The 288,358-nt window shown below is 38.8% G+C and overlaps 4 protein-coding genes, 1 long non-coding RNA gene and 1 other non-coding gene across 6 annotated transcripts in view; 2 read left to right on the top strand and 4 right to left on the bottom strand.

The window, feature by feature from the left end:
* plxnb2b (plexin b2b) overlaps positions 1 to 60,428 on the bottom strand; it is a 202,569-nt gene extending 142,141 nt beyond the window's left edge. The window contains 2 exon segments of the mRNA XM_058766494.1: positions 15,587 to 15,626; positions 60,128 to 60,428. The gene's annotated coding sequence lies outside the window, so the exon portion shown is untranslated.
* Positions 60,429 to 70,106: 9,678 nt separating this feature from the next.
* LOC131534999 (U4 spliceosomal RNA) lies at positions 70,107 to 70,247 on the top strand. The gene has a single exon (XR_009269476.1). It is a non-coding gene; the product is annotated as a U4 spliceosomal RNA (small nuclear RNA).
* An 8,869-nt stretch (positions 70,248 to 79,116) lies between these two features.
* LOC131533886 (uncharacterized) lies at positions 79,117 to 80,341 on the top strand. The gene is made up of 4 exons (XR_009269230.1): positions 79,117 to 79,221; positions 79,537 to 79,638; positions 79,740 to 79,795; positions 79,983 to 80,341. It is a non-coding gene; the product is annotated as an uncharacterized LOC131533886 (long non-coding RNA).
* An 18,159-nt stretch (positions 80,342 to 98,500) lies between these two features.
* LOC131533833 (beta-1,4 N-acetylgalactosaminyltransferase 2) lies at positions 98,501 to 116,835 on the bottom strand. The gene is made up of 11 exons (XM_058766266.1): positions 116,792 to 116,835; positions 113,882 to 113,941; positions 113,654 to 113,791; positions 113,447 to 113,553; positions 112,880 to 112,917; positions 111,919 to 112,099; positions 109,623 to 109,709; positions 108,768 to 108,949; positions 108,544 to 108,687; positions 99,688 to 99,913; positions 98,501 to 99,315 (listed from the first exon to the last, which is right to left on the bottom strand). Exons 1-11 carry the CDS (start codon positions 116,833 to 116,835, stop codon positions 99,134 to 99,136), a joined length of 1,389 nt encoding a protein of 462 aa, XP_058622249.1. The 3' UTR covers positions 98,501 to 99,133.
* A 19,396-nt stretch (positions 116,836 to 136,231) lies between these two features.
* Positions 136,232 to 283,674, bottom strand: nansb (N-acetylneuraminic acid synthase b). Its single transcript, XM_058768145.1, has 5 exons — positions 283,585 to 283,674; positions 282,143 to 282,205; positions 272,042 to 272,164; positions 136,872 to 137,138; positions 136,232 to 136,777 (listed from the first exon to the last, which is right to left on the bottom strand). The coding sequence occupies exons 1-5, from the start codon at positions 283,672 to 283,674 to the stop codon at positions 136,589 to 136,591; spliced, it is 732 nt and encodes a 243-aa protein (XP_058624128.1). The 3' UTR covers positions 136,232 to 136,588.
* cmasb (cytidine monophosphate N-acetylneuraminic acid synthetase b) lies at positions 251,389 to 270,302 on the bottom strand. Its single transcript, XM_058767846.1, has 8 exons — positions 269,957 to 270,302; positions 269,569 to 269,711; positions 262,565 to 262,720; positions 261,114 to 261,247; positions 257,555 to 257,649; positions 257,312 to 257,483; positions 256,429 to 256,594; positions 251,389 to 252,329 (listed from the first exon to the last, which is right to left on the bottom strand). Exons 1-8 carry the CDS (start codon positions 270,148 to 270,150, stop codon positions 252,115 to 252,117), a joined length of 1,275 nt encoding a protein of 424 aa, XP_058623829.1. The 5' UTR covers positions 270,151 to 270,302; the 3' UTR covers positions 251,389 to 252,114.
* Positions 283,675 to 288,358: the final 4,684 nt, after the last annotated feature.

The raw sequence follows: 288,358 nt of genomic DNA, 5'->3' as shown, positions 1-288,358 counted from the left end.
AACTTGCTAAAACTTACACCAAAATTAAAGTGAAAACTGAAAGTATTAAAGTTAATTAAATTATTGCAAAATGCTATTATGGTATATAAAGAATAATTAAGTAATACTTCACTAGTTAGGACAAAAACTCAGATCAACATTTATCCCTTGTCAGTTTATCACTTTGTTCCTAGTTAGGGCTTAAATCAATGGAAGTCGCTAATAGTATCTGACGTTAATGTGGCCTAAAATTCTCATTGTTGGTTGCAAATCCTTTTACAATCAAAGATCATTAAGCTCAACATAACTGTCATATGTAACACATTTTATGGAATATCTACTATAAAAAGCATAGGGCAGAACTTAGAAGTTGGAAAATGCATTAAGACAGTAAACAGGGTCAATTTTGATTTGATTTGTTGACACTTTAGACCTCAAGAATAAAAGCCAGCTGAGATGGTAAAGAGAGAAAATACTGGACACCTTTTCTATTTCACATCCACCGTGTCATTGGTTACAAGGTGGGCTGCACAGCCAGAGGTTTCTGAGATTCATACCCAATGAATTTTGGGGCTGGCATCCAAGCAGAGTAGTGATTTTTCTAGGCCGTAGGGAAAAATAAAAGAATATAAAACTAAGGGATTGAGTAAAAGATGTGCTCTGAATGAAACAGGTCACCGTTTCTCCACACCCCCCCATCCGCGCTGTTTCCCTCAGGATGTGACAGCCAAACAATAGCAGCAAGAAACGCCTTAACGAGGAGAGAGAGAGAGAAATGGTGAGAGAGAGAGAGAGAGAGAGAGACTGAGAGAGCGACTCGGCTAATTACGGTGCACCTCATTTCTCTGACCCCTCTCAATTTGTGTCTCTCTCACTCTCCCCATGTTGGAGAAATGCAGCCAGAGGAGACTTTTCATTGGCAGAACTCCAACAAGCCTGTGGAAATCACTCAAGCACAGTGACGGGAAGAAACCAACTAAAATTAGCAACAAAACTACATTCTTCAGTCGCTTAGATCTTTTCACAATAAATGTCCCTTTTCAAACAGGTCACTTTTTCCAACGACCAGCACCAAAAAACAGCACACCACTATTACAAAGATTAAATTCCCTTTTTGTTTTGTTTTTTAATTGAAAATTGGTAGGGATGCACCAAATTTCCATCGGCTAAAAATTATTGGCCAAATAACTAACTAACTAACTAACTAACTAACTAACTAACTAACTAACATATACATACATATATATACACACTATAATAACAAAACTTTACAGCACAGAAAACTGATGCCACAATCAAATGCACTCTTCAAATGTCCTTGTCTCTCAAGTAGCACTGGGAAAACTGATTCGTTTTAGTGAATCTGTTCATTTGGATGGTTCACTAGAACCTATTCATAAAACGATTCATTCGATTACGATGGAAACTGGACATTTATTCAATTTACTGAATCTGTTCATTTGGGTGCTTCACTAGAACTTATTCATAAAATGATTCACTGATTAGTTTAATTGCAATCATGGAAGTTGGACAATTATGATTCATTTTAGACAATCAACTTGATTAGATGGTTCACTAGATTACAGTCATAAAATTATTCACTGATTGGTTCAATTATAATAATGGAAACTGGACATTTACGATTCATTTTACAGAATCAGTTTGTTTGGATGGTTCACTAGAGCCTCTTCATCAAAGGATTCACAGATTCATTCAATTACAACAAAGCAGACGGACACAAATGCCTCATAAAATAACTAACTTTCAAGTCTTCAAAAGCAATAAAACAACAAATCGATATTTAAATTGCTATTCACTAAAAATCCTATCATCTGCCTTAGTGTTTTTAACTGATGCATTGAAAAGATTTGAAAAAAAAATGATTCATACACAAATATTTTGCCTGATTTCTAAACAAATGATCCTTTTGAGTTGAATCTTTTCAATGAATCATCTGAATCATTCACTCCCAAATCTGAATAATTCGATTCAAGTTCTTGAAATAATGATTCAGTTGTTGCAGCAGCTGCTCACTGGAAGAGCTCACTACAGTTTAAAATGAATGAAAAATAGTTTGTAAATTAAGCTATCATATTTATACAGAAGACTTCAAATATAGCAGATGAGTGAAATGAACCATTTTACTTCCTTTTCAAAGTTTGAAAGCTTCAATCCCCATTCATTAAAGACGAAAGCTTGAAAAGTAACAAGAATAATCTTCAAAGTTTTCTTTTCGTGTTCCACCGAAAATAAAAAGAAAGTCATATGGGTTTTTAAAAACACAAATACATTTTTGGATGAACTATTCCTTTAACTAGCTTGTAGCTTGGCAAGCTCCAGTTTCAAACTAGCTTCCCAACATTGCCAAATCCCACACACCCCTGAATGTGTGCGTCTGGAAGACAAATGGGAAAGCGAGGTGGAAAACAAGATTCAACTCAGAGAGAGAGAAGCGGCGTTAAACATCAAAACAGTAAGACACATAAATGAAGCCAAAGAGGGAGAGATTCTCCAAGTTGGGGTTGGTTTCAGCCGCCCAAATTTTCCTCACGATTCTGCGAGTTTGCCAACTGTGAGCGTAAAATTAGCATTTCAATACCTCTAAGGGATCTTCATTACAAAAGGCTGAAACCTACTATCACTTCTTATTTTTATAACCCTCTCTTTCATTCTTCCCATGCTCTGTCTCTTTGATAAGCGCGTGGAAAAGAGGGGGGCGTGTGGAAGAGCAGAGCTGGAAGGGAAATGTTTAGGAGAACAAGCGGCACTTTGTTGAAGGGCTGCTGCAGTTTTGCTGACTCACGTAACAATATCAGCTGACGATCAAACACAAATCGACTGGAAAATATCATCACAAGGAAACCACTGTGGAAATGAAAGTCTAAAGCGGACCGTTTCAATGAGTTTATGGCACTGAGAGCTTTGAGATGAGAGGGATCTCTTGACATAAGTTCAAAGATTGAATGTCAACAGACCATTTGGATTTAAAGGGATAGTTCACCCAAAAATGACAATTCTGTTACTCACCCTCATGTTGTTCCAAACTCTCTTCTGTGTTCCACAGAAGGAGATGTTTTGAAGAACATTGAGGTCCAACCCACACTGGACACCATCGACTTTCAATGTATGGATGAAAAAACACAGACTTTTAAAAAAAAGTCAAAGGATTGGAACAGAATTCATGACAAAATTCACATTTTTGGATGAACTATCCATTTAAGACAGCTGTGTGATTTACAGCAACTAAAAGGTTCTCATTTTCCTTGAGGGTTGGCTATTTGAGGCAATATGAATAACAGCAACCGCTGACGATTCAACAAAGTTGAGTAACGCAAATGTGCGCCGACTGTGCCTACAGTCAATTTTTAGGGATGCATTGAATTGAAAATTCTCGGCTGAAACCGAAACTGAAAATTCTGGATGCACTTTGCCAAAAGACCAAAAACAAAAATGCACTGTAATAATTATTTATTATTTTATTAAATAATAATAAGTAATTTTGTAAGACTTAACTTAACTCAATTTTAATGATACTGAATTACAAAAAACAAGCCACTAAAATAACCACACTTTTATTAAAAGTAACAATAAAATCGGACTGAAAATATATTAATATTAAATATCAATGTATTATTTTTATTCAGTTCTTTGCAAAAGAATCAACTATAACTGTGTTTTTTATTTTTTGTACAGAGAAACCTGTGTGCTGAACACTGCCGGGGGGGGGAATTTTAGAAAAATTCTAATTTTTAGCGGACGAAAATTCGGTGCATCCCTACCAAATTTCAATTAAAAAAAAAAAAAAAAAAAAGGGAATTTAATCTTTGTAAACAACATGGGAACAGACTTACTGAAGCATAAAGTGAAGAAACCCACAATTAGGGTAAACGTACCCATTAAGCACAGTTCCATTTTTGAGATCAGATTATAAAAAGAAAAAGTAACTTATTATCCTACTTGATGTCTTAACCAAATGATATGTTTGTTACTATATACCTCCTATAATTTCAAGTCAATCAGATCATTGCACACTGAGATATGTCTGAGATATATTGCACACTCCGTGTGTGCACACTGTCTGGCGGCCATTTTGAAAGCTGTCTAATAACTTTCACCAAAAGAGGAGCCCCTTAAATGTGCGTTTTTTAGATGTTAAAGCCTTTATTTTGGGTAAGTTTCACTACTTAATGTAAAATTAAGTGATTAATGTTCAGACTTATGCATATTATAACCTGGAACTTGGACGTGGGAAATAATTACATTAGATCCAATAGATAGTTTTAGCAACACAGCGCAGATGCTACAGAACACAGTTAGCTAGCTGTATAAGATTGTGTGCTACGCTAATATATTACTTCACAGGCATTACTGGCTTGTACTTTTACATCCATAATATTATAAATTGACAGTTTATTGCTGGTCTGTTGTTTTACAGTGCTGTAATTTTTAAAGATTTCACATTATTTTAAGTTGAGGTTAAAGGGTACACTACTGTGAAAAATCACACAGCTTCAGTGTGACATCAATACAAAAAAGTATAATTTCACAGTTAATAATAGTTGTTCATATTAAAATATGTATGAACTTAATACATGACCTAGACTATTTATTTAGCAAAAATCCTGTCATTTTAATAAATATTACATGAAATTTATTCAAAATTATTGCTGCTCCAATTAAGCTCAGTGTGCTCTCTTTAAGCTCTTCCACATTGAACGTCAATGTAAATACTTCATAAACAGACTTTAAATATTAACTGATGGTTGTCACTAAGTTAAGTTAATCGATTTATGGATTCTGTCGACTCAAATCTGCAGACTGGCTCTGATCTTTGGCAACTAGCTTTAACTTCTCCAGACTGTAAATCTGTGGAAAATCGGGGCAAAAATGGTGTAGTGTATTATTCCAGCCTTAAGAGACTAGATAAGCTGACATCCATTTAAAAAGAGCTTTCATAATGAGGCTAGTTTCTGTGTTCATCCCCATGAATTAAATGTTTTATTGGCTTGTTTTATTTGATTTCTGAATATGTTACTTAGCTGAACGTGGACTAGTATAGATGTTGCAATGTGCTTAGATGACACTTCATATATTAATATTAATATTTTATTTTAACATAACTTTTTGTACTGAAACCAATACCCTAGCGTTTCTTGTGACGTTCAGAGTAGATACATTTCACTTACAATACAACAGTACCATTACAATAAACATGTAATATGTAGCTTATGTCAAAGCAGTCGAGCTTTTAACAAAAAGATACATATTAAATAAAAATGCACTTTGCGAACTTAAAATTCAATCAGATTTACCAGTGCTCTGCGAATTTCCACAGACGATTTTAGGAGAAATATGCACGATTCAGAAATTTCCCATGCAGATTTCACAACGCCTTCAGGTCACGTGAAAACCAAGCTGACAACAGATAATAGAACTTTTCGCCTGTGAAATGACAGAAATTTCTGAAAAGTGACTGCTCCTAAAGGCTGGAATACACTACACAACTTTTGAAACTTTTGAAACACTAGGCATCATACACTTCAATAATTAGTTAGAGGAAACGACTGAGGATCACACATTACCAGACTGTCATCGTTCCGATCACAACAAACTCGAGCAAAAACACAAGCCTTGCTGCTAGGAGATGCGTGACAAATAAAAACAATGTGTGTTCTAAAATCAGCTCAAAATATCAATGTTTGATATCCTCCGACTGGATGGGATCAAAGTCTGAAACAAAAAATCAGTTTGTTACCATACACTAAGTGATTTTCTGTGAAGTCTGTCAAATTGAATCTGCAGCGCACAATTTGTCCAGACTGTTAAATTGGGGGGAAAATCAGGGCAAAAATCGAGTAGTGTTATTCTATCCTTTTATTTTGTACTGATTAAAGCCCTGTTCACTGACGGTTGTTAGAGCTTCCAACTCTGACTGTATGAGGCAACGAATCAATGTCTGCATTTGCATTGGTTGTGAAGCCATCAGCAGATGTAACTGAAAGAATAAACAAATACAGCAGAACAGACACATTTGCACTGAAATATATCATGTTTACTCACAGTTAACTGCCTCACACAAAGCTTTTGAATCATTCAAAGATTAAAACCCACAATTCTCGCAAACCGTTGTGAAACCATCAACTATTTTCCCCTCAAAAGCACTCATTGTAGCAGCCTAGGAACTTTGTCTTTGCAGGAAGTCTTTGCAGACGTGCATGATCAACGTGAGTAACACCAAACACCGCCAGCTGTTCGTGTCGCGAACTACATAATGGTCTAGAGGTTGAGAAGATGTAATTTGCATTGTTTTATTCATGTGTTTGTCAAGTCGGATATACCACTAAAACTTTACACATACATTGAGAGAGAAAGAATGCCACTTTTGGCGGATGTGTTGCAAGAGATGCGAAAAGAGCATGGATGCATATTTTATTCATTAAAGATGACATTCAAGATTGATTGCATTCATATCAACCTTTTCAAGCAGAACAAGATGAACCGAACTTTGACAAATGGACTCACAAAATCTCTAGTACAAAGCACTGTAAATAAAGTACATAAACCATGTCAGATCACAACGTCAAGAGTTTGATTCTGGTTGGCTTCTTTTGAATCGCCGGTTTCTAGTGAATATTATGAAAGGGGTGTTTGAGGGGTGCAGGAGTGTGTTTGGTGTTTAATAGCTTGTGTCTGTGTGTTTCTCCTCTGAGCTTCAATCACACGCAGCGCTGGCAGTTCCACCAATTAGCTGCTCTCTACCCTCACACACGGTCACACACACACACACATATGACCTACCACACACACACACACACACACAATCCTGACCTTGGCTTCATTAGAGCAGAGGGTCGTTGTGTGTGACAGCTGGGGGCAGACGAGACCCCTCACACACACAAACACTCTCTTCACTGGTCTGATGTTCTGGCAGAGGTGAGCAGCTCACACACACACACACTACACTGACAGCAACAGGTGCAGTGGACCACAGCCATACAAACAATACACAGTAGGAGAGAGAAGAATGAGAAAAGAATGAGAAAAGACGGGATGAGAAAATTGCCAGAGACAAAGACGAGAGAGTGGGAGATGAAGAAACAAGAATGCAAGAAAACTTGAGGTGAGAAGATAACAAGAAAGAAACGCGTAACGAGATTGTAAGTGAGATGAGAAAGGAAAACAAGAGATGAGATGATGACTAAAGTCCGATTCAGACGGTATTTTTTTCTCATATGGACATCTGTAAAAATAAATTTACATATCACCTCAGTGATAAAACTTCGGATGGCGATTTATTCACAGAGGAGGAGCGAGTTCTGTGATCCTACACTGTAAAAAAAAAAAAAAAAAGTTGAGCCAACTTAAAATTTTCAAAGGAACCAGCTTCAGTTGAGCAAACTCAAAAATCTTGAGTAAAAATTTTTTTTTTTACAAAAAAAAAAAGCTGGTAAATTCTTTTTTTTTTTAATTCGCTCAATTTTTTTTTTTTACAGTGTGCCAGTCACATGATTGTCTGCTGTAAATAAAATTAATTTTATTTACAAATTTATTCTTATTGTGTAAAATGTATTTTAAAATACTTATTATTATATAAAATGTATTCTTATTATTCCAAGTATATTTTATAATATATAATCCTATTTATTATTTGATTTAAATCTCCTGTTTAAAAATTGTAAAATAGACTCTATAAAATAGTTTATATATATATATATATATATAATTATACGTGATATATCTGTTTATAATACACATTTTAAAATTGTATTGCATACCTGCTGCTGCCATAATAAAGACCCATTTCAAATTAGTACGTGCTTTTCTTCTCTTTTACACCGACGTCCAACAGTTATCTTACGGTGTTCGGGAGTGCTCAAAAAGGGTTTATACTAGGGATGCAACGATAACATTTTTTCAGATCCGATCCAGAAAATTCTGAGTATCGGCCAATTCTGATCCGATCCGATACCAGCGCAATTGTTTTTTTTTAAGTCAATGTAGAATTTCTATACTTCTGTGTCACTCTTTTGTGTGTTAAACACAATCTATTAGACAACTTCATAATATATAGGAGCTGTGTAAAACGTTTGGTCATGCGTTTTGTAATATAAATCCAATCGCTCAAACCACTTCAGGAGGTGGTCTGAGCCGCATTCCAGACGAAATTGGACATGTGTAAATGCATCTGGTTGTTGAAACCACATATGTAAATTTTACTCCTCCCAAAATATAAAAAATAATAAATGTGTGAGACCGTGTTACTATGACATTATAGTCAGATATGACTGCGCTAATGCAACACGCATCGCCCACAGTTGCCAAGTCCGCGTATTGTACGCGACTTTGGGCTTCTTTTTTGTAAAGTTGCGGGAAATCCCTGGTCGCGGGTTGCGGTTTTTTAAGCTTATTTAAAATAATATGGTTGCTTGTTGGGGAAATCTGACAAGCAACTTCGTTTCTTTATTTATGTTCGCCGTATTCTCCAGTGCATTGATTGACACTCTGTCTGCTCGCAGATAATAGCCAACCAGTGCAATAATATAAGTGCTGTAGCTTAATTTGCCAAATGTTCCGCCCCCTCATTGGAGAAAAATCACATTCAAAAAGGCGGTGCGTGACGCTGTAATCCAAGCGATGACAGACGTAGACATAGAGTGGGATGACTTTCTTTTAGCCTAATTTTTACAATGTTTTTGTAATGTATTAATTATCACGGGCATAAAATTATCACTTGTAATAAAAAAAACAAGTAGTCATATCCTAATACTGAGTAAATAGCCTACATTTGGTTCGAATAGCCTGGTATGGCAAGATGTCTTAAAATGTAGTTCTTTTTTTAACATTTAAATTTAGACCACATTATTAGATTACCTTTTGACTTCACGAATACACATAAATGACAGCTTATTTTTAAAAATCTTTTTAATAATATTACATCATTTTCTTTTTTAATATAATATTATAATTTAATATCATATTTTATATATTTGTTTATAATATTTATGTTGCATTTTGTTTTTTATGTCATTTATTTCATAGTTATGTATACATTATTTTATTTTAAAATGGAAGAAAAACCTGTTTTTGACCTCAAAATAAAGCACTTTGCCTCTGTATGTGGCTGTGGGGACGAGCAGTTTTGTGGTGCTTGGAATTCTTTATAATTAATTAAAAACAAATATTGCCACATTGATGGCTCAAGAAGGTGTAATTGTTCAAATATTGTTCCATTGTTTGATTTTAAAATATATATTTAAAAAAAAATTGTAACCAAGTGTTTTACAAGTGTAATATTTCTAAGGCTAGGGACAGAAAAATGGACATTTCCATAGAATGACCCCTATACATTTTAGGCTATAAATATGTGGCTATGTTACAGCTCCCCTTTGAAGCTCTTGTGTTTTTCTCCTTTTCCATCTCTCCAATCCTATTCTGCTCACAGGTGATTGGAGACGAGTTTTGTTCCCACTTTTGTTGCAGTTTTTGTAAAATAGCTTCTGTTTTTGCTTTTCAGATAAAAGAATGGTTTCAGTGTAATATGTTGCAGGCTCATTTATTGGTAATAAATAATATTGATGATAATAAAAAAAAAAAATTATTATATATCAAAACAATATATAAATATATATTATATAATCATAATAAAATCAATAAAAATGATAAAATCAATAAAATTATATATCAAAACAAATTATATATATATATATATATATATATATATATATATATATATATATATATATATATATATATATATATATATATATATATAATTTGTTTTGATATATAATTTTATTTTTATTTTATCATTTTTATTGATATATAAATATATATATAGGGCTTGTTTTTGAAGCTGCGGTTGCTTATTTGTCTCGCGAGAGTTGGCAACTGTGGCATCGCCGCGGACGAGTAGCTGAGTATCTCTTTAACAAGCAGACGCGCAAACTGCCGCGAATGAAACTGAAAGTAACACACAAACACTTTTGTCAACACAATCATCTTCATTAAAAAGTAGTAAGGCAAACTTCTCTTTCCAGTGCTGATGCCGCGCGCTCTCCTTTGATCTTGAAATGAGCTGATAATGAATAAAATGCAGCACTTATCTTTTGATTTCGTTGACGTGAACTTTGTTAAATTTAAATATAGCGCAGGAATTGAAAATCGGATTTATATCCGTTTGAGATGAGAAGACTTACAATGACAAAACAACAGATGAGATGAGAAATGAGAGATGAGAAAACAAGATATGGTAAGCGATGAGAACACAACTGAGAAGATATTAGATAAGAAAATGAGAAATGAAATGAGGTGAGAAAAGATAAGAAAGTGAGAAATAGATAAGATTAAATAATGACGAGAAGAGATGAGAAAACGGGAGAAATAGCTAGATGAGAACCAAACGTGAAGAGATAAAACGAAAGGTGAGAAAGATGATATAACATGAGAAGAGATGAGAAAACAAGAGCTGAAAAGATGAGAAAGTTTGAGAAAATGACTGATAAGAGATGAGGTGAGAAAACGAGAGAAAAAAAAGAGTCAAGCAAGGCAAACAAAAAGGCAACAGAATAAAAGACAAGTGAGACAAGAATGAAAGATGAGACAAGAGCAGTCAGGACTAGACCAGAAATGAGATGAGACGAGATGACATGAAAGAAGATAAGATGATAAAATGAGAGGTAAGGCAAAGTAAATGAGAGACCAGAACACCAGAGTGAGAAGAGACAAGATCAGACGAGATGAGAACACGAAAAGTGAGGCAAGGTGAGAACAGAAGAGATGGGATGAGAAGAGAATGAGAGATGAAATGCAACACGTCCTCTGGCAGGAGTGTCAGCACAGGACTGAGTGTGTGTGTGTGTGTGTGTGTGTGTGTGTGTGTGTGTGTGTGTGTGAGAGAGAGAGAGAGCGAGAGAGAATGGAGGAGGTTTATTATGGAAGGCTTAATTAGTCCGAGCATTAGAGTATTCTCATGCCAGAAATAGACAAAAACATCTGATTAGCATTCACAATTTTCTTTTGAAGATTTCTGAGAGTGTGTGACGCTGTCTGGAGATTTGTGATCACACGTGCTGCTGTGCGTGCGTGCGTGTGTGTGTGTGTGTGTGTGTGTGTGTGTGTGTGTGTGTGTGTGTGTGTGTGTGAGCGCGTGTGTGCATGCGTCATATGGCTGGTGTTTGTAACCAAATCTCTGTTCTGTTCCAGTGAGGGTTGAGATGAGAGCTCATCTCCCATTACACTTTCATTCCGCGATCAATCCCTACAGCTGGAAACACTCACACACACACGCTAGCGGCGCATCTGAGCCGTTCTGTGTGCATTTGAGTGTCAGTAATTGAACAATGATGTGCGAGTGTGTGTGTGACTGACCAGCAATCACCTGCGCCCCTCAAACAAGACCTATATGACCACGGGTGAGATTCATGTGAAGAGAGACGATTAGAGAGGAGAAGAGAGGCCAGAAAAGATGAGACTGGAAAAGACATGAAGAGATGAGACCAGAAAACAAGAGCGGTGACAAAACAGGCAGAGACAAGATGAGAAAAACAAGAGATAAGACAAGTAAGAAATGAGAAGAGCAAGTACTAGAAAAAAAAACAGATGGGATAAGATGTGAAAAGATGAGAGTTGAGACAAGAAGAGAAGAGAAAGACTAGATATAAAAAAATAAAGAAATTAAGTGAGAAAAATCAGAAGGCCAGAAGACCACAAAATGATGAGAAACTGAAAACGAAAAGAGACCTACAAAGAATAGACAAAACAAAGAGACAAGAGAAGATATGAGTGTATTTGGTGTAAAACACCAAAAAAGACCAAAAAGAAGAGCTGTGACAAAACAAGCAGAGATAAGATAAAGATGTGAGAAAAGCAACAAGATAAGAAAATAAGAGACAAAACATGAAAACCAGAAAATGAGACAAGATAGGTTAAGACGAAGAAAACGAGAAAACAATTATGGAACAGAAAAGAAAGTGAGAAAAGAGAAAAAAAAGAAACAAGATGAGATGGAACAAACAATGAGATGAGACGAGTGAGAAACGAGTTGAGAAAGGTGAGGTTAGATGAAAACAGAAGGGATGAGAAAATACATGAAGACCAGAAAAGACAGAATGATGAGAAACTAGAAAAGAAGAGAGCAGAAAGAAGTGTGACAAAACAAGCAGAGAAGTGAGAAAAGCAACAAGACAACAAAAGATGAGACGTGAAAACAAGAAAAAAAATCAGACAAGATATGTGAGAAAAGCAGAGACGAGATGAGATGTGAAAATGAGAAGATAATGAGTTGAGACAAGTGAAAACTGAGATAAGAAAAGAAGCAAAAAAAAAAAAAACTGAGATTTGAAAACAGTGGAAGTTGAGGTGAGTGAGAGAAAAGTTGAGGAAGAAGAGAAGAGATGAGAAAGCAGATGAAATGAGACAAGACCAGAAAAGACAAATTGATATGAAACTGGAAAAGAAAAGAGACCAGAGAGAGGTGGAGCAACAAGACAAAAAATAAATAAAAACATGAGAAAAGCATTAAGACAACAAGAGATAAAACATGAAAATAAAAGAAAATGAGTTGAGATAAGTGAGAAAAAGCAGGGATGTGATGTGAAAACGAAGTGAAAATTAGCTGAGAAAGGAAGAGACAGAGATGTGAGAAAGACTAGATAAAAAAAAGAAGAGATGAAATGAGAAATATGAGACTGAAATAAAAAGACCTGAAAAGAACATCTTTAACAAAAGAAGAGACAAGCAAAGAAACAAGAAAATCTACGAGACAAGAAAACCAGAGAAAATAATGAGATGAGACGAGAGAGAAATGAGATTAGAAAGACAAAACGATGAGAAAAGACATGAAATGAGAGCAAAAGATGAAATTATGAGACTGGAAAAGAAAAGATCTGAAAGAAGAAAAAATGAGACCAGAAAGACAAGCTGTGACAAAACGAGCAAAGACCAGAGTGAAAGACATTAGAAAAGCATCAAGGTGAGAAAATAAGAGATGAAAAGAGACAAGTAAATGTGAATGAAAAGATGAAATGTGAAAATGAAAAAAAATGAGGGATGAGACCTGAGAAACAAGAAAAATACCTAAGGATGAGATGAGAAAAGTAGAGACAAGACCAGATGAGAGGAACAATAGACATGAGACAAGAAACTTTCAGAGAGAGAGAGATGAAGCAGTACAAAGACGACAACAAAACAAGACATTTTTAGAAAAAAGATGATAATATAAGAAAAAATATTAGCTGAGAACAAATAGATGAAAAAAATGATGAGAGCCAAGGTGAGAAAATGAGAAAAAAAAAAAAAAAACATTGAGACATGACATAAGAAAAGATGAGAGCATGATAAGAGACAAGAAGAGCGGAAGTGAGACGATAAATGTTGTGAAGATAATGAGACGAGATTGGGCAACAAGTCAAGTTAAGGAGACGTAAAAAGATAGCATAAGTGAGATATGATATGAGAAAAGTATTGCAGATCATGAGAGACCAGATGGGAAGAGAATGAGAGATGAGACGAGACAAGAGCGACTGAAGGAGCCAAAGCGGAGCAGATGGGGAGAAGTAAAGTAGAAACGGAGAGCGGCAGCTCGGTCTCACTCATCTGCTGCTAGTGGTTTATTGATTGCAGACAGCGAGTCTCAAAGTCATTTATCACCAGCTCCTCAAGCCCCTGTATGTGTGTGTGAGGGAGATAACTCCTGCGATAGCGGCCATAGCATCCATTATTCCTCACAATGGGCTGTGCCTGGACTTGCCCGACAGCTTGACACACACACACACACACACACACACACACATGCTCGCTCCCCCCAACACAACGACAAACGGCCTCTTTCTGAAAATAATAAATAAATAACAGCACGTATTGTTTCCCAGGCTTGGCCGAACAGCGAGAGCGAAGCTGCTCCACTGCTGATAGCGAAGCAGAAGCCTGAAATACGGCCAGAACGCTGGAAAGTGCTGAGGCTGTGTGTGTGTTTGTGTGTGTGTGTGTGTGTTTACACGCTCAGGTTATAGTACATCATATTGAGCCAAGCTTGCAGAGACAAAGAAGGATTAAAGTTACAAAGGAAATATGTCAAAATGCTCTCAGTTTGCTTTCTTAATACACGTTCCTGGTCTTAATGTGAACGATTCATTGGTGCACATTATTCCAAAGAAGCTAGTTGTCTTCGTAACCTTTCATTACAATCTAACAGCTGGCTCCGCCTCTGAAATGACTTTCACTGGCATAATGTTAACGAATAACCAGAGATACACTACCATTCAAAAGGTTGGGGTCAGTAAGACTTGCTTTTTTAATTAACACTTTTATTCAACAAAGACACATTAAGCTGGTCAAAAGTGACATTAAAGTCATTTAAAATGTTACAATTTCCATTTTAAATAAACGTTCATTTAAACTTTCAATTCATCACAAAAATCTTGAAAAACCCATGGTTTCCTCAAAAATACAATGTTTTCAGCTGTCTTCAAGACTGATAATATTCAAACAATCACATGACACTGAAAACTGGAGTAATTGCTGCTGAAAATGTAGCTTTGCATCACAGGAATAAATTACATTTTTAAATATATCCAAATTGGAAACAGTTATTTTAAATTGTAATAATACTTCACATTATTACCATTTTTACTGTATTTTTTAATCAAATAAATGCAGCCTTAGTGAGCATAAAAGACTTTGTTCCAAAACATTTTTAAAAAATCTTACCAATCCCAAATTTTTGAATGGTAAGGTACAGTTTTAGCAAAAACACTTTCTATCTGGCTTAATTCTAGAATGTATTAGCCACTTTTTATAACCCAATTCCCAATATGTAAAATAAAGTCCCAAGACTCCCACCATACATTCCTCCCCCACCCCCCCACCCCCCATTTCACTTGGAAATTCAAGAAATAAAATGTGTTTAAATGCATGAAACGCCATTTGGAAGACATTCGATTTTGCTTGCGTGGCATATTACCAAGCAAATAAAAAAATTCAGTAATAAATCTTGAACTAAACCAAGCCACGCCCACACAAGATTTGATTGGTTCTTGGAGCTCAAGATTTTGACATTATTGGTTAAGATTTCCCAAAAGCATCGTAAGCCTAAGTTGATCATAGCTCCATTGGCTTCACTGGTTCTACAATGTACTCAAGCTTACGATGCTTTTGGAAAACGCAGCCCAGGTCATTTTTATTTAGTTTTTGTTTAGAGTAACCTGATAAATCATGCACAGTAAGACCCAAGGCATGAAGTATCTTATTAAGGAAGAAGCCTGATTTCAGTCACTTTAGAAAGGCAGTTTAGCATGCTGTCATCCTCCACTAGGCTGACTAATCAAACCCACAGCTCAGCACTGAGAGAGCCAGTAAGGATGATTAAACGAGAGGGGGGGAAACGATAAACATTTGAAGCGATCAGACACATTCTCGTTTTCATTCCAGCAGCTCTTTCCGCTGCAATCCAGAAGCCTGATGTGTGTCAGGATGAATAAAGGTCGTGCGGGAACCTAACCAAGTGCTGCATAGCCATTTCAACAAGAAACACCGGACGAGCCGCCAAGCCGTGGCTCATCTGCCAACAAGATGAAGAGCACATCTGAACTGAAAACAACCATTTTCCTACCTTACAGTCTGCTGCCCCAGAAGCTGATGAGTGGGAAAACCTAGAAAGAAAAAAAAAATTTCTTAATCAGTATTTGTCTTGCTTTCTGGTACAAATGTCTAAACATCAAGGTTTACTTGAGAAGCACAATTGCATAGGATATTAAGATTTAATTCAAGATACACTCTCTTAAAATTAGTTTAGTCTGTCTTACCCCAATGGCAAACTCATTTTAAGCATTAACTTGCTTGCAAAGATTGGAGAGTTCACCTGAAAATGGATTTCTGACATAATTTTTCAGTGCACTACCCCTTCAATATCTTCCACAATTTTGTTTCTCAAGTAAATTCATCTTGCCAAACACTGAGAGAAACCGAAGGCAAGAGAGAGATATGTGAAAACAGATAAATACAGGGTAAAACAAATCAAGAAAAAAGTTCTCTCACACCATATGCGCCATTGATTTCCTATTCTCTCGGAAACATTTAATGAGCTTAAGCGGAGAAGAAGAGATTGAGGGAGAGAGAGAGATAGACGAGGAAGAAAACAGATAAAGCCTCACAGAAATTTCCCTGAGAGAGCAAATCATTCAAGAAGACAAGAAGGTGCTTAGCAGAGGAACAGGTGTTGGATGTGACGATTCCTACACTGGAATCCGAGCCAAAACCAGCGGGAGTCCGTCAACAAGGAGCAAAGCTGGACCACATCTGTTTGTAAGTCATTCCCAGAGCGTCAACCCATCTCGCAACAATAGCTAGAGAATGAACAGAGCAAGAGGAATATGACTCTGTAAATATTTAGATGAGGGATTCGCTAAGAATGGATTGCACCTGCTAATAACAATAACATCTGCATTGTTTTTGCACCCGATTCAATAACAGGAATCGCACAAATCAGTTAACGGTATGATTTCTGCGATGCAGAAAACACAGATGGAATCACAGAATCCAGTCATAATAATGGACTTTACAGTATAACACGGAATCTCAGAGAATTTGCTAAATTTTGGATGGATAAATGAAAAAGTAGGTCAGTACACTTAAATCAAAATGCGATACGGATTAGTGTTTGTGAATATTTAGCTGCAAAAATACTATTTAAATAAGAATCCTGCATGTTCTGCGTGCCTCTGTGTGAATGAATGATACAGACACGCGGTTTCGATTACTACACACATACTGAAGTGTACAGGATGCTTGTGGTTCCACCTTTTCCAGGCCAGTTCTGAAAACATCTTCATTTAAATATGCATGACGAAGTGGTTAAACAGCATCTAGTTACACTAGATTAAACCAGCTAAACTTCTTAAACTAAACTTTGTAGTGAACTGACCCTTTGTCTCACTCAGTGTAAGCATGGTTTCAGATATCAATGTTTCCATGAAAAACAACAATGCAGACAATCATTACACGTCCGCTGATGCCCTAATCGAGGAGCCGCCAAGAGCTTGTTTTAGCAGTGAAAACGATTTAAAACGTTGAAGAGCCATTAGAGAGGCAGATTGTGAGTAATGTGAGATTCAAACATTCACCCAAACGCCGCCCCATTAGCTCCAGCAGTGCAACAGAAAGAAATCTGCGGTACATGCAGCCATTACGGTGTCCCCCAGGGCTCGGTATTGGACCCAGTGCTGGATTTCAGTGATGTGCAGTATTGCTTCATCCTTTCATTTGCAGCCCCAGTGGAACTGCAGCCATGTTGTGCTAAACGTTATCAATCAGCTAACAGCAGCCTGTTTAAAATCACTCAAGGTTCACATGGTATTAAAAGCTGCCAATGCAAATCCTAAACAAATATGGTTTCAACTTGTCCCTTATCTACAAGCGTCAAGCTGTCTAAAGTAGATCTCAAACAGGGGTGGGCAGTATGACCATAATTTTAGCATAGAAGTAATTATATACTATGTTAACAATATGCATCACAATACTCACTAGTTCAAAAGTTTGGGGCCAGCATGTTTTTTTTTTTTTGAAAGAAATTTATATTTTTATTCAGTAAAGATGCATTAAAATGATCAAAGTGACAGTAGATACATAATGTTACAAGATATTGATATTTCAAATTAATGCTGTTCTTTTAAACTTTCTATTTTTCAAATAATCCTGAAATATATATAGATATGTAAAAGTTCTCACAAAAATATTAAGTAGCACAACTGTTTCCAACATTGATAATAATACGAAATGTGTCTTCAGCAGCATATTAGAATGATTTCTGAAGGATCATGTAACACTGAAGACTGGAGTAATGATGCTTTGCATCACAGGAAAAAAAAAATAGGCTACATTGTAACAGAGTGAAATATCTGTCACAGTTTTGCTGTTGCAATTAAGAATTCATTATGTGGTAATACTACAAGACACTAGAGGGCGCTTGTTAGACTCACCTGGATTGTATATCAGGTGAGCAATTGCCTGAAGAAGTAGTTCAGTTTGGGTAGAGGGAACACATGTTTCTTGGTGGCTACTTTGAACTGTAGGTCTACAAAGTCCTAGTTGAGAAACCTTTGGTTTTAAGCTCAACATGCGAGTATAATGGAATATTGTCGTCTTCTGTTATTTATAATGTGGGAGGAATACTTATATTTGTTTTTGGTATTTTCTATTTTTTCAGAAGGACTTTTTTCTTTCTCCTCTTTCATTTCCTGATGTATTTTGGATACATGTCTGATTGAGACTGTGTTCAACTGAGTACTGTTTGGAGTGGAAAAGCTTTTGATTTGGATTCCTTTGGGGAGGCTGATTCAGCTAACGTTACCAGTCAGAGTTGTCAACTATAAAGCGAAGCAACATATTTAAACGGACTCAATGTTTTTCTTCGGAACGAGTAACTCATTTTTTTCCACATGATGGATCATCGTTTCTCAGATAAGAACTTTATGACTATTTCTTTGGTGTAAAATCAAGGACTAGGTTTCGAGACTTATTTTTTTATTTTCTTTATCGTATATAATTAAGAACATATTCTCATTGGGTGAATAAATGTGATAAGAAATACTGTTTGCTGAAGTTCATATTTGTGCTTTATTTGATTTTAGTGAAAAACCCTCATATGTGGCTAATCTGAAAACAAGAAAGAAAGAGAAGTTACAACATTATAAATATATTTAAATAGAAATCAGTCATTTAAAATCATAATATTTTGCATAATATTTGTTTTATCTGTATTTATGATCAAATAAATGCAGCTTTGGTGAACAAAAAAAATAAAATACAAAATCCTAATCAGTATTTCTTGTCTTCAGAGAACACATATTGAATTATTTAATGATTTTCTATTTAGCATATACCTCACTACATATTTATTAGATTTGTTTATTCAAATTGGATTAGAAAAATAAAAATTTAATTGTCTAAATTCTCCAAAAACCAGTTTTAACAAGTCAATTTATCTTCCAAGGATGATTAAATATTTTTCCTGAAATGACAAAAACACTGATTAAGAAAATGAGGTTGAGATTACACTGCAAAAATTGCATTTCTCACACAAATGTGAGAAATGATGCGAGGAAGATAAAGAGGAGTCTTTAATGATTTGATGAGGAGAATTATACAAAGGGGAAAAAAACATGATGCAGTCTCTAGGCAAACATCCGGATGGAGTGGAAATCCACAGGAGACTCCACACTAAAGAAAGTCGAGTGAGAGAGAAATTAGAAGGCGAGAGTACGAGCGAGAAAGGTGAGCAAAAGAGGAATCGAGCCTTACTACTCACTGGAGTGTTGAGTGAATTCGCGGATTCACAGTTTGGGGTCTGTGAATGCAAGCCTGTGAATAAAGGAAAAAAAGTGAACGAACGAGCCTGAAACGAGACAGGAACATGACCCGGAGAGACATCGCTTGCTTAAGCGAAAACAGTTTCTCCTCTCAATCCTGAATTAAGTTTCTTGAGCGTATATGTAGCTGAGAGCCGCTGCCCTCTGAGCGAATCCGAGAGGATTTCTGACGGCAAACTTGCGAGGGGGTAGCAAAGGGCATCCAAGAAAGCCAGCGTTTGAAGGGATATGAAAGCCTTGTGCCAAGTGACTTTTCCAGACACTATAATATACTGAAGCTTCATGTAAATGCATGATCCCTCAGCAGGGAAAACTCTCGCCCTGCAGCAAGAGTTTCCTGTAGTTTACCAGCCTACGCTCAACCCACCTGAATATTAACCTGCCGTTTTGATTCGCTTCACTCGCAGATCTCGTTCCTCCATCAAGATCCTTTCAAGCTGTAGATGTCAGGAGCTTTTGTTCGATGAAAACTTCTATTGGCCTGTCAGTAAATGCCGCTTTCACCAGAAATTATTGCAGGCTTAGCGTGAAAACGTGGAATCGTGCTTGTTCGATAGACACTTCAATGGTCCATGAAGGATAATTCAGGAGGGCTGCTGGGACACCTGCTAACACTATGGTGACACGAACAAACCAAAAATCAAAGTGTTCTTCACAGCTGGAGAGGGTATGAGGAGGAAACAGACCATTCAATGAAAAATTAATGAGAGAAACGCTCAACATGGTGGCTGTTTTGAACGAATGGAATACTAGCGTACTACTTACTGAATACTGTGTTTTGCACACTGTACACAGCTCATTTTTGTAAGTATTAAGTGAAATAGTAGACATGCATCAACAGTAGTGTGTTGTAGTCTCATGACTTCATATTTAGTGCAGTGGTATATTGCACATTTCTGCATACAGAAAATAATTCCATTTATAAAGCAATTTATTCATTAACGTACACACGCAAACATACATAATATAATATAATTTAGATACACAAATATAAATAATAAATGTATTATAAAAGTGTAGTCTGTTAGTGTGTATAATATATAATGCATAATGTATGTAGTAGTATTTATATATTTATTTCTTTATTTATTAATATTTGACAGTGGGCCTTGTGGTATTAAATATTTTGGCACTTTTTTTGCATACAGAAAACATGCATACTTTGCACATAATACGTCACTAAATATAGTATGATGTATGCCATTCTAAATGGTTTAATAGAAATATTATACTATTTTCTATAATATTTTATAGTAAAAAGTATAGTAAAATATACTAACTATGTAATATTAAAGCCATTCATAAATACATTTATTCATCAACTTAAACACATATGGCCTCATACATTCATGTTATAGCTGTTATGCTAATTTACTGTTAATGCTTTATAATAAAACGTAAAGTAAAATTATACTTACTATAGTATAGTAAAACCACAATGATGGTGATTATTATTATTATTATTATTATTATAATAATACATTCAGAAACATGTATACTTCTATATAATGCATGTTTATACATATATAATATTACATCTTTTATTTATATAGGCAAACATTAAATTAATAATAACAGCAGCAGTAGTGTATATTTATTTAACAATGTATAATGTTGTATCCATGTTTATGAATTTATTGTACTATTAATTGTATTATTTTATATAAACACACACAGGCCTACATAATGTACATTATTATTATTATTATTATTAATGCATGCAAAATAATAATAATAAGTGCATATTATATATAATTCATAACAATGAATGCATTTTATTTATTTTATTTTATTAAAACTTCTATTTGTAAAATCAGTGTACATATAAAGTAAATAAAGTTAAAATCTCCCCGGGGAATTGCTAAGACAGTCACCAACTTAGAAAATGACATAACAGCCTCTCAGTCAGCGTGACCACACAAACACGATCACTTGAGGCAAACAATCCTCCCAGCAGAGTCAACATATCGGCAGCCAGAGAGCTCAATACTGGTTTTGAGGGTTTCTACCACTCATTAGCACTGCGCTAGTGGTGGAACGTGAAGATAAGCATCGGATCGGTGGCCTGTGACATGCCGCTCCTTATCTGACGGACCCATCGAACATCTATCAATACAGGACCCAGAAAAAAAACGCAAGACCAACACCTGTTCAATCAGCCAACATTCAAACAGTACGCGACAACCTGATGACCTGCAGGACGGCTAGTTATACAGCCAATAAATACACAAAGCAAAGGATGAGATGACACACAGAGACCTCTGAAGGCCGTTCAATGTCCTGTGACCGAGGCATTACGCTCTGGAGAAGAAGCACACAACCTTTCTGCTGAGAAACGCAGGCCAGATGCATACTAGCATTCACGCTACGTCACAGAACGCTGTGAATCCACTATCTCAATGGATACCTTTTTATCAAACCCTCCATAAGAGCTGCTTCTAGCATGCTAAAGTTTAGTTTCAGCCCTGTATAAACACTTTTCTGTCAATTTGAACCACAAGACTTTGATTAGGGCAGGTGTGTGATTAGAGTTGGAACTAAGCTCTGCAGGAAACTAGCACTGCGGCCCAATTTACATAATATTTGCCCTAAAATAGTATACAATAATAGTTCAGAACAGTATACTACTCTATTTCTGCAGTATATAGTGTAGAATATGCTAACCCAGTTTATCAAAAATGAAATGAATGAGATTAGCTAAAATGTTAAGACTAACACTGCACTTCAACATGTATTTTTAATGTAGCCTACTAGCCTACATGTTAAGTATTACAATGGATTTTATGCTAATGAATTTAGCTCCTGCTAGCCTTGAATCGTTCACATGCAAACAGAAAATATGCGATAAGGCTGTTTAATGTTAGCATTCACAACCTAGCAGAAATAATACTACATGATAGGTTTGTTTAGTTAATTTTAATGTTAACATGCAAATGGAGACAAGGTCGTTTAATGAATGCTAACATTCACACGCAAATGGAAACAATAGGCCTATGTGATAAAATCACTTACTTAGCTGAGTCATTCCACAAACATTTTTAGATTTTTTCCCAAAAAATATAACTTTTCTGAACATCCCACAGCATTAATGACATATTTAACTTCCTGAAAAACATATTTTCCCACCTCAGGCATCAAATCCCTATTATTATTGGTCATTATTTTAAGATATGGGCACTATTTATCTTCAACCCCGTTATTGACACTATGGGAGCTCTCTGAATATGATCATAATATGTATTTGTAATGAAATCAACGTTTTCCTATTAATCAGATGTCCCTCACACTAATTCAGTATTTGCAAATATAAAAAAAAGTTACATAAAATCTCACACTTTTGCTATACTAAAGCCTGAAATGGAACTTTGTGACAGCAACCTCAGCGTTTTTGATCAAAGAAGTGGGTTAACTTCAGAATTTGAACTAAATCAGTATTCTTATGATTGCTCTGAACATTTCAGACTGAGTTCAACAAACATTAAATTACTTAGAGACAAATACAGCTTAGCATATAAATAGTTGTTTTTTACTCATTCACTAAGATTTTCTATAAACACACTATTTCATTATGTGACCAAGAAAGACAACAGATATAAATTACAATTGAACTGAGTTTTATTAACCCGACTGCAGGAAAAACGACAATAACATAGTATACATTAGAACATTACAAACTGACTGAATAGGTCATCAAAATAAAACACATAACTTGTGTGGCATTCAATATCTGGTGCACACCTCTTTCAAGATCTCCACATGGAGATGGTGCTGAAGCACACAGGCTCTGGTTTTCCACCAACATACAACACCCCTGTACCGTGCATCCGGAAAGTATTCACAGCGCTTCACTTTTTCTACATTTTGTTATGTTACAGCCTTATTCCAAAATGGATTAAATGCATTATTTTCCACAAAATTCTAAAAACAATACCCCATAATGACAATGTGAAAAGTTAGTTTGAAATCTTTGCTAATTTATTAAAAAAAAAAAAAAAAAGTATTCACAGCCTTTGCCATGCCACACAAAATTGAGCTCAGGTGCATTCTTTTTCCACTGATCATACTTGAGATGCTTCTACAACTTGATTGGAGTCCACCTGTAGTAAATTGAGTTGATTGGACATGATTTGGAAAGGCAAACACAGGTAACAGTGCATGTCAGAGCACAAAACAAGCCATGAAGTCCAAGGAGTTGTCTGTAGACCTCCGAGACAGGATTGTATCGAGGCACAGATCTGGGGAAGGGTACAGAAAAATTTCTGCAGCATTGAAGGTTCACAGAAGCATGTAGTCTCTGTTACCCTCAATAACAGAAGTTTGAAACAACCAGGACTCTTCCTAGAGCTGGCCTCCTGACCAAACTGAGCAATTGATGGAGAAGGGCCTTGGTTAGACTGGTGACCAAGAACCTGATCATCCTCCACCTCCATGATCATATATGGAGATAGGAGAAACCTACAGAAGGACAATCATCACTGCAACACTACACCGATCTGGGCTTTATAACAATGTGGCAAGACTCAATCCTCTCTTCAGTGAAGACACATGAAAACACACTTGGCATTTGCAAAAAAAAAAGCACCTAAAGAACCCTCAGACTATGAGAAGCAAGATTCTCTGGCCTCACTGATAAAAATGATTTTGTGGTGAAGTAAATGCTACAGAAAAACAAATGCAATTTCTACATTAAATAATTTAGTTCAGGCAAGAATTTAAAGAGAGTAAATTCAATATTAGTACTCAATTTAAGCTTGTAGAATTTAAAGTTTGAACTTATAAGTATATTTTACTTGGAATTGTTTGTTATTTTTACAAATATTGTTTAAGTAAATATCAACATCATGATCCCATTGTTCCCATCATGCACTTGGGCATGAATAATTAATAAGGTAATTTTTTTGTTGTTGCTGTTTTTGAGATGTATTTACACTGTTTTATGATTGCTTTTGTTGTTAGGTGAAGTAGCTTGCTGTTTTGTGACATCTGGAGTTCATTATTTACTCAAAATGACCCATTCATACTCAGACACCATTTACTGATTGTCACCGTCATTGTGTATCATGTGCACAATGTGTACTTGAGCATTGTAGGGTAAACTTAAAATAATTAAGTAGAAATTACTCATCAAACTCTACCTGGCCACATTAAATTTACTTATTTCCTTTACTAATTTTAGATAACTTAGTTAAGTAGATTTTACTTAATTCCTTATTTAAATTTTACTTAATTTTTCTTTTGCAAGTTTTTGCACAAATATTTTTTAAGTAAATTGAACAACTTATTTTTTTCAGTGCTGATAAACCTCAATTTCAATTTCAAGCTCATCAGCTGCAAACTACCATCCCAAAAGTAAAGTGTGCTGGTAGCAGCCTTGTGCTGTGGGGCTGTTTTTCAGCAACAGGGACTGAGGGCCTCGTCAGAGTAGAAAAAAAAGCTCAGTGCACCAAAATATTGAGATAGCCTTAATGATAATGACTCAGAATCTCAGACTGGGCAGAAGGTTTACCTTCCAACAGGACAATAACCCCAAGCACACAGCCAAGATAACAAAGGAGTGGCTACGGGACAACTCTGTGAATGTCCTTGAGTGGCCCAGCCAGAGCCCAGACTTGAACCTGATCTGAAAACCGACGCTCCCTATCCAACCTGATGGAGCTTGAGAGGTCTCGAAAAGGAAAATGGGAGAAACTGCCCAAAAATAGATGTGCCAAGCTTGTAGCATCATATTCAAAAAGACTTGAGGCTGTAATTGCTGCCAAAGGTGCTTCAGCAAAGTACACAGCAATACTTATGTACATGTGATTTTTTTATTTTTTTATAAATTTGCAAAAATTTCAAAAAAAAAAACTTCACGTTGTCATAGGTTGGTATTGTTTGTAGAATTTACTTAACACTGTGATGTGAAAATCTTGGCAGAACACGTTCTCACACAGACACACATATAGCTTTAACATGGACATTACTACATTCAACATATGCATGTGGTATAAGATTCTTGATCAAATATAATAATTCATTTAAATTACTAAATAACTTCAGAACCAAAGTGTTAAAAACACAACCCCGTTATGATCAAATAAGTAACGGGGTTGAGTGTGACGGGGTTGTGATTTTGCACTCAAAATGGCCCCTGCCCTAAATGTATTGAATAACAGGAAAGCACATGGTATGCATGAGATTAAGAAATCATGTATATTGTTAAAATAACAGATAATTTTCACAAGTAATAATTTATCTTTATTTGATGTAACGGGGTTGAGTCATTAAGCTTGACAATCACAATAAAAATAAGTTATAGTTATAAAAGAAGGTGGTAACTTGCCTATGTCTGCTCACAGGGTTGTTCAGAAGAGCTATATGATGTCACTTCCTGTTAATAATGTAACATAAGGATCAGTTCATTATTTTTACGGGGAGGAGAATGATTTGTGTAACGGGGTTGAGGGGTTACTGAGGAACGGAACTAAATAATATGATTTTAATGAATAATCATGAATTTACTTTTAAAACATTACCAGCAAAAAAGCAAACTAATAGATATATTTAGTTCTCATAATAGATATTTATGAGAATAGCAAAATATATGGACATTTTTCTAATTTTATTATTCATATCCCAAGTACACTTTCATAAAAGGCCATGAGAGCCATGACAAAATAGGTGGTGTCAACTGAAAAAACAAAAATGCATGTCATGTTTTTAAACCTTATTAAAGGAGGAGACATTTCAATTAATACAAAAAGATTTTAAAAATCGATTCTGGTGACCCAATAGAAAAAAAAAAAAGCTTAAAAAGGTCAGAGGGACTCAAATCGTACCGGTTTCGAGGAATGACTCCGCTAATGGCAGCGCTAAAAAGTAAAAAGAAAATCTGCAATAAGGTTGCTCTGGTAATGCTAACATTCACATGCAAACAGAATTAATATGTGATAAAGCCCTTTAGCTAATGCTAACACTTAAAAGTAAACATACAATTTGTAATAAAGTTGTTTCGATAATGCTAATATTCACATGCAAATGGAAATAATGTGATGTGTTCATTTACTGAATGCTAATATTCATATGCTAACGGAAACAATGCAGTAAGGTTGTTTAGTAAATGTTAACATTCACATGCAAATGCTAGCTAACTTTCAAATGCAAACAGAAAAAAAAATGTGATAAAGCCGTTTAGCTAATGCTAACACTTAAAAGTAAACATACAAGTTGTAATAAATTGATTTTGTTAACTTATGTTTGTATGCAAATGGAAAAATGTTCATTTAGTGAATGCTAATTCACATTCATATGGAAACATTCATAAAAAAGCTAACACTCAGATGTTTAGCTACTGCTAATGTTTAAAAGTAAACAATTTGTAATAAAATTGTTTCGTTAATGGTAATAAATCACATGCACATGGAAATAATACGTGACATGTTCATTTAGTGAATCGAGGTCATTTTCACATGCAAACTGAAACAATGTGTGATAAAGCCATTTAGCTAATGCCAGTGCTTAAATGTTTTTTTTTTTTCTTCTTCTTCTTTCTCGGTTATTTTAAGTGTATTTAAAAAGTGCACTTTTTCTTTTTGTAATTTTTTCACCACTCTCACTATTTATACTACAAAACATCACAGAATAGTGCACAAGTATCTGTTATCTGTTAGTTTGGTGAATGCTAGCATTACAGTGCAAACAGAAACGATGCAATAAGGTCATCAAGCTAATGTTAACGTACACGTGCAAACAAACAATATGCAATAAAGCCATGCTAATGCTTAAATGTAAACAAACAATCTGTAATAAGGTTGTTTCAGTAATGCTAACATTCACATGCAAATGGAAACAATGTAATAAGGTCATCTATCTAATGCTAATATTCACACGCAAACAGAAAAATGTGAAAATCATTTAGCTGATGATTAAATGTAAACAAACTATTTTTAATAAAGCTGTTTCAGTAGTGATAATGTTCATGTGCAACCGGAAACAATATGCAATTTGTTCATTTAGTGAATGCTAACATTCACCTTTAAATGGAAACAATGCAATAAGGTCGTCTAGCTACATGCAAACGGAAACAATATGCGATAAGGTCATTTGGCTAATGCTAATGTTCCAATGCAAATAGAGAGAAAATGTTCTGTGACACATTTTTCCCAATACTGATGTTCAGTCCTACAAACTCCAAAGTATGTATGTATTTTTAGTGCAAGTATGCAAATTGAGACGCCGCCGTTGATTAGCTAGTTCAGGTGTTTGATTAGTCAGATCTGAACTCTGCAGGAAGGTAGATCTCCAGGAGCACACTGCTCTACAGCATTGTTCAAAAATAGACCATGATTACCGCCAATGGTGAAGCAGACTTGCTGTAGGCTAGAGTTTGTCCGAAATAAACATCCGCTAGGAGGAATCTGCACAGGCCTGTCGCGTGAAAGCTGCCATTTCAAAACATCATGCATAACAAATGCATGCACACTTATGGCACAAATGACTCTGGGTTGCTTTGAATAAATCAGGCTATTGATTTATTGACATATGATTGTTTTAAAAGGATTGCAGCATGGCTGATGTATTAAAACCTGTAAATATCCATTATTCGTAATGGATCGCAAGCCATTCAGGTGAAAAGAAAGAGGCTGGGTGTTTACAGACACACTTAAACCCAAACATCCTGTACTTTTACGCCTCCTGGCAAGGAACACCTTCCACCCCTCACGGCGACAGAGTCTGGCCCCGAAAACTCACCCGGTTTCCTGCGAGAGCCCACAGCCGGCCAATAATGAGAGAGAGAAAGAGAGCATGTCAAGAAGTGGATTCTTTCTGCTGAGCGCCATCTGGAAAAGGCGAGCTAGATAAACAAGAACGCCGCTTGTATCCCCTCCTCACACACATCCACACGTACACACAGAGCCTTTTGGACTGTCAGGGATTCTGGCTTATCAATTTCCAGCCAGATACAAACCCAAAGATGAGAAAACGCACTATAGCAGGAGCGAGGAATAAACGAGAAATGCAGGTTTTCAGGTGACAATGGCCTGACCTAAAGTGATGATGGCTGGGCATTTTTTTTTTCCCCCTCAAAGGCCTTTTTGGATTTCTATATGGTCAAACTTCGCCACACAACACAGGTTAAATGGAAAATGAGATCCAACATACAGTCACAGACAAAAGAGGCTGTAAAAATGAGACCTCGATGGCACGGTGGAAATCAAGCAGCAGAAAGTATCACATTGAAGAAAAGGGTTCGTGTGAACCCTAAAATGCCTTCAGGTGTAAGTGTGAAGCAGACAGGAAGCCAAGCTGACATGTGACACCTTCAGAATGAACGAGAAACCACCTGAAACAGAAACATTTAAGGCCACTTAAACTCTACAATAGACCTATTCAGCTGGACCAACAGAAGTAAATGGCAATACATAAAAAGGGAATAAAAAATAAGTAAATAAATAAACAGAATATTTATTGTATAATTGTTTATAAGATGTTATTGTAATATTTGAAAAAAATATAAATAAATACATATTTATAGAATTTTGTTTAGCAAAATGTCTCTTTTTAACCAACTTGCCCAGAAATTATATGAAATATAATAAAAATAAATATTAAAAACACTAATTAAATAAATCTACTCTATAATAAAAATCAATCTATATTTGATGTTGGGAATTTACAACTACTGCTACTGCTTTAAAAAAACAATAAGAGAAAAAATAAGAAAAAATAAATCAATTAAATTAATAAAATAATAAAAATGATCCAATAAGAAATCAATAAGAAATAAAGAAATAATAAATAAATTTAAAAATAATAAAATGTATATAATAAAATTAAATAATACATTTGATGTCTAGAACTATAACTACTACTACCACAAAATAAATAAATAAAAAATTGAAGAAAAAATTAAAATAATTTGAAAAGAAAAAAAATAAGAAAAAAATTATACAAATTAAAAAAAAATTATAATAATTAAATGAATAAAAATAGATAGGCCAGTGCACTGGCTACTGAACTAAGGAGCTGATTGAGATAAACCATCAAATCATTGTATTCCCACTCATCTCTTTCTACACCTTTACAAACATGTCTAACAGTGTAAGAACACACACACACACACGACCACGTTCTCTAGCATCAGCTGACCTGCACTGTTCAAGCATTGAGGGGCTCAGGTGGCAGGTGAGATCTGGAGGCGTTTGACAAATAAAGGCGGTCAGATAACGGCAAGCCAGCATCTCCCAGAAGAGGACTGGACGGGGAGGAACCGGGCGGCTGTCCATTTGCATTGAATCACAGCTGAAGAGTTTGACCTGATTACTAACCTGCGTGTTCAGCCAGAGCTCTGAGACGCCGCAGAAGCTCTGATCAAAACCACGAGACAGCGGAGGCCAGCGACACTGAGCTGCAACTTTGTTTGGATCTCTTTAATTGAGAAGATCAGAAACGGATGATGATGTGGAATCACAGCGCTTGAGGACATGTCTGTTGTCTATGCATGGCGATTCCATCAATCTCAAAGCAAATAAAAACTAATTACAGCTTAACACACACAATGGCTGAATTCCAATTTGCACACATCTAAGTATGAAAAGTATGTATTTGCTGGTCAAATTCATATCTAATGTAAATAAAAATTGTAAATGAAACCAACAATTAAATAAATAAATAAATAAATAATAATAATAAATAAAAGACAGAAAAAAAAAATTAATGAAATAAAAATAATAAAAATAAATCTAAATAAAACAAAATAAAAGGTAAATAAATGATTTTTAGCTTCACAATGTTGCATTATTTTTTTTAGATAAATATTGCTGTTTATTACTGTACGCAGGTATAAATACAAATATTAATACACTTAAATAATACAATTAATTATTAATAATAATAATTCAAAATAAAATGCAAAAACAATAAAAAAACCACTAGCTTCACAATATTGTATTAAAAATTAGGAAAATATCACTCTTTATTACTGTATGCAGGTATGAATAAAAATAATACAATTAAACAATGCAATTACTAATTAATAAAAATAAAGCAAAATAAATCTTCACAGTGTTGCATTAAATCTGTAGGTAAATATCACTGTTTTCACTATTACTGTGCACAGGTATAAATAAAAAATAATGAAATATTATAATATCAATGAATAGCTTCCTTCTGTTTATTTAGAGGAAAATGTGAAATTTAGTTTGGAAAAAAAAAGCCATTTTACATTACAATTTTATGGTTTTACTTCTTGCATGTAACATAATAATAATGACATTTATTGGAAAATGTGGGAAAAAACTGTTTGGGAAAATGACTTTTACATTACATTTTACGGTTTTATTTCTTCCATGTAACAAAAAAAACAAAAACAAAAAACTTCTAAGCATTTTTCAGAGAAACTACTAAATATTCAGATGAATACCATTAAAAGAATGAAAAATATTAAGATTGAATTTAAGCCCTAGTAATTCTTGTCCAGAAAGCATGGAAATAGTATGCAATCTGGCCATGATTTGAGAAGCAACTAATCCTAATCTTGCATACTATAAAGTATGAATAGTTCACAAACTGGGATCGAGCCACACACACACACACACACACACACACCTAAACATAAAAGTGAACCTAAAAATGAAAATCACGTGGCGTTGATCTCAAGCATCTCATTTTTTTGGTATGTATTTTTGTTGTTGTTGTTGTTGTTGAGGAAAGGTCGTGTGGCGTCTGGTTTACACAACATCCTCTCACAGCGTGATATTACCAGAGAGATAAAGAGCCAGCATTCATTTTTAATGTCAGAAATGTAATGCATTATGAAGAGTCCAAACACACACACACACAGAAATGCAGAAACGCACACCTCATTAAGCCGTGCAGGAAACTACTCTGATATCCCTGAGCCTGTGTGAGATCTGCCGTGCCACGAGACTAATGCCACTAATCGTCTGTCCGGAAAGCTCACGGATACCCTCAGGTAATGGGGCAGCACCTCTAGAGACGGCGGTCCTGCTGGGGAAATCATCTGTGGAGGTCACGGTTACAATGAGAGCGATGCGACAAAACCAGACTGACTGCGTTATAATCAACGACAAACGGCAGGCTTGTGACGCACTTCATCACACCTTGATAGATGAATGTTTGGGAATCCTGCTGGAAACAATTATTATTAATCAAATGAACATTTGCTGAGTCCCGCCCCCTTGGTCACTGCTGCTAATTACAGAGCAAATCATAGGAATGAATTTCATCTATTATGACATATCCGTTTCATCCACAACACATCTTTTTTAATATTTATTTACAGGTTTGAAAAGAAAAAAGAAACCTATACAATTAAATAAACATAAATAAAAAATAATAAATATATAAATAATAAACCAGGGCCCGTATTCATGAAAAATCTTAGCGCTAAGAGTTGCTCCTAGTAACAAAATTCGAAGAAATGTGGGTGTTTCCCCTTAAAATTAAAGAAAAGATCCTAGTAAAGAAAAAAGTAATTCAAAAAGCATCTTAACCCTTAAAAGAGGTCTTAAGGTCCAAAATTGTTAGGAGTACAAGGACTTTTAAGGGGCTTAAGAGTTTCTTTAGCAGTGGAGAAAATGGACGAAACATGAAGAGGGAGAAGAAATGTGTTGCACACAATGCATGACAGTGAGTTAAGACGCTACACATTAGATCGTGCAGGGATCATGTTTGTGACCGATTTTATTAGAGACACACTAACATCTCCGACACCGCGCAGAAATGCCATAGCCCCAGAAATGGATGTTAATCACTACATTAACATATCTGGCAAATGGGAAAATGCAACTATGTAGCAGCGATGATTTGGGTCTGTTACAGCACTTTCAGAACTTTGTGTCGCTGTTAATTTCCTATAAAATACGTTAAGTATCATGAGAGAGAGAGAGAGAGAACGGTAAAACAGGAAAAATTACACCTGTAATTTCAAAGTGAAGGCTTATAATAAACCCTACTCTTAAAAGCGCCCTTTTATTTCCTTCTTGGACAACCAACCAATCACAGTCTTCAAAAGACTGTGTCACCGCTAGCAACGGAGTCAGCCCCGCCTCCTCACTAAGGTAAAAGTTTTTGTCTTTTCCTCGCTCAGAGTTGCTCTCAGATTGCTCCTGAATCACTTTTAAGCTAAGACTCCTAGTTAGAAATTTTCAAGCTAAGTTAGGAGCTCTCTGAGAGGATTCTTAGAATCTTTAAGAATACGGGCCCAGATCTATAAATAAGTAAAATAGGCCATAAAAATTAATAATGAAAATATAATTAATATAACAAGTGGAAATATAAAAATATATAAATAGATAGATAGATAGATAGATAGATAGATAGATAGATAGATAGATAGATAGATAGATAGATAGATAGATAGATAGATAGATAGATAGATAGATAGATAGATAGAAAAAAATTGGAAATACAAATAATGAAAATAGATTATATAAAAGTAGAAATATGAAAAATAAATAAATAAAATAGCAAATATAAATAAATAAAACACAATTAATAAAATCAAAATACAATACAAAATTTTGCCATATTTACAGATCATTTTAATAAAATTATTTAAAACAGTCCAAATACAAATATCCTCGCATTAGAAAAGACTGAAAAGTTCGTCTCATTGTGGATGGCAACGATTGCTAAGGTAGGATTGGTCAGTAACATTTTTAAGGCGGGGCAAAGCAAAGACTTAAACCCAATAGGTGTCACTAATGTCAAGTTCACACTGCACGATTGATTTTCACTCGTCGACAGCTTTTGCGAAATCACAGACAAATGCCCGAAATCGTAGGCGAGTGACAATCACGCAGTGTGAATTATTTAAGACGTGATCTGAGGGAATCGCCAATGCATTGCCGATGCCCGTGAAATATTTGGCATGCTAAATATCTGGAGCTAGATACAGGGTAGTGGGAAGTTCAGGGAGTGTATTTATTTATTTTTTTAATTAAAACAATTAGCCATGTACAAACAACGTGGCAATATCAGTACATTTTTGCATTAGAAAATAGAATATACAGAACAGGTGCATGAAGAAATATATTTAAAAAAAAAAACATTTTTAATCACTTTGAGGGCTTTTGTATAAGAAACAAGCCCATTATAAAATGCACAAAACATTGGTTTCACTTTCAAGTACTTAGATTTGTGTAAATAAAATTTTCCCAGCAGAAGTATGTTGTTATAAGTAAGTCATCTTTGTTATTGTGTGTTCGGGGAGGACTTATAGACCACAATATCAGTGTGATCTTGCGTTATTTCCTTATCACTTCTCGTGTGCGTTTGGCTGTGAAACGTAGTTTGCGAATCAGACAGAGTTGTCTGCAGTTCTTCCTATTGTAAAGTTATGCAGTGTACCCTCCTGTCGCAGATCCATCATGCAATGTGAACACAGCAATAACTGAATGCTACCCCAGATAGTCGTGCAGTGTGAAAACAACGGTGATCTGACGACTTTGAAAATCATGTGGCATAATGGCACAAAAATAACAGTTCATCTTGAACAGCCCTGAAATGTTCAGTTCTGAGGGTCATTTGCAAGACATTCATGTCAAAAATATGACCAAATTGAGCTTTTATGCATCACATATACAAATACATCCAAGTACCACAAACTACAAAAACAATCCTCTTAATCACTATTTTGTTTTTGTTTTCCAGTAAAAACCTTATTTAAAACATAAAAATGATCATGGTCTTAGATTTGAATCTAAAACACCACTTATTCTATGCAATTTCGCTTCTCAACTTAATCATCTACATATTTTTACTTTGAAAGCAAGACAAACAAATCTTCATTAAAAAGCATCTATTAAGGAGCACAACATCTGGAAAGCATCAGCTTCTATTTTAAGCATGATATATGCATAAAAAAATATATATCTGAAACAAAATAAACATCTGTTAAATGTCGCTCTAACATTCAACAGGGAACCATTCGAGGTGACAAGCCCGTTATAATAAACAAAGCTGTCTAAACCAGGGCTTTGTTAATTAAAACGAAAGTGCTCACGTCACAGACTCTGTGTTACATGCAACGGTGCTGCAGAAAAAAAAACGCAGCACTTTAATCCTGTTGACGGTATTATAAAAACATATAGAAATGTCAGGGCCTGTCGACATGGTTCAGCGCCCAGGCGTCTGGAAAAGTGATTCTTGTCCTGACTGAAATGATTTCTGCACAAGCTAAATACATTGTACTCGCGCTTTTCTTCAGAGGGATTTGGAAGTTTTAACTTGGTGGCAGGTGGCAGCGGCCGTCGCTGGCAGCCTGTCGAAATGTTGCCATGACTGATGGCATATAATCCCAGTACAGTGAACACGTTCCTCTGCGTCTGGAGACAAACAGGTAAAGATCTGCTCGCCTCAGAGCTGCTTCAGGATTTGCAGTGACATCAGAATGAGTTAAAGGCAAAGTGTGCCTTTTTTGAAAGGTAAACTATTAAAATACCATTTAAAATGTATAGAAACAACTACAAGTAAGCAGTTCTTGAGGTGTGTAAACACTGGGACGCCTTCAAAAACTTTGCTCTGACATACCCAATCACCTTAGTTGAGGGCGGAGCTATCTGTTTGTTCAACCAGTAGGAGATGTTTGGGAAAACTGTTTGGAAACAGTCATTATTTTTACAGTTGGCATAGAAATACACAATTCTCCTTTAATGATGGCGTAAAATTTAAATCTTTCAAGTCATTCAAGTCAAAGATCTGCTAAAATGAGCATTAAGTTTTTTGCAGCAGCAGCTGGTTTATAGGTTTAAAAATACAGTAAAACAGTAATTTTGTAAATCATAAAACTTAAAAGAACAGTTTTTATTTATATAATGACATTTTAAAATGTCATTTGTTTCTAATTTATTCTCATTCTGTGTGAAAAACACACGACTGCACAACTGTTTTCAACACTAATAATAATCAGAAATATTCTTGAGCAGCAAATCAGCGGATCATGTGACACTGAAGGCAGGAGAAATTGTGCTAAAAATTCAGCTTTGCATCACAGGAATAAATAATATTTTTAAATATATTACAGTATAAAGCAGTTATTTAAAACTGTAATAATATTTCAAAATATTGCTATTTTTAAGGTAGTTTGATCAATTAAATTTGGCAAGTAAAAGATACTTAAAAAAAAAAAATATTCAAACATTTTGACAGGTAGTCAAATGCTGGTTAAAAAGCATCTGGAAAGCATAAAAGTTATTTGTATAAAACTATTAGATTAGCAACTTTAAAAGTATGGATTGCACTCTTAAGGCCATTGCACACTTTTCGTATGGGTTTTTAGTTTTTACGTATTTGTCATCCTTTCCTATCAAAATGCTTGTTACGGGTGAGAAAACGCAGACATTTTTTTTTATGACGGACGAAAGTTTCAGAGGCAGTGTGTAAACGTGAGCGACACAACGTGAGGTCGTATTTATTTTTTAACGTGCGATAAATTCGGACGAAAATTTCGGACTCAGTGTCCAATGACCTTTAATCTTAAAAATGTCACATTGAAAACTGCTAAATGTTGTTCTAACAGCCAAAAGGGAATGTTTTATCAATGTATTGCTGATGTTTCAAGATGGTACATGTGCTGTAAAAGGTGCTGTTGAATTATAAACAAGAACTACCTGAAAATCCAGTGGAAAGTAAATATTTGTGAAAACCATTATGCAATTAAAGTACATTTTTAATGCATTGCAGTGCACCACTAGTGGCACCAAACGGAATTGCAATTAATTTTTTGGACGGTACGATGCTGCTGCTAGCAAAAATCGCATACTTCACCCTCAAACTGTGCTCTTTATATCACAACCCTTCACCTGTTTTAAATGACTTTATATTTAAATGCATTTTTCCCTCCTGAGATCTTCATTTTAGCACAAAGGCCATTATACCATCCGTTTTGTAATTTCTGCAGCTGCGTCTAACAGCCGGCCATAATTAACTTGAGCGTCCAACTACTTAATTCTCCGAATGAATCAGCGTTTGATCATTATGCCCCTACAGAACACATTCAATCCACAGATGCCTAATAATGACTCAGCTTTCTACAGAAATAACATTTATAATGCAAACACAAGAGCTTCCTCTCTGCTTTCCCATGGTTTGCAGTGGTTTAAGGTTAGCCTAAAACCTGGCCAAAAATCCACCTAAAGGAGTCGAGCCACAGAAAACAAGATCAATTATTTTTTTCTCTTTTGAAGGAAAAGAGATGAATGTTCCACACAGACATATTCTCACATTCAACACTGCAATTGTGGAAGTTGCAAAACCACAAAGTTCCACATATACAGACTTGAAAAGGATGGAGAAGCATGAAAACATGAAAGGAGATCTGAAATGCAAAGGAACAAATCAGGAACACTGCAATTTGAGACAAGATAGCAACATGACGGAAACATGCCATCAAACAAAAGCCAATTGCATTTCTGAATGGCACACTGTAATTCCCAATATGATGACTGTAGGAAGTTAATATTTTTATATCTTTGCGTTTAAAATTTCAGAATTTAAAAAAGAAATATGAAAAATATGAATGCTTAATTATTCTATCAACTTTCTTGTTAATTATTCTTATTTCAAGAACAATTTTTATTTCGTAAAAATGCATACAAAACCTTAAAAATATGCATATTCAGATTTTTTTCCCCATTTTAAATTTTTTTTTTTAAATGTAAATTTTATTTACATTTATTTTATTGATTGATCTGACTTGCCTTACATAATGCATTCATTATTTTATTTGTTTTTGTCAATTAGTAGCTTTCTAAAAACAAAAATGCAATACTCTCAGTTCCGATTAGCATATAGTTAAAACTTTTTCATAAAAAAAAAAAACTCATTGTGCTCATTGTTTTAAAAAAAAAAATCAGTGTAGAAAAATTCAGAATCCATTGTCGAAAAGCAAGCCCAGAAAATTACTGCTTTTTTGCATTACCTGCACAAATTTGTGTAGGAAACTCTGTGCAATCTCATTCAAATTTGGGAAATGGACTTAAACTTGAGCTGAGAGTACACTTTGTCTAACTAAAACCATTATCAAATTATCCAAAATATTTAATAACCAAACATAAATAAAGCAGAAATCTTTGAAAGACAGCTGTCCCAATTCTCTCAGGTTCAGATTCCTGTGCGTCTACACTCAAGCGACGGATGTTTTCCTGAGTAGCATTGTCCGTGCATGTGTCATGGCGGTGCAGTGTGAAACAGATCTAACATGTACTGAGGATGACAGGAGAGACAGAGATGCCAGACCAGGTTGAGGTGTTTTCACTGAGATGTTTGCCTCTCATCCCAACGTTCCTCACGGCAGAATTTCATTCCAAATGCAACAAGAGCGAAAACAAGCCAGGATTCAGGCAGACTTTCACCCTCACCTCTCATTAGAGGAGAAATATTGTTGTAAACGAGAGAGGCGTGTTCGCAGCATTAATATGAAGAGAAATAATCTGATTTATTGGCCCACAGCTACAAATTATCACCAGCCAAGAACACACACGCTGACAAAAACCGCTCTAATTGATATTCCGAACTGACTTTGTTAATTAAAGCACTGATTATCGTGCCAAATGGGTCATGACAACTGGAGGCGATGGCTTGTCCTTTAAAAGCAATTGTTAAATTTGTAACAAATTGTCTCCGTTCCCAAGAGTCCTTATCGGAGGTGACGTGACGAGTAAAGGAAACACTGTGCTCAAAGAATTCACTCTAAAACCACTTTAATATACCAAACACCAACTGCATGTTCAAATATGCCTATGTTCCTAGTGTAAAGTATGCCAAAAACAGCACATCAAATGACTGCAGTAGTGTGGTATCAGTAGAACAAACAGAGGCTGTGTCATCATGGTGAATCTAGTACGCATTCATACTGCACATCTGCATATTTTTTATTATTAAAAGTAGAAAAGAATGTTTTTCATCAAATGCAGCACATAGTCAAAACATGCAAGTTCGGCCACTGCTCAGGTCTCATTTCTAAACATCTTTTAAAACATTTTATTTAGTGTCTAAAACATTATAATTTCTTATTTTTTTGTCAACTAAACTATAAGTCGAATCACATAAAATCCAAATTATTATGCATATCCAACTCAAATCGGTTTAGTTTTCTGTAGCATGCACAGGAAAAAGACTTAAAATGTGGCTTTATTTCTTATTTTCACTCTATGACAGAAACAAACATTCAAGCATATGCCACCCTTTCCCATTTTTACATTTAAAACAAATGTGTTTGGAAGTGGATACTGACCTCACAGTAAACATAACCGGTAACAAAGCATGCGCTGCTTATGAAAAACCTAGATAAATTTGCATTAATAATATGATGACCAATATGAATGTGCTATAAAAAGTGAACAGAACAGAAAAAATAATAATAATAACATTATTCAGGTAAGAAAACATGTATTAAAAAAGGAATAAAATTTTTTTTTAAATCCGAGAAATCAGATAAATATAATAATCAGACAGATAAGTAAATAAAGGTGTCCTTGTTACAGTGTAATTATACCTTTAAGTACAGAGTAATATTAATTAACTGCATGTACTTAATATATGGTTAGGGTTACTTGCATGTAATTATGCATAATTTATTGTTATTATCATAGTAAGTACATGTAACAAGGACACCTTAAAATACCATAATCTGATTTTTATTATAATTTTCTAATTAAAGCTGCAGTCCGTAACTTTTTTTGTGTTCAAAGTTTACAAAATTTATATAATAACCGAGTACACCATGAATCCATTTTCCAAACCGTGTTTTTGGCTTGTCCTGAATCACTACGGTACACCTATAATAAGTGGTTATAGTCGGACTATTTTAGACTGGTTCGGGTAGGTACCGCTGCGGAGTAGCCCGGTACCTGCGTGATTTGTCTTAGACATAAACAGAGAGAAGTAGCTCCGGCTACAATTTTCTTCCGCAAGACGCGAGCAGTTCTGTTTATTAACCGCTAGAGCGCCAGAAATTACGGACTGCAGCTTTAAGAAAAGAAAATTAATAATAATGTTGTTGCATACAGAGCCTTAAAAAAGCAGCATGATATAACGCTTTATTCCTATCTATAGCACAAACAGCTATAGAGATTTGTTAAATATTAAAGTTAAAAAAAAAAAAAAAACCTTACACAGTGATTCTTGTCATGACTAATAAATATAGAAAGCTTTTCAAGAGCTTCACTTTTCTCATTGTTGAGTAAACTAAAGCAAAGATGAGCATCTTCAGTATTAGGTCTCTAATGGAATCATCAGGCAGATGATATACAAAGACTTGCAACGAGTGTGTAGTTAGTGTGAGACTTAGAGGCCCGTCTACAGTTTGGCCTCAAGCCTTTCTTTTATTGGCCTCTGAGAGCAAGAGAGAGACAGAAAAAGGCTAACGCTAAGATAAAATGTTGCGTTCAGAGCTTGTTTTTGAGGTCGAGTGACACAGAGGACATTCAGAGAGCTTAGTTTGAGCTCTTGACGTAAATAAAAAACATGCCCGGCTTTTGATAAAACCACTTGACGCGTGTGGATGCAGATGAGACGAGAGCTGTGGTTTGAAATGAAGCGGGGGTATCCGTGCCCTTGTCCTGCGACCGTGACTCCGCGCGGTCATCACTGGAGGAAACAACTCCCCGCTCGTTGCTGGAAAGAGATGAGACGATCGCCGTCAGCAGGGGTCCGGACCCCCCTCAACCGGCTCTACTAATCACAACGGTTAGATTGGCACCTCCACGCGTCCCGTAGCTGGTAACAAGATCGCTTCCTTTGATACACCAGCACGCCTGAGGGAAATGTGCGGCAGACACAAACACGCTCTAATGCGCTTCCGCACGTGCTCGGCTCAAGGACGGTCCTTCTCGTAGAGGCGAGGGCCGCGGAGACGCAGGTGAGATTGGATCGAGACTGAATTATTGATCAGCTAACAGATTTAGCGATGAGGAATTCATGGATCCGTCTGCTACATACTCCCCCCTCGGGCTGGGGAACAAAAACCTCGGTCCAAGAAAGAATTCACAGGATTTATAAAAGCAAAAAGAAATTGGGATTGTGAACGTGTGAGCTAATACTCGGGTAAACAAAATCGATCGGCGTTGTTGTGAATGAAAACAGCAGCCCCGATGTTTGGCTCCAGCTTTCAGTCAGAGCTCTTGTCGGTTGAAATCGAATCCTCAGGTCTTGAAACCTATCAGCGAGAGAAAGGTCTTGCCGCTGGGCTCGACAGGGGGGCTAGCCACACCATTAGCCTCTCCACCGCAATTACTTCTGGAGTCGCTGCGTTATTTTTAGTTAGTCACTTAAAGCGCGTTCTTATAGAAGCCATTTAACCCAGCAGGAGTTTTGACCCTTGCACTTAAAAGACGGGACATTGCGGTAGAAATCAAAAGTGCTTCACAAAGCATCCGTTTGTCTGGGGCTTGTGAACGAGTCCTCAGGCTAAGCTCTGGTCACTCTCTCAGTCACTGACTGCATGTCACACAGTGCCGGCGTTTTGTTTAATGAGCTTACAGGGAGATTTCTAACGAGATCTGGTGTCATTGAGGAAAGCGGCCAGCGCAGACCCAATTTGGAGGTTGAGTTTGTGCCAGAAATCCAGCCAGTTTCTTGTTCGGATGTTTTAAATTGGGGTGGAGTTTGTTAAAAGTGCCAATGGGAAAGTACAAATGCAAATGAGATCTGCGTAATAACTCAGAGTATCGTTTCTCCAAGATTCTTTAGAGAGCAAATGGAGACTTTTATAATGAGAAAAAGGTCCTGTAATCTCACATTTTCTTCAGATGAGATCTGTCTCAAACATCAGAGATCTCAATATGAACTCAAATCCAATGCCAAACATTCTCAAACTATTCCAAAAAGAAAAGGTTAGAGATCTCAATATCAACTCTAATACTTCATCGAATCCAATACCAAATAATCTCATACTTTTCCAAGAAACAAACATCAGAGATATCTTAATATGAACTCAAAAACCTAATCAAATTCAACACCAAATAATCTAAAACTTTTTCAAGAAATTGTCAGAGATCTCATTATCTATAAATAATATAATATATATAATCTCAAAATCTTCAAAAAGCAACTGTTAGTGATACGTCTCAAATTAAATATCAAATTATCTCAAACTTTTCCAAGTAGTAAATGTCAGAGATCTTAATATGAACTCAAGTCTCAAATCCAGTACCAATCTTAAACTTTTTCAAGAAAACATCAGATACAAACTCAGATAAAATACCGAATGATCTGAGCTGCAATTCGTTTCATTATCTAACTCTAAACTCTTACTGTATGTCATTAATAGTCTCATTGTGACCTTTTTTATTTTTAAGGAGAAACATCTGAGACCAAGCTGATATTCAAGGAGACCGAACTAAGAACTCCATTAATACTTACATGGGTACATCGAATACTCATAACACACATATTTCAAATCCACAGAAGCATCTAACACAGATTTCAAGTCATAAAAAGGTGTTTTTTTTTTTTGTCTTGTCAAATAACCTGAATTCCAAGAACAGCAGTGAAGAACTTCTCAACTCCGAGAAAAACCCATAATCACCTCAGATTCAAATTTCTCACACTAAAACCCTGAGAATGTCTGAGAGGAGACACAATATATTGTGGATTATGGTGAAGTATCATCCACCCCCAGACCAATAAAAGCATCTCCGCAGGAAAACCGAGGAACTTCAGGTGAAGCTTCTGACTTATGTTCACCAGCAGCGTTCGATAAGTTCAGACTTTACTTTTCATTGGAAGGTCATAGAATCGTTAACAAAAAGCTGAAATGAGCCGTCGATGTTTTGCATACTTCCATAACAGTCACATTAAGGATTGAATTGTGATTTGTTTTTGAGAGGTTAAGCAAATTATGGTAGTGAAAGTACATGATGAAAAGCAGGCTGTTTTCATTACTACTGCATATAAACAACATCCGTCACTAAACAAGGAGGAAGGATCAAGTTTATGATGGTTGGAAAAGTAACCGATCCACCCAAAAACCGCCTGTAAAAAGGAGAAACAAAGGAGGGAAGTTAGCTGTTCTCTAAATATCCCAACAGATGCAATTATTAAACTCAATATGATCAGCATCAAAGTCTACAAAGAAACTAGTTTTGAAATCCTGGTAGGCCCAAACATGACGAGTCTGATTTAGCCGATTAGCAGACAAACAAGCTAATCTTGTGCAGACGAGCCTGCCCGCATTTCCTGAGAGAGCATCTGGAAAAGCAAAATGCTTATTTCCCATTTAGCCATGTGTTAGCTTAGCGCCAACAGCGTATGATAGCTGCTTTCAGGAGCCAAGAGCTCAGTCGTAATGCTTCCCGAACCCACCACAGCCCTTCTAAAGCTAATCACGATAATTAAAGGTCTGAACAGCAACAGATTAAAATGATGTTAACCTCAAGCACATGCTAACACCTAAACTGGAACTGTCTGTGCATGGGTTTGAAAAGTGGGTTATTGTGTGTAAAACACAACTGTGTGGCATTGCATCAAATGCAGGGTAACGTGTTTTTAGCATCTGTGAGCGGTTGTTAGCGTGTGTTTAGACATGTTTATGGGGTCTGCGGCACAGACTGTGATGTCATTTGCTTAAAGGCAACCATTTGTTTGAGTTTAAATTCAAGAAACTAGTCCACAGAGACTGAAGCTTTGCTGAACGCCAACTCTGTATTCTGGGATGCCGCCTAAAGGCAAAGGATTCTATAGCGTTAGCAAAGACCTGGGATGTGAAATATACAAAAGAAAAAAAAAAATCTCACACATCAAAGTGAAACAGAGCAACACTTGTGTATTCAGCATAGTTTTACAAAACAGTACTGTGGTATTACCATAGTTTTTGGGTATGTAGAAAGCTAAAAGCATAGTAGGCCTATATTTTGATATTAGCATGTAGGCCTAATACGCTCTTTCCATTTAAAAAAAAAAAAAACTACCACACCAAAAGTAGTCTTGCTATGTTTTTTTTGGGACACATACCATGGTAAATCCATGCATGTGCCATGTCAAAAGCCTACTGTGGTCATACAATGATTGTATGATGGTAATACTATTGTACATTGAATTATACCATGGTATTTACCAAAAAGTACCATGGTATTACCACATTTTTTTTTAGCACAGATACAAAACTACTACCATAGCATTTTGGCACACTTTTATGCACATTTCATTCAATATACATTTATACTTCCAAGAAAGTACCATAGCCTTGCCGTGTTTTTGGGATGTTTACCATGGTAAAACCATGTTTGTGGACATATACAAAGTTAACGCTGTGCCATCCCTCACAAAAATTACTGTGGAGGTATCAGGTGGCAATACTATGGTTGTTTGAAAGTATACCATAGTACTGCAATTCATGTATACCAAGGCAAAGTTGTTCCATCTACACAAAAATATTGTAGTGGTATCAGCTGGCAATACTGAGGTTGTTTGAAATATACCATTGCATTGCAATGTACCATGATAAAACCATGTTTTTGGACATGTACCAAGCTAATGTTGTACCAACCTCGCAACAATACTGTAGTGGTATCAGATGATAATACTACAGTAGTTTGAAATATACCATAGTACTGTAATTCATATACAATGGTATTTGCCAAACAGTACTGTGGTGATACTGTGTGGTTTTTTTGGACGTACTATGCTAATTCTAAGGATAACAATGTTACTCAAAATACTATGGTAGTACTATAGTAAATATCCAAAAAAAAGAGAAAGAAACATTTTTGTGCGCAAAACGTACTATAAATACTATGGTACACAAATTAGTACCATGGTAAATTTGAAAGTATTTACCTGTAGCTGTAGCACTTTTGGTAAACAGGTGTAAACAGCGGGACAGGCATGAGAAATGAGTGTTTATATAAAGAGCCATGGGTCAACATGGCTGAGTCTTGACCCAGATGAGTCAGATGGAGAGGGGTGCGTGTCCGATCGGATCAGTCTACACGCACCCGAACGGCTGGAGACACACTGAAGACACACAACTGTAATGACACCATCAGCGTAGCCACGGATCCGAGGACGGATCCTGGGCCCGAGGCACCACGACAGCCAGATAAGGGAGGGGGAGAAAAATACAAAAAGAGAGCTTAACAAAAGACTGAAAAACAGAAGGGAAGTGAAACCGTGGGGATGTGAGGAACAAGAAAATTAGGCAAGGAATATGAATAAAGCACAAAACGGCCAGAAGGAAGTGTTTTTGACTCATTTACATGCTTCTCTTTCATTTAAAGCTGAAGTGTGTAATTTTTTTTAGATGTTAAAATGCTTTCTTCTGTCCCAGTTTAATATGCCGAGACGACTATAAGCAAGACAAAAGTCTATTGGTTTGAGCATCTCGACCAGAATGGCTCAATCAATGGTGATGATTGGATGGTTGGTTCTGTTTGGCTGACCAATGGCAGACAAGAGGTCCTCAGGTGTTAATTTTTCAGCCCTTATTTAGTGATGCTACTTTTACACTCTTCTCCTTTAAAATGTTTTTTTCAAAAACGGTACTGCACTCTAAAAATACCTACACCTAAATTCAAGATTTATGTAATTATTTGCATATAAAATTTCCATCCATTTGGATTACACGGTTTTAAAATGAACTATTAAACTTAATGTAGGGTAACCATACATCCTCTTTTCTTCAGACATGTCCTTTTTTTGGACCTAAAAAAAAAAAAAAAAAAAAAAAAATGCGCCCGGCCAGGATTTCTAAATTGCCCAAAATTCAATTAAAAAAAAATTCAACTACGCGGGACTGTTTTATTTATCCCCCTCCTGCTGAATTTCTGACCATTGCTGCGTGCAGTGGCGCCTGCAGATGTACGGCTGTACGCACTGTGCGTACCATGAGCGCTCAGACTGTCCTGAGATTTGCCCCACAAACATTTCAGCAGTAAATTATAGGCCCGTTTGTCCCGTATTTCTGTCGACTGAACCAGCCATGCCATTAATAATGAATGTATCAGTCTTTTGCATGCCAAAGTCAATTTCTGCTCATAAACATTGCGTCAAATAGAAAGAGAAAATCGTGCTACATGCACTTTCATGAGATCGGGTTAGACTACAACAATTAATTTGTAGCCTATTTTACAAATGGGAATACAACGAATTCATGACAATGTTTTACATTCAAGCTACCCGTAAAAGTGAAAAGTTCTTTAAAATCATCTGGAATGCAATAAAGTAATTTTTAAAGCCGTTTTGCTGCATGGATTAAAAATAGGCTAATAAATAATTCACATATCAGACAAAATTGCATTGCAGAAAATCAATTTTAAGGAAATTCTAAGGAATTCAGAGCAGAATATAATCAGGCCTGTTTTAGGCTTTTCCTTATTTTTATATTTTAGAAGGTGATGCAAAATGACTCGCCATCTCCTCATTGGACATGCCTTTAGAGAGAAATGCATCTTTACGGATTACATAATGAAAGGGTTTTTGTTTTCGATTTGAATTATTTCGTTTTAAAGTAGTAATTTAAAGCATTCTATAGATATATTTATCATATTTGTGACTCAATTCGTTGAGTTTCGGTTCATCATTGTGAAGCGCTCCTATTCAAGACGAGACGGCAAGCGCATCTGTTTTCCTATTTATTTTAATAAAAGCACAACGTTTTGTTGATATTGTGAATGCACACAAATAACAGTAGACCCGTTACAGTTCCGAATGATGCATTACTCTTACCTTTTATAAGCAAAAATTACGGCATATTTTAAGTTGTTTCCACTATCAAGAAAAAAATGCAAGTGACCGCTCTGGTGCCTCCATGTCCTGCAAAGTGCGCTTCAGCTTCCACTCTTCACACAAACGATTAGATATGCACCTAGCGCACATTTATATAGTTCAAACATTTAAACTAACATTGTGATATGCTTGAACTGTTTCTATATCTATAGATTGTATTTTAAGCAAGTCGTGATGATTTGAGAAGGATAAATTGATCACTGTCTGCCGCTGGCCGCTTGGTCGTTTTCTTAAAAAAAAAAAAAAAAGAACCCTTACACTTAACGAACAAAAAGTGCTCCAAAAGTTTTTATAAATTAGCTTCATAAAAAAACGAAACGAATCTCATCAAGTTTATTAGTTAAATTAATTACCGTGTAATCAAAATGAACTGAAATTTTATATGCAATTCCATTACACAAGTCTTAAATATTTTTGAGTGCATACACTACACTCTTTTAAAAAAATATGAAAAAGCAAAAGGAAGGAAGAAAAAGAGTCACTCAGATGTGCCGTTGCAGAGGCCAGGAAGCAAAACAACAAACACATTGAAAATCAAAGGCCTCGTCGTCTCGGAGCAGCCACCTCTCTCTCTGTCTGGTTTCATGCACATAACTGGAATTCCTGGATGGGAATCAGCTCAGGAATGTTTCCGCAGAGAGTCCCAGAGCAGCACAAGGATTCCCCTCCACCTCCGCGAGCCCGCGGCCTGCTGCTAAAGCCGTCAGGGTCACCTCCAAACACACGTCTGGGTCTCTGCACGCGCTACAGGCACCAGAACCACTGCTAGTCTGGAAGTATAGACTCACCTCCCCACGTTACAAATGACTGTCATCAGTGGTATCACAAATAAAGGTCATGACCTCAAGAGCTCATAGAACAGGGAGATTAGAGGTCTCATTACAGAACAATGCTTTCAATTACAGATGGATCGCAGATCTATTCTGTAGTTCTAAATGAAAAAAAAAAAATGGAAAAAAAGAGATGCTATTAACCTTATAACGTTTTGTAACTGATGGCAAAGCCACAACATAAATATTTATTTTGAAAAGTTATTTTATACATGTCACCGGTAATAAAGCTACAACATATCCAGTATTTTCTAATAGCACAATATTCCACCTCCTCCTTTGGCAACCAACTCAACTCCTCGCAGACTTCTTGCCAGGTTGCCCCTCCTTCTTTCAGTCTTTTTCGCTCAGGTTGCCATGACCTTGGTTTCCAGCTGTTTGGAAAGTATCTGACCCTTCACTCATGCATTTTTGGCTCCGCCGGGACTCGTCTATTCCATAATTAACAGCCTGGAGAATTTCCCCCTCCTCAACATGCTAAGAAACCCCACAAACATCGCCCGCACCGCTGCCACGTGGAATCCCACATTATGAGAAGTGTAGTGTCAGTAATTAAAAGCAATCTCTGTGTGAGGCGAGCGCTCAGTTTGAAGATTGAACAAGACATTACTCAGATCTGTAGAAATGAATTACACCCTTCAGTGCCCAAGAGAACTCCTCGCTGGAATGGGGGGAAAAAAGAAACAAAGGTGAAGGAATGGCGATGTCACGCGCATCACCCGGATCTATCATTTTGCACTTATCCGTTTGACTGAGGCGGGTTCAAGCGGAAAATCTCTCTGCGTGCAAAGATAAATAAAGCACGCTTCAGTTCACCTGAGCTTATGAAATAATACCCCAACCCACCGTTAGTTAATCTGTGCTGGAAATATTTTGGCAGCCTTAATATAACATCAAACTGTCCGACGAGTCTGATTTTTCTTCTGATAATAGGCAGGCCCAGACGTCATCTGGGGACACATTTTGGTGCAGTTTTCATTTCTGAAGGCAAATTATGAATTAGAAGTGTACAAATAAGGAAATGTCTTTCAGCAATAATTTTCTTGACATTGTAGCCAATAACTGATAAATGCCCAAATAAATAAAGCTGAAACTACTCATTTGTAAGCTACATGTAAGTTTAGGCATCACAACACAAATGTGACCTTGGACCTAGGGCTGTGTTCAATTAATCGAAATTCAGTTTCGATTGTGATCTCCAACGATTATGAAAATACAGTAATCAAGATAAAAACGATTATTGCGCCCTGTTTCGCCCCCTTTCCAGCGGTGCTCATTCGTTCCTCAATAAGAGCCCAATTTCACGTGCAAATCAGTAAAATCATGTAACGAGACTTTTGCAAAATGGGACGTGCTTGATTTGTTGATAAATTGATTAGATTTATGTTTTTAAACTTGTGCTTCCTTGGGAAGATTAGGCTACTCTGTATGCACTCAGAGACAGAACACAACACGGACATTTCAATTCATCTTTTAGCGCCTAAACGGTCAAATACATGCAAAAATGTGTCAAAATGCGGCGCTTAGTGATTATTCACGTAAACCCTCGTCGGTTATGTCATTAACGAACAAAGAGTTGAGAATGAAAATACTTGTGTAACAGTAAATTGGACCCGTGCGGCTCTTAAAGGGCCAGGGTGCTATTTTCGTGGGGAAGTCGTGGCCTAATGGTTAGAGAGTCAGACTCGTAACCTAAAGGTGAGGGGAGTGAATGTACAGCACTCTCTTCCACCCTCAATACCACGACTGAGGTGCACTTGAGCAAGGCACCGAATCCCCCAACTGCTCCCCGGGCGACACAGCATAAATGGCTGCCCACTGCTCCGGGTGCGTGTTCACGGTGTGTGTGTGTTCACTGCTGTGTGTGTGCACTTAGGATGGGTTAAACACAGAGCACAAATTCCGAGTATGGGTAACCATACTTGGCCACATGTCACGTCCCTTTCACCCCTTTCCCCTTTTCCTGCTCCGACTGTGTACTTAATATTAATCAAACAACAAAAGACAAATTCATAATCACTCACTGCTCTTGACTGAAGGACTTTCGTAGCTTTTGTATGAAACAAAGGAAGTTTAATTCTTATAGTAAAGACTATGCTGTTTCATTTTACATTAGGTTATTTAATTTCTCTAGTAGGCTGTTAACTGAATAGCTACTTTAAACTTGCATTTAAAAAAGCACGGTTTGTTTCATTTGTATCTTTTTTTATTTTATAATTCTATTGTATTATTTTGCTTTTTTGATTACTGGCAGTTTAATTATTTTCAATAATTTTGAGGACCTTTTTTGTTGTTGTTGTTGTTTTTAACTAATATTAGTTACTCTGCTATTCTGCTGTGGTATTGAGAATTGTGATATTTCGCTGGTCTCTAAAATGTAGATGTCATAGCAACCTTATTTACAAAAAATATATATTTGATATACATCACTATCTTTAAATAAATCTTTCATATAAAGTTTTGGTCATATGGCCCACTAATAATCGTTTTAAATAATCGTGATTACAATATTGACCAAAATAATCGTGATTATGATTTTTGTCATAATCGAGCAGCCCAACTTGGACCACAAAACCAGTCATAAGGGTCCATTTTTTGAAATTGAGATTTATACATCATTTGAAAGCATTTCCATTGATGTATGGTTTTTGTTAGGATAGGACAATATTTGGCTGAGATACAGCTATTTCAAAATCTGGACTCTGAGGGTGCAAAAATATCAAAAATATTGAGAAAATTGCCTTTAAAATTGTCCAAATGAAGTCTTTAGCAATGTATATTACTAATCAAAAATTAAGTTTTGATATATTTAAGGTAGGAAATTTACTAATTATCTTCATGGAACATGATCTTTACTTAATATCCTAATGATTATTGGCATAAAAGAAAAATCAATCATTTTGACCCATAAAGTGGCTATTATATATATTATATTGGCTATTTCTACAAATACACCCATGTTACTTATGACTGGTTTTGTGCACTAGGGTCACAAATAATCATTTTAAAATTTGCCATAGAAATAGCAGAAGAAACTAATAAATTAATTAAAAAATAAATAACTAAACAAATCAATTGCTTGTATGTTACTTGTGAATGTAGGCATCACAACATAAGTTATTTTTGAAACCTGCTATAGAAATATAATATAGAAATATTACTATAAATATTAAACTATTATTATTATTATTAATAATAGTAGCAGCATTATAAAAGCATTGATAATAAATTTTGATACTAATAATAAAATAAATATTATAATAAAAAAAACAAAGTTAAACATTAAATCTTTTTAATAATTAAAAAAGGTCAAATGTATAATTATTAATTAATCGTAACTTAAAATAAATAATCATGTAAAAACAATCATTAAAATATCAAATAGACAATTATTAGATAAATAATAATAAGTACTAAACAGACATTTAACTATAAAGAAGCCATTATCATTCAATAACCGATAAGGTGCCAATGTGTGCATCTCTACAATGAATTTAAACATGGTCAAATTTATTTAAAAATCTGCACTACACTACATATTTCAATAGCAATAATAATTTTAAAAAGACAAATTAAACAATTAATATGCATTTTAAATCATTTTAAATTTTAAAAAAGGCATTATCAGACAATAACCGATATGGTGCGGATATGAATTTAAAAATGGTAAAATGTATTAAACCTGAGACCTACACTCTTATAGGTAGCTGAAAGCATTCTTAATAACAAGAATAACTTAAAAAGATATAAATAAAGAAAATAAATGACATTAAAAAAAATAATTAAATAATCAGTCTAAAACCGATATGGTGCTGGTATGTGCATCTCTATGAATTTAAACATGGCAATATGTATTAAAGCTGAGAATTACACTCTTATGGGAAGGGATGGACAGTATTTCAAATACATGTATTTGAAATAGAAAATACTATTTTGTATTTAAATTAGTGGTGGGCCGTTATCGGCGTTAATGTGCTGCGTTAACGTGAGACTCTTATCGGGCGATAAAAAAAAAATATCGCCGTTAATCTATTCTCAAAGTTGGGTTGGGAGCTGGGTCTATACTACGCAAGCTATGATGACTTTCACCTTGATATTTTAGCGCGGATGTATACCTAGTCGAATTGCACTGTAGGGGGCGAGAACGAGTCTTCGAACCTGTGTGTATGCGTGCTAACATGGATGCAGCTATGAAGCCGCCGGGTTTGTTTCAGGGAAAATTTATTTTTAAGAAGCTTCCCAATGGAAATCGGCAAGTCATTTCTATCTCTACGTTACATGGTCGCGCTCTCTGTATCGCGCACAGCGGAGTTCCGCCCCGGTTCGCGCACACACACACACACACACACACACACACACACACACAAACAAACGTAAGCGCACACACAAGTGAGCACACTCCCACTCCTATTTGTAAGTATTAAGCCGCAAAATGTCTATTTAAATATGACTTCTGCGTGTCTCTGTGTTAAGGTTTGTTTACTCATACAGAAGACCGCGTGACGCTTGCGGCGATATTAACGTGTGCCCTCTCATTAAATGAGGACATAAATACATGAACAACATCTCCAGAACTGCTCTGAGAGTCACTTCATGAGCATTCGAGCGTTTCATTTGAGAAAAACTATCCTCGTACCATATACACAGAAATGTAAAGGTATTCACGGCAACCCATCAAAATAAAAGTTCGGTTTTACTTGAAGACATTGGGCAGAACGTAATAGGCTACTACTACTAAAACTATTAAAACCTTATCTTTAAGGAATAATCATACAATGTCTTCAATGTTATTATCAATATTAAATTCTTGATGACTGCTAGTTGTTTACTACTAGTAGTGAACTTATTCTGATCTACTTGGCAGAATTCAAATGAGCCATTTTAATCTAGATTAATTCCAAGATTACAGTGAGATTAATCTAGATTAAAAAAATTAATCTATGCCCACCACTAATTTAAATACATTTAATCTTAGTATTTTTGCATTTTCAAAATACATAAAATACTTTTTGCCAATCAACCTCTTCATTAGATGCATGTATTTGAAATACTGCCCATCCTTGCAGGAAATATAAGAAATAGACTTGCAGTCTAATAAGAAAGTTGATTGGCAAAGTACCAAATGTATTTTGAAAATACAAAAATAAAATGTATTTAAATGCAAAATACATTTGATTTTTTTCGAAAGGTATTTAAATACAAAATAGTATATATATATATATATATATTCAAATACTGCCCATCCCTGCTTATGGGTAGCCGAAAGCATTTTTAATAGCAAGAATAACTTAAAATAATACTACTAAAATGATCTAGATCTTTGTGAATGACGGGTGTCAAAGTCTGTGGAAATCTACAGGGCTTTGTGCACAGTTCTGCAGGCGCCAATAATAGGCAAAAAAAAAAAGAGCCCATTTAAGTTTTGTTCTCTTGAATTACACCACTCAACCAGAGTTTCCAACACAGAAAGTAACAGCTCGTGCCTGAAAACTTTCTGTCTAATCTAACAAAAGGGCGTGTTTGGAATTGGTGCCGTTCAAGTGGAAGCCGACTGGATTTTCCACTATAATAGTCAAGGACCTGGCAGTTTCCCAGAATGAGGCAAGTCTTAGACTAATTAAGGCTGTCAACGGAGGCTCTCCTTTTATTCACAAACCGGGTTTAATCCCCGCTTGCCCCATTTGCTCCAGAGGGAGCGCCCGCCTGGGCTCAGGCCAAATCTCTCTCCGTACAGTAGAGCGTTTCTGTGGGTTTGAGACGAATGCCATCGCTCTGTCTTGAGGGGGAGAGCGCTGGCTTTCTCACACACGGCTGTAATGTTACGCCACAGTCTCGGCCTGTGCTGATAGCGTGTTATGCTTGTAACGAGACTCTTTGAAGCAAAAGCCGGAGATCTTGTTCTCCTGCGGGCGAAGGTTTTGTGTGCATGTGCAAAAGTCCCTCCCACACATTCCAGTGTCTTATTTTCCCTAGAACACTGACTTTTTTTTTTACCCAGAATCCATCTGTGTGACCAGAACGAAGCTGAGGAAATGGTTTTGTGCCCATCAGCAGATGGTATGAAAAGAGAGGGAAAAAGATGGAGGAAGTGAAAGAACAAGAGTGGTGAAGACGACGTGATTTTCTTGGTTTAGTCAGCGTACAGAGGTATGTATATATACAGTGAGGAAAATAAGTATTTGAACACCCTGCTATTTTGCAAGTTCTCCCACTTAGAAATCATGGAGGGGTCTGAAATTGTCATCGTAGGTGCATGTCCACTGTGAGAGACATAATCTAAAAAAGAAAATCCAGAAATCACAATGTATGATTTTTTAACTATTTATTTGTATGATACAGCTGCAAATAAGTATTTGAACACCTGTCTATCAGCTAGAATTCTGACCCTCAAAGACCTGTTAGTCTGCCTTTAAAATGTCCACCTCCACTCCATTTATTATCCTAAATTAGATGCACCTGTTTGAGGTCGTTAGCTGCATAAAGACACCTGTCCACCCCATACAATCAGTAAGAATCCAACTACTAACATGGCCAAGACCAAAGAGCTGTCCAAAGACACTAGAGACAAAATTGTACACCTCCACAAGGCTGGAAAGGGCTACGGAAATTGCCAAGCAGCTTGGTGAAAAAGGTCCACTGTTGGAGCAATCATTAGAAAATGGAAGAAGCTAAACATGACTGTCAATCTCCCTCGGACTGGGGCTCCATGCAAGATCTCACCTCGTGGGGTCTCAATGATCCTAAGAAAGGTGAGAAATCAGCCCAGAACTACAGGAGGAGCTGGTCAATGACCTGAAAAGAGCTGGGACCACCGTTTCCAAGGTTACTGTTGGTAATACACTAAGGCGTCATGGTTTGAAATCATGCATGGCACGGAAGGTTCCCCTGCTTAAACCAGCACATGTCCAGGCCCGACTTAAGTTTGCCAATGACCATTTGGATGATCCAGAGGACTCATGGGAGAAAGTCATGTGGTCAGATGAGACCAAAATAGAACTTTTGGTCATAATTCCACTAAACGTGTTTGGAGGAAGAAGAATGATGAGTACCATCCCTACTGTGAAGCATGGGGTGGTAGCATCATGCTTTGGGGTGTTTTTCTGCACATGGGACAGGGCGACTGCACTGTATTAAGGAGAGGATGACCGGGGCCATGTATTGCGAGATTTTGGGGAACAACCTCCTTCCCTCAGTTAGAGCATTGAAGATGGGTCGAGGCTGGGTCTTCCAACATGACAATGACCAAGCACACAGCCAGGATAACCAAGGAGTGGCTCTGTAAGAAGAATATCAAGGTTCTGGCGTGGCCTAGCCAGTCTCCAGACCTAAACCCAATAGAGAATCTTTGGAGGAGCTCAAACTCCGTGTTTCTCAGCGACAGGCCAGAAACCTGACTGATCTAGAGAAGATCTGTGTGGAGGAGTGGGCCAAAATCCCTCCTGCAGTGTGTGCAAACCTGGTGAAAAACTACAGGAAACGTTTGACCGCTGTAATTGCAAACAAAGGCTACTGTACCAAATATTAACACTGATTTTCTCAGGTGTTCAAATACTTATTTGCAGCTGTATCATACAAATAAATAGTTAAAAAATCATACATTGTGATTTCTGGATTTTTTTTTTTAGATTATGTCTCTCACAGTGGACATGCACCTACGATGACAATTTCAGACCCCTCCATGATTTCTAAGTGGGAGAACTTGCAAAATAGCAGGGTGTTCAAATACTTATTTTCCTCACTGTATATATATATATATATATATATATATATATAGCACTGGAGCGATGATAAGGCCGTATGCTGCATAAAGACCCCTGGGCGGCACAGATCTGCGGCCAGCTGTTGATTAGCAAGCGTGAGAATGAATGCGATCTCACCTTATGCCCATCATTTCCCATGATGCTGTTGTAATCTGATGTAACTCAGGCCTTAGGGGAATCAGGGGACTTAAAACTACTCTCTCGACTTCACACGTCACCAAGATGGCATAATAGCTAGATTAAACCCGAAGATGAGGCCTTGTAGGACTGACTCACAAACCTAAAGACAATGAGGCGATAAGAGTGTAAAAGGAAAATTAAAAGTTAATTAAAAATTACAATTATAGCTGGTACTGATAAGTCAATAATTATTTTCATGTTATAAATCTACTCTACTTTGAAAAATAAAAATAAATAAATAAAAATTACACAAATATACATAAATGCTCCTTTTACAAATACAATTTTGTTTTGAAATTAGCTATAGAAATAATGGCTGATAATAAATAAATGTTTTGAAATTTAATATAGAAATATCTGCTGAAGTACATTAAAAATCCACAGATAACTAGTTTCAATAAAATTTGTTATTTTGACTAAATAAATGAAAAATCAAAACACTATAACTGGTATCCCAACATTTTAAAGTACAATATAAAAAACGGTATTCATTTTGAGATATGAAATATTACATTTAGCAGTGTTATTAAAGTTATCTGTAACTCTAAAATACACATTGAGGAAATAAGCATGCACAACTAAATATAAAATATCTACCCATACTGCAAAAAAAAAAAACACAATATCAGCCGATAACGATATGGTACCGATATATTGCGCATTCCTAATTCAGGGTTCGAACACATTTTTACCAACAAATTTCCATTACTTTTCCATGACTTTTGAGACAATATTCATGACCTAATGTTCCATTATTTTACAATAAGAATCTGTTCAAATTATCATAGCATATGTTAACTAAAATTAATGACTATTAATGCTATTGTTTGCTTTCTTGTTTTAGTAATAAATACAAGCTGCAACTGCGCTAGACTCCACACAAAGAACATATCACATCACTGAATCTTATCATTTATTTAACGCAGTTAAATGCAGGACCTGAATTTCGTTTTGGAAACTTTTCTCTTTCGCAACTCGCCATCGGCCGTCATTTTGAGTTTATTTTTGCCGCTTAAAGGCAACAAGCTGCACTTTAGAGCCCTGTATTGGACACGCGCCTAGCACACATTTATCTAGGTTAAACGTTTAAACTATTTCTAAATTAACCGCACAGGAATCCGCCTCTGGAGCGCACGAGTACCGAATGGCTTAAAAAGAGGTGCAAATACATTTTTGTGACGATGCAACAATGACCCGATTAGGCAAGTGACAATTCTCGCCTTACTTTAGCCCGATTCACAACGGTTAGCTTATAATAGCCTAATGTTTTCTAGTTTGAGTGGTACGGGTAGGTTTTGGCGGGAAATTCGAGCATGGCACTGCATCATTTACGTCATGTCTATAAACAAAGAAGTTGTCCTGGCTACTAGGCTATTGCATATGAGGATCCTGCAGGTGACAGACCGTTTAGCCTTTTTTCACAGCAGCTAGAATAACTAAACGTAACATTTTGAAGGTGGAATTTCAATCAAGAAAGGATTATGTGTTTATGAAACACATGTGAATAAAATTAAATTATATTCCAGTTTTAAATGTGCTTCTGAATACAGATAGCCTTATTACACAAGATTTGTATTTTAAAGAAAACCAGTTCCAAGGGAGCATAGTTCGCTTTTTGGGTTAAAATAATTTCTTAATATGAAATTCGAATGGCATGACAATTAGATATTAGACTGTACAGAAATTGAAATCGACAGGCTAATACACACTATACTCATAGTCAAGCAATGCTGATGTTTTTAACATTAATAATTTGAGAATAAAGTATAACGATAATAATAATTTGCACGGTTTGATATGATATGAGCAAACCAATCTTTAGATTAAATCACCATTGGTAGCACGATTTATGGTAGTGTTTTTTTCCTCAGTTGGTCAGAACAAACATGGCAGACTTGTTACTTGTTCAGATGGCAATATATAGTAAAAATTCTTATTTGAGTCATATATTCCAAGACATAGGCTAGAATCTGTGATTGTGAAGTACAGTAAATATCCACACCGGTGCGGTGACTGACGGCCACACATTCACCTCAAAACATTAGATTCATCCGCGCTGGAACCATGCCAACTCACAACCCACGCAAGCAAGATAGTTCCACAAAAAGCTGCAATTCCAGGTTTTCAAACAGAGATGGCGACAAAGAGGCAAAACTTACGGACTGCAGCTTTAAATTTTAATAATCAAACGGGATGTATAATCAAGTGAATTTATAATACTTAATTTATACAAACTTCAGAATCATTTATTAAAAAAATTTACAATAATAATGCCCTATAATCTGTTTTATATATTTGTTGATTTATTGTTTGTTTGTTTTGTCCATTTTAATTTTTATAGATTCTGTGTTTTATGATTTAATACAACTTTATCAAAAATAAAATGTTAAAAATTCTGGTAATCAAACATAAGTGTAGAGTGGGAGTGTCCAATGAAATTTCGCTGTGGGCAAAACAAAGCATTCGAGTTTACAGTTAACAACATGTCTGTCACTTGCAGCAGTCGGACAGAAAACCTGGGAGAGTTGCAATTTATTCCATCAAATCGACTTTACCTAATTATTAGAGCATGCACTGTTAAATTGAAAACTATGAGAGGAATCTAAAGTAGAGGCTTCAGTGTCACTCTCTGGACTGAAACATCAGGACTGGGTTAAGAAACGCTTGCCAAACTATTTCAGAATATCCGTGCGAAAAAGCCATTTCAGAGCAGCCAGACTCAACACACCGGTACCCGAAAAAGCATCTGACTTTTCCAAGAATCTCCAGTATCAACATGCATTACTTTAAGTGCAGAGCAGGCTGACATGTAGAAGGCAACAAAAATGACTAATCAAAGATGCTCAGACTCAAGCTGGCAACACGAGTACATGCTTAAAAGCCTGTAATCGGCCAAACCACAGGGGAAAAAAGGAAGTATGGTGCCATTTCTTCTTTGGTGGACTATTCTGAATAATTTGTTGTTGATGGAAAACCAGGCCCTTCCGAAAAGAGGAAGTCATGGGTGCCGCCACAGAGAAAAAGGTGAATGTACGACATTAAACATCACAATCCTGCTTTCCTCCAGGCTAACATCAGACAAATGCTACTTCTTTATTTAGCTTTTGATAAACACAAGTGCTCTGGCCAAGTGCTTTCGCTGACAGCCCTGCAGGTGATTGTGGGTAATTGATGATTTCTAAACGTAAAACACAGGGACATTCGGAAGGTGAATGAAATCATTCAGCTCCATGTGGAGAGGACATTCATCACGCGTTTCGCAGCTCAGATAAGGGACAGTCGCTCTATTCTAAACGCTCGCAGGACGGCAGATAAGCCCGAGAGCTGTAGGCAGGAGCAGGACCTGATTTCACGCCGGCAACGTGGTTTGTGTGTGTGTGTGTGTGTGCGCGTGCGTGCGTGCACGCAGATGGTGTGTATTTATGAAGACGCTGCCTTTCGCTGTTGGGGTTGTTCTTTTCACCACACCACACCCACCCTCGGCTCCATTGCCCCCACATGGAGAACGATCCCAGCTAATCTGGCGCGTTTGTTTAAAGCATTTAATGAAGATAATCCCCCGGGATGTCTCCTCCCTTTCACTGCATAGAAATACAGGAGAGCCCAATAAAGACACAATTTAGAGGCACAACAAGGCAGTACAATGTGAGAGAAGCACAACTTCAGAGCTCCGGCTGAAAGGAGCCAGTGTGCAGAGATGAACAGCAGGATTTACACAGTTTAAGGGACAGAAAGCTCGTCCGGACCTGTTGTACTCTGTACTCGAGCGCACATGCGATGCAAGTGAATAATGTGGGAAAAACACGGAAAACGGAATCCTCTGATGTTAGACAAGCACAGTTTAACCTCATAAGTACAGAACAGACAACTAGTGTTTGTGAATCACAACACTGTGGACACTGTGGAAGAGCAAAGCCAAGACAAGACACACTATTAGCCAGATCCAACCCATTAAAAATCCATCATGTCCATTAAGACAAATCAAGGTCATAACTAGTAGTCGACACACAGGGGTTATAGCATAAATAATTCAATTAAATGGCAAATGAGACATGCATAAAATACTTAAATTGATATTCGGAATAATATTTGACTCAATTTCACTATGAATATTTTGGGGGGAAACTAGCTAATTAGGCTGGTTTGGAAGTAACTAACTTTGGTCATGGTCAATAAGAACACACAAAAATCTGACATATAGCCAACTCGTAAACCATCAAGACAGACAGACTTTATAGTTAATATTATGACTAAAACTGTTACTAGTAACAAAGGAAAAACATTTGTTGGCAGCAACAGTTACTCACCACTGCTGGGATAATGACTAGAGTAGCAAAATGTTAGTCATTATTGCTACAGTATCCAATGAATACAAACTAGCAGGGTTTGACTTATGGGGGTCGGGCTCCGAAAACCTCAAAATAGCCCAATTCAGAACAAATGGTTGAAGGTCTTAAAAAGATGTTTTCTTTTTCAATGCAAGTACGTTTTAACAGCGTTTGTAAACGTTTGAGTAGCCACAGAAGTAAACTAGGCTACTCTTAAGTACTAGCATCCAATACTTAACTGGGCGCAAATTTTGGGGGTTTGGGTTTTCTGAACCCATCAAAAAAAGTCAAAACAAAAGTTAGGTGTCTTAAAACTAAGTATTCATTTTTCATACAAGTAGTATATATATATATATATATAGGTTTGAACAACATTTCTGTACCACAAATGTAAGAATGCAAGTTAGTCCGGGAGTTAAACAGATGTTCGCTAGTTGCTTTCGCTTCCGCTTCACGTTCCTATAGCAACAATACGCCGCTCGAGCACTTTCCGTTATCATTACCGGACAGTATATCGACAAAGTAATCGTTACTAATCACTTAAACAGATTTACAAACAAACACAAAACGTCTTGAAGATAGCTGACGGTTAGCGCTAGGGGCGCCACGAGACATTGGCGTTATTGCGCGAGACGAACCTCAACCGATTGCAATCCGAAAACACCCACCTAAAAGTCACACACTAGTTCGTACACTGCATACTAGAGTCTGTTGAATACTTACTAGTGAAATCGAAAAAACATATTACATAAAAGTAATAAGGACATAAATAAATCCAAGCCAGTTTCAAGAAACGAATGTTAAATGTCTACCGACAACACATGAACCCAATCGGTACATCATCTCACATGCAACATGCGTCCGGGATACGCGTCCCGTCTGAAACCGAACACAACCGCGAACTGCTTTATGGTCTTTTGGAAGGTATATTCCACGTCAAACACACACATACAGATTCTCACCTTGGCAGTATTTGCAGCGTCCAGACCACGGATTCCCTTCAGACTGAGAGGAATAGATTCCCGGTGCACGGAAAGTTCACATGTCACTCACGCGCGGAGAGACAGAGATCTGCGGTTCCGGGATTCCCGTTACTAAATAACACACTGAAAGCTAGCTCCACGCCCAGGTATCTGATCACATGATGCATCCAGGTGTGACTGGAACACACACATACATCTACACACACCTGGAGGTCTGATCGCGCTCGCCTCCTCCTGCCCGGTTACGAACGGAGGAACGGAGCTGTGGTGTGTGTGTGTGTGTGTGTGTGTGTGTGTCTCCTCCCCTTCCCCGCGCTGAGAGCTTTAAACCACAGAACAAGCGAGGACCTGATGGAGGAGAGAGCTCGATCTTAAAGTGCTTTTAATATAGGGTAGATTAGTGAAAAGAGCATCTCTTCCAAATCAGTGATTACTTTTAAAGCTCTAGTCTGGCACTTATAATAGTACCATGGTATTCCTTTGTTTTTTGGCATGGTACCCATGGCGATACTATGTTGTTTTAGACATGTACAATAACAATACCATGTCTTTTCATGATGTGTGCCACTATAATATGGGACCCTAGTCCACAAAACCAGCCATAATTTTTTTAAATACATAATCTGAAAGCTGAAGAAATAAGCTTTCCGTTGATGTATGTTTTTTTTTTTAGGATATGACAAGATTTGGCTGAGATACAACTATTTGAAAATCTGGAATCTGAGGGTGCAAAAAAAAAAAAAAAAAATTCTAAATATTGAGAAAATCGACTTAAAGTCGTCCAAATTAAGTCCTTAGCAATGCATATTGCTAATCAAAAATTAAGTTTTGATATATTTCAATATAAAATAGATCATTTTGACTCATACAATGTATTGTTGGCTATTGCGACAAATATACCCGCGCTACTTATGACTGGTTTTGTGGTCCAGGGTCACATATTACCTTGGAAGTACCTTGGAATACTATATAAATACCATAGTAATGAATATATGAAAGTACCATTCTGCCATAAAAGTGCCATAATGATGAAATACCATAGTATATATCAAAGTACAGTATTTTCTGTAACTGAATACTTACTGAATCAGTCTATCTATCTATCTATCTATCTATCTATCTATCTATCTATCTATCTATCTATCTATCATCTCTACACACAAAAATGCCATAATGATGAAATACCATAGTATACATCAAAGTACAGTATTTTCTGTAACTGAATACTTACAAAAATTCTATCTATCTATCTATCTATCTATCTATCTATCTATCTATCTATCTATCTATCTATCTATCTATCTATCTATCTATCTATCTATCTATCTGTACCACGTTTTATATCAAAGTACCATGATACCATGGTACCCCTGCTGTTTGTACTATTTTAATTAGTTATATTTGTGTTTTCATATTTTGTTTTATGCAGCACGCTCAGCATTCAGCAGAACTCAAACAACTTTCACTTTTCTGACAGATCAAACTCCGTAGAGTGTATATCATCTGTCAACAGTTCAAGTCACCTGTGAAAGTGTAACAGAGGCGCATCCATCTCCTGGTAGTGGGACACGGTGTAGTTTATTCCTGTCAGGGGTCGTACAATAAATTATCCTATTTCTGTCGCCCTGTGTGGGGAAGCAAAATATGAAGTGTTCAATCAAACACGAGATGTCAAACCCAGATCTCTATATGGGATACTATTGTATGGGGCTGTAAATTTGAGCGCTGTTTCAAAACACTCTCTGCCAGCATTCTTGTGCAGGGCCCAAGAGACTCAGAACAAGTCATTACATGAACTGGATATCCACACGTCATCTCCAGATCCATTTCCACAAATATACGCCCCTTTATAGCCATGCACAAAATCATCTTCTACATGAAGAGAAAATTAAACCTAATTTAGGAGCATTTAGATGATTTGCATTATTTTCACAAACAATTAAACTCCAATTCTCACTACCATAAGCGGTCTGGATGTTTTACTTTTAAGTTTTTATCTTTCATTTGTTTTTTTAAGATTTAAATATAAAATATGATATTTTACATTAATAATATAATGTCAATTATATTATATTATAAAAAGCTAAAATAAATATATAATTCACATTTTAGATAATACAATTTTTTGCATTGCGGTAATGAGAATGGGAGGAAGGCTGTGCTTAACTGTGTTGAAAATAATGTCTCAATGAAAAAAAATTACATTCATATTTGAATATTATTTAAATAATATAATATATTTCCTATTACAGGGAATGAGTTATTTTTTTTTTTTGCATTACAGTAATGAGAATGGGAGGAGGGATGTGCATAACTGTCATGAAATTAATGGGACAATGCAAAAATAAATAAATATTACTTCTTATTTTACATTAATATTATAATACTATTTAAATAAATAATATCAGTATTACTGATAAAAAGAATGAGATTTATTTGTGTTATGGTAACGGGAGAAGGGATATGCTTAATTGTCATATGTCAATATCACAATGCAAAAAATATTACTTTATATTTTGAATTAATATTTTATATATATTTTTAATTAATATATATATTTGATATATTTTTATATTTTTTAATTAATTGATATAATATTATAAAGACTGAAATAATGAAAATGAGAGGCGGAATATGCTTAAGAGTCACAGTAACTTTGGGCAAAATATTATTTATTTATTTATAATTACTCATGTCTTTATTTTGATTTTCATGTTCATCACCGCGTTCATATACAGTATGTCCTACATAATCCGCTGGAGATTACGGTTTATAAAGTTTTTAAAATTAATATTTTTCTTACACAAGCGCATGACTTCCTTTAAGAAGGCCTTTATTAACCCCTCAGAACCATGTGGAGCACTTTTTAAGATGGATTCATTCAAAATCTGGTCCACAACCTACTGCCATTATAAAGTTTGGAGGAGCCAGGACATTTTTTTTATATAACCCTGATTGTATTCATATGAAAGAAAAAAGTCATATATACCTAGGATGGCTTGAGGGTGAGTAAATCATGGGCTAATTTTCATTTTTGGGTGAACTAGCCTATGTTTTAGAAGATTCATCTCTTTATTTTGACTGAAACCTGTAGCTGTACAGAAACAAAGGCAGAGGCTTAGATCCAGAGCCTCATTGTTTACCGAGTGTCACTTTTGGTGAGTGATTTATGGTTATGCAAATATGCATGTCTGGGTAGAGAGCGGGCACTGCCCCAAAGACTCATGGGATGAATCTAGAGTGGCGGCCCTGAGTCAGCCTTACAGCTGTGGCAGCTGTACACAAGATGGAAGTGCGAGAGAGAGAGACAGGGAAATAGAGATAGGGAAATGAAAAAGAGAGAGATCGGGTAATGAGATCCGTGCAGAGAAACGGCCTTCACTGGCAACCATGTGAATGATGAGTTACAGGCCAGAGCAGACAGACACATGTGCGTCTGGATTATTTTAAGTGTGACTGGATTGTAAAACAACACGGTTTTGCACAACAGCAGATTGTGACGCTATAACAAAAATATTTGAGTCAGAGGTTAAATCCAAAAATATATTTAAAAACTACATCATCTTATAAAAATAAGACTAGACCGTTCACACAAAAAGCACCATGTTTTTTTTTTTTTTTTTTTTGTATTCCTTGAAGTATCCCTTACGAAAATTAGTTGTTAAACTATGGCAATCACAAATTAACCATGGTTTTCCTACACTAACCATAGTTTAACCATGGTATTTGTGGTAAAACTGTGGTTATACAAATGGTAATCAATACGCCAAAAAAACATGGTTACTACACTTTTACTATGGTTAATTTTCGTATAAACATTATTCATTCAGAACCATGGTAGCTATAGGCCTACATAAAGTAGGCTACTGTTTGTTTGCATTGGAAGTTCATTTGGGAAATAAAATATTGTATAATCATTTATATTAAGCCATAACCTTCAGCTCAGATTCTATTTGTGTTTTATTTCGTTTGTTTTGAATGGATGCTGTGAGACTTCAATATGACACGATTGGCTGCACTCTATGTAATGTTTAGTGCTGTTTGTTGAAAGTTGTGTATTTACGCACACTTTATTTGATGTTCCTGCCGTTTTGCACTGAATTTCCCTTCAGGGATCAATAAAGTATCGTTTCCATCTGTCTGTGCTTTCGTGCGCGCATTTAACGCCGTTGGAGAGCCCTCTACCGGCCGAGACGAGCATCGCGCGCTGCCCGTGTGTCCTAAACCTGGAAAAGGCCTTGATTAAATTTAACTACCCATAAAAAAGCGAATTCCTCATCCATCCTCTTTCAAGACCTTGAGACAGAAAGTCAATACGGCCTTACTGCCGATTCCGTTTTCATAGCCTGATTCATAATGATTTACTTCCCTGACAGCTGAATTTTCCGGCGGCTTTTTGCCTCTATGAAGCTTCAGACTCGATGTGAAGGATCTTGGCGCCTGTAAATCGTCCCAGTCAGGTGGCTTCCCGGGGCCGGTGGAAAGATTGTGCGGCAGATGGAGGCTCTTACACGCGGAAAGGTGGCATAGCGTGAGATCGCGGAGCTGAGAAAAACTCATCACACATTCCGAGGCGGCTTATTTTAGACGCGTATATCGCTAAAGCGCCGCATCTGATTCATCGCACACCTCTGCTGCTCAGAGACTCCAGTCCCGCTGGAAAAGCGGCCGCTGACTTAGTTACCGTGTTTTGATTGGTACAAACTAAAATACTCAAGAATTTAGGGGTCGTTCACTCAGGAAACGCATCCGTCTGTGCTGTTGTTCATTTTTGTTCTAAATAACTTATTTCACGCCATGACTCGTGAGCGCCACCGTTTTAACGTGCTGTGTCAAGTTATCTTGTAAAAACACGTCAAAAAACTTCAAATCACTTTGAAGAATAACATAGGTAACTGTCCAAATATGATATCCCTACTAAACATGTTTTATCCAGCCTAACCTTGTTTGGTCATGGTTCAAGAGGGCCTGACAAGCATGAAAGTGCTCAAAATTCATCAAAAACCAAACCAGCATGGACCAGGTATAAGACCAGAACCAGCTAGGCTGGTTTAATAACCATTGGTTTATTATTCCCATAATGCATGTCCAAATCTTTGTTTTAACATAGTTAGTGCACTGTATACTCTATACAATTGTGGCAGCACACAAGCAATGCTATTCAATAAGAACTGAGTAAGAATTAATCAAATTAGATGCTTAAGAGTCAACCATTAAAAATGAGTAAATGCAAACAGCACACAAAAATATTAAGTAACATCTAAACAAAAATATTAGGTTCACTTGGCTAAGAAGAAACATGGTGTTAATAAATAGGCCTAGGCTACTACACATGAAACTATTTTGACACACAACAAAGTTTATTTGCATCAGATTGGATTTATTTAGTATTCTCTATATTTGTAATCTTTCGTAACCTGCAAGTGTTAACTTAAAAACAAAAAAAAAAAAAAAAAACTAGTTTTGGGTATGAATTAATCAGTGATATTAAAAGTATTTTTGACTTCAATAAAACCAGCTAATTTAGATGATAGGTTTTAAATTTGACATTTTTTAAAGTGCAAAACTAGCTAGATTCTTAGATTTTATATCCATACATTTTATTCCAATCATTTAAAAATAATTTCAAGAAAAGAAATAAATAAATAAAGTTTAAACAACAGAAAATGCCAGGACATTATTCATTAATTTTATGGACATTTCCGTTAACCCTAAAACATAAAGTGCAAAATTTAAAATTCAGGTAAAACACCTGTAAAAAAAAAGAAATATGGAAAATTCCCAGCAGGCACACAGCGTCATAAGACGTTGATATTTGGTTAAATTTTGGTTGTCACGTTGGTCTTTAAAAATCCAACTTTAAGTCAACGTCAAATTGGCGTCAAATGCTGACGTCAACCCGATTTTCATTCTCAACCAAATTGCAACATCATGTCCAATGTCAACCTGACACTATATTGACGTCCTGTGCCTGCTGGGTTCATATTAATACAGAACATCGTGCCCTATTTTTTTTACAGACTTTTAAAATGCATTTACAAGCCCAGATTTAAAAAAAAAGAATAATAAAAAAGAATAATTTTCTTACAGTGTGTGAATAACTATGGTAAATTTCATAATGGTTGGCAGCTTAGACAAAACACAGTTTATCCCCAGCAGACAGTCTGAAGACATTTGTGTGTGTGTTTGAAGACTCAGATCCTGCTTTTGACCAGCTGCATGTGCTAATTGTGTTGCGCAGGTATGCCCACCTGTGTGCTTTGAGATCAGCTCCATTCATGCGTCCACACTTGCATCTGTTGGTTTTGTTCGTCGGGCGTTTGTGTTTGAGAGTTGTGTGGAGTTGTGTCGCTTTCTGACTCAATGGAGTGAGAGATGATGAGACAGATATTCACTCCTCCACTCAACCTGATTCAATTCTGCTTCCTTATTCACCCAGAACTAATGCAAGACTTCACGCCGACTCATACATAAATAACCTGTGTTTGGGAAGCCGAGACGGAAATGCCAGAGTTATTTCTTAGTAATGATCTCAAGTTCACAGAATTGACAGACACTCGCACTTGTAGATAACTAGGCTGTTGTCATCACTTTGATCAAAGACAACAAAAGCATCTTCATTTTCATCATTCATAGTCTTCATTTGTATATAGAGTCTAATACCTTGCACTGGGGTTTTGCTTTGATCTCCTCTGTGATTACTGTTCTTTCTTTCACTTGTCATGCATTCTTGTTACATTTCAGTGAACTAAAAAAAAAGTAATTATATCTTATACTTTAGAATATCATTAAGTCACTTATTGATAATAAAAAATAATTCTAATATTTTTTTTATAATTTTTTTTTCATATTCATTAGTACAAATAATAAAAATGATTAATTTTGATCTATAATGCAATATAATTGCTTTATAAAAATATTTTTTTAGTTTTATAATACTATTAAGCAACTTAAGTAAAATTATTAATATTATGTATTTATATTTATTTTATAATATCACCTAATAATAATAAAACATAATCAGTATAAGTAATTCATTTTATACCTTTATATAAATGTTATGATATTGAATATTAAGAATAATAATAATAATAATTAACTTTTGCTCTAATGCAATATATATATATATATATATGTGTGTGTGTGTGTATATATATATATATATATATATATATTATATATCTTATAACTTTATTTAAGATTAATTTTATAATATCAATGTGTAACTTGATGATAATAATAATAATAATAAAACTTAATTTATAAGTAACTTTATTTATTTAATATTTAAAAAGGATTTAATATTATGTAAATATTTTATAATAACAATAGTATATCTATTTTATGTTTGTTGTATCATATTAAATAGTAAAAATGTTGATAAAATTCCTTTTGCTCTATATTGCTCTAATGCAATATAATTGCTTATAAAAATATTGTTTTATTTTATATAATATCAATAAGTAACTTAATAATAACTATAATAATAAAACTTTTCCTTTATATTGCTATACAATTGCTCCTTAAAAGATTCAATATAATATTAATAGTAATGATTATATAATAATATTAAGTTACCTCTATATAATAATAAAAATATGTTCTAATGTTATACTTGTTTTATAATGTCAATATGTAACAGATAATAGCACAATTAATAATAGTAACTTTATTATGTAATTTACACTTACTACTAATAATATTTAATAATAATAATATGAAAAAAAATGACTCCATAACATTTATATTTTCCTCGTATTTCTTTGCAATATTAATAACTTCGTAATAGTAAGAAACAGTATAGCTTGAAGTAATTCAGCACTTTGCTGTGGAGTTATGAAATCCTTCCATGACATGAGGAATGTTTCTGCAGCTCTTTCTCATATAGAATGCTTGAGCTCTCGTGTGGGCATGGTGCGAAACCCCCAGCGATTTCATGGTGCAGCGGGTACGGCGTGGGTGAGGCCCGGCCTGGCCGCTCAGCCTGATACTCTGCCATCACTCTGCCATCTGTTAATCTCTATTTCCAGCCCTGAGATCCGGATCCAAATCAAAGCAGGGCTGACAGGGCCCTTGGGCGCCTCTCATATGCTGTGAACTTCAGCGTGCTTTATCACGTCAAACTTCCTCCTGCACCCAAACAGAGGTAATATTGGTCAAAAATAAGTAACAGAAACTCCAAATAGCACTGACACCACATCTTTCCTCGTCTAAAAAGAGATTTCCAGAACAGTAAGTGTGCAGTGACATCGATAACAAACATTGTGGAGAGAGAAAGCGTTCGACAATAAATCAAAGACGGATGTGTCCTACATTTATCAGTCCTGCAAACCATAGGATGCATGTAGTAGAAGAGGAAAGAATGATCTGAGCGAGTTCTTACCTGAATGATTTATGAGTTTAAGAATGCAAGGGCGAATCGTTTAGGTTATGTAGGTCAATGTGAGTGCAATGCTCGCAAGCTGCGGATCCTCCTCGTGACGGACCGTTCTGCTGATCGTCAAGACTTCAGCCTGTCAGTCAAACTGCTGACCGATCGGTCACTGTAGAAACAGCATCAGCACAACGACAGACTGACTGCTGGGACAATCACACCACAACAGACATCCTGACAACTCACTCCAACTATGCTTAACAAAATGAATTGATAATTATTATTATCAGTTCATTTTGTTAAGAACAGTTGGAGTGAGTTGTCAGGATAATGATAATTATTATTATTTACTAATTGTAATAATAATAGAATTTAAATGTTTTATTAATAATAATTTATTATATGCTGGTTTATATATATATATATATATATATATATATATATATATATATATATATATATATATATATTTATTTATTTATTTATTTATTTATTTATTTTTTAATTTATTTATTTAATTTATTTTCTTTCATCAAAATATCACTGCTATATAATCAAAAAGGGAATTTTAAATAATTTTACATAATCGCCCAAGCTGCTGTTAACTTCAACGAAAAGCCAAGAACAGTTGGAGTGAGTTGTCAGGATAATAATAATTATTATTATTTATTAATTGTAATAATAATATAATTTAAATGTTTCATTAATAATGATTTATTATATGCTGGTTTATATATATATATATATATATATATATATATATATATATATATATATATATATATATATATATATATATTTGTAATTTTTTAATTAATTAATTTAATTTATTTTCTTTCATCAAAATATCACTGCTATATAATCAAAAAGGGAATTTTAAATAATTTTACATAATCGCCCAAGCTGCTGTTAACTTCAACGAAAAGGCAATTTATCAAGAAATATTCCATATGTTTCTTCATTAAAAAATGTATAAATAAATAGGCCTAAATAAAAGGAAGGGAATACTGTTTTAATTAGTAATGCTGTTTTATGTTTACTAAGGTGCATAAAATAGCAGAATACATGTATTATTGTGCAAACAACGAAAAAGAAAAGAAACAAAACAAATTAAAACACTTATTTTTTCCCTTTTCTAGTTCATATTTTATACTTATACATATTGAGGTAACATTAAAATAAAATAAAATAAAATAACAATAGTAAGCTATAGCTACTCAATAATTCTACATAATATAAACTAGATGGATTTTGTATTTTGCATTCATAATTGAGCTGTTGCTGACATCTAGCGGTGGTTATACAGTTACTGCACCAGAGGGACGATTACGTAGCCGTGATGCCACCGAGTTTTCCTCTACGTCATTACGTTCCCATGATGCACCGCGGGAGTAGTTGAAGATATTTTTTTAAATGCTATTTTTGCTCATTTATACTTTTTTAAACACAGAGCCAGTCTGTTATGCATACTAATGTCTTCTTCGTATTTCGATTGGTCGGCTCGTCGCGAGAGCAACATTTGGTTACCGTCTCTGTAAAGCGAGGCATGTTTGGAGTATTGCTGACAGTAAAGTGTTGCATGTCAGCTTTGCGCAGTGGCAGTATCGTAGCCTATGAGGTTTATCCGAGGCGCGATTATTGCTAATTGAAAACTTTACCCAATACCCCGCCATGACGACTTGAAATATAGTCGGCATTGGCAATTTTTGACGGTCTTTACGGAGACTGATATTTTTGTCTGAAATGAAAGAAACTAATAAGAGTATGAATGCTTAGGTACATAATCGATATTGATTTATATGTTGACGTGCGGAGCGAATCAATAGTGCAGTACAGTTCGGGACTAGTGATGCAAAATCCGATTTATTTCCGCGAACCGGTTCTTTACGAACAGATCGGCTCAATGATCCGGTTCAAAAAGCCGATTCATCGGTTCCTGACCTTATCAAGCAATAACGTCTCTACGTATTTCTTTTCTAACAACTCAGTGCCATGATGTATCAATGAAAAATTCATTTGTGTCAACAACATATAAAGTTATTTGTGTTTACTCTGATGTAAATAATCCCAACACTGCATGGACAGCAGAGCAGAAGGAGTGAAAGAGAAGCTCTGTCCCCTTGTATCCAGTGTTGCCAACTAATTTTCAGGGGAAGTTGCTAAAGTAAGGTGGATTTGTTGCTAAAAGTTGCTAAATATGTTTATGTACCTTCATCAAATCTCAGCAAAAAAAGAAAAATAAATAAATAAAAATGGTCAATTTTAGATTTGTTTATAAAATAATATAAATGCATATTATAATAATAAAATATAAGTAACTGTATTTTTAATGCAACATTGAATTATTGAACCCAGTCAACACGTGAAATCACACCATTCTCATACGGTGATATGAGTTATATGTGAGGGGTGGGGGGACAGTCTACTTCCTGTTTCTCAACACTATCACAGTGCTCTCACATGCTGAGCTCACAGTATGAGTGCACAGCCAGCTAACAGCTTTCTGTTATAATGCTGCCTTCACGTGCTATCGGAATTATCGTAAATGAGTTTGCTAATCGGAAATTGGACGTGAACGGCCTCTCAAGTCGTGTTTATTACTGGGAAATTCGGAAATAATTTTAATACCCGAGTTTCCGAGTTGGGCGGGTCATAAACTTTGAACATGGTGGAGGGGACAACCATTGCTGCTGTCAATGCTGTTCTCACAGCAATACATCCCTTTGTCTTGTCGCTAAAGTATTGTATTTGTAGACTATGAACGAGCATTCGAAGCATATTGTATGTTTTATAAGCAGTGAAATAAGCATGTATTTGACCGAAATTCCAGAATTGTCAGCAAACTGCATGTATAGCGCGGGGAATGTTTATATGGTTGTCAGCCAATGGGATGCTACATTTTATTCTTTCCGACATTAAAGCACTTGAATACGACAAGCTCGTAATCACGACTTCATAATTAAGTGGGAAATAGGAAATTTCCGATAGCACGTGAAGGCAGCATAAGAACCTTCTCCAAACATACAACTCACTTCTAGACACAGCCTTAGATGAAATCAACTGAAATAAACGAATCACCAGCTTCACTCATTATTAACCAGACTGACTTAATTTGTCAGACATCTACAAAAAATTGCTTATTGAGAATTAACAGAGACTTAGATGATGATGTTTTGTTTTGTTTGACATTACCATCAAAGTGATTAGTGTTTGCTTTATAACATTATTTCTTGGGGGCTGCTGTTTATAAAACACATTTGTTATTATGGCAAGGGAAACCAAAACAAAACTGCAACCACGGGCCTGTACCATGAAGCCGGTTTAGCTGGCTAGCCAGGTAAGCTTCAGTTTAGTTTGTGCCAACTCTGAGTTTTAGGTACCATGAAAGTGGTTTGGCTTTTAGTGTTCATCGCCATAGTAACTACAGTGTTACACTCCACAGCTAACCTGCTCCGAGGCAGCTTATGTTCTGGTTTAGAGATGTCAAACCCAAATTTGACCAATCAGCTTCAAGCAAAGTGACACGTCTATGACGCAATAAAGCCACTCCTCCAGTTTCTCTTACTCCAAATTAAAGGACGCTACATAGTAAAACATTGTTAAAATCTGATTTTTAGAGATTATTATTTTTTATAATTATTTATACAATTATTATACCCTTAATCCATTACACAAGCCATCTTAGTTTAATAGTAATTATTAAGCTTTTATTTAAAATCATGTAGACATATAGATAATGTGCAATATAAATAAGTTTTAGAATCAATAGCTTTAAACATGACTACATATGAGCTTTAAGTGTTTTTATACCTATAAATATTATCAACTCTATAAACTAACTTTACAACTTTTACTTGCACTTTTATGGTAAGATGTTATCTTTAAATTTTCCTTTTTCACGGATAGATCGTTTCATGATCGTGCTGTGTAAATGTGTTTAAATTCTTCATATTGTTCAATCTTTTAATCTTCGCACCGACTCTCTCACAAGAAGTGAATCATAGTTTTAAGGCATGTGATTGGCTGCTCATTACTGATGTCACACTTTCATGTGCACACACTCCAATCAAGCCTGAGTTAACAGAGAAAGTTGATGATCAGCTTCATGGTACCATCAAAGCCGGATTGGGCCGGTTTGGTTTTGTCAACTCAGAACTAATCCTGTAACCCTGAGTTTGTCCAGCCATCATCACGGAACAGGCTCCAGGTGATATCAGTTTGTTGTTGTTGATAACAACAAAACCATCACCTAATCTAACCTTTTTAATTACAGCTTTTTGATTAAACAATATAGGATCAAGCAATATAATAATTTATAAAGGACTTTAAAACCAGAACAAATCACAAACATTTTGAACTACAATGTCATTTACAAACAAAGAGAGACATCAAGAATCGGTGTATGAATCTCAACAATGGTGACAATCAAAAGCTTCATGCTGCAATGCATGCTGGGTATAGTCTCTGTGCAGTGAGTGTACTTTGACCTCACATTAGTATGAGCACACAGTGAGGGTGCTGTGAAGTTACACTTTTAGCTCACTGTTACCTCACATTGTGACCTCATCCTGGGAGATCATGGTGAGATCACTGTGAGATCAAATTGTTGACTGGGAGCACTTGCACATTTTTGAACAATTACAATTTAAGTTTTTAATTTTTTTTATTAGTTACACATTATGAACAATTATAGTTTAGTTCTGTTTATAGTTTTAAGCAGTGTATTAGTAGTTAGTATGCTACACTCCAAGAAAAGTCTGTAAAAATAGCCTGCTATGTTAATATGAAGGAATTTTCCGTATTGATTTTTCACAGGTTTTTTACCTGCATTTAAAATTATGCATTGTATTTTGTGTTTTCAGGTTACAATGGATAATGTCCTGGAAAATTACTAGTACCTTTACCATTTTTCTAGATATTTTTCTTACAGTGTACCAACTGATCAGCAACGACTTTGATATCATACACCGATCGGGTCTGCGCAGCGCCGCTTCAAGCCGAACACACCTAATTATTATTGAACAATTGTAAATTGGTTTCCTCTTTTTGTGTACTTTAGATTTTATTTAGAAAAAAATTTGCCTTTTGATCATTTGAGTGACTTATCAGAAGTTGCTAAAAGTTGCCAAATAAATTTTAAAAATAGCTAAATTTGTTGCTAGGTGCTTTTGGAAGAAAACGTTGCTAAATCTAGCAACAAAATTGCTAAATTGGCAACACTGCGCTGTATCACGCAAAAGTGACGATTCTAGTCAACCAATCAATGTTTTGCAGTGAGTTTAGCTCCACCCTTTTGGTACACTTTGCTGTGCTAGGTACCCCAACGGAAGGGTACCAAAAAAGTGGTACGGTACGGTTCGCTATTTTGGTACCATTCACAACTTCTGACAGTGGAAATGGACATAATTGCGTACCGTACTGTACTGAACCATACCGCTCAGTGGAAACGAGCCATACCATCCGAAGCTTGCCTCAAACCCACTTGACTGTTTCAGGAAAGGGTTATCTTACTTTACTACAATGTAGTTGAAGAATCAGCTGCAAAAACATAAGTGAAACCAGCGGCTGTAACGGAACACATCAGTTTAGTGTTATACATTAATATGACCACTAGATGGCCACACTGTAGCTTGAGTACTGAATACTTTTTCCATGGGTTAAGAAGAAAGCCTAAATTATGAACACACCTGTTTTTTTACAGTCTGTGAAACACACACACACACACACACACACACACACACACACACACACACACACACACACACAGGCTATAACAAATATACAAAAAAGATCAAAACAAAAATCACAACAACCTTATGTTCACTCCCTCATGAAATCAATCTGAACAATAGTTTATACATTAACTCTTTATTTGCACACTATATAATCCATCTACTAATTTTATTACCATTGTGTACCTAATCAAATTATAGTACTCTCCTGAAAGCCTGTTACACATTTCCATACAGCTGTATTATTGAATTACATAACTATTTATTTTATTGTTTAATCAAAAGGTGGTCAAAATATATAGAGCATAACAGAGGGCAAAAGGGGGTATTGCCCTCTCAGAATGAAGTTGTGCCCCCTCAGTTTCTTAACGAACGTATTTATTTATTTTATGTATGGGTTTGCTCCCCCTCAGCTAGGGGTGGGCGATATGGCAAAAAATATCACGATTTTTTTTTTTTTAAATATCACGATTCACAATATTATCACAATTCTTTGTCATGTTGGATTTTCTATTTTGCAAGCTGTTTGAGCAGTACAGCCAGACTAATTTCCCTATTATAAAGACAAAGCCTTTCAAGGTAACAAAATATAAAAAAGTATGGCGGATATTTAGGCCAAAGTGGGTGAAGATAAAAATCGTTGTCATTATTTTATCTTTGTTATTAAAAAATGAGAGCAAAGATACACATTACAAATACACATAATATACAAATAAAATAAACAGTGTTTTATTGTAGTCTACAATAGGTGTATTTAGCAGGAGCATTCAAGAAATTGAATGAACAAATATAAAAATAAAACACTATATAGATTGATTCCTATTAAAGCAACTGTATTAAAGTTTTTCAGTCAAGAGTAGTGAGTGATTTTTCTCTTTGTGTTTGGTGTTTTATTAACATTAAAGGAATGTTTCACCCCAAAATTAAAATAGACTAGTGTTTGATTTTTATACCTTCATTTACTCACTCAAAAGTTGTTTTAAACCTGAACAAGTTTCTTTTGCTGAAAATAAATGCTATTTTGAAGAATGTGGAAAACCAAACAGTTGCTGGTCTACAGTGACTTCCATAGTATTTTTGTTTTTCCTACTGTTAAAGTCAATGTGAACCAGCAACTGTTTGGTTACCCACATTCTTCAAAATATCTTCTTTTGTGTTCAGCACAAGAAAGAAATTAATACAGGTTTGGGACAACATGTGAGTGAGTAAATAATGACAGAATTATAATTTTAATAACTATCCCTTTAATTACAGTCGGTAGCATGTTTAGTACTGCCCCTTTAAGACCTGCACGCATCTAATATACAGGCACCATGCGTTTCTCTCAGCTGTTTACCTTCATTTTAGACATAACCAACTGAGTCTATACATAAACCTTGTGTGTTTTGACAGTATTAGCACAAAACATAACTTAGTTCAGTAATCAGGCGCTGTTTGATGGGCTTTTTAGAGCACGCGCTTTGGGTGTATGTGCTCAGAAAAGGCGCTCGTCAGAACAGCACACGAGTGAATTGTTTAACCAGTAAGTCTGTGAAGCAGATGCAGATAATGTACTTTTGTGACTGCGAATAAGTGCAGTGTCCCGTGAGAGTAACTCCACCGCTGAGTTAACACTGATGTGAATGTATGTGGCGTTGTAGCACATAGAGACGGCGGCGCCAGAACTGCAGCTGATAGAATGCGCGCTGAAATACGATATTTCTTCAAAAAAGCAAATCGTGGAGACATTTTTATAGTCCACGATCAAAAATCGTCATATTGAACACCTCTACCCTCGGCAGAAATCCCAGACCGGGGGCACCGGACCGCAAGGGCACTTTACTGTTGGACCTCAAAGGGGCAGGGGCTCGAGCCCCCCCCCCCTTGTGCACGCCACTGTTTAGATGAAACAAATATTTAATTAACATACAATGAAAAAACTGGAAAACACATACTTTTCAATTGACTCAATCGAATATGTGATGAAACGTACATGGCGGTACATGTTTCGCCTCTTACGAAAAAGTTCCCGAAGGTACATTTTTGTCATGACTCATGAGACCTGTCACGATTCTGGGAGGAACGAGAGAGACGTGGAGAAACAGTTGAACAGTTTTTAATATACAACTCACAGGGGGAAATCCAAAGCAGGAACACGGGAAACACACGACATCCAACAAGTAGACTCGACAAACACTAACTGAAAGACTGGGGCTTTTAAAGACAGGGAAATCAGGGAGATGGTGACTTGTGTTCCTCACTGCAGAACACAAGATCCAGGGGGTGGAGTTGGATCTAGATCGAACTCCTCCCACCTTACATAGACCTAAACCTACCCGTCTCCACCCCCTGATCCATAAACCCACCCATCCCCACCCCTAAACCTACCAATCTCCACCCCCTGGATGTGGATCCAACTTCTCCCCCTGGATCTTTTGTTCTGCAGTGAGGGGCTACTGAAATCAGGGGAAAACAAGACACACCTGGAGTAAATTAACACAATCAGACTGGGGAGAAACTGGGTCACAGGGGACACATGGGGAGCAAAAACACAACAAAACAGTCCAGGGGTGTGACAAGACCAGGGGCCTGTACCATGATGGCAGATGAACAAATTCAGAGTTATAGGATAAGTTTTGACTTGACAAATGCAAACCACTCCAATCTGGCTTTGTTGGTACCATGAAGATGATCATCAACTTTCTCTGTCAACTCAGGCTTGATCCTGAGTTAATGGAGCACGTGCACATGAATGTGTGACATCAGTGGCGAACAGCCAATCACAACACAGATCAAGTGTGATTCACTTCTCGCGAGAGAGTCAGCGAGATACAAAACTCTTTTGTTAAAGGTTAAGAGATTAAAGAATATGAGGAATTTAAACACATTTCCACTGAATTACTTGTCCATGAAAGAGGACAAATAAAGGACATTATCTTGCTCTATCAGTGCAGTCACAAGTGAAACTTGTAAAGTTAGTTTATATAGTTGATAATATATAACGATAGAGACTCAAACATGTAAGGTCGCATGTAGCCATTTTTAAAGTGTTATCTATTGATCTGTATATATTAATATTCATTTAAAATAAATGCTTTATAATAATTGTTAAACTAAAAGTGCTTGTGTAATGGAGTAATAATAATATAAATCATATTAAAATTATATAAATCATATGTAAATTGTAATTATCATATAAAGCCAGACAATTTTGTTGTTGTTGTTGTTTTTTTTTTAAGGTACTTCATAGTAACCTTTAATTTGTAGGAAGAGAAACTGGGGGAGTGACTTTTGTTTGTGTCAGACGTGTGTCACTTTGCTCACATCCGATTGGTCCAATTTCAGTTTGCGATCTCTAACTCAGAACATAACCTGCCCCGGAGCAGGTTAGCTGTGCAGTGTAAGTTACTATGGTAATGAACGCAGCTAAAAGCCAAGCCACTTTCATGGTACCTAAAACCCAGGATTGGTGCAAACTAAACTGAAACTTACCTGGCTAGACAGCTAATCCGGCTTCATGGTACAGGCCCCTGGTTGCCAGAATGTCTTTCTTGTTTTCTGTGGCAGGAATGGTCATAGGTTTCATAGACAATTGGACGGGTTTTTGGGGCAGACCTTCTAAGAAATATGCTAAACAGAAGCATACTTTTAATGTATTTATAAAAAGTATACTAGAAATACTATGTTAATAAATATATTCTTAGTTACACTTTTAAGGAATATACTAAACACAAGCATACTTTTAGTGACATTTTAGTGTATTTACGAAAAAAAAAACACACTTATGTTACTCTTACTTAAAATATATTTCATGTGTACTTTGTGCAAGAACATAACAAAATGATTACACTTTTAGTAGGTTTTTAATGTACCGTATTGACCCGAATATAAGACGATGTTTTTTCCTTGGAAATACATCTGAAAAAACGCGGTCGTCTTATATTCGGGGTCTAGACTTTGACATGTCAATAATACACCCACAACAATAGGTGGCGCCAAAAACGCATAAAACGAGTGTGCCATGAAATATGTAATGTAATGTGTGTTTTAAAGATCGCGAATGAAAACAAATGGAAAAGAAAAGCTTACAGCAGCATGATCGTGACTGTAATGTTAGCCTGATGGTACCAAACTTCCTCTGTAAGTCATTTTAAAACAGAAGACAGTACCCAGATTTGAAGACTACAATAAGATTTCACGTCTACTGATAATAACATTTTGGTAGGCTACTATGAGTTGGATAGCCTAATTGTTATATAATTCAGATGGGCTACCTGTTATTTCAATGGTATATCAAAATTTTCCAATGTCATTGTTGATACATTTTACCAGTATTTACCATACTTTCAAAACAAAAATTAGAATTGGAAAAATATGCAATATGAAAATAATTTAAGAATAAATGTGTTTTACAGAGAGAGAAAAAAAAAAAAAAACAAGAATTGGTTTTCAAAAAGCCTTTTTCCAACAGGTACATCTGGAAAAAGGGGGTCGTCTTATAATCAGGGTCGTCTTATATTCGGGACAATACGGTATTTTATATTGCAGTAGACCAACACATGGTTATATTTTAAATATTTATGTATTTATAATTTTAATATTTGGAAAAGTATGATATTTTGAAAAATGGAAAAATTTACAATGTACAAACCTTTGTCAAATATTATTAACCACTGCAATATTTAAAATATGTTGTTTTAATATGGGTTATGCTACTTTGATTGATTAGGCTGTTGTTCATTACATGATACATTAATTGTAATAAGCTAGGTGTTTATAAATTTGTTAAAGCTTGACGCCTTTATTTTCTAATATATATTTCTGAAATTCCCACAAGGATTTCAACATCATATCTGAAATGAGAAAACAAAAAAACAAAAAAAAATAACACGTTTATTTGTGTTTAAATTCAAACAATACAGACTAAACCTGATTGGTTCCAGTGTGTATGGCATCTGGCTTCGGAACCTCACTGTGACTGACTTCAGGTAAGATTTGTATTTAATTAACGTTATTTGTCTGTACCAGTCGTGTTTTTGACTCATGCATTGGCAGAAAAAAATAAACAAAATAAAATTAGTTAACATTAACATTCTTTTATTTGCAACATGAAGTACATTTATTTCTGATTTCCTGAACAATTTGGCTTCATTGTAATAAGGTTAATGATCTTTGAAAAACCATGATTATGAACATACGATTACTTTGTCTTGACCTGATCACCCAACTGTGATAGTGTTGGTTGATTGGTGTTTATATTTGTTCATTTATTGTTATTTTCTAATATATATTTCTCATTACAGATAAGAACAAAGATTAAATTGTAAGAAGGGTTGCTTATAAGAGCATACAGTGCATCTGAAACTGCTGAGACTGGGAAGGTTTTTGACTATATTTCCGACCAGGTACATTGTTCTGTCATTCTTAAATAGAAAACAAATCATCATTTTCCTTTTTTTGTGTGTGTGTGCGCGTGTGAGAAATATTAACGTTTGTTGTTTTTCAGATCAGCTGCTATAGAAGACGAACTGAAATCTGAGTGCAGAGACAAGCAAAGGAATAGTAAGTATATCTTAATATCGTATCACCTCTGTTATAGAGATTTTTGAATCAGGCCTAATGGAGGGTGATTCGGTCAATCTTGGAAGAAAAATGTTAGCAATGTGTCCATTCCAGGTGGCTAATTTGTGCTTCCTTTCAGTCATTCATGTAAAAATCTGTTATCTAATTTTTTTTTTTTTTTCTAAAGCTGCAAGGCTGTGCCCAGGTCTCCGGAACCTGCGATGACGCTCAGCTCCATCGGCCCTCCGTCTGCGCCTTCGGATCCACCAGCTCTGTCTCCATCAGTCGGCCCCCAGAAGTCGGCAGCCACACCATCTACATCTTGGCTCCTCCCTCCCTCGACTCCGCTGTGTGTTGTCAGCACTGGGATGCTCTGGGTCTGTGCCATGTGCCGAACTCCATCTAAGCTGCCAGGGAATCATCGTCATCCTCCCAACACCATCCCTACGCCATCTCCTCGTCCACCTCCAAAACCCCTCCATCCCTCCCTATTCTGTTGCTTGAACTTTATCATCTTCAGTCTTTGCACACACATCTATTCACTTCTGCACTTTGTTTTTCAATAAATTTTTATGTTTTTTTCTTCAGAAAATTGCATTGTAATTTTTATTTATTCACTGATGTAAAATTCTTTAGTTTTCTGTAATACAGGTTCAGTAATAAACTGAAATGTTCTACAAATTGATAAGATGGCTCTTCCATTGCATTTCAGTCTCTTTTTCATTTATTATGTTTTTTGTATAATGTTTTTAAATGTACTTGAGTATGTTTGTATTAATACAAATATACTAGAAACATACTTGTATTTCAGGTGCATTTTTAATAAATTTTTAATACATATGTTTTTTGTTTTTCACCATAGTATATATGCTGCTGTACTTTTTAAATGTACTTTATGAATATTTGTAATGTACACAATATATAATACATTAAAGTTTCTAGATATCAAAGTGTATGTGTGTGTATATAGTGAAAAACATAATACTAATAAATATAATATAATATACTAGAAGTGTAATGCTAATGCATTTCTAATGAGGTGAAATACAATTGAAATGTACTTGAAGCACATTAAAACGATGCTTCAAATATACTCTAACTGTAGTTCATGAAGTATTAAAATTACATTTTAAATGTATTTTAAGAAATACACTTAAATTGCACTAAATATACTTAAAGTGGTTCCAATTTAACACAATTTCAGTATATTAAATATATTACAAATAGATTAAGATTGAACTTAAACATATCTTGAAATACACTTAATATACTTAGTTGTTTCAAAATAATACATTTAATATGCACTTAGTGTAGTATAATATAAATATATTAAGTGTGTCTGAAAAAGCACAATTTAAATATATTTCTTTTTCACCTGGGCAGTGATGCGCCCACAAACACACACACACACACACACACACACACTAAATTTTAAATTGTTCATAGAATTCTAGAAATCATAGAATTGATTTGTTCTATTTTGTTTTATTATATATATACAGATGCATGTATTTTTTTTTTCTTTAAATACATATTTGTTCTATATTTAATGTAAACACTATGCTTTGGCAATACATTGTAACAACTGTCATGCCAATAAATCACATATTGAATTGAATTGAGAGAGAGAGAGAGAGAGAGAGACTTTACAAGAGATCACTTCTTAAAAGAGCTGCTGGAGAATGTGATCTGATGTAACTGCAAGACAGAAAAAAAAATATTGAATTGCATTTACTTCACAAAGGCATGGTAAGTGTTGTGGTTACTGTGTTTTAAAAATAGTATATAGTAAAAAAAAAACAGTTACTGTGGTAAAAGCATGTTATGTGTTGTTGTAAGTGTTGTTACTGTGCTTTAACTACAAATACCACAGTAAAACTACGGTTACTGAGGTAAACCCATAGTAATTATTGAGGTTATTGTGCTTTATTTACAAATAGTACCACAGTAAAACTACAGTTACTGTGGTAAATCCATAGTAATTATTGATGTTATTGTGCTTTCTCTACAAATACCACAGTAAAACTACAGTTACTGAGGTAAACCCATAGTAAGGGTTGAGGTTATTGTGCTTTCTCTACAAATACCACAGTAAAACTACGGTTACTGTGGTAAACCCATAGTAATTATTGAGGTTATTGTGCATTATTTACAAATAGTACCACAGTAAAACTACAGTTACTGTGGTAAATCCATAGTAATTATTGATGTTATTGTGCTTTCTCTACAAATACCACAGTAAAACTACAGTTACTGAGGTAAACCCATAGTAAGGGTTATTGTGCTTTCTCTACAAATACCACAGTAAAACTACGGTTACTGAGGTAAACCCATACTGTGCTTTATCTACAAATACTGTGATGATATCTATTGATTGTGCCTGTTACTCTGGGAAGCCAATAGATAGCACCACGTTAAGTGTTATGTGTTGGATACATTACAATTAAGTAATACAGGCTTTGGTTGTTGTGTTAAGATGAATAAAGACAGACATGTTAAGACTGCACTGAGAGATATTTTATTTAAAGACTGAACTAAACATGGTACCAGGAGTGAAATCAAACTAAGAGCAGCCTGTTGTGAAAGCAACATAATGGATACTCTAAAACCACAGGAGAACTTGAAGCTCACGGGAAATGTTGACAGCAACTGGCGCAGTTTCAAGCAGCAATTTGAGCTATACATGGCCGCTATCGGGATGGACACAAAGCCAGAAGCACGTAAGGTTGCTTTGCTACTGACGATTGCTGGTCCACAGGCTATTGAAGTGTATAATACTTTCAACTTCAATGAGAATGAAGATAGAAACAAGCTTGATGATGTGCTGGCCAAATGCATTGCTCATTGTTCGCCCAAAAAGAATGAAGTGTATGAACGATATGTGTTTCGTTCACGTTTGCAGCAACTGCATGAAACATTTGATAACTTCCTGACTGACTTGAGACTAAAGGCGAAGACATGCAATTTTGACCAGCTAAATGATTCAGTGATAAGAGATCAGATTGTCTTTGGCATCTATGATGCAAAACTCAAACAACACTTACTGAGAGAAACAGAGCTCACTTTGCAAGAGGCAATTAAAACTTCATGTGAAAACATTTGGTGAAATGATGCCAAAAAGCGTGTCTTCAAGTGCAGATGACGCAATTGGTGCCATATCTTTCAAAGAGAAGTGACGCACGTCCAGAGCTGTTAAACAGAAGGATTGCATTTATAATTGCAAACGTTGTGGTACTGAACATCAGCTTAAAACAATGTCCAGCCTTTGGAAAACAATGTGTGAAGTGTAATGGTAAAAATCATTTCCCACAACAATGTTTTTCTAAAGGAAAAGTGAAACAAAAAGGGCGATCTGTCAAAATGATAGAGGAAACTGACCTCTGCCATAGATTCTTCGTCGGCATGGTAACCTGTGAAGACAAGCTGGAATCTGAAAACACTAGTGGACACATTGGTGGAAAGTTATCAGTTAATGCACAGAGTCAAGAGGATGCTGTAAAAAATGACAAATGGGTGGCACCACTACAGATCAATGGAGCGCTGGTCACTCTCAAGCTGGATACCGATACTAAAGCAAACTTAATTAGCATGTCAGACATCAAAAATATGACAGAAAAGCCAAAAATCAAGAAAAAGCCAATACTTCTCAAGGACTATAATGGAAAAAGCATTGACTCTTTAGGTATAGGCAAGCTAAAAGTAACTGTTAAAGACAAAGTGCATCACTTATTCTTCTCTGTTGTAGCTGAGGAACTAGAGTCCCTGCTAGGTGACAAAGCCTGTAAGAGCTTGAATCTTCAAAAGGGTGTACCACATCAACCACAACAATTCAGCTGTGACTACAAGTAATTCTGTGGATGACATGCAGAACTTCGCAGATGCTTTTGAAGGCTTTGGTGTTTTACTTTATGTTTACAAGATTCAGCTGAAGGAAAATGCACAGCCTGTAGTGCATCCTGCAGGCCGAGTTCCAGCTCCACTCAAAGATCGTCTAAAGAAAGAATTAGACAGAATGACCACATTAGGAGTTATCAAAAGCATAGAAGAACCAACTGACTGGGTGAACTTTGGTGTGTGTCAAGAAAAAGAACGGAGACTTAAGAGTGTGCGTGGATCCGAAAGATCTGAATGACAACATAAAGTGTGAGCACTACCAAATACCAAAACGTGAAGAAATAATGAATGAAATGTCAGGTGCCAAATATTTCACGGAGCTTGATGCCTCACAAGGATTTTGGCAGATACGTCTGGACGAGGACAGCGCAAAGTACTGTACCTTCAACACTCAATTTGGGAGATATTATTTTCTTAGACTGCCATTCGGAATTGTTTCTGCTTCCGAAATCTTCCACAGAGCGATCGAAAACATAATTGAAGGACTTGAAGGAGTTAGAGCATATATTGATGACATTATCATATAGGGATCTTCACTTCAAGAGCACAACAGCAGATTGAGTGCTGCAGAAAATCAGATTGAGTGGACTGAAACTAAACAAAAACAAATGTCAGTTTGGTGTGCAAGAACCTGTATTTCTTGGGGACAAATTGTCAAGTCAAGGGATACAGCCAGACAGTGAGATCAGTGCCATTCTAAAAATGAAAAGTCCCACAGACAGGAAAGGAGTGCAGTGCATCATGGGTATGGTGAATTATGTAGGAAAGTTCATTCCGAATCTTTATGCAAAAACGTCATGCCTACGAGAACTCCAACAAAAGACAACAGACTTTGTATGGACAGACAAACATGAGAGTGAATGGCAACTGCTGAAAGGAGCATTAACCTCTGCACTCGTTTTGCACTTCTTTGATCCTACAAAGAAAACCAAAGTGTCCACAGATGCCTCCAAGAATGGTCTTGGTGCGGTTTTGTTGCAAGCTGATGGTGAGATCTGGAGGCCAGCAGCGTATGCAAGCAGATCCATGACTTATTCTGAGTGTTGATATGCACAAATTGAGAAAGAGTGCTTGGAATTAGTCTTTGGGCTGGAGAAATTTCATAACTATGTATATGGCCTTCCCACCTTTACTGTGTACAATAACTATCTAGTGGTGATCGATTACTATTCAAATTACCCTGAGCTGGCCTTACTCTCGAATATTTCTACAAAGTGTGTAAACATGCAAAGTCAATTTTTGCAAGACATGGCATACCGCAGACTGTCATCAGTGACAATGGCCCGTGCTTCAGCAGCAAGGAGTGGCAAGAGTTTTCAGTGCAATATGACTTCGAGCATGTCACTTCAAGTCCAGAATATGCTCAGTCAAATGGCAAAGCTGAGAAAGGAGTTCACATTCTCAAGCAACTTCTGAAAAAGGCTGACATAGTTGAGCGACAGTTACGTTACTATGGTAAAAATATGGTATATGGTTTTTTGCATGATCCCTTTCCCACCATAGACACATTTTAAATTAACAACCATTCATAAACACGGAACGATGGACTATTTTACGAGACTGTACCTGTGTGTCTTGAAGTAATCCAAATCCATCTTTTAATGCGCTTTTCGCTGGTCTTTGGTCCGTGTGCAGTTGTTGGCATTGGGTAAACGATCACCCTTTGATTACTATTCAAATTACCCTGAGCTGGCCTTACTCTCGAATATGTCTACAAAGTGTGTACACATGCTAAATCAATTTTTGCAAGACATGGCATACCGCAGACTGTCATCAGTGACAATGGCCCGTGCTTCAGCAGCAAGGAGTGGCAAGAGTTTTCAGTGCAATATGACTTCGAGCATGTCACTTCAAGTCCAGAATATGCTCAGTCAAATGGCAAAGCTGAGAAAGGAGTTCACATTCTCAAGCAACTTCTGAAAAAGGCTGACATAGTTGAGCGACAGTTACGTTACTATGGTAAAAATATGGTATATGGTTTTTTGCATGATCCCTTTCCCACCATAGACACATTTTAAATTAACAACCATTCATAAACACGGAACGATGGACTATTTTACGAGACTGTACCTGTGTGTCTTGAAGTAATCCAAATCCATCTTTTAATGCGCTTTTTCGCTGGTCTTTGGTCCGTGTGCAGTTGTTGGCATTGGGTAAACGATCACCCTTTGATTACTATTCAAATTACCCTGAGCTGGCCTTACTCGAATATGTCTACAAAGTGTGTACACATGCTAAATCAATTTTTGCAAGACATGGCATACCGCAGACTGTCATCAGTGACAATGGCCCGTGCTTCAGCAGCAATGAGCGGCAAGAGTTTTCAGTGCAATATGACTTCGAGCATGTCACTTCAAGTCCAGAATATGCTTAGTCAAATGGCAAAGCTGAAAAAGGAGTTCACATTCTCAAGCAACTTCTGAAAAAGGCTGACATGGTTGAGCGACAGTTACGTTACTATGGTAAAAATATGGTATATGGTTTTTTGCATGATCCCTTTCCCACCATAGACACATTTTAAATTTACAACCATTCATAAACACGGAACGATGGACTATTTTACAAGACTGTACCTGTGTGTCTTGAAGTAATCCAAATCCATCTTTTAATGCGCTTTTTCGCTGGTCTTTGGTCCGTGTGCAGTTGTTGGCATTGGGTAAACGATCACCCTGCTTGTACTCCAGTGGTAACTTGAGCTTCATACATGCGTGCGGTGATTAACTATGTGGATCGATGATGACAGCCTTATCAGCCTTATTCAGACATGAGAAGATGGAGAGTCCGGCAGCTTTATTCTAATTAGTTCAGTGATACTGTAAAGAGTTGATTTCGAGTTTATACTGGGTTACAGTGTGCGTACATGTGAAGTAAGTGATTGTTGTCTATATTTTCTGCTATTATTGAAAGATCAGCTGTTATTCTCGTGTTAAGTAGTAGCCGATTAGCATAGCACTGCCTGTAATACCCGCTTGATTCAGCGTAGTCGCGAGTATTTCTGTGATAATCCTTGTTGTGAGATGCCTATGTATACGCTGTACATTGTGTTATTATTGCATATCCGCTCTATTACTGTGTGTGCGCTTAATGCGACTGTTCATGTTTGCACGTAGTGATCATCCAATCAGTACATGTCCAGGCATGTTAAGCTGCCCTCATGCTGCATTCACGTGCGGATAGCGCCCTCTTGTGGACATTTAGGGCATAAGCACTCATGTTATATAGTAATCTAGTGTTGTTATATTTATATTGTGTGCTGTTCAGTATTTAATATGTTTGTTGTAGAACTTAGAACTTTTGTATATTCATATCATTAAGTTTATTTCTCTTGTTCAATTCATTCCAGAAACCACACATGTATACCCAAAGTCTTCAGTAAAAGGATCTCATCCAACTCCATTGAGTGCCTCTCTTCAATTAAGAAACCATTTCACTCAGTTCTGACAGACTGCTTACTGTGTTTCACACCCCCAAATTTAATACACCAAATTTAATACACACTCCGTTTCAAGTGGTCCTTCGAGCCGGATTCGAGAATCACAGTAGAGAGATGACATCCCGTTCTGAGTCAGATCCTCCTGTTGTCCGACCTAGACGACAAATAAGGCCACCTGCACATCTAGCAGACTATCAAGTTCATGGATCAGACTTAGTGACGAGAGCGCCATCAGCTACACGTCTGAATGAAGCTGGAATGGAAGCAGCTGCACCCACGTCAGAGAATGCATCTAGATCGTCTTCTCCAAAGAGTCAGCCCTCATACGCTGATGATCTAGTTATCCGAGATGTATGGCCAGAGTCATATGGAGAAGTGTCACCAGAGCCCGAGGAACGCTACCTTCAAGTCCAGCAGTTGTCTGATATAAAGTCTATGTGGTTCGAGATGAGGAAGGACAATGATGAGCTTCGCAGCCACATTTTACCAGAGATCCTGTCTACGCTGCAAGGGCTCAAAGCAGAGAATGCTTCGTTGAAGCAGGAGATCCAGCAGTTTAGCACCAGCTTTGAGACTCCTCATCGATCAGTGGCACCAGTACCAGCTCCTCGCATTCACGTGCCACCATCCGTCTGTAGTCTGAGAAGTTCGGCAGTGCATGCTGATGAAGTTCCTCCACCCCGACCTGCCCAGTGCGAGCAGCTGACGAGACAGATGGAGGACCTTACGATTTCACCTAGGACGCCACATACTGATGAGAGTCATCACGCCCCCCTTCAGAGGTCATACACCTACTCAGCTCAGCCTGCAGAAGCAGCACAGTACGATGCTGCAACGCCTGGTCCCAGACACCGTCATCATCAGAGAGAGAGAGAACTCGGTCTACCCTCACGTCCACAGGTAATGCCTAGAACGGAGATGCTGCACACCCAAGAGCAGATATATAGAGGACCTAAGCCTACTATTCCCAGCCTGACAGCAGCTGACCCCAGACAGTTTTCCAGACTACGGATGGCACTAGAGAACCTTCTGCCAGCAGATGCAAGTGAGCGCTTCAAGTATCAGATTCTGACTGATCATCTGGAGCTAGAAGAGGCCTTGCTAGTAGCGGACTCCTACTGTAACTCGGTGAGACCATATACAGACACGATGCAAGCCCTTGTGAAGATGTATGGTCAGCCCCACAAACTTGTCCTGCGGAGTATCGCTGAAGTACTGGAAGGTCCCAATCTCAAGCCAGGTGACGTGAAAGCATTCAAGTTCTTCGCCCTTCGTGTGCACTCATTAGTGAGTATGTTGGAGCAGTTGGGTTCAGAGGGAGTAGCTGAATTAGAGTGTGGTTCACATGTGTCCAGACTCCAAGGCAAGCTTCCCCATGAGCTCCAGATCAGCTTTAAGAGATATGTCCACCCGTCTAGGATTACAGTTCCTACTCTTCTTGACTTTGCTAACTGGTTAGAGTATGAGCTTCAGGTCCAAGATGACACTGCCAAATCAGTCATGTATGCTCCACCTTTACCTACCAGGAAAAGAGTAGGTTGTCATGACACCAAGCCTCCAGGCAGATCTACGAGCATCCTGCTGGGTGCGGAGAAGCCCACTGCTGACAGTGAATACAGAGCGCCCACTCCAGAGTCCAGGCCCAGCTCGGTCAGATACAGAGAGAAGTCACGTGCCTACTTCCCTTTTTGTGACAATGCTAGTCACTTCCTCAATGGATGCCCCAATTTCAAGGAGCTAACTAAAGACCAGAAAGAGGCATGGATCCGCAAGAACAACAGGTGTTGGAGGTGTGGCCACAATCATCATGCATCCAGATGCACGCTGAAGGCTCTGTGCAAGACCTGCAACAGGAAACACCTGCTTATATTGCACGACCTGAATGAGCGAGCTGTGAACACCAGTGCTGAGACCGAACCCAAGGAGAACTCGTGTCTTGTGAGTAGCACGAAAGACATCTTGTATGCAGACCGTTCTGTCGCCAGCCGCAGAGTCCTTTTGAAAGTTAGTAAAGTGATCATTGCGAATGGGGATGCATCAATGGAAACGTATGCAGTGCTGGATGACGGATCAGAAAGGACTATCCTCCTTAATGCTGCAGCTCAGCAACTGAACATCAAGGGGCAGCCAGAAGATCTGATCCTGCGCACAGTGAGACAAGATCAGCAGGTGCTTCATGGGGCGGCTGTCTCCTTCACAGTATCACCTGTGTCTCATCCCCACAAGAAATACCTCATTCAGCATGCGTTTACAGCCGAGAGACTAGGCCTCGCCGAACACACCTATCCCGTGGCTTCTTTACGGAAAAGATACAGACACCTAGCTGGCCTCCCATTGCAGAAGATGGATAAAGTGCAGCCCGTGTTGCTGATCGGGTCAGACTGCCCACATCTCATCACGCCTGTTGAACCAGTCCGGTTAGGCCCACCAGGGGGTCCTGCAGCAGTCAAAACCCGCCTTGGTTGGACTCTTCAAGGTCCTACTCAGGAGGTTCGTCGTGAGATCAACACACGCCAGTGTTTCTTCACCTCTGTTCTCCCCAACACAGACTTGTTTTCTCATGTCGAGAGACTATGGCAGATGGATGTGATTCCCTACCGTAGTGACAAGATAGCGACACGATCCAAACTAGATCAAGAAGCCATCAGACTCCTGCAGGAGAAGACTGTGCAAGTGAAAGTGGAAGGTACGATGCGGTATGCCACACCGCTCCTTCGTAAGCAGAGTATGCCATGCTTGACTATGCCTAAAGAAGCTGTTCTCCCTCAGCTCAGGAGTGTCGAGAGGAGACTGCTTAAGAATTCAGAGCAGGCGTCTGCCTACCAAGCCGAGATCACTAGACTGAAGGAAACAGGTTATGTGGCCAAGCTGGAACCGAGAGAGGTGGATAGCTCCACCGAGTCATGGTATATCCCCCACCATATGGTTCAGCACAATAACAAGAACTGGGTCGTTTACAACTGCTCCTTTCAGTTTGAAGGCCACAGCCTTAATGAGTTCCTCCTTCCAGGACCCACACTCGGCCCATCGCTGCTGGCAGTCCTGCTCCGCTTTCGAGAGCACCCTGTCGCCGTAAGCAGTGATATTCGTGGTATGTTTCACCAGGTGAGGCTGCTCCCCAGTGACATGCCTTTTGCTCCTTTTCCTGTGGTGACACTTAATGTCTGAGCGACCCCCTGATGTGTACCAGTGGCAGGTGCTCCCCTTTGGCACCACGTGCAGTCCCTGCTGTGCCACGTATGCCCTGCAGAGACACGTGATGGATCACAGTCAGCCGGGAGACCAATTCAGAGAGGTAATTGAGAGATCATTTTATGTCGACAATTGCCTGCACAGTCTTCACTCCCCCCAAGAGGCTAAAAACCTAGTCGATCAACTTCGAGCACTTCTAGCCACTGGAGGCTTCGAGCTTCGACAATGGGCCAGCAATTGTCCGTCTGCGATTACTCACCTCCCCACTGAATCCAGATCCAGTACCTGTGACCTCTGGCTCAGTCAAGGCCAACAAGATGTCCATGAGTCTACGCTTGGACTGCAGTGGCATTGTCAGACTGACACTCTCCGTTACAAGCACCGAACCAGATGCTCTTCCTCAGTAACGATGCGTCAGATCTACTGAGTACTAGCGAGCCAATATGATCCTCTTGGCTATCTTATCCCTTACATCACCTGGGCTAAGATACTAGTACAGCACCTGTGGGACAAGAAGCGCGACTGGGACAACCCGCAGTTGCCTAAGGATCTGATTACATCATGGCACGAGTGGGAGAGGGAGTTGAGTGGACTAGAGGAGGTATCTCTGCCCAGGTGCTACTCTCGATCACCCCAAGACCACCAATTCAGTAAATATGATGTCCACGTCTTCTGTGACGCCTCGGAGCAGGCGTATGGTTCAGTGACCTACCTGCGGACAGAGCACAAAGAGGGTCAAGTCGAAGTTGCCTTCATCGCCGCCAGGTCCCGTGTTGCCCCACGCAAGCAACAATCCATGTGACGCCTCGGAGCAGGCGTATGGTTCAGTGACCTACCTGCGGACAGAGCACAAAGAGGGTCAAGTCGAAGTTGCCTTCATCGCCGCCAGGTCCCGTGTTGCCCCACGCAAGCAACAATCCATACCAACAAGAGTAGCGGACATCCAGGAGATGACAGCATCTGCCGTCTGGCGCCATGTCAGATCTTCCGACAACCCAGCAGACGACATCACTCGCGGCAAGCCCCTTCGAGATCTCTCCAGAGGAAGCCAATGGAGCCAGGGGCCAGCATTCCTTAAGCTACCCTCAGATAGTTGGCCGGAGCAGCCTCCTTTATCGCTTGGAGAGTCAAACTGTGAATTAAGACAGTCATCCTTCTCTGGGTTAGTGACCACTACTACACCCTCAGCTAAGCTGCAGCACTATGACACGCTGGCAGAGTGCCTGAATGCCTATGGGCAGGAGCTTCACGGGGCGGCCTACACCTCCAGTGCTGACCTCCAAAGGGACATTCAACATGCAGTCCTCCGTCAAGCTCAAACCAAGTCCTTTCCCAACGAGCTGAGTCTTCTGAAGTCTGGGAAACCAGTATCATCCATAAGCAGACTTATCACACTCCCCGGAGCTTGACGCTGCCACTGGACTTATTCGAGTTGGAGGACGTCTACGCCACTGTGAGGTACTGGAAGAGGATGCTGTACATCCAGTTGTCCTCGACCCCCGACATCCAACCACAGCACTAATCATAAAGGAATATGATGAGAGGCTGCATCATCCAGGTACAGAGCGATTGTTTGCAGAAATCAGGAGGACATACTGGATACTAAGAGGTCGTGAAGCTGTTCGTCAACACCAGCGCCAGTGTACAGAGTGTAGGAAGTGGAGAGGCCGCCCAGAAATCCCTCTCATGGCTTATCTACCCCTCACCAGACAGAGATACTTCCGTCCAGCTTTCTACTCGACCGGCATGGACTGTTTCGGTCCCTTCCTCATTAAGATCGGCCGGCGTAACGAGAAGAGGTGGGGCATAATCTTTAAGTGTATGACCACAAGGGCAACCCATCTTGATCTTCTCACCAGTATTGATTCTGACTCTTTCCTGATGGCTCTACGACGGTTCATTGCCAGACGAGGCAAACCGTACGAGTTATTGTGCGACCAAGGCACCAACTTTAAGGGAGGAGAACGTGAACTGAATGATGCCTTTGCCGCCCTCCAAGATGAGCTACAGAGCCACCTTGCCAATCAGCAGATTAAGTTTATCTACAACCCGCCAAGCCCCCTTCACTTCGGCGGTTGCTGGGAGAGAGAGATCCGCTCCATCAAGGCAGCCCTCAGAGTGACTATCGGAGCCCAAACTGTTACCAAGGAAGTGTTGAGGACAGTCCTGATTGAGGTGGAAGGTATCCTCAATTTAAAGCCTCTTGGGTATACCTCCTCTTACATTGCTGACCTCGACCCAGTCACCCCGTACTGCTTCCTGATTGGCTGCCGAGACGCGTTATTACCTCAAGTCATCTACCAGGAGTCAGAGTTCCTGAGTCGGCGACGCTGGCGCCACAGCCAACTGCTTGCGGAGCACTTCTGGAGACATTTTCTGAAGTACTACTTACCAGATCTCCAAGCCCGCCAGAAGTGGAAGACTGAGAAGAAGACATTGGAAATCGGAGATGTAGTCTTGATAGTTGATCCCCAACTTACCCGTGCCCTCTGGCCGGTAGACAGAGTCACTCGGGTATTCCCAGGCGCTGATGGTCGAGTCCGGACTGCCAATGTAGATGTCAAAGGGAAGACCTACACGCGAGTTGTGGCCCGTCTCATCCAGCTTCCAGCCCTACCTGAGGACGACTAAGACAAATATAGACCCTTTGTTAGATGAGCGAATTCAGTTCCTGAATTCGGGGGGCGGCTGTACAAAAGGCCCGGTTGTGTCTGTGCAAAGTTTTTATACTGTAAACAAGATAATCATATATCCAACCAGGTTGGAGGCAGCAATGCTGGCGGCACTCAACTTTTTGCATCAGGTAGTATTGATCAGTGTTAATTGTTAATCGTCAATGACATTATATAAATTCCGGTTCCTAAAGAATTTGCTGAGATTATCTCGGTACCATGCCGCAACTAAGATGCGAGGAAAGGTAGCAAAGAAAAGAAATGAGGATGCACAAATAAGAAATGAAAAGCACCCTATTTCTGATAACAAGCAAAATATGTTCACTGCGTAAATCAGATGGACTTAGTGAAAATTCAATTAATTCTCTGCCAACAGGAGGTGCTTTTGGAGCAGCAGAATCAGTGGTTTCTCTGGTAATGGCTGCACACAAAGCAGCGTTGAGCTCAGAAATGCTGCTTTATCAGGCATCAGGTGCGGACTGGCCATTGGGAGAACCGGGACGATTCCCGGTGGCCTGGCAGCCAATTTGGCCCGCTGACCTGTTTATTATTATTCCCCCTCACATTAGAAATGGCGATCGCGGTCTGGGGGGTTGTTCCCCCCTCCGTACAGATCGTGTTCGCGTTCCTCTCTGTAGAAAAGAGTGTGGAATGGAGGGGATCAGCTGAATTTAGTAGTTTATTTTCACAAAGAGCTCAAAAGAAAATACATAACGTTTAGTGATTTTAAAAGCTTTATATATTGAAACTTATTTATAGGCAATGTATATATTTAAATTATAATTCAAATGCAATTTTTTTAATTGCCAGTTCATATAATAATTTATATAATAATATATAATTATGAATAGCCTAATTATAATTCAGATATGAATATAATAAATAGTTAGCAGCAAAAGGCAATTTTGTCACTGAAATTCTTCTGTTCTAAACTGCTTTAATTTGAAGCGAGCGATACGGGGGGAGTGGCTTCATTGCATCAGATATATGTCCCTTTGCTCACAGCTGATTGGTCTAGTCTAGTCTAGCCGTGTAGCTTAAGTTACCATGGTGACAAAACCCGCTCAAAACCAACCCACCTTCTTGAGCCCAAAAACTCAGAGTTTGCTTACACTGAACATGAACTTACTTGGGTAAAAACCGAAACCGGCTTCATGCTACAGGCCACAGGTGGAGCAGAGAAGTAGAACTACTGTTCAAGATTTCAAGTGCAGGTCAGTAATAAATAGGCTATTGTAGTTTAGTCTTTGTTTACTTAAGCAGTAACAGCCCACTCATGATCGTGCTTTTTCCAATCTGTCAATTTGTCATTGTTTTTATTGAAGATTTTGATATTTTGTTTAGCACCTTGGTCAACAGTTGTTGTTTTTAATGGTGCTATATAAATAAAGTTGACATCGACACTCAAAATACTGTATACTACAGGACATCATTATCTATCGTAAAGCTGCAGGAGTAATTTAGCAGACAAATAATCATATCGTTTTATAACAGGTTTAGAGGGAGCTAGGGCAGACAACCCTTATGAAAATTAATGATGGTTTTACTATGAATCCAAAGCTTATTACTGTTAAACCATGGTTTTGTTACACTAACCATAGTGTAACCATGGAATATGTAGTAAAAATAAGCAAATGGTAAAAAATAATACTGTGGGTACTGTACTTTTACTATAATAAAATCATGGTTAATTTTTGTAAGGGAAAAATATGACGTTCAGTATTAGGATTTTTTTTTTTGTAAAGATATCATAATGATGTTGTTATTATTGTACTAATTTTGACATTTAGGCAATTTAGAAAGTATAGTTTTGTTAAATCTTGAGTAATAAAGTCATGTGAGAGACATCAAGAGAGATATCAGGGCAAAATAAAGAGACTGAAAAGTAAAATGGAAGTGAGGGTGCAGTTCAGGAGAGAACTTTTAATTATTTTGCATGTCCCCAGTTTAAGGATTTAAACCTTTTTATGTGATGGCCATACACAAATAGGGTTGTCCGTGTTTCAGAATTTGTTGTGGGTGTATGGGATGGCCTGGATGAGTGTGAGATTTCCCGGCCTGAAATTTTGTCCCAATCTGCCGCTGAGCAGCAGTCAGCATCTGGCCTAGCCATGAGAAGCTTTAAGTACTACACTGCATTTCGTCCTCAAAGTTCTCAAACACATCTAGGTGTATATAAGCTCATATGTGGTTTGGCACTGCAGGACAACCAGCTGTCCTTCCTGTCTCCCTGTAGCACTCACTACAGGTGTCTTACATTACAGATGATGGCTTTCCTAAAGACAAAAGTAGAAAAACAATTATTTAATTTAATGCACAATATTTAAAAATAATACTATACCTTTTAAATTGAGATAGGACAGTGTAGTTAGTGAAAGGAAGCGATGTGGGGGCAGGATTGGGAAAGATCCACAAGTTGGGATTCGAACTCGGCATGCCCACAGCGCAACGTCGCTATATGTCAGCATGCTACCCACAGGGCTATTGGTGCCAACATCTCAAAGTACTTCTATGATGCACAATTCATTTAAAGACAGTCAGTTATTTCTTCATATGGATCGTATGGATTAAAAAACTTTAATTAATGCTGTAACGTATAACAAAATTAAATGAATTGCTAATTACAATAATCTTGGCATCGAAAAATATGAAGTCTGTACAAATTCTAGAAAAATAATTGGGAATCATTTAAAGAACAGGCTGTTTCTTTGATCTTTTGCTGCATTCATGCCATTTCGTACTGTAATTTGAGAGGACAACACGTGATGTTCTCCTTGGAGCTGTTCACACCCTTGGATGTTATTATGCTACAGCTTCTATCACCTGACCACCGCAGATTCAGCCTATTTAGGCGTTGATGATGTTGCCATAGTAACACAGAAAATCCAGAGTCTGAGGACATCACCGGGGTAGAACGTCACGTGTTGTCATCTCAGAATGTGAGCACAGCAAAAGTAATCTCAGACAACTTAATCCAGATATTTTAATCTAGAGATCAGTTATCAGGGTTAAAAGATCTGGCATCTGCTAAATCATCTCAGATGTATTAAGCAAGAACAGACTCCCGGGCCTTGTGACCTCCGCTCTGCACATTTTGTATGTTTCTATATCGCTTCAAAGGTTTTTGATAAATTTGCTATTTATCCAATCACCTTCTGTAAAATCACCTTAAGATGTACTGAAACATAAGAACACAAAACCAGAAACTGATGAAAACATAATTCTAACTTGTCATAATGTAACATCATACTTTCAGCAATTGTTTTGTCACAAGGAAATGAGGTAAGTGATGTCATACATTCTTCTTGTTTGAGGTGGGTGATATTATGTCTGCTTAGTTGGTAGGAACAAAAGAGCTCCAACACAGTTCTGAAGGAAATCTGATCTCCCTGTGAAGAAGAGACTGTTCGCTTGCGTCTTTAGATGGAACAAATATTTAAATCACCTTACACTGAAAAAACCTGGAAAACACATACTGTCCAATTGACCCAATCATTTTATTTGCGATCTATGCAATGGAATGGTGTTTCTCTTCTAAACTTGATTGCTTTGCTTTCGATTAATTCTCTAAAATGTGCAATCTACTAAATTATTTAGGGTAAATGTGAACCAAGTATTCAATTTTTTTTTGCTGTAGTCCAAGCACGATTTGCTTGGGACTCATAGTGGAGTAAAATAATGTTTTTGAGTAAGGGGAGAATTAATAGTGTTTAATGTTTAATTAGGCCTATGTTGAAATTGTTTAAATTACACTGGGCTACCATCTGGAGAAGAGTGGAGCATTTGCTTATACCGTGAACTAGTTAAACAGGATTTAGAACATGCATCCTGAATCGCCGCGGACAGTCTTTAACTTTAAATTCATGTTGTTCAACTGAATGTACAAATCAAATTGGTAGCTGAAATATCCACATAATAAAAAACAACACTGAAATAAGCGTGCGGTTTATCTGTCAATCAAATGTGCATGAAAGTTCCGTTACTACAGCAACAGCAGAGTTTTCTTTCAGAATCATCCTGGGTCCAATTCGATTAACATTAAAATAAAGTGATGCATGATAAAGACACCCAGGGTTTTGGGCTATGTCCCCACCAATGTCAAAAGCAAACCTACGCCCCTTGTCTGTTTGCATCTGTTCTGTGAGTGACATAGAGCTGTGTGCTGTCTCAGAGAACAGGAAACACATTCTGGTACTTCTAACTTTCTTTCTTAGTTATCATTTTACATGTAAATATAGCCGACATCCCAGCATAGCCATTGTGTTTAATTTAAGTGCTTTCTGGGTTCGTCAGACGATGTCGCGGTTGTAAATCAGTAGGCTATATTTTAGTATGGCAGAGCAGCAGCTTGGAAATGGTTTGGAAGTGACTGCAGTAGGTTTAGGCATAACAAAAATAGCCCAATGACCATATCCCGAACATCAAAACTTAAAATATATTCCCATAGCTAAAATACATATTTTACAGTCACTGTTGCAAATTGAAAACCATGCATCAGCTGTGGACTTTCATTCTGATGGCACCCATTGACTGCAGAGGATCCATTGATGTAAATGCGTCTGGGCTGCGTTTCCCAAAAGCATCTTGAGCTTAAGTACATCGTAGACCCATTGAAACCAATGGAGCTACGATCAACTTAGGCTTGTGATGCTTTTGGGAAACGCAGCCCTGGTTGTTTGTACATTTTACTTCTACCAAAACAGTGAAAAAAATTGTCATAGGCTACTTCCTTTTTTTTTTCTGGAGACACAATTATGTGGTCAAGTGCAAATGGAACTTGTAAACTCAACTGCATATCATTCCTATCAATCGTGAAGTGTATTTGAAGCATTTGAAACAATATTTTAGACCACAGGGAGATTTTAAACAAGAGATAAATGAAACACAGTGAGTCAATTAATTCTTCCTAATTTCAGAGCAGTCAGGTGTTCTTTCATGTTCATTTGCATGCGACCTGAGCATATATTGTTCTTCCTAAAGCTCACTTGAATTTGATCCAGATCACAAAGACACATATGAGGTCTGTTTCCCAATGAGAAAACAACCACCTTAAAACAATGCTGAATGCATTTCAACAGAAATTGAGAGAAGTTGTGCTCAAACACAGGACTAAGACACTAAATGCAAATGAACTGTTTTTATGCAAACCTCTGAGGCAAATACTGAAAGGAAAATATGAAGTGGGCAACAGGGTTGCCGACAGAAAGGCATTTTACACATAACACATAGGCCTACAGGGTGTAGTATTTTGTGTATTTTAGCGTTTTTACTGTAGTTTATGAATCAGAAGTCACACATTCGCAGAAAATAGTTTACTTCCGTGGTGCAAAATAAGGTGGATACATAAGCTAATGACTTTCTGTTCAAGAATATAAACGAATATATCATTTACTCATAAAAATAAAATGACAACAGAGCATTGACTGTTTATTGGCACAACAATACAAGTGACAATAGTGATCAAGTAAACTGAAATACAAAGGTGAAGGATTGATGACACTTCGGCTTTGGTGGAAATGGTGACATTGCTGGCCACTTGATTTTGAACAATAAAATACAAATCTGACACTTATATTTATATTATACTTACATGTATTGGTTATGTAAACATTAAGAGAAAATTCAATTTTAAAACTTTGCAAACATTCTGGGAACATTACTATTGAATTTTCTAAAAACAAATAATATATGAAAATGCTAAAATATGAAAGACCAAATCAAAACCAGTCAACATACTTGTGAACTCCTTCAATAGTGTTTAAAAACATCCCAGGATGCATGAAGTTGAGAAACGTTATGAAAACGTCATAATTTTTTACAAGAAGTCACAATTTTTTATTCTGTGCAAAAAATTAAATAAGTAAATAAAAATGTGAGAAATAGACTCAGAATGATGAAAAAAAGAATACATAGATTTAAACTTACAATTCTGAGAAAATAGGTCAGAACTGCAAGAAACAAAGTCTAAATTGTGAGAAAAAATTCAGCATTGTGAAAAGTAGCAATTAATTTTTTTGTTTTTTTCAATGGCAAAAACAAGCTTTCATATGAATGAGTAGATCCAAACCTTTGACTTGTAAAGCCAAAAAAAAAAAATCCAATGATAAATAAGGTGTGAGGAATGGCATATTTCACCTGAAAGGCTCCTTAATATTTGATGCATTTGAGATGGTTCTTGAAAAAATGGTGGGCCATTTTTGCCTCTGAATCACTTTTGGGAGGATGCCTGTAGGAACTGTACTTGTTCGTGGAACTGTGTTTTTGGTGACCAATTCTGAGTCCTTTGCAGGTGACAACTAATAAATCTCCAAGCCCATCAACGAAGAATTCTGTACATAGTTGGAAAAACACAATGAAAACAAACTGTTCTTCATGTTGATCAAACGCTTATTATCTCAGATGGCTTGTCTATGGGTTGTTCACCATGGATCATGAATCAGCCATGTTCAAATTTCTCCATTTGTCATAAACTATTGTTCTTGAACAATAAATCAAGATCGTCTGTATACTACGCCCATGCTTTAAATTACCTATGACCTAAGCCTGGATACCATTAATCATTTCACCACAACAGATGAATATAATATGTCAAAACATGTTGTTTAACTTTAGGCAGGTCATTTCGGTATACTTTAATAATAGAGCTCATCTAAAATGAATTGGTGACTTCATTTGCTCTGAACGTTTTGAGGTCCACTTACCAGTGTGAGCCACTCGTTTGAGGAACGGGTCAAAACCGACCCTCCGCACAGCGTCTGTCCGGCCCAGGAAGTAGTTGACGACTCCATCAGCAAAGAAGCAGCCGTTGAAACCCGGCAGGGGTGCATGGGTACGATGGACGCGTGTGATACAGCCGCCTTCCTCGCTGTTCCCTTCCTCGTATTGTAACTGGAAGGAAAACTGATTTTCTCCTACTTGACCACCAACCTGATGGAGAGAGAATGTAAAAAATAAAAAAATAAAAAATTGCAAACATAAAAAAAAAAGGATTTGTATCTGATAAGATCTTTATCTTTATTGGACACAATACAGATCTCGGTAACACTTTAGACTACTGTTCTGTCATTAATGAATAACTGCACAGGAACAAATGGCTAATGCACTCTTAACATTGTAGTAACTATTAACTAACAAGAAACTCTGATTAACGATTTATTAAGTAATAGCGCTCAGTTAAAGCTGCTAGTTCACTATTAGCTAACCAATAACTACTATTTTTTTCATATATCCTGAGAACGCCTATGAACTACTGTATACAGATTCATAATTAATGTGAATTATGCATAATGAATAATTAATTCTAAAATGAAGATCATTGTGTTGCCCTTTAAGGAATGTAACTTTCAAATAGTTCTTTAAATATTTTTTAGTACATATTCTCAAGTGAATATGCGAAGTTCATAATTACTTTTCCTTTATCTACCTCGTTTGTAAAGAAATTATATTATTTGTTTCATGTGATGACATCACTTCCTGTTTAGTCACTTCCTGTGAGTGATCCGTTCTTCATGAAAACAATGAGACAGACATAGCGTGCTCTCTAATAATCCATTGCATCCTCTAAAAGCATCACAGAGGCAATGCTGTAAGTTCATTGATATTACATTAGACATGTAAAAGATCATATATTAGTAATGATTTTGTTAAAAATATGTTTGATAAGTTGCTAAAACAGTTGTGTACTATTGTGTACAAGCGTTCAGTGATACTAATAGACATTGTAACTGCTGCTACAGTGAGAACAGTAGTTTATGCTTATGTTACAGTCATTCATGATGCGATGTTAGTCAAGACACTGGATTCTGAAGATTGTTGTATTGTTTCATTACAGTTTTCACCGCAAATGTTAATGAGGAAGAGTGACAGTAAATGATCAACCTTACTACGACTCTGTCTTCATTGGCTACGGTTTAACTTGGTGTTTAGTCAGAGTTTCAACACACTGCACGAGAACACTACAGTGAAAAAGCATTATTTGATGTTAAAGTGGATAAGATGGCCACAAGCAGCAAGGCGTCTGTGTGCAGCACAAAAAGTGGCAAGTCATCCGCATCATCGTCGAGTGCAGCCCGTGCCCGGGCCAGAGCTGAAGCCGCCAAAGTGAGAGCATCATATGCCAGCCAAGAGGCTAAACTGAAAATGGAAAAGGCCACAAGAGAAGCTCAAAATCAGCTGGAAACAGTAAGAATAGACACTGAGTTGGAAGTGTTAACGCTACAACGAGAAGCTGATGCAGCTGCTGTGGAGGCACAAGTGCTGGAAGATGCTGAATTAGCAACACATGCTGCAATGGAAAGAGGAGGATCTGAGTCAGAGAAAGTTAAAATTGAACGTACCAGTGAATATGTCAATTCTCAAATCAACCTTCAGAATCATTCTCCCCCTCCACTCTTTTCAGCTTTGCCCGTCGCTCCTCCATTTCATGCTGACTCGCATAACAGCTTCATAACATGGAGTCCAGCTGCGAAAGACACTTCACACGCACAGTCTATCAAAAACAAGCCAAGGTCTGAGAAAGCTGATAGTATGCACTTACCTGCAACTAACCTATCTGATCTGTCTGAAGGTGTGATTAAGTCTGAAGTTGGGAGGACCAGCCCCATCATGAATGCACCTGCTAAGCCTTACATTGTTCATTACATTCCTCCAGCTAGCACACCACCTCAGGCAGAGCCTTTGGCACAGTATTTAGCCCGGCGAGACCTCGTTAGTTCAGGACTGTACCAATTTGACGATAAGCCTGAAAATTATCGGTCATGGTATTCCTCATTCACCAGTGCAGCTCGTGAAGTTCACCTCACAGCAACCCAGGAATTGGACCTCATGACGAAATGGCTGGGTAAGGAATCTGGCGAAATGGTGAAACGGATCCGCTCAGTGCATGTCAGTAACCCCAATCTTGCTTTACACAAAGCATGGGAAAGACTACATGAGTGCTATGCTGCAGCAGAAATCATCGAAAGGTCACTGTTTCAGCGATTAGACAGTTTTCCTAGGTTTTCAGCTAAAGACCACACCAAATTACGTGAACTCGGGGATTTGCTTATGGAAATCCAAGGTGCTAAAGAAGATGGTTATCTCACAGGTCTGTCATACCTTGACACTTCACGTGGAATCGCACCAATTGTAGATAAGCTTCCATATGGGCTTCAAGACAAGTGGGTGACTTCTGGGTCATGGTACAAAGAAGAAAATCACGGTCGCTTTCCTCCCTTTGAGTATTTCTGTAACTTTGTGTGCCGTGAAGCAAAGAAGCGAAATGATCCTAGCTTTATGCATCAAAGCAGTGCTACAACAACTGTGAAACCAGACAGATCCATTGTGAAGAGTTTCCAAACCAACAAACCCATCTCAGTTCACAAAACAGACGTGTGTGCAGTCAGTGATGACCCTAACAAAATCTGTCCATTACACAATAAACCGCACCCCTTGAAAAAATGCAGAACATTCAGAAACAAACTCCTCGACGACAGAAAGGCCTTCCTCAAGGAGAAAGGAATATGTTACAAATGCTGTTCTTCGGTTTCTCACCTCGCCAGGGAATGCAAGTCTTCCGTAAAATGCTCTGAATGCAGTAGCACCAATCATGATGCAGCCATGCACCCTGGCCCATTGCCACAAGTAGTCAAGGCTCCTTCACTGTCACAAGAGGATGGCGGGGAGGGAGAAGATCACTCTAATATGGCTGTTGTCAATACAAGCTGTACAGAAGTTTGTGGTCCAGGTCAGTGGGGCCGCTCGTGCTCAAAAATCTGCCTTGTAAAGCTGTACCCAAAGGGTTCCAAGGACATGGCTATCAAAGCCTACGTAATTCTGGACGACCAGAGCAATCGGTCATTAGCCAGACCTGAATTCTTCAAGCTGTTCAATGTGGAGAGCGAACAATTCTCATATCATCTCAGAACTTGCTCTGGCATCATAGAAACATCTGGCAAGAAAACAGAAGGATTCCAGATTGAATCCCTGGATGGAAAAGTTCTCATCTCTCTTCCACCACTCATTGAGTGTCATGAGATCATGAACAATCGCTCTGAGATTCCAACACCAAGTGCAGTCCTTTGCCAGCCTCATCTCCGACACATTGCCAAGCACATCCCAGAACTAGAACCGAAGCAGAAATACTTTTGCTACTCGGAAGAGATGTAATTAGGGCACACAAGGTCAGGCAGCAGGTCAATGGACCAATCAACGCCCCCTTTGCCCAACGACTGGACCTGGGCTGGGTAGTAATAGGAGAAGTGTGCCTGGGTAATGTACATAGGCCAACGGTCAACACTTTCAAGACCAACGTGCTGGAAGGCGGCCGCAATTCAATTTTTCAACCCTGTACGAGCTTTATGCAGGTCAAGGAGATGCAGCAAAGTGGTAGCACATCTACCAAAGCAACTGAGAAGACGCTTGGACAGACAGTGTTCAGCAGAACTGAGCATGACAACAAACCTGCTCCATCCGTGGAAGACACAGCTTTCCTAAAAATAATGGACACAAACGTCTACAGAAACGATGCTAACAGCTGGGTAGCTCCTCTACCGTTCAGAGAACCACGCCAGCGCTTGCCAAACAATAAGGAGCAAGTTGTTAATCGATTCACATGCCTGCAACGAACCCTGAAGAGAAACCTGAGATGCAGCAACAGTATGTGGCATTCATGGAAAAGATCTTTACCAACGGACATGCTGAGGTTGCGCTGCCACTGAGAGAAGGGGATGAATGCTGGTATCTTCCTACATTTGGGGTCTACCATCCACAAAAACCCAATCAGATCAGGGTGGTCTTTGATTCCAGTGCTCGTTACTCAGGCATCTCTCTCAATGATGTGCTCCTCACAGGTCCCGACCTCAATAACTCCCTTGTCGGCGTCCTGCTACGCTTTAGGAAAGAGAGGATTGCAATCCTAGCAGACATTCAGCAGATGTTCCATTGTTTCTTGGTGCGTGATGACCATCGTAACTTCCTCCGATTCCTATGGCACAAGGACAACGATGTCAACAAGGAAATTATTGAGTATCGAATGAAGGTCCACGTCTTCGGCAATCGGCCATCTCCTGCTGTGGCCATTTATGGGTTGCGAAGAGCCATCAGAGAAGGTGCACAGGAGCATGATGCTGATACCATCAAGTTTGTGGAAAGACATTTCTATGTTGATGATGGTTTGGTATCCGTACCATCCGAAGCTGAGGCAATCGATTTGCTCCAACGAACACAGGCTTCACTAGCTGAGTCAAACCTCCGTTTGCACAAGTTTGCTTCGAACTCTCAAACAGTCATGGAAGCTTTTCCACTGGAAGATTGTGCTCCAGTAATCAAGGACCTAGATCTGAGTGGAGAAACTTCACCCACACAACGGAGTTTAGGTCTGCTATGGGAGATCACGACCGACACATTCACCTACTCCGCATCGACTATTGCCAAACCATTCACCCGTCGTGGAGTCCTCTCCATTGTCAACAGTGTTTTTGATCCTCTGGGTCTATTGGCACCTGTCACGATCCAGGGAAGAGCCCTTCTCAGAGAACTTACCTCTGAACAGTCAGACTGGGACACATTACTCCCGGAGGACAAACTAAGTAAATGGGAAGCCTGGAGAGATTCTCCAAGACCTAGAACAGCTTCATGTTCCACGTACATACACAACAACCTCACTAATTGAAGCAGCGCACAGAATTGTGTGTATTCTCAGATGCATCGACTAAGGCCATAGGTGCCGTGGCATATCTGAAAGTAATTCAGAAAGATGGGCCAGTCAAGTAGGATTTGTTATGGGCAAGGCAAAACTAGTACCCCTGTCCGAGCCTACAATCCCAGCTGTGTGCTGCTGTCTTAGCAGTAGAGATGGCAGATCTCATTGCGGATGAGCTAGATCTTGAGTTAAATGACATAAAGTTTTTTACCGACAGCAAAGTGGTGCTCGGTTACATTTATAACGAGTCAAAACGATTCTATGTGTATGTTCACAATAGAGTCCAACGCATCCGTCAGTCCTCGAGACCTGAGCAGTGGCACTACGTACGTACGGAAGAAAACCCTGCAGATCATGCGTCGCGATCTTTACCTGCATCTTGCCTGGCACAGACTTCTTGGTTCACCGGCCCCTCCTTCTTGCGTCAGCCACCTGCAGAAAAAACACAAATAACTGAGACGTTTGAACTAATTGAACCTGAAAATGATTCAGAAATCCGACCACAAGTACAAACATGTGCTACTAACCTGGAAGAACCAAAGCTTACCTCTAACCGATTCCAACGGTTCTCTACCTTCACCTCCCTAGTAAGAGGAGTAGCATTTCTAGTTCACATAGCAAAATCCTTTAAGCACACGAACCAAAACAGCAAATGCAAAGGTTGGCACAGATGTGACTTACCTCGTGCTCCAGACGAAATTGACCATGCAAGGAATGTTATCCTTAAAGCAACACAAAAGGCTGCATTTGCAAAAGAACTGTCAGCCCTCCAAGCTAACCAAGCTGTATCCAAAAGTAGCTGCTTGGAAACTCAGTCCGATCATGGAGGACAATTTCATTTGTGTTGGAGGACGACTAAAGTACTCTGAGGTTGCAACTGCGGAAAAAAACCCAATAATTCTCCCCAAAGATAGCCACATATCCCTATTGCTCATTCGACATCACCATGAGCAAGTGAAACATCAAGGCGTCACCTGACAGAAGGAGCAATCAGGGCAGCAGGACTGTGGATCTTGGGAGGCAAGTCACTAATCAATTCAGTACTCCACAAATGCATAACCTGTCGCAAGCTGCGTGGAAAGCTCGAAGAACAATACATGGCGGACCTGCCATTTGAACGTCTCAAAGTCTGCCCTCCCTTTACATATGTGGGGCTCGATGTATTTGGACCCTGGTCTGTCACAAGCAGACGCACCAGAGGAGGACAGGCGGAGAGCAAGCGGTGGGCCATCATGTTCTGCTGTATGAGTTCGAGAGCTGTGCACATCGAGATCATTGAGTCTATGGACACGTCAAGTTGCATAAATGCTCTCAGGCGCTTTTTGCACTCAGAGGCCCTGCGAAACAGCTCCGTTCGATTGCGGTACCAATTTCATCGGAGCGTGCAAGGAGCTTGGAATGGACAAAACAGTGCAAAGGTACCTCAGTGAGCAAGGATGCAGCTGGGAATTCAACCCACCACACAGTTCTCACATGGGAGGCTCGTGGAGCGCCTGATCGGCATTGCCAGAAGAATCCTAGATTCAATGTTTCTGCAGCTGAATACCGCTAACCCATGAAGTCCTTTGCACACTAATGGCAGAAGTGACTGCTATCATTAATGCACGACCACTCCTACCTGTGTCTGCAGATCCAGAACAACCATTCATACTTTCACCGTCAATACTCCTTACACAGAAGACAGGGGTGCCGCCTCCTCCCGGAGACTTCTCGGACAAGGACCTGTACACAAAGCAATGGAGACAAGTTCAGGCTCTTGCAAACCAGTTCTGGACCCGCTGGAGCCGCGAATACTTACCTTGCTTGCAACACAGACAAAAGTGGACAGTACCGCAGAAACCTTCAAGTGGGAGATCTAGTTCTGCTCAGAGACAAGCAGATAGCCGCAACTGTTGGCCCATGGCCAGAATCTCTGCCGTATTCCCTGGAAAGGATGGGCATGTAAGAAAGGTTGAGGTCACAACAACTGACCAAGGCAATATTAAAACCTTTCTAAGGCCAATTGCAGAAGTTGTTCTACTTCTACCCAAAGACTGATCTAGAGACTAAGGTTTAGCACGCTCACTGGTTCATAGTGACCTCACATAGGTCAGGCGGGAGTGTGTTGCCCTTTAAGGAATGTAACTTTCAAATAGTTCTTTAAATATTTTTAGTACATATTCTCAAGTGAATATGAAGTTCATAATTACTTTTCCTTTATCTACCTCGTTTGTAAAGAAATTATATTATTTGTTTCATGTGATGACATCACTTCCTGTTTAGTCACTTCCTGTGAGTGATCCGTTCTTCATGAAAACAATGAGACAGACATAGCGTGCTCTCTCTAATAATCCATTGCATCCTCTAAAAGCATCACAGAGGCAATGCTGTAAGTTCATTGATATTACATTAGACATGTAAAAGATCATATATTAGTAATGATTTTGTTAAAAATATGTTTGATAAGTTGCTAAAACAGTTGTGTACTATTGTGTACAAGCGTTCAGTGATACTAATAGACATTGTAACTGCTGCTACAGTGAGAACAGTAGTTTATGCTTATGTTACAGTCATTCATGATGCGATGTTAGTCAAGACACTGGATTCTGAAGATTGTTGTATTGTTTCATTACAGTTTTCACCGCAAATGTTAATGAGGAAGAGTGACAGTAAATGATCAACCTTACTACGACTCTGTCTTCATTGGCTACGGTTTAACTTGGTGTTTAGTCAGAGTTTCAACACACTGCACGAGAACACTACAATCATGGTAACCCACTAGTAATGACTCAAGTATTGCCAAATCCTTCTAAATGAACTACTAATTACTTGGATCAGTATTCTAAAGTGAAAATCATCATAACTTCCTAATATTGACTGACGTCATTGTGAGCTTTTGAATATATGTAAGGTTTTGAATAGTAATGACTCAAGTGTTACTACATCCTTCTGAAGAAACTACTAATTATTTGGATCAGTATTCTGAAGTGAAGATCACATTAACCCACTAGTAATGATTTAAGTGTTACCAATTCTAGCAAAATGAATTACTAACCAGGACCTTACAAAAACCTCAAAAGTTTACAATGACTTCAGTAATTACTAGAGAGTTATTACGATCTTCACTTTAGAATACTGATCCAAATAATGACTAATTCCTTTAGAAGGATGTAGTAACACCTGAATAATTACTATTCAATACTTTACAAAAACCTCAAAAGCTTACAATGATTTCAGTCGTTACTAGGGAGTTATCATGATCTTCACTTTAGAATTAATAATACATTATGTATTATTCATATTAATTATCAACCTGTATAAAGTAGTTCTTAGTAGTTCTTGGGGAGGTATGAAAAAAAGAAGTTACTGATTAGCTAATAGTGAACTACCACATTCGACTAGGATGTGGAAGCAAGGATGCATTAAATTGCTCAAAAGTGACAGTAAAAGACAATTATAATGGTACAAAAGATTTATATTTCAAATAGATGCTCTTATTTTGAACTTCTATTAATCAAATGATACTGAAAATAAATGTACCATGGTTTCCATAGCAATATTGGGCAGCACAACTTTTTTAATATTGATAATAATATAAAAATGTTTCTTGAGCAGCAAATAAGCATATTAGAATGATTTCTAAAGCATCATGTGACACTTAAAACTAAAGTAATGATGCTGAAAATTCAGGTTTGCATCACAGGAATAAATCACACTTTAACGTACATTAGAATAGAACACAGTTTAAAAAAAATAATAATAAATAATAATTCACAATATTACCGTTTTTACTGTATTTTATCAAATAAATGCAGCCTTGGTGAGCAGATAGCTTAAAAAAAAAATCTTCTAAATTATATTACAGATGTCATCAAGATGATATAAATGACATAATTACCACATCTAGTTCAGGAACAGCTTCCATGATGTTCACAATGCTCTCAATACGCGTCTCATTCAGGAACACAAAGTCATCATCCACCCACAGGAAGTACTTAGTGGTGACCTGGGAGACTGCCAGATTTCTGCCTGCGAACCAGCCCTGAAACAGTGAAAACAAGTAACCTTTACACTTCAAGGAAATTACAATACCATTCAGTTTTAAAACCCTAACGTTTGTACCTGTGCTGGGGGCATTATGTAGTGCTCTATATTGTCACCGACCACCTTCTCTGGGTTCAGACTGTCATCAGCAACAATGATCTTTATTTTTGGGTAGCCCCAACGGATACTGTTGATGAGGACCCTTAGTTCTTTGTATCGCAGAAATGCTTTAATTAGCACAGTCACCTGAGAGTTCACATCTACAGAGAGAGAGAGAGAGAGAGAGAGAATTATGTGCCCATAACAGGTCAGTGTGGTGATTGTGTTCACATGATACAGATACTGTGATTACACTGTAATACTAATAAGAAAATGACAAAAGTGCATGACACAATTACTTAAACTAAAATGAAAACTGAATATATAAAAATAAATGCTATTCAGAATATTAATAAATACTGTAAAAGTATAAACATGATACTAAAATAACTGTTCAGAAGCATACACTGCACCCTGAGAACAGCGTGTAAATAATGTTAGTAAAAAATGATATGGTCAAAACTTGATGATTGATTAACAAAAAGTTTTCCGTTACATCATATGTTGTTAATTTTTTGCATTATATTCATGTGATGTTTATTACTATAACAGTGTTTTCCAATAGTGTGCATGAACTTTGACTCGTTATATGGCTTTCTAAATATCACCTGTTTTTGTGGTTAGTACATTATAAAGGCAGGTTGGAATATAAACTTTATATCAATTAATAAAATGTACTGTATTTTACTGTAATACCTAAAATGCTGCCATATCTTTTAAGGTACAGTTCAGATAACCACAGCTGCTGTTTGTTTTTACCAGAAGTGTCACAGATTATTATTAGCATTCATTCATTTATTTTTTTGCAGTGTAAGTATGAGTATTTGAGCTCACCTTTTCCTGGGTCAAACAGAACAGGAACTGACAAACGTCTGATCTCAATTGGGAATATGACCTGATGGTTCTCAAAAGAGAAGTAAGCTAAGGACATGAACGCATATGTAAAGTCAATACATTCAGATTAACGTTTTAACTTAAAGAGTGATGATTTATTTAGTGATCCATTTGACTCATTATATTTCCAAGGGCTTGTCCAAATTGGCCACTTGAGAACGTGTGCATGCAACTGGAAGTAAGTGCTCAAGACTGCCTCAAGTCTTAAACACTCCAAAGAACAGTTCCCTTAATGCTCACTAAATCCACACTATCGAGGCTAAGCATATCCCATCATGCATCATGCTCTGGAAAAAAATCAGAGCAGAACTTTTTCCGAGATCTTGCAAGGGGTCGCTGAAGCCTTTGCAGTGTAAGTTAAATATGAATAATAATTAGATAATAATAATAATAATAATCATAATAATAATAACAATAATAATGATAATAATAGTAATAATAATTATTATTATTATTTGATAGTAAAAGTGTTGCACATTTTAGGATATGTTTATTTTGTACAACATTTGCAACTGCTTTTTATCACTTAATTAGAAACACCACAATTACTAAATTGTCATTTCCTACAGAGACTACTGAACAGACATTTCAGTAAATCAAAATAAAGCTCTAACACTTGCGTTTTTACAACACTATAAGTGTGTCCCATCGGCTAATGAACAGTTCTAAAAGACTTGCGGTCTTCACTAATAAAGTTAAACTTTGTGCTCAGTCAAAACTATATGACCAGGAACAAATAATAGATTCATGAGACCACAAACACCTGTTAAATATACACACAACGAATTGTATCTCATGTTTAACCACTACAGAGACATCAGAGGCAGCGGCAAATGTCGGAAGGACTAGCCGAGCGTAAGGCTGCTCGAGGCGGATACATGAGCAAATTTTCAAATAGGCGCTATCTTTATAAATAAACCGCAGATTTGAGAATTAAACAACTACATTCTCGCCTCTTAAAACTCTTAAAACTACATTTCATAACACAATAACAGTAATATTTTGAAAATTACATGGGTTTTTGGGCAATGACGTTTCACAAGTCCACAAGAACAGACAAGAACACATATTGAGAAACGGCTTGTCTGTGTAAAAATATTAAATTATAAAATACACTGTCATATATTTTTTTTTGTGTTTGCACACTCTGATAAGACTCTGTGTAATAATCCAAACACAGCAGAGCAGAACGAGTGAAGGAGAAGCTTTATCCCCTTGTATCATGCACAAGTGATGATTCTAGTCAACCAATCAACGTTCTGCAGTGAGTTTAGCTCCACCCTTTTGGTACCCTTTGCTGTGCTAGGTACACCAACGGAAGGGTACCAAAAAAGTGGCACGGTCCGGTTCGCTATTTTGGTACCATTCACAACTTCTGACAATGGAAACGGACATAGTTGTGTACCATACTGTACCGAACCATACCGCTCAGTGGAAACGAGCCATTACTGTTAGTAGAATGTCTAAAGTGGACTATCGAAATAAAGTGTTACCATAACAGCTTCTAAATTAAGTGAGCTTAAAATCTTCACATAAACCCATTATAATAAATGTCTAATTTACCTGTGCCCCTCAGCAGAAATATACAGAAACGTAAAAAATGTATCAAACACTAAGTTCTAAATTAAATATAGATGAATCCTTAAAGCTACAGAAGTTATTGAGTTCCTTTTTTTCTTTTGTTCTTTAATAGACATAACAGCAGCTGGGTTATTAGATTATTTGGCTGCTATTATTTTAAGAGCTGGTGCTGCTGAATGTGACGCGGATCACTACTAATATATGTTCTACTGAAGCTCCCTTGTCACCTGTAGCTTTTCCGTACTCATTTGACTAGCGCCTGTCACAGAGGTGAAGTGGAGTGCAGGTCTGAAAAGTCTCCTGTTTGATGTGGTTGTAAAGACATTCTGTGTCTAAATAAACAATGGTTCTTGTCAAGAAAAAAGAGACAGAAGCAGCAGTTGTTAACTAAGTAAGTAAGTACTAAGTTAACTAAGTAAGTAGACAAATGGTCAAGTGCAAAGTGGATATTTAGACAAGCCCAAGTCATTTTGAAAAGTGTTTTTTTTTTCTTTCTTCTGTTAGTCAGGTCCAATGTTATTTGGACCCCAACATTAAAAAATAAAAAAATTAAATCTGTGTTCCACAGAAGAAGTCTAAACAGGTTCGGAATGACATGAGAGTAAACAATGATCAAATTTAGGTGAACTATCCATTTAGGTCACAGGTTACGTACCGAGGTCCTCAGTCTTGATGTGGTAGATGGTGCTGGTGTAAGTCAGTCTGCTCAGCAGGTCGTTGAACTGTTGGAGGCTGCTGGATGAGATGCTCAGATGTTTCTCATTCTGGCCATCCACCTGCTCTCCTTCCTGGACATCCAGCACTGAGAGCACTCCTTTCTGAACCCTTAGAGACACCTGGAGAGGTTTCATATCCTGTGATCTCATTTAATACACATCACACTTGATGACTCCTTTTAAAAAAAACACCCATATTAAAGGCAGGGTAGGTGATTTGGATCTTATGCTGGCTGAAAGTCTCTTCAAATCCCGATAGCAGTCACTAAGTTAAGTGGTCTAAATGTATTTATATTGTCTGTGGAAGGCATAGGACCATAAAATGTTCATCCAATCTTATCCTTCGGTCCGAGGACTATGATAGGCTGTCCTACCTGCCTGTCAACATATGTACACCCTGTTCGCACAGACATGATACGTCATCAGCGCGTTCCATTCCGCTACTGCAGACTGAGAGAGAATGGACGGCGTTATTATTGTAATATTACGCATTTTGTACTGTAATGTTTTCTCACCGGTGAATGAGACATGAAGTAATCTGACAGCATTGTATTCAATCCTCCACCAACATCATTGCGTTGCTGGTTAGCATCTGCTTTGCCTGTGTGCGGTCATGTGTTTTGGAAGAGGCGTGGCTTTGGAGAGTGATTTGCAGGGAGGGTGGGATCTTATGCTTTCAAAGCTAGCTTGCTATTGCTAGCCTCTCCAAAATCGCATACCCTACCTTTAACAAGTTTTAATCAAAAGCTTACAAAGGATCACTTAAAAGAAGGAGAAACAGCAGATTATTACAGAGACCATCTGAAATAAACCAATGATTGAGATCAATAACATAATAACAATAACAATAAAATAAAACCCACCACCTTTAGTGAGATCACCATATTCAGCAGGACAAACCTGGTAAACCGCTCTCTTTTGTGTTTGCAGTGCTAGACCTTTAATAAGGATACATTTCTTTAATTAATATAAATAGACACTGCCATGTTGAATTTGAATTATTTTTATTCATATGCACTACCAAAAAATGTTTTTTAAATGTTTTTGTTACTTTCACTTTTAATAAATTGAATACATCCTTGCTGAATAAAACAATTAAATTCCTTATTTTCCTTTTTTAATCTCTCTCAGTAAATTAGAGTGATTTCTGAAGGATCAAGTGACACTGAAGACTGGAGTAATGATGCTGAAAATTCAGCTTTGATCACAAGAACAAATTACGTTGTTTAATATATTTACAGTAAATAGAAAACTTTTAAATTGAAATGATGTTTTAATATATTATTGTTTTTACTGTAGTTTTGACCAAACAAATGCAGCTTTGGTGAGAATAAAGAGATTGCAATCAAAAACATCACAAAAACTTTTAATAGGATGTGTATATCTCTCTGTAACCTTCTGGAGATGCATTTGAGAAACCTGAGATCAATAGAAATCAAATAAAGGATCGACAAAAATCAGACTCACCAGGAATGAGTGTTTTATTCATAGGAGTCACTCTGAATCCTCTCATCGGATACTGGAGCGGGGTGTTGGCGGGGACGAGAATAAGAACATCATTTTCTTTCCCTGTCCTGAAAGACACATGCCACATTTTTTTAAATGGTTCATTCAGTCAGATATGTATGTCTGAGTTTGTGCAACGCTGAAGAGATCAGAAAAATTGCAAGTAACCTGATCTGGTGTTGTCTGAACTCTTCTGCCCGGCGTTTTTGCAGGTCGTCCATCTCATTTTTTGACACATACTGGTCTGCTGGCTTAGTATTTTGGCAGGTACAGGGTGTTGGATTCCCATTGCGAAAAGGCCCTATACTGTGACATGTAACAAGCAATCAATGAAAATCAGAAACAAGGAAATTACTGCATCTGGTTTGCTCATCAAAATGAAATGAATCTACTCACTTTGGTTTGGGAAAGTCTGGGATCTCTGGGTCACGGTTGCAATTTGAGAATCTTGAGAAACTTGTGTGAGTAAAAAAAAAACTAATTTGAGTACAATTTACATGAACTGCAACCAAATAAAACTGAAGCAGGAGTGAATCATGTCTAATATCTTCCACACCAGAATTAAATCACTTTTGTGTTAAGTTAAAGAAGTTGAGTGTTAAGTTAACTGTACACTCTCAGAAATAAAGGTACAAAAGCGGTCACTGGGGCGGTACCTTTTCAAAAGGTACATGGTTGTACCTAAAGGGTCCATTTTGGTACCTTAAAGGTGCCAATTAGTACTTAAAGTGTACATATTTAAACCTAATAGGTACAAAACTGTACCTTTTGAAAAGGTACCGCCCCAGTGACAGCTTTTGTACCTTTATCATTTGATTAAAACTTGGTTATTTGGTTAAAACTGCCCAATTTGGGTTGATTTTAGCTCATTGACAGGGTAAATGTGGTGCAGAACACATGTCAGGCTAACCCAAAGACTTTAGGCCTATTCAAAAACGTGGCACAAATATGACTATGAATAGGAGAAAGTGCAATGTGCAATATGCACATGACTGCACATCCGCATTGTCTGGAGAGGCAAATAAGGCAAATAAGGCTGCCGAGTGAACAAACTTTCATTGAAAGGACCAAATTTGGTTTCAGTCAGCACCATAACAGGCTCAAAACAGTGTTTAAGTTGAAAAAATAACCCAGCATTTTTAAGAGCGTAGCCTAATATGGTGCCTGCAGGGTTCATTGTGATTTATCAGGCAAAGCAGGGGGTTTTCAAATTTTGGAAGAAAAAAAAGTATTTTAACAGTAAGAATTAAAAAGCAAATACGCATATAATTTTTTTGCCTATCTATCTATCTATCTATCTATCTATCTATCTATCTATCTATCTATCTAATAGATAGATAGATATATAATATCTATATGTTATTATTTAATTTATTTTTTTACCATTATTTCATCTCCTCTGTCTGTCTCTTGGGCTGAGAAAATGGTTTTCAGACAATAATTTTTTGTCAACTCGTTTCAGACTCAATTCTGAAGGATTTTGGATCTCAGACAAAACCTGAAATGTTTTGTAGCCTATACCAGACAGAACTAATTTTGGGTACCAGATTTGGCACATTATAGGATTTTACAATGTTCCTGTCGTCTGTAGGCTACCTAACAACTTCCTTAGCCTAACATAACGTTTTATTTGTACTTTAGCTTTATTGTTGTTCATTCATCATGCACTGTTATTTTAGCTTGCTCCCTATAAAGCTAGCCTATAAATTAATATGAAATGTATTAAATAGTATGAAAAACTTAATTTTGAAATTATTTGACAGTGACTCTCTAGTATTCTGATAATGACTATGTAAAAAGATAGACCTACACTTAAGGATTCTTGGTAACACTTTACAATAAGGGTGCACAAATTTGCATTCAATTATTCACCATTAATGATTTCTGCATCAGCAACTAATGAACATTCTATATGGTTCATAGATTAAGTAATCAATAAATTGCTATTAGTTAAATGTGTCATAATGTATTAATTACCTAATAACATATTATATTAACTAATGAAGTATGTTAATTGTACATTGGGTTGAAGCCACGCCTTTAAACTTCTAGTTGTCTGCTTTAATTAATCATTAGCTAATGATTTGCAAAGGTATCATTATGTTATGACTTTACTTGTTGAGGCACTGCACTATTAACCAATTGTTAAGTAATATGCCATTGTGGTTATGGATTTTGAATTAGTTAGTTAGTCATGTGCAAATTAGTGTTACTGAATTCTTATACACGAAATATTACGTTATTGAGCATCAAAACTTTTAAAATTCTTGATTTAAAAATGTGATCCATGTAACATCGTGTTTGTATTCAGCCAAGTGTTTTTATTCGACTGAAACAAACGAAATAGCCTACATTTAGTCAAAAGTCATTTTTCAGTGATGTAGCTATGAGGCGCTTACCTCAATATCCGTGGTGAATGTTTACTCCAAAAATCCCCGTTAATATAAAATAACGCGAACAGGAAGCCCGTTAAAAGAATGATGATAAATAAAGTTCTGTGGGATCCGTACATTATGAAATTTGTCGCATTTAAAAACAATGTAGGCTATTTCTTTATCCTAAGCGGTCTATAGGCCATCCACATCAAAATGAAGCTTTGAAACTCAAATTATGCTATAAGCGTCAAAGTAAAGTCATGCTTTACTGTAGAGGATGTTATGAGGATACTTTATAGAATGGTACCTGTTAAAGAGCAGCAGGTGAAAAAAGGGAGTGACATACTCTTAGGAGGAGGATCTTGGAGGGACCCAAACCAGCGTGCGCATTTAAAAATAAAAAAAAAAATAATTGCCTATATATATATTTCTACCGGTAATTTCTGTAATTTTGGGGGATCTTTCTCAAATGGCATTCCGTTTAACAGCATTAGAGATGTGATCAGCGTGACAGAATGTTTCAGCGCCCTAGGGTGCGTTCAAGACCACTCCCCTGGGTTGTATGCTATCAATGAAGAAAACAGTTTTCAGAGTTCTCAGTAAATAAGAAGTGAGTTGATACTGCACTCGTCTCAGCGTATTATTCATGTTATATAACAGATAAGATATAACATATTGGCGACGAGGATTGTATTTTCGAAAGCCTGATTTGTCTGGCTACTGCTTTATTTGATTGGATGTATGTAGTGAACTCAGGGGCGGATTTAACCAATAAGCGAGGTAAGCGGCCGCTTAGGGCCCCGTGGAATCAGGGGGCCCCATCTGATATTGGCGAAACATATCTGCAGCGTTGCAGTGTAGCCGTTCACAGACATGTGCGCTGATTTCTTGAACGCAGTGACCAGAAGTGTTTAAGTTAGAATCCACTTACCGATCAAAATGCCTAGTTTTTGTCAAGTGCTGTGAGTTCTGCATGTTCGGGGATCATCTCATTATAACAAAGTGTAGATACGATGTAAATAAGAGATTCATTGTACAGTGTAGAGCTTATTAACGGAACGTCGTGAGATCGCAATGAATTGAAGTGAGAGACAGCTATAGTGATTATGAGGGAGCGCTCTTTGCGCGCATTCTAGGCTGCCTGTCTCAGAACAGAGATTCACCTCAGTAAAGAAAGTATTGTGTTTCAAGTAACAATTGTATTTATCTTAATGGTTCAAAATGACTCTCTTGTGTGCTTCTCCTAGGCGCACCGGCGCGAACTGCCGCGTACTCGTATAAATGCACGAATGCAATGACTGGAGATTTTCCCTTAATAATAATCATTTTCGATTTTTTTCTTGGCAAAGCCTACAGTATGCCTTCAGAACACTTGGAATATATAATGAGTTGCCTGGGATAATTTTATGTTTGTAAAAAGACTGGAAAGGTTTACAATTTATTAATGGACAAGTGCAAGTTTTTTTTTTTTTTTTGGATAATGTCTTCATTTGTAATCTCAAAAAATAAGGTAGCCAAATTTGGCTTTAGAACAGCATCAGGTTGACAAATTACTGGTTGTGACGGTACAAATAAACTATAAACTAGAGCAAGCAAGCAAAATAAGGGTTATAAATCTGGAGCGATTTTTGTGCCAATATTCATCAAACAAATCCAGTGTTTTGCAAATAAACACAATCTGCTTTGCAAAGAAAAACTCGACTTGCAAACAAACGCAAAGTGATTTGAAATACAAAACTCTATTTGAGAGAAAATGCAGAGTTATGGACAAATATATGTATTGTGTGTTGCAACTGTGAGACTCATTTGCCTTTTTATGAGGAAACTTGGCTTTATTTTCTCACAAATGCGGAGAAATGCATCAAAAATCAGGAGTGACATGGCTAAACATTTAACTAGGCAGTCTTTCCCTATAAAAATGGCTATGTTTAGCCATGTCACTCCTGACTTTTGACCTAATCAATCATGTTAACGGTTTTACAGCACTTGTTGTGAATTTCACTGACACGGGTCACTTTTTGAAAACATCTAAATGGTTAATTATAGAGATAGTAAGACAGAAACTCACCTGTTCCCCACTCATACCTCTGAAAAGGTAAAGAGGTATTTCAGGTCTCGGGAGACTAGCGTAAATTGACGGACAGCGCCATCTGCTGTTTTTGGAAAAGAAAGTTTCTCAACTGCACGTGTGAGAAAATCTGCCTGCACGCATTTGTGAGAAAATAAAGCCAAGTTTCCTCATAAAAAGGCAAAGGAGTCTCACAGTTGCAACACACAATACATATATTTGTCCATACCTCTGCATTTTCTCTCAAATAGAGTTTTGTATTTGCAAATCACTTTGCGTTTGTTTGCAAGTCGAGTTTTTCTTTGCAAAGCAGATTGTGTTTATTTGCAAAACACTGGATTTGTTTGTTGAATATTGGCACAAAATTCACTCCATATTATAATAAACACTTGGAATATGGAATGAGTTGCAAGGGATAGTTTTATGTTTGTAAAAAGATTGAAAATTTTTACAATTTATTAAATAGACAAGTGCACTCATTTTTTTTCTTTCTTTCTTTCTTTATTTTTTGATAATGTCTTCCTTTTGTGATCCGAAAAAAAATAAATAAAAAAATAAGGTAGCCTAATTTGGCTTTAGAACAGCAGCAAGTTGACTAATTACTGGTTGTGAAGGGATAAATAAACTAAAAACTAGAGCGAGCAAGCAAAATAGGGGTTAAGCATAAAAGGACACATAGTTATTGTATGGGGGCCCCAAACCTGGAATTTGCTTAGGGCCCCCAAATCGCTAAGTCCGCCCCTGAGTGAACTTGTGGAATAACACCCGACGAAATGGCTGTGTTTATCGGTCATATGGATGCCTTTGAGGCAAGGTTTGCTTTTGACATTGGTGGGGATATAGCCCAAAACCCTGGTGTGTTTATCACGCATCACTTTATTTTAATATTAATCGAATTGGACCCAGGATGATTCTGAAAGAAAACTCTGCTGTTGCTGTAGTAACGGAACTTTCATGCACATTTGATTGACAAATGAACCGCACGCTCTTATTTCAGTGTTGTTTTTTATTATGTGAATATTTCAGCTACCAATTTGATTTGTACATTCAGTTGAACAACATGAATTTAAAGTTAAAGACTGTCCGCGGCGATTCAGGATGCATGTTCCAAATCCTGCTTGCCACATACATACCATAAAATACATATTATATTTGTCCCAAATTATTGTTAATGTTCATAATGACTTTATCCTAGGCTGGAAGATTGTGTATTTTTCTGCACAACGTTCGTCTTTCTGTCAGTATCTAATAATTGCCATAGGTTGCGCTTTCTCTTTCCATTTGCTCTGCTTTGTCAAATACCGTACTTCAAACACCTCGATGCATGTTTGTTAATTTCTAAAGTGAATTTTTATATTTACTGTTTTAGACTGCTGTCTTGAATTGGGTGCAATACCTGTGAGTTGTTCTATGCAGCGCTGTGCTTCTCGATTAAGAAAACATCATCAATTTGACAGCAGGTGCTGCAAATACTCACAACACAAACAAATACAGAATTTTATTTGCAGCACGTTTCTTTGTTTAGTTGTGTTGTGAGTATTTGCAGCCCATGTGTTGTCAGATTGATGAAGTTGTTTTCTTAATTTGCAGGTGTTTTTTTCTATTTGCAGTGTGTTTCTTTATTTGAATGTCTTGTGAGCATTTGCAGAGCATGTGTTGTCAAACTGATGAAGTTGTTTTCTTAATTTGCAGGTGTTTTTTTCTATTTGCAGTGCAGTTGAAAGCGTGCAGTTTTCTAACGTATTTACTTTAACTTCTTAGGTATAATATCAATGGTATGGCCTTTCAGATGCATCTGAAATTATAAAAACATATACATATATTTAATTGTTTGATCAAAATTATTGCTAGGGACAGTTTGGTAGTCACTGGATATTGGTAGGGACACGTCCCTTGCGTCCCCCCCTAATTCTACGCCGCTGCTTTTAGGCTACCTACATAGAAAGGTTGCAATTTGTTTCTTCCAACGACATTGCAGATGAGAAACGAGTCACGGTGTTACTGAGTGTAATGGGTTCATCTACATACGGACTGCTGCGGAGCTTAATCGTTCCAGATGATGGTGCGAAGACATAGTGACTCTTTTGAAAGACCATTTCACACCGAAACCGATCGTTATTGCAGAAAGATTTAGGATTCATAACCGCAGTCAGCACGAAACGGAGACAGTAGCACAGTATGTTGCAGTTCTTAAAAAGCTGAGTGAACACTGTGAATTTGGGATGCATTTGCAAGACGCACTGCACGATCGCTTTGTGTGTGGGCTGAAAACGGAGTCTGTACAGAAGCGGCTATTGACGGAAGCAGCTCTCATGTTTCAGAAGGCAGTGGGGATTGCAGTGTCTATGGAAATGGCCGCGAGGGAATCTCAACAGTTAAGTAGCTCTTTGAAAGTGCATGCACTGTCCTTGAAAAAGAAAGGAGGAAATAAGTGCTACCGTTGTGGAAGAACAAACCGTAATGAGAAAGACTGCTATTTCAAAGAGCAACAGTGCCACAACTGTGGTAAAAAAGTCCACATTTCCAGAGTATGCAGAATAAAAGGGAAACACATGACTGAACAAGGCCAAATCAAAAAAGGTGAAAAATTTCCAACAGAAAAAGAAGGTTCATCAGATGGATGTGAAGGACTCATCTAGTGACGACACTACAGGTACGGAGCTTGCACTGCATGTGACAACTAAAAAGGAGGAATTGTCACACATTTGTCTTAAACCAAAGGTAGAAGGAGAAATTATGGAAATGGAATTAGACACTGGAGCGGCTGTCTCTCAAATTTCAAGAGAACTTTACAACGCACAATTAGCACATAAACCACTGTGCACAACTGATGTGACCCTGAAAACATATACAGTAGGGTTGTCACGATACCATAAAAATGTCTTACGATACTATGCCAGCTGAAGTATCACGATACCAAGTAGTATCACGATACCATGCAGTATTGTGTTAATTTAAAATTCAATTCTACAAAATGAATAAAAATTTAATAAATAAATAGATGTAAGTGAAAACAGACAATATTATTCTCTGAATACTTAATGTGAATGAATGACCGGCTATTGTTATCCATGAAATGATCTAAACAAAACTCATCTTAGCACTGCACAGAAGCTGCATGAAGTGACATTTAGATGTGGCATTTATACATAATTGCATAAATAATGTTATGAGATTAGTGTTTTAAATACTAAATTCTGAATATAGAAATATGTTGGAAAATAATGTAATATGCCTACTTTTAGATGGGAAACTTAAAAACGGCCAGCAGGTGGCAGAAGTTCGTGATTGAATCACTGAGTCATTCAAACGATCCTTTCAAAACGGCTGAATCCTTCAGGAGTGAATCAAATGACTGTTTTTATGAACGGCTCAGTGAATCAGTGATTCTCCCAAGACAATGCGGATTTGGATTCGAACACAAACGAAACAAAAACAGCACTCTTGCTCGTGTCATATTGCCGAACTGTCAGGAGCATTTTTTTGCTTGCGTATCTTGAAATTTCAGAGTTAGCAGCATGTACATTAAAACATAACATTATAAATGAATAAACAAAATATACATAATGATTGATAAGAACCAAGTGCAAAGCCGCTATGCTGATGAATGGATTTGCATTCGTGATCGCAAAGATGCTTCCAGAAACGAACTATTACACCTGTTCTAGAAGTGGTCAAATTAATTACACTGTGAGAATACTTTCTTGTAAGATATTATGATGTTGAATAAGTGATGCTTGAGCTGCTGTTTTTTAAAATGACATAAGATGGTCAGACCCTTTCTTCTGATAAACTGCAGCATGAACAATGACGTGCAAGTGCAACTTCTCATTGCAAACTGAACTGAAGCATCGGGGAAACACTCAGCACCATATAACGCGTAACGTTATACACAGAGCACAGCAGAAAGACATTTAGCAATCAACTTGTAATGTTTCTGCTGGCATGCATGTTCAAATGAACGTTTTAAACAGTGTTCTTGCCGTGCATACAACATATCTTATGGTACCGTATGGACGATACTACCGTTTAAAAAAATGCAATGGCACCGCGGGTATTTTTAAGCTTTAGTATCGCGATACTACCGTAGTACCGGTGTATCGTGCAACCCTAATATACAGGAGAAGTAGTCTCCAGTAGGGGTCATCGAAGTTAAAGTGAAATTGAACAAACAAAAAGCGAAATTACCACTTTATGTTGTGGAAGGAAACACCCCACCTCTATTCGGCAGAGAGTGGCTCAAGAAAATCAGGCTGAACTGGCGTGAAATTAAGAGTGTGAACAAGGATGCACTTGAAGACAGTGCTATCAAAACACAAAAATGTTTTCAGGAAAGGACTGGGCTTGTTAAAATTTATCGAAGCCACAATGTCACTCAAGCCAAAGTCCCAGCCACGATTTTGCCAAGCGCGCAATGTCCCCTATGCTTTAAAGCCAAAAGTTGAGGCTGAGATAAATCGACTATTGGAGCTGGGGGTCATCTCCCCTGTAATATGCAGCGATAGGGCCACACCAGTTGTGCCAGTTGTAAAAAGGAGATTTTAAGGTAACAGTGAATCCTGCCCTTTGTGTTGAGCGTTACCCAGTCCCACGAATAGAGGATTTATTCGCATCATTAGCAGGGGGCCAGCGCTTCACTAAATTAGATCTTTCAAATGCATACCTACAAGTATGGAAAGCTCATGTAAGTGCCTCACTATCACCACATCTATGGGTCTGTTCTGTTACAATCGGTTACCTTTTGGGATTGCATCGGCACCAGCAATTTTCCAAAGGGCAATGGATCAGATTTTACAAGGTCTCCCTAACGTGCACTGCTACCTAGACGATATATTAGTGTCTGGGTCAGATCAGATGATGAGCAACATCTCAAAAATGTGGACGCAGTCCTCAGTCGTATGGATGAATTTGGGCTATGTGTCCAGCGTGAGAAGTGTGAGTTCTTTAAAGACTCACTGGAGTACTTGGGGCATATCATTGATGCTCAGGGTCTTCATAAGTCACCTGAAAAGGTCAGGGCAATCATGGATGCACCTGCACCAAAGAGCATCACACAACTTCGTTTATTTCTGGGACTGTTAAATTATTACAGTCGATTTATCCCTAATCTGGCGCCAGTGTTAGCCCCTCTCAATGCTCTTCTGTGCAAAGGAAAACAGTGGCTGTGGTAAAGATGCTTACTTTCACATCCAAATAGCGCCCCGTCACAGTCCGTTTTTGAGATTCGTGTTCGAGGGAATGGCCTTCGTAAAAGTGGGCCCCCCCACTTTTACAAAGCGCGTGGACGTGGCTTTTTCCCCTCTGAGGCAGATGGGAATCCGCATATTGAACTACCTCGACGACTGGCTGATGCTAGCCGACTCAGAATGGCAATTGATCGCTCACAGGTCGTTGTTGCTCAACAACCTAGAGCGCTTAGGGTTGAAAATCAACCCATCCAGCTGCCTCCTCAGTCATTCCTCTGGGCCTGCTGCATATGCGGCCCCTCCAATATTGACTAAAAGCCCGCGTTCCGTCCCACGCCTGGCGCCTTGGCCGCACTCATGTCAAGGTAACCTGCTGCTGCCTCAAAGCTGTGGCCCCTTGGACAACTTCTCGCCTGTTTCATTCAGGCGTTCAGCTAGGGACGACCTCCAGGAGGAAGGTGGTCACGACAGACGCTTCCAGCTCAGGCTGGGGCACTCTGCACGAGTGCAATCCGGCATACATTTCCAGGATGACCCACGAGCGACGCCTGCATATCAACAGCCTTGAAATGATGGCACAACGGTGGTGGCCTACATCAACCACCAAGGCGGCCTCAGGTCACGTCCCCTTCACAGGATGACTCGACGTTTCCTACTTTGGAAAATGGAGCGCAGCTGGAGGAAAACTAAATTAGAGGTATTTCGTTTAGCTTGGCGGGAAAGTACCCTATCCTACAGAAAAGCATTAAAAACTGCTAGATCTGATTACTTTTCGTCTCTTCTAGAAGAAAACAAACATAACCCTCGGTATTTATTCAATACAGTGACTAAATTAACGAAAAATAAAGCATCAACAGGTGTTGGCATTTCCCAAGAGCATAGCAGTAATGACTTTATGAACTACTTCACTTCCAAGATCGATACTATCAGAGATAAAATTGTATCCTTGCAGCCGTCAGCTACAGTATCGCATCAGATAGCGCACTGTAGATCCCCTGAGGAACAATTCCATTCATTCTCTACTGTAGGAGAGGAAGAATTGTATAAACTTGTTAAATCATCTAAACCAACAACATGTATGTTAGACCCGATTCCATCTAAACTACTAAAAGAGCTGCTTCCAGAAGTCATAGATCCTCTTTTGGCTATTATTAATTCATCATTGTCATTAGGATATGTCCCCAAAACCTTCAAATTGGCTGTTATTAAGCCTCATAAAAAGAAACGCAACTTGACCCCAAAGACCTAGTTAATTACAGACCGGTCTCAAATCTCCCTTTTCTGTCAAAGATACTAGAAAAGGTAGTATCCTCACAATTATATTCCTTCCTAGAGAAAAATTATATCTGTGAGGAATTCCAGTCAGGATTTAGATCGTATCATAGTACTGAGACTGCTCTCATTAGAGTTACAAATGACCTGCTTCTATCATCTGATCGTGGTTGTATCTCTTTATTAGTTCTACTGGATCTTAGCGCTGCGTTCGACACTATCGACCACAACATTCTTTTGAATAGACTACAAAACTTTGTTGGCATTAGTGGAAGCGCCTTAGCATGGTTCAAATCATACTTATCTGACTGCCATCAGTTCGTAGCAGTGAATAAAGAGGTATCATATCGATCACAAGTGCAGTATGGAGTACCTCAAGGCTCAGTAGTAGGGCCATTACTTTTCACGCTTTACATGTTACCCTTGGGAGATATTATCAGGAGACATGGTGTTAGCTTTCACTGTTATGCTGATGATACTCAGCTCTATATTTCTTCGCGGCCTGGTGAAACACACCAAATTGAGAAACTAACGGAATGCATAGTCGATATAAAAAACTGGATGACGAGTAATTTCTTACTGCTAAATTCTGAAAAAACAGAAGTGTTAATTATCGGACCTAAAAACCCCACATGTAATAACCTAGAACATTATCTAACACTTGATGGCTGCTCTGTCAATTCTTCTTCATCAGTCAGGAACCTAGGTGTGCTGTTCGATAGCAATCTTTCATTTGAAAGCCATGTTTCTAGCATCTGTAAAACTGCGTTTTTTCATCTCAAAAACATATCTAAATTGCGACCTATGCTCTCAACGTCAAATGCAGAAATGTTAGTTCATGCGTTTATGACATCAAGGTTAGACTATTGTAATGCTTTATTGGGTGGTTGTTCTGCACGCTTGATCAACAACTACAGTTGGTCCAAAATGCAGCAGCTAGAGTCCTTACTAGAACTAGGAAATATGACCATATTAGCCCGGTTCTGTCAACACTGCATTGGCTCCCTATCAAACATCGGATAGATTTTAAAATCTTGTTAATTACTTATAAAGCCCTGAATGGTTTAGCTCCTCAGTACTTGAGCGAGCTCTTATCGCATTATAGTCCTCCACGTCCGCTGCGTTCTCAAAACTCTGGCCATTTGATAATACCTAGAATATCAAAATCGACTGCGGGCGGCAGATCCTTTTCCTATTTAGCACCCAAACTCTGGAACAATCTACCTATCACTGTTCGGGAGGCAGACACACTCTGTCAGTTTAAATCTAGATTAAAGACCCATCTCTTTATCCTGGCGTACACATAACACACTAATACACTTCTATAATTCAAATCCGTTAAAGGGTTGTTAGGCTGCATTAATTAGATCAACCGGAACCGGGAACACTCCCCATAACACACGATGTACTCGTTACATCGTAAGTAGAATGGCATCTACACTAATATTTGTCTGTTTCTTTCCTATTCTGTTTCTCAGTCCGTATCCGATCAGATGGTGGATCAGCACCAAGAGATGATGTCTGCAGCCCTGATCGTCAGCGGAGATCAGGACACCCAGAGACATATCCCCAGTGAAAACCTCGATTAAAATACAATAAAACTTAAAAATATAACAAAATAACTAAAAATATAATAAAATACCTAACTACATAATACTACTATTGTTAGAACTTGCAACAAAATTAAAATACAAATATAAACTTTTGAACTGCGGGTTTCGTCTGGCCATAGGAGAACTGGCCCCCCGACTGAGCCTGGTTTCTCCCAAGGTTTTTTTTCCTCCATTCTGTCACAGAGGGAGTTTTGGTTCCTTGCCGCTGTCGCCTCTGGCTTGCTCAGTTGGGGACACTTAATTTCTAGCGATTATCGCCGATTTGATTGCACAGATACTATTTAAACTAAACTGAGCTAGACAATGCCATCTCTGAATTCAATAATGAAATGCCTTTAACTGAAAATTGAGTGTTTAATCTTATCATTATACATTACTGACACTCTGTCCTCCAATTTGATACTGTTAAGTGCTTTGACACAATCTGTATTGTTAAAAGCGCTATATAAATAAATGTGACTTGACTTGACTTGACTTTGGGCACAGAAAGAATTCCTCTCACTACGAGCAGTTCATGTGCCGGGCAGACTGAACCAAGAACCGGATATGTTGTCAAGAGACAATGTAGCTCCGGGGGAAGGAAGACTACATCCCCAGACGGTTCAGATGATTTGGTCAGTTTTCGGCAAGGCGGTAGGTCGAAGAGGTCAACCTCTTCACCTCCGAAGACAACTGTCACTGCCCAACCTATTTCTCAAAGCAGCGGGATGCTCTGGCCCACGACTGGCCCAACTCAAAAATGTCTGTATGCATTCCCTCCGATCGCCCTGCTACCCCAGGTTATCAGGCGAATCAGAGAAACAACCCCCCTCTGGAGGAACCAAGTTTGGTTCCCAGAGATGATCCAGTTGCTGTCTGCAGCTCCGTGGTCAATACCACTGAGGAGAGATCTTCTCTCGCAAGCGCAGGGCAAGATTTGGCATCCCCAGCCGGAACTGTGGAGCCTTCACGTCTGGCCGCTCGACGGGAGTCTGATCGACTCCCAACGAGAGACACTAATACCATTTTAGAGGCCAGAGCTCCGTCTACACGGCACCTCTATGCCCTTAAGTGGTCAGTCTTCAGTGACTGGTGTTCAGCACATAATCAGGATCCGATTTCATGTGACATGTCCCACGTGCTAATCTTTCTACAAGAGCTGCTGGACAAGGGACGCACCCCTTCCACGCTCAAGGTCTATAAGGCAGCCATCGCGGCGAATCATTCTCCCGAGGCTGGCCGGACTATTGGCAGAAATGAGTTGGTTGTTAGGTTCCTTAGAGGTGCTCGGCGGTTAAATACTCCTCGCCCTAAGACTGTACCGACCTGAGATTTATCTATAGTCCTCGGGGCCCTCAAGGATCCTCCCTTTGAGCTGCTTCAAACAGCTGGCTTAAGGGTCATGACACTCAAATCTGCTCTGCTTTTGGCCCTAGCGTCCGTCAAGCGAGTGGGTGACTTGCAAGCCCTGTCTGTCGGTGCTTCCTGTCTTGAGTTCGGACCCAACGACTGTAAGGTCGTTCTTCAGCCGCACAGTGGCTATGTACCGAATGTGCTCACAACTCCGTTCAGAGCCCAGGTTATCTCCCTTCTAGCCCTCCCTGCAACAGATGGTGATCTGGGGCCTAACTTGCTATGCCCAGTTCGAGCAATGCGAGTATACTTTGAGCGTTCTATGTCATTTAGACAGTCAGAACAGCTCTTTGTGTGCTTTGGAGGCCGCTCTAAAGGGCTGCCGGTCACAAAGCAAAGGCTATCTCATTGGATAGTAGAGGCTATCACTCTAGCCTATGCCTCAGCGGGCGTACAGTGCCCTATAGGTGTGAGGGCCCACTCAACAAGAGGAATGGCCTCCTCCTGGGCCTGGTCCAGTGGAATCTCTATTGGGAAGATCTGTGCGGCCTCCGGCTGGTCGTCGCTGTCTACTTTTATTAGATTCTACAGTTTGGATGTCCCTGCCCTGGCTTATAATAAGCAGACCCCAGATTCCACTCGGGTCTCTTATAGCTCAGACTCACGGGGCCCACACTGAGAGTGCCTGAGCTGAGCTTGTGGAGCAGACTTAGTTCTGCTTCTACTTATAGCACGGCGTTACTGAATGTGTTCGCCAAAGCAGTCGTCAATGACGACGCAACAGAAGTTACCTTTCAATAGGGAACACTCCGGTTACTCACGTAAGCTCTGTTCCCTGAGATAAGGGAACGAGCGTTGCGTAACTGGCCGTGCTGTAGCTGCACGCAAATCGATGGCTGTCGCTTCAGTCGTTGATTCTGATGAAATGGCGCTCTGGCCTGACTTATATAGCAAGACGCCCTGGGGTGCTCAAGACGTTATGGCTTCAGTAACAGAGTAAACAGGAGTTTCCCCAAAGCAGTCGTCAATGACGACGCAATGCTCGTTCCCTTATCTCAGGGAACCGAGGTTACATGAGTAACTGGAGCTGTATGCGCTTAATGTATCAGCGCACTAGGGGGCGCTCAAGATCACTCCGTGTGCATGTTATGTTATCAATGAAGGAAAGAGTTTTCAGAGTCCTCAGTAAATAAGAAATGAGTTGACACTACACTCGTCTCAGCATATTATTAATGTTATATAACAGATAAGAGGCAAATGTTATATAACAGAGGCAAATCTTTTTATTACCATATGCATTTCAACCATATGCATCACCAAACCATATGTATTTTAAACATTTAAACATTCTTTCTCCGTCCATGTGCAGGTCTCTGAACGAGAGCAATTTTATAGCTTAATTCAAGGTAATGTCAATGGAATGACCAATTTCAGGGGTGACCAAATTGCGATTCAAATTAGAAATGTCCCTTATCTTCAAATATATAAGGCTAAAGCATCATATTAAAGATTTTCTCTCCTCATCATTTTGTTTTGACATCCTTCAGGAGGGGTCAAGCCTTCTGTAGGGTGGTTCTGCAATATCCAGAATAATTGGCTACATTATAGTCTAGCCTACATATTTTATTATGGGGTGAAGTCAGAAAAAGTGGGACATCAGCTAAAGTGGGACAAATAAGCTTAATTTACCTGAACATGTTAGATAAATTGGTAGCATTCAGCCCATATGTGTGGGACATCATATAAATTAAAAACATAATAAATTGCTCAATGTAACAAATTGTTTTATTTTACAAAAAATGTCACAAACTGTAGGCATAAGACAAGTAAAGAAAAAAAAAGTGAATATTAAGTTTTTGTGTGTAAAAAGTGCATGTAAACAAACACATGCCTGCTCTCACCCATACTACAAACACACAAATATGAAAGCATGTGTTACACACACACACACACACACACACACACTTGAGCACACAGTTGGATAAAAACACTTACAGTAGGCTGAAAGGAGTGAATTTATTTCCTTTTGAAATTAATTTCTCATGAGGCCAAAAATCAGTAACTCTTGCAAAACAGATGCCATGCAATAGAACAATAAAACTGATCTGGAGAAGCGATCTCCAAAGAAAGCAAACAACACCACCCTGACCAAACTTATCTCCTTGATCTTTTCCGACCCCCTTCCTCCCTCTCCTCTCTGCCTCCTCCCTGCCTCTGACTCTCCCCCCTCACTCTTCTTCCCCAAAAGCAAGAATATCCATATGCCACAAGTGTTATATCTTGTGAATGTTTTTTTTCCTTTCATGTTTGGTATAATTTTAAAGATTTCTGTACGATTGGTAAAATGGTCTCAATTTCACAGTAGTCACTTGTATTATGAGAAATATTGAAAACTTAAGTTAACTCTGTACTTCTGTTGTGGACGGTCTCCTTTCAAAATCTGATAAACATTGCTCTACACCAGGTGTGACCATTTGGGTGCGCGAGAACAGCTCCTACAGGAGGCTTCTCATCCCCATACACATGTGTAATCTGTTTTGGGGCAGAGAATAAATGTTTATGGCCCTTTTGTTCTGGTAGTATTTAAGGGAAAGTTGCAAATCAATCATTGCGGTTCTGTAGCCAGAATAAGCCCATAGTGTGGTGTGTCTCTACACTCCATACTATGTATTTTCTAAGGTCTGGTATGCATCTTTTACTCTTAGATTAATCTTTGAGAATTTGATGTTTTGTATTGATATGATTTGACATCTTTGAACTGGCCATGCAATTGACATAATACATATTTACCTGAACGATAATAAAATGTTATATTTTACTTATTTTGATCTCTTCAGAAATAATTTTTCAAGTAGATTAATGTGTAGTGGTATTTCTGCAAATCTGCGTTCAGGACAGATCATATCAAAGCACCAATGGATGAACCAAGGGGAACACCATGAGGGACTTTGGATTTCTGACTGTCACTCGCTTAACACAGTGTAGCTCTCGTGGTTATAGGAAAAAATACACTTTTTGTTATGAGTATGCAGGCACAGCTCACTTAAAGGTATTATAACCACTCTGCACCCTCTGAGTAAGTTTAGATTTTTTTTTATTTGCGTAACTGGCCGTGCTGTAGCTGCACGCAAATCGATGGCTGTTGCTTCAGTCGTTGATTCTGATGAAATGGCGCTCTGGGCTGACTTATATAGCAAGATGCCCTGGGGCGCTCAAGACATTCTGGCTTCAGTAACAGAGTAAACAAGAGTTTCCCCAAAGCAGTCGTCAATGACGACGCAACGCTCGTTCCCTTATCTCAGGGAACCGAGGTTACATGAGTAACTGGAGCTGTATGCGCTTAATGTTTCACTCCGTGTGCATGTTATGTTATCAATGAAGAAAAGAGTTTTCAGAGTTCTCAGTAAATAAGAAATGAGTTGACACTCTGAGTAAGTTTAGAACTGACGAGTTTGTGTCCGTGGATTCACTAAAATTGTCCGAAGTGTAATTCCTGTGCGATACCTGGTCCCTAATGAATGAAGAATTGAAAGTATGGGATTTTCAGAATAATCAAATATCTAAATTAATCATCAATATTTGTGATCAGTTTTTAATTAAGAATATTGCCTAAACGTAATGATCACTTGAAATTGGAGTCAGATTGAACACGGAGCAAGACTAAAATTGAAACTAAATCCTGATAAATTCAGAAGCGCAAGTAAAAGACCGAACATGCATTAAACCTTCGACCAGGCCGCTGGATTCTGCTTTTTGGGCTGGCGAGTGGAACCTTACAGTAGGCCTACACACACACAGGAGCAGGCACATCATAGATGAAATCGAAGCATTTTTACACTACACTTTATTTCGGTTTAAGTGATTCAAATGTTTTTTGAATCACTTTCTGTTGGAGTGTTTTAAATGTTTACATTTGTACTTCTATTGGAGTGCTTTAATAATTATTTAAATTTATGCTTCTGTTGAAGTGTTTTAAATCAATAAGCGTTAGGTGGTTATGAGTTCACAGTAAATAGTACAATCCACTAGTATGTCTATATTTTTATGAAGTTATTCTTTTAAATTCTTAAGGTTTTCTATTGCAAAAGATTATTTGTACAATGTCCTTCTGTAGGAAATAGTATTTTTTTAGCAGGCTAGCTAAAAATGTGTGTCCTACTTTACCAGATGCAGTGTCCCAATTTACCTGAAAAAGCCAGAAAAAAAAAAAAAAGGGTGCTTAACATTTTTGAATCTCTGTATGTTTAAAACTACAACCAATATTCTTTCAAAAACCATAGTGGGAGATGCTATGACATGGAATGAGGAAACGTGAGATAAACTCCAACAAATGTAATAAGAATAATCCAACCAAGGATAAACACAGGGCAGACAGGGACATGAACATGTAACACCAAACACAGACAAGGATGACGTATAATACCAGACGCTGAAGACAAGGAAACACAGGGCTTAAGTACACTAGGTAATTAATAAACACAGGTGGAATAGAATAGAATAGAACATAATGAACTAATCAGGGAACATACCCAGGGAGAACTGAAACAGGTGGGACTAAATTAACTAAACGAGAACAGGAAAAGGAACAAAACCAAATATGGGCAAACAAGAGGAAAAACTAGGACATGGGGAGCACAAGGACAGAAAACACAACACAAACATAGGCCTGACAACCTCCACTTCACATTCACAATTAAACACAATCTTTAAGATGCATGTGAAAGACTGGAGATTTTGTTTATTTGATACAACTTCATTAAAATAAATGCACGGACTGCAAAAAAAAAAAGAAAAAAAAAAAAAGATAAAATAAAATGTATTCAACCAGTGGGCCTACAGCTGCAAATGCAAATTAAGTGTAGGCCTTTAGGGCTGCGGTGACCATCTAAAGACTTGGGAGAATTTCCGGTGAGCAGCTCGACATAGACACTGTTCAGGCAGGGGCGGACTTAGTGATTTGGGGGCCCTAAGAAAATTCCAGGTATGGGGCCCCAACAGAATAACTATGTGCTCTTTTATGCCTAACCCTTATTTTGCTCACTCGCTCTCATAGTTTATAGTTTATTTATCCCTTCACAACCAGTAATAAGTCAACCTGATGCTGTTATAAAGCCATATTAAGCTATCTTATTATTATTATTTTTTTGTTTGTTTGCTTTCGGATAACAAAAGAAAAAAAAAATGCTTGTACTTGTCCATTTAATAAATTGTAAATTTTTTCATTCTTTTTACAAACATAAAATTAGGTTATCCCATGCAACTCATTTCATATTCCAAGTGTTCTGAAGGCATACGGCAGGGTTTGCAGGGAAACAAATCGAAAATGTAATCTAAGTTAACTGTTAGCCTATTATTAAGCGAAAATCTCCAGTCATTGCATTTGTGGATTTATATGAGTGCGCGGCAGTTCGTGTCTAGGAAAAGCACACAAGCAAGTCGTTTTGAAACATCATCAAGACAAATAAAATTATGACTTGAAACACAATACTTTCTTTACCGGGGTGAATATCTCTGTTCTGAGACAGTTAGACCGTATTATACAGCCTAGAATGTGTGAAAAGAGCGCTCCCACTATAATCACTAAAAGCTGTCACAGTACATTGCAATCTCCGTTAATTATCTCTCTACACTGCAAAATTAATCTCTTATTTTCATCGCATCTACACTTTGTTATAATGAGAGGAAAAAGATGATGGTAGCATAATCTGATAGGTAGGCTATGGCATTTTTCGCTATCGATTTGTGCTACCTATCTTTTTAATGGGAGGTAGCACAATCTGAGCGCGGGTAGCACAAATAGACAGGCTGAAGAGAATTGATACAAGAAACTATAAATCGACAGAAGAGTTACCCATTTTGAACAGAATTATTTTTGCACTTTCCGACCAGGTTGCATGAATAAGGTTCAAAATGAACTCCCTTCACTGGAAAGCCAGAGATCAATAACCTGACAGGTCTCACTGATCAGGGAATCAAAATGACAAATAACAGTGACTGGCTGCTATCTTGTGGTCACACTCTGAAACGTGGAAAATCGTGCAGAAGTCTTTGTAGTGCATTTATAGGAGACTGGTTTCTTGACATGATCACTGTGTGTAAATTAGAGGAATTTCATTTGTTGCATTTGTTCATTTGTTGCATTTTGAGGAGTTCAATCGCTAATATAGCAGTAAGCTAAATGTTTTATGAGTGCCAAATTATTTTTGAAATGAGTGTGAAATTCACTTTTCCCTAATTTTAATCCGCCCATTACCAGCATAAACCTTGATAAATTGTTAGCTTAATGCTACAGAATATTATGGGAGACAAAGATTAAAATACAGTATACAAAATATACATTTTTAAATGTTTTTATATATATCTGAAAGCCTTGATATAAATCTGAAAGCTAAATGAAGCCTCAAATTGGTGTAGTTTTAAAGATTTCACATTTTGAGCTCCAGAATCTCCATAGGGTTCAATAGGCCCATCTAGTGGCTGAAACTATAAATTCAGTTTTTTATCATTTTTCCCAGCCAGATGGCCTCAGAGACACTCAGTGACCTAGTTCCTGATGGATAATGATGTTTAAAGTAGAAACTGTGTCTTTGTTTGTTTTTTTTGGTGAAAAATGTATGCAAATATGCTAATTTTCATTAAAAAATCTGAAATTTAAGGAAAATAAAATAAAAAAATCACCAAAAATTATAACAAAACCTACATAAATAATTAGATTTTTTTTTTAAACGTTTTTTTTTTTTTTGACTGAACAAAAAAGTGTAACGTTGACGGTCTCCGAGTTTGACGTCCAGCTCCCCCTCGCTATATAATATAATTAGTTAGTTTATAATCTTACTTTGTTTATTGGCCATTCTGTCTACCTACCAGTGTGAGAAGCAGCAGCCGTTGCATGATCAGCTTTTACAACAACAGCCACCTTTGTCGACATCTCTTTTTTCCAGTTCTGGGAAAAAATTATTGAACCCCTTATTTATTATTTTGATTATATTCGATGGAATACACTACAACATTTGGTTTTTGACAGGGCCGTGCACAAACATTTTGAGGGGCAGTGGCCCAAACCAAAAAAAGGGGCACTAAGGGGGTGGGTGCTTGTTAATACAAATTATCAAGTTGTTACAAATATACACTACCAGTCAAAAGTTTTTTTGTGATTTTTAATGTTTTTTAAAGAAGCCTCTTCTGCTCACCAAGCCTGCATTTATTTGATGCAAAGTACAGCAAAAATAACTGATTTCTATTTGAATATATTTTAAAATGAAATTTATTCCGGTGATCAAAGCTAAATTTGCAGCATCATCATTACTCTTCAGTGTCACATGATCCTTCAGAAAGCATTCTAATATTCTGATTTCCTGCTCAAGAAACATTTATTATTATTATTATTATTATTATTATTATCAATATTTAAAACATTTTTTTTTTCAGGATTCTTTGATAAACAGAAATATACAAAGATCAGCATTTATACACTATAACCATTCAGTATAAATCTATTGGAAATAAATTATAGAAATTAATCATATTATTTAGCAAGGATGCTTGCTAAATCAAAAGTGATGATAAATACTTTATAATGAAAAAAAAAAAAGAATTTATAATGTTAAAAAAGATTTCTATTTCAGATAAATGCTGTTCTTTCTATTCATCAAAGAAACCTGAAAACAATTTTACTCAGCTGTTTTCAACATAATAATAATGAAAGTTTTTGAGCAAATAAGATTGATTTCTGAATGATCATGTGACTGGAGTAATTCAGTTTTGAAATCACAGGAATAAATTACATTTGAAAATATATTCAAATAGAATATTAAATACAATTAAATAATAAAAAATATTTCAGAATGTTACTGTTTTTGCTGTACTTTGGATCAAATAAATGCAGGCTTGGTGAGCAGAAGAGACGTCTTTAAAAAACATTAAAAATCTTACTGTTCGAAAACGTTTGACTGGTAGTGTACAATTAAAACAGAAGACAGCACTGTAATAATTTCAGACTTTATTGTAGATGTTTTGATAGAGTGGGCTCTCCCTCACTCTCTGAGCCTGCCTCTGCCTCATCTTCAATGGAAGTATAAGTATTAGCCATTTAATTTAATATTATACAGCATAAATTTATATTATAGGCATTTGGCATTGTTTGTTTGTTTTTCTACAAGGTGTGCCAACAACAGCAAATTTAGTGTTATTTTATATTAGATCTGAACGGGTACAATAATTTGATTAGACATTCTAAGAACGTGGATATTCTGTACAAGTTGTTACGACTTTTCGAAGACCAGAGCAAATCATTACCGACAGAAATACAAAAACAAACTACCAAATACTAATTCAGCAGATCAACCACTGACTGCAATGTGGCTTGCAATGAATCTACCTGTTAACGCAACTACCTTCGGGAAGAACTGTCGTCTCCAGAGAGCGGCACCCAGATGAATGCCGCGGAGTGGACCTGTAGCGGAGCGGTACACGAACGCTTTGAGCTGGGGTGATAGATAGCGGGGTGAGGGTTTGGTGAGAGGGGCACCTCAGCCGATGAGGGCAGAAGGGCAGTGGATCTAGCCACCGGGCCACCCACCTGTGCACGGCCCTGGATTTTGAGAGGTAGTATATGCACGTTTGGTCTGTGTTCTCACTGCATTTACATAGTTTTGCCCGGCAGGTGTCACCACCGTATAATGCTTGTACGAAGTGAATTATTATACCAAGCAGTTGCAGTTGACTAGAAAAGTTACTTTCTTCGTTGTTTGTTTTCTCAAGAGTCCACAAATGGTGATATATGAGTATAAACAGCAACTGTATCTGGTTAATTAGAAGAACTCTGGTGTTTGTTGTCACACATACATTTATTTTGTGTAAAACAAAAAACAAAATAACATAAGTGTCTTAGGGATGTTTTCCATTGCACCAATATACAATAAACCCATAGTTTCATAGCCTACACATTAAATGATCAGTTTCATTAAGAAGATTTTTCGTTAAAATGAAATTCACTGAAAGAGAGATTTTACTTGACAAAGTCTTCATTCTCCACAATTACAATGGTAATATAGTAGTTGTAGCCTATAATATACAAGACCTCATCTTTACATATTTCTGATGTCAAACAATAGCCTAAGAATATATCACCCCCTCATTGAAAGTAATTTAATAATGGCTGATTTTATATAGTCTATATTATTATATACTGTTAATGTTATTAATAATAGTATGATAAGACCCCTTAATTTCTCCTTTGGTTACGGAGTGTATAATCATCAGCCTTTTATCATGGCATCAGTGATGGTGGCATCTTTTTCCAGGTCCACCGGGATTTTCTTGCCAACCAGTTTGAAGATGTTCTCTGGTCTCACACCATGCGGTTCGGCCACTTTTACTGTTAGCATGTCGAGAGTTAACATCTCACCCTTCTGCAATGGTTTACGGGCCACTACCGACTTACCCAACTGTAAAGACATAAACAGTGATGCATTTAAATACATTTGATCTCTTCAAAAGCCACCTATTGCTGTATCTGTCCAAATGAGCGTTGTGTCTGACCTTGCTGTGACAGGAAGCCTCACAGGGCAGCATCTGTTTGATTGGCGAGCCCATTGCCATCTCAACCGTCCTGATGGCTTTCACCAGCTCCGCCAACTCGGCCGGCTCCAGTGATGCTGCATGGTCACTGCCTTTCCAGCTCTTATCCAGGGTCACATGACGCTCCAGGACCTTTGCCCCGAGTGCCACAGCAGCCACAGACACATGGATGCCCGTCTCATGTCCAGAGTATCCTATGGGAATGTCTGGAAACTCCTTCTGGAGCTCCTGATTTAGGTAAAGGGAAATAGAAAGATTCCACTTTAATTATTAAGTACCTATAATTCTTGCTATCAAGACCATGTTTTTTTAGCCATAGTTTTTTAGCCATAGTTTTTTGGTTAAGACTCAAGACATTCTCAACAGAGCGACGAATCGATGAGTCACTATGAAAACGGACGCTAAGAAAAAGCGCACCATGCTGTTTCTTTCTTCTTCTTTTGTTCAATAGTCGTTTACATGCTTAGTGCATATCGCCACCTAATTGATGGTTGTGCAATCATTTTTTTCCTCCGTTTAATCTTTAATCCTTGAGAATATGAATTATATTATTCGTTTGATGCTAATTATATATTAAGTCATATCAGATATGCATTTTTATTATAGAAATACATTACAGAAAATGCTGATCCATGTGTGAGAAGATAATATAAAATGTAATAAATATATATAATATAAAAAATTAAACATTACCTTGTCATAGTGTTTTATCATTTGTACAGACAACTGTTATATATGCCAATAAAATAAATATAATAACAATATTAGAATAATATATTACCTTATTTATTACTTATTAGCGTTTTATCATTAGCATATGATCCAAATATATATACCTGTGTATATATATATATATATATATATATGTATGTATGCATGTGTGTATATATATATATATATATATATATATATATATATATATATATATTACATATTGTAATATTATATAATGTTGTGCACTATCTGTCACGCCCACTGAAGGCTCGTCAGATAGTTCTGAAGTGAACTAACCCTGGAACATAACCTGCTCTGGGGAGCAAGTTGAGAGCAGAGAGCAAGTTGCTATAAGTGACCTCCGATTTTGGAACCGAAAGCTGAGGTTTTCCGCTCCCTTATCATCAAACATATCCGGGTATGTCACATAACCTGCTTTTTGGAATACACCCCAGGCAACAGACAAGTGACAGATCCTGAGTGGCGATGTCACGCACATGCACTCTACCAGCACGGCTCAGCAGAGTTGTCTAACCGTGTCGAGAATTCCGAGCCGAGAATGGTTTGTAATCGTGCCACGCTGTACCAGGCTCACGTGGAAATACAACTGGAACTGTACCTGACAGTTCTTAGAACCGTTCGGCCCGATATTGGAAAAGCAGCTTTTGAGATTTCAGGATTGGTCTTGCTTGAGCTGCCTGGAGGCGTTGCAAATATGACCGCCGAGTGAACAGACTTTCCTTGAAAGGGACTTTGACAGAGTGGTGTAGAATAAAAGTAAATTATGTGAAAAATAATGCATTGTTTTAAAATCGGAACATTAACACGTTAAGTCCATTTCACACTGTGCGTGAAAAAGCGAGGCGAATCGCAGACGAACGTTGCTTTCACACCGAGCACGAAACGATTGATCGCCTTCTAATTCACGCCTTCACGCTAGGTGGCGCTGACCAGCGATGCATTTTTTCCTCATTTAGCCTATGTTTCTCATATATGGCTACATTGTCCACTGCTCAATATACAGCAATTTAGATAAATAACTTTTGGTTCTTCATCAGAAACACAAACTATCCATAATGCTTATAAGAATACATCTGAAAATATAATTAGAGGTACAATTAGCATCAAGCTACATTTCAAAATGTATATAATTATTAATGTTTTTGCTCAATCCCCACTTTAAGCCATCACCGAGTGCTTGTAATAACTTCTGATTGTGATCTAAAATGGATTTTGCTTCTATAATAGGCAGACATGAACTCTTTGTATATTTTAATGGACTGAACACTACCTGCTTGTCATTTGTCATTAACATCCTTTATTGTTATAAAAATACCAGCTGCATAAAAACATATACAGAAAATATATCGTCACAATCATATATTTCTGTTTCATATTTCATGTGTAGAAAAATGTTTCAAAATTATTATTTTTTATATATGGAAGGGCAAGAGATATGATTACATGATTGACAGGTCAAGTGATGTGCTCTGACACAACACTCGCGCTCGTGGAATAAAACGGTTCTTCAGATCGCATAATTCAGTGGAGAATTAATAGAAATGTTATTCTGTATAAAGAACATGCGAGAATAAATATGTTCTCAAATACCAACGATAACAAGTACTCAGCATCCACTCTCTTCTCTCTCAGAATCCTACGGAGCCCGGGAAGTCACCTGTAGGAGAAAAAAAAAAACAATCCGTGCCGACGGTTTTGCAATCCGTTCCCTCAGTTTATAAACCGTACTCACGAATTCTTAAACTGTTCCCTCGGTTTAACAAATCGTGCCCACGGATTAATAAACCGTACCCACGAATTTCCAATCCGTGCGCTCAGATTTTGTAAACCGTACCCTCGGTTTTTGAATCTGTACCCACAGATTCATAATCCGTTCCCACGGGTTTGTAAACTGTACTCACGGATTCATGCAGCAAGCTCCTAAGTAGCCTACATGGCAGCCATGTCACCCTGTAGCCCAAGACTGGTTACTCACTGAAGCTAAGCAGGGTTGAGCCTGGTCAGTACCTGGATGGGAGACCTCCTGGGAAAACTAGGTTGCTGCTGGAAGAGGTGCTAGTGAGGCCAGCAGGGGGTGCTCACCCTGTGGTCTGTGTGGGTCCTAGTGCCCCAGTATAGTGATGGGGACACTATACTGTAAAAAGCGCCGTCCTTCGGATGAGACGTTAAACTGAGGTCCTGACTCTCTGTGGTCATTAAAAATCCCAGGATGTCTTTCGAAAAGAGTAGAGGTGTGACCTTGGCATCCTGGCCAAATTTGCCCATTGGCCTCTGACCATCATGGCCTCCTAACAATCCCCAAATCTGCTGATTGGCTTCATCACTCTGTCTCCTCTCCACCAGTACTGGTGTGTGGTGGGCGTTCTGGCGCACTATGGCTGCCGTCGCATCATCCAGGTGGATGCTGCACACTGGTGGTGGATGAGGAGAACCCCCCCAACAATGTAAAGCGCTTTGAGTGCCTAGAAAAGCGCTATATAAATGTAAGGAATTATTATTATTATTACATGTTAACGAATCAGATTGTATATTGTTTTATTGAGTGAGTGAGTGAGTGTGTGTGTGTGTGTGCTTGTGTAAGTGTTGGGGGTGGAAGTATATAAATAAAGGAAAGTAAAAACATAATAGTAATGATAACGGTAATAATAATAATAATAATAGCATTAATAACAAAAATTAGAGGATGGAGGATGAGGAAGGTGATAATTAATAATAGTAATAGTAGCAGCAACAATATCAATAAATAAATAATAACAGTAATAATAATAATAGTAATTAACTCAATTAATCAGAAATGAGGGGAAAGTTGGAGGGTGAGGAGGATGACAAATATCAATAATAATTGTATTAAATAGTTATTAGTAATAGTAGCAACAATAACGATAATAAATTTATTCATCCGAGACAGGGGGTAGTTGGGGAATCAGGAAGAGGACAAATAGTAATAATAATAATAATAATAAAGCTATAAATAGTAAGATTTCTCCTACAGGTGACTTCCCGGGCTCCGTAGAATCCTGATCTTAAGTGTACACTGGTTTTCGAAACAGTGCCACCACCCTCACCTTTTTGTGCAACAGCAGCTGCTCTGGGCACGTGATCTTAGCTCAAATCTCATTGGATGGCCCATTTCATTGTGGAGCAACAGGGGAAAAAATCGACACACAGGATGAAAAAAAATCTTCGCTTTTTCACGCCGCGAATGATCACGCCTGGTGTGAATAGCCCCATTAGGGATCTACTGTTTCGATTAAAAAGCGTCATTGCGCCGAACATTTGCGCCAATTTTCGAGTTCATCGTGAAAAGGCCTTTAGACTGCACCCCATAAACACAATCAGCCTAGAAAAAAATCAGTCTACCACCCCTTTAAGGAACTTTGAAACCTTGCGTGGTAAGGAGTTCAATGTTTTCGCATCTAAAACTTTTGAGTGGTGACAGGTGACAGTACAAGCCGGTGTTACAAGAGTTTTTTTTAAAAATTTTTTCATGAAAATAAATCAATGATAACGAAAGTATGTATTATTTCAAAATTCATGTTTAATTTAATATTACTTGTAATTACTTGTGGAATTTACAAGCAATTTCTGAGTGAAAATTGTTGGTACTCCAGTTGTTTTCAGTCTAGGTGTGAAAAGATGGCGCTCTTTAGTGCAGGCAGTTTCAAAGTTCTCCCTCCTCTCCATTGTTCATTGTGTGATTATAAAGGGAGCGCTCTTTGGTCGCATTCTGCCATGCCAAACCATGCACGCAGCAGCCTGCTTGCTTTTCTGTTAAAAAATAACAGTGGTTTGTGAATGTTGATGCTTAAATAAATATTTTATCGGAAGCATTTATGCTGGGATGTGGCTTGGTGACACAGAACTTACTATTTCATGTTTCATGGATGTACAGAAAAAAAAAAATATATATATAAGCTTGTTGGGGAGACTTAGAATGACTGTATATAAGTTCTATTGCTGACTCTTATTTGTGTGGTAATCACTCCCGGGTGTCGGTCAGGACACAGGAACCAGACCAATTGCCGAATTGAGGGTATTTAATGAACAGTTGATCAATCATCTGTACCACTGATTTATAGACATTCTAAACTCAATTGGTGTTAAACAACACGTGTCAGGACCTACTCATTGTCGAAATCATACTCTAGATTTAATACTGTCACATGGAATTGATGTCAGTGGCATTGAAATTTTGCAGCAGAGCGATGATATCTCAGATCATTATCTAGTCTCCTGTATATTCCATATAGCTAAAGCTGTAAAGCCAACTTCTTGTTACAAATATGGTAGAACCATTACATCTACCACAAAAGACTGCTTTATAAATAATCTTCCTGACTTATCTCAGTTCCTCAGCATATCCAATAGCTCAGAACAACTTGATGATGTAACAGGAACTATGGACTCTCTCTTTTCTAGCACTTTAGATGCGGTTGCTCCTTTACGCTTAAGGAAGATTAAGGATAAGAGTCCAACACCGTGGTATAATAAGCACACTCGCGCCCTAAAGAGAGCAGCCCGGAAAATGGAGCGCAGCTGGAGGAAAACTAAATTAGAGGTATTTCGTTTAGCTTGGCGGGAAAGTACCCTATCCTACAGAAAAGCATTAAAAACTGCTAGATCTGATTACTTTTCGTCTCTTCTAGAAGAAAACAAACATAACCCCCGGTATTTATTCAATACAGTGTTCGACACTATCGACCACAACATTCTTTTGAATAGACTACAAAACTTTGTTGGCATTAGTGGAAGTGCCTTAGCATGGTTCAAATCGTACTTATCTGACCGCCATCAGTTCGTAGCAGTGAATGAAGAGGTATCATATCGATCACAAGTGCAGTATGGAGTACCTCAAGGCTCAGTACTAGGGCCGTTACTTTCCACGCTCTATATGTTACCCTTGGGAGATATTATCAGGAGACATGGTGTTAGCTTTCACTGTTATGCTGATGATACTCAGCTCTATATTTCTTCGCGGCCCGGTGAAACACACCAAATTGAGAAACTAACGGAATGCATAGTCGATATAAAAACTGGATGACGAGTAATTTTTACTGCTAAATTCTGAAAAACAGAGGTGTTAATTATCGGACCTAAAACCCCACATGTAACCTAGAACATTATCTAACACTTGACGGCTGCTCTGTCAATTCTTCTTCATCAGTCAGGAACCTAGGTGTGCTGTTCGATAGCAATCTGTCATTTGAAAGCCATGTTTCTAGCATCTGTAAAACTGCATTTTTCATCTCAAAAGCATATCTAAATTGCGACCAATGCTCTCAACGTCAAATGCAGAAATGTTAATTCATGCGTTTATGACCTCAAGGTTAGACTATTGTAATGCTTTATTGGTGGTTGTTCTGCACGCTTGATCAACAAACTACAGTTAGTCCAAAATGCAGCAGCTAGAGTCCTTACTAGAACCAGGAAATATGACCATATTAGCCCGGTTCTGTCAACACTGCACTGGCTCCCTATCAAGCATCGGATAGATTTTAAAATCTTGTTAATTACTTATAAAGCCCTGAATGGTTTAGCTCCTCAGTACTTGAGCGAGCTCTTATCGCATTATAGTCCTCCACGTCCGCTGCGTTCTCAAAACTCTGGCCGTTTGATAATACCTAGAATATCAAAATCGACTGCGGGCGGCAGATCCTATTCCTATTTAGCACCCAAACTCTGGAACAGTCTACCTAACACTGTTCGGGAGGCAGACACACTCTGTCAGTTTAAATCTAGATTAAAGACCCATCTCTTTAGCCTGGCTTACACATAACACATTAATACGCTTCTATTATTGAAATCCGTTAAAGGATTGTTAGGCTGCATTAATTAGATGAACCGGAACCGGGAACACTCCCCATAACACACGATGTACTCGTTACATCGTAAGTTGAATGGCATCTGCGCTAATGTTTGTCTGTTTCTTTCCTAGTCTGTTTCTCGGTCCGTGTCCCATCAGATGGTGGGTCGGCGCCGGGAGGTGATGTCTGCGCCCTGATCGTCGGGCGGAGACCAGGACGCCCGGATGACCCCAGAGATATATCCCCAGATATATCACCCAAAAATAACAAAATAACTAAAATATAATAAAATACCTAACTACATAATACTACTATTGTTAGAAATTGCAACAAAATTAAAATAGAAATATAAACTTTTGAACTGCGGGTTTCGTCTGGTCAGAGGAGAACTGGCCCCCCGACTGAGCCTGGTTTCTCCCAAGGTTTTTTTTTCTCCATTCTGTCACAGAGGGAGTTTTGGTTCCTTGCCGCTGTTGCCTCTGGCTTGCTCAGTTGGGGACACTTAATTTCTAGCGATTATCGCCGATTTGATTGCACAGATACTATTTAAACTAAACTGAGCTAGACAATGACATCTCTGAATTCAATAATGAAATGCCTTTAACTGAAAATTGAGTGTTTAATCTTATCATTATACATTACTGACACTCTATCCTCCAATTTGATACTGTTAAGTGCTTTGACACAATCTGTATTGTAAAAGCGCTATATAAATAAAGGTGACTTGACTTGACTGATCCTGGGTTTATATCTGCAGGGGTGGCATACCATTTCTGGTGGGACTGTAGGCTCGGGAGATAGTTATTAATGAAACTAGACCAGAACTGGTCAGCTAGAATTTGGGAATGTCTCCAGCAGCGCCTGCTCACAAGTTCAGATTTAGGATAAACTACCTGGGGCAGGGATCCGTCCCACCGCCCCGTCAATAGAACATTTGGAGTCACCGGATCAAGGTCCTTAGGGTCGGAGGATATATATCCCAATGGTTTAGCATTCAACATGTCTTCTACTTCCAGGAGAACAGTATGGAGCACTTCCTCCGTGACAGCTTGACTGCCTACTACTCTGTAAAGTGCAGTTTTCACAGAGTGAATTTCCCTTTCCCAGGTTCCGCTGAAGTGGGGTGCGACAGGTGGGTTGAAGTGAAACTGTATCTTATGTTTGGCAAGCTGGAGTTGGTATTCTGGGGACAATTCTGCAAGTGCCTCTCGCATCTCTCTTTTCCCCCCCGAAAATTTGTTCCCTGGTCGGAGAACAACTCAGCTGGTGTCCCTCTTCTGGCGATGAACCTCTTCAAGGCCATTAAGGAGTCAGCATCCATACTGCTGAGGATCTCTAGATGTACACATCTGGTTGTAAGTGTAACCTGGAGTAACTTAAAAGAGACAAATAAAAATGGCCCCCCTTTAAATTTTGAACTTTGTCCGATCCAGGAACAATGGCAATTCCTGTAACAATTTATTTTGTATTACTGGATTACAATGTGTTGAGAGTAAAATTAATCTTGTTAAACTCAGGATCGCCAGCAGGGGCACCCAAGCTTTACACTAAGCATCAGTAGCTGACTAACAGAACAGAAATAGGCCTTTTTCACAGTCCGCGTTCGAAAACCGGAAGCTTCAATTAGTTGTGTAAAATAACTTCAGCTGTAGCCTGCACACTGTAAAAAATTGCTGTAGTTTCTACAGCAAGATTTTAAAGAATTTTACTGTTTAAACATTTTACAAGATGTAACTGTAATTCGCAATGCATAATGGGTCAAATAATGTTTTACAGTTGTTAACTGTATATTTCCATGTCAACTGTAATTAATTTACAAGAAGCAGGTGTTATCACGCGCATCGTTCAAATCTGAAATCCAGCGGACTGGAGCAGTGCCAGAACGATTGAAGATTAGAGGCTTTATTTATAATTCCTGGTAAGTTCACTTAAGAAATATATCCTTTTATATTTATTTAAGTTAATGTATAAGTGATATCATGTCACAATAGCCTGCTATCACACATTTAGACAAGCGGCCTTGGTATGTGCAGTAAGATGGAAATTGCTATCATAGCATAGTTAGGCTAAATGCTGGATTTTTGAGAAACTGCTTTTCTCATTTTGGCAGTTTAAATTTCTTATTGAGAGCATTTAAAGTAGTGTTTACCCAACTTTTAACGTAATGCCCAGCGCGAACGATTGTCATAGTAACTACTATCTGTCGAAATAACTGATGAACAGCAAAATATGTGAAATTTCATTTGTTTATATGTTTTCAACTGTCCCATATTGACGTGATATCTTACTATAATTAGAAACAACATGTAAATGAGAAATTGTGTCTATTGCCACTGTAGTTGTACTCGACATTAAAGCTTGTCCGGGGCAATTTTTTAGCGAAAGACATCTTTACATGCCCGATTGGACAAGTTAGCATGATTAAAACTTGAGTGAAAAAAAATAACTAGGGAAGCATCGAAACGCAAGACTGATTCTGATTTTGCTAATGTTACATTAAACAAACAAATAACCTTAACAGCACACATAAACTCACGGAAGAAACATGAGGTAAATGTTCAAACTGTTGAGTTTATTTATAACACATGATATTGTTAAGTAGCATAACAAGCGATCTGTTGCGGATTATCACGATTTCAAATGTTACGTAGTTCAATAAACAATTAGTTAACATTAAGTTACTTACTTTTTATACATAATATTGACAATACACAATACACAATGTTGTTCTATTTCACCATCGAAAATCGTTCCAAACAAAGATCAAAGCAAAACTCAGTGGTGTTTTTTACGGAGTTATTCAGCATTCTGAACGAATCGGTTCAATGAATGACTCAATTGACTCACTCATTAAATTATTTGCTGCCACCTAATGGTGGTTTAGTTTCACGTTTAAAAAGTATCATTGCATTTTTACAACGTTTCTTATTTGTAATTTCAAAAATTAATGTAAAACATTAATGTCATAACACAGTTGTAATTTTGCATTATAAATTATTTAATTTGATTGGTGGTACAGTTCTACAATGTATTGTTATAATTGAATTTATTAATCAAATGTAAAAGTTTATTTTAAAATGTATGCCTTTTTGGGTGTTCATTTTGGTCTCATTTATGTAAATGCATTTTCAGTATTTCTTGTAGGTGCAAAGAATAGCAGCTGATGTAGAGAAATGTGTGATGCTTCAAGACTCTCTGAAGCTGATTATATTAGGTAATGTATTAATTCTTATTAATTCTGTTGTAAATCATTTGATAAACTTGTATTTATATTACATTTTATATTGAAATACTGTATTGTAAGTTACATTATTGCTTCTATTTATTCATTTCAGGTGCACCCAGTGGCTTTTGACTAGGCCTATTCGAGGGTCACATGGTTGTGAATTCATAACTCAACTTTGCGGCTGGATTTTCAGTCTTATTACAACTTCAGCCTGGCGTCCCGGGAGCAGGCGTCTTTTGCACACTTGAATTAATTTCAAATGTAACATGTTTTATTTGAGTAATTTAATTTGTGAAAAAGGTTACTTATTTAGTTTAAGTACTGGTAAATGCTGATTGTATTGTATAAGTGGCATTTTTACATTTATTTTATTGAGCTAGTTTCATTCAATACTGAACTTTATTCTAAAGCTTCTGCTTGTTTTTATGTGCAGATGTTTTGTTGGAATCACAACGCTCACTGGATACAAGACGGATACATAGAGGCAAAACAAGTGGAAAGGTCTCAGAGAAGAGGGACAACCCTCATGTGTGTGCTCATCTCAGAAAGTTGATGGACTTTCAGTATGTATTTATTAAATTGCCTTTTGCAGGAATATTCTAAATTTAATATAACATAAGCTCAAACAACAGAATTTGTGGTATAATGTTGATTCCAGCATTTTATTTTAATCCTTTAACCAAAATTATACAAATTCTGTTGATTGACCTTAATTTTTTTATAGAAAGTTAATGTTATACTCAGAATATGGCTTATTGTTTTTGTGATATAACGTGTATTCGTAGTTATTTTGTGATGCTATGTTATTTTTATGATAAGATTTTAACTGTTGAAAGACTGACATTTTTATTTTTACCAGTAAAAGCCTTGCAATGTCTTTCTGCCAGTTTTAATAAATATTTATTTGCAACATCTTTGACTTGGGTTTTATTCATTTGTAAATGTATTAAGAGAGTTCTCATGATAATTCATTTAAATCAGTATTTTACAGTTTACTGTTAAAATTATTCTTTGCAGCATTTTCATTGTTAAATTATTACAACATCATCTTGGATTTAGGGGTATTTACAGGATTTTATTGGCAACTTTTGTTGCCAGGTAAATACTGTACTTTCGTGAGATTACAAAATATTGCTGTAATATAAACTACAAGTTTAATTCAATGTTACTGTAAAAAATACTACAAATTACTGTATTTCACATACAGCAATTAACTGTGATTTGCTTTGCAGTATTATACTGTAATCCATTTTACAGCAATTAACATAATCTTTACAAGATTTTATTGGCAACTTTTTTGCCAGTAACATCCTGTAAATTCTACAGTACATTTTTTACAGTGGTATGAATGGCAATGCCTATAGCACGGGGTTGTTGTGATTTATTAATGAACAATTCATCATAGATGTTTTATTAAAACATGTTAACCACAGTTTTCAATCATTAATCGGGTATGACAAAACGAGGAAAAATGTTCTCATGATATTCTGAGGCATATTTCATGATTTAAATGGGAGCGCATAGCGTATGCATGCACAATACTTCAGAGACAGACCAGCTTTTTACTTAAAAACTGCAAGAATACCATACAAACATATGAATGAATGAATGAATGAATGAATGAAGCATTTATATAGCGCTTTTATTGTGTATTGCTATACACCCAAAGCGCTTTACAATCATGTGGGGGGTCTCTCCTCAACCACCACCAGTGTGCAGCATCCACTTGGATGATGCGACGGCAGCCACAGGACAACGGCGCCAGTGCGCTCACCACACACCAGCTACAGGTGGAGAGGAGAGAGAGTCATAGAGCCAATCAAGTGGATGGGGATTATTAGGAGGCCATGATTGATAAGGTCCAGTGGAGGGAATCTGGCCAGGACACCGGGGTTACACCCCTACTCTTTACGATGAGTATCATGGGATTTTTAATGACCACAGAGAGTCAGGACCTCGGTTTAACGTCTCATCCGAAAGACGGCACTCATTTGTCAGTATAGTGTCCCCGTCACTATACTGGGGCGTTAGGACCCACACAGACCACAGGGTGAGCACCCCCTGCTGGTCTCACTAACACCTCTACCAACAGCTACCTAGTTTTCCAGGTACTGACCAGGCTCAGCCCTGCTTAGCTTCCATGGGCAACCGGTCTTGGGCTGCAGGGTGATATGGCTGTGGCAAACATATCACATTAAAACAAACCCCCCCAAAACAAAACAAAAATAAACCTTGTGCCAACCAAAACAATTATCTTAACAACAAACTGAAAGTCTTATTACAAGAGCCGTCACACAGTAGAGAAGAATGTAAAAATTAACTATCTTCCAGTATGGAGGGAGTGTACGTTTCCATATATCCAAGGAGAGAACCCCAAATTTTATAAAAGTTCTTGGAAGAACTCCTCAGCGAATATCTAATTCTTTCCAGTTTGATGAACTGAAAAACATCATTAATCCACAAGGAGTGAGTAGGTGGAGCAGATGACTTCCAATGCAGTAAAATCCGGAGGGACACAAAAGCCACAAAATCTGCCATGTATTTTGAACAGCGAACTGACAAAGGAAGTGTACCAAACAATGCTGTTATAGACACAGGTTTAATTGCTGTCCCAACTACTTGAGACATTGTCTCAAATATTTCTGACCAATATCCATATAGAGTTGGGCAGAACCAAAACATATGTGACAGGGTTGCAGGAGCCTGACGACAACGGTCACAGATAGGATCAACGTCAGAGTAAATTTTAGAAAGTTTGACCTTGGTCCAATGAGTACGATGAAGTATTCTGCATTGGATCCAGCTGTGTTTGGCACACACAGATGAGGAATGCACCCTGTATAAAATGCTTTCCCACAGTTCGTCTGAGATGTCTTCTGATAAATCTTCCTCCCATTGAGTTTTTATGGATGTCAGTGAGCTTCTATGCAGAGAACATATTTTGTCATAAAAAACTGAAATCATCCCTTTCTCAATACACATTGGTTCAAGTATTAAATCTATTGGAGTAGGAGCAGGAAGCCAGGGAACTGAGGATACATATTACAGATAAAACTGCGAACCTGCAAATATCTGAAAAAATTGTTTCTGGGCAGTGAAAACTTATCTGAGAGCTGTTGAAAGGATGCAAAAACATCATCTATATATAAATCTTTAAACACTGATAAACCATAATTTGCCCACTGAGAAAAAGTCCTGTCCATCATTGATGGTGGGAAAGCAATTAATTTGATATTTTAATAAAGAAACAAGTTTGATTGTTCATTTGAATTTATTTCTCTCTCTCTCTCACTCACACACACACACACACACACACACACACATGCTCACACAACCCTTCTGTAACACGTACACATACAAGCTCCCATATATACTTTACCAGCTCAGTACATTTTACTGGAAAAGTAAGCGTTATAATTCCAGGTCATTCCAGCATCTTACACCACCCTGTCAGGCTTGCAACTGGGGCTGGGGAGCTAAAACCCTTGAAAAAGAACTGTTTTGCACAGCTTCTTGTGTATGCTGGCACTCTGTAAATCCAGGGTAGTTAATTTTGCGATGTGGTGCAGCCTTACTTTGTGAAATACAGACACCATAAATGACACAAGCATGAAATGATGGTTCTCAATTCTGAATTGGGTTTCTGCAATGTGCTCCCCGAGTAAGAACACATCCTCTGAACCAATGGTTGACGCAGGACACACTGACACCTTGTTCTTTTGAGTTTTGTTGAATCACACGCTCTGCTGCTCTGACCACCTTCACTGATGAATCAGGTAATCCCACGCGATCTGGTATCAATACTGCGCCGGTTATTGCAACCGTAAACTGCACAAAATACGGGCATAGTTGCTCGCTCTCCGTTGACTCTGGTGCTAGCGTAGAGTGAGACCAACCAATATGGCGGCGACGCTGGTTTACGTTCCAGCGCGTCATGAGGCGTCTATGTATATTATGTCTATGGTGCTATAGGCATTGCCATTCATACAGGCTACAGCGGAAGTTATTTTACACAACTACTCGAAGCTTCCGGTTTTCAAACGCGGACTGTGAAAAAGGCCCATATCATTCAGTAGGTGATGAGTGTCGGTGTACAGGTAACAGAAAGCGCTCCTTGTTTAACCTGTCTTTTTTATGTTGTTTTAACAGGTAAGCTGACAATAATCAGAATCTGAATCAGAATGAGCTTTATTGGCCAGGTATGTTTACACATACGAGGAATTTGTTATAGTGACAGACAGAAGCTCTACAGTGCAACAGAAAGACAGCAACAGGACAGAACACAGATAATAAAAGAATAGTATACAAATATAGAAATAGGCAATGTACAAAGTAGCAAAAACACAATATACAGGTGCTGGTCATATAATTAGAATATCATCAAAAAGTCGATTTATTTCACTAATTCCATTCAAAAAGTGAAACTTGTATATTATATTCATTCATTACACACAGACTGATATATTTCAAATGTTTATTTCTTTTAATTTTGATGATTAGAGCTTACAGCTCATGAAAGTCAAAAATCAGTATCTCAAAATATTAGAATATTACTTAAGACCAATACAAAGAAACGATTTTTAGAAATCTTGGCCAACTGAAAAGTATGAAAATGAAAAGTATGAGCTTGTACAGCACTCAATACTTAGTTGGGGCTCCTTTTGCCTGAATTACTGCAGCAATGCGGCGTGGCATGGAGTCGATCAGTCTGTGGCACTGCTCAGGTGTTATGAGAGCCCAGGTTGCTCTGATAGTGGCCTTCAGCTCATCTGCATTGTTGGGTCTGGTGTCTCTCATCTTCCTCTTGACAATACCCCACAGATTCTCTATGGGGTTCAGGTCAGGCGAGTTTGCTGGCCAATCAAGCACAGTAACACTATGGTCATTGAACCAGCTTTTGGTACCTTTGGCAGTGTGGGCAGGTGCCAAGTCCTGCTGGAAAATGAAATCAGCATCTCCATAAAGCTTGTCAACAGAAGGAAGCATGAAGTGCTCTAAAATTTCCTGGTAGATGGCTGCGTTGACTGTGGACATCAGAAAACACAGTGGACCAACACCAGCAGATGACATGGCAGCCCAAATCATCACTGACTGTGGAAACTACACACTGGACTTCAAGCAACATGGATTCTGTGCCTCTCCACTCTTCCTTCAGACTCTGGGACCTTGATTTCCAAATGAAATGTAAAATTTACTTTCATCTGAAAAGAGGACTTTGGACCACTGAGCAACAGTCCAGTTATTTTTCTCCTTAGCCCAGTTAAGATGCTTCTGACGTTGTCTCTGGTTCAGAAGTGGCTTGGTAGCCCTTTTCCTGAAGATGTCTGAGTGTGGTGACTCTTAATGCACTGACTCCAGCTTCAGTTCTCTCCTTGTGAAGATCTCCCAAGTGTTTGAATCGGCTTTGCTTGACTGTATTCTCAAGCTTGCGGTCATCCCTGTTGCTTGTGCACCTTTTCCTACCCAAATTCTTCCTTCCAGTCAACTTTGCATTTAATATGCTTTGATACAGCACTCTGTAAACAGCCACACCTTTCAGTAATGACCCTCTGTGACTTAAATTTGCCTATGCACCTTGCACATTGTAATTGTATTTGCAATTGTACTTCTCATCTGTTCCATGTGAAAAAAAAAAAACTCCAATAGAATCATTGTTTTTGATCATTCACAAGTTTGAAATGTCTTTTTTTAACCATCTTGAGATTCAATCAAGATTTTATGACATTTAAATTATAAGTTCAAGTTGAAGAATAAATAATTTCTTTGAGAATTTGAAAGTATTTGTGTAGTAGTATTTTAGACTATCTGTATCTTAACATTTATAAAATTTACTTAAAGGGGTCATATGATGCTATTTCAAGTTTTCCTTTCTCTTTGGAGTGATACAAGCTGATCACTAAAACTAAGCCACGCCCCCCTAAAATGGCTCATTCAAACACGCCCCCACATGTCTACATCACGATGTGGAAATATTTGCACAACGCCGCCCAAATGTTCACGCAAAGAAAGAAGGCGTGGTTTCAGTAACTGCAGTAGTGTTGATGCAGGCACTCATGTCAGGGAGATGCCGTGTGCTTCTACGTGAAAGCAAAATCACTTTATTTGGCCTTCCGAAAGTAGATGCATTTAGGAATCATTAAGATTACTTACAACAGAACAGCACATTCATTTTAAAAGCTGAAGCTCGCGATTATGGAAAGGGGCATTACATTTCTGACGAGTGCTTGTGGTGTTCGGCCAATCACAATGCACTGTGCCAGTTGGCCAATCAGAGCAGACTGCGCTCAGAACGAGAGACTTTGTAGAAAACTAAGCGTTTGAGAGAGGCAGGGCAGAGGACCTACAATAATGTACAGTATTTGAAAAATAATGTGTTTTTTGAACATTAAAGCATGTCAACATATTCTGTTACACCAAATACACAAAATAATGATCTTTAAAAAAGCATCATATGACCCCTTTAAATGGTCCTTGTGTTTTTTTCTGGGCTTTGCTTGTTTGCCCGAATATCTGCTTGCTGCAAGAGGGACAGGTGATAATATTCTGAAATGTGGGGGTATAAGTGCTATTATCATAATAAGTGAGGGGCACAATAAGTTATCAGACAGTATTTTGTGAATTCTGTGAATGGGTGAATTTTTAAAAATGTGTAAGTATGATAGGGATTAATTAGCACTGTTATTATTTAGCTTGGAAAAGAATCAGTGTTTTTTTTTTAATTTTTTTTTTTTAATAAATTTAAAATTTTAATTTAAATAAAGACCATCTCATCATATATGTATGATATGTCATCCAAAATGGGAACAGTGACTTTGAGATGGACTCTGATAGTAGAGAATAAAGTTTTAAAGACAAGTCATGATGAATGATTTAAAGCTTTCCTTCAGTTCTTTAGGTTTTGTAAATATAATCTGAACATATTTTTATAATAAATGTATTTTTTCTTTCTTAAAAATGATTTATTTGATCATTATTGTGTGATTATTAGGGTGTGCATATTTAGACTGTTGTTATGGGGTTTCAGAAGCATAACACCCTGCAAATGAACCTTTAGATGTTCTCTACATTTGTTCAGAAAGTCAGTAAAATCACTGCAATTCTGCTACCCAAGAGTCCAACACTGCAATATTACAAAATTTCCCTAAAAAACTGACTAAAATATCAAACCTATTTATTTCTGCATTAGAGGCGTCATACAACAACATTTTAAAGGTGGAAACAAATTTCACTGTTTTTTTTCTTCTTCTATATTTGGGTCTTTGAATTGCAGGGGTTAACAATCTTTTGACTGAAATTACTTCCTTGGCCAAACCACACCTGACACACCCAGTTTAAGAGCAGTTTTTCTTCTTTCTGTAATTAAGACTATCGTGAGTACATTGTTACGTACAGAGCCGTAAGGTTCTGTTGTGTGAATTCCGTGCCTTGCTTTCTCTCTTTCTCTCTCTCTCCCTGCAGAACCTGTATCTCCCACCTGAGGTTAATTAAGAGCTCTGCTGTGATCGGGGGATGGGAGAGGAGAGAGAGTATTTCAACTACAGCTACTCTCAGACCAGCAGCTGGTGTGCGACGGCTGAGAACATGTCCTTAAACTTCAGAATTTATTGTGAAGCCTTAGTTGGTGCTTTGGTGTACCTTTATCTCAATTGTGTTGAGATTGTTGAAGTAGAGTTTCTGTCTTTTGTCTCATTGATTATAGCTAAGACTGAGACTTAATCTAAAGAGAAGTGAGTTTTAACTTCAGTAGCCCATTATAAATTTTAAGCTTTAATTTATGTCTTTTGTTTTGGGATCAGTAGGAAGGTGGGTGCCATTTTGTTTTGTATTACTTATTTTCTCTTGTTTATGTTAGTTTAGGGAGTTGGTTTAATCTGCTGTATTTTTTCTTTTCTTTGAAGTTTAATCAGTTGGGTTATATAGTTAGCTCCTCTATGTTTGTTATTTTGGCCTTGCCCCCTTCTGAAGTTAATACCCTTTAATGTTACTTCTGTTTAGACGGTAAATAAAAACTTCTGGGTCTGGAGATGTTTTCTCTGCCGTCGCACAGTGTCTCACCACCAACCATTTTTAGTTCTGTTGCGGTCTTCCCTAGACCACTTTAGATCGTAACAGAAATTGGGGGCTCGTCTGTGCCTCAGCCCTTATGAATCGCGTGTGAGCCGTAACAAGTGGAGGCTTGTCCGTTTGTTCATTCATTGTTTTCAATGTCAAGCATCCTAGGTGTATATGACTTTCTTCTTTCAGATGAATCCAATCGGAGTTATATACAGAGGTGGGTAGTAACGAGTTACATTTACTTGAGTACATTTTTTGGGTAACTAATACTTTTAGAGTATATTTAAAAATGGGTACATTTACTCTTACTCGAATACATTTTTAGTGAAAAAAACGGTACTTTTACTTCGTTATTGTGGGCGACGCTCCTCTCGTTACTTTATCTTAATGCAATACTGCAAGTTATAAATCCTTCAATTTATTCCAAGCGTGCCGTCTACTTTTTTTTTTCTGGGCAATGAGCAATGCCCGTTCGCGAATGATTTATTCTTTTGAGTCAATTCTGTTCGAAGGCTTGATCAAACCAGTTGGCAGACCAGTGAATCGGTTCGTGAATCAGTTTGAATGATCCGTTCAGTTCCCTGCCGCACGCGCGGAGTCGTCTGAAGTAGTGATGGGAAGTTCGGATCATTTTACTGACTTTGACCTTTGAGTCTCGTTCAGCAAAATGAACGAATCTTTTTTCGAGTCATTTCGTTCATTTCGTTCATTTTAGCAAAATATAATTAAAATGTTACGTGCTACTTCCCTAACACATCTACTACTTATGCAAACGTTGATCACACTACAAACAATACAAACTATAATGCTATAAGAAACAGAAAAGATTAATTCATCGTTTACCTGGGTCTTGATTAGCTCACCTCACCTCTTATCTGACAAGTCTTCGGGTTTGAGTCGTTCGTTCATCACGTGACAGCCTCATACACTAACCTATGCAGTCAGAGCCGGAAAGAGAATTGATTAGTTCGTCTCCCGAGTCATCGGGTTTGAGTCGTTCGTTCATCACGTGACAGCCTCATACACTAACCTATGCAGTCAGAGCCGGAAAGATAATTGATTAGTTCGTCTCCCGAGTCATCTGCGCACACTTTATTTCACGTCTTCTGAACTGTTGACAAAAAGCACCCGCTTACCCCATTGTAAGGCTTTGGAGGGGCCAGGACAACTTTTAATATAACTACGACTGGATTCGTCTGAAAGAAGAGAGTCATATACAGCTAGTATGCTTTGAGGGTGAGTAAAACACAGGCTAATTTTCATTTTTTGGTGAACTAACCCTTTAACGTCCAAAACGCACTGCACGATTTTCGGCTGTCCCAGGCGAAAGATTGGCATCGTGAAACGATCGTGGCGATTTCTGTGATCATGGCTCCTAATCGGTGATCCTGTGTCAGTGAAAGAGGTTCAAAGACGGCCGTTGTCAAGGTCTTGTGACCAAAGATAGCCTACTATCTGCGTGGTGCAGCTGACACAGAACAGTATACTTTGTTTACATTCAGTGGATACTCTCCAAAATGGCGCTAGGAGACGAATTGTTGAATAAAATAATTGGTTATTTTTGTTTTCTTTGCGTACAAAAAGTAATCTTGTAGCTTCGTAAAATTACAGTTGAACCCCTGATGTCACATGGATTATTTTACCGATGTCCTTGCTACATTTCTGTTCGTTGAGCGTGGTAATTACATTGCTGTCTATGGGAGGGTCAGAGAGCTCTCAGAATTCATAAAAAAATATAGCGCTACACATTTACATGGCCAAGTGTAAATGGAAATGTTTTAACAAATCAGATCTGATTCGATCTGCAAAAATGCATGAAGTGAGCAGGTGTAAGCAGGCCCTAAGAAGAGATGCAAAGTGTCTGGTAAGCGTTTAAAAAAAAATGGCTAATTTGCTTAGGTTTGGCATAGCTTATCATGGTGCATTTGTCCTTTCAGGTTGAAGTTCTATATCAAACTAAGAGTTACCAAAATAAGACCAATAATACAATATCAGACACCATTTGTTCTCTATATATCATGTGGTATTTATATCTATGTTGACTATTTTGCTTTATAAAACAGTCTGTCTGAAATTGAAGTTTTTGTTTTTAAAAGTAGGCCTACTGTTTTAAGCTACTGTTTTAAAGTACTGTTTTAGGCAGTTAAGCTAGTCAAATACCTTACTACTTGTTTTGATAAAGAGAAAAAAAGTCCAAATTAAAACCTTGTTATTCTGATAAATGTAGTTTAATGAATTTTTTTTTTTTTTTTTTTAAATACAGTTACTAATGCACTTATATTTTGTCAATCTAAATATCATCTAAATATCTGGCCCCAAATTTTATTCACAGCCCTCAGCATGGCCCTTACTGAGTTTGGATTTGACACCCCTGCCTTAGGCGATATAGACATGGAGCAGGAATCCCTGATACAAAATATCTCAAGCAGAGCTACATTCTTTTAGAACATATAGCTGAAACAGATTAACAAGATGAGGAAATACACAATTACATCAGTTATTGTTGAATTTTGAACACTTAAGGCCATATAGCAAATATTAACAGCAAACTAGTATGTACCACACCCGCCGATATACAGGGAATTTTGCTCACAGACGACTTCCTAAGAAAAATGTACAACAAAGAGCAAATTCCAAGTCTAAGTTCCAAAAGATTTGCAATTCATATCACAACAGATCCAAGTTTTAAAGGAGGAGTTTATGGAAGCCTTTATACATATATACAACGTATTAAGAGTTCAGATTGAAATTTTCTTCTAAAATGAGCATTTTTATCAGGCTCTTATATGTAGGTTCAGTAATTTCACTTTAATGGCAATGAATGGTGACAGGTGACAGAACAAGCCGGTGTCAAGAGAGAAATATTTTTTTTCTGTGATTAGTAATATGTCTAGATCATGTAGATATTAAGTTCCTGTTGAATGCATTGATCATTTTAGATTTTGAGCTTTTTCAGTGTTGTAATTTTTTACAACACTGGGTGAAAGGGGTAGCAAAATTTGCCTATGCACCTTGCACATTGTAATTGTATTTGCAATTGTACTTCTCATCTGTTCCATGTGAAAAAAAAAAAAAAAAAAAAAAAAAAACTCCAATAGAAACATAGTTTTTGATCATTCACAAGTTTGAAATGTCTTTTTAACCATCTTGAGATTCAATCAAGATTTTATGACTATTAAATTATAAGTTCAAGTTGAAGAATAAATAATTTCTTTGAGAATTTGAAAGTATTTGTGTAGTAGTATTTTAGACTATCTGTATCTTAACATTTATAAAATTTACTTAAAAGGGTCATATGATGCTATTTCAAGTTTTCCTTTGTCTTTGGAGTGTTAAAAGCTGATTGTGCATAGATAAGATCCCTGGAGTTGCAAAGACTAAGGTCTCAAAACCAAAGAGATATTCTTTATCAAAGTTAAGAGACTGCCACGCCCCCCTAAAATGGCTCATTCAAACACGCCCCCGCATGTCTACATCACAATGTGGAAATATTTGCACAACGCCGCCCAAATGTTCACGCAAAGAAAGAAGGCGTGGTTTCAGTAACCGCACTAGTGTTGATGCAGGCACTCATGTCAGGGAGACGCCGTGTGCTTCTACGTGAAAGCAAAAGCACTTTATTTGGCCTTCCGAAAGTAGATGCATTTAGGAATCATTAAGATTACTTACAACAGAACAGCACATTTATTTTGAAAGCTGAAGCTCGCGATTATGGAAAGGGGCATTACATTTCTGACGAGTGCTTGTGGTGTTCGGCCATTCACAATGCACTGTGCCAGTTGGCCAATCAGAGCAGACTGCGCTTCTCGGAAGGAGGGACTTTGTAGAAAACTAAGCGTTTGAGAGAGGCGGGGCAGAGGACCTACAATAATGTACAGTATTTGAAAAATAATGTGTTTTTTGAACATTAAAGCATGTCAACATATTCTGTTACACCAAATACACAAAATAATGATCTTTAAAAAAGCATCATATGACCCCTTTAAATGGTCCTTGTGTTTTTTTCTGGGCTTTGCTTGTTTGCCCGAATATCTGCTTGCTGCATGAGGGACAGGTGATAATATTCTGAAATGTGGGGGTATAAGTGCTATTATCATAATAAGTGAGGGGCACAATAAGCTATCAGACAGTATTTTGTGAATTCTGTGAATGGGTGAATTTTTAAAAATGTGTAAGTATGATAGGGATTAATTAGCACTGTTATTATTTAGCTTGGAAAATAATCAGTGTGTTTATTTTTATTTTTTTTATTTTAATAAATTTTAAATTTTAATTTAAATAAAGACCATCTCATCATATGTATGATATGTTATCCAAAATGGGAACAGTGACTTTGAGATGGACTCTGATAGTAGAGAATAAAGTTTTAAAGACAAGTCATGATGAATGATTTAAAGCAGGGGTCCCCAAACTTTTTTTCTGCGAGGGCCACATAATTTTTCCTTGCTTTAATGGGGGGCCGGGTTGGTTTATAGCAGAAAATGACATGGGCCGGAGTGACTACTAGTATTATTGTGGAAATTTTAATATGATTTTAATTGTATTTATTATGCCTCCTAATGCTAGAATAGTTTATCATTTTGTTATGCACCGTACAGACAAATGATCATTACTTTTCAGTGCTATTCAAAATCAAAAAATTTACTTATGCATATTGATTAGTGTGAACTGTGGGTTTGCTTCTGGGTGGTGAGATGTCCAATATCAGGTTCCATTCCTGTCACAGCCAGTCTCAGAGACTGATGCAAATGTTCATCAGTGAGTCTTGATCTCATCGGAGTTTTCATCAGTTTCATGCATGAAAAGGTTTGCTCACAGATATACGTGCTGCCAAAAAGTGTGGACATCTTCACTGCATGCCTTTCGATGTTTGGGAGGGCAGCATAGAATTCAATGAGACCGTTGGGCTTAAATGCGTCTTTCAGAACATCACAGTTCTCTAACTCAGCCAACTCAATCTGATAAGAAGGCAAGGCTTCGTTAATGTCGGCAGCGAAGGGGTTCTGGAAAAGGCGGATTTCTTTAGCGTGGACATGTAGCTCACGGAATCGCACATCAAACTCCACCTTCAGCATTTCCAGCGCTTCCACGGACTTTTCAGCTGAGAATGGGGCCACTGGTTTCTCAGCTGAGAGACTTTGGGTAATGGGGAGATGAGTGAAGTCTTGCTTTTGCACTTGTCCCACAAGCAGTGCTAGTTTCACCTCAAATGCTTTTATGTGGGAATACATGTCACATATTAGTTTCCCCTTGCCTTGTAGCTGCAAGTTGAGGCTGTTCAACATTTCTGTCACATCTGTTAAAAAGGCGAGGTCCCATTTCCATTCTGCGTCGATCAGTTCTGGGACAGTTTTGCCCTTTGTCAGAAGAAAGGCTTTGATTTCGGGTAGCAGCGTAAAAACGCCTCAAAACTCTGCCTCGGCTTAACCATCGGACTTCAGTATGGTAAAGCACATCTCCGTGAGCAGACTCTAGCTCGGCGAGAAAGGCTTGGAACTACCGGTGTTTAAGTCCGTTTGCTCTGAAGTTTATACATGACACCACCACCTTTATGACCAATTCCCACTTCAAAACTTTGCAGCAGAGTGCTTGCTGGTGATTCAGGCAGTGGACTTATAACGGGGGGCTGAGACCTCTTTCCTCCATTTTCTCTATTCATGCGTCCTATAAGCCCCCTCGACGAACCAACCATACTAGGAGCCCTGTCGGTAGTGATGCTGGCCAGCTTAGACCAGTCTAGACCCAGCTCTCCCATCGTTTGGCACACTTTACCAAAAATATCCTCCCCTGTCGTAGTACCTTTTAGACTTCGTAGGGCTGACAGCTCCTCGGAACCTTTAAAGTTCGAGCTAACTCCGCGAAGAAAAATTAGCAGCTTTGCCGTGTCCTGCACGTCATTGCTCTCATCCAGTGCTAATGCAAAAAAATCAATTCTTTCACTTTCTCCTGCAGCTGGGCATATACATTATCTCCCATTTCTTCAATTCGTCTGGTGATTGTATTTGCGGACAGACTCGCTGCATTTAAGACGTCTTTTTTTATCGGGGCACACCTCCGTAGCAACAGCATTCATACATTTCTTGATGAACTCACCATCACTGAATGGCCTACCACTGGTTGCAATCAGTTTAGCTACCTGAAAGCTAGCTCGAACGGATGACTGGTTCAACTGGGTTTGGCGTACAAACGTATTCTGCTGAGCTGAAAGTACACTTTTCAGCTTCTGCACTTTGTCTGCTCTCATTTGGCCTTGTGAGCTTGCATACTTTTCTCTGTGGTGGGTTTCATAGTGTCGGCGCAGATTGCATTCTTTGAACACAGACACTGTTTCTTGACAGATGAGACAAACAGCCACTTCTTTGCACTGAACAAAAAAATAATCACTTGTCCACTTTTGGTTAAATACCCTGCATTCTGTATCATCCTTTCTCTTTCCCAACCGTTTCGCCATTTTGTCGTCTCTTTGAATTTTCTTGCTGGCTCGCGCGCGTCACCTGTTCGATCGGGATAGCATGTTACGTTGAACGTACCATTAGGCTAGGTTAATAACTAAGGGAAATTTTAGTTTGAAAGCCAACCTTTATTATCAAATAGGCTACAGACATGATATAAGTAAAACATATTTAAAATTACATTTTAAAATGACAAAATATGTCTCTGGCATTGTTCAGAGGGCCGGTCCAAATGTGGGGGCGGGTCGCATTCGGCCCGCGGGCCGTAGTTTGGGGACCCCTGATTTAAAGCTTTCCTTCAGTTCTTTAGGTTTTGTAAATATAATCTGAACATTTTTATAATAAATGTGTTTTTTCTTTCTTAAAAATTATTTATTTGATCATTATTGTGTGATTATTAGGGTGTGTATATTTAGACTGTTGTTATGGGGTTTCAGAAGCATAACACCCTGCAAATGAACCTTTAGATGTTCTCTACATTTGTTCAGAAAGTCAGTAAAATCACTGCAATTCTGCTACCCAAGAGTCCAACACTGCAATATTACAAAAGTTCCCTAAAAAACTGACTAAAATATCAAACCTATTTATTTCTGCATTAGAGGCGTTATACAACAACATTTTAAAGGTGGAAACAAATTTCACAGTTTTTTTTTCTTGTATATTTGGGTCTTTGAATTTCAGGGGTTAAAAATATGGTAACACTTTATTTTGATGGTCCCTTTTGAACATTCTGTTGACACTAAGTAATGTTGCAACTACATGTCAACAAACTCTCATAAGAGTATTAGTAGACTGTCTGCTTCATATCTACTAACTCCTTATTGTGTTGGTCTCCCAACAGATATTCTACTGACTATAAGTAACTTTGCAAGAACGTGTCAACTTAATCTAACCCTAACCCTACCAGTCAACTAATACACTACTAACATTCGCGGCAGCCATGTCACCCTGTAGCCCAAGACTGGTTACCCACTGAAGCTAAGCAGGGTTGAGCCTGGTCAGTACCTGGATGGGAGACTCCTGGGAAAACTAGGTTGCTGCTGGAAGAGGTGTTAGTGAGGCCACTAGGGGGTGCTCACCCTGTGGTCTGTGTGGGTCCTAACGCCCCAGTATAGTGACGGGGACACTATGCTGTAAAAAGCACCGTCCTTCGGATGAGACGTTAAACCGAGGTCCTGACTCTCTGTGGTCATTAAAAATCCATAAAAGAGTAGAGGTGTGACCTTGGCATCCTGGCCAAATTCGCCCATTGGCCTCTGACCATCATGGCCTCCTAACATTCCCCATATCTGCTGATTGGCTTCATCACTCTGTTTCCTCTCCACCAGTAAGCTAGTGTGTGGTGGGCGTTCTGGCGCACTATGGCTGCCGTCGCATCATCCAGGTGGATGCTGCACACTGGTGGTGGATGAGGAGACCCCCCCCCCCCCTCACAATGTAAAGTGCTTTGAGTGCTTAGAAAAGCGCTATATAAATGTAAGGAATTATTAACATTCTAATGAGAGTTAGTAGAAATGTAGGTGCAACATTACTTATAGTCAATAGAATGTGTTAAAGGGACCATCAAAATAAAGTGAAACCAAAAATGTTTTGACTTAAATTTTTTCCTTGGCCAAACCACACCTGACACACCCAGTTAAAGAGCAGTTTTTCTTCTTCTTGTAATTATGAGTATCATGAGTACATGCTTTACCTACACAAATTAAATACCCAAAGAAAGGAAATTTTGAACTGCATTTCTATTATTTTCATACTTTTATGAAATTTCAATGTTTTCAATCTAATACTTTTACAACACTTGATTCTTTGTGATGTAGTCATACAAATAATTAACCATTTGCATAACTTTTCAACACAAGTTTTTATTTATCAAATAATAAAAGCCAACTCACTGCAAAGTGAGCTAATATCACAAACTATATATAATATAATATAATTTCTGTTTTTAACCTAGCCATTATACCCCGGACATTATAATAATAAAATATATTGATAATTTGGAAAGTGCGCTCCGATCGTTAGCAACCGACCTGATTAGCTTCACTAGTGGCTGCGACAGAGTGAGCGGCAGGACTTGTTCAGCAAAGTACGTGCATATGCGCATTTTGTAGTCACATACACGGTTAGCCATAGTCGCCCGTACCTCGATTGCGGTAGATGTTGCACCAGACAGGAAGGAGATATCTTTAAAGGGTTAGTTTACCCAAAAATGAAAATTAGCCTGTTTTACTCACCCTCAAAGCGTCCTAGGTGTATATGACTTACTTCTTTCAGATGAATCCAATCGGAGTTATATTAAAAATTGTCCTGGCCCCTCCAAGCCTTACAATGGGTTAAGCTGGTGCTTTTTGTCAACAGTCCAGAAGACGTGAAATAAAGTGAGCGCATCTGTAATAAAACGTGCCCCACACGGCTCTGGGGGGGTAATTAAAGGCCTCTTGTAGCGAATCCATGTGTTTTTGTAAGATAAATATCCATATTTCAAATGTAATAAACACTTTTTTTTCTGAACTGTTGTTTTTATCTATTATATTAAGTGACTGTTTCTCATTTAGGGTCATGAATGTGCATGCAAATTTTTGACTCATAGATGTATTTTGGAAAGGCTCTACAAATATTGTAATAACTTTAGTGTTGGGATCATATAGAAAACCAACCAACAGGAGCTGCAGTTACATTCACAGAAAATAACTAATGTATGCCCTTAGAATAAACATAATATTATAGTTATTGTTGTTGTTTTCATTCTTGGTGTAAATGTGTAAATGTGCCTTAACTTATCATAATTGTGTTTTAATAGTAATAATTCCCTATAACTGAATTTCCACAGATGACTTCATGGAAAAAAAAGCAAGACAAAGCGTCCACAAAGTCAGTTGTATTGATAGTGCCCCAAAAGACTACAAGTGGGCGTTGATCAGAATCCCAAAAAAGGAATTCATGGAAGATTTCATAAGACAGGCAAACTAACTAGCTAACAGAGGTGGGTAGTAACGAATTACATTTACTTCGTTACATTCACTTGTAATTTTTTTGGGTAACTAATACTTTTAGAGTATAATTAAAGATGGGTACTTTTACATATTTAGTGAAAAAACGGTACTTTTACTTCGTTACTGTGGGCGACACTCCTCTCGTTACTTTATCTTAATGCAATACAACTTAAAAATGCTTCAATTTATTCCAAATGCGCCGTGTACTTTTCTCTGGTCAATGAGCGATGCCCATTCGTGAATGATTAATTCTTTTGAGTCAATTCTGTTCAAAGGCTTGATCAAACCAGTTGGCAAACCAGTGAATTGGTTCGCGAATCAGTTTGAATGATTTGTTCAGTTCCCTGCCGCACGCGCTGAAGCGGTAACAGAAAGAGCATTGAAGACGTGACTTTGGATCTACAGTCAATTGAAAGCAAATCTGCAAAGGCTATTGTTTGCTATCTATGAAGATCTTTATTAGATGAACACCACGTGTGCTGTCTACGGTTCCACAGGTATAGATAGGCTACATTTGATTACAGTACACGATACCACTATGACATTACCAGTTTGTTGTACATGTACCTTATACATTAAATACAATGAAAAGATTGCGCTCCTGGCTAAAAAAAAAAATTGTACAGTGTACAAATCAAAACAAGTTTCATGGTGGAAGACCATTTTTTTCATAGTAAAAGGCTTTACATCTGTCACATTTATGTTCCCGTGTCTTGTGTTTTTCTCCCCATGTGCATTCCATGATCTAGTTTTCCCTCCCAAGAATGGGAATTTGGTCCCATTCTTGCCTGATATAGGTTTCCAGCTGCTGAAGAGTTCGTGGTCATCTTTGATGTATTTTTTGTTTAATGATGTGCCAAATGTTCTCTATAAGTGAAAGACCTGGACTGCAGGCAGGCCAATTCAGCACCCGGACTCTTCTACTACGAAGCCATGCTATTTGAATAGCTGCAGTATGTGGTTTTGCATTGTCCTGCTGAAATACACAAGGCCTTCCCTGAAATAGACGTCGTCTGGAGGGGAGCATATGTTGCTTTAAAACCTTTATATACCATTCAGCATTCATAGTGCCTTCCAAAACATGCAAGCTGCCCATACTGTATGCACTTATGCACCCCCATACCATCAGAGATGCTGGCTTTTGAACTGAATGCTGATGACATGCTGGAAGGTCTCCCTACTCTTTAGCCTGGAGGACATGGCGTCCTTGATTTCCAACAAGAATGTCAAATTTGGACTCGTCTGACCATAGAACACTTTTCCACTTTGAAACAGTCATCTGCATCTGCAGATGGCACGGCAGATTGTGTTTACCGACAGTGGTTTCTGGAAGTATTCCTGGGCCCATTTAGTAATGTCAATGACAGAACAATGCCGTTGAGTGATGCAGTGTCGTCTGAGGGCCCGAAGATCACACGCATCCAACAAAGGTCTTTGGACTTGTCCCTTACGCACAGAGATTTCTCCAGTTTCTCTGAATCTTTTGATGATGTTACACACTGTAGATGATGAGATTTGCAAAGCCTTTGCAATTTGACGTTGAGGAACGTTGTTTTTAAAGTATTCCACAATCTTTTTACACACTCTTTCACAGATTGGAGAGCCTCTGCCCATCTTTACTTCTGAGAGACTCTCTCTAAGACATCCCTTTTATAGCTAATCATGTTACAGACCTGATGTCAATTAACTTAATTAGTTGCTAGATGTTCTCCCAGCTGAATCTTTTCAAAATTTGTAGCTTTTTCTGCCCTTTGTTGCCCCCATGCCAACTTTTTTGAGACCTGTAGCTGGCATCAAATTTTAAAATGTCTCTGTTTAAACATTTGTTATGTTCTCTATGCAGTGTTAATTTTATCAACGAAGACGATGATGAAAAATATTCGTTAACAAACCTTTTTCCTGTGACTAAGACAAGACATTGACGAGCTAAAACTAATATCTGATGATAAAAACTATTACGAAATTTATGCCGCGTCTTTGTTATCAAGGCGAGACGGGACTAGAATGTTATTTGGGGACTACCGGCCATTCATACATCCTATAGGTTAACTGTTAAGTTAACTGTCTTGTCTTTCAAAATGTGCGTCCCTGTCATTAGATTGCAATCAGATGAGGGGCGTTTGCATTAGTGATGGGAAGTTCAGATCATTTTACTGACTCGGACCTTTGAGTCTCATTCAGCAAAATGAACGAATCTTTTTTCGAGTCATTTCGTTCATTTTAGCAAAATATAATTAAAATGTTATGTGCTACTTCCCTAACACATCTACTACTTATGCAAACATTGATCACACTATAAACAATACAAAACTAATGCTATAAGAAACAGAAAAGATTAATTCATTGTTTACCTGGGTCTTCTATTATTAGCTCACCTCACCTCTTATCTGACAAGTCTTCGGGTTTGAGTCGTTCATCACGTGACAGCCTCATAAGCTAAACCAATTGTCACGAATCCTGTCCATGAACTTCCATTCACCCTCTACCAGAGGTCACTCGCTCACCACATGGACTCTTACACTACACAGATTGTTACACTTACGCTGAACTTCAGTTCCCACAATCCATTGCACTCATTACACTCAGCTGCAGCCAATCACATGCTTACACCCGAGTCTGAGCACACAGCTGATTCCCATTTCACCCCCTACTTAAGCCATGGACTTTCTCTGCCACACTGCCGAGTATTGTATGCATTTATCGCTGCCCTACAGAGCCCTGTTAGTTTCCCTAGTCTCGCCTTGTCTAGCCTGTTTTCGGATTATGTTTTCCCCTGCCTGGACTAGAGAATTGATTAGCTCGTATCCCGAGTCTTTCGAGTCGTTCGTTCTTTTGTCACGTGACGTGACAGCATTGGACAGATAAATTAGTTAATTTACAAGTTTCCTTACAAACAGGTGCATAGTTGTTGTTGTTGTTGTTGTTGTTATTATTATTATTATTTACTCTTACAGTTACGTGATGCGTTTCTGGTCTCAAATTGTAGCTTTTTAATTAGTTTATAAATGTGAATTTCTGTCATGATGGTTTCTATAACACTGAATGTGGTGGTAACAAAGGTAATAAACTAAAGAGTTGGTTATTATTTATTAAGTAATTTTCCCTCAGACTGAATAGGTTTAGCTTATGAGGCTGTCACGTGATGAACGAACGACTCAAACCCGAAGACTCGGGATACGAACTAATCAATTCTCTTTCTGGCTCTCACTGCATAGGTTACGCGTATGGGGCTGTCACGTGATGAACGAACGACTCAAACCCGAAGACTCGGGATACGAACTAATCAATTCTCTTTCCGGCTCTCACTGCATAGGTTACGTGTATGGGGCTGTCACGTGATGAACGAACGACTCAAATCCGAAGACTCGAAACAGAAAACTAATTCAGTGCAGAACCTATAGGATGTTGCGCATGCGCGACTGAACGAATCATTCTCCAAGACGACTCGTTCCTCCCGAGTCACATTAAAGATTCGTTCAAAAAGAACGAATCGTTCAAGAACGACCCATCACTAGTTTGCATATCTAGTCTCAGTATGGCAGCCGCAGAGGACGGATAGGCTACCAAAACGCGATATAGGGATCTGAAACAAATGGCCTCAGCACCTGGAGGGTTAGGGATAGAGTGAGCAGACGTCCCGTTTTTCCCGGTAGTCACAATCTGTTGTCGATTAAGTTAGTGAAGTCGCGATAGGCGGAATCGCGCTGATAGAAGTGCTCTCTCGCGTGCATGCTCCACTTCTTCAGTTCTCAGTGCTCAAATACACACACAGCAGTCTAAATGTCTATTGTGTAGAGTATGTCACGTAAATACAGTCGGTTATGGCTTAAGTAAACGTAAACAGGTGGGTGAAAACTGAATGTGTGTCAGTATTACATGCATCCGTCTTAAATGGACAGCATTCCTAATTAAATACATCTGTGTCATTAATGTTAACCAACAAAATATGTTAAATAAATGTATACTTGTTAAGTAAACCTACTGTGTCTGAAAAATGAGTTTAATTTGTATCTCTACCAAAAAATGAACATTTATTCCAGTTTTTCCCAAATTCAATCCTTGATTCAAATTTCTCATAAGCTTAATTGATTTGGTATAAAGAGAGAAGAATTAACGACTATTTTTGTTTGACGACTACATATAAAATAGCTACCAAAATAAATGTTGGTAACTGCAATGACTTTTCGTCGACTAAAACTATGAAAGACTCAAATGACTAAAATGTGACTAAGGCTATTAAGCATTTTCGTTTCAAGATAAAGACTAAGACTAAATCAAAAATGCCTGCCAAAATTAACACTGTCTCTATGTTCTTTTGTGAATAAATTATTGGCTCATATGATTTGAAAGTCTTTTAGTTTACATTTTATTCAAATTTAAGAAACGTCCCAACATTTCCGGAATTCGGGTTGTAATAAATAATTTATTTATAATATTTATATTACCTTTTTAACTATAGAACTACTATTAATATGGTTTTAATATTTTAAATATGATGTATTATAGATTACCAGTATCAACTAAGACAAGTGATTATAGATGGAAATATATTTCATTACAAGAAAAAGTGTGACAAACTGCTAAATATTCTAATATTCCATGATTTACCTGCAAAATTTCTTGCTGGAGCTTTGAATTCATGTTTGCAATTGTAGTACATTCAGTGAAAGGTTTATCCAAGGACACCCCCACACATTTTGTTTAGTGGTTACGCCCGTAAGTGTACTACGCATGTGTCCCACCATATATCTAGGAGTTGAGTTCATGTGACGAGTAAAAGGAAGCGGCAGCAATGGCAGCATCATCAGAAGCACAATTCGTGCACATCCTTACAAAAAAGGGGTCACAGCCTGCAAACAGATCAAGTAAATTTGCAGCAAATAAACAAACTCCAAAGTTAAAAGGAGGACATCCAAAAAATTGTGGTAAATGTGGACGCATTCACCTCCCAAGACAGTGCCCTGCCTTTAATGAAGTATGCAAAAAATGTGGCAAAAAGAACCATTTTGCCGTTGTGTGCAAATCAAAAGCTACAATGAATGCACTTGATATAGACGTTGAACTGTCAGAAGTAGACACACTGTTTATTGGTACAGTGACTCAGTCAAACTGTGCTGACACAGGCTGGCACACAAATCTGCGTATGGCAGGCACAATTGTTACCTTCAAGCTGGACACGGGTGCTGAAGCGAATGTCATTCCAAAGAAAATCATTGATCGCTTTCAGATTCCGGTAAACGTCCAGAAGACAAACATGATGCTTGTTTCGTATGGAGGCAGCCGCATCAAACCAGATGGTGTGGTTAAACTACATGTGCAGGCTAGAAACAAAACAGCCGACATGGTGTTCTTTGTGACCACAGCATCGGATACAGCCCTGCTGGGGAGACAGGCATGCGTGCAGTTGGATCTCATTAGAAAAGTAGAGACACTCATACCTACACCTCCCACCACAAAAACTGAGCTCATCAGCCGCTATGCATCAGTGTTTCAAGGATTAGGTCAGTTTCCGGGCTTGCATCATATCTACACCAATCCTAATGTTCCTCCTGTCATACATGGCTGCAGGAAGATCCCATATGCAGTCCATGACCAACTCCGTGAGACGCTGGAAGAACTGGAGAACAGGGGTGTGATAAGCAAAGTCTCAAAGCCTACTCCATGGGTGAGCAGTTTGTGCATCACAGAAAAGAAAAACGGAACGCTCAGAGTCTGCTTGGACCCGAGAGACTTAAACAGGGCCATACTCCGTCAGCACTACAACATACCCACCCTGGAGGATATACGGTGTAAGTTGGCTGGCAAAAAGCTGTTTACCATTCTGGATGAGAAGGACGGCTATTGGCAGATTAAACTGGATGAGGAGTCAGCAGACTTGTGCGCTTTCAACACGCCGTGGGGCAGGTATCGCTTTCATCGTATGCCTTTTGGCATCAAGTCAGCGAGCAAAGTCTTCCAGTGCTTGAACTCAGAGAGTTTTGGGGACATAGAAGGTGTCTTCATGGTGGCCGATGACATGATCATAGCGGCAGCCACCAAAGCAGAGCATGATGCCATCCTAGAAAAGGTGATGAACAGAGCAGAAAGTCTCAATGTCAAGTTCAACAAAGACAAGCTGCAATATATGGTCAACGAGGTGACTTACCTAGGCCACGTCATTACATCAGATGGAGTGAAACCTGATGAATCAAAGGTATCAGCAATATCACAGCTTCCCCCTCCCACAGACAAAAAGCACTTCAGCGTCTGCTTGGTATGACACGCTATCTGGCGCAATTCATACCTAACGAAGCTACCCTCACTGCACCACTCAGGCTGTTGCTGAGGAAAGATATAGACTGGCAATGGCATCCAGAACAGCAGGCAGCTCTAGAACGGCTGAAAACTGCCATAACAACGGCACCAGTCCTCAGACATTTTGATCCAAAAGAGCCCATAGAGGTGCAGGCAGATGCCTCAAAAGACGGCCTGGGCGCCACACTGATGCAGAAACAACAGCCTATAGCATATGCGTCAAGAGCCTTATCTACTGCTGAAAAGAACTATGCCCAGATAGAAAAAGAACTGCTGGCCATAGTGTTTGCTTTGAGGAAATTTCACCAGTATGTCTATGGCATTCCTGTCAGAGTCCAGTCGGATCATAAACCGCTTGAGGCGATATTCTCCAAACCCATTGGAGCAGCACTGCTCCAGTTACAAAGGTATGACATTCACATCGCCTTCACTCCAGGCAACCAAATGCTAATCACAGACACGCTGTCCAGAGCGTACATTCCAACTGACGGAACTGAGAATTTAGACCTGAGTGAAGAGAAAATCATCTACGCAGTGAATGGAGAATCGCTTTGTGGTGACATCATGCACAACATCCAACAAGCTACACAGTCAGATCCCGAGCTTGGCCTGATACGGCAGCTACATGAGCAGGGATGGCCAGACAGAAAGAAGAAGGTCCCGTTGGCCGTGCAAGCTTACTGGCCGATCAGACACGCAATTAGCATAGATGATGGTCTACTCATGAAAGATGATCGCATTATAATCCCTCAGATATTACGATCAGAAGTGCTGAAAAGACTTCATGTGGCACACCAGGGTATACAGCGCATTTGGCACACGCCAGATCATGCATCTACTGGCCAGGTCTCACTGAAGCTATACATCGCATGGTGGAGGCCTGTAGTCCCTGTCAACACAATCTTCCTGAAAATCAGAAGGAGCCATTGATCTCCCATCCGGTTCCAGAGGGGCCATGGCAGAAGATAGCTGCTGATATTTTTGACTTTCAGGGACGAGCATTTCTTCTGATAGTGGACTATTTCTCTAAATATCCAGAAGTCCTACAGCTGTCAGACAAAACATCAGGCTCACTCATAGCGCAATTCAAGGCAGTGTTTGCAAGACACGGTGTGCCTGAGACCCTGATTGCAGATCATGTACCCTTTGCCAGTGCTGAAATGGCTCGATTCGCTCATGATTGGGGTTTCACCATCACCCATTCCAGTCCAAATTACCCTCAGTCCAACGGTATGGCTGAGCGAGCCATAAAAACTGTCAAAACTATGCTGAAAGCAGCTGCTCAGTCTGGCACTGACCCTCATCTAGCCTTATTGACTCTTCGCAATACTCCTGTCACGGGTCTCAAGTACTCTCCTGCCCAGATCCTGATGGGGAGAGTCCTATGTTCCTGCAGCCTTCCACACCCAAGCACATTCAGATAGCGCTGCACCATCGTCAGTTGAAGCAGAAAAGTTGGTATGATAGAACTGCAGCTCCGCTTCCAGCCCTCAGGAGGGGACAGAGAGTATATATGAGAATCAAAAATACATGGAAACCAGCTGCGATTGTCAGTGTCAGAGATGAGCCCCACTCATATGATGTAATCACATCATCGGGCACAATCTACCGCAGAAACAGGCGCCACCTCAGACCTGACAGGTCAGTCATACATGATACACAACCCGGTTTCCCCATGTACAGTGATGATGACCTGTGTGACAATGCAGCTCCTGATATTGTTCAAAGCTTAAGAAGGGGGATGTAGTACATTCAGTGAATGGTTTATCCAAGGACACCCCCACACATTTTGTTTAGTGGTTACGCCCGTAAGTGTACTACGCATGTGTCCCATATATCTAGTAGTTGAGTTCATGTGATGAGTAAAAGGAAGTTCATGTGCGAACCCTGTTGTGCGTGTATTATTGTTAACAGTGAGTTGAACAAAAGATACAACAGCAATGTTGAACTGCCTTTAGCAGCCTCCCTTCTCTTTCTCTCTCTGTCTCCGTCTTCTTTTTGGTGAAGGCATTGTTGTTTTGATTTTCTTTTTTGTATTTTTTTGTCTACAAAGTGTGCCAACAACAGCAAATTTGGTGTTATTTATATTAGATCTGATTGGGTAGCTACAATAATTTAATTAAAACATTTTAATTCTAAGAACATGGATATTTTGTACAAGTTTTTATGACTTTAGGATTAGGAGCAAATGAATACCTACAGAAATACAAAAACGCAGATTAACGCAGCGGAATCAATGGATCTTTAGTGGAGCAGTATCAGAACGGTTTGAGCCGGTGACACTTTTAGGGTGCATGAAAAGTGTTGATTCTGGAAAGTCTGTACAAAACATTGTTACAACTTTTTTGTTGGGGTCACAGAAAACTGACAAGGTCTTTTATTTATTTCACGAGTTCACTCTTACCTATAATAAACTGAGTAAAGATTATGCGTATTTGGCGTGCTGTCCAGGGGGAGGGCTCCGAGCTCGGTAATTACTCCCGAGCCCAGGGTACTCCCCCTGTCTGGGGAGAGGGGTCCGAGCTCGGCATTTAGCCCGGACCTAGAGCGTTCCCCCCCCCCTCGAGTGCTCCTGCCCGTGCTGGGGTAGAGACGGGCTGAAGGTGAGGAGTCGGGGTGGTGGAGGGATGCTGGAAGACGAGAGATAATGAAGGTAAGACTGCTTGATTATTTATAGGGGTTCTCTTCTCGTGCTGATTGGATAGGCGGTGTGATTACTGATGATGAATTGGCCGTGTTAATTATCTGTGCGAGCTCCTCCCGAAATTTGTTAATAAAACATCACTTCACGAGTTCACTCTTACCTATAATAAACTGAGTAAAGATTATGCGTATTTGGCGTGCTGTCCAGGGGGAGGGCTCCGAGCTCGGTAATTACTCCCGAGCCCAGGGTACTCCCCCTGTCTGGGGAGAGGGGTCCGAGCTCGGCATTTAGCCCGGACCTAGAGCGTTCCCCCCAAAGATGCAATAAGCGCGGGACAGCAGCCAGAGAGGTACGTTGATAACCCCCCAAAATTGCAGAGCTTAAGGTTGGTGGGGTGCTGGACGTCGCTTGGAGTAACGGCACTGCTGTGGCCTTTGAGAAGAGAGTTTGGCTCCTGCGGAGCAGACGCTGCTGCGGCATCTGAAAAGAAAAAGTGGTTTCTGCGAAGCTGCGGCAGCACCTGAAAAGATATAATGGCTTCTGCAGGAACTGCTGCGGCATCTGAAAAGTAGAGATAAGAGGAAATACAGATAGGACTGGGGCCGTGGGAAAAACACAGAGAGCTTCTGCGGGAGCGGACACTGCTGCGGCAGTGGAGACATACAGATAGAGCTCCTGCGGGAGCGGACACTGCTGCGGCAGTGGAGACATACAGATAGAGCTTCTGCGGGAGCAGACACTGCTGCGGCAGTGGAGACATACAGATAGAGCTCCTGCGGGAGCAGACACTGCTGCGGCAGTGGAGACATACAGATAGAGCTCCTGGGAGCAGACACTGCTGCGGCAGTGGAGACATACAGATAGAGCTCCTGCGGGAGCAGACACTGCTGCGGCAGTGGAGACATACAGATAGAGCGCAGTGGGAAAATACAGAGCTCCTGCGGAGCAGACACTGCTGCGGCAGTGGAGACATACAGATGGAGCTCCTGCGGGAGCAGACACTGCTGCGGCAGTGGAGACATACAGATAGAGCTCCGGGAGCAGACACTGCTGCGGCAGTGGAGACATACAGATAGCGCTCCTGCGGGAGCAGACACTGCTGCGGCAGTGGAGACATACAGATAAAGCTCCTGCGGAGCAGACACTGCTGCGGCAGTGGAGACATACAGATAGAGCTCCTGCGGGAGCAGACACTGCTGCGGCAGTGGAGACATACAGATAGAGCTCCGGGAGCAGACACTGCTGCGGCAGTGGAAGAATAGAGAAAAAGGCTCCTATGGGAGCGGGGTGCTGCTGGGATAGATGGAGTGGGGATGGGGCGTTGTGGGTGGATTGGGTGATGTTAGGAGGGGTTGGCTATGGGGGTCTAAGTTGGGTTACTGGGGATACATTCATTAAGGGGTTGACCGATTAGGGTTCGGTGGGCTTCCTTGATATGGGAGCGGTCCGATCGAATGTAGCTCTTGAAAGCTTCTGACGACCAGCGACCGAGAGCTTGTATCTGCTGCTGGGAGAGGCCTTTATGGGCTGCTGTGGTTGCTGCACCTATTCGGAACGAATGGCTGGAAAAGTTTGTGGCTGGGGTACCGGATAGGAGCAGAACTGATTTAAGGTGTTTTGGAACCAGAAACGAGTGACGGGCGGTTGGAGTTGTCTGTAAAAGGGGTCGGAAGGGAGTTTGGACTGTGATTTCCTGAGCTGGAGGAAGGCTAGGAGGGCTTGGTATGGTAGTATGGGTGATTGGAGGTTGAAAATGTAAATGAAGTGGCCTTTCTTTGACTGGTCTGTCTTGCTCTGTTTAATGAAGTAAGAGATGGTTTCATCATCCAGCACCGCTAGATCAGAAATGGTGGGGTGAATGATTGGGTTAAAGCTAGATGTAATGGCGAGCTCGGAGCATCTGAGAAAACCAAGAAAGCTAGGATAAACATGGTGTCGAGTGTACGGGCGGTGTGGATGGAATGGTAACCTCTGCGGAGGGTGGAGATACATTCGGTTAGAATCCTTAAGGTTATAGGTTGCCTGGTGTCCGGGCGGTGGGATGAGTTTTTGGATGCCTTTGATGAGTAGGGAGGTCTGTGGATTGGCTATTTGGGGAGAAGGGGAACCATATATGAGTTTGTGGAAAAATTGAACTCCACTTAGATAACCTTTAATGGAGCCAATTTGGAGGTTTTTGTTAATGTTAAGGTGGGAGATGAAGGAGGTGATGGAGAGCAGGGAAAAGTCGGGAAACAGCAGATTGTAAGCGGAGTGAAATGTTTTAAAACATTTCCAGGCTGTTAGATAGGACTGAAGGGTCCTGGGGGAGACCGCTTGAAGAATTGAATTGAGGGAAGCTTCAAGGAGAGGTCTCAGAGGATGACTTACGGAAATATCAGCTCTGAATAAGGAGGTACTGGGGTTGGGAGCGGATCCGCCTCTGGAGCCAACGCTCTGAATTTCTGGAAGGCAAAACGAGACAGAGAGTCAGCTATTTGGTTTTTGGACCCGGGAATATGTTTTGCAGTTATAATGAATTGGTCGCAAGCTGAAATCCAAATCAGGCGTCTTAACAAAGGCATTAGCGCGGGTGAGTGTGAACGGCCTTTGTTAATGCAGTGCACGGTCGCTTCGTTATCGCAATGGATAATGATGCTGGTGGCAGACCACTCTTTACCCCACAGAAGGGCTGCGACGACTAAGGGATATAGCTCAAATAATGCTGAGGATATTAGCGGCTGAGGTAGATCTGACAGCTGGGGGGGCCACGTAGATGCGAACCAGCGGCCTTGATAAAAACCTCCGAAACCGACGGAGGGGGCGGCGTCGGTAAACAATTGAATGTCGACTGGGCAAGAAATCAAGTTGTTGTAAAAGAAGGATAAGCCGTTCCACTGTTTGAGAAAGGATATCCATAAGCTTAGCTCATTGCAGCATGAATCTGTTAGAGCTATTCGATCCTCGAGTGCGTGGGCGGATGATGCGAGGGATAGGAGATGGGAGATGAATGGGCGGCCTTGGAATGATGCGATCGCAAAATTTAAGTGGCGAGTATGGATAGCAGTTCTCGTTTGGAACAGCTTGGGTTTGCTAGGAGAGTGGATGCTACTAGAATTGTCCTGTCGATTTTTTCTTTGGGTAGGGAGGCCTGGAATTTTTGTGAATCCAAGTTGATACCCAAAAATTCAATGGAAGTGCTAGGGCCCGCGGTTTTGTCTTGGGCGAGAGGAATCCCGAGCTCTGCGAAAACCTTTTGAATTGTCAAAAGGTGTGCGGCTGGGATGGAGTTGGGGGGCGAGATGATTAGAAAATCGTCTAGAAGATGGACCAGATAAGGTATATCGTAATTGTTGGAGAGGATCCAACAGATAGCCTCTGACAGCATGTCAAAAATTTTAGGACTGCTTCTGCAGCCGAAGGTGAGGCGGACGGAAAAGTAAAAATTTTTCTGCCAGCGGATGCCGAATAAATGCCAGAAGTCTGGATGGATGGGCATTACTTTAAAGGCTGAAGTGATATCGACTTTGGCCAGCCAAGCGCCACGGCCCGCGATTTTTATCAGGGTAATGGCTTGGTCAATGTCATGGTAGTGGAGAGAAAATTCTTCGAGCGCGATGAGGCTGTTAATGCTTGGGAATGGGGAATTATGTGGTGAGGAAAGATCGATTATGAGGCGTTTTTTACCAGAAAATTTTCTGGTAGCTACGCCGATGGGGCTAACTCGGAAAACGTTAAAGGGAGGAACGGAAAAGGGGCCGATCATGAAGTTTGCGTCTATTTCTTTTTTGATTAGGGTATCGACTGTTTCAGGTTCGGCGAGAGCGGACTGGAGATTGGGGCAGATGAGGCTTTGGGTGGGGAGTTTTCCGGCCGGGTGGAAACCGTGTGAGAGACCTGTTATTACGTAATTGATGAAATGGGGGTCAGGGTGATGAAACAGTTCTGCAGACAAACGAGAAATATTTACAGGAGTCGATAAATATTTTTTATCATTTTTATTTGCAGCTTTCCGTACTGGACATATCATGCGGGCGTGAGCACCGCGCAAAAATTACAGACATGCATGAACCGGCAGCGTTGTCTTGAGCATCTGCCAGAATTGAAACTGATGCAGACCTGGCCGTCGGAGGAAGATGGCGGTGGCGAAATGAGGTAGGGGGTGGGTTGGGTGAGACATTTGGAATGCGTGGCACGTAACTGGTGGATTTGGGCTGGGATGGCTCTGGGCAGGGGGGGATGGATGGATTGATGAAGGGGCATATGATGGTGGAGTGGGAAATTGATCGGCAAACCGCACATGCAATATTACGGCAGCCTAAAAATACTCTATTATGGAGTTCAGTATCCAGGGCTCCCCAGTAAGGACACTGATTCCATTGGGCCACTCGGATGGCGCATTTGGCGTGAATAATTTGTGGTACGTGTAGAAGTGGGAGCCTCCGTATGATAATGCGAGCTCAGCGATTATCGCGAGATAGTCGCAGAGCTCGCGTCTCCTGTGAGGAAAAGCAGTACAGATAACTTCTGTGTAACGGTTAAAAGCGATCGTGAATTCTGTAAATGATAAGATACGTGACGGGTTGTTGGCTGTGTTTTTTAAGGTGACGGAAAATTCGCCGCAGTCAATTTGCCGATCTGCAGACGGGGGTGAAATTGGTGATAACAGGGAAAAAAGATCTATATCCATACCTGACAAGATCTGTGATCTGATGGAGTTGGCTACGGGAACTGGTTCCAGTGCGAGCGCATTCGGGGGAATGGGCAGGAGTGTGGCGGAAGAAAGCGAGAATGAACCTCGAGCAGAGGGAGGGGGAAGGGTAGCCACTGGAGCCGCTAGCTGGGGCATGCTTGGGCTATCTCGGTAAGCGGAGGTAAGGGAGGGGAAGAGAGGGGGAATGGCGGGTGTTGGGGCTTGCGCTGATGGCGGTAGCGTGTTCGTGCTTGGGAAAGCTCGGTGAGCGGAGGTAAGGGAGGGGAAGAGAGGGGGAATGGCGGGCGCTGGGGCTTGCGCTGATGGCGGTAGCGTGTTCGCGCTTGGGAAAGCTCGGTGAGCGGAGGTAAGGAAGGGGAAGAGAGGGGGAATGGCGGCCGCCGGGGCTTGCACCGGTGGGGCTGCTGGCCATGGGTAGGGAAGGGGATTGGGAGTGGGGTGGGGCTGAGACTGAAAGTGTCTCTTCGCCACTAGCGGAGGTGTGCTCGCGCTAACATTGCGGCTTGTGGAGGCGTAGGCCGGCACTTCGCCGAGATGCGTTGCGAGCTGATGCTCGGCGGCTCGAGGAGGAGGGTGGGGGCTGGTTGCTGCGGCATCCGGGTCGCGGCCCAGGCTTGCCGAAGGCCTTCTGCTGCGACCTAGTGGCCGGAGGCTCGTGCCCGAGGAGAGGTGATTTGAACGGGCGCGGTAAGGACCACTGCGGCCCTGGCTTGCTTTTTCACCGCTTTAGACGGAGGAGAAGAGTTTGGAGGTTCCCCGGATTGGAGGGAAGCGTAGAGGGCGAGGAGGTCCGGCTTGGTTGAGCGACTCGGGATGATGACACCAGAGCTGGTGAGCACCTGGCGTAGTCCTGCCACGGTCCAGTTTTCCGCGGCTGGTGCGTAGGAAAGCGGCAGGCGTGTAGGAGGATGCTGGAGAAGATGGCTGATGTCTTGAAGGCGAAGGTGATGGCGTGCCTCGGCGTCTGGAGGCACGAGCGGGTGCGGCGCGTGAAGGCCGGCGGCCCCGTGTTGCAGCCGTGGGCTCGATTGAGGTGTCCTGCGGAGCGCTGGTGCTTTGCACAGCGGCTGGAGACGCAGGAATATCCGTGGCGTCGAAGGAGTTTTCGTTTACGAAAAGCTCTATCTCTGACATGCTGGAAGACGAGAGATAATGAAGGTAAGACTGCTTGATTATTTATAGGGGTTCTCTTCTCGTGCTGATTGGATAGGCGGTGTGATTACTGATGATGAATTGGCCGTGTTAATTATCTGTGCGAGCTCCTCCCGAAATTTGTTAATAAAACATCACTTATTTTATTTTATTTTTTTTTTGTATGACACTCTGCAGAATATTTGTTGCTGCTTTTGTGAAGATGTAATGGAAACACTTCTTGCATGTTTTTCTTCATCACATTGTAACTCTTGACGTTTAACCAGTACAGGAGCTGTATTACAGAAACCTAAGAAAGTCCTTGACCCGAGATTTATAAGAAGTGAAATTACCACAGTTACTAAACAAGATATTTGAAGATATTTCTTTAACTCCTTTTTTATTCTCAAAATGCTTCAGTGACATTAGATTTTTCACTTCACTTGCCCAAGACTATAATATATTTTATGCATAAATCTTTGATATTTTCTACAGGGAAATATCTGAGACTAGTCACAAACCTGATGGGTGTTTAACAGCAAGTCTGATTTTCCTGTGATTTGACTCTGTTCTACTGATTATCTTTATCAGCATTGTCTTGATGTCAAATCATGTTCCTTTTAGAAAATGAGAGCTTTGAAATTAATTTAGAACAGTATATATCACTAATACAATCAAATCGTTGCATTGCTTTTGAGCAAAACATCTGAGAAATTGACAAGTTATCATTAGTTTCATAAGCACAATAATTAATAAATATGAAATATGTCCTTTTATAATATATACCTGAAACAACCTTGACTTAATCATTGTTGTCACTGTTCCAGAATTACAGAAAAAAAAAAAAAAAAAAAAAGCAATTATGAAAGCTATATTAGTGGCCCAATTTAATATCAATACTCTGCATGACTTTAAACCCACAAGGTGTCTTTAACATCTCTGAAGTAATAACTTTACGAAAACAAAATAAAAACAAAATTTTTGTTTACCACAGTCATATATTATAAGGTGGTCAGAAATATTTTAGAAACATTATAGGCTAAATGTCTTTACTGTCATTTCTGAGCAATTTAATCCATCATTCCTGAAACTATCAATTTCCCAGTTTCCTTATATAAATACACTGTTTAAAAGACATGAAATATAAACTGTAATCTAGAAATTGGCCCTGTCAATGCGATCCTGGTGCTCCTCCAGCAAGCTCTTTTTCTTCAGCATCAGTATGTACTCGGCAAACTCACAAACTGCTCCGTTTCCGGCGGGTCTCTAACACCTGTATTTCACCAACGGGATGCCATTCAACCCCACCTGAGACAAAATCTCTATGTCTTCAGACTCTGAACCTGCGAGGGAAAATATCACACTCTGCTTACTGCAACATTCGTTTGGAATTTTCCAGTGTAAAACAATACCAAATTCACATGTAAGTGAAAAGCATTGTTACAATACCAGGCAAAGTGAAATATATATAAATATATTTATATATAGGTAAAGAGGCTCTTTGCAGTAGACATATCAAGCTTCAATTAGGTTTAGCTGGATGTTTTATTAATCAAGTCAAGTCAAGTCACCTTTATTTATATAGCGCTTTTAACAATACAGATTGTGTCAAAGCACTTAACAGTATCAAATTGGAGGATAGAGTGTCAGTAATGTATAATAAGATTAAACACTCAATTTTCAGTTAAAGGCATTTCATTATTGAATTCAGAGATGTCATTGTCTAGCTCAGTTTAGTTTAAATAGTATCTGTGCAATCAAATCGGCGATAATCGCTAGAAATTAAGTGTCCCCAACTGAGCGAGCCAGAGGTAAGACTGCATCGGTGCGGTTTCAACCCCAGAGTGTTAAATATTTTTCGTAACTGAGAAATCTAGAAACAGGTTTGTCATCATATTTTGATGTGGACACACCTGTTTAAGGCTGTTTTCCCAAGCCTTTCTCGTACTAAAATAAAAAGAGTCATTTTCACAGAACCCCCCCGGGCCAATCTTGTCATCGCAGTCTGTGTGCCACGTCAATGTTCAGAGTAGTTGAATTCTTACCTTCTAAATAAAATAAAAGACAGAAATGGAAGTTTTGTGTACCTTCAAATTGTACTTCCTGTTAATATTATGACATTTACTTAATATTACATAGCTACTGATAACAAAGTATATTAAAGCAGCCTACATTTGATAGGCTTTTAAGTGATCATGAAGGATTGTGTGTCATTAACATCAACTAGAAATTCATTATTTGCCCAGTAACAAAACATACATTTCATTCAAAGCAAAAATCTGCAATTGTTTGCTTATGAGATATTTTCATGATACCTTTCTTGTCCACCTCCTCCCAGCGAAACTGGTGTCTGCGAACCACCGAAAACACATAGTCATAACCCTGTTCGGTGATCATCTGCAGGGCTTCTCTGATGTGACGTGGCCTGAATATGACAGACGATGTCCACCTCTTAAACATAGCCAGAGAATATATGACCAATGCAATAAAGCTGGAGGCCTTTCTGGGTTTTTAATGTTGCCATTTTAAAAGGGTGAAGAGAATAAATATATATTTTAAATGCTTGCAACTGCTTTATATTCCAGTTCTCCCTCTTTGTTACACAAATTCACACTGATAAGGACATCTCAACATTTCAGCAATATATTCTTTGTTAAAGCTGCAGTCTGTAAATTTTGCCTCTTTGTTGCCATCTCTGTTTGAAACCTGCAATTGCATTTATTTGCGGAATTATCATGATTACATGGGTTGTGCATCGGCATGGCTCTAGCGCAGATGAATCTAATGCTTTAAGGAGTGTGTGTGGCTGTCAGTTACCACACCGGTGTGGATACTGTACTTAGGAATCACAGATTCTTGGAAGTATGACCCAAATAACAATTTTCACCAGATATATTCATCTGAACATCATCAGTAACATGTCTGCCACTTTTGTTCTGACCAACTAAGGGGAAAAAAGCATTACAACACATTGCACTACCAATGGTTATTAAATCTAACGATCGCTTAGCTAATATCACATCAAACCATGCAAATTATTATTATTGTTATACTTTGTATGCACAAATTGTGAATGTTAACAACATTAGCATTGCTGACTACATGTATGTAGAGTGTATTAGCATTGCATGTAGATTTCCATTTCTGTACAGTCTAATATAATTGTCATACCATTCGACTTTCATATAAAGAAATATTCCAGCTGCTGTGAGAAAAGGCTGCAGCACCCTCACATGCGATATAGCCTACTAGCCGGCACTCCTTCTTTATATTTATAGTTGTGATGCAATGACGCAAAGATGAACTGCGGCATGCTCATATTTTTTTTCTGTGTACATTTTGACTTCCTTGTAAGATTACATATATTTATATTGAAAATGATTTATATTGAAAATGACTGTTAAATTTACAAAAATTATGGTTTTATCTGTGTTACACTGACCATAGGTTACACTAATATTCTTTTTTATGCACAAATTATTTACCATTATTATACATTATATGTGAATTAGCAGCATGGACTCTTCTTTTGGCATTTATGGTTTAATGTCATATTTTAATAACCTAAAATACTATGTATGAACATTATATATAACATTACATGTAATTCCTAAAATATGATGTATTTTTATACATGCCACACTTTTTATTTGAAAATTATTTATTATTATTATTATTATTATACTTTCAAAAACATTTTTTTTCAAAATATTTATAAAAAAATATTATTATACCACACACTTTACAGTTTTTTCATCAAAATTAAGTTATCCACAAAGAAAATTTTACTGTACATTGTATGGTAACAGGTTTTTACTTACTATAGCATTGTTACATTCGTTTTCTGTTAAAATTACAAAAATCTTGTTTGTGTTAGGCTGATTGCATGCACTTCATCAAAGATACTTTGACTTCATTAAGCAGCACTCTTGTTAGGATAACAAAAACCTTTAAAAGTTATATTTTCAGCCTCGTCTGCCTCAGCGATGTAACAGCGCTCGTCAATGTCAATATAATTGCGATGGCCAATCAAATCAAAGTAGGCGGGGTTTACTGTTCACAGAAGCAGAGCGCAAAATCCAATGCTTGAAGCAAGTGTCAGCTGAGTTTAATGCTGAAAGATTTTTTTCTGAAAGACATTTTGAGAGAGAGAGAGAGAGAGATGAAAGTTTATGAAAGCATGTGTGAATCATAGTTGCATGTGTGTGTCTCTCTGTACAAAAAATGAAGCTGTAAGTTTAATTACTTAAAAACAGCAATTTTGCCTTCTCGTTGCTGAGAAATATAATGTAGCGATTCAGTATCGAAGTATTTTATTAATAAAAGTTTCGGGGCAGCATTGGCAAAGTTTCTGTACTCCTGAGAGATTATGTCGCATTTATATATACAGTACCAGTCAAAGGTTTTTTAATGTTTTTTTTTTTTTTTTAATTCTCTTCCGCTCACCAAGCCTGCATTTATTTGATCCAAAATACAACTATTTATATTACAATACTTTTTAAAATACCTGCTTTCTATATGAATATATTTTAAAATGTAATTTATTCCTGTGATTTCAAAGCTAAGTTGCTGGATATTGGCAGGAATTGGAACACGCTGTCGTATATGCCGATCCAGAGCATCCCAAACATGCTCAATGGGTGACATGTCCGGTGAGTATGCTGGCCATGCATGAACTGGGATGTTTTCAGCTTCCAGGAATTGTGTACAGATCCTTGCAACATGGGGCCGTGCATTATCATGCTGCAACATGAGGTGATGGTCGTGGATGAATGGCACAACAATGGGTCTCAGGATCTCGTCACGGTATCTCTGTGCATTCAAAATGCCATCAATAAAATGCACCTGTGCTGGTCTCAGATGATCTTGGAGGCACTAGCGTAGCCAGAAATGTTTAAGTGGGTGGGCCTACATAAAACTGGGTGGGCCGGGTGTGTAGCATATGAAAACTGCATGTCAAATTGCCAACAAAAAATACAGCACCAAGGTTCATTACACAGTACTTCTAAAGCATGCATTAACATTAGTAATTTGTTATGTTAATGTTTATTTCAAAATTTACTAATAGGACATTATTAAAATTAAAATTTAACATTGTTAACATTTGCCTGAGCTGGTTAACAAAGATGAATAAAAACTGTAACAAATGTATTGCTAATGTTAGTTAATGCATTAACTAACGTTAACTAAAGGAAGTTTATTAAAAAGCATTACCTCAGTCTGAAACAACGGGGCTTCGCTGATGATTTCATAATCAAACGTCTCTGTCAGTTCACGCACAGAGGACCGCAGAAATGTGCGCAGCTGCAAATTATGCAGTTTGTTGTGGCGACCAGGATCTAGCACAATGTTTATGCGTTTCTTTCCACAAAGGACGCATCTGTTTAGCGGATCAAACACTGTACCTATGCTAATATGATGTTTCAAACACACTTGGTTCAGAAGTTTCCGATCGATAAATCCAGCACCCTCAGGTGGTCTGTTGGGTTACATTTGTAGACGGTCCGGATTTATTTGTAAGACTTTTACTTTTTAAGGAATTGATCTGATTTATGTTTGCTTCACTAGGCTATTTTGAAATTTAACTTCACAAATGCGCGCATTTTACTATTATATCCTTATGCCGTAAACATAGGTCGTAAACATAACATTGTGGGTGGGACTAACAGAAATGGATGAATCATCATTTTGACAAGCGTATGATGATATGCACCTATAGGAAGAGGGAAAACTAAGAAACTACCTGTAATTGACCATGAAAACAAGCGTTTAATATTTTTAATAAATAAAGTTACAGTGAAATAAGATGTTTATTAGTATTGTTTAATAAATTACATCCATTTGGAAAATTACAAACTCATTGGGTGGGCCACAGATGAAAGTAGGTGGCCCACCCGTAGCTACGCTACTGCTTGGAGGTGAAGATGCTGGATGTGAAGGTTCTGGGCTGGTGTGGTTACATGTGGTCTGCGGTTGTGAGGCCGGTTGGATGTACTTCCAAAATCTCTGAAACGCCTTTGGAGACGGCTTATGGTAGAGAAATGAATATTCAATTCACGGGCAACAGCTCTGGTGGACATTCCTACAGTCAGCATGCCAATTGCACGCTCCCTCAAAACTTGCGACATCTGTGGCATTGTGCTGTGTGATAAAACTGCACATTTTAGAGTGGCCTTTTATTGTGGCCAGCCTAAGGCACACCTGTGCAATAATCATGCTGTCTAATCAGCATCTTGATATGCCACACCTGTGAGGTGGATGGATTATCTCGGCAAAGGAGAACTGCTCACTAACACAGATTTAGACAGATTTGTGAACAATATTTGAGAGAAATAGGCCTTTTGTGTACATAGAAAAAGTCTTAGATCTTTGAGTTCAGCTCATGAAAAACACTTTAAATAGGGCCTTGACATTCCGGACAAATAAAAAGTGCCTCCAAACTTGGCCTGTTTATGCAGTCCCAGTGGTACCAGCCGTTGCAAGAGTCACATGCAATCTAAACAATATAAGATTTACAACACATGAATGAATATGGTAGTGTAACTTTAAAATACACTGTAGTGTTTATATATAATAATATAAATAATAATAATAATCTAACATACCCAAGTGTCTACCTCGTCTGGGGTGTATTCCAGAAAGCATGGTTAACTTACCGTCAGATAAACCCTGAACTTTCGGTTGATTAACCCCAAACCTTGCTTACTCGAGGTATGTGGTTCCAGAAACGTGTCCGGGAGTAAGTTCATTCAACTCAGAGTATGTTCCTGGTTAAGACTCAAGACATTCTCAACAGAGCGACGAATCGACGAGTCACTATGGAAACGGACGCTAAGAATAAGCGCCATACTGCTTCTTTCTTCTTCTGTTCAAAGGTCATGTAGGCCTTATGCTTAGTGCATATCGCCACCTAATTGATGGTTTTGCAGTCATTTTAATTTTTTGGGTTAAATTTTTAATCCTTGAGAATAAGAATTATATTGTTTATTTGATGCTAATGATATATTAAGTCATATCAGATATGTATTTTTATTATAGAAATAATTATAGAAAATGCCGATCCATGTGTGAGATAATATAAAATGTAATAAAAATATATATAGGCTAATATAATAAATTAAACATTACCTTGTCATAATAGTATAATTTATACAGATAACTGTTATATATGCCAAAAAAAATAACCATATTAGAGCAATATATAGGCTAACCTTATTTATTACTTATTTTAGCGCTTTATCATTAAAATAGTATACAACTTTCTCTCTCTCTCTCTCTCTCTCTCTATATATAGTATGCTATATACATAACTGTATTGTAATAATATATGATATTGTGCGCTATCTGTCACGCCCACTGAAGGCTCGTCAGTAGGTCACGCGTGCGCTGATAGCACTGAAGTGAACGAACCCTGGAATATAACCTGCTCTGGAGCAGGTTATCTTCAGAGAGCAAGTTGCTATGGTTACTTACATACCCTGAAAGTAACCACCAATTTTGGAACCGAAAGCTGAGGTTATCCGCTCACTTATGAAGATGGCGCCTGTGTATTTGGCATGCCGTCTGCTGCTCTCATGTTTGTTTGTCTGGTTGTCTGCTCTGTCTCTAAACTGCTGCACACTTTTAATCTACGACCGTCAAGCACTCTTGGATATCCGCAACTCTATTGTGGACACATTCACGAACTCTTACACTCCGGATATGGACTGCTCCTTTGGCAATACAAAGGAGCCGTTTCGAATGGTCATACCGGAGTGTATCCGCCGGTGGCCCCTTAACATCTCGCGGAGAAAGCGAAGGAGGAAACGAGGCAACCGCGGAGGTTACATCGTGAGGCTGAAAGCTCAACTGCGGGCGGGCTTTCTCTCGGATTATGAATCGTTCTATGGCGTCTCTGCTACCTGGCGCCTGCTGGGCTTGACCTACCGGTGGCTTTGTCCTGTTCTCCCCCTGCACCTGAGTCCTGCTTCTTGTGCTGGTCTCCACCGAATCGGCCTCGGCTCTCGACGACGGGGGAGTAATTCACGGAAATCTGCGCTCACTGAAAAGAGCGTCCTCATCTCCTGTTATTCTGTCTCCACCGAAGATGGCATTATTAAATGCCCGCTCCTTGGTGAATAAGACCTTTTTATTAAACGACTTCTACTCATCTCACAACTTGGATTTTATGTTCATCACAGAATCCTGGATAAAGGTGGGTGATCTAACTCCTTTCTCTGATCTGATCCCTAATGATTGTTCATTCTTTAACTCCCCTCGTCTGAGTGGACGCGGGGGTGGGATAGTAACAATTTTTAAAAACTCTCTCTCTGCACACTGTCGATTGGTCCCTGTAACGGCTTTTTCCAGTTTTGAAGCTCAGTATCTTCAATTAGACTGGAATGGTCCTGTATGTGTAGGGGTGATTTACCGTCCTCCGCACTCTTCCAAGGACTTTATACAGCATTTCACGGAACTGATCGGCAATATTGCCACTAATTACGATCGCTTTCTATTGGTGGGTGATTTTAATATCCATGTCTGCTGTCCGTCAAACCCCCTATCGCATGACTTTCTTAAAGGGTTAGTTCGCCCATTTAAGACATGAAGTTGTATGCAATCCTTACCAGCACTATAGTGCATACACACTGACCCACCCTTTAGTCACCTCCCTGGTCAGAGTTCTGGCCGCTGGAAGTTTTTCAAGATAGTACTGCCGGTTAGTTTCCGGGGCCTCAAAACTGTGCGTTTTTACGTGAAAAAAGTATTTGCGTTTCAAAGCTTGAATATTTACATCACAAAAAACACGCCTGACAAAATTCATACCTCAGTTTTAATCGGCACTATTTTCTTTCCATTTCTATCAATCCGCGCTGCTGTCAACGTCAACAGTGCGCACGTTCAGATCAGCTGTTGATAGTGCGACTTTTCCACTGGAGTCTAAACATCAGCTTGTTTACCGTACAGTTTAGACATTGGATCATAAAGTTAGTAAATAGAGCTTACCCGTGGTACTGGTACAGCAAAACTCTTTAAAATCATTTTTTTTTCTTTTTCCTCCTTGGTTGGGGATGTAATCGTCTTCGCTGAAGTGAGCACTGCACACGGAAATCCTTGATTCTCGATATTTTAGCTCCCGCAGAGTAGCCGATGGCAACCAGCCAAAGCTGTCTCGTAGCTATATCCGAAACTGGAAAACGATGGAATCTGAACGGTGATCCCGGCACATTCTTGTGGTCACAGCCTGGGAATTTACAAGTTCGCACCATTGTTCATTTTCTACTTTTTATGTCGTTGTCATTCGATTGTGTAAACACTATGGAACAGCTGATCTGAACGTGCGCACTGTTGACGTTGACAGCAGCGGATTGATAGAAATGGAAAGAAAATAGTGCCGATTAAAACTGAGGTATGAATTTTGTCAGGCGTGTTTTTTGTGATGTAAACTAATCAAGCTTTGAAACGCAAATAATTTTTTCACGTAAAAACGCACAGTTTTGAGGCCCCGGAAACTAACCGGGAGTACTATCTTGAAAAACTTCCAGCGGCCAGAACTCTGACCAGGGAGGTGACTAAAGGGTGGGTCAGTGTGTATGCACTATAGAGCTGGTAAGGATTGCATACAACTTCATGTCTTAAATGGGCGAACTATCCCTTTAATCTTATTGACGCTTTTAATCTATCTCAGTGGATCAGCGACTCTACTCATATTCAGGGCCATACGTTGGATCTTGTACTGTCGTATGGGCTTGATGTGACTGACATTGTGCTCTCAGATTTTATGATCTCGGACCATAAGCCCATATTATTTTCACTGACTCTTCCAGATCTCTCTCAAATTTCTACTACACCTGCAACTCTGTCTCGATTATACTCTCCTCAGTTTAGCACAAATTTCAACTTGTGCTTTGCTGAATGCTGCTCACAGTTGCACTTGGATCAGTCATTATCTGACTTGGATGCTGATCAACATCTTAGCCTTATGAATTCTGCCTGGCTTAAGGTAGCAAATGCAACTGCCCCCCTTAAGCCACAAAAGCACAAATCAAAATTTGAACTGTGGCAAAACTCTGACACTCGTCTCTTAAGACAAAATTGTAGAAAGGCAGAACGAAAATGGAAAAAGGACAGGCTGCATATCTCTCTTCAAATGCTCAGAGACTCTCTTACATCTTATCAGACTGCAGCTAAGTCTGCAAAAGCTGCATATTTTTCTAATCTAATTGAAACTAATCACTCCAAACCTAAGGTATTGTTTTCAATTATTCAATCTGTCACAAATCCTTCTGTTAACACTTTACCTGTTGCTTCTGTTGCTCTCTGTGAAAGCTTCTTGAGATATTTCAGTGACAAAATTACTAACTTAAGACTTTGCGTCTGCCCCACTTTAACTGTAACTGTCTCTCCAATCATGTCATCTGCCTCTGCCGTTTTTGATGCTTTTGAACCTATCAATCTTCAGGAATTGAAGGAGGTGATTGGCAAACTTAAACCTTCATTCTGTTCTAGCGATATCATTCACCGAGATTTTAAAATTAATTATCAATTCGATTGGGCCAGGTCTGGTGTCTCTTATTAATAAGTGTCTCCAAACTGGCTCTGTTCCTGCCAATCTTAAAGTCGCTACGGTCACTCCTCTGCTCAAGAAGCCTTCACTGGATTCCTCTGTCCTAAAAAATTTTCGGCCAATTTCTGTCTTGCCTTTCATTTCAAAGGTTTTGGAGAAAATTGTGCTGAATCAACTTCAAAGTTTTCTGTCAAGAAATTGTATTCATGAGGTTTTTCAATCTGGTTTTAAGTCTGCTCACAGCACTGAGTCTGCCCTGTTGAGAGTGTTAAATGATATTTACCTCTCTACCGATTCCGGAGACTCTGTGGTTCTTATCCTTTTAGATTTATCGGCCGCTTTTGATACTGTAGACCACTCCTCACTGTTATCCAGATTGGAGTCTTGGGTAGGTCTAAAAGCTAACGTCCTGAAATGGTTTCAATCCTACCTGTCTGACAGAAAGTTTTTAGTGAAGCTGGGTAATTTTACTTCTTCTTCTGCACCTCTGACCTGTGGCCTTCCACAAGGCTCTATCTTATCTCCTTCTCTATTTTCTCTTTACATCCTACCTCTGGGCTCAATTCTACGTAAACATGGTATGTCTTTTCACTTCTATGCAGATGATGCTCAAATCTATCTACCAATCAAAAAAAACAATTCCACTGCGATTACCTCTCTTCTGCAATGTTTAGAGGAGGTAAAATCATGGCTAGCCCAAAATTTCCTCTTCCTAAATGAAGACAAGGCCGAGGTAATTGTTTTTGGCCCAAATGAAAACTCTCAGTGTATAAGCCCTGAGTTAGAAAGTTTATCCGTTTTTAGATCCTCACGGGTGCGGAACCTAGGAGTTCTTGTTGACCAGCATTTAAAATTTGATAAACATATTTCTTCTGTTATTGGATCCAGTTTTTATCAGCTTCGCTTACTGTCCAAAATTAAACATTTTCTCACTCCTAAAACTCTCGAAATGGCTGTTCACGCTTTTGTTACATCTCGTCTAGATTACTGCAATTCTTTATATTGCGGTATATCTAAGTCTCAAATTGCGCGTCTTCAGCTTGTTCAAAATGCTGCGGGCCAGACTTCTTTTAAAGTGTCGTAAACATGAGCACATCACTCCAGTTCTTAAATCCTTACACTGGTTACCGGTCTGTCAGAGAATAGACTTTAAAATTCTCCTCTATGTATATAAATCCCTACACAATCTAGCCCCTATCTACCTCTCTGAACTTCTTCATCTCTACTCTCCGTCAAGAAGCCTATGATCCTGTGACCAGGCTTTGTTGGTAGTCCCTCACGTTAGGCTTAAGCGTAGAGGTGAGCGTGCTTTTGCAGTGGCAGGGCCTCGACTTTGGAATACCCTGCCTTTAGAGATTAGAATGGCCTCTTCTCTGTCTGTTTTTAAGTCTCTGCTAAAAACGTATTTATTTTCCTTAGTGTATTGACTACTGTGCTATGGCCAGTTTTAATTTTTAAATTTTTGTATTAAATTCTGTCGGGTTTGTTTTCTGTGTATGTGGTAGGCTATAATCTTGATTTTCTGTAAAGCACTTTGGTCAGCCTGGTGGCTGTTGTAAATGTGCTATACAAATAAAATGAACTTGAACTTGAACTTGAACTTATCCTCAAACATATCCGGGTATGTCACATAACCTGCTTTCTGGAATACACCCCTGGTGTGTGGGGATATTGTTGTCCACAAGCCAAGCACAGGTTATCCAGAGGTTCTGTGGAAGGTAATCAAGGTGACATTATATTCTTTATCACATGTAATACATCATCCCTTTTTAATATAATGAAGAAAAACCTGATTCATTCAGAAGGCATAGACCCAGGTCTTCACGCATCTGTGTAATGTTTGCGTCTGTGCATGAGAAGGTCAAGTCTCCCCCCAGAAGAAGTGCTTCTGCAAACTAGAAAATGGTGGGGGGGTGAACAAGTATAATGCAATTATAAAAACAATTTACAGCTAGTTACCTTACACACAAACACCCAACATGAAGTGGCATCTGGTTGTAGGCTGTGTGGTAACTTGACACACTTCCATGTGGCACCTTTGAAACCCTTTTTGTCCATGAAACCCCTTTTATTGAAGAAAGAGCAATTTGTATAAAACTTATAAACCATTATCTGATGATGGTTCTTAATTTCTCACCTAACAGCCTTAAGGCAGTGATCAACTTTCCTGCTGCTTTCTCCACAGGAGTTTATATAAATTATCTTTCCTTCCTGAGGATATATTACCTGGCAAGACATTGAATTCAACTTTCAATCTTAAAGGAAATAATCCACTCTCTTATAGTGTAATAGAACAACAGACATCATAGAGTGAAACAAACCAGCAATGTTCAGTGGTCACCCTCATTTACAGAGCCCACCAGCAAATCATATACCTGCAGATTCATCTATGGGTACACAGACAATTACAGATGAAACATGAACATTTACGATAATCATATTAAAATAAGCAAGCTTGTTTACCTTCTTCATTTCAGTGGCCTTACCATTCCACAGATTTGTCATTTGAAATGAATCGATGACAAATGCCTTTCCTGCATACCTGCTTGCTATGCAAGTGAGGTAGGCATTGATAACCTGAACAAGACTGGTTCAATCACTTGTCAGTTCCACACTCGTTTAAAAAAGCATTATGATGAAGTCCAAATGAGTGAAGAATTATTAGGAATTGTGTGAAGACTCGCTAACCTCACTCTCAAGCTTCTCCCCAGGTTGGAGCGCGCTCAAGATCCCAGGTAAATATCTTATATGGACCTATTTTGCTCCACAGTCTTCCTCCTACTTTTCCTGCCCAGATGTCTTGTAATGCTGAAAATAGTTTTAAAAAAAAATGCTAATGATAATAGAATGTTGTTCTCTTTACATAGGTTTTAAAAGGTGGATACATACAATCAGTGCAAGGCACAGCTGAGGAGGGCGCAGGACAGGGGGCACCAGAGGAGGCCGCAGGACTGGGGGCACCAGAGGAGGGCACAGGCTGGGGGGCACCAGAGGAGGCCGCAGGACTGGGGGCACCAGAGCAGGTGGTATGAGGGACTGAAAAAGCTGTGGCAGGGAAGGATGTGGTTGGGATGGGTGAGGTGACCTTGGGAGCTTTTGGTGGAAGATCTTCTAAAAAGTGTACCAGGTGATCAAGGTTTACTCTGGGAAATAGTTTGCCATGCTCATCCACAATGTCTATGCTTTTGCCATCAACTTTAGTGACAGTGTATGGGCCAAAGAAATCAGGATCCAATTTATCCCCCTTTCTCTGCTGATTTCTTTTGTTTTGCCTCAGGACTCTGTCCCCAAACTGCATGACAACAGCCTCTCCTTGATCCAGTTTCCTCTTTCTTATTTTTTTTTTTTTTGCACCTGTGCCATATTCTCCTGAACAATGTGGTACAACTTGTCCTGACGTTTAATGCATTCAGAAATGCAGTCCTCTGGAATCATTTTCTCCACACCTTCATTGATCTACAGTAAAGAGAACAATTGTGCTTACACATTGAAAAAAAATACTGTAATAGAAAAATGTCCAAATATTTAACTATAGTGCCTACCTCATAGGTGTCTGGTACCTCACATGGGTACCTAGCCTCACGACCAAATAGCAGAAAGTATGGGGAAAATTTTGTTGTTATCTGCTTTTTTGTTCGCAGACCAAACATTGTGGCCTCCAAATAATCAGCCCACGAGCTTGGCCTATTATCTACCAATTTGCTCAAACATCTGTAAAACGAAAAAAAAAAAATTAAGATTATATTGCCATATACAAATGGTCTCATATTTTATATATATGGACCGTGTGTTACCTCTGAATTGTGCCATTGAGTCTATCAACCAGTCCATTTGTTTGTGGATGGTATGGCGCACATAAACTTCTCTTAATGCCCAGAGTTTGGCACACACCCAGATTGATCTGTGTACAGATCAACACAAATCTCATTTACAAATAAGTAGAAAGAATCAGTTATTTCCTTATTTGGAAGAACAATTAATGGAATAAAAGACAAATAAAAAGTAAAGCATTAACCTTATTTACAAATTCAGTGCCTCAGAGTCTTTTAGGGGCACCAAATTTGTAGAATAATTTTACAATGCAGGCTGTTACCTCCTCTGCGCTTTTGGTTTTCAGTGGGAAAGCCTCACACCACTTTGTGAAGTAATCTACCATCACACAGATGTATTGGTAGCCTTCTTTCGTTGGTGTGAGCTTTCCCACTAAATCCATCCCCACAATATCCCAAGGCTGTGCCACCTAATAAACATTCATGTTTAATATATAAAATTGCTGTAACAAAAATATTCCTTGTGTTTTTCATATAAACATGAATTACCACGATAGGGGTATATTCTGTTGGGTTCTTCAGAGAACATTGCTTTTTTTGACAAGCAGCACAGTGTTTGACCTAAAATATATTATCAAAATCTCTGAAAATATTGGCCGGTGTTCTGAAATATTCGGTGTCTGAGATTTTCGGTGACGTTGTGGTCCATCTGCGATTAAAGGGTTAGGTTATGTTGTCTTCTCTAAACACACATTTGCGATTAAAACTAGCACCGAAATAACCTGTTGTCTTTATTGTATTCATAAATGCTAAATAGCTACATAATGACTTTATATTTTATTATCACACCATGTTTCTAACCATTTGGAACACTGTGTTAAGAATGTTTATATTACAATTTAAATATATTACAAAAACATTAATTTATTACTAAAGTTGGGTTGATGTTATATAAGCTACCAACTGAGCAAACAATAAGAAACACCACAGAATGATCACAACTGAAACTTTATGTCAACAATAGCAAAGATACATTTATATCAGTTATTAACTGTTTTAAAGATTGTCCAAATAAATTAGGTACATAAACAAAAACGTTTGTTGGCTCAGTAAGTTGGAGTGTATCCTCAAGCACATCAACAATTTAATAGCTGTAATAATTAAACATAACATACGAAACAATCTACAAACTATTGTGCCTAAATTAACAGTAGCCTAAATACCTGCTGAACTTCATCACACTTTGAAGCATTTCTTATTCTGAAAACATAGTCAATATTTTCAGTGGTGCTTTAACGCGAAAAAGGAAACTCATGAATATTCATGCTCCACCCAACGTCACCGAAAATCTCAGACACCGAATATTTCAGAACACCGGCCAATATTTTCAGAGATTATAGATTATTATAGCTCCAGTTAATTCAGGTGGGTAACGCACATTAAATCACTAACCCATTTGGCGGGTTATGATTCATAAATTATGTCCGTATGCACACTCAATTCTATTCGGACAAGTGCCCCCCCCCAATAATTAGAAACTGCCAAATGTACCCCCCAATATTTGAAATTGCACTGATCTGCTGTCCTCCATTACGCAGCGCTCGTTAGGATCAGAGCCATAGAGAGACAGAGTTGAGACAACGGAAGTCCAAAATGCTTGATTGTCACGTGATTCGCGTATACTCTAAATAGTTCCAGGAAGTGCTTGGCGGGCAATTCAAATATATAGTACTAGAGAGACAGAACTGCGATTTTTGGTAATTAGTAATCAATACATTAATTGATTTACAGTTTGTACATACGTACACATGTTGGTGTATTATATGCAGGGCCGGATTATCCATAGACGGGATTGGGCGAGTGCCCTGGGGCACCAGCCAATAGGGGGGCACCAAGTGATTACGATAATGATTAAAATATTTTTTCATGTTTTGCATGTATTATTTTGCTGGAAGAGATACAGATGCATAGAAAATGAACAGTTAATGATACAATATACAGAGAGAATATCAAATATATGCAAGCATATAAAGAATTGCGATTGGGTCAGGTCACAGTGTATTTGGCCCCTCCCCCAGTCAGAGTCGAGCATATTTATTCTCACATGCATAGGCAGCATCGATTTGGCGGTTGTGTGAAACGTAAATTAAAAAAAAAAAAAGAGAAAATATCACTACACATAGCCAGGGCTATACAGTGCGACTGAAAAGTAGCTACTGTGTGTGACTATCAAAATATATTTAGGAGCACCTGTGCGACTAACCCGATCAGCATAGGCTATTTGTGTTTGCGCTGAGAGGAGCTTCAAAGATTTCTACTTGCGTGTTTGTGCAGCGTTGAGTAATGTTTCGCAGACATGATTCCTTGAATGCAATGTTAATCAGAATCCACTCACTGCTCAAAATACTTTTGTTCATTGCTGAGTTATGCAAGCTCACAAATCCTCTCGTTATAACAAAGTGTAGACGGTGTAAATAAGACATTCGTTGTGCAGTGTAGAGCGCTTCATTGATTATAATGGAGTTTTGTGAGATTGCGATGAACTGAAGTGAGTAACAGCTTTTAAAGATTATTAAAGGAGTTTGTAAATGTGATATTAAATTAATACAACAGCTTAATAAACAATAAGTTATATAAAGTGATGTACATTGTATGACTTTTAACAATATTGCCTGATTTTGCTCTATTTAGTCAAGGAACATAGTTTCAAACAGTCACAGCTGAGCCGCTGCGCATCTCCATTCAAACACAGCGGTGTTTCATTTATGAATGAACCTGCGTTTTTAAATGAATCTAGTGAGTCAGTGATTCAATTACCTATTCGCAGAGGTGGGTAGTAACGAGTTACATTTACTTCGTTACATTTACTCGAGTAAATGTTTTGGGTAACTAATACTTTCAGAGTATATTTAAAAATGGGTACTTTTACTCTTACTCAAGTACATTTTTAGTGAAAAAACGGTACTTTTACTTCGTTACTGTGGGCGACGCTCCTCTCGTTACTTTATCTTAATGCAATACAAGTTAAAAATCCTTCAATTTATTCCAAACGCGCCGTCTACTTTTTTCTGGGCAATGAGCGATGCCCGTTCGCGAATGATTCATTCTTTTGAGTCAATTCTGTTCAAAGGCTTGATCAGACCAGTTGGCAAACCAGTGAATCAGTTCGCATGATTTGTTCAGTTCCCTGCCGCGCGTGGTGAGTCGTCTGAAGCGGTTGTAACATCAAGAGCGTTGAAGACGTGGCGTTGGATCAACAGTCAGAAAGCAAAGGCTATTGTTTGCTAACTATGAAGATCTTTATTAGACGAACACCGCGTCTGCTGTCTATGGTTCCACAGGTATAGATTCGATTACAGTACACGATACCACTATGACATTACAGTTTGTTGTACATGTACCTTACACATTAAATACAATGTATAATTTATTCATTAAATAAGCTGTCACAGAGTATGAAATGAACACCTGCCAAACCCGCGTTAGTTCCAGGAGGAATGCCTTTGCCTAGACACAATTACTATTGATATTTTCACAATATTTACGCTTGCAGAAATAAAGGCTACATTTGTTTACATTTTGCAGAACAGACGGAAGAAGTGCATTTGTTTTGTTATGTTCAGATGTTCTGTAGCGGTCGGTGAGGAGTTTTCACTCTTCTCCGTATCAGAGGTTATATACATATATACATTTATAATACATAATTAAATTTATTTCAGTGATGCAAATCAGAATTTTTATCAGCTGTTACTCCAGTTTTCAGAGTCCTATGATGATCCTTCAGAAATCATTAAAATATATTGATTTATTACCAGTGTTGTTGAAAAAACAGCATATGGTGGTTAGGTATGTTTTGAAACTGGGATGCTGGTTTATGCTGGTCCTTTGCTGGTTTAAGATGGTCCTTAACTGGTCATGTGCTGGTCTTAAGCTGGTCGGACCAGCATAAACCAGCAAAGGACCAGCTTAAATCAGCTCAAACCAGCATCCCATGCTTCAAAACATACCTTACCAGCATATGCAGGTTTTTTCAACAGGGAACAGTTTTGCTGCTTAATATATTTTTGGAACCTGTGACATTTTGTTTAGGATTCTTTTATGAATAGAACGCTAAAAGAACAGCATTGATAATAAATCAGGCTGATAAAAATTCTGATTTGCATCACTGAAATAAATTACATTAAAAAAAAACAAAAAAAAAACATTAAAAGTATTTTGAACGGCAGTGTGTGTATGTATATGTGACGCTGGACCACAGTCATAAGTTTACATTTTCAAAATCAAAATACTGAGAAAATTGCCTTTAAAGTTGTCCAAATGAAGTTCTCAGCAATGCATATTACTAATGAAAAATTAAGTTAATATATTTACGGTAAGAAATTTACAAAATATCTTCATGGAACATGATCTTTACTTAATATCCTAATGATTTTTGGCATAAAAGAAAAATGTATAATTTTGACCCATGCAATGTATTTTTGGCTATTGCTACAAATATACCCCAGCGACTTAAGACTGGTTTTGTGGTCCAGGGTCACATATGTATGTGTGTATATATATACAGTATATGTATATATAAATTTTATCTAAATATCTATATATCTACATAAAAATAAACTATATTCAGTATATGATCTAAAGTAACTAGTAACTAACTACTTGAGTAGTTTTTTTTATCCGATACTTTTTTACTGTTACTCAAGTAACTATTCAGACTATTACTTTTACTTTTAATTGAGTAAATATTTCTTCAAGTACTTTTAATTTTACTTGAGTACAGTTTTTGGGTACTCTACCCACCTCTGCTTGTTTGTCATTGAGTCAGTGCCGCTGATGCAAAGCAGGCCCTTTGTTACCAAACAAATTGATGGAAGGTTTATGCTCCCTTGTAAAAGTATATTTTAGTATTTTAAAAATATAACACTACAGTAGTTTATTTTGATACATGGTGTGGCTGCTGTGTTTTGTAGTTTATTTTGATACACTTAAAATTAAGGTATTTGGTATTTTATTTTAAAATACATTTTGATGTATCTTTGCCCAACACTGCTAACAAGTTCTATTGAATTCTATTGTTAACAACGTAACTTGCGACCGTAGTTGCTTTTGGGAAACGCACCCCTGATTGGGAGCTGTTCAAGCTTGCGGACCAGCACAATCATAATGTTCCTAGCAAAGTTTTCTGGTGAAGTTGGTTGATTAGAAAGGTCATTGTTGAAGCAGGTTGATTAAGGAAGTCTTGCTTGTATCACTAGAGCAAAAGTCTGGAGACCCCTTGTCATGCAAAGTTTATTTACAACTTGCTTCAACAAACCTACCCATGATTTTCAAGCTGTCTTGAAGACCTTGATTAACTGGTTCAAGCTTGGAACTAAACTCTGCAGGATACTTGGTCTCCAAGCAGGGTTGAAAACCTCTAGTCTAGAGCACTCCAGCACAGTAGCATCACATGTGGGGACCAACATCCAAAACACAATATATGCTGCTGAACAGCTAAACTAGTCTTATCATTCAGTTACACACTATAAAAAGTGTAAATAAAAGTACTGCACATGGTTTATAGATAAGTGTGAATCACTTTCACTATCTGTACATGGTCCCCAGTGCATGCAACTGATAACCTAGTAACTCCAGCAGTGACTAGAGTAAATTATTAACTTGCCAGAAAAGTCTTGGCTGATTAGATTAGAAACAAAACCTACAACCTAAAATCTGTACTGGATGGTGGAATAATCACAAGTGCACCTTTTTAGACTCTGCTGTTCCAGACAAGAAAAAAACTTTACCATCAGTGCAGTTGTAGTGGGTTGTCCAGGAAGCAGGTAGCTGGTTATCAACACTCACAGTAGCTGGGATACTCATGACACCGCTGGCCTGAAGGACCATGATCCAGTGCTACTGAAAGGAATGGAAAGGAATGTTTATTTCTTGCCACATAACCAGAGACAGTTCTGAAACTTTCATTCAATGCTCTAGAAAAGTCCAACTTAGCCTCGGGCACAAAATTGATGCCTTATAGCTTGTTCCTTGTGGGATTTGACTCAACAACCCATAGCCCAAAGCCTTACATTGCACCATCAAACTCCCTTCCTACTATCACAATGTTGTTGCACAGGAGAGTAAGAGCACACTTGACAACATTTTTGTAATAGTAAACATACACACTGTGCCAATTTACAGTTATGATCAGCGAGTGAAAACAAAGGTCTTGTATGTTCAAAGGGGTAAAGGAGGGTGAATTTTGCGTAGGTGTCCTTCGTGCCACGCTCAACCACACATGCAGACACATTTGCACAGGAATGTGTTAGTGTGTCTAACTGCTTTGCATACACAAAAGGTCCACCTGTCCTTCAGTTTAACAGTTAGATCAATGGTGCAGTCATACCTTGTTTTATATGATCATATGATCATATGATCGGTGTTATACAAAGCACTTTTTAAAATCATCTAACGCTGTGAATGCATCTGTTGTAAACCTATGTCTTCTAAAGTTTAGGCAACTCAGAAGTGAAGACCAGGAGACTTCGGGTTGTATCTTCAGCAGGATTCTTTTATTGAGAACACAAGCTGTCGGTAGCTGTAGTCATCGAAAATCTAACTAAAAGCAGTGATACATTGTAGTTTTAAATACATTTAGGGGCAGTGCTTGGGAGTGAAAACAAAGCACCTGGGTGACGACCTTTAAGCATGCAAATGAGGTATTCAGGTATAGAATCCTGCCCCATTTAACCACTCCTAATCTAATCAGCCTAACTGCCCAAAGATTGGGGCAGGGGCATCAAACAATTACAAACAAAAGGCAAGAGTCTCCGTCGTCTGGCTCATTAGACTTACAATAAGAGAACAGGAACTGGCAGGGACCTCTTGAATCGTTCATCTGATGTCATCATCTTCACCATAAATGCTAAATACAATGTATATAACTTCTTCAGTTTGTACACTATTACATTGGAATCTAAATTAAACATTTAAATAAATTTGTAATCCCACAATTCCCCTTTGAGAGTTCTAATAACTCTCACAAAATACAAATTTAGACACTTAAGAGTTTATTCTTGTAACTTGTGATCGTTACAGGCACATAGCACTTGTTCTGTGTTGATTGTCTGTAGGGACGAACTGCATGCTGACACAGAAACAAAACATACAATTATGGTCCGTGAAGTTCTTACGGGTAATAATCTTTTCTGGTTGGAACTGTCATTTCCTCGTGAGAGGCGGAAGTCATTGCTGAACGAAACACTTGATACTGTGGATGCATAGATAGTACACCAGTATGAGAAACAACAGCAGAATTGCTATGTCCTTGATCCACAGCCAGGGTTTACCTAACAAGTTTCCGAACCATGAAGAATTATCTTCAGTCATCTGGTGTAATTTTGCTGAAAGATCAAGAATGTCTTGATCATATGATCATATGATCATATGATCATATGATCATATGATCATATGATCATATGATCATATGATCATATGATCATATGATCATATGATCATATGATCATATGATCATATGATCATATGATCATATGATCATATGATCATATGATCATATGATCATATGATCATATGATCATATGATCATATGATCATATGATCATATGATCATATGATCATATGATCATATGATCATATGATCATATGATCATATGATCATATGATCATATGATCATATGATCATATGATCATATGATCATATGATCATATGATCATATGATCATATGATCATATGATCATATGATCATATGATCATATGATCATATGATCATATGATCGGTGTTATACAAAGCACTTTTAAAATCATCTAACGCTGTGAATGCATCTGTTGTAAACCTATGTCTTCTAAAGTTTAGGCAACTCAGAAGTGAAGACCAGGAGACTTCGGGTTGTATCTTCAGCAGGATTCTTTTATTGAGAACACAAGCTGTCGGTAGCTGTAGTCATCGAAAATCTAACTAAAAGCAGTGATACATTGTAGTTTTAAATACATTTAGGGGCAGTGCTTGGAGTGAAAACAAAGGTCTTGTATGTTCAAAGGGGTAAAGGAGGGTGAATTTTGCGTAGGTGTCCTTCGTGCCACGCTCAACCACACATGCAGACACATTTGCACAGGAATGTGTTAGTGTGTCTAACTGCTTTGCATACACAAAAGGTCCACCTGTCCTTCAGTTTAACAGTTAGATCAATGGTGCAGTCATACCTTGTTTTATATGATCATATGATCATATGATCATATGATCATATGATCATATGATCGGTGTTATACAAAGCACTTTTAAAATCATCTAACGCTGTGAATGCATCTGTTGTAAACCTATGTCTTCTAAAGTTTAGGCAACTCAGAAGTGAAGACCAGGAGACTTCGGGTTGTATCTTCAGCAGGATTCTTTTATTGAGAACACAAGCTGTCGGTAGCTGTAGTCATCGAAAATCTAACTAAAAGCAGTGATACATTGTAGTTTTAAATACATTTAGGGGCAGTGCTTGGAGTGAAAACAAAGGTCTTGTATGTTCAAAGGGGTAAAGGAGGGTGAATTTTGCGTAGGTGTCCTTCGTGCCACGCTCAACCACACATGCAGACACATTTGCACAGGAATGTGTTAGTGTGTCTAACTGCTTTGCATACACAAAAGGTCCACCTGTCCTTCAGTTTAACAGTTAGATCAATGGTGCAGTCATACCTTGTTTTATATGATCATATGATCATATGATCGGTGTTATACAAAGCACTTTTAAAATCATCTAACGCTGTGAATGCATCTGTTGTAAACCTATGTCTTCTAAAGTTTAGGCAACTCAGAAGTGAAGACCAGGAGACTTCGGGTTGTATCTTCAGCAGGATTCTTTTATTGAGAACACAAGCTGTCGGTAGCTGTAGTCATCGAAAATCTAACTAAAAGCAGTGATACATTGTAGTTTTAAATACATTTAGGGGCAGTGCTTGGAGTGAAAACAAAGCACCTGGGTGACGACCTTTAAGCATGCAAATGAGGTATTCAGGTATAGAATCCTGCCCCATTTAACCACTCTAATCTAATCAGCCTAACTGCCCAAAGATTGGGGCAGGGGCATCAAACAATTACAAACAAAAGGCAAGAGTCTCCGTCGTCTGGCTCATTAGACTTACAATAAGAGAACAGGAACTGGCAGGGACCTCTTGAATCGTTCATCTGATGTCATCATCTTCACCATAAATGCTAAATACAATGTATATAACTTCTTCAGTTTGTACACTATTACATTGGAATCTAAATTAAACATTTAAATAAATTTGTAATCCCACAATTCCCCTTTGAGAGTTCTAATAACTCTCACAAAATACAAATTTAGACACTTAAGAGTTTATTCTTGTAACTTGTGATCGTTACAGGCACATAGCACTTGTTCTGTGTTGATTGTCTGTAGGGACGAACTGCATGCTGACACAGAAACAAAACATACAATTATGGTCCGTGAAGTTCTTACGGGTAATAATCTTTTCTGGTTGGAACTGTCATTTCCTCGTGAGAGGCGGAAGTCATTGCTGAACGAAACACTTGATACTGTGGATGCATAGATAGTACACCAGTATGAGAAACAACAGCAGAATTGCTATGTCCTTGATCCACAGCCAGGGTTTACCTAACAAGTTTCCGAACCATGAAGAATTATCTTCAGTCATCTGGTGTAATTTTGCTGAAAGATCAAGAATGTCTTGATCATGTTGCTGGATGACTGAAGTTCTCGTATGTGATTCTCTGCGTTGTGTATTTTTTCTTTGTTCTGTCTTCCGTGACAGTTGGCTCGGTAGTGGGTCTTGTTGTTGGCTTCATGCGCGGGTGAGGGGTTTGGCGTATGAGTCTCAGGACAGCCATCAAGTGGTATCTGCACAGAGGAAGAAAGAAAACAAAAGACAGCAGTATTTGTTCTAAAGACTACAAACATTAGGGTTGTATCCTCTGTTCAATCTGCGTCTGCTATTGTTGTTCCTTCTTTCCCTATTTCTTAATTCCTGTGACACCTAAAGAACAGTGAGGTGAGGGTGGACTAGTGGATGGGGAAGGCCTATGAGGGTGTGTTCACCACAGGGTTGGCCCCGAAGCCTGTTGCATCCGGTTCTTCCCTGGGTTCCTCACTGGTCCATGTGTCCTATCCTATCCCTGTAGGTGGTGTGCAAAGTTTATTGTGTGACATCTCCATCCTCTAATGGAACATCAGTCATAACAAACATCATAACCCAAAGAGGATAGGTGAGTGACTGTGGTGTGCTGTAGTATAGCTTTGAAGGCTGTGAGTGTACTTAACTAGCATTCTCTCAGTGGAAGGAAGTGACAGTAACCTTCCTGTAGTTTTATTTACAAAGAATCTTTCAGCTTTGTTGTACATTACTGGGGAATTAAGCACTCACAGCCCTAACAGTTAACACCTGAGCAAACTGCTCCAACAGTTCGGTGAAGCGGGAGGGCTGCTTCAGAGTACCAAGTAGACTGAGTAGAAGCTGAGTAAAGCTGTTAATTTCTCCTAATGTCTTTTGCTTTTCCTACACTCTTTCATCCAGTGTCCAGGTTTACCACAGTAATAACAACTGCCCTCCTTCTTAGGACACTTACGTTTCTGTCGGTTCTCTGTGTTGACCTTAAAGGACGCTGCTGCAATCTTTACTCTGGCTTTAACATCAGAGTCTCTTTCCCAAGTAGCTAAGCTGTCCAAGCTGTTTTGCAAGCTTCCAGTGGACCATGTTAGGTCTAAGAACGGCAAAGCTGATCTGTACTCTGATAAAAGGCCATCAAACCATGTTCGAACTAGTGGTCCTTTGTCTTCAAGCACACTTTCAGAATCATCCACTATTCCACTGTAAGTTACAGCTGACTGACAAAACCTTTCAGTGTATTCACTCACAGTTTCTTCTTTCCTTTGCACACAGTTAGTGATTCTGGACCAGTCTATTTTGGGTCCCATGACATTCTTTAGAATTTTCAAAACCCCTTCTCTCAAATCGTCTCTACTGGCATGTTGTAGTTCAGAAGTAACAGCAGACTCAAAACTGTTGAATTCAGATTCAGTTAGAATTTGTGACATCAGCTGTGTGACTTCTGCTAACGACATGTCGTAGAGACGCATTTTGTTGATCAATGCTCTAGAAAAGTCCAACTTAGCCTCGGGCACAAAATTGATGCCTTATAGCTTGTTCCTTGTGGGATTTGACTCAACAACCCATAGCCCAAAGCCTTACATTGCACCATCAAACTCCTTCCTACTATCACAATGTTGTTGCACAGGAGAGTAAGAGCACACTTGACAACATTTTTGTAATAGTAAACATACACACTGTGCCAATTTACAGTTATGATCAGCGAGTGAAAACAAAGGTCTTGTATGTTCAAAGGGGTAAAGGAGGGTGAATTTTGCGTAGGTGTCCTTCGTGCCACGCTCAACCACACATGCAGACACATTTGCACAGGAATGTGTTAGTGTGTCTAACTGCTTTGCATACACAAAAGGTCCACCTGTCCTTCAGTTTAACAGTTAGATCAATGGTGCAGTCATACCTTGTTTTATATGATCATATGATCATATGATCGGTGTTATACAAAGCACTTTTTAAAATCATCTAACGCTGTGAATGCATCTGTTGTAAACCTATGTCTTCTAAAGTTTAGGCAACTCAGAAGTGAAGACCAGGAGACTTCGGGTTGTATCTTCAGCAGGATTCTTTTATTGAGAACACAAGCTGTCGGTAGCTGTAGTCATCGAAAATCTAACTAAAAGCAGTGATACATTGTAGTTTTAAATACATTTAGGGGGCAGTGCTTAGGAGTGAAAACAAAGCACCTGGGTGACGACCTTTAAGCATGCAAATGAGGTATTCAGGTATAGAATCCTGCCCCATTTAACCACTCCTAATCTAATCAGCCTAACTGCCCAAAGATTGGGGCAGGGGCATCAAACAATTACAAACAAAAGGCAAGAGTCTCCGTCGTCTGGCTCATTAGACTTACAATAAGAGAACAGGAACTGGCAGGGACCTCTTGAATCGTTCATCTGATGTCATCATCTTCACCATAAATGCTAAATACAATGTATATAACTTCTTCAGTTTGTACACTATTACATTGGAATCTAAATTAAACATTTAAATAAATTTGTAATCCCACAATTCCCCTTTGAGAGTTCTAATAACTCTCACAAAATACAAATTTAGACACTTAAGAGTTTATTCTTGTAACTTGTGATCGTTACAGGCACATAGCACTTGTTCTGTGTTGATTGTCTGTAGGGACGAACTGCATGCTGACACAGAAACAAAACATACAATTATGGTCCGTGAAGTTCTTACGGGTAATAATCTTTTCTGGTTGGAACTGTCATTTCCTCGTGAGAGGCGGAAGTCATTGCTGAACGAAACACTTGATACTGTGGATGCATAGATAGTACACCAGTATGAGAAACAACAGCAGAATTGCTATGTCCTTGATCCACAGCCAGGGTTTACCTAACAAGTTTCCGAACCATGAAGAATTATCTTCAGTCATCTGGTGTAATTTTGCTGAAAGATCAAGAATGTCTTGATCATGTTGCTGGATGACTGAAGTTCTCGTATGTGATTCTCTGCGTTGTGTATTTTTTCTTTGTTCTGTCTTCCGTGACAGTTGGCTCGGTAGTGGGTCTTGTTGTTGGCTTCATGCGCGGGTGAGGGGTTTGGCGTATGAGTCTCAGGACAGCCATCAAGTGGTATCTGCACAGAGGAAGAAAGAAAACAAAAGACAGCAGTATTTGTTCTAAAGACTACAAACATTAGGGTTGTATCCTCTGTTCAATCTGCGTCTGCTATTGTTGTTCCTTCTTTCCCTATTTCTTAATTCCTGTGACACCTAAAGAACAGTGAGGTGAGGGTGGACTAGTGGATGGGGAAGGCCTATGAGGGTGTGTTCACCACAGGGTTGGCCCCCGAAGCCTGTTGCATCCGGTTCTTCCCTGGGTTCCTCACTGGTCCATGTGTCCTATCCTATCCCTGTAGGTGGTGTGCAAAGTTTATTGTGTGACATCTCCATCCTCTAATGGAACATCAGTCATAACAAACATCATAACCCAAAGAGGATAGGTGAGTGACTGTGGTGTGCTGTAGTATAGCTTTGAAGGCTGTGAGTGTACTTAACTAGCATTCTCTCAGTGGAAGGAAGTGACAGTAACCTTCCTGTAGTTTTATTTACAAAGAATCTTTCAGCTTTGTTGTACATTACTGGGGAATTAAGCACTCACAGCCCTAACAGTTAACACCTGAGCAAACTGCTCCAACAGTTCGGTGAAGCGGGAGGGCTGCTTCAGAGTACCAAGTAGACTGAGTAGAAGCTGAGTAAAGCTGTTAATTTCTCCTAATGTCTTTTGCTTTTCCTACACTCTTTCATCCAGTGTCCAGGTTTACCACAGTAATAACAACTGCCCTCCTTCTTAGGACACTTACGTTTCTGTCGGTTCTCTGTGTTGACCTTAAAGGACGCTGCTGCAATCTTTACTCTGGCTTTAACATCAGAGTCTCTTTCCCAAGTAGCTAAGCTGTCCAAGCTGTTTTGCAAGCTTCCAGTGGACCATGTTAGGTCTAAGAACGGCAAAGCTGATCTGTACTCTGATAAAAGGCCATCAAACCATGTTCGAACTAGTGGTCCTTTGTCTTCAAGCACACTTTCAGAATCATCCACTATTCCACTGTAAGTTACAGCTGACTGACAAAACCTTTCAGTGTATTCACTCACAGTTTCTTCTTTCCTTTGCACACAGTTAGTGATTCTGGACCAGTCTATTTTGGGTCCCATGACATTCTTTAGAATTTTCAAAACCCCTTCTCTCAAATCGTCTCTACTGGCATGTTGTAGTTCAGAAGTAACAGCAGACTCAAAACTGTTGAATTCAGATTCAGTTAGAATTTGTGACATCAGCTGTGTGACTTCTGCTAACGACATGTCGTAGAGACGCATTTTGTTGATCAATGCTCTTCTAAATTCAGAAAAATCTGTGCGTGCTGAGGGTAAGCTCTGGGACAGTCTCTCTATATCTTTAGGTCCTAGTGTTTTGGCAACAGTTTGTACTTGCACAACAGAAGAGTTGGGAGCAACACTTTCAATTCCCTCAATTCCTTGAGATCGTCTCTTAGCGCCACATACCTTCACTGAATCTACAGGCACATCAATTACTGATTGGATGATTACATCTCTTTCAAAGAAAGCTTGTAAGTCAGGATAATTGTCATCCGGTTGACTAACTTCTTCCACATCAGTTTTTGCTGAAGCTTTGTTGTGGTTCAATTTCTTAGTAAAATAGGATACTCTAGCACGGAGCTCTTTGTTCTGTTTCTCTAGCTCTGAGTTACGCTGAGATTGTTGTGTAGCTAGCGCTAAACCAAATTCTCTGTGGCAGCAGATAATACCTTTCACATTGTTCTTGCGAACACATGCTCCTAATACCTTTTTACACTCATCTACAGACCAAGTCTTGTCTGGATGGATCTCATATTTCTGCGTTAGTTCTTGTCTAACTTTCTCAGTGATTATTAGGTTCATTTGTTCCCCTAACAGTGTTTTGAATTCACTATCTGACCACAATGGAGTCGCAAGACCATCCTTTTCTGTTGTTTGAATCAGCCTAGCATTCCTTCTAACCATCTTGTGAGTTTCTTTGTTACCACACAATCAAAAACACTAAAACTTCTCTGATCAACAGAGGGTACATTTGTTAACACAGCTTAACCATTGTTAACTTTCCAAATTACCAACACGTCACACTTAACTTCCCTGCCTACAAGGACAGAGGATAAACCAAAATTATTAGCCTGAAATGCTAACCTTCTCTGTGAAAAGAGGATAAACCAAAATAACTAGCACGTAAATGCCAATCTTCCCTGCCTACACAGAACAGAGGATAAAACAATATTAGCACTTGATGCTAAACTTCCCTGCCTGGACAGAGGTAACTTCATCTCTAAAAGTTCATTTTTAGAGGAAAACTTAGTTAACCAAACCCTACAGCTGTCTGTTAACTCTTCTCTGACGGCGCAGAGGATAAACAAATTTGTACTGGTCTTAAAGGTTCTTTTGGATTAGAGACAGCACTCACCACAACCTTGGTTGAGAGAAAAATTCAGTCTGGAAATCTTTGTTCAGCTTGAAGTTTTCGCTGGATTCCAAAAGATGCAGTCTGGAAGCAGATCTTTGTTTGAGCTTGAAGTTTTCAAACTGGATTCAGGTGAGGAAGCTGGAACTCTATCCGGTCACGGCACCATCTGTTGTAAACCTATGTCTTCTAAAGTTTAGGCAACTCAGAAGTGAAGACCAGGAGACTTGGGTTGTATCTTCAGCAGGATTCTTTTATTGAGAACACAAGCTGTCGGTAGCTGTAGTCATCGAAAATCTAACTAAAAGCAGTGATACATTGTAGTTTTAAATACATTTAGGGGGCAGTGCTTAGGAGTGAAAACAAAGCACCTGGGTGACGACCTTTAAGCATGCAAATGAGGTATTCAGGTATAGAATCCTGCCCCATTTAACCACTCCTAATCTAATCAGCCTAACTGCCCAAAGATTGGGGCAGGGGCATCAAGAGCAATTACAAACAAAAGGCAAGAGTCTCCGTCGTCTGGCTCATTAGACTTACAATAAGAGAACAGGAACTGGCAGGGACCTCTTGAATCGTTCATCTGATGTCATCATTTTTCACCTTAAATGCTAAATACAATGTATATAACTTCTTCAGTTTGTACACTATTACATTGGAATCTAAATTAAACATTTAAATAAATTTGTAATCCCACACATCTGTTGTGAGTTACAGGTTTGCTGAAAGCTATACTGCATAAGTAACTTTTTGTACAGTTTTAGTACAGAGGAGCTCAATGAAAAACATCAGCGTGATCGAATCCCAATCAAGTATCCTGAAACGTTTGTCTGTTGAACTTTATAAAATAATGCTGTTCCATGATCATTTAAAAACCTAGTTTCAGGGCATTATAGACTTTGTTCCAAAAGGTATGCAACTTCATTTTACAGCCTGCTATGATAACTCATAACTTCAATGAAAAATCCAAGATGGTGGAATTTTTCAGCACAAGAAAAAATGTTTATTGTAAACACGCTTTTAAAATTCAAAAGTATGTAACGCAACATTAGTTTGTGCTATGAATTTGTGTGCTTGAGTGGTGACATGCTAAAAATGCAAAAAAAAAAATTGTGGTTGCTGCTTATGTTGACTGTTACAAAATTGTCATTTATGAGGTTCCATGATGTTTGAGAAGTTGCTTTATGTCGCATTGGATTTTCTAATGTTATTTGTGTGCTCAAATGAGATGTACGGCTGGTTACAAATAAGACAATATTTTATTCTATCTGCAAAAAGTAACATTTAATGTTAACATAAAAGCCTATACTCAACTACAGTATCTCACATGACATGGGTCATGTGATCTCCAGTGTATTCCTATTGGTTGTCCCATCAGGATGCTGCTCACTTGCATAAAGCTAGATTTTGCTCAACTTTGTTGGATAACTGGACTTTCACAAATCATATCATCAATGCCAACTTTTGCTAAGGTCGTACATATGGTTGTTTTGACGCTTCAAGTTGCTGTTAGTGTGAACGAGGTGAAGACTTCGCTAGGTTTTGGAATAGATATAAAAAAATCAGATAACGGTCACTTGACTGAATCACATTTTTATCATGTTTTTTTTTTTTACGTTCATATCCTGTTGTTTCTTTGCATGGATTTGCAAAGAAACAACAGGATATGAACGTAAAAAAAAAAAAAAACATGATAAAAATGTGATTCAGTCAAGTGATAGTAGCAGTAGAAGACATTATTTACAAGAACTGAGTTTATCGACATTCCTTGGAACGGTTGTTAACCTGTTTAGTTTGGTGTCAACTCTTATACGTTAGTGTATAAAGCTGTATGGGAACAATGTATCTGTGTTATCTGTTCCACTAACAAACTTCCTACTTGAAATCTGACCTATATTTGTCTTTTTATTGATCCGAAGATGACCTAGCAGATTGTAAGGATCCACCCGCTAGTCCAAACAACGGAATCCAGCGGCCTGGTCGAAGGTTTAATGCTTATTCGGTCTTTTACTTGCGCTTATGAATTTAATAGGATTTAGTTTCAATTTTATCTCCGTGCTTGATCTGACTCCAATTTCAAGTGATCATTAAACTTAGACAATTATATAATTAAACTGTATAATTAAACTGATCACAGATATCGATTGTACATTAACTTAGATATTTGATTATTCTGAAAATCCCATACTTTCAATTATTCGTTCATTAAGGACTAGGTATCGCATAGGAATTACACTTCGGCCGATTTTTTTGTGAACCCACGACACAAACTCGTCAGTTCTGAACTTACTCAGAGGGTGCAGAGCGGTTATAATACCTTTAAGTGAGCTGCGCCTGCATGCTCATAACAAAAAGTGTATTTTTTCCCTATAACCACGAGAGCTACACCGTGTTACATTTATGCATTTAGCAGATGCTTTTATCCAATGCGACTTACATTGCATTCAAGTTACAGTTTTTACATTTTATCAGCTCTTGCTTTCCCTGGGAATTGAACCCATGATCTTGGCGTTGCTAGCGCCATGCGCTACTATTTGCGCTACAGGAAAGCTACAAATAGTAGCGCTGTGTTAAGCCAGCGACAGTCAGAAATCCAGAGTCTCCTTCATGGTTCATCCATTAGTGCTTTGGTGTGATCTGTCCTGAACGCAGATTTGTGGAAATACCCCTACAATTAATCTACTAGAAAAAATGATTTCAGAAGAGATCAGAACAAATCAAATATAACAATTTATTATTAGTCAGGTAAACGTATCGTGCCAATTACATAATAAAACAATAAGAAGCCAATTCAAAAATAAGAAAATACATAACGTCTCGGTTACGTATGTAACCCTCGTTCCCTGAAGGAGGGAACGGAGACGTCACGTCGGGTGACCGACGAATTGGGATCTCGCTTAGAGAGACCAATCCACTTCGAGTGTAACTAAACGAGCCAATGCACATTGGCATGTGATTATTTCATCCAGCTGCCGCTGATCACAGCGTGAGTATAAGTAGGCAGCAGGTGCAGCGCATATTCAGGTTTTCGCTGAGGAGCCGAGCCGGTGACCCGGCCGCTCAGCGGTGGTACAGCAGCCGTGGCGACGGGACGCGACGTCTCCGTTCCCTCCTTCAGGGAATGAGGGTTACATACGTAACCAAGACGTTCCCTTTCAGTCGGTCACTCCGAGTCACGTCGGGTGACCGACGAATTGGGATCCCTACCAAAGGGCCACGGATACTGCCCCTTCCAGTGTCTTGTGGAAGCCTCCTGCGCCCCTACTTTTTGGCGTAGGTCAGGGCTCACCACAAGAAGACCAGCTACTGTTGCTATGGCACTACCCACTCAGTAAGACTGGATAACACTGGGAAAACTTACCCATTCCACTTGGAACAGGAACACTGCGGAAGCCCAACCTTCCCGAAGGAGGTTCAGAAGCACTTACACACATAACAACCATTTAGGTGAATATGGAAGATTAGAGGTGACTGTAGCCTCTTGGGTAATGGCAGAAAGTCTGCCGGGGAAACACGGGCTCTGAGGCTATACCGTGGACTTACACATATGGGATCCAATTAGTTCTCTACATATGGATTCATCGAGTGAGGGCCTGGCGCCAGACGTTCCGCCACGTCTGGCTACCGAGGGGACGGAGGAGCTCAACAGGGTCTACCAACGGACTCTCTGGAGCAGTTTTAGCAAGCCGACCCGAAACCGGGGCCTCTCAGTGTTTCTACCCGTTTGAGGTGAGAACAGAGGAGGAAACCGGTTCCACACGGAAGCTATAGAATCTAGCGAACGTGTTAGGGGTCGCCCAGCCCGCAGCTCTACAAATGTCTGCCAGCGAGGCGCCACGAGCCAGCACCCAGGAGGATGCAACACTTCTAGTAGAGTGAGCTCTCAACCTGAACAGGCAGGGTACACCCTGTGCCTGATAAGCCAGGGTGATGGCGTCCACTATCCAGTGGGCCATCCTCTGCTTAGAGACGGCATTCCCCTTCTGCCGGCCTCCGTGACAAACAAAGAGCTGGTCTGAGGTCCTGAAGCTTTGCGTCCTGTCAACGTAGCATCTCAATGCCCGGACGGGACAAAGCAAAGCTAGGGCTGGGTCTGCCTCCTCCGAGGGAAGCGCTTGCAGGCTCACCACCTGGTCCCTGAAGGGAATAATGGGAACCTTGGGCACATAGCCAGGCCGGGACCTCAGGGTTACCTGGGCATCCGCTGGCCTAAACTCTAGGCACGAATCGTCGACCGAAAATGCGTGCAGGCCCCCTACCCTCTTGATGGAGGCCAACGCAAGCAGGAGCAGAGTCTTCATTGAAAGAAACTTCAGCTCGACTGTCTGCAAAGGCTCGAATGGGCCCTGCTGTAGTGCTCTGAGCACTAGAGACAGGTCCCAAGAGGGTATAGAGGGGGGCCGTGGGGGATTTAACCTTCTCGCCCCCCTAAGGAACCTGATGACCAAGTCATGCTTCCCCACCGACTTCCCTTCCACGGGGTCGTGGTTCGCAGCAATCGCAGCCAGATAGTTTAAGGGTGGAGGGAGACAGCCTTCGCTCCAACCCTTGCTGCAAGAAGGACAGCACGACTCTGATCGGACACTTCCAGGGGTCTTCTTGGTGAGAAGAACACCATTCGACGAACAGGTTCCACTTCAAGGCGTAAGCATGTCTTGTAGACGGCGCTCTCGCCAAAGTGATGGTGTCAACTACCTCCTGGGGTAGGTCACCTAGAACCTCCGCGTCCCGTCCAGGGACCAGACATGAAGTTTCCAGAGGTCTGGAAGCGGATGCCATAAGGTGCCCCGTCTTTGAGTCAGTAGATCCTTCCTCAGAGGAATCTGCCAAGGAGGGGCTGTCACGAGGAGCATCAGTTCCGGGAACCAAGTCTGAGTGGGCCAGTACGGCGCCACGAGCAGGACCTGCTCCTCGTCTGCGAGAAGGCTCACTGGGGGAAACGCATACTCAGGGAGTAAAACAACTGGCAATGAGAGGTCTCTAGAGAAGCAAACAGGTCTAACTGAGCGAGTCCGAAACGCCTCCAAATCAGCTGGACCGTCTGGGGATGAAGTCTCCACTCTCCGGGGAGCGCAGCTCGTGACAGCTCGTCGGCTGCCCGGTTGAGCAAGCCCGAATGTGAATGGCCCAAGCGACCTCAGGTGCTTCTGACTCCAGAGGAGGAGGTGGCGGGCGAGATGCGACATGCGACGGGAGCGCAGACCACCTTGTCGGTTGATGTACGCAACGGTCGCAGTGTTGTCCGTGCAGATGAGCACGTGCTTGCCTCGTAAGCGCCTCTTGAGGTGATTCAAGGACAGGCGTACTGTCCAGCAACTCTAGGCAATTGATATGCCAGTGCATTTGGGGGCCCGTCCAAACCCCCGACACTGCATGCCCATCGAACGTGGCCCCCCAGCCGGTGGTGGAGGCATCCGTGTAAACCACAGCATGCCTGGAGACCTGTTCTAGGGGCACTCCTGCCCGGAGAAACGAGAGGTCTGACCACGGGGTGAAGGTTTGGCGGCAGGCCGGTGTGACTCGGACCCGGTGAGTGCCGCGTTGCCACGCCCACCTCGGGACTCGGCCATGGAGCCAGTGTTGAAGCGTTCTCATATGAAGCAGCCCCAGCGGTGTGACTGCCGCTGCAGCTGCCATATGCCCCAGGAGCCTCTGAAATTGTTTCAGTGGGACCGCCGTCCTGCTCTTGAACGTATTCAAGCAGTTCAACACCGACTGAGCACGCTCTTGTGTGAGGCGTGCTGTCTGGTTGACCGAATCCAACTCCATACCGAGAAAAGAGATCCTCTGCGTCGGGGAGAGTTTGCTCTTTTCCCAGTTGACCCGAAGGCCCAACTGGCTGCGGTGCCAGAGCACCAAGTCCCTGTGTTCGTACAACTGGTCCTGAGACTGAGCCAGTATGAGCCAGTCGTCGAGGTAGTTGAGAATGCGAACACCCTGTTCTCTCAGGGGAACAAGGGCTGCCTCCGTAACTTTCGTGAAGACACGGGGCGACAGGGACAGCCCGAAGGGCAGGACCTTGTACTGATATGCCTGTCCCTTGAACGCAAACCGCAGGAATGGCCTGTGGTGCGGAAGGATCGACACATGGAAGTACGCGTCCTTCAGGTCGATCGCTGCAAACCAATCTCTGGAACGGACGCACCCGAAGATGCGTTTCTGCGTGAGCATCTTGAACGGAAGTTTGTGAAGGGCCGTGTTCAAGACGCGCAGATCCAAGATTGGTCTCAACCCACTGCCTTTCTTGGGTACAATGAAGTAAGGGCTGTAAAACCCCGTCCTCATATCGGCTGGAGGGACCGACTCTATCGCATCCTTCGCCAATAGGAGTGCAATCTCTGCACGCAAGACAAGAGCATCTGCTACCTTCACTGAAGTGGACGCCCCTGAACTTGGGAGGACGCCGGGCGAACTGATTTGCATAGCCGAGTCTGATGGTATGATGGAGCCAACGAGACGGACTGGGAAGCACTAGCCAGGCTCCCAGAACCCGCACAAGTGGCACAGACGGAGCCACCGACGTACCCACGGTGGGGCAGCGAAGGGGAACGCAGGGACCCGGCTCAGGCGTCTTGTTGCCGATCCGAAGCGGGGTCAGTGTGTGTGTAACACCAACCTGCGTTCTGGCAGAGGGTGCGTGAGTAGTACGATTAGTCGCACTCTCGAACCGCCCACAGCTGCTCACTGGCGAGAGAGGGGGATGAGTGTGGTACGGTATTGGTCCGTCCATAACTCGCCATGCCCTTTTGGGACCCAGAGACAGAGACAACCGCCTCTTGTCGAGGTTTCTTTTTTTTTGAAACAAAAGATTTCTCCACCCGGCCCTCCTCCGGGGGAGGGAGAGGTGCATCCACCATCTCCCAAAGCAGTTCCCTCTCTCTCTCTGGGTCGCCCGTCCCGGGCCTCTTGGCCAGGCTTGGGTCCAGGGCGGCCTGCCTACGCCCAGCTCCACGGTGCCGCTTCTGGAGGCTGCTGCGGATGCGGTGCGGGAGCAGAGGCTGATGCAGGGGGCCACCCTCGGTGACGAGCAGGCTGGGGCGCTGCAGCCGGCGGACGGGTGAAGGCAGCAGCTGCCCGCCGGGGCAGGACATATTGGATCGCCTCAGTATGCTCCTGTGCAGCCGAGAACTGCTGGGCCACATTTTCGACTGCGTCGCCGAAGAGGCCAGTCTGGGACACTGGTACCTTGAGGAACTGAACTTTGTCAGCATCCCTTTGTCAACCAGACACAGCCAGGGATGGCGCTCCTGGACCACAAGTGTGGACATCGCATGACCCAGAGACCGCGCAGTGACCTTCATCGCTCGTAGCGCGAGGTCAGTAGCGGTACAAAGCTCTTTCAGAACTTCCGGATCGTGACCACCCTCGTGCATGTCCCTCAGTGCTTTTAGCCTGAAGAACCTGCAGTAACGCCGTAGCGCAAGGTGGAGGCAGCTTCTCCACAGGCCACATAAGCATCGCCGGACAGACCAGACGAATACCTAAAGGCCCGGAAGAGGAGGCACGGTTCGCCCTGCTGGGTGGAAGCGGTATTAGGACACAACTGCATTGCAACCAACCACTCCACCGGGGGGACCCATGTATACCCCCTAGCTGCACCACCATCAAGGGTGGTGAGGGAGGAGGATCTAACAGGTCGGTTTCTGGCAGTAAAAGTTGCCATCCACGCCCTGGTAAGCTCCCCATGCACCTCCGGGAAGAGAGGTACCGGGGCAGGGTGCTGAGAACCAGCACAAGCTACCCCGAGAACCAGTCGTCCAACCTCGAGGGCTCGGGACACGGTGGAGGTCTCCACTCGAGCCCTACCCTCTCAGCGGCCGGGGAAAGCATAGCCGTCATTTCCGGGTCTGATTCAGGCATTGCCACTGCCGGAGCAGCTGCGCAACGGAATCTTATTTCCCAGGAAGCTCCGGCTCACCCTCCGATGTAGCGGTTGACATCCGGTCGTCGGAAGGAGCGCTGAGGATACTGCTGGTACGCTGCGCCAGCATGTTCCATTGGCAGCTCACTGGTTTCGGAGCGCAAGAGGAGCGATGGTCCCTCGAGGGTTGGTTCCCTGGAGGGTTTGCCACCACTGTGACCCTCAGACCACCCGTGCAACCGCCTGAAGTAGTCCTCGCCTGTCTGCAGCCAGAACGAGAGCTAGATCGAGGCAGAGGCAACAGGGCTCCGACCCTTTGTCGAGGTAACGGAGCCTGGCCTGCAACTCCGAGATGATCACCTTATATTTACAATCAGTCCAGACGCTTCTTTGTTTATGTGCACAACCATGTTCAGCGGATACGTCAGTCGACTTCTCCAGACCAGTGGGGTTATGTGCCTACGGTTCAGAATCCAGCTGACCTGGCAACAAGAACTGTGGTTACTTCACAGCTGAATGACACCATATGGTTCACAGGACCCAGCTTCCTCTACCAACCGCCCCAAGAGCAACAGTGTGAGTCCTTCGAAATGGTTAATCCTGAGACAGACGCAGAAGTCAGACCTTGTGTAACCAGCTTCGCTACTCGAGCTGAAAGAAGCCTCTTTTCGGAACAGTTTCAACGCTTTTCTACCTGGGAATCTTTGCTAGGAGCGGTTTCTTTTCTGATTCATCAAACACGTTCTCACACGTCAAGTTCTATCAGTACATCCCATACATGCAAAGGATGGCATCAGTGCAACAAAATACACACACCTGAAGAGCAGACAGCAGCAAAGAGACTAATACTTCTACACACCCAGAAAGAACTATATCCAGAGGAGTATGCTGCTTTGCAGAGAAACGAACAAGTTTCACATTCAAGTGCACTGTGGAATCTTGACCCCTACATCGATGACGGCCTCTTGAGGGTTGGAGGACGTTTGAAACATGCTTCAATCGAGTCAGAGGTAAAGAATCCAATCATCCTCCCAAAGCAAAGTCATGTTGCTAAACTGTTAGTGAGCTACCACTCCAAAGTGCACCATCAAGGGAGACAGTTCACAGAAGGAGCAATCCGACTGGCTGGCTTGTGGATTGTAGGGGGGAAAAGACTGATAAACTCTATCCTTCACTGTTGTGTGACATGCCGCAGACTTAGAGGAAAGCAAGAAGTTCAAAAGATGGCAGATCTTCCTCCTGAGCACCTCAGTACATCTCCTCCATTTACATACGTGGGGTTAGATGTTTTTGGTCCATGGACAGTGGTCACTCGACGCACCAGAGGTGGTGTAGCTGAAAACAAAAGGTGGGCTATACTCTTCACATCTATGAGTACACGAGCAGTACACATAGAAGTCATAGAGTCTATGAACACTGCCAGTTGCATCAATGCTCTGCGAAGGTTTTTTGCTGTGAGAGGACCAGCAAAACAGCAAAACAACAACCCAAAAGCCCCTAGTACCTGTTCCGTTCGAGAACTACACTGAAAAAGACCTCTTGAAATGTCAGTGGAAGCGCGTGCAGGCATTGGCTAACGAGTTCTGGAGCCGATGGAGAAAAGAATACATAAGTACACTCCAACCTCGCCGCAAACCGTGGGTACGTGGAGATGTTGTGCTGTTGAAGTAAGCTCAAATAGTAGAGCATGGCGCTAGCAACGCCAGAATCATGGGTTCGATTCCCAGGGAAAGCAAGAGCTGATAAAATGTAAAAACTGTAACTTGAATGCAATGTAAGTCGCTTTGGATAAAAGCATCTGCTAAAACAAACAAACAAAAAAAAAAAAAGTAAGTTCAGTTCCCAAGAAACAACTGGCCTTTGGGCTTAATTACATCCGTCTTCCCGAGCAATGACGGAAAGGTCCGCAAGGTAGAGGTTAGAACAACCTCAGGCGGTAACGTGAAAACATTCTTAAGACCCATTTCTGATGTCATCTTACTGCTAGCCAAAGAGGAATAAATAAGACTGAACACAGATTGTCATAGTGGCATTAATAATGCCAGGCGGGGAGTGTTCTGCCTCCGTTAGAGGCTGTGTACAATTTATGATGGACATTTGCATTTACCAATATTATAATTTTGTGATACTTTAATGTTCTGTATAAGTTTATTTTTGCCTGCCATTATTGTGTAGGTTGTTATGTGAGGACTCTTATTTTGACGTGTTTCCGCGAGCGACGCTCATGAGGTAACAGGAAGCAGCAAGCTCGTGACACAGCAAGCCTTGACATGTTTGTGACGCATTTAAGTTAATCCTTCTTCTAAACCCTGTCGAAAGCATTGGCTGTAAGTTCATTTAAATCATTAATATGTCCAGTTAATATTACAGAAGAGTATGTTCAGTTTAAAGGTGATATAATTAAAGATGTTGTGATTGCCGATCAGAAATTGCATTAGTGCTCTGCATTGAGAATGCTCCTAACTTGCTTCTGAGTTAGCCATGTATCTGTATACATTTTACTTGTTAAACTGATAAGTTTGTTACAGGTTTGATAATTACTTTTCTATATTTCTTTTATGTCATTTACAGTTTTACTCGGTTCAATGGCCGCAGAGTTTGATTGTGTAAACCACACATTGGACTATTAAAGGAGCAAGCTGCTCATATCCTGGCTCTTGAACAGAGTTTGGCTTGCTGTTTATTTATATTACACACTAGGAAAGCAAAACATATAAAGAGAACAGTATAATTTGTATAGCCTAATTTCAGAACATTTCTGCCATATGAACATTACTTTGACACAGTTACACCTGTTAACAGAACTCTTATTTGTAATGTAGAAACATTCATTTTCTGTAAATCTGCTTTGAAACAATGTTTGTAATAAAAAGTGCTATACAAATAAATGTTAATTTTCAACAAAACTTTATGCATCATTTTTTTTTCTCCTCTCCGTGTCAGTAGGGAAACCATACATTCACACTCCTTTCTGTGAGTGACTAGAGCGCTCCCATGCAGCACAGCAAACTATAGTGGAGACTGTTCAAGGACAGCATGCTTTATAGTACGTAAATAAGTGCATAACAAAAGTTAACATACACTTTTAAAAAAAGACCACGATGTCGTTTATATAGCAAACATGGACTTTTACCATGGTAACATCAACCTAAAATGTGTTAACATGGCAGGTAAGGATAGCTGATGACCACATTAATCCTCAAATATTAGCGAATTTTATCTTTTAAAAACAACACTGATAAAGCTACATATACATTATTTTATAAATAATGTAAATAAAGTACTTTATTGTCTACTAATTACCAAAAATTGTAGTTCTGTCTCTCTAACTCAATGCATTCCAATTGCCCGCTATGAACTTCCTGGAACTATCGAGGTCTATGTGAATCACGTGACGATCGAGCGTTTTGAACTTCCGTTGTCGCAACTCTGTCTCTCTATGGCTCTGAGTGGGCTAACAGCGCTCTTCAAAGTCAAAATAATTGAACTGGCCAATCAAATCAAAGTAGGCAGGGTTTAGCGTTCACAGATGCTGAGCGTGCCGCGAAGATTGAAAACATTGAAAGAGAGCGAGGTAAGGTAAGATGGAAGCTGCAAATCATTTATTCAGTGAAGCAAACTACTCGAATTTTTTTTCTCAAATATGCCCATTTTGAGAGAGAGAGAGAGAGAGAGAGAGATGAAATGTGCGTGTGTTAATTATCTGCATCTGTTTGTCCCTACAAACAGTGAAACTGTGAATTTAGTCCTTCAAAAACACGTTGTTGCTGAGAAATATAATGTAGCAATTTAGTATGGAAACTATTTTATTACAATAAAAGTCGAGGGGTAGTGTTGACAAGTTTCTGTGTGCAGGTAATAATCATAGACTGTAAAAAAAGATAATGTATGTGCGTCAATTAAAGCCAGTGGCGGACTGGCCATCTGGAGCACCGGGAGTTTTCCCGGTGGGCCGCTGTACAATGTGGGCCGGCCCATTGCATATATAAATAATGAATTATAGTAAGTGTACATAGACTAGAGGAATGGCCCACACGGCCAATTTGACTCAAAAATTCTAATTAATTTAGCGTGCTCAGTGCAGCGGCTCAAAAGCACTTGTCAATGTCAAAATGTTTGAAACAGCCAATCAAAGTGTAGAAGGCGGTGTACAAACGGCTTGCGTGCGTGGCCCCTTTAAGACTTGTCGCCATTTTAAAATTGCGCAGCAAAGTTTGAGAGAAGAGATGCGAGCCGATCAAAATCCAGGTGTAATATGTGTGCGTGCATCCTGTAAAGTGAGTTGTTCTTGTTAAATTATGCTTGATATTGAGACTAAGTTGTAATCTTGCTGGCAATAGCAGTTATGGTAATTATTTTCCTTGGACTGAGCCAGAATGAATGCCAGCTGACTCTGAGGTATGATGTAAGCAGCTAAACAGGACGAGACAATTCAGCATTTAGTGTGCTCAGGGACAACACATGTTATGTCAAATTTAACACAATTTGTGTTAAGATAGATCACACATCTACTGTGTAATGTAATTTAACACTATGTGTAACTGAAAATGATCAGAAACGGCTAATTAATGTGTCAATATGACAAAAATAATGAGCATTACCATCAATTCTAGAAAATTGAAATAAAACAGACAGATGTAAAAATATTAGCAATTTAATTTGTCAAATGTTGTCAGGGTAGAGAACACAGAAGCACAACAAAATGTTCTAAATATCAATTTCATAAACTTAATTTAGATGATTGACTAGCCCGTTGAGCATTCAAATCGCATTTAAACTGGAGCTGAGGAGGTTACCATGGTAACAGGGCGTCAACTCACTCAGCTGACAAGTAGCGAGGGTCCATCTCTCTGCTGTTTTTATTGCTTTCAGGTAAGTTTAGTCCCTAAAGTTACATAATACATACAACTGTTCCTGACACTTTCTTACATGTAATTGACACGTTTCTGTTGAATCTTTACTTTACAGGAGTGGTTTAGTGTCTTCAAAAAGACCGTTAGCATCACAACCGTTAACTAGCTATAGAGGCTAACAATTAGAGGTAAGATAACTTCTAGATTTGAGCTCTTGTTAATGAACGTTTGAGCTTTTAAGCACCTTTATGTGTAGATGAGCGGCTTTGATAGTTTTGTAAATGTTTTGCTGATACAGATAAATGGAAGTCACTATAAGCTAATTAATTTTTTTTTTGTATATTATGTTTATTATGGTATTTTTGAATTTTCAGACACATAAACAGTACAATCACAAGACAGGACATAACCCAACTACATAAACAGGAAAATTTAAGGAAAATGACCATAGTAACAGAGAGCAAACAGATTTGCAACAGTGTCAGCATAGTCACTAGTTTTGACAAATAATTGAGGAAAAGAAAAAGTCAAATATTAAAATGAATTTTAGAGAGAAAAAACCTGAGCATATTAAGATTGACACAGAAGTTAAAGAAGACAGCAATCACAATAGAAAATTAAATTTCAAATAGTATCAACATTATTAGAGGTTTTTAACAGGTGGTTGAAAAGAGGCCTCCAAGAGGATACATTTTTTGCAATCATCATACCATACTGTATAGGCAGTCGAAAAGCATGGCTAAGACGGTGCAAGGAAGCTGACCAGCCAAGAACAGCAGTCGCAGGATCTAAAGGAAGCTCACATGCATAAGCATCAGAGAGAAATTTAAAGACTTCTGACCAGAATTCACAGAGTTTTGGGCATGCCCAAAAAAGATGACCAAGAGAGCCCTCCGCAGATTCGCACTTATTGCAGAGAGGGGAAGTAGTAGAATAAAAAGTGTTCAGTTTGACCCTTGAGTAATGTAATCTATGTAACACCTTGTACTGAATAAGCTGGTGTCTGGCATTAATAGAGCAGGTGTATATATTTTTAAGACATTTTGCCCAGTCCTCCTCGGAAACCTGAATATCCAATTCATTTTCCCAATCATTTTTCAGATGATTTGTAGAGATATCTAACTGACTTGTAAAGAAATCTACAAATTTTGTGATTAACTTTGGGGTATTGGGGGTGCAAGTAAGCAATTTGTGTAATTCATTATCAGCTGATAAAGTTTCAAAGTTTGGTATAGTGGAACGAATATAATTTCTAATTTGTAGGTATCTGAAAAAGTGTGAAGGTGGAAGGTCATACTTCTCTTTTAACTGAGAAAATGTAGCAAAACTTTTGTCAATATATAAATCTTGCAAGGTAAGTATTCTTTTTCTAGCCCAACCAGTGAACACTGGATCTAAGAGTGAAGGTTTAAAGGCATGGTTACAACTGACTGGAGCAAACAAAGAGGTATTTGGCAGTTTAAATGTCTTGCTGATCTGACGCCATATCCTGAGAGAATTATTAATCATAAAATAGGATCCTACTGCAGCTTTAGATGTCTCTGGGGCTGCAAATAGCAACGAGGAAAGAGACGAATTTGAAGAACCCCGTTCAATCACAAGCCATGAAGGAGGATCATCTGAGAAACTATCGGGGTGTGGGTCATACCAGTAAGTTAAGGCTCTACAATTGGCAGCCAAGTAATAGTGCTGAAAATTAGGTAGACTTAAACCTCCCAGTGACCTTGGCTTACACACATGTAATTTAGATATTCTATGTGTTTTGAAGCCCCAGACAAATGGAAATACAATAGCGTCTAAAATTTTGAAGAACTTTTTAGGCAAGTATATTGGTAAGTTCTGAAAAAGATATAAGAATCTGGGCAATGTCACCATCTTAATAGCGTTCACACGTCCCATCATTGATAGTGGCAGGGTCCGCCAGCATTTTATATTGCTCTTTAGGTTTTCTATCATAGTTAAGTAATTAAGCTTATATATCTCCTTAGGGTTTCTAGGTATATTAACTCCAAGATATTTCAAGCTATTTGTGGCTATATTAAAAGGTAAGCTATGCATAAAATTTGGGTCAATATTATTAGTTACTGCCAAAAATTCACATTTTTGCCAGTTTAGTGAGTAACCAGAGAGTTTACCAAATGTTTCTAACAAGTTTAGTAATGGAGGTATAGACTGTTCAGGGTTGCGAAGATATAAAATAATATCATCTGCGTAAAGAGAGATATGATGATTAATTCGGCCTATATTTGGGGCCAATATTAAGGGATTCTTTTTAATGGCAAGGGCGAGAGGTTCGATTGCAACTGCAAAAAGCAAAGGCGAAAGAGGACAGCCCTGACGGGTGCCTCTATATAGTTGGAATTGAGATGACCTATTAAAGTTGGTGAGAACCGAAGCCCTAGGATGGGCGTATAACATCCTCACCCAAGAGGCAAATGTATCACCCATGTTAAATTCTATAAATCACAGCTAAAATATAGTCCCACTCAATTTGGTCAAACGCCTTTTCTGCATCCAAGGCGAGTATTGCAATACTGGTTTTAGGATCAAATCTGGTGTATAAGATATTCATTAATCGTCTGACATTAAAAAAGGAAAAACGGCCAGGGATAAAACCAGACTGGTCAGGATGAATAATTTTTACAATACAGTTATTTAATCTATTAGCAAGAATCTTAGTAAGAATTTTAAGATCAGAATTCAAAAGAGCAATGGGGCGATATGATGCTGGGTCTGTATCTTCTTTACCTTTTTTTAGAATTAAATAAATATTTGCCTCATAAAAGGACTGAGGGAGCTTGTGTTCACCAAATGAATGATTAAACATCCTCAACAGCAAAGGAGAAAGAATCAGCGCAAATCTTTTGTAAAATTCAATTCCAAAGCCGTCTGGGCCAGGTGCCTTACCACTAGGGAAAGATTTGATAGCATCTAGTATCTCCTCTACGGTTATGTCTGCATTCAAAGTGGCCTGCTCTGTGCACCCCAACTTTGGGAGCTGTAATGAATGAAGAAAGTTAGTTAGTAGTGAGGGGTTAGAGCAGTCTTTTGATTTATATAATTCTTCGTAAAATTCTTTAAATATGTCATTGATTTCACTAGGATTTGTTAAAAAGACACCTTCCTTGTTTTTTTATTTTATGGATTGCTCTATTGGCTTGCAGCCCCCTCAGCTGACGAGAAAGTAATTTGTCTGGTTTATCCCCAAGTTCAAATTGTTTTTGCTTAACTTTTAACAACATATTGTTAACTTGGTTTGAAAGAATTGAATTATATTCCAATTTGAGTGCGGTAATTTCGTTAAGAACATCCGAATCTGTAGAATCTCTGTATATGTCTTCTAACCGAGTAAGAATATTATAAATTTCTAAGAGACGTTTTTCTCTTTGTTTTTTAAGATTAGACTCATAAGATATAATATGTCCTCTCAAAACAGCCTTTAGGCTTTCCCATAATGTTGAATCTGAAACCTCGCCCGTGTCATTAAATTTGAGAAACTCAGCAAGCAACTCTGTTAAATGCTCACAGAAACTGGCATCTGAGAGCAAGGTAGGATTAAAACGCCAGTTATAGCTAGGCTTAATTTCTAATAAATCTAGAGAGACTGTCACCGCTGAGTGATCAGAAATTATTCTATTATGATGTTTCATTGATTTGACACAGGGAATAATTTTAGAATCAACTAAAAAGAAATCAATCCTAGAATATGATTTTTGAACTTGTGAAAAAAAAGTGTACTGTTTGTCCATTGGATATTTTAATCTCCAGATATCGACAAGATCAAATGAATTAATAAGATCATTAAGAACTCCCGTGGACTTGGGCGAGGATATGTCAGAGCGTGATGGAAATCTGTCTAGAGCAGGGTCTAAAACTAAGTTGAAATCACCACCTATTATAAGGTGCGAGTTTAGAGTGGTTGGTAAAAGATTAAAAACTTTGCGAAAAAAAGTGGGGTCATCAAATTTAGGTCCATATACATTCAGCAATGTGACATGAATTGAGGAAAGCAGCCCAGATACAATTACATAACAGCCATTAGGGTCGTTGATCGTAGATATGTGTTTGAAAGGGACTGATTTACGAACCAAAATAGCTACTCCTCTGGCCCTAGATGAAAAAGAAGACTGGAATACCTGAGAGATCCAGCTGCATCTCAGTCGCCTTTGTTCAGAATGCCTTATATGTGTCTCTTGTAAAAATAATATATCAGCAGAGATAGACTTCAAATAAGAAAAAACTTTAGCTCTCTTAATCTGATTGTTTAATCCACGGACGTTCCAACTGGCAAAAGTGACATTGCCACCTTTAAATAAGGGCCCCCTACCAGCCATAATGTATATTATCTGAAGAAGTGGCGGTTGCAAAAGAGTTTGAATGAATATTAATCAGAGAAGGAGATATGCAGGCAAAAAACACTAAACACATAACGGGAAAAAAAATTAAGACCCCCCACCCTTCCCCTTTTGTCAGCTTCCCCAAACGAAGCCAAGAGAATAACCTCATACGAACAGTGGAGCTGCTGGGCAGCATAAGGAGTGAAAGAAAAACCTGTCTATCAAATAACCTTAAATAGAGAAAAACAGGTGACTCCCTCGGAGCCTCCATACAAATAGAATGACAGTTATCAAAAGAACTGCTCTATAAACCTGAACTAGAGTGAGATTAGCACAGAACCCTTATAACAAAGATATAAAACATGAACTATTCAAACAAATATTTGACAGGCTCAACATTTACATGCAAGTAAGGTTCAAATATTTTCGTTAACAGTCTATGAGTGTCTTTTTTCGATTGAAGATATACTCACAACCTCCAAAAAAGGCTACCAGTGAACAGAAAAAGTCCAAGTCTTTCAAACATAGTCACGTCAAGAGTCAGTCCTGAACTGCCGAACAGGAAGGCTCCTGTTCTGCGGTGGAATTCAAAAAATCTTCAGCCTCCGCCACCGAACCAAAGATCTTCTTTTTATTGCCTTGGGTGACAATGAGCCGCGCGGGAAACTGCAGTCCGAAACGGATACCGGCCTCCTTCAACTTCTTTTTCACTCCGTCAAACGCTCTTCGTTGAGATAGCACCTCTGCCGTAAAATCGGGAAAGATGGAGACGTGTGCTTCCTCGTATTTTAAAGGCGTATGTTGCCGCGCAAGCCTTAGTATCATCTCTTTGACCGGATAATGATGCATCCTCACGATCATGATTCGTGGGCGCCCTCCTTTTGATGGTAAAGGGCCGGTACGATGTGCGCGGTCAACTTTAATTCCTCCAGGGAAGTTCTCGGCCCCTAGGAGGTTCGGGATGAGTTTTTCCACAAACTCAGTTGGGCGGCCAGCTTCCACGTTCTCGGGTAGGCCGAAAATTTTGATATTCTGTCGCCGGGAACTCGAGATCATCCAGCTTAGCACGCAAGGCCTTATTAGACGCAAGAGAGCCCTCGAGATCAGAAATGCGGCCTTCGTGTTCGGCTTTAACACCCTCAAGTTCCGTGATACGCGAGGTGGTTTCAGTAAGTGCAGTTTGCAACTGGGATAGAGTCGCTTCCAAGGAGTTAAATCTATCATTCATACTATTATTCATAGTTTGAATGGCCGTCAGAATAGCAGTAGAGTCTGAGGCCGTGCGAACATCACCATCAGCCTCACATTCATTAGACGACGACTTCTCGGACATTTGTTCACCTGCGCTGGTTGGTGAATCACCTTTCTTGGACTTAGCCTTCTTCATTTCACTGGTATATTGTTGAGCAAACTTTTGTACTGAAAATAGTCAGAAATATATAAATTTAAAGAGGCTTTGAAGGAGCTCTCTAAATTTACGTCCACACCATGTGGTGCTCTCTAGCGCCCCAGTTCTATAAGCTAATTAATTTAACCTAAAAGTCTGCACTGTGGGGTCAATCGGAGACGTCACTTACATTAACTAATGGGCTGAAATAGGGCTGTGACGGTCGCCGTGACAACCACGTCACCATGATGGTCGGTTGTCACCGTGGTTGTCTATTGCCACCGGCGGTAGTGCACGTGACGTCACACACTCTATAACAAGCATAATACAAAGTTTTGTATACAAGTGTAATAATATACAGTTGCAGATTGTTTTATTTAGACTATAAATCTATGCTAATTCACTAATTACCTCAAAAGCCATAATGTGGGGTACAGATGAATATTTAAGTTGTTAAACTCAAGTTCACGTCAACTCTTCTCTCCGCTGCGGCTGTCCATTTTCCATTCAGCATTCAAACTGTAACGTTCGTTACGACAGTCAAGACGACGAAACTCTCTCCAAGAGCTCACAATAACTAAAATTTAAAACTGTTAAAAGTAGGGATGCACTGATACCGGTATTGGGCCCGATACTCATGTACTCACACTCGTAAAAACACTCCGATACCAAAGACCGATACCCTGTGATGTCATCGACAGAACTTTCAGTGTACAGAGACTCCGGCAGCAGCAACAGAATGTCAGGCTCGGCGGTGTGGAAATATTTCAACATTAAAGGTGCTGTATGTAGGATTTTGACTCTACTAAAGCATAAAAACACCATAATATGTTTGCAGATATATAAGAAACATGCTAAGTTAACATACTTGTTTATCTGAAAAACAATGCTACAGTCAGTTATTCTCCTTTGAAAATGTGTATTCCGGCCCGGAATGTCCGTGTTTGTTATGGTTTGTGAAACCTGCCCACTGCCAGTTTACCCAATTGTATTTCGGCACCCCGGGTTGCCAGTTGGTGGAAAACACAGAGTATTTAATTGCATTCATCGTCATGTGCGCTCGTTCCTGTTGGTGTCGTCCTGTTGGTGTCGGTGCGTGTGCGTCAAGTCTGAGGAGGAGGGGCCGGGTGAAAAAAACAGTCTCTGATATTTTGAATTTGGACTGCAATACCTAGTTCAACCACTCTGTGTTAATCCTACATACAGCACCTTTAATGATGACAACCCACGCATGGCAGACTGCAAACTTTGCTCCACAAAAATATCAAGAGGAGGTACTTATAATACGAGTAATATCATAAAACATCTGAAACTGAAACACAAAAGTGAGCACGGAGAATTTGCCGCTAGCAGTAACGTTAGCACTCTGCAACCAACCCTGCAAGAGACAAGAGAAAGTGAAAAGAGATAACCCGAGAGCCAAACAAATAACAGAGGTGCTTACCCAATTCATTGTTCTTGACGATCAACCGCTTTCAGTCGTTAATAATTTCTTCGCCTTGTTAATGTTTTGGAGCCGAAGTACGAGATTCCCAGTCGCTGCCATGTCACAGATATTGTATTGCCACAAATACATCACGCAGTAAAAAGCATGTTGCATGACATAAAAGCAATACTACTTTACTACTGACATTTGGAGTTGTAGTGTAAATCCATTGTCAGCTTAACGGCGCAATGGACAGATGGCGATTTCACTCCTGCTTCATGCAAAGCAATTTCGAGGCTCACATATGGGTCCAGCGATAGTGAGCATATTTGAGGAAATGCTTGTGACTTGGGCAATTCCCAAAAGTTCTGTCCATGTTGTTGTCCATGACAATGCCAAAAACATGGTGAAGGGCATGGAGGAGGCCGGAGTTTCTAGTCTTCTGTGTGTGGCACATACTCTGCAGCTGGCCATCACAGACGGTCTGCTGTCACAGCGCAGCGTTACAGAGGCTGTGGGAGTGGGGCGCAAAATAGTCGGTCACTTTAAACACTCCAACCTGGCATACTCTCAGTTACAGGATATTCAGACACAGCTCGGTCAACCAATAAAAAAAGACTTCAGCAAGACGTGCAGACACGTTGGAATAGCACATTCTACATGGTGCAGTCTCTGATTGAGCAAAAACTGGCGATTGGAGTATATATCTTTCAGCCCCATGCATCAGTGTGGAAAGTGAAAGACTCTTCAGCTCAGTGTCACACATTCTGACTGACAACAGAAGCAGGCTTGTAGCTGAACATGCAGAGATGCTTCTGTTCCTTAAAAAAAACCTGCCACTTACTTTTGAAAAATAATGTGAACTGATTGACGGCCTTTTGTACTTTTCATCTAGCAAAAGTATTGCAAAAGTAAAAACATGCTGTACAAATGCTCTGAGGAACATCCTTAACAAATGGCTTATGAACACTTACAATTATTGTGTTGCTCACAATGATTAGACAGTTCACTGTTATATTTCACTGTACACTTTTGATTGTTACACAACAGTGAACATTGCTACACAGTGTTATGTTATAAACATTTGTTCAGTGAAATTAGTTTGTAGCTTTTTGACAATTTTGTGACACGTTGATAAAGGAATGTTTTATAATATTATTATTATTTTATTATGCCCTTGGTTTGGTTATGGAAATTATTAGATACTGTGAAAATTGTTTGTACTTTCACAACCTTGTGACAAGCAGAATTTTTGTTCATAATTACAGAGAAGCTGTCCAAAAATGATTAGTCTCACTGTGTCATTACTTGGAAAACTGCCACATCCCCAAAAACAGGTATCGGTATCGACAAGTACCAGGTAAAAAATATCGGTACTCGTACTCGGTCTTTAAAAAATAGTATCGGTGCATCCCTAGTTACACATCAATATCTCTTTCCTTTGTACTTTGAACTTTTTTATCCGGAGCTGTGACTCCGTGCTGCTTCAAGCACATTATTCTGCGCACGGGAAGCGCATAGGTGCTTTGTGCCGCTCTCTAGTGGAGCTTTTCGTATTATAATGCTTTTGCGCAATGAAAGATTATTTATAGCGTTTCTTGTTCTGTCCTATAAAGGCTATTAATAATCTAATGTATAGCACAGTAATGGAGGAGGCAGCAACATATGATAGATAGGACTCCTCTATCATATGTTGCTGCCTTCATTACTGTGCTATACATTTAAAAGGAATGTCTTTTAATTTTGTATTTATATTTATAAATAAATAAATGTACTTGTTTTCATTAATGTATTTTACAATACAAAGAGCAATGAGTAACATTTTACCAGATTTAGTCCTTCACATCACTTTTATTTGTTCCCTACTAAATAATGTTATTTGACTACATGTTTAGATTTTATAAATTTTTGCACTCATGATTTTTCTAGAATAACTTTAGCTGCTAAATTATCCACTAACCTAGTTTATAATAGTATTTTTGTCATAGATTATGAATGGGCCTGTTTACACCTGGTCATTTCATGTGCGTTTTCGCTGATCGGATATCTATCTGATTTGTTAAAACGTTTCCATTTACAGCTTGGCCAAATAAATGTGTCTTCGAAAAACGGATATAAATCCGTTCTTAAATTCCCGCGCTGTATGCAAATTTAACAGAGTTCACGTCAATGAAAGCAATAGATATGCACTTCATTTTATTCATTATCAGTTAATTTCAATATCAGAGAACGCAACAGGAGATAGTGCGGCATCAGCACTGGAAAGATAGGTTATCACTGTTATCTGACTATAACATGCCATATAGCCTATAAAACACTCTCAAACCTTTATTATTTTAATATTTTGGGAGGAGTAAAATTAGCATATGTGGTTTCAACAACCAGATGCATTTACACTTGTCCAGTTTCGTCTGGAACGCGCCCCCAGACCACCTCCTGAAGTGGTTTGAACTATCGGATTTAAATGTGTCTCAAAAGCATTTCGGAGGGCATTTACACCTGGTCTTTTCACGATTGGATAGCTATCCGATCAGAAAAAAAACGCATGAAGTGGCCAGTTGTAAACAGCCCAATAGTCGCAAAACAGATATAAATTCGATCTTCAATTCCCGCGCTATATTTAAATTTAACGAAGTTCACGTCAACGAAATCAAAAGATAACCCTGCTAAAAAAAAAAAATCAATAGAAGCCCAATAGAAACCATCACAGAAATTCCAATGGATTCCATTAAAATATCATTATAAACCATTTGCAGACTCCCACCCGACCCCTTGTGCGGTCTTTTCACTTGATGCAGAAAAAGCCTTTGACAGGCTAGAGTGGAATTATATGTGGGCAGTTCTGCAATGTTTCGGCTTCGGTGAACACTTCATTTCTATGATTACGACATTATACCACTCACCTGCAGCATCAGTCATAACTGGTAATATTATTTCCCCCCCCATTCCCTTTGCAGCGGGGAACAAGGCAGGGATGTCCGCTTTCCCCCTTATTGTTTTGTCTATCTCTTGAACCCTTAGCACAAGCCATCAGGAAATCTGAAGTATCGATTAAGATTCATGATCATAATCATAGTATTTCATTATACGCTGATGATATTATTCTATATTTAGACCACTTTGATGTTTCAGTCTCTAGTATAATTAAGGAATTTGATAATTTTAGTAGCTTATCAGGATATAAAATAAATCGGAGCAAATCTGCTTTAATGCCAATTAACAATGTTAAAGTTAATTCTTCTATTCCCTCATTTATCCCTATTAAGGAATCTTTCATCTATTTGGGCATTACCATACATAAAAACATTCATAAGATTGCCAGAGACAATTTTAATAATATTTTAGTTAAGGTCAAAAATGACATTCAAAGATGGAAGAATCTTAAAGTATCTCTTCAAGGAAGAATCTCCACTGTTAAGATGAATTTGTTACCTCGATTTTTTTTTTTTTTTCTATGCCACCACTTTCTCCCCCTCCAGGTTACTTTAAGGAGATCAACTCCATAATTTCTAAATTTATCTGGAATGATAAATGCCCCAGAATTAAGCTTACCACATTACAACATCCTAATAGCGCAGGAGGACTGGCTGTACCAAATTTTGAACTGTATTATTGGTCGTTCCAGCTTAAGGCTCTTCATAATTGGGTTGATCCTCAATCTACAGTTTCTTGGAGAGTGATTGAAGCTGACAAGGTTAAACCAAATAGACACCAAGATATGTTATTTACTGGCACAGGAAAAAAAGGGGGTAATTATAAATTTGGTCCGGTTGTGGCCAACTCTATTAAAATCTGGAACACGGTGGAACGTCGGATAGGAGGAACCTTCAAATTTTGTAACAGTACACCTTTGTGGCACAATTTTAATTTTGTATGCGGAAATCGTCCATTTGTCCAACCCTCTTGGTCCTCTTTGGGTGTAAACACATGCGGTGATATATATGATAACCAGGGCTTATGTTCATTTCAGACATTAAGAACCAAATTTTGTCTACCAGCATCCGCATATTTTGTCTTTCTTCAATTACGTTCTGCTCTCAAAGCATATGGAGTTCCTTGGGCATCTCCCATCTCCTCTCATCCTATGCAAGATTGGATTGCACCATCTGTTGGTCGGCCGTCTGTTTCTTTAATATATAATAAGATTATTGATTGCATTACAAAACCTCTTTCTATTAAAACTATTTGGAATAGGGAATTATCTGACCTTAATTTGTCTGTCGACTGGGAGAGAGTGTGGTCTAATCTCAGTTTAACATCTAAAAATCTGGCTCATCGTCTTATTCACTTCAAAGTCATTCATAGAGCATACATAACTCCTTACAAAAGATTTAAAATGAAACTACAACCGAATCTCAACTGCCATATATGTAATACTACATCAGGTACTTTTCTGCATATGTTTTGGGAATGTCCTGTCGTCATCAGTCTATGGACACATGTAAACCTGGTTCTATCATCCTTACTGCATATTGATTGGTCTGTTAATCCAAGTTTGTGTCTTCTTAATGATGATTCTGATCTCTGTATAACTTCAATGCAAAAGAGAATGTTGTTTGCTGGTTTTACAGCTGCAAAGAAGACAATAATACAAAACTGGTTTACACCGCACATGTGTGGAAAAACATATTGGATCCGTAGCCTCCTGCAAATAGTGACTTGTGAATGTACAACAGCACGAATCAATGGGGCCAAGCCTTCTACCATTGATGCTTGGCAGTGCTTTCTCTTTGATATACGTGACTGTATAAAGGAGTGACTTTTATGTTTTTCTTGTCCTTGCCTCTCTCCCTCCCTTTGACTGGACTTTGAGATATTGAGTATGTGTCTGTTGTTGTTTTTGTTTTTTGTTTTTTTTTTATTATTATTTTGTATTTTTTATTTATTTGTTGTTTTTTTGGATGTTATGTATGAAAAATAAAAAATGTTGATAACAAAAAAAAAACAAACAAAAAAAAATTATAAACCATTAGCTTTTTCCAGTAAAAATTCTTTTGTAGTGCGTTTTGGGCACTTTTCCAATAGGATTTAACATCCCACCTGTCACGAATCTGGTTCGTGGTCTTTTGTCCGACTGCCACAAGAGGTCACCTCTCCATCATATTGTCTCTCACACCACACTGGACTGCATTTCCCATCATCTATTGCACTGATTGCACATACACAGCTGAATGCACTGATCACACAGCTGTCACCAATAACACACTCACCTAAGAGCTATTACACACTACATAAAACACCCTCAGATCTTGATCTAGTTGCAGAGTATTGTCTAGCGTTTAGCTCTCTCCTAGTGTTAGCTGCTTACCAAGTCTTTCCGTGTTTGTTTTGGTGTTTAGTCTCCTGTATTGTTCTGTGTTTTTCCACTGAGTGTTAGCATGCTTTACGAAGCCATTCCTAGTTTCCGTTTCTAGTTTTAGTTTAAGTCTAGTATTTTTGTGTTGCCTTGTTCCTGATCTTCTGCCTTGCATCTTGGATTAACCCTTTGCCTTCCATTTGGACTCCGTTTGCCCCTACCTGGACTACTCTTGTCAAGCCCTCTGGATATTGTTCGCCAATCGAAGACCTTGCCCATTTACTTGAGTACTCATCTGTCTTGCTCTCAATATACCTGTTTGCCATTTGTTTGACCCTGCTGTGTTTTTGACCATGTCTATTAATAAAAGCTTGCACATGGATCCCCACTCCTCACGTCTCGTTCGCCCTGTTACAGAACCAATAGAATCCATCACATACCAGTAGACACCATTATAGTTAAGCGCTGCATTTTATTAATTATCAGCTCATTTCAAGATCAAAGACCGCAACAGGAGAGCGCGCCACATCAGCACTGGAAAGATAAGTTTGTCTTACTACTTTTAATGAAGATGATTGTGTTCAGCGTCTGCGTCTTACTTTGAGTTTCATTCGTGGCAGTTTGCGCGTCTGCTTGCTGAAGAGATACTTTATTATTTTTTACATTTTGGGAGGCGTAAAATTTACATATGTGGTTTCAACAACCAGATGCATTTACACATGTCCAGTTTCGTCTGGAATGCAGCCCAGACCACCTCCTGAAGATGTTTGAGCGATTGGATTTATATTACAAAAAACATGACCAAACGTTTTACATAATTTTTATGTTTTAACATTAAAATGAAGTTGTCTTATAGATTGTGTTTAACACACAAAAGAGTGACACAGAAGTATAGAAATTCTACAATAATTTAAAAAAACCCCAAAAAAGACAACTGCGCTGGGATCGGATCGGAATTGGCCGGTACTCAGAATTTGATCAGATCGGATCTGAAAAAATGGTATCGTTTCATCCCTATTTGGAACTACCTGTAGCCCCTGCTGTGTTACATTTGCACTTCAGTCACATGTAGGGAACTACCTTGAGCCCACAGATGAGGTTTCACGAGTTCACACTTACCTATAATAAACCAAGTAAAGATTATGCGTATTTGGTGTGCTGTCCAGGGAGAGGGCTCTGTAAGGTTCACGAATTTGGTCCAAGGACTGTATCCAATCGCAGATCAAGGTTTCCTGCGTGTTCGGTCTTTTCAGTGTGCAAAGTTATTAAATTTAGGATAAATTCTAATCTGACTCCATTTTATTATCTAATCTGACTCCATTTTATTACCTAATCTGACTCCATTTTATTACCTAATCTGACTCCATTTTATTATGACCTCGAATTTAGGTTGAAATACAAATTGGTTCATCTGTTCCTAATTATTATTTTTCTGACATTTGATTATTCTAGTTAACTCTTTACTTTATTACTCGTTCATTAGGAATCTATGTCACTCAGGGTGTATCATGCCGGCCGAAGTACATGTACCCCACGATCACAAACCCTCCAGTCTGATCATTAGTCAGAGGTTATGACTAACTATTTAATAGACCGCGTCATGCTTGTCATTTTTAAATAGTCGTCCTGTTTAGCCCCCTACAGTCACCTATGTAACAACTTAGTTAAAGCTCAAACAATAATCAAAGGTTAACGCTAGCACTATGATACTTCACTAGTGTTTCTATATAGCCCCCTATAGCTAGTCTAACTATATAACAACTTATTGTCTAAAACTGAGACAATAACCAGAGGTTATGGCTAGTACTATGAAATATGCCCGAACCATGCTAGTATCTCAATAGTGTTTTATCTAGCCCCCCATAATTAATGCAAGTGCATAACAATTTAACTAAAGTCATGCAGTTAGTCAGAAATCTAGAAACTCACCTGATGTGCCCCGTGCTCCATCTAACCTGAGATCTAGTCTGTACTAACCCTGGACGCATGTTTGCGGTAACATATGTCTTCACTTAAGTCAGAATAAATTCAAATATAATTTATTATCAGTCAGGTAAATGTGTATTATACCAATTATACAGCCAATTCAAAAGTATCAATTCAATACAAAACATCAAAATCTCAAAAATGAATCTAAGAGTAAGCATTCCTGACTTGAGAAAAATACATAGTATGAAGTGTGCGAACACTTCATCCTATGGGCTCATTCCGGCTACAGAAGGCCCTGATCCTTTTGCAACATTTCCTCAAGTACCTCAGACCAAGACCAACATCCTCCGAGATGGAGACAAGAGCTAACAATTGGAATTTGCATTGACCGAGTTAACACCTTTTGGGACAGAAGGTAATTTGCATGAAAGACGCCTCTACAGTATGCAAAATATCTCTAAACTCTTAGGATCTGTATTACCTTTTAGTTTACTTCTTATAAGAATGAGACCATTGTACCAGTCGCCCTGAGACAATTCAAATGATACCAAACATGACTGTAAATATCACTTGCATTCATGTAGAACGTTACAATCTACTATTGACCATTTTGAGCAGACTGAGTAAAAGGAAGGATGGGTGAAGGGATTTAAGAAGAAACAAATGGAAGTTTCCTGCACCTCCACTCTGTGTGGTGTCTCGAAGATGCCCGTGCATGTTTGTACTGTCTGTTTCTCAGGAGATGAAAGTATCTGAGGTTCTTTCACCCTTACGGTAATTACTCCCGAGCTCAGGGTACTCCTCCTGTCCGGGGAGAGGGGTCCGAGCTCAGCATTTAGCCCGGACCCAGAGCGTTCCCACCAAAGATGCAATAAGTGCAGGACAGCAGCCAGAGAGGTGCGTTGATAACCCCTCAAAATTTGCAGAGCTTAAGGTTGGTGGGGTGCTGGACGTCGCTTGGAGTAACGGCACTGCTGTGGCCTTCGAGAAGAGAGTTTGGCTCCTGCGGGAGCGGACACTGCTGCGGCATCTGAAAGAGAATGTGGCTTCTGCAGAAGTGAGCACTGCTGCAGCATCTGAAAAGAAAAAGTGGCTTCTGAGGAAGCTGCGGCAGCACCTGAAAAGATGAAATGGCTTCTCCGGAAGCAGGAACTGCTGCAGCATCTGAAAAGTAGAGATGAGAGGGAAATTCAGATAGGGCTGCAGCAGGGGGGAAATACAGAGAGCTCCTGCGGGAGCAGACACTGCTCCGGCAGTGGGGAAATACAGATAGAGCTCCTGCGGGAGTGGTCACTGTATTCAGTGGAGGAATATAGAAAGAAGGCTCCTACGGGAGCAGGGTGTTGCTGGGATAGATGGAGTGGAGATGGGCCGTTGTGGGTGGATTGGGTGATGTTAAGAGGGGTTGGCTATGGGGGGGGTTCTGAAGTTTGGGTTACCGGGGATATATGGTCGTTAAAGGGGTTGACCGATTAGGGTTCGGTGGGCTTCCTTGATATGGGAACGGTCCGATCGAATGTAGCTCTTGAAAGGCGGTTGGAGTCGTCTGTAAAAAGGGGGTCGGATGGGAGTTTGGACTGTGATTTCCTGAGCTGGAGGAAGGCTAGGAGGGCTTGGTATGGTAGTATGGGCGATTGGAGGTTGAAAATGTAAATGAAGTGGCCTTTCTTTGACTTGTCTGTCTTACTTTGTTTTATGAAGTAAGAGATGGTTTCATCATCCAGCACCGCTAGATCAGAAATGGTGGGGTGAATGATTGGGTTAAAGCTAGATGTAATGGCGAGCACAGAGCATCTGAGGAAACCGGAGAAAGCCAGGATAAACATGGCGTCGAGCGTGCGGGCGGTGTGGATGGAATGGTTTAAAATCTTTAAGGTTATAGGTTGCCTTTTTTCTGCCAGTGGATGCCGAGTAAATGCCAGAAGTCTGGATGAATGAGCATTACTTTAAAGGCAGAAGTGATGTCGATTTTGGCCAGCCAAGCGCCGCGGCCCACGATTTTGATCAGGGTAATGGCTTGGTCAATGTCGTGGTAGTGGAGAGAAAATTCTTCAAGTGCAATGAGGCTGTTAATGCCTGGGAACAGGGAATTATGTGGTGATGAAAGATCGATTATGAGGCATTTTTTACCAGAAAAATTTCTGGTAGCTATGCCGACGGGGCCAACTCGGAAAACGTTAAAGGGAGGAACGGAAAAGGGGCCGATCATGAAGTTTGCGTCTATTTCTTTTTTAATTAGGGTATCGACTGTTTCGGGACTGGAGATTGGGGCAGATGAGGCTTTGGGTGGGGAGATTTCCGACGCCGGGGTGGAAACCGTGTGAGAGACCTGTTATTACATAATCAATGAAATGGGGGTCAGGGTGATGAAACAGTTCTGAACAGTTCAGAGTCGATTAAATATTTTTTAGCATTTTTATTTTCAGCTTTTTGAACTGGACATATCAAGCGGGCGTGAGCACCGCCACAAAAATTACAAACATGCATCAACTGGCAGCGTTGTCTTGAGCATCTACCAGTATTGAAACTGTTGCAGACCTGGCTGTCGGAGGAAGATGGGCGGTGGCGAAATGAGGGAGTGGGGGGTGGGTTGGGTGAGACGTTTGGAATGCGTGGCACATAGCTGGTGGATTTGGGCTTGGATGGTTCTGGGCAGGGGGGAATGGATGGGTTGATGAAGGGGCATATGATGGTGGAGTGGGAAATTGATCAGCAGACCACAAATGCAATGTTACGGCAGCCTAAAAATACTCTGTTATGGAGTTCAGTGTCCAGGGCTCCCCAGTAAGGACATTGATTCCATTGGGCCACTCGGATGGCGCACTTAGCTGCAAATAATTTGTGGTACATATAAAAGTGCGAGCCTCCGTATGATAATGCGAGTTCGGCGATTATCGCAAGATAGTCGCAGAACTCGTGTCTCCTGTGGGGAAACGCAGTGCAGATGACTCCTGTGTAACGGTTGAAAGCGATCGTGAATTCTGTGAATGACAAGATACGTGATGGGTTGTTGGCTGTGTTTTTTAAAGTGACGAAAAATTCGCCGCAGTCGATTTGGCGATCTGCAGACGGAGGTGAAATTGGTGACAAAAGGGAAAAGAGGTCTATATCTGTACCTAACAAGATCTGTGATCTGATGGAGTTGGCTACGGGGACTGGTTCCATTGTGAGCGCATTCGGAGGGATGGGTAGGGGTGTGGCGGAAGAAAGTGAGAATGAACCTTGAGCAGAGGGAGGGGGAAAGGTAGCCAGTGGAGCCGCTAGCTGAGGCATGCTTGCACTTGGGAAATCTCGGGGAGCGGAGGGCCGAGGCTGTAGGTGTCTCTTCGCCGCTAGCGGAGGTGTGTTCACGCTGACACAGCGGCTTGTAGAGGCGTAGGCCGGCTCTTCGCCCGGAATGCGTTACGAGCTGACGCCCGGTGGCAAGAGGTGGAGGGTGGGGGCTGGTGGCTGTGGTATCCGGGTCGCGGCCCAGGCTTGCTGAAGGCCTTCTCCGAGGGAGTGGTGATTTGTACGGGCCGTGAGTAAGGAACACTGCGTCCCTGGCTTGCTTTATTCACTGCTTTAGACGGAGGAGAAGAGCTTGAAGGCTCCCCGGATTGGAGGGAAGCGTAGAGGGCGAGGACGTCCGGCTTGGTTGAACGACTTGGGATGATGACGCCAGAGCTGGTGAGCAGCTGGTGTAGTCCTGCCACGGTCCAATTTTCCGCAGCTGGGGCGTAGGAAACGGCTGACGTGTAGGAGGATACTGGAGAAGATGGCTGACGCCTTGAAGTCGAAGGTGATGGCGTGCCTCGGTACCTGGAGGTATGAGCGGGTGCGGCGTGTGAAGGCCAGCGGCCCCGTGTTGCAGCCGTGGGCTCAATTATGATGTCCTGCGGAGCGCTGGTGCATTGGACAGCGGCTGGAGACGCAGGAGGATCCGTGGTGTCAAAGGAATTTTTGTTTGGAAATAGCTTGATCTCTGACATGATACTGCGATTGGATGTGCCAGTGCTGGAAGACGAGAGATAATGAAGGTAACACTGCTTTGATTATTTATAGGGGTTCTCTCGTGCTGATTGGATAGGTGGCGTAATTACTGATGATGAATTGGCCGTGTTAATTATCTGTGCGTGCTCCTCCCGAAATTTGTTAATAAAACATCACATGTCAGTCTGTTGAACATAATTTCACGTAGACAGCTACATGTAGACAACTTTCCATTGAAACCATGTTTCTAGCATTTGTAAAACTGTATTTTTCCATTTTAACCCTCTGGTGTTTTTTGGTCATTTTAGACCGAAAAAAAAAGTTTTGGAATTTTAAAAGTCACTACTTCATCGGAATTGTACGAAACTAGTGACTTTCATGGCAGCCGCTGTGTGACCATAAAAAATCGTGGACTTAATTCGAAAAAGCAAAATGGTCGTAAATAAAATAGTCACACTTGTGTTGTTCGTCAAAAAAAATTACCGCTGTTGGAAATGAATGGGAAATTCGCAAAAATACGAATCATTCTCAATGCAGAAAAACAGTGCACAGCAATGAAGGGGTGACACTCTAAAATATCAAGAGTGCAAAATAGACAAACGAACATATAAATTCTCCTTGCCCTTCACATCTGTCATAATTTTAATTTACATTTGACCTTTGCAGTTTAAATTAACCATACGTGTCATACATTTCAACAGGGCATCGTGCTTTATTAATATTTGTTATGAATGTCTTAAATAACAAACTTAAACAACATAAGGACAGATCCCTTGAGCGCAGCTGTTGACACTTTAAAGTGACTCTTGAGTGATCAAGAATATTCCAATGTGCAAGTCCTTTGATTCCTCTGTCCTCATTTCCATTCATTTGAGATAAGCAGACCAGTACCTACACCCCTCCCAATCAAGCGAGTAGTGTGTGGGAAAAAATGAAATTTTTAAGAGGGCTGCAGGAGTGGCAGTGTCCTCAGGTTTGATCCAAGTCTCAGTTGGTTGAGACTTGAATGAGTAACAATAGATTAAAATAAATTCTGCTATATTTACAGCAGATTGGCTGTTCCAGAGACCAATTGAAATAGAGAGTAAAGTAGTAGAGGACATAGGGACAGCTCGCAGATTATTAGTATTATGCAGCCTCCGACATACAGTGCGTGATTTATGAGTGTTACTAGTAATAGTAGAGATTTGAAAGCACATAGTGAGTACAATTGAATAAAATGCAGATGTGAACAAGCTGTACAAAAAGTAGGCTTAAGAAAGGGGAGAAAAGCAATACTCAAGTGCCTTGTCTGTGTCCTTGCTTGGTGGAGTCGTGCAAGGTGCGATGGTCTTCACAAGAGGAGGGCTGCTGCAGTGTACTGACTAATTATATACTCGCCTGATTCCTCGTAATTGAATTCAGCTGGCCACACCTAACTACTTAACGAACCGACACTGGGAAGCCATGCGATATGCATGAGAACAAACACAAATTGAGCATGCGTTTTCCATGGTAAACACAGTAAGCAAAACAATGTTTCATAGCAACAACAACAACACTAAACTCTAATGGTTAAAGAAAAAACAAAACACTTACAAACTGCTGTTCTCTTCTGCTGCTCGACTGCTTCTTCTAACAAGTGCTTGCAAACAAATTAAATAAAGCTGCGTTCATGCCATGTTGTAATTACTGTAATTCCGAGATGACAACACTATCAATGCCAAAGCCAGAACTCCAGAACTCGTAATTACAACTTGTAAACTCGGAATGTTCTGAGAGTTACGACTTGGACCAATGAAAGCTATACCACCTGACCACCGCCAGTTTCATTTAGGAGCTAACTCCGAGTCCAAGGACATGGAAAGCTAGAGTAAAATGTCACGTGTTGTCCTCTCGGAATTATGGTAATTATGACATGGCATGAACGCAACTGAGACGTGAGACGTGCGGATCCAAGTGCAAGCTTTATTTGTAAAACCTGATCAAAATACAGGCAGGGTCGAACAACAGCAAACAGTATCCAGAGGGCTAGACAAGAGAGGTAATCCAAAACGTGAGCAGTAATCCAGGCAAGGCGCGAACAGAGTCCAAAACGGCAAGACAAGGGTTAATCCAAACAGACAATAGATCCAGGGCAGGCGGCTGACAGACGAGACAAGATAAACCAGGCAAGGATCAGGACACAGATGAAACAGACTATAAACATGGTTAGGCTAGACTTAACTTCAGAAAACACGGAATGGTTCCGTAAGGTTGATATCACTAGGAGAGAGATAAATGCAGACAATACTCAGCGATCTGACTAAGGAAGTCCATGGCTTAAGTAAGCTGTGTGATCGGTGCAATCAGCTGTGTGTGTGTGTGTGTCGTCAGTGCAATGGATGATGGGTATTGTAGTCTGTGGGTGACGTGCAACTGTAGTGTAGTGCAAGAGTCAATTCAATGGAAGGGCGACCTCTGGTGGCTATCGGTCGGAAGGCCACAGACCGGATTCATTACAGCAACATAAGAACTTTACCTGGCTTTGGCCACACCTTACTAAGCAAACCAAAACTGGGAAGCCACGCGATACACGAGAACAAGCGTGACCTGAGCACGCATTTACCATGGTAAACACAGTAAACAAAACAATGTTTCCTAGCAATGACAACCACGCTAAAATCTAGCGAGAAAAGAAAAGTTAAAAACTGCTGTTCCCTTCTTCTGCTCGAAAAAGCAGTTTTCTTTTATTTTCTCATTAGATTTTAGCATGGCTGTCATTGCTAGGAAACATTGCTTTGCTTACTGTGTTGACCACGGTAAACACAGTTTAAAGACCCATCACAGCAGTTTAAAGACCCATCTCTTTAACATGGCACACACATAACACACTATTGCATTTCTATAATTCAAATCCGTTAAAGGAATGTTAGGCTGCATTAATTAGGTCAGCCAGAAACAGGAACACTTCCCATAACACCCATGTACTCGCTACATCGTAAGAAGAATGACATCTACTATGGCAAGCCGTTTTAACTTTTATTCATTCTCAGGATATGACTTCTTGATATCAACAATTAAATTTTCACTAGTTAAAATGTTAATTCTTGATATCAACAATTAGATTTTCACTAGTTAAAATGCTAATTGTTGATATCAAGAATTAAATTGTTGATATCAAGAATTAAATTGTTGATATCTGTAATTGTATTTTCACTATTTAAATGTCACCATAGGCTGCCATTCAAAAACAATTGTTGATATCAGAAATACAATTCTTACTAGTAAAAATGTCTATTCTTGATATCAATTTAATTGTTGATATCAAGAATTTAATTGTTGATATCAAGAATTTAATTTCTGATATCAACAATTTAATTCTTGATATCAAGAATAGACATTTTTACTAGTAAGAATTGTATTTCTGATATCAATAATTAAATTGTTACTAGTAAGAAATTAATTCTTGATATCAACAATTGTTTTTGAATGGCAGCCTATGGTGACATTTAACTAGTGAAAATACAATTACAGATATCAACAATTTAATTCTTGATATCAACAATTTAATTCTTGATATCAACAATTAGCATTTTAACTAGTGAAAATCTAATTGTTGATATCAAGAATTAACATTGTTACTAGTGGAAATGTAATTGCTGATATCAAAAATAACCATTGTTACTAGTGGAAATCTAATTCCTGATATCAAGAATTAACATTTTAACTAGTGAAAATTTAATTGTTGATATCAAGAAGTCATATCCTGAGAATGAATAAAAGTTAAAACGGCTTGCCATACATCTACGCTAATATTAGTCTCTTTCATTCTTATTCTGAGGTCACCGTAGCCATCCGGATCCAGTCAGTCTCCAGATCAGATGGTGGATCAGCACCTAGTGGCGACCGCTACTGCCCTGAATGTCAGTGGAGACCATGTCAACTAGATGCACCCCAGAGACAGATCCCCTGCGAAGACCACAACCTTGATGATTTGCACAACTATACTAGATGACCATTGGCACAAGATCACGGCATCCAGATAAGTCCTTTGCACAATCTGGCCTGTGTTGCAGCCTGGAATTAAACCACGCCATGCTGGTTTTGTCTGCCCAGAGGCCCCCTGACTGGTATAAATAAAGGTGGCTTGACTTGAAATGTCACATTACAGTAAGAGTGCTGATTTGTCACACTCAATCACTCGACAACAGGCAGAGTCACATTCCTCTAACTGACAATCGTACATGATATGATGGGTAAAAGACCTGGGTGTGTGGGTGTGGGTGTGTGGGGAGGGGGGGTGTTAAAGAATTGTGCTATAATAATCCCTACAAATACAACTCGTATACAGTAAGAGTGCTGATTTTTCACACTCAATCACTCAACAACAGGCAGAGACACATTCCTCTAACTGACAATCGTACATGATATGACGGGTAAAAGACCTGGGTGTGTGTGTGTGTGTGGGGGGGGGGGGGGGTGTTAAAGAATTGTGCTATAATAACCCCTACAAATACAACTCATATACACTATAAACACTGTAAAAGAGACAGACATGTAGATGTTTATGGAAGATGTTTTCTCTGTTTTGGAGAGATGCTCATTTTTAAATCATACCCTATTTATTGCATCAAAATTTGATAGTACAATAGTTAGGGGTGGATAATTTTACCAGCTGTTCATTATTATGCAACAATACTTATTACTGTTATAGTTTTTATTAATAGCCATTGCTATATAACTGATAACATTGATTTGTGAAAATGTAACTACTATACTGAATGACATAGCATGACTTCTTTGTGGCTAGTGTTTGCATATTTCATTTCATTCTGTAACCTACTCTTTCTACAGATTTGTGTACTAGTGTTAAATGCTGCTGTTTTTGACAGCGTTTCTGACAGATATCATGATATTTTTTGCATTTCCCTTACCGAATGTCATATCCAGTCAGCAATAACCTTTCCATGGGCTTTTTTGATTACTGTCAGTTTAAGTTCCAGCGATGCGGTGTTGCTAGATATTGCTATTAAAACAAAAAAATAAATATAAATGATCCAAAATTACTTCAAATTTTTTTGCAATTAAGAAAAAAAAAAAAATTGAAATAAAAGATATCGCTGACCCTAAACTGCGACATTCTACTTTATTAACTTTCTAAAGTGTCAAATTAAGTGGAAAAGACAAGTCCAAAAACACTTATAATAGCTGGATCTGGCCCCGACCTCACTCACAACTCTCTCAAGACTCATTCACTCCGCAGCGCCAGCATCTCTCAGCGATCATTTTCATACCACGGACACTAAACATTCTTGCAAACTATGTAAATTGAATTGTACGTCATGCAAACATTCATATGAGGAGTTTTAAACAACAAATTAATCATTCAGAGAACAAATTTTATTTTTGAACATGAAAATGTGGTGTCCTCACAGCTGGCTACGGGCCTGCTGAAAACAACTGCTGTAGAAACAATTTTCACTCAGAAAATGCTAGTAAATTTCACAAATAATTACAAGTAACATTAAATTAAACATGAATTTTGTAGTAAAACATACTTTAGTAATCACTGAAAAACTGCCTCGTAACACTGCCTTTTTCTGTCACATGTCAACAAGTGTTTTAGATGTGAAAAGCACGCACGCACTCACGTGTATATATATCCTTCCATAAATTCCTTCTTGAAAACTTGGATCTGTAGTGATCTGAATTGCAAATCTTTTAGAACACTATCAGTAAAATGGACTCTTTGTGGTATGTTTTTTTTAGGAAGTCGTCTGTGAGGAAAATTCCCTGTATATTGGCAGGTGGGGTACTGCTACATACTAGTTTACTGCTAAATATTTGCTAAATGGCCTTATGTGTTCAAAATTCAACAACTGAAGTAATTGTGTATTGCCTCGGTTTGTTAATCTGGTTCAACAACATGCTCTTAAAGAATGTATTACGTGTGAGTGTGTGAGTAGGAGTCAGAGGCGGTTAAGGTGGAACACTCGCATCTCTTTAAATTACAGCAAACCCTCCTTTCCGGCCCCTTTGCTTCATGCCAATGCACTAGTGATCACATATCCATCCTCTTAAAACTTTAATAATCAGGGGCCGGTTGCATGAACTGTTTAGCCTAGTCTTAAAAAGTTAGTCATCTATTTTTTTTTTTCTTCAAGACTGGTCATAACTTTTTAGATTCATAGGTAAATTGGTCTTATTTGTTTTGGAAAAGTAAGACTGATTACCCCTTGACAACTGCTAGTTGGTCCAACTAGTTCTTAAGACAGTCTTAACATAAACTGGCTAAGTTTATGCAACTGGCCACAGTTTGGAATAATCACTTTCTATTTCCCTTTACCTAAATCAGGAGGTCCAAAAGGAGTTTCCAGACATTCCCATAGGAAACTCTGGACATGAGACAGGCATCCATGTGTCTGTGGCTGGTGTGTCACTCGGGATGAAGGTCCTGGAGCATAAAAATCTTGGAGGATAAAGCCACGGTCACACTGCACTTTTAATTCAATTGACTTCCGCGAATGCGTCAGACCGGAAAAGCAAGCCCGTGCGAAAGGTTTTCGCATTTCACTGCGTTCCAAAGTTCAAGCTCAGTGAACTCTGGCCTGCGAATTCGCATCATGTGATACCGTGTGACCAACAGCAGATCGATACGTCACAGCATGACAAATTTAAAACTGCAGCACTGCAGGAAAGTGGCTATGTGTTGAATTTAAGTTTTTAAAAAGATGCTGCAGATCATGACGTCATATCACGAGCGTTGCAGTATCCGAGGGAATTTTGCATGCTCAAAGTCTAGTGTGACCGCCAGAGGTGGGTAGTAACGAGTTACATTTACTTGAGTAAATGTTTTGGGTAACTAATACTTTTGGAGTATATTTAAAAATGGGTACTTTTACTCTTACTCAAGTACATTTTCAGTGATAAAACAGTACTTTTACTTCGTTACGTTATCTTAATGCAATACAAGTTCAAAATCCTTCAATTTATTCCAAATGTGCCATCTACTTTTTTTCTGGGCAATGAGTGATGCCTGTTCATGAATGATTCACTCTTTTGAGTCAACTCTGTTCGAAGGCTTGATCAAACCAGTTGGCAAACCAGTGAATTGGTTCGCGAATCAGTTTGAATGATTCATTCAGTTCCCTGCCGCACGCGCGGAGTCGTCTGAAGTGGTTCTCACTCAGAGTTGTAACATCAAGAGCGTTGAAGACGTGGCTTTGGATCTACAGTCAGTTGAAAGCAAATCTGCAAAGGCTATGGTTTGCTAGCTATAAAGATCTTTATTAGACGAACACCGCGTGTGCTGTCGGTTGCACAGGAATAGATTCGATTACAGTACACGATACCACTATGACATTACCAGTTTGTTGTACATGTACCATACACATTAAATACAATGTATAATTTATTTATTAAATAAGCTGTCACAGAGTTTGAAATGAACACCCACCAAACCCGCGTTAGGAGGAATGCATTTTCCTATACACATTAAATATTGATATTTTCACAATATTTACCAGAAATAAAGGCTACATTTGTTTACGTTTTGCAAAACAGACGGAAGAAGATCCGTCAGTGTGCATTTGTTTCGTTATGTTCAGATGTTCTGTAGCGGTCATGTGAGGAGTTTTCACTCTTGTCCATGTCAGAGGTTATATACATATATACATTTATAATACATAATTAATATACTTTAAAATATAATTTAATTTAGTGATACAAATCAGAATTTTTATCAGCGGTTACTCCAGTTTTCAGAGTCATATGATCCTTCAGAAATCATTCAAATATATTGATTTATTACCAGCGTGGTTGAAAAAACCAGCATATGCTGGTTAGGTATGTTTTGAAGCTGGGATGCTGGTTTATGCTGGTCCTTAGCTGGTCATGTGCTGGTCTTAAGTTGGTCGGACCATCTTTGGACCAGCACATGACCAGCTTAAACCAGCTAAGGACCAGCAAAAACCAGCAAAGGACCAGCTTAAATCAGCTCAAACCAGCATCCCATGCTTCAAAACATACCTTACCAGAATATGCTGTTTTTTTTTTTTCAACAGGGAACAGTTTTGCTGCTTAATATTTTTTGGAACCTGTGACATTTTGTTCATGATCCTTTTATGAACAGAAAGCTAAAAAAAGAACAGCACTGATAATAAATCAGGCTGATAAAAATTCAGATTTGCATCACTGAAATAAATTACATAAAAAAAAAAACATTACAAGTATTTTGGATGTGTGTGTGTGTGTGTGTCACGATCTAACTGGAGCCAGGGAGACGAGGAATACTTTTAACACACAGACTTTAATGATGAACAAACATAGGGGTCACAGGAACTCAGGAATGACATATAACAACCGACGTGGAGACAGGGGAACACACAAGGCTTATAAACAGAAGGAAATCAAACGAGGAGAACTGAAACAGGTGGGGAACAATCAAACACGGCTGGGGACTAATCAACGATTAATGACAGGAACAGGAAGACCAAATATGGGCACAAGAGGAAGGGGAACACAAGACACAGGACTGACATTACTCCCCCTCCCGGAAGGCGCGTTGCGCGCCTTGCAACATCCAACAAGGAGGGGGGTGGGCGCTCTGGAGGCCTCTAGGGACCAGGAGATCTCTGCGGGCCAGGGCGAAGATGTGAGCGGCGACTTCCATCACCGCGGGAAAAAAAACAGGAACGACAAAAAACTGACAAAATGTAGAAGTAGAAACCCAGACTATTATTTTTACTGGAGTAAATATTTCTTCAAGTACTTTTACTTTTACTTGAGTACAGTTTTTGGGTACTCTACCCACCTCTGGTAACCGCGGCTTAAGAGTTCGAAAGGAAGTGACCATGCAGCATCACTGGAGCTCGCCGACTTGGCGGAGCTGGTGAGAGCAATCAGGACAGTTGAGATGGCAATGGGCTCGCCAATCAAACAGATGCAGCCCTATGAGGCTTTCTCTCACAGCAAGGTCAGACACAACGCATAGACGCATAGGGACAGCTCACAGATTTTTAGGATTATGCAGCCTCCGACGTACAGTGCGTGATTTATGAGTGTTACTAGTTAATAGTAGAGATTTGAAAGCACACAGTGAGTACAATTGACTAAAATATGTGAACAAGCTGTGTAAGGATCCACCCGCTAGTCCAAACAACGGAATCCAGCGGCCTGGTCGAAGGTTTAATGCATGTTCGGTCTTTTACTTGCGCCTCTGGATTTAGTTTCAATTTTAGTCTAGCTCTGTGCTTGATCTGACTCCAATTTCAAGTGATCATTAAATTTAGACTGTACTTCTAATTAAAAACTGATCACAGATATCGATTGTATGTTAATTTAGATATGTGGTTATTCTGGAAATCCCATACTTTCAATTATTCATTCATTAGCGACCTAGTGTCGCTTAGCAATTCACTGGCCAACTGTGAATGCACGGCACAAACTCGCCAGTTGATCTTACTCCGAGGATACAGGGGTGACTATAATACCTTTAAATAGTTTGCACCCTGCTAGCACATAATAAAAAGTATATTTTTTTCTATAAATCACGAAAACTGTAACTTGTTAAGTCAGTGACAGACAGAATCAGCCCCCGCTTCATTCATTGGTACTTAAGTATGATCGGTCCTGGACACAGATTTGTGGAAACAGTAGACTACAACTCTAATCTACTAGAAAAAATGATTTCAGAAGAGATCAGAATAAATCAAATATAACTATTTATTATTTGTCAGGTAAAGTTGTATCATGCCAATTACATAATGAAACAATTAGAAGCCAATTTAGAAAAGATAATGCAATTGTGAATCACATTGTAACCGTGTGGCAACCCTGCTCCTGTACATACTGTGGCTATATGGGAAATAGCCAAGTGACCTACGAACAAAGGAGACGAACAAATTGAACAGTCACACATGTAACAGGTATCCTAAATTAACACAAGACACACGGTCTAAAATGTATAGCAAAGCACTCAGACGTTTTAGAGAATAAGCTTAATTAGCCTATGTGCACATGTAGTAGCACAAACAACTATACAGTGTGCTCTATGGGGACAATGTTTTTAACACAATTAAATTTTTGAATCGTACCTGACAGCAGAGAGACACACAGCAGCGAGAGTTCTGGAGCAGAGCTCCAGAGACCCTCACACACTGCATGGGGTTTTCTGACTACAGAAATGCCAAAGTAATGTTTTGTCACTTCCCTTATATACCCAAATAAGAAAGACAAAAAATCTCCAGAACAGTTGTAAAAACATAAAAGACCTTTTGGTGTTTTTGGTTCTAGTGCTCCAGGGTCGCACCTGGACGAAGATGGATAAACATTCCCGCAGACCCCTAAAGGGGGACTTCCCGCAGACCCCTAAAGGGGACACCCCCTCCCTCCTCAGCAGAACACAATTCTACATAATATAAATGACTACTGTGAAATTGAGACCAATTTACCCATCACACAGAGACATTTAAAATGATACCAAACATGAAGGGGAAAACCAACAGGTTCACGACATACATGATATGTGGTTTAACTTTGAGTGAACTCTTTTGGGGAGGAAGAAGGAGATGCAGAGATGGCAGGGTGAAGAAGGGGGTCGTAAATGATCAAAGAAGATAAGTTTTGTCAGGGTGGTGTGGTTTGTTCTCTTTGGAGATCTCGTCTCCAGATTAGTTTTATGGCTTTATTGCACGGCATCTGTGAGTTCCTGAGTTTTGACTTCATGAGGAATTAATTTCATAAGGAAATAATTTCACTCCCTACACTGTACAAAAAGTAGGCTAAAGAAAGGAGAGAAAAGCAATACTCAGGTGCCTTGTCTGTGTCCTTACTTGGTGGAGTCGTGCAAGGTGCGATGGTCTTTACATTCATCGGTCTTCACACGAGGAGGGTTGCCACGGTGTACTGACCAATTATGTACTCGCCTGATTCCTTGTAATTGAATTCAGCTGGCCATGCCTAACTACTTAACGAACCGAAACTGGGAAGCCACGTGATATGCATGAGAACAAACACAAATTGAGCATGCGTTTACCATGGTAAACACAGTAAGCAAAACAATGTTTCCTAGCAACGACAACCACACTAAAATCTAATGATTAAAGAAAAAACAAAACACAAACTGCTGTCCTCTTCTGCTGCTCGACTGCTTCTTCTAGCAAGTGCTTGCAAACAAATTAAATAAAGCAGTGTTCATGTCATGTCGTAATTACTGTAATTCCGAGATGACAACACATGTCATTCTACTCATAGCTGAATTATGTGTTTCTATGGCAACACTATCAATGCCAAAGCCCTCACATGCTCCAGAACTCGCAATTACAACTTGTAAACTCGGAATGTTCTGAGAGTTACGACTTGGACCAGTGAAAGCTATACCACCTGACCACCTCCAGTTTAATTTAGGAGCTAACTCCGAGTCCAAGGACATGGAAAGCTATGAGTAAAATGTCACGTGTTGTCCTCTTGGAATTATGGTAATTATGACATGGCATGAATGCAGCATAAATACTTTACCTGGTTTTGGCCACACCTTACTATTTAGCAAACCAAAACTGGGAAGCCATGCGATACACGAGAACAAACGTGACCTGAGCACGCATTTACCATGGTAAACACAGTAAGCAAAGCAATGTTTCCTAGCAATGACAACCGCGCTAAAATCTAATGAGAAAACAAAACAGTTAAAAACTGCTGTTCCCTTCTGCTGCTCGAAAAAGCAGTTTTCTTTTCTTTTCTCATTAGATTTTAGTATGGTTGTCATTGCTAGGAAACAATGCTTTGCTTACTGTGTTAACCGCGATAAATGCAGTTTAAAGACCCATCACAGCAGTTTAAAGACCCATCTCTTTAATGTAGGCTCCAATTCCTTATTGTTGTCTTTTCTGAGGTAAATAACATCACATGCTTATTCGCACGCTGTTTTACTGATAGTATAAATGCTTGGAAATAATATTTAACATTCATAAAACGTTCGCAATGAGCGTGCTCTGCTTTTAATAATGAGAGCTTTCATTTAGGACAGTACAATCAAATTGTTGCATTGCTTTTGAACAAACATATTGTCAAATTAATGAGCAAAACATCTGACAAATAGACAAGTATCATTATTTTACTAAGCACAATAATTGACAAATGTGAAATATGTACTTTTATAATATATACCTGAAACCTTGCCTTAAGAACCATTGCTGTCACACTTCCAGAATTACAAAAGAAAAAAGAAATGCAACTACGAAAGCTATATTAGTGGCCCAGTTTAATATCAATACTTTGCATGAGTTTAACCCACAAGTTATCTCTGAAGTAATAACTTTCCAAACACAAAATAAAAATAACATTTTTGTTTACCACAGTTATATATTATAAGAAGATCAGAAATATTTTGTAAAAGGCTAAAAGTCTTTACTCTCATTTCTGAGCAATTTAATGTATAATTTCTGAAACTATAATTTTCCCAATTTCCTCATAAACTGACCCCACATGATATGTGCATACATATAAACAAACAGAATCACACCTTAGGTCAGACATCAGAATTTCTGATTTCTAACTTTACGAGGACACATCATAAGATTAAACATTAATATAAAATGGTAATATGGAAGGACTGAGAACAAATACAGAGAGAGATCAAGTAAAGAGACAAAGAAAAAACATAAGTAAACACAATTGTGTGTTTGCTCATGTTTTATCATGTTATCACAGCAACCCAAACTGACTGTTTAAAAGACATATGAAATAGAAACTGGAATCTAGAAATTGGCTCTGTCAATGCGATCCTGGTGCACCTCCAGCAAACTCTGTTTCTTCAGCATCAGTATGTACTCTGCAAACTCACAAACTGCTCCATTTCCAGCGGGTCTCTGACACGTGTATTTCGCCGCAATGAGATTCGCCACAGGTGAGTCACACGGGACACCGTTCAGCCCCACCTGAGACAAAATTTCTCTGTCTTCAGACTCTGAACCTGTGAAGGAAAATATCACACTCTGCTCACTGCAACATTCAGATTATTTTACATGTTTGCAAGTGGTTTCAGCTTTATTTACAACATTCGTTTGGACTATTCCAATGTAAAACAATGCAAAATTCTCTTGATTGCCACTTTACCTCGCGGTGTCAATTAATAAAAGAGCTCCAGTTTATTTTTGTGATTACTTTTCACGTGTAAGTGAAAAGCATAGTAACAATACCAGGCAAAGTGAAATAAAAGTATATATATATATTAATTAGTGCTGTCAATCGATTAAAATTTTTTATCGCGTTAATCACAGTCGTGGACTGTGATTAATCATGATTAATCACAAATTTAAAATACTAGGATTTACCTGTAAATGTGTTGAAAAATAAATGCATGACAAACTAGTTTAAGGAAACAGAACCTTTCACTCCTCCGCCAGATATGAGACATAATCCTTATTATTCTTTTATCATTATTCTTTTTTATTCAGACATTATCAGCCTTTATACTGGCAATAAAACGTTTACCAAGCCACATCGCTTCAATCCCAGTATACATTTACCCAACTATTACAAAAGTATTTCTAAATAAATACAACAAAACATTTCTTGCACCCTTACGTGAAGTATTATGACAAAATGCATTATGAAGAAGAATTGGACCTGTTCTGCAGCTGCATTAGAACTAATATTAGCATCATGCTACATAAGACAATTTATGTGATTTAATAGTACACTTTTACTCAGAACTCACTTCAAACCATCATCGAGTGTTTGTAATAAGCTCCTTTTGCGATCACATGTGGAATTTGGTCGTTTACTGTTGTTAAAATATGCTATTTATAGCCTTTTATATCGCTGCACAAATTAGCATTTCAGATATACACATTCAACTAAACAAAATCACATACAGACCATATCCTATCGTAATCGTGTGTTTATTATCTTATATAATCTATAGTGGCTGTTGTCATGTTTATTTCTGCTGTGTAAAATCCTTAACATGTGCTCTGCTGAAACTCACGTTTGTGATGTTAACCGCCTCTCCGTTCTTAAGTTGTCAGGGATACATCCAAGTATAAAACACATTAGTAAAAGGATCTTTTTCAATTTTTATTTGTCTATATACACTTTGGGCGGCCGCGGTACATTAAAAAAGTAGCCCAAAAAAACGCAAACACAGCTCTGTAATTTTCCCGCGACTGTATTTTCAAAATAGCCCACTTGTGCTGCTATCGTTACCCTGGCAACACTGTGCTGTACCCTCATCACACTATGATAGATAACCTTCCGCACTGCGATGATGGGAAGAAGTTGGGGTCAAACCTTATCAAGCGATTAATTTGCGTAAAAAAAATATTAACGCGTTAAAATTTTTTGATTAATCGCATGCGTTAACGTCTTAACGTTGACACCCTAATATATTAAAGCTGCAGTCCATATGTTTTGCCTCTTTGTTGCCATCTCTGTTTGAAAACCTAGAATTATAGCTCTGTGTGGAATTATCTTCCATGCACGGGTTTGTGATCCGGTGTTCCGGCACGGCTCCAGCACGGCTGAATCTAATGTTTTGAGGTGAATGTGTGGCAGTCAGTCACGTCTTGGAATATGTGACCCAAATAAGAATTTTCACCATATATTGCCATCTGAACAAGTAAGTAACAAGTCTGCCATGTTTGTTCTGCCCAACTGAGGAAAAAAGAATTACCATAAATCACACTACCAATGGTACTTAAATCTAACGATCGGTTAGCTCATATCACATATAACCGTGCAAATTATTATTATTGTTATACTTTATTCTCAAATTATTAATGCTAACAACACCAGCATTGCGTGACAATGAGTATAGTGTGTTGATTCCAATTTCTGTACAGTCTAATATCTAATTGTCATACCATTCGAATTTCATGTTAAGAAATTCTTTTAACCCAAAAAGCAAACTATGCTCTACGGAAGTTCTAAACGGCCATGCATTATTATATTTCTGTTGTGATCTCGACATAACAAAAGTTGTTTTTTCATTATCACGACTTATTTTTCTCGTGATCTTGACATAACAAGAGTTGTTCTCAAGTTACACAACTGCGCCAACAGGTGGCAGTATAGAACTACGATTGGGGAGTTGTATAGCCTACTGCCTACTGTATCAGCATACTGTACGCGTTTGGGACAGAGGACCTTCTTAGGTTATCTATAATTTGTGCCATTCATTACTGACATTTAATTAACTTATAAATGTTAAATGCTTGAATAAATATGATCATTTTGCTTGAAATTTTTTCTGTTATCGTTATGTTACTGTTGCACGACTCATCACTGTTTCTCATTTACAATGACGTAGCCCATTTCTAATGTGCATCTTTCTTATTTTTAATCTTTATTGCTAATAAATGTATATTAATAAGATATACATGTGTATAATTTAGTTCAGTGATGTTATACAGTGTTGTAGCCTAATCTTTTGTATTTTCTACATTTCTTTGTAAAACACATACACACATCAGCAGCATTAAGCTTGTTACGCACATGATATCCTGCATGACTAATAAAAATCACAAACAAATTATTATAATATATTATTATATATAATTTTATTATATATAATTTTAAACGAACAAGGAAAATGAAGTGAGTTTAATCCAAGCAGTTTAAGATTTTTTAGAATAGTTCTTCTCTGCATTCTTCTAAAGGCGCTCCGCCTGCGCTTGCGGCATTAAATGCTTTGTTGTTGGACCATTTAAACATGTTAATTACACAAATAAAATGTTTAGCGTAGCTTAACTCTGGACAAAATCAGCAGTGTCTGATTAGCCTATTTATTTTATTGTAGACGTCATTTCTATATCCACAAGATACAGTATAAGAGCGCACAGTTATCTGTCGATCATTTGCGCCTCAAGGGGCATTCCAAAACGCTTAATGTTGCTCAATGCGATAAGAGAGTGTTTTTAAAAGACCAAACTCAGTAAACACATTTTTAATAAATTATAATAGCCTATGTACAGACAAGCAGATGAGTCCTGGATGCAAACGCAACGCATTTTTTCTTAAAGCCTAACTGTTTTCTATGGGTAAAACGCTTAACGCATTGCGTTAAACGCATTGCGTTCTTGTTATGGACTTATTTGTTTATCTGTACATGGAATGCTTTATTAATGATGTGTTTACTGAGTTTGGTCTTTTAAAAACACTGCCTTAATGCATTAAGCCTACGCTTAACACAGAATTAAACGAATTGCATTCTTATTATGGGCTCATCTTTTTGTCTGTATGAATTACACTGAGTTTTGTCTTTTAAAAACACTCTCAATTAACGCATTATGCCAGGTTAAGTATTTTAGAATGTTCCTGTCAAGGTTGCATTCGTTACTATAGCAATAATGTCGACATTATTCGTGATCACGAGAAAACAACTTTTGTTATGTTGTGATCACGAGAAAACAAATTTTGTTATGTTTCGAGATCACGAGAAAACGAGAAGGAAAAAATAAATAATGCATGGCCGCTTAGAACTTCCGTAATGCTCCCTTCCAACTGGTTATCTTTAAAATACAAATCAAATCTTGTGTAATCCCAGGCTATCTGTAATCAGAAGCACAATTAAAACTGGAATATAATTTAATTTAATTCACATGTGTTTCATAAACACATAATCCTGGATTCTGGATTACAATCCGCCATCAAAATGATACATTTAATTATTCCAGCTGCTGTGAGAAAAGGCTATAAACATTCCATCATATGCAGGATCCTCACACTAATAGCCAGGAAAACTTCTTTATGTTTACAGACGTGACGTAATGACGCAGTGCCATGCTCGATTTCCCGCAGAAACCTACCCATACCACTCAAATTAGAAAACATTATTATAAGCTAACCATTGTGAATCGGGCTAAAGTAAGGTGATAGTTTTGAACACTGGCTGCTTATGTACTTGCTCAAATATTGATTTCGGGTCATTTTTAACCCAAAAAAGTTACGGACTGCAGCTTTAACTAGTAAATATTTATATATATGTTAAAAGGCTCTCTGCAGTAGACATATCAAGCTTCAATTAGGTTTAGCTGGATGTTTTATTGATCATATTGACATGACATTCTCACCCATGAAGGCCATTTCATCCCACCGCAGCTTCTTCTCTTCCATCAGCTGCTCCATCTCAAACCCTTTCAGCTGCTTTCCAAACCAGAGTCCACAGCCAGCCTGCTGGGCTAGCTTCTTCAGGAGACCCCTGGACAGCGGCTCATTCACACTAGACATGAGGATCACCTAAACATACACAAGAACAACAGTTAACAAACATCAAACCAAAACGAACCCTATTTACTTTCTTAATACACATTCATGCTCATAAAGGAATAGTTCACCTAAAAATGAAAATTAGATGAAAATGTACCACCCCCCAACCCCCCTCACAGGCCAGTCGAGATGTAGATGAGTTTAATTCCTCATCGTAACAAACTTGACAAATCAAGCACTGCTTACAAGTGAAACAGTCCAAAACAGTTCTACACAAATATGTGGGTGGATTTTGATGTGAGATAACAGGGGATGCACTTTTTCACTGGAGGAAGCATTATTATGGATTATGGATTTGTATTTTAGCCAGAAGTGATGGTTTGAGGATAACGTTTTTTAATTTGTTTCTTACAAACACACAGCTTTTCACTTCATTAGATGTTATCTGATGGATTGGAGTGGTTTGAATTATTATTATTATTATGATGTTTTTATCAGCTGTTTGGACTCTCATTCTGACGGCACCCATTCACTACAGAGGATCCATTGGTGAGCAAGTGATGTAATGTTAAATTTCTCCAAATCTGATGAAGAAACAAACTCATCTACATCTTGGATGGCCTGAGTGTGAGTGAAATTTCAGCAATTTTTCATTTTTGGATTGTTATTGGAATTGAAATGGCTATATGTTGCTAGATATTGTAGGCTACTATACCACATTATTTGTACCAGCCTACACGACTATACCTCTATATTTTCCCTCTGCAGCATCTGTATGCCTGCCACGTCTCGAGCATTGATGGCCACAAGGTCCTCTCCTGAAACTGACGTGTATATCTGTCCGTTCGTCAAACAGCCAGACACTTTACACACAAACAGCCTGACCACTGCGTTCTGCTCTCGGCCAAAATAGCCAAACCTGCAGAAAAAAACAATATTGATATAGTCATTGTTTTTTGTCTGGACACAGAGTTTCTTTAAACAGCTCACCTCAGAACCCTCTGCTCAGCGACAGGCCAGTCGATGTCCACGTCGATATCAACACTGTACTCAGGTAGCATTTCATAGTAGGCGATCTTGCCCAACTAAAACACACAGAGAACAGACCAAAATATCTGAAGACGTTTCACACACGGCTCATTCTTAAAAGATTCTCTGAATTTAGTTCAGGTCATTTCTCCAATAAAAGCTGATGGTACACTCTTACAAATAATGGTTCTTTGTTGGCACCGATGGTTACAGGAAGAAACAACATAAATAGAAACTTTCCATTCCATAAAAGGTTCTTTATAGTGGAAAAAAAGTTCTTTAGATTTTTAAAATGTTTCTTTTAGGAACTTTACAATGAAAGGTTCCCTGAGGACCAATATTAATAATAATTAGTGATTCACGATATTGGATTTTTTTCCGATATGCCTTTTTTTTTTCAGTAATTTTGGCCAATACCGATATATTTCCTTTTTGTTTGGAAACAACACCAAGTCTCTCCTTTGCAGAAATTATAAGCAAAATATTTTTTAATTTTGGTTAGTTTTTAACAAGAACTTATTTGTTAGAATTAAATAAACCATAATGAAGGTTTTTTTTAACAGCACATTGAAGCTTTGAAAATAACTATAAATAAACTATATATCAATCGCTGCATTTTTCCCCCCCAGAAAGATGCAGTATTAACCCTAACATTTTATTTTATTCATAAGATTTAACATTTGTAGATGGTCTAAACCAAAAGAGTTGTAAAAAGTCTGAAAATCTTTTAGAGCTTATGATTTGTTTAAAAAAATAAAATATATTACACATTAATGAATAAATCAGTATATATAAAATTAAAATGTGAGCCAAAATCATCACAATTAAAATAACCAAATACTTAAACTACTTCAGTCTGTGTGCACTGAATTTATTGAATACACGAGTTTCACAATTTTAGTTGAATTACTGAAATAAATTAACTTTTCCACAACATTCTAATTTATTGAGATGCACCTATATTTAATTTACAAGTGTCATGTTTGTGATTTTTTTTTTTTTCATGCAAGCTATAGCTTCTGATCTTTAAATCAAAACATACTCATTATTTTATGACATCAATTACTGCTTTATTTAATCAGAAACACAGTCTAAATGTTACTTGTGTAGGCTATTTTACTTTTAATTTAATTAGAAGTAGGCCAACAGCAGCCCCCTACAGATTAAAACTCCTTACCGAACCGGCATTAGGATCCGGGGGAGGCTGCTGCTGCTGCACGTGCTATTACTGTTTACTATATCACACACCGAACGTGTACATGCTTTCACAGATTAAATGCAGCGATCAAGAATGAGCCACACTGCTGGCATGATCTAATCACTAACACACCCTGAGCACATGTGAGTTAATGTATTCCTCTTATCGGCAAGACATATCGGCGTAATTTTTCATATCGGGCCGATGCCGATATTTACATTTAAAGCCATTATTGGCTTTAAATGTAAATCAGTCCGATAATATCAGTCCGTTAATATCGTGCATCCCTAATAATAATAATAATAACTCGATACATTTATATAGTGCTTTTCTGGGTACTCAAAGCACATGGAAGGGGGAATCTCCTCACCCACCACCAATGTGCAGCATCCACTTGGATGATGCGACAGCAGTCATATTGCGCCAGAACGCCCAGAAGCCAAGGGCAGCATTTGGCCAGGAAGCTGGGATTACATCCCTACTCTTTTTTTGAAGGACATCCTGGGATTTTTAATGACCACAGAGAGTCAGGACCTCGGTTTAACATCGTTTTACAGTATAGTGTCCCCATCACTATACTGGGGCATTAGGACCCACACAGACCACAGGGTGAGCACCCTCTGCTGGCCTCACTAACACCGCTTACAGCAGCAACCAAGTTTTTCCAGGAGGTCTCCCATCCAGGGACTGACCAAGCTCAACCCTGCTTAGCTTCAGTGGGCAACCAGTCTTGAGCTACAGGGTGATATGGCTGAAAATGGTTCTTCTACACCATCACTGTGAAAGCTGCAAACGTTTATTTTTATGAGTGTATTTATACACATCTTGACTTTTGATTTTTGTTCTTTATTCTAATTTGATCCACAAATTATGAAATGGTAGTAACATCAGGGATTGTCAAAATCATCTCAAAATACAGTTACTTTTTTATTTTAGTACTGTTCAAACTAAAATCAATAAATTATAATATCAATAATTTATTTTCAAACAAGGACGAAGATGCTCTGAGAGGAATAACCTAGAATTTACCTCAGAAAAAGAACATGATGCGATGCGCGGCTTGATCCAGTGGATTCTGATGGATCACTTGCGTTAGTTGTTATTGTGTTATTTTGACATAGCTTGTACATATTTTACTAGTTAGTCTTTTTAAAAGAACGGTCAAAGTGCGCACATCCAAAAATGTCTTGGCCAGGTGCAAGATCAAAGGGTATAACATAAAAAAAGATCTGCACACTGTTAATCTCCCTTTATTCAAAAGAAATTTAAAAGTGGCAACATTTCAGTCAAAGACCTGTGTTTGCCTGACGAAGGTCTCTGACCGAAACGTTGCCACTTTTAATTATTTTTTTTAATAAAGGGAGATTAACAGTGTGCAGATCTTTTTTTCTATTACTAGTTAGTCTTTTCCCAAACTATAATTCCTGACTACATGTATGAAATCAAGTAAAACAATTTGATGTGTCATTTCATTGCATCTAAATGTCTCACAACACCAGGATGTTTTTTTAAAATATTCTATAAAATATAAAACCACAATATATAAAAGTAGTAAGAGTGTGTGCACTGTAACACTATGCACAAAGGTGTGTTACTGTTCAAGTCTCAGTGTTTAGATCAGTATGTTCAATCATGTGTCTTTCACCTTCTCTGTGTATGTTTTCATTATACAGTGTTGTAAATAAATTACAAATAATGAAATACAAATAAACCCCCATTATTTTACTTTTCTCACATTCTTTGTTACCTGATTCACGGACACATTACTGACTGATGGCTCATTAGGGGAGGCCCTTTGTCTCTCAGGTGTGAACAACTAAATATTCATGGCCATTGTCACTCCCTTGCATCCGGCCTTTCTAACACAATTAATGTCTTACAAAAGTTAAATCAATATATTGTTTTCTGTGAATGAGTGAGCAGGATGATTTTCACATAATTTTGTAGCAAAACCTCTAGTCTAACACATCCAGTTCCCAAAGTCTGGCCTTATTTCAGTGACTTGAAAATTTTAGTTTTTCACTAACCACGCATAAATGCTGTTTTCTCAAAAACATAAACATGTACATTCATGCTGCTCATATATTACTATAGCACAGTTTGTGCTGAACACAGTGTAATCAGACTTTAGCCATTAATATGTTTTTTAAGATACTGAAAAAAAAACACAAATGCATGTCAAAACTTCTGCAGGGCCCCAAAGCACCGTCAGACCACAGAGGGTTAAGAAAAAACAAGACAGACGACCCCAGAGTGTTAAATATTTTTCAAAACTGAGAAATCTAGGGACACGTTTGTCACCAAATTTTGATATGGACACACCTGTTTAAGGCCGTTTTCCCAAGCCTTCCTCGTACTAAAATAGAAAGAGCCATTTTCGTAGAGCTCTCCAGGCCAATCTTGTCGTCGCAGTCTGTGTGCCACGTCAATGTTCAGAGGAGTTGTATTCTTACCCTCTAATTAAAATAAAAGACAGAAATGAAAGCTGTGTGTATCAAATTGTACTTCCTGTTAATATTATGACTAGGGCTGTCAGTCGATTCATATTTTTAATCTAATTAAATACATTAATTAATCTAATTAATTTAATTTATTTATTTAAAGCTATTTTCTATTTTTGTGTTAAATGAGAGAGTATTAAGTGGACATTACAAATAGTAGCTTTAGAAGAAATATTTTATTTGATTCAACATAAAATCTATTATACATAAACATTTAGGCTACAATGGCCTAACAAACTATGTACCATAAAAGAAGATAATTTGAGAAACATCTCAATATTTTATTTATTTATTTATTTATTTTTCATGCAGTGTAAGTCATTGGTAACCAAAACAGCTTTGTTACCAACAGTCTTCAAAATACCTACTTTTAGGTTCCACAAAAGAAAGTAAGTCATTCAGGTTTGAGTAAATTATGACATAATTAAAAAATTTTGGGTGAACTATTTCCTCCTTTTTTTTAAATGAAATAATACTCTAAATAAGCAGCAGGTGGTAGTAAATGTTTTTATGAGTCTTTCATTAATTTTATTTGTTCAACCCACTGATTCATTCAGGAATTCAACACAGCTCACTTATGAATGGGCCTTTGAATCAGTGATTCACACAATTCATTCAAATGCGGATTCATTCAGAAACTAAACACTGCTGTGACTTTATAGGTAATATTTTTGTCGGCAAAATTCAGCAAAAACAGAAAATATTGTGTTTAAAATATATCACAATATTAACTTCTTATTTACTGAACTGTTGTATAAATCACATTTGCACTCCTTATATTCGGGACAAATAACACTCATGTGATGTCGTTTATCATGTGATATAAATATGAGACAAAAACTCATACAGGAGCATTTTTGCCCCAGTATCTTGCTTTTATGAAGTTGTTGCCCTGCATCACATTTGTCAACAGTCAACTGTATGAAATGTAAGATGGCGTACAGGTCTTGGGGCGGAGCCAGTGTGTTAACTGTGTTAAAATATTTTAATCGTGTTATTTTTTCATAACTAATTAAGTTAACGCGTTAAACTGACAGCCCTAATTATGACATTTACTTAACATTACATGGCTACAGGATTGGGTGTCATAGAGATTTAAGATATGATAAGGCATATTAAAGCAGCCTACTTTTGATATGCTTTTAAGTGATCATGAAGGATTGTGTGTCATAAACATCAACTGGAAATTCATTATTTGCCCAGTAACAAAACATACATTTCATTCAATGCAAAAATCTGCAATTGTTTGCTTATGAGATGTTTTCATGATACCTTTCTTGTCCACCTCCTCCCAGCGAAACTGGTGTCTGCGAACCACTGAAAACACATAGTCATAACCCTGTTCAGTGATCATCTGCAGGGCATCTCTGATGTGATGAGGGTGGAGGCATGGAGACGTGGCCTGAATATGACAGACGATGTCCACCTCTGAAACATAGCCAGAGAATAAATAACCAATGCAATAAAGCTGGAGGCATTTCTGGGTTTTTAATGTTGCCATTTTAAAAGGGTGAAGAGAATAAATATTTTTTTTAAATGACTTGCAACTGCTTTATATTCCAGATCTCCCACTTTGTTACACAAATTCACACTGATAAAGACATCTCAACATTTCAGCAATATATTCTTTGTTAAAGCTGCAGTCTGTAAATTTTGCCTCTTTGTCACCATCTCTGTTTGAAGCCTGCAATTGCAGTTATTTGCAGAATTATCATGATTACATGGGTTGTGCATCGGCACGGCTCCTCAGCGCAGATTAATCTAATGTTTTAAGGTGTGTGTGTGGCTGTCAGTCACCACACCGGTGTGGACTCTGTACTTAGGAAACACAAAGTCTTGGAAATATGACCCAGATAATTCAAATCATCTCAATTAACACCAGAAAAGTACAGAGTACCGCAAGGATCTTTCTTAGGCCCTCTGCTATTTTCAATGTACATGTTGCCCCTTGGTAATATTATTAGAAAATATGGGATTAGTTTCCATTGTTATGCTGATGATACTCAACTATATATTTCAACAAGACCAGATTGAAATTCTAAATTATCTAAGGGTGTACTCACACTAGTGTAACGGGACTGACGAGACGTGTGGATCCATGTGCAAGCTTTTATTTACAAGAGACGTGGTCATAACAGGCAGGGTCAAACGGTGGCAAACAGGTATAACATGAGCAAGACAAAGAGTAAACAGAGACAAGCGTGGGTCGACGATCGGCGAACAGTATCCAAAGGGGCGAGACAGGAGAGGTAATCCAAAACGTTAGCAAAAGTCCAGGCAGGGGAAACAATCCGAACAAGGCAAGACTATGGAAACTAACAAGGCTCTGTAGGGCAGCGATAATGCATACAATACTCGGCAGTGAGGCAGAGAAAGTCCAAGGCTTATAAAGAGTGTTCAATGGGTTTCAGCTGTGTAATCAGTGCAATGATCAGGTGAGTGTGTGATTAGTGAGATGGCTGATGGGAAATGCAGTCCATTGTGTTGTGTGGTGTGAAAGTCAATGTGGTGAGTGAGTGACCTCTGGTGGTGAATGAATGGAAGTTCACAGACCAGATTCGTGACAACTAGGCGTTTTGAATCATGCCCGAGAGCGTTTGACCCCCAAAGCCTGGTTCGTTTGACTAGTGTGATTGCTCTGTGCCGTGCTCGGGCACGGTTCGTTTAGCCGGTTCAATTGGGCTTGGGTGCGGTACGCATGTAGTGTGAGCGATAACCGCGCCAGAGCACAGAACAGATACTATTTTGTGTGCGCTACTGTCATCATATACTATTACTAAAACTACACTACACTTTTCAATTAATTTAATTAAATCAAGTATATTTACGTTTATAATGGGTCTGGTTCTCACCTTATTGATGAACTGGAATTGTAGTCTTCGATTTAAAGTGTCTTTCATTAATGTCAGATACCTCCGTAATAATTCTCTGATACTTACATGTGAAAATCAAGGCATGGCATAAATTACAAATTTATTAAGTAGAATATAAGTGGGGGTCTCCGTTATCTCGTACATGACGTAAGTGTACTTCGGCCCTGAAAGTCAAGAAAATATGATCATATTACCCCAATTTCACAGTTTCTACACTGGCTACCTATTAAGTTCTGTATTAGTTACAAAATATTACTACTTACATATAAGGCCATAAACGGTTTATCTCCTGCCTACCTAACTAGTCTTCTAGACACATCCCTTTAGCCAAGCATTCACATAATGTATCTCATAACTTTTTACTTCAGTTATATCTGATCAAATGCATATTATAATTGTTTGCTTGGTTGGAACAGCTGCTATGCTAATTTTGTCTTTATTTGCTTCTCTGTTTCTGCCATGGGATTGGCATCCCAAGGTAATATGGAATTACAGAAGCTTCAGTTTGGATCCGAAGGTCTGAGATGACCGAACACCTGAGAAGAGATGATGTCACCCCCCAGAGGACCTCAGGTGATGCCAACCCTGAAACAACATACAAAACTACCGAACTTTGCTATAAGTTTGATCACAACATATAATATGTTGATCATTGCTGATAATAGTGTTCGCCATCTGTTTACATGATTACATGTCATTATCTAACTGCATGATGTGGACATCAAGTTGACAGTCACCACTGATGAGATACTCCTAAATACTGTATAATGTAGAAATTTAAGAAAGTTAATTTTCTGTAAAACTGCTTTGAAACGATTTGTATCGTGAAAAGCGCTCTACAAATAAACTTAAATTGAATTGAATGTCTGCCACATTTGTTCTGACCAACTGAGGGGAAAAAAGCATTACAATACATCGCGCTACCAGTGGTGATTAAATCTAATGATCGCTTAGCTATCACATCAAACCATGCAAATTATTATTGTTATTTTTTTTCTCAAATTGTGAATATTAACAACATCAGCATTGCGTTATTACATACATGTATATAGTGTGTATTACCTGTAGATTTCAATTTCTGTACAGTCTAATCTAATTGTCATATCATTCGACTTTCATATGAAGAAATTGTTCTTTTAACCCAAAAAGCAAATTGCGTAGCCTATCAGTAATCAGATGCACATTTAAAACTGGAAAATAATCTAATTTCAGTCACTTACATGTGTTTCATTAACACATAATCGTCCTTTCTGGATTACAATCCGCCATCAAAATGATAAAGACTATAAATGATCCACGACCTGCAGCATCCTCACATGCGATATAGCCTACTAACCGGGACTCCGTCTTTATGTTTAGAGACGTGACGCAATGACGCAAAGACGAACAGCAGCATGCTTTTTTTTGTGTGTGTGTACATCTTAACTTCCTAAAAATATGTAAAGTTACATATCTTTATATTGAAAAATATTTGCAAACAAATCTTTAAAAAGTACATGATTTGTTAAATATAAAATTTCACTGTACATGGTGACAGGTTTTTATTATAGCATTCATATACAGTGGGGCAAAAAAGTATTTAGTCAGCCACCAATTGTGCAAGTTCTCCCACTTAAAAAGATGAGAGAGGCCTGTAATTTTCATCATAGGTATACCTCAACTATGAGAGACAAAATGAGAAAAACAAATCCAGAAAATCACATTGTAGATGGAAGGCGGTTTTCACTCAAAATCTCACGATACATGGCCCCATTCATTCTTTCGTTTACACGGATCAGTCGTCCTGGTCCCTTTGCAGAAAAACAGCCCCAAAGCATGATGTTTCCACCCCCATGCTTCACAGTAGGTATGGTGTTCTTTGGATGCAACTCAGCATTCTTTCTCCTCCAAACATGACAAGTTGAGTTTTTACCAAAAAGTTCTATTTTGGTTTCATCTGACCATATGACATTCTCCCAATCCTCTTCTGGATCATCCAGATGCTCTCTAGCAAACTTCAGACGGGCCCGGACATGTACTGGCTTAAGCAGGGGGACACGTCTGACACTGCAGGATTTGAGGCCTTTGTTACTTTGGTCCCAGCTCTCTGCAGGTCATTCACTAGGTCCCCCCGTGTGGTTCTGGGATTTTTGCTCACAGTTCTTATGATCATTTTGACGCCACGGGGTGAGATCTTGCGTGGAGCCCCAGATCGAGGGAGATTATCAGTGGTCTTGTATGTCTTCCATTTTCTAATAATTGCTCCCACAGTTGATTTCTTCACACCAAGCTGCTTACCTATTGCAGATTCAGTCTTCCCAGCCTGGTGCAGGTCTACAATTTTGTTTCTGGTGTCCTTTGACAGCTCTTTGGTCTTGGCCATGGTGGAGTTTGGAGTTGGACTGTTTGAGGTTGTGGACAGGTGTCTTTTATACTGATAACAAGTTCAAACAGATGCCATTAATACAGGTAACGAGTGGAGGACAGAGGAGCCTCTTAAAGAAGTTGTTACAGGTCTGTGAGAGCCAGAAATCTTGCTTGTTTGTAGGTGACCAAATACTTATTTTACCGAGGAATTTACCAATTAATTCTTTAAAAATCCTACAATGTGATTTTCTGGATTTTATTTCCTCATTTTGTCTCTCATAGTTGAGGTATACCTATGATGAAAATTACAGGCCTCTCTCATCTTTTTAAGTGGGAGAACTTGCACAATTGGTGGCTGACTAAATACTTTTTTTGCCCCACTGTATGTGACCCTGGACCACAAAACCAGTCATAAGGGTAAATTTTTCAAAATTGAGATTTATACATAATCTGAAAGCTGAATAAATAAGCTTACCATTGATGTATGGTTTGTTAGGATAGGACCATATTTGGCCAAGATACAACTATTCCAGAAAATCTGGAATCTGAGGGTGCAAAAAAAAAAAATCTAAATACTGAGAAAATCACCATTAAAGTTGTCCAAATGAAGTTTTTAGCAATGCATATTACTAATCAAAAATTAAGTTTTGATATATTTACAGTAGGAAATTTACAAAATATCTTCATGGAACATGATCTTTACTTATGTCCTAATGATTTTTGGCATAAAAGAAAAATGGTCCCACTTTATATAAGGTGGCCTTAACTACTATGTACTTACATTTAAATTAATCATTAGGTACAATGCACTTATTGTGTACGTACATGTTTTTACATTGTACTTGTATTTTTAAAAATACCTATATGTAATTATATCTGTAATTAATTTCTGTAATTACATTTATAATTACACTGTTGACCAATGCCTTACACCTAAACCCACCCTTAAACCTACCCAGACCACCAAACCTGTCCCTAACCTTACCGGTATCCCACCTCAATAGCAACAAAAGTGATTTGCAACACAATATGAACACAATAAGTACATTGTTCTTATTTTTTGATTTAAGTACATAGTAGTTAAGGCCACCTAATATAAAGTGTGACCAGAAAAATCAATAATTTTGACCCATACAATGTATTTTTGACTATTGCTACAAATATACCCCAGTGACTTAAGACTGGTTTTGTGGTCCAGGGTCACATATTATTTTTCTGTTAAATTTACAAAAATTACTTTTTTTTTTCTTCTTTTTTTTTCTGTTACTGACCACAATTTACATTAATATTCCCATTTATGCGCAAATCATTTAACTCCATTATTATACATTATGTGTGTATTAGCAGCATGGACTCCTCTTTCAGCATTTATGTTTAGTATCTGTTTAATATAATATTTCAATAACCTAAAATACTATGTATGTACATTGCATATAATATTTCATTCAGTTCCTAAAATATGATGTATTGTTATACATGCCACACTTTTTATTTTAAAATTATTTAAAATTATTATTATTATCTTTTCACACATGTATTTATTTTGTTTTCAAATTAGTATTCAAATTATTTTTTATACCAGACACTTTACTGTTTTTTTTTTTTATCAAAATTAAGTTTTATTTACAAAACAAAATTTTACTATACATTGTAATGCACCTGGTTTTTACTTACTATAGCACTGTTACATTTGTTTTCTGTTACAATGACAAAAATCTTGTTCTTGTTAGGCTGACTGCATGTTGTATATATATATATATATATATATATATATATATATATTTTGTGAGTTGGTTGCCTCCCCCTTATTATCATCACCATGACGGCCCTTATTCGCCCGGCTCCCGACTGGAGTGGGTGTGTGAGGGAGGAGGGGCGCTGAAACAGCCAGACGGCGTGTGATGAGGCGCACCTGAACCGAATGGAGCCTCATCACCGCCGCTGTTTAAATACCGAGCGCGCCTCTCCTCGGGAGACCTGAATCTTTCCCCGTGCAAGCACACTGGTGTCCTCGCGGGTCCAGGAAGGGAGCGTGGCGGGAGTTCCGAGCTGCCAGAGAGGTGAGCTACCGTGATACGGCCGTCGGGCCAGGATGCCGGGCCGACCAAGTCCCGTCGAACGCCGTGAGCCAAGAGGTAGACGAAGTCGCTGGAGAAGCCACCGTCTCTCGCGCCCCGGACCTCAGAGGGGAGCGCGTGCGGCCGCCGGACTCCGCCCCTTACCTGGACCCTCCCTTCCAGAACATTGCCCCTCCTTCACAAACCCCGCAGCACGACGAGGACCCCAGATCCCCTGTTTGTTTTGGACACCATTTATTATTTCTGTTTAATAAAAGCCTCTCCGTGGCCTGAAAAGTTTTTGAACCGTAAGCTTTTTAATGTTTTTTTTTTAAAGAAGTCTCTTCTGCTCACCAAGCCTGCATTTATTTGATCCAAAGTACAGCAAAAACAGTAACTTTTTGAAATATTTGTACTATTTAAAATAACTGTTTTCTATTTGAATATATTTTAAAATGTAATTTATTCCTGTGATTTCAAAGCTGAATTTTTAGCGTCATTACTCAAAAAACATTTTATGTTGAAAACAGCTGAGTAGAATTTGAGCAAACGCTTGGTGAGCAGAAGAGACTTTTAAAAACATTAAAAAAATCTTACTGTTCAAAAATGTATATTGCGCATATATATATATATATATATATATATATGCATGCATATATACACTGACCGGTAGTGTCTGTATATGTATATATGATGTATTATATATTCCATAAATATATCTATATCTTTCAATTATTTTACAATATATATATTTTTTTTTCATACATTTATTTTTTTATGTTAAGTTTAACATGTATTATCTAGAAAGTGTGCACTAATGAATCCATAAACACTTCTGCTAGAAAATGACAGCATACATGAAAAAACTTTTTTTGTAATCTTCATTTCATAGCCTACCAAGACGTTCTACAAGTCGTTCTTGCAGTTTCTACAAAACCTCATCTATCAATTCCATTTTACATAATGTTTGAGAAGCATAAAAATAAAAGGCGTGTCTCACCGGGTCTCAGTCGGATGAATTCCTGGATGGTCTCCAGTGAGCTGGACGAATCTTTGGAAACTTCAGGACTGCGCCGATGAACTTTTGCGCCCCAGACTTTTGCGACCCGCTCAATTTCATCGTGATCTGTGGAAACCCACACGCTGCCAAACATATCAAATATTTTATTTCTTATTATTTTCTTTTCTTTAAAAAATAAAATAAATAAATCTATAGCCTATTTTTCTCACGAAAAGACTAATTAAACATTTATTTCCCAGTTCAAGGTTTGACACAATCATAATGAACAACAAAATCATATTCAAATAAGAAAGAAGGGGGTGGGGGTGGGGGGTATGGGATAAAATGTACTATGAAATAAAAGAGAAAAAACATAAAATGTACTTGCCTGTCAATGACTTCTGAATCCAAGGCAGCTCTCAGGACCCACGCGATCAGAGGCACACCGGCCAGATTCTTGATGTTCTTCAGCGGGATTCCTTTACTGCCACCGCGGGCCAGAATCAGAGCCGCCCGGTGAGAGTGTCCAGCGGACGGGTAACCGACACCCGAACTCACCTCTGCGCACCTGCTGCTCTCCATCGCCGCAGAAATGACTGAGAGTACAAAAACGCTTCACGTTATACTGACTGGACACTCCTTTATGAGAATAACTTACTTTATTGATTAGATTATTAGTTTGAGAGATGTTTAACAGCCAAAGGCTTCACACGAGTCTCTCTGTATAGCAAATAAACCGTCCTCACAGCTGTCATCATAATGACGTTTCAAGTCTGACTTCTTTCATTTAAACCTGAGAAACGAAAATTACATCGCGTGTTGTAGCCCATTTTAAAACAGCCACTGACAGTAGCCTAAACATAAAACTCTTGATAGATGTCTAAGCTAAATACTATCGAGAAAACAAAAACATCGCTCGGAAGAACAATAGCTTAAAATAGAAGAAGTAACTTGTAAACTTGAAACTTTATAAAAAATATATTGAATTAATGTTTTGTTGGCGTGTTCGTTTTTTTTTTTTTACAACGATTAAGTTGTTGGCTATGTTGTAATGGACTAATTTCTTAGCGGAAGCTTTAATATAAGTTTATTGCACATTGTTATTTTGTTAGTCACATTATTATTGTTAGTTTTATTATCTTATTTTTATTGTCTGTGTGTTTTTGTCTCTGTGAACTGGAAGCTTATGACACTAAAACAAATTCCTTGTATGCACTTGGCAATAAAGCTCTTTCTGATTCTGATTCTGATAATGAAATAATAGCCAGATTAACTGTTTTTTAACCTTTTTACAGAATTGATTTTTTTTTTTTTTTTTTGGTTTTATAGCCTATTTGTATTGTTGTAACCGTTTTATAAATGCAGTAAGCTACTCGAGGCCCTTTATTTATTTATCTATTTATTTTATTTTTATTTTATTTTTATTTTTTTTGAGCGGGAGATACATGTATTTTCTCATTGCATTTACACAGTTTTGACCAGCAGGTCATCATCGTGTAGTGTTTCAAGTGCTATGTGAATTATTTTATTAAGCAGCTGCTTCAGTCGACTCTGAGTTTCGAAAGGTTTCTCCAGTGTTTGTTTTCAATAGAGTAGATCAGTGGTTCTCAAACCTGTCCTGGAGTAGCCTACTCCCAGCCCTGCACATTTTGTCGGCCTATGTCTCCCTCATCAGCTCATTAATGGAGACTGCAAGACCTGAAATGGGTTTGTCAGATAAAGGGAGACATACAAAATGTACAGTGCTGGGGGTAGCTACTTAATGGAGAGGTTTGAGAACCAGTGGAGTAGATAACTGACACAAAAAGGCGCCATTTCCATTTAGAAGTGCGCGATCCGCGGCGTAAAACGGCCTTATGGCAAACTGTCTCTCGTTAAATTGAAGAACTCTAGTGTTCGTTATTTCGTCACATATTTATTTTGGGTAAAACAAAAACTAAATAGACTAGTAGCTTAGAGACGTGTTCCATCCCACCAAGATACAATAAACTCACATTTGTAAACACGTTAAATAATCACGTTTCATTAAGACATTCTTTGCATTCACAAAGAGTCAAAGTTGAGTGGAAATCAACTGAGAGAGAGATTTTATTTCACAAAGTCTTCATTCTCCACAATTACAATGGTAATATAGTTGTAGTATACAACACCTCATCTTAACATATTTCTGATGTCAAACAATAAGAATATAATAAAAAACCACTCCCTCATTGAAAATGACACTGGCCCTCCAGGACCGAAGTTGCCCATCCCTGATATATATATATATATATATTTATTTATTTAATTATTATTATTATTATTTTTTTTTTTTTGCAAATTTTATTTCATGTATTCATTTCGCATATCAAAGTTTTGCCAAATTGAAAATTAATTTTTCTCATCATCAGTGGTGGAGTCAAAAAACACTTTGTTGTCTAACATTCTCATCAGTAATTTACATATATGATGAGATTACAGTGGTTTGTCTTACAGGGATCAGGCTGAGGTTGACGTGCTCTAGTGGCAGTGGATAAGCGCTGGTGCACTGCAGGAAAGTGAAATTGGGATTGTGCTTCTTGACGGTTTGGTAAACACAGCGCCATAGCCGTGGGAACTAGGGGTGCTGAGCCCCCACGATTTTCCTTGTGCCCCTCCAGATTCACTGCAAAAAATGCTTTTCTTACTTAGATTTTTTTTTGTCTTGTTTCCAGCCAAAATATCTACAAATTCTTAAATCAAGAAGGATTTTCTTGACAAGTAGAAATTATTGTCTTATAAAATAAAAATAAGATTATTTTGCTTACCCCATTTGCAGAATATTTCGCTTGTTTCAAGCAAAAACTCACTTAATTTTGACTTGTTTTTGCTGAAAACAAGACAATAATTTCTACTTGTCAAGAAAATCCTTCTTGATTTAAGAATTTTTAGATATTTTGGCTGGAAACAAGACAAAAAAAATCTAAGTAAGAAAAGCATTTTTTGCAGTGTAGCCTAATGTAATCTATTAACTATGCACAGCATAACGTTTTGGGCAAGTACCATGTTATGTCAAAATATTTTAAAAGACTGAATTTGTATTTAACCTGATCACGTTTAATAAAAAAGACATTGTAAATTTAATTATAATGCTGCATGTCCACGATTCTTCAAACAACCAACAAATTAAACAGTAAGAAAAGAGCATTACATTTTCAAATAATAGGCTATAATAACTGATTTCAGTCTAGCGCGAGTGTGAGCACTAAAAAAAAGCTCTTATAATAATTTAATAAGTGAAGCTGTCTGCAGTGTATGATGAATGAATATCTTATTTACATCTGCGCGTACATCTGCACTTTGTTGTTTCTGATGAGAGAATTTGCCAAAGTGCATAATTCAGTCAGTGAGCGCACGCGCTGACTTCTTTTGGACTGTTGAACGAAAACACCCACCCACTGCCATTATAAAGCTTGAAAGAGCCAGGACATTTTTTAATCCGATTGGATTCGTCTGAAAGAAGAAAGTCATACACCTAGGAAGCCTTGAGGGTGAGTAAAACATGCTAATTTTCATTTTTGGGTGAACTATCTCTTTAACTAACAAGAAACTAATACATTTGTGAGTAATAGTACAATTATTTTATTTTTTTAATTTTTTTTTTTCAAATTTGTTTAATTCAATATTACTTGTAATTACATTTTCTGAGTAGAAACTGTTTCTACATTAAATTTTCTGTGTATTTCTTGACCCCTGCTAGCGCACTAAAACTACTATTTTTAATCACTCTAAAGAAATGCTGGCTTATTTTTCAAACCCGAGTTGAAACTTGAGTAAGGACGCTGGGTTGATTTGACCCGATTTGGGTTGATAAATGTTCTTTTTTGCAGAGCTTATGACAGGAACATTTGGAAAATAAAAGAAAACTAACTGAAGCAGAGAGGAAAGAAGTTTGAAAATAAGGGCCTGAATGTTTTCAGTTTCTGAGCAAAAATTGTTTCGGCGCCATTTTCTTTTAATGTAGCTTTTTGACTTCTGCTAGTGTAATACTTCTATTTGATATCACTCTAAAAAACACTGGAACTATTGAGTAGGCAAGCTGGGTTGATTTGACCCAATCTTGGTTGATAATTGTTATAATCAGTAATCCAATGGTGCTGGGTTGAGAATGCAGACTTGAAAGAGATAACATCATGCATGTCACACAAGTTCAAATGGCAGTGGTTCTCTGTGTGCTAATACCACTATGGTTTTCTGTGTTTGTGGCATGTAGGACAGGAATTTGTGTGTAAAAATGCAAAAAAAACCAATTGAAGCAAAAAGGAGAGATAACTGTAAAACTGCCTGCATCCAGGAGCACATTCTTTTCATTGTCATGAGAGGAAACTGGAAAAACAAGAATGGCAGTTGAGAGGAGCCTATCTGTGTTCATGAAGCTTATATCAGGAATATGGAATATAATTAAAACTATATCAAAGCAGAGATGAGAGATAATGGTAACACTTTAGAATACTGTCCCATTATTAATGAATAAGGAACAAATGAACAACATAATATTAACATGAATATTATTATATTAATCATAATATTAACTACTGGATTAGCTAACAAGAAACTCTGATTAATGAATTAATAGCACAATGTTTTTTTTTGTTTTTTTTTTCAAATTTGTTTAATTTAATGTTACTTGAAATGGCATTGTTTCTATATACAGTATATACTTTTTTGTGTATTTCTTGACCCCACCTAACACAGCAAATCTATTTTTATCACTCTAAAAAAACGCTGGCTTATTTTTCAAACCCGAACACTGATTTGAAACTGTTGAGTAAGGACGCTGGGTTGATTTGACCCAATTTGGGTTGATAATTGTTCATTGTTGAGCTTATGACAGGAATATTTGGTAAATAAAAGAAAACTAAGTGAAGCAGAGAGGAGAGAGATTTGAAAGTGCCTGAATCTTTTAAATTTCTAAGCGACAATTGTTTCTGCACCAATTTTTTTTTTGTCTCTTAATTCTGTCTTAATTCTACATTTTCTCTTATTCACATCAATTATTAACCTGTATACAGTAGTTCTTAGTATAGTTCTCTGGGTGGTATGAAAACTGATTTGCTAATAGTTAACTACCACTTTTAGCTAATTAATTTCTTGTTTCTCGTTAGTTAACAGTTGTTACTAGTGTTAATATTATGTTACTCATTTGTTCCTGTGTAGTTACTCAATGATGGGACAGTATTCTAAAGTCTTAACATTATCTCTCATACATTCCTGATATAAGCTCCACAGACACGGATAGACTCGTCTCAACTTCCATTCTTGTTTATTCAGTTTCCTCTCACGACAGTCACCGCCAAGTTTTATAAGAATGCACTCCTGGATGCAGGTAGTTTTAAAGTCATCTCTTCTCTGCTTCAGTTAGTTTAAGTTTCTGTCTTAATCTCTGTGAATACAGATAAGCTCGTCTCAACTGACATTCTTGTTTTTTCAGTTTCCTCTCACCTCTCACAAATGAATGTGCTGAAATTTTAGTTATCTCTCCTCTCTGCTTCAGTTAGTTTCCTTGCATTTTTACACACAAATTCCTGTCCTACATGCCACAAACACAGAAAACCAAATTGTACATAGAGAATGATTGCCATTTGAACTTGCGTGACATGTGTGATATGATCTCTTTCAATTCCGCATTCCCAAACCCAGCATCATATTGGGTTACTGATTATGAACAATTACCAACCCAGATTGAGTCAAATCAACCCAGCTTCCCTACTCAGTGATCTTTTATTGATGCCCTTGACATTTCATGATTTCTTTCAATCACATATCAGCTGAGCAAAAAGAACAAAACCATGCTGGGATACCAAGGATCTTGGTCAAACCTTTGCACATGTTGGATCATTTCATTATCACTTTTAATCTACTTCTACTTTTCCGTCACACTATCCCTCTGCCAGTTTCTCTTTTCTCGACTTTCTTCAGTGGTATTGTCCACTCTTCTCACACATTTCTCATCATTAGATACCTACCTGCCTAGACAATATCTGTCCTCTTTCCTCCAGATTAGAACGTTCTACTCCCTCCAGCCCTTGGTTGATGTTCTCTGCAGCACCAGACTAAACTAAGGGCAGCGGAGAGAAAATGACACAAATCTAAAGAATCAGCAGATCTCAGCAGGTACCAGTCACTGCTATCCTTGTTTTCCACCAACGTTCACACTGCCAAATCTTCCTTATTCCATAACAAGTTCAACAGCACATCAGACACATGAAAACTCTTCAAAACGTTCAATTCTCTCCTCTGTCTCCCTCCACCACCTCTTTAACAGCTGGTGATTTTGCTGATTACTTCACAAACAAAACTACTTCCATCAGTAGTTAGTTTTCAGCTCCACTCCCCCAGGAACTCGCATCAAACACTCACACAGATGACCATCCTCTCTCCTCTTTCCCTCTTCTTACAGAGGATGTGTTCAACCAAGCATCCTCCTTCCTTTCACAAAACAACCTGCTGTACAATAACCAATCTGGACTTATGAATCCGCCTTGCTGTCAGTCTAGATACATTTACATGGACACTTTTACTTCCATCAGAATGTATTCAATCTGATTGATGAATCTGAACATTGTGTTTACAGGAACGCTAAATAAAGTGATCGGGTTGAAATGCATGTTTATATGTCACAAGTTTCTGATGGGATTTAATCTTTTCACATGCACATACTGCATGAATATACAGAGTTCCCCGCTGTTGTTGCATACTGTTTTAAAAATCACACTTGATATTTATCAACTTCGGGTCCTAATTAGGTGACAACCAGCACATTAACTGTTGTGCTGTGCTGCTTACTTTAGAAAGCAGTAAAAGTATCCCTTCCCGTGCCCAAAATCAGTGGTCTGTGGATGCCCTTACCAACAAATAGTATACTTCAAGTTTATTTTATTAAGTATACTTAAGTAAAGTTCAAGTATATTTTTAAGTGTACGTTATGTAATAAGTATACTAATATCAGTGTACTTGTAGTATACTTGTAAGTGTACTATTTCAATACACCTTGGGACTAAATTGGCCCACTTTCTAGTATATAAAAGTATACTTTTAAGTGTACTTTGAGTATTACAGTAGTAAACTTTGAGGACACAACTAGTTTACATCAATGTTTTTAGCTTGTACTGCAACTATACTAAAAGTGAACTTAAAGGTATACTGATAGTTTAGTAATTAAATACTTCTAGTAGCATTTTTAGTACACTTTGAAGTATAGTCTCAGTAAACTACTAGTATAGTTTAAATTATACTCATAAGGTTTTTTTTTTAAAGTGAACTTTACATCATACTTTAAGTATACTACTATGTCCGTATTAAGTATACGACTATTTAGGTATTAATTTGTATATATTTTGTTAAATGAATATCTGAACATTTTATTCTAGCTTCTTGCATTCTTTTTTTAAACACTTGAATGTGGGTAAGTTTCATAAATAAAAAATAAATAAATAAACAACATTTTGAGCAAAAATCTTGGATTCAGAATGAAAATCAAAATGTAGACTGTCAGTCAACACCCCAAAGCTTGACAGTCATTATTACCTCTTCATTGGTGACATTTTATTCCACAACGTTACATAGTTTTGATGCTGTTTTATGTCAGATGATTGTGTTAGATTACATGTGGAAGTATCTGTTGTTTCAGTTTCTTCTTCACTTGTGTTTTTTTGGAAATTCTGTAAAGAAGATGTGTACTAGCGCCCCTTACCATATAACAATGAAAACACTGATTCAAGGAGGACATATTTAGACTTTTTAGTATAAGTCAAGTAAACTTAAATGTCATTTTAAGTATATTTCTGAGAAGTACATAAAGCCCATTTCTGAGAAGTACATAAAAAGTAGACTAAAAGTATACTTTCCTATTTTGTTGTTGTTGTTGTTGTTGTTGTTGTTGTTTTTGTTTTTGTTTAAAAGAAGTATACAAATAGCACACTTGAATAAACTTCTTTTTCATAAGGGTGAGAGTCTTAAACAAGGACAGGTGGGACGTTGTCCATGATCCACTTCACAGACGCTGATTGAAAGCAGAATTTTAGAATGACTGGACACTCATTTATGACACTTTATTCACCAAAGAGCAGCTCATTTCACACGTCATTACACTATTTATTTTATTTAAATTTTTTTTTTTTTTTTTTTGAGCGAGAGATGCATGTATTTTCTCATTGCATTTACACAGTTCTGACCAGCAGGTCACCATCGTGTAGTGTTTCAAGTGCGATGTGAATTATTTTATTAAGCAGCTGCTTCAGTCGACTCTGAGTTTCGAAAAGTTTCTCCAGTGTTTGTTTTCAATAGAGTAGATCAGTGGTTCTCAAACCTGTCCTGGAGTAGCCTACTCCCAGCCCTGCACATTTTGTCGGCCTATGTCTCCCTCATCAGCTCATTAATGGAGACTGCAAGACCTGAAATGGGTTTGTCAGATAAAGGGAGACATACAAAATGTACAGTGCTGGGGGTAGTTACTTAATGGAGAGGTTTGAGAACCAGTGAAGTAGATAACTGACACAAAAAGGCGCCATTTCCATTTAGAAGTGCGCGATCCGCGGCGTAAAACGGCCTTATGGCAAACTGTCTCTCGTTAAATTGAAGAACTCTGTTGTTCGTTATTTCGTCACATATTTATTTTGGTTAAAACAAAAACTAAATAGACTAGTAGCTTAGAGACGTGTTCCATCCTACCAAGATACAATAAACTCACATTTGTAAACACGTTAAATGATCACGTTTCATTAAGACATTCTTTGCATTCACAAAGAGTCAAAGTTGAGTGGAAATCAACTGAGAGAGAGATTTTATTTCACAAAGTCTTCATTCTCCACAATTACAATGGTAATAATGTTGTAGTATACAACACCTCATCTTAACATATTTCTGATGTCAAACAATAAGAATATAATAAAAAACACTACCTCATTGAAAATGACACTGGCCCTCCAGGACCGAAGTTGCCCATCCCTGATATATATATATATATATATATATACATATATATTTATTGATTTATTACATTTTATTATTATTATTATTATTTTATTTTTTTGCAAATTTTATTTCATGTATTCATTTCGCATATCAAAGTTTTGCCAAATTGAAAATTAATTTTTCTCATCATCAGTGGTGGAGTCAAAAAACACTTTGTTGTCTAACATTCTCATCAGTAATTTACATATATGATGAGATTACAGTGGTTTGTCTTACAGGGATCAGGCTGAGGTTGACGTGCTCTAGTGGCAGTGGATAAGCGCTGGTGCACTGCAGGAAAGTGAAATTGGGATTGTGCTTCTTGACGGTTTGATAAACACAGCGCCATAGTCAGGAACTAGGGGTGCTGAGCCCCCCCCCCCAGATTTTCCTTGTGCCCCTCCAGATTCACTGCAAAAAAAGATTTTCTTACTTAGATTTTTTTTTGTCTTGTTTCCAGCCAAAATATCTACAAATTCTTAAATCAAGAAGGATTTTCTTGACAAGTAGAAATTATTGTCTTATAAAATAAAAATAAGATTATTTTGCTTACCCCATTGGCAGAATATTTTGCTTGTTTCAAGCAAAAACTCACTTAATTTTGACTTGTTTTTGCTGAAAACAAGACAATAATTTCTACTTGTCAAGAAAATCCTTCTTTATTTAAGAATTTTTAGATATTTTGGCTGGAAACAAGACAAAAAAAATCTAAGTAAGAAAAGCATTTTTTGCAGTGTAGCCTAATGTAATCTATTAACTATGCACAGCATAACGTTTTGGGCAAGTACCATGTTATGTTAAAATATTTTAAAAGACTGAATTTGTATTTAACCTGATCACGTTTAATAAAAAAGACATTGTAAATTTAATTATAATGCCGCATGTCCACGATTCTGTCAGGTTGGACGGAGAGGCAAACACAGGGTTAGTGGAAACACTCTTCTTCTTTTATTTCCTTTCCACAAACATAAACTGATCCCGAAGGATTTCAAACAAAACACAACTTAAAACAAAGGGGTCCTTTAACTCAGCGAATTCGTCCAACTCAAAGTAACACTTCTGTTATAGGTCGGTTGGTGAAGCTTACTCAATCCAAGAGGTGAGTAGGGAAGTGAGTCAGGCTTACGACCTCGAGACCAACCAACGCAGGATTGTGGTGAGTGACTTGATATAGCGAGCAGGTAAGTGATGACAGGTGGTAATCAGTACTCCGGTGATTGCGAACGGGTGTAGGTGGTTGGTGTGGATGAAGCTGTGGGCGGATCTGTGACAGATTCTTCAAACAACCAACAAATTAAACAGTAAGAAAAGAACATTACATTTTCAAATAATAGGCTATAATAACTGATATCAGTCTAGCGCGAGTGTGAGCACTAAAAAAAGCTCCAGTTATAATAATTTAATAAGTGAAGCTGTCTGCAGTGTATGATGAATGAATATCTTATTTACATCTGCACGTACATCTGCACTTTGTTGTTTCTGATGAGAGAATTTGCCAAAGTGCATAATTCAGTCAGTGAGCGCACGCGCTGACTTCTTTTGGACTGTTGAACGAAAACACCCACCCACTGCCATTATAAAGCTTGAAAGAGCCAGGACATTTTTTAATCCGATTGGATTCGTCTGAAAGAAGAAAGTCATACACCTAGGAAGCCTTGAGGGTGAGTAAAACATGCTAATTTTCATTTTTGGGTGAACTATCTCTTTAACTAACAAGAAACTAATACATTTGTGAGTAATAGTACAATTATTATTATTATTTTTTTTTCAAATTTGTTTAATTCAATATTACTTGTAATTACATTTTCTGAGTAGAAACTGTTTCTACATTAAATTTTCTGTGTATTTCTTGACCCCTGCTAGCGCACTAAAACTACTATTTTTAATCACTCTAAAGAAATGCTGGCTTATTTTTCAAACCCGAGTTGAAACTTGAGTAAGGACGCTGGGTTGATTTGACCCAATCTTGGTTGATAATTGTTATAATCAGTAATCCAATGGTGCTGGGTTGAGAATGCAGACTTGAAAGAGATAACATCATGCATGTCACGCAAGTTCAAATGGCAGTGGTTCTCTGTGTGCTAATACCACTATGGTTTTCTGTGTTTGTGGCATGTAGGACAGGAATTTGTGTGTAAAAATGCAAAAAAAAAAACAATTGAAGCAAAAAGGAGAGATAACTGTAAAACTACCTGCATACTCTACTAGTACTCTTGTATGTAATCCTCGAGCGATCGCAAGCCCTGCTCGAGGGTTAATAATTGTCTCGCAGTGTCCATACCTGGCCAATGTCCGCGTGAAAAGCCGCTGGATCCTTGTGCGGCCGAGTATTCTGTTACGGGGCTGACGAGACGAGAGGCGTGCGGATCCATTTGCAGACTTTATTGGCAACAGAGACGTTGTCAAACAGGCAGGGTCAAACAATGGCAAACCGGTATATAAAGGCAATGCAAAGAGTAAACTGAAACAGGCGTGGGTCAGGCGACAGCGAACAGTATCAAGAGGGCTAGACAAGAGAGGTAATCAAAAACGTGGGCGATAGTCCAGGCAGGGGAAAACACGATAAAACAACAAAGGCTAGGCAAGGCAAGGAAAACTAACGGGGCTCTGTAGGGCAGCGATAATGCATACAATACTCGGCCCCGAGGGAGAGAATGTCCAGGGTTGAAATAGTGTGTGATTGGTGCAATGAGTGATTGGTGACAGCTGTGATCAGTGTTGGATGATGGGAATTGGAGTCCATGTGATGTGTGGTGTAAAAGTCCATGTGGTGAGCGGGTGACCTCTAGTGGTGAATGAACGGGAGTGCAGACCAGATTCGTGACAGAGCACCCCCCCAAAGAGCGGCTTCCAGACGCTCCACACAGTCTATAATTAGGAGGGAGGTGGAGCGGAGGCGGAACAGGGGGAGGGATGGAGGGCCAGGTCCTTGTGGCAGCGGAGTGATCTGGGACCGAGGTAGAGCTGGCAGAGCAGGAAACCAGGGCAGAGAGGACGGGACTTGAGCCCACCAGGGCGGAGAGGACGGGACTTGAGCCCACCAGGGCGGAGAGGACGGGACTTGAGCCCACCAGGGCGGAGAGGACGGGACTTGAGCCCACCAGGGCGGAGAGGACGGGACTTGAGCCCACCAGGGCGGACCGGACGGGACTTGAGCCCACCAGGGCAGACCGGACGGGACAGAAGATCTCCACGGCGGTGCAGAAGACCACCAGAGCCAGACAGCAGAGCACCACGGCGGCGCAGATAGAGCAGGAGCCCACCAGGGCGGTGCCGACAGGACAGGAGCCCACCAGGGCGGAGCAGACGGACCCGAAGACCACCACGGAGGAGCAGATAGAGCAGGAGCCCGCCATGACGGATCAGGAACACACAGCAGAGCCTGGGACCTGGGGAGAACGGAGACACAAGGAGGAGACAGAACATGCACAGACACAAGGACTGAGGCAGGGAACACAGAAAGTTCATTGACGGCCTCCCTAGCCGTGACAGGACAGAACGAGAGTTCATTGACGGCCTCCCTAGCCGTGACAGGACAGAACGAGAGTTCATTGACGGCCTCCATAGCCGTGACAGGACAAGACGAGCGTTGGTGAGTGGATACCACTGACACCTCCGGAGGTTCTGCAGCGGTTACTGCCACCTCTGGAAGTTCTACAGCGGTAACCTGAGGACACAGGGAGAGTTTAGTAATGGTCTCTTTGACCGCAACACAACAGAATGGGAGTTCATTGCTGGGCGCCACCACCATACGAGGAGCTGAAGGGAGCACCGCCGCTTCGGGAGGTTCTGCAGCATGTACCGCCACCTCTGGAGAAACTGCAGGGGGCACCATCACTTCAGGGAACACAGCAGTGAGCGCCACTACCTCAGGAGGTTCTGCAGCGTCAGCCGCCACCTCTAGAGACATCATAGTGGACGCCGCCACCTCTGGGAGTTCTGTGGTGGTGTATGCAGCCCAAACACACCAAAATGCGATCCCCATCAGGGGAAGCGTTTCAGACAGGGGAATCAGTTCAGGAACAGGAGGGCTAGAGTGAGTGGGTTTGGGGATACCAGCTGTGCGTGCAGACACCAGCGGTGAATCCCTCAGACTGGATATCAGACTGGAATAATGAAAGACTGACCTTGATGATCTGGGTGTTTTAGCAGAGACGTGACGCTGTGACTCTGGAAGGTCAGCGGAGACGTGACGCTGTGACTCTGGAAGGTCAGCGGAGACGTGACGCTGTGACTCTGGAAGGTCAGCGGAGACGTGACGTGCTGCTGTGACTCTGGACGAACAGCCGTGACGTGACTTGACTTTAGGAGATCAGCTGAGACGAGATGCTGTGACTCTGGACGAACAGCTGTGACGTGCTGTGACTCTGGATGATCAGCTGAGACGTGACTCGGTTGATGACCAGCTGTGACTTGTCTTGACTCATGAAAATCAGCTTTGACTTGGCTTGACTCACGAAGAGAAGCTGTAACTTGGCTTGACTCACAAAGAGAAGCTGTGACTTGGCTTGACTCACGAAGAAGCTGTGACTTGGCTTGACTCACGAAGAGAAGCTGTGACTTGGCTTGACTCACGAGAAGCTGTGACTTGGCTTGACTCACGAAGCTGTGACTTGGCTTGACTCACGAAGCTGTGACTTGGCTTGACTCACGAAGCTGTGACTTGGCTTGACTCACGAGAAGCTGTGACTTGGCTTGACTCACGAAGAGAAGCTGTGACTTGGCTTGACTCATGAAAATCAGCTGTGACTTGGCTTGACTCATGAAAATCAGCTTTGACTTTACTTGATTCGTGACGATCTACGGTGACTTGACTTAGCTTGTGAAGACCAGCTGTGACTTGGCTTGACTCACGAGAGATCAGCTTTGACTTGGCTTGACTCACGAAGAGAAGCTGTGACTTGGCTTGACTCACAAAGAGAAGCTGTGACTTGGCTTGACTCACGAAGAGAAGCTGTGACTTGGCTTGACTCACGAAGAGAAGCTGTGACTTGGCTTGACTCACGAAGCTGTGACTTGGCTTGACTCACGAAGAGAAGCTGTGACTTGGCTTGACTCATTACTGGCATCAACTGTGACTTGACTGGGCTTATGGCTGGCAGCAGGAACATGACAGGGTGTTGTTGTGGCCACCATTTTGTGAACGGGCTCCGCTGTCACCGCCATTTTGTGAGCGTGCTCATGCGTGGTTGAGATCACACAATTGAGTGCGGCGTCACGTTCCTCCGCGACACCCACAGTGAACGAAGAACCCACAGTTAATAGAGCATAGTCCATAAAATCACTTAAAGACAAACGGGGACCCTCGCGAATTAGTCGCGATTTGAGCGGCTGGTTAATGCCCTTGCAGAAGAAGTCTATGAGTACACAGTCCGGCAGATCAGAAAAATAGGCTAAATCTAAGTACTCTTGTATGTAATCCTCGAGCGATCGCAAGCCCTGCTCGAGGGTTAATAATTGTCTCGCAGTGTCCATACCTGGCCAATGTCCGCGTGAAAAGCCGCTGGATCCTTGTGCGGCCGAGTATTCTGTTACGGGGCTGACGAGACGAGAGGCGTGCGGATCCATTTGCAGACTTTATTGGCAACAGAGACATGGTCAAACAGGCAGGGTCAAACAATGGCAAACAGGTATATAAAGGCAATGCAAAGAGTAAACTGAAACAGGCGTGGGTCAGGCGACAGCGAACAGTATCAAGAGGGCTAGACAAGAGAGGTAATCAAAAACGTGAGCGATAGTCCAGGCAGGGGAAAACACGATAAAACAACAAAGGCTAGGCAAGGCAAGGCAAGGAAAACTAACGGGGCTCTGTAGGGCAGCGATAATGCATACAATACTCGGCCCCCGAGGGAGAGAATGTCCAGGGTTGAAATAGTGTGTGTGATTGGTGCAATAAGTGATTGGTGACAGCTGTGATCAGTGTTGGATGATGGGAATTGGAGTCCATGTGATGTGTGGTGTAAAAGTCCATGTGGTGAGCGGGTGACCTCTAGTGGTGAATGAACGGGAGTGCAGACCAGATTCGTGACAGTTGATTTGACCCAATTTGGGTTGATAATTGTTCATTGTTTGCAGAGCTTATGACAGGAATATTTGGTAAATAAAAGAAAACTAAGTGAAGCAGAGAGGAGAGAGATTTGAAAGTGCCTGAATCTTTTAAATTTCTGAGCGACAATTGTTTCTGCACCAATTTTTTTTTTGTCTCTTAATTCTGTCTTAATTCTACATTTTCTCTTATTCACATCAATTATTAACCTGTATACAGTAGTTCTTAGTATAGTTCTCTGGGTGGTATGAAAACTGATTTGCTAATAGTTAACTACCACTTTTAGCTAATTAATTTCTTGTTTCTCGTTAGTTAACAGTTGTTACTAGTGTTAATATTATGTTACTCATTTGTTCCTGTGTAGTTACTCAATGATGGGACAGTATTCTAAAGTCTTAACATTATCTCTCATACATTCCTGATATAAGCTCCACAGACACGGATAGACTCGTCTCAACTTCCATTCTTGTTTATTCAGTTTCCTCTCACGACAGTCACCGGCCAAGTTTTATAAGAATGCACTCCTGGATGCAGGTAGTTTTAAAGTCATCTCTCTTCTCTGCTTCAGTTAGTTTAAGTTTCTGTCTTAATCTCTGTGAATACAGATAAGCTCGTCTCAACTGACATTCTTGTTTTTTCAGTTTCCTCTCACCTCTCACAAATGAATGTGCTGAAATTTTAGTTATCTCTCCTCTCTGCTTCAGTTAGTTTCCTTGCATTTTTACACACAAATTCCTGTCCTACATGCCACAAACACAGAAAACCAAATTGTACATAGAGAATGATTGCCATTTGAACTTGCGTGACATGTGTGATATGATCTCTTTCAATTCCGCATTCCCAAACCCAGCATCATATTGGGTTACTGATTATGAACAATTACCAACCCAGATTGAGTCAAATCAACCCAGCTTCCCTACTCAGTGATCTTTTATTGATGCCCTTGACATTTCATGATTTCTTTCAATCACATATCAGCTGAGCAAAAAGAACAAAACCATGCTGGGATACCAAGGATCTTGGTCAAACCTTTGCACATGTTGGATCATTTCATTATCACTTTTAATCTACTTCTACTTTTCCGTCACACTATCCCTCTGCCAGTTTCTCTTTTCTCGACTTTCTTCAGTGGTATTGTCCACTCTTCTCACACATTTCTCATCATTAGATACCTACCTGCCTAGACAATATCTGTCCTCTTTCCTCCAGATTAGAACGTTCTACTCCCTCCAGCCCTTGGTTGATGTTCTCTGCAGCACCAGACTAAACTAAGGGCAGCGGAGAGAAAATGACACAAATCTAAAGAATCAGCAGATCTCAGCAGGTACCAGTCACTGCTATCCTTGTTTTCCACCAACTGCCAAATCTTCCTTATTCCATAACAAGTTCAACAGCACATCAGACACATGAAAACTCTTCAAAACGTTCAATTCTCTCCTCTGTCTCCCTCCACCACCTCTTTAACAGCTGGTGATTTTGCTGATTACTTCACAAACAAAACTACTTCCATCAGTAGTTAGTTTTCAGCTCCACTCCCCCAGGAACTCGCATCAAACACTCACACAGATGACCATCCTCTCTCCTCTTTCCCTCTTCTTACAGAGGATGTGTTCAACCAAGCATCCTCCTTCCTTTCACAAAACAACCTGCTGTACAATAACCAATCTGGACTTATGAATCCGCCTTGCTGTCAGTCTAGATACATTTACATGGACACTTTTTACTTCCATCAGAATGTATTCAATCTGATTGATGAATCTGAACGTTGTGTTTACAGGAACGCTAAATAAAGTGATCGGGTTGAAATGCATGTTTATATGTCACAAGTTTCTGATGGGATTTAATCTTTTCACATGCACATACTGCATGAATATACAGAGTTCCCCGCTGTTGTTGCATACTGTTTTAAAAATCACACTTGATATTTATCAACTTCGGGTCCTAATTAGGTGACAACCAGCACATTAACTGTTGTGCTGTGCTGCTTACTTTAGAAAGCAGTAAAAGTATCCCTTCCCGTGCCCAAAATCAGTGGTCTGTGGATGCCCTTACCAACAAGTAGTATACTTCAAGTTTATTTTATTAAGTATACTTAAGTAAAGTTCAAGTATATTTTTAAGTGTACGTTATGTAATAAGTATACTAATATCAGTGTACTTGTAGTATACTTGTAAGTGTACTATTTCAATACACCTTGGGACTAAATTGGCCCACTTTCTAGTATATAAAAGTATACTTTTAAGTGTACTTTGAGTATTACAGTAGTAAACTTTGAGGACACAACTAGTTTACATCAATGTTTTTAGCTTGTACTGCAACTATACTAAAAGTGAACTTAAAGGTATACTGATAGTTTAGTAATTAAATACTTCTAGTAGCATTTTTAGTACACTTTGAAGTATAGTCTCAGTAAACTACTAGTATAGTTTAAAGTATACTCATAAGGTTTTTTTTTTAAAGTGAACTTTACATCATACTTTAAGTATACTACTATGTCCCTATTTAGGTATTAATTTGTATATATTTTGTTAAATGAATATCTGAACATTTTATTCTAGCTTCTTGCATTCTTTTTTTAAACACTTGAATGTGGGTAAGTTTCATAAATAAAAAATAAATAAATAAACAACATTTTGAGCAAAAATCTTGGATTCAGAATGAAAATCAAAATGTAGACTGTCAGTCAACACCCCAAAGCTTGACAGTCATTATTACCTCTTCATTGGTGACATTTTATTCCACAACGTTACATAGTTTTGATGCTGTTTTATGTCAGATGATCGTGTTAGATTACATGTGGAAGTATCTGTTGTTTCAGTTTCTTCTTCACTTGTGTTTTTTTGGAAATTCTGTAAAGAAGATGTGTACTAGCACCCCTTACCATATAACAATGAAAACACTGATTCAAGGAGGACATATATTTAGACTTTTTAGTATAAGTCAAGTAAACTTAAATGTCATTTTAAGTATATTTCTGAGAAGTACATAAAGCCCATTTCTGAGAAGTACATAAAAAGTAGACTAAAAGTATACTTTCCTGTTTTTTTTTTTTTTTTTTAAAAGAAGTATACTAATAGCACACTTGAATAAACTTCTTTTTCATAAGGGTGAGAGTCTTAAACAAGGACAGGTGGGACGTTGTCCATGATCCACTTCACAGACACTGATTGAAAGCAGAATTTTAGAATGACTGGACACTCATTTATGACACTTTATTCACCAAAGAGTGCACACGTCATTACACTATTTTTTTAATTTTTTATTTTTTTATCACTGCACATGCGCAGTAAATTCCAGTTTCAGTTTCAGTCCAAACAAGTGTTTACATGTCCTCTCACTGATTACAAAAGGAATAAACCCTCCCTTACAATCTGATTGAAATTGTAATCATATCTGGCCATTTCAATCTGATTTGTGACTTTTTTATTCTGGCTGTGCCTCTAGTCCTATTACAATCGGATTATTAGAGTCCATGTAAACGCAGTTACTCAATCACTATGGAGTACAAGAGCTGAGTCCAATTCATCAGTTCTCATTCTGCAAAAACAATACGATCAAGCAGGTTTGAGTTACACAACATTAGAAATTTAAGACCATAACAGAACTTGCAACACAGCTTCTCATCCATGTCCTCGTCATTTCTAACATGGAATATTGCAATGTTCTTCTGGCTGGACTTCCATCATGTACAATCAGACCTCTGCAGATGATTCAAAATGCAGCAGCATGTCTTGTTTTCAGTGTGCCCAAGAGAGCCTATGACATACTGCTCTC

The sequence above is a fragment of the Onychostoma macrolepis genome, chromosome 25 (assembly GCF_012432095.1).
Source record: "Onychostoma macrolepis isolate SWU-2019 chromosome 25, ASM1243209v1, whole genome shotgun sequence".
NCBI lineage: Eukaryota > Metazoa > Chordata > Actinopteri > Cypriniformes > Cyprinidae > Onychostoma > Onychostoma macrolepis.
This window is presented reverse-complemented; position numbering and strand designations above follow the sequence as displayed.

What these genes read in the sequence shown, in the direction of transcription:
- cmasb (XM_058767846.1), bottom strand. Translation starts at nt 270,150, where the DNA reads ATGGAGAGCAGCAGGTGCGCAGAGGTGAGTTCGGGTGTCGGTTACCCG. An exon ending in GATTCAGAAGTCATTGACAG is followed by an intron (nt 269,712 to 269,956) that starts GCAAGTACATTT and finishes TATGTTTGGCAG; the next exon opens with CGTGTGGGTTTCCACAGATC. An exon ending in GGATGAAATGGCCTTCATGG is followed by an intron (nt 252,330 to 256,428) that starts GTGAGAATGTCA and finishes TTTCCTTCACAG; the next exon opens with GTTCAGAGTCTGAAGACAGA.
- LOC131533833 (XM_058766266.1), bottom strand. Translation starts at nt 116,835, where the DNA reads ATGCAGAACTCACAGCACTTGACAAAAACTAGGCATTTTGATCG. An exon ending in CATCAAGACTGAGGACCTCG is followed by an intron (nt 109,710 to 111,918) that starts GTACGTAACCTG and finishes TCATGTCCTTAG; the next exon opens with CTTACTTCTCTTTTGAGAAC. An exon ending in CAAACGAGTGGCTCACACTG is followed by an intron (nt 99,316 to 99,687) that starts GTAAGTGGACCT and finishes AACTATGTACAG; the next exon opens with AATTCTTCGTTGATGGGCTT.
- nansb (XM_058768145.1), bottom strand. Translation starts at nt 283,674, where the DNA reads ATGGTGGCCACAACAACACCCTGTCATGTTCCTGCTGCCAGCCATAAG. An exon ending in CCAGTAATGAGTCAAGCCAA is followed by an intron (nt 282,206 to 283,584) that starts GTCACAGCTTCT and finishes CTGTGTCCTCAG; the next exon opens with GTTACCGCTGTAGAACTTCC. An exon ending in AACCTCCGGAGGTGTCAGTG is followed by an intron (nt 272,165 to 282,142) that starts GTATCCACTCAC and finishes CAGCACCCCTAG; the next exon opens with TTCCCACGGCTATGGCGCTG.